Consider the following 250657-nt stretch of genomic DNA (forward strand, 5'->3'; position numbering starts at 1 on the left):
TTCAGGCCTTAATGTCTTATCAGGTTACAAGATTAACTCAAGAAAGTTGGTTGCTACATATTTTAATGTCCCCTAGGATATGTCATTAAAATCTCCTGTTCAAGTGTCCAAGAGGGGTTTCAAATACCTTGGTATATTTGTTACCCCTGACTTAGATCATTTGTTTGGAACTAATTACTCACCTGTAATTCAAAAGCCTAAGAGTGATCTGACAAAATGGGTCTCCTTGCCTACTTCCCTTCTTGGGAGAACCAACTCGATAAAAATGAAAATTCTTCCTTGATTGAATTATTTATTTGAAAATCTATTTGACCCCTGCTTTTATAAGCCTCTTGACACACATATCTCATACTATATTTGGAATAACAAACACCAGAGAGCTAAGTTTTCTTTACTTGCTAAGCCAAAATATTGGGGAGGCTTGTTCCTGCCTAATCTACAACTATACTATTGGTCGGCACAACTTAAAACAATGTCAAATTGGTTTATGATCAGAAAGGACTCTTTGTGGTTGGATCTTGAATCCCTGTCTTGCTTTCCCAGAATGCTCAATTCTTTTCCTTTTATTAACAATGTAGATCAGCTAAATCACTTTAAAAAATAACTCAATGGTTAACAACACATTACTGGTTCGGCGAGACATGAAGAAACACTTGAATATTCCTCCTATCATCTCTCTGCATTCTCCCCTGGTCTTGAATCCAGATTTGCCAGCACAAATAAGAAGTATTGGTTTGATGGCGAGGTCTAAGGGCCTATCAAACTCTGCCCACCTGCTGGTCTCAGACTCTGTTAAGTCATTTGAACAAATCAAGGCTGATTTCAATATTCCCCACAAAGATTTTTATAGGTATCTCCAAATTCGTCACTTCTTGGGGTCTCTCTTGAGGGCAGGCAAGTTCCGCATGAGAATGTCAGAGCTGGAAAATACTATAGTTCTGTCAAAATTTCCTAAAGGGTTGATTTTTAAGATCTGTTCTTCTCTGCTTTAGGCCTGAACCACACGTATATGGATATATTCCTAAACGCGCATTTTTCTGTCCGATTGGGCCTCTCAACCACACGAACACGGAGATTTCACCCACGTAAACAGAGATTTTTAAAAACGGATAAAAAAGTGAAGAAATAAAAAAATATCCGGTTGAGTGGATCCGTGTAGCGTTGTTAAACGGAACTGCTGTTGACATGATGTCGTCAAGCGCCCAGCAACAAGTCACTGTGTTTGACTGCGCATGCTCATAACGTTCTTCTTCTATGGTTTTCACATTTTGCTAACCTGCCACTTATCGGCCAGGCATGGCCTTGCAGGCTTCAGAGGCGATCGTTTTCAGTTTGGCCTCTTCGTATGGACAGAGATATTTCTGTGGTGTGGACGGAGATTTTTTGTTTAAACGAGGGAAAAGATATCCGATCAAAAAAATATCCATATACGTGTGGTTCAGGCCTTATTCTGATTCCTCAGGCTATGACTCTCTGAAGCTGTTATGGGAGCGTGATTTGGAAGCGTGATTTGGAGGTGACGTTTAACTCAGTAAACTGGGATAAGATTTGCTACAAGGTTTTCCCTAAATGTACCTCTATTTCTATCCATGAACAGAACTTTAATTTTTTTCGTCAAACTTACTACACACCTGTTCTATAGAAAAAAAAATGTTTCTGAGGAAAGAAAGTAATTTTTTGACTAAGACTATATTTTGTTTAGTTCTTATACTATTTCAGATAACACCGTTTGACTTATACCAGAATAAATTGTAGTTTTTCAGGCAAAATGTGATGCATTTTTCCCATGCTAATTTCAATCCACTATGCTAATACAGCTAGCTAAACACTGGCTGACAGGGGTGGGTGGGTTGTAACACATCCTCAAAAAGTGTCATCCCCTCAAGTACAACTAAGAACATTTTCTTGATTTTAATAATGATACAAAACCCCTAGGCAGTAATAAAAAGGACTGATGGAGGCGTTCCTGCAGGTGCTTTTAAAAAAGCATTTGATGAAGTCACAAAGTACTGCAAGTAAGTCAGATCGGTCACCAAGGCACATGGGATCAGCCATACTACTACCACAAATTACTGCAGAAGCTGAGGGTCCAGAGATATCCTAGTGTAGGCTACTGCAGCAACAGAAGTGTTTTCTCTGAGGTGCAGGAGGAATGATGGACCAAAAAAAGGGGGGGAAAAATCCACCAACACTCCAGGTTACAAACAACCATTTGTGACTTTGATTAAAAACACACACACACACACACACACACACACACACACACACACACACACACACACACACACACGCACATTGTTTTTATGAGACCTATAGATGGGTTTCTTGTGTACAAACAATAGGAGCTGCGCGCGCAGCCAGGGGGCAAAACACTGCTTCGATATAAACTGAGATCTATTGTAGATGCTCTATTGATCATAAGTTTCCCCTGACGCAATAAATGTCATTTAATTGAAATTCTCATTCTATTTCATTGTAGCCCAAAGTAGAAAAAACACGTTCTGAAAGGTCCATAAATATCACGAAATTTACCAGATTGTGATGGTTATTTTTGCTGGAAACATCAGTGAAAGCTGACAAAGTTAACAGCTAATCGAAGTAAGATGTTCACGGCAATGCTATACTTCACGGCCAGCCAAAAAAATTAAATTAATATTATCACTATTATGATGACTACGACAGTTATGTGTGCGAGCTTGTTAGCACAGCACATCTATGATTAGCACAGACATGGCTCAGGCAACTTACATCACTAGTGTAAACAGATCGGACTTTATAGATTATCATAACAAACTCTTTCTCAGTAATGGTGGGAAATTACCAGACCCTTATGGTATCCCCAGCGACGAGTGGATCTCTGATATGTCCAAACGGCCTGGTATTACTTGGCCCGACATATATAATTACCTTATAGAGAAACCCAGTGTGTACACTAAAGAAAATCTGCGTGCCTATAAATCTTTGGACGCGTATAATTATGTACTTTGTGGTCACGTACAAAACCTCAAGATTTATGATACTGGGTCCGGTTTTTGCGCATTGAGAGCAGGTGTCTTGCCCAGCCAGAGGCTGGGACTAAAGGTAAAACCGTATGATGCCTGGGTGTACGTGCACAGGGATCTAGGGTACATCCTAACCCTTTTTATGGCCTGAAGCCACAATCTCCTCCGGTTCTCCGCAAAAGGATGAGATCCTCTTGGAATATTGAACAACTTCCACCCATCCTTTTGCCGGTTGGTGCAGTTAACCGCGCAGCAACTCCTTGTCATTTTTGCTCCTCTAATGCTACTGTCAACGAAGTGCCTCACTTTCTGCCCCCTGGCTGCGCGCGCACATCGGTGATGACGTTGCACAGAAACCCGTCTATATGTTCTTTACACAGCTAAACTGTGGTGTGAGCGTACATGCTGTTAAGGATGAACTCTGGAGTCAAACAGGAAGTGAGCTATGGTCAGTCACACAGAGAGAGATTGTTCTGGATTGTTCTATTTCAATAAACCTCTTTTTAAAGCACGTGCCCTCTGTTTTTTTTTTTTCATGTCTAATTGTTACAACCTACCCCAGCATGTGTTACAACCTACCCCAGTTGTGCGGTAAGTTGTGCCAAAGGACCACCATGTATTTGACATCACCTCGAGAGGTCTGTGATATTCTTGCAGAGATTTGAATTGGTGCCATTTGGAAGCAAAAAGAGCCACAACCATACATGATCTCCCCTATTTAAATTCCATTTGCCCTTTTTCGTATGTAGGTTCTTGTAATTAATCTATTGCAAGGTGTCGTCCTTATAACTGTTTTTTTCTCAAAAATGCATTTTTTATACAGTTTTGTTTTATCATTTGTGCACTGTCCTTGTAACTTAAATTTTTAAAATGGTAAACGCAAAAAACAGGCACTATTTTCTTGAGATAAAGGATGATGTAATATGCACGGAGAACAGTTTTGTTGTCTTGAGATAACACGTAAACAAGCAAAAATCTTAAGTAAACAACTGGAATTAGCTCTTCATTACAGGAAAGCCTGTGTTAGTTAACAAATTAATGAGACCACCCTGTGTTTGGTGTTTGCCACAAATGCCATAAATCAACAGAATTTTTCTGATTACTAATATAGTTTCTATGTTTTTGTAAAGATTGATCCATCTGTATGAGCAAACTCTTTAATTGAAATGAAATCTTAAAAGCTTATTAATGTTTTAGATTGTGTTTAAGATTAATGTTATTATCCATTAATTTTCAAATGGGTTGTCTTACAAAACAGAAAAAATGAGCTAATCACATTATTATTTTTGATTGCTAAAATGTTTTTTTTTTTTTAACTTTTATTGCTGAACAGAATTCTTTTTATTGGTTGTTTTTTATTTTGAATGAAACTCTGATTTCTTTGAAAGTTCCAGTGTAATGGCTCAAAAATAGGAATAAAAATGTGAATTCAGTTTGAAATTCGTCATTCCTGTGGTGAAAATGGTAAAGGGTAGGAAACTCACTGAGAAAGAAAGAGTCTGGGATAAAGCACTCCATGAAGCTGGATGGTTTTCTCATTTACCGGATTGGTGGTCTCATATGTTTGTTAAAAACTTCTTATATTTACAGAGATCTTAAAAAAGCAACTCGAATCAACTCATCGCTGAAAAATGAAATTAAAAAAGTATGGTTCTTGTGCGTTCAGATGAAGATAAAAAAGTCCTCTATTTTCTTGTTCCTCGTATTGTTTGATTTTTATTTTAAATTGTTTTAGTTTCTGAAATTAATATGAATCCATCTAAGTTATGAGAATAAATAATTTGCCTGAAATATCGTCCGAAAGCTTTTTTTTTTGCATCGCCTGCACCATGACGTCACTGCGTAAGCTCCTGTGAATGTTTGCGTCGGGACGGAACCGTAGGGTCGACGAGTATTTGAAGATGAAGGGGAAAATGGAGATTAAAAAACGTTTTTTAGACTCGTAGCAGTGTTGCAGTCAATCCGTGGCCTCATCTTAAGGTGAATGTTATATGAGGTCCTGCGGTGGACGTGTTTTAATCGCGGTGAGGTGAGGGCTGTGGAGGGCTGGAGCTTTTTGGAGAGGGAGAACAACATGGCGGCGGTGGAGCTCGAGTGGATCCCAGAAACACTTTATAACACAGCTATCTCTGCTGTGGTGGACAACTACAGCCGCTCAAGAAGGGACATACGCTCTCTGCCTGAAAACATACAGTTCGATGTCTATTATAAGGTAAGACACGGTAGGCTCTGGGCTCAAGTGTGTCTTTAAGCAGCTGTTCTGGTGTCTGTTGTCAGCTGCTAACACTGATGCTAACGTTAGCCACATTCTCCCAGTGCTGCGATAGCTCAGTGTGAAAACTGCTTTCTACGATTTATTTAACATCTACGAGGCTACACTGTGTTCCACCCTTCAGTTAAACGGCGTGTTTTTCACCATGTTAAATGATCTGTCGCTGCATAATACATGGATAGCATTGATCCCGATGCCAGGGGCGAAACCAGAGGGGTGGCCGTTACACCTCAGTATACCAAATTATTTGTGATGGCGAGATGAAGGTACTTGAAGACAAATAGTTAACTAAAATGTTTTTTTTGTTTTTTCTTGGGGCTTTATTGTACATAGACCCTCCTGCAAGTCAAAGATACGTTACAGATACGTTTTATCAGTGTTTTTACGCTCTGTGTCCCGCAGCCGTGTAAAATCCATCTCATGTTTTGTTCATGTATTCATTCATTCATGTTGTACAAAAACGTGACAAAACAAAAGAATTCATTAATAACTGTTAAATGTTGATCAATTAATCGTTTTATCAATGTTTGAATAACTCACAATGACAACTTTTTTCAAACTGCTGCAGTGCTTTAACAAAGTAGAGGGCCTTAAAGGAAACTTTTAGAAACACCTTTTTTGCTTTCACAGAAAAGATTTTCTCTCTCACACAGACTCCATGACAATAAGCAGCAGGTTAACAGAATGCTCCTCTACCTCACACACAAACCAGCAAATCTGAAAAACAAACGGACAAAATACACCAAATGTGTCTTTGGTCCAGCTCTGTTCCATCACGACACCAGATAGGTTTCTATTTAAAGCCGCGTTTCCACCAAGCAGTACGGTTCAGTTCAGTACGGTTTGGCGCTGTTTAATACAGTTAAGCCTGATTCGCCCATTCGCGTTTCCACAGCAAACTGTGCCCTCTCGTGGTAGGCGGCGCGTAAGCCGGACGCCGAAAGCTGCAGCTGTTAAACAATAGCGTGATGCTGTAGCAGTGTGACACAGTTACCCCGCTAATAAATCCATCGAAGAAAAACACAACACATTAAACAATCCTCTCTGTGATGTAGCTCTTTGATACAAAGTGCAGTCAAGCTTTTTGTGCTGCCAGGAGAAACACAGCCGCTGTCGGGGTAAGTGACGATTCTCCTGACCAATTGATGGCCTGCAGTGTCATCGCTCCACCTTCTGAGAGCAGATCGGTTCAGTCTGGCACCCATACGAAAAGGTCCCAAACTGTGTGTCCGCTATTAAAAAATGGCACCGGACAGCGTGACCGGCAGGTTTTCAATTTACCGGACAAGCGTTTGATTTCCCGGTCAAATATTATCTGAATTTAATGTGCTTAAATGCTGCAAAGTATACCCCCGCAGCTTCCGCGAGGCTGGGGGGGGGGTATACTTTTCAAAGGGCCCCGCCCTCGCCTGTCAAATTTCGTGCGGACTAAATTTCAATAGAGTGGTAGGGGAATTTATTTGAAGATATGCCGAGAGATTTCGATTGATGTAATCTTTGTAGCTATACCTGACAAAGCGATTTAAAAACATAAATAATTTGGTCCTAGAAACATTTGTTCTATATTCAAAGTAAAGTTGTGCAACAACCTGAGTAGACTGATTCCAAAAACTGATTATAAAACCCTGCACTGTGCGTCAGTGAGTGATGAGGAGTCAAAAAGCAGAGTTCTGCGGACAGCTCCTGAATAATGACAGTTAGGATCCGCACCTCGACAGCGACTATGACATTTGGGCTCTATAGGGTGATCTGTCACTGCATGAGTGAATAGCCTCTTGAAAGTTATATTTTACAAGTCTTCACATTATTTACTAATGAAATTCATTAGGCAACTAATTTGGTGCTTTTAAGGTCATGCCATTAAGTTTACATGGATCCTCACGTTTACGTTTAGGGGCAGACTTAAAATGATACGACGTACATGTAAGAATAATATCAAAGCATGTCAATTTATAAAACTTTCTTTTAAAGCATAGGCTGTATCAAATAAAATGAGTGCCATCAACTGACTCAATTGGTTAACTAAAATTAATATTGCACAGCAGAAGCTTCCATTTGGTCCGAAACGACCGACTTTTCCTTTCCTTCTCGGCAGGAGGCAAGACATCATCATCATTTAGTAAAAAAGTCTTTAAGTTTCGCCTGTTTCGACATGTGTCTCCCGCTGTATTGTTGTTCTGTGCGCTTTGTCGGAGTAAATAAAACCCGTGCTACAAGTTTAGTACCGCCTGAATTAAAAAAAAAAAAAGGTTTGTTCCACATAGACTAGGCCTATCCATAAAATATAGGAGGGAGTATTTTTCACCAGACATTTTGACTGGTGGAGTTGAAATATGTTGGACTTGGGCAGATTTTACCGGTCAAAGTCTGGTTATTACCGGATAATGGAAACCCAGGTCCCAAAATGTGGGACGGCTTGCCTCGGTTATTTGGGGATCTGTCCCAGAATAATTCAGTGGAAACGCCACAAAATATGCGCCGTACCGAGAAGAACTGAACCAGTCTGCTTGGTGAAACACAGCTTTAGCGAGTCAACTCATACTGTATCCACTCTGTTGCGTTACAGCTGCGTCTCTGCTCTGGCAGGCCGCAGCCTTTTGAATTAGATAAGCAAGCTTCCTAATTTTGCCAGATCAGTTTTGCATCAGTTTACAAAAAGCAGGCCGAACAAGACAGGGTGTCGAGCAAAGAAACCACCCCAGTACGGCAAGTAACTTTAAAAATAAAACAAAACATGTCCAAACCAGATGGTATTTAACTTGACGACAACAACAAACTTACTTCTTACTTCAAGGTATTGGTATTTGGGAAGACAGCCAACACCAGCAGCTGATACTCAAGGCAAAAAAAATTGTACATCAACTAAGTGTTCCTTGCCAGTAGTTGCCGCCAGATTGTCGCAGTTTCACACCACAGCAAATGTGTGTCAGTTCTTGTTCAGACAACATAGATGAACCAGTGAGAGAAAACACTTAAAGTGTTTCATTTTGCACTTCAATTCATTTAAAAAGATCCCTAAAACTCTATGTAGATAATGTCAGGGCTTGAAGACCTCTGGCATAGTGCCGGAAATCCGGCGTAGATAAACCTGCCAGATTGTGAAATCCTGCAGGTCGGTCTGGCTGCCCTCCGTTGATTTCACTCGATCGGGAGGCGGGAGCTGCAGAGAGCAGCTCCCGCCTCTCTTTCACAAACAAGCAGCAGCGGCCCAAATCCGCTACGTCATACCGTGGCTTGATGCGTATTGGTCTATGATGAGTGTGACTGGCAGAACGATCGTCCAATATGGCACTGTCCGTCTAATTTGTCAGATAAATGTGCTTCGGACGGAGGCGGAGAGCAGAAGCAGCGTAGCAACCCCTTATAATGAAGCAGTGATATTGAGAGATGTTTTTGGACAACAAAGAAGCTTGGCTTCAGAGAGCAAGTTTACCACGTAATCGGGATACCCGCTCGAAAACTGCGCCGCCAGCGAGTCTGTAATCACGCAATCGGGCGCGCATGGATGTATTTTTCATCCATGCGAATTTCAGTAAAACTGTCACTCCTACTAGCGACTTCGGCGGGTTGAATTATTTAATTGTAGTTTTCTGAAACGGCATCTGAAATACTAAACCCATTGCAGTATGAGACTACGACACCACAACTCCCACGAGCACTGCCTGCACACAGTGTTTGCTCACTGGTCCCTTCGCAAAGTCTTCTGCTGACAGGCGCCCCAGACGCGCTGGTCTTCAGCCTTCGTCTCGGACACTGTGACAGCTCCCGGTGTTTAGCGCCTGATAACGTGTTTTAAAACTTCACTCGCGTCTTGTTTGCTCTCTATGGTAAACGGATTCCGGGATTTAAGTCACAATCTAGCGCCAAATATTCCGTAACTTGTTAAAAGTGAGGACATTTATCAGACGGAGCTCATTTAAGCTCACAGTGCACCGTTCTCACCAGTAACACTCACCTTGAGCAGGGGAGGAGGAGAAGACAGGAGCACACGTAGAGAAGTGAAACTGATCATAGATATGAGAAGCCGTAGGAACAGTATTTAAACCTCCTAATAAACAAACATTTTAAAAGTTATATGTAAAAAGTTCACTCTGGAAATACTGTAAACAAACCAAATCATTCTAAATAAATGAAACTTATGGTCCAGTGTGACTTATGTAGGCCTACGTTATTTTCGTCTTCATGACGCATTTTTTTTGACTGATACGACCTCAAAAAATGTATGACAGTACTACGAAGTGACTTGTAGTCCAGAAAGTATGGTACTAGTTTATTAGTGAAAAATTACTGTTGTAAATAAATATTAAAGTAGACAGTGTTTCTAGAAAGCTTTTTCAGTTTAGTTTTTATTTTTTCAATTAATCCTCAACCTTCACAACTTTCATTGAATGCAATATTATGCTCCTCCTTTAATTACTTTGTTTCAATAGTCTGCATATTTTCATATTTAAGGAGCACAACCATTTCAGAGCTAAATACCTGATTTAGGTAGTCTTTATTTGAGTGTGCACAGGGGTCATTTATATTTAAAAAGGTTTTAAATCTATTTCAGGTAAACTTTAGCATTTCATCATCCGCCTTGATCATATCAAACATAATTATCCAACAACAAAATTGTGGACCCTACCAGAAGCGATGGCCACAGGTACTTATGCTGTATCGCTGACTGACCGTTTGTGTGAACAAAAAATTAGTGTTACTGTGTTTAATGTTGTTTTTATTATTATTATTATTATTATTATTATTACTATTATTATTATTATTAATAAAAACAATATTAAACGCAGTAAACACCCCCCCCCCCCCCACACACACACACACACACACACACACACACACACACACACACACACACACACACACACACACACACCGCTTTCAGGCACAGGATTTTTTCCTGCTTCAAGCCCTGTAATGTGCAACAGGCCCCCTTATTTTACAACTTTTATGAGCAAATGAATGTGGGCTTCCATTTATCGGTCAAGGCTGTGTTCTCAGTTACTGACTTTGCATTCCAACTCTGACCTCATGGCATTGGTTTCTTTGACATAACCACAAAAAATATGTCTACTTAAGGTCATATGTTGTAGATGTACCCATTTGACAAATAGTATTTGTGGCATACACTATAGTTTAGAAACTTCTCCGTAAACAGCCATCAAATATATGTTTGCTTTCTGTTTTTTATCTGCTTAACAGAAATATCTCTAAGTTGTGTAAGTAGTGTGAGAGCAGGAGTTTTGCTTCAGGGTTTCCTTAAACTCCTGAATGCTCATGTCATGTGCAAAAATATGTGTCATACACTCATGGAAAAGTTGAGAGCAAAACTACCCGAGTCCAAAAAACATCATCAGTCCGAGGGAAAACAGTTTATGACTGTGTTTCAGAATAAAATATGAGTCATTGAGTCTTTTGGTTTCAGTGAGGTAATAACTTCACTTTCTAAAGTCATCAAGTAGTAGATAAGTGCTTTTAACAAAACACAGTGAGTGACTTCAGACTATCTAAAGGACTCCATTCAGTCTGCTGTGTGATGATATCTTTATTATCATTCTTTTAATACCGCCTGTAAATATTCAGTCTTTTAGGTGTCGTGGAGAATGAAATGTCATGCCTGGGTTGAGAACATCACCTGGAGGCACAGAACTTGGTTGTTTTCTCCACCTTTGCGATGGTCTGTGTTTGGATGTGCTGGTGTGCAGCTTGCAGATACTTGAAGCTCACTCATGCCAACTTTGATGGCCTGCTCATAAGGATCGATTAGTTGTGCCATTTTAGCTTCGTAGTTTAGAGATTCAACAATTGGAGAGTTTGATTGTGTGATTATAGTTTAAAGATTAAACACACTTTCTTAAATATCATCACAGTTCTTAGACATTCACTTCACAACTCTGCTAATGCACAAAATCCCTTGAAAATGATCAAGATATTTTGATGCTGAAACAGAAATATCAGTACTCCAGAATAGTGGAATAACATGGTGGAACAATAGATCTTGTTGAGATTTTAACTAGTGCTGCACGATTTGGGGAAAAGGTGCGATCGGCGATTAGGTGGACAATATTGCGATTGCGATTGTGCTTGCGATTTAGTAAAAAAAGTTGTGTCATGAGTCTACAGACTTGCTTGGTTATCGTGGACAAAAATCAAGACAAAAGTAGAGATGGATTACTGAGGATTCTAATTGTGTAATAATTCTCAAAATATCTAAACTTACTGTATACAAACAACAATGTACAGCACAACAGTACTGTTTTGTTTGTTTGTATTCAAAATAGCACATTTATGCCACTTTTGCTTTGTAACAGAGGTCAAGTTTCTTTTTGCCTTGAGCGCCTCACTTACTTCTTTGTGCTCCATCTTGTTTGATTAAACTGCCGTACCAGGGGGGCAGGTAGTCACATGACCAGTTGAAACAGTGACTGATTAGTCATCTCACGCTCTTACTCAGTCACACACACAGACACAGACACATCACTCACACAAACACGCTCATTTTTTTTAACACTTTTTTTAAATAATTGCACAATCGCACCTCTTTTGCGCTTACGTAATTACATGTGCTGACTAGGGATGCACGATATTGGATTTTTGCCGATATCCGATAAGCCGATATATCAAAACCCCTTTTTGGCCGATACCAATACCAATACCGATCATCACAAGTTTGTTTGTTTCTCTGTAAAGAAAGCTAAGTCTATCCTGTACTGGAATTTATATGTTACTCTCATTGTGACGGTCTTATTTGTTTAAGAAACACACATAAAACAAGACAAAAAACATTTGATTTTACCATAAATAAGAAATGTATGACTTTTTCAAACTCAAGACATTCAGTATTGAAATACAGAAAAATAATTTCTTTAGATCACATGAACTTTAAATGTACAATGCATTTTTAAACATAACCAAGTTGCAATTGATTATTTTAGAGCTACTGTAACAACCTGGTGACAGACACAGAGCTCTGCAGTGCAAATAAATGAAGCGCTACATTTTATTTAAGGAGATTATTTTTCAGATGGAAAATAATAATCCTAACTAAATAGCACCTTATCGGCTGTGCATTTCGGCAGAAATTTTCATATCTGCCGATACGATAAACGTGTTTTAAGCTTTTATCGGCCGATACCGATATTGTGCCGATAATATCATGCATCCCTAGTGCTGACATTGCGATTGCGATAATCGTGCGGCACTAATTTTAAATGTAAGTCACCTTTTAAAGCAAAAACAAAGCACACAGTATCTCTCAGAGAGCAAACATGTCCAATCTCTCAGTACACAAAGGTCATGAACTGTGTGTCCTCACTGCGTGTGTGGCTTTGGCCATTAGCAGTAAATCCATACCCTGAAAGGACTTATCGTACCTCTGCACAAAGTGTTTTTATTTCAGTACTAAGTATGCTCTCACCTCTGGAAAAAAAAAACAATTGTCTGTAACAACCTGGAAAAGTCACAAGATCACTAATGTTTGAGTTTGTTTCTAGCTGATTATCCACCTCATGGATTTCATCCTGATGGACAGCTCTGACTTTAACTGTCCTAACTTTTCTGTCAGACTAAAACAGGTGTTTCCAGTGATTTGTCCTCATTCTGTCATCACACAGAAATGTGCTGAGACACGTTTGCGTAATTTTCACTGACATTTATGGCAACAGTGGGGACTTTGTTGGAATAAATGCTCTTTGAATGGAGAAGCTTCTGGTTTTCATGCATTCAATTCTGGTTCGTTCAGCCTATTTGTGTGAAACCATTTTCTTGTCTACTGTGATGAAGCAGAGACATTTGTTATGAAATGCGGGAAAACCCAGCTTGTTGTTTAAAGTTAAAGCCTATGATAAGTTCTGTGTGTAAAATGCCTTTGAGCTAATGATACAGTTTATCTCACCAGGTTATGCTAAAGTTGGGTTTTAAATGTAGATGGAGTTTGAGGTAAAGTCAGGCACCCTTCACTTTGACCCCTCAGGGATAGGTAATGAGTGTAGGGTCCTCTGTAAGGTAAGCACCACTAACTGTGTTTCTGACCTAATTCTTGCCATGAAACTGCTGTCACAGGCCAGTCTCCATTGCTGTTGTGAAGACATTAGAAGCACAACAGAAGCACTACACATGTAACACACTGTGACATTATTACATAAAAATACCAGCTAAATTTAGATTCTTTAGTTGCAGTTTGAATTTCACACAACAACTTTAATCTTATCCAACAGCTTACAATATCCCAGAGTCTTGTTTGTTGCTCTTAATCATGTTTTAAAAGATCAGGATACATAATGTTATCTGCACATATGACGGTTCTCATGCCTTTTGACAAAGAGCTACGACACGTTGTATTGAAGTATTTCAGAGTGTCAGAAACAGACCACAACTAATTGAACTGACTTAACCGACTTAAAAGTTTCTGAAAAGTCAAAGTGAAAAAAAAAGATATGTTTTCCAATACAATAAAAAATTGATTATAATGGGTAAAAACACATGATTACAGCAACTTCACACAGCTAAGTTTGTATCATTCAATGCTTGTTAAAGCTGAAGCAAAGCTGCTGCTTATTGAGCTCAGGCAACAAAATTCCAGCATATAACTTAAAGCAATGCAACCTGAAAATGTGCTAATGTCCAGTTGACAGAAGGGGCTTAAAGTGGGGGTGAGTGACAAGAGAAAATAAATATATCAAGATTATTTTTTCAGATTTTCCAATAACAAAATTCTGACAATACAGACTAGATAAAAATCTTAAAACCAGTTGAAAAATCGCTAGAATATGCATTTTGCCTATTTGGACCTTAATGAGGTTTTGTAGAGCTACAATATGCAAAAGCAAGAAGGGGGAGTGTGACAAAAACATTTGGAACTTGTAATTTAAAAAAAAAACTGAAATAGGTTGTTTATTACCAGATCAAAAGTTTAAAACCACAAAGCCAAAATCTGCTCAAAATATTCATTTTCTGTCAGGCATTCACACAGTCATGCCTTCCTGATGGCTAGAGCTAAGAAGCTGTCTCTTCTCGAACGTGGTCAGATCGTCGAAGTGGTCGAAAGCAAGGCCTCTCGCAGCTTTGATGGAGTTGAGGCATAAATAGCCAGCCTGCTCTTTTGGGCGACGCATCAGGACAGAGTGGCCGCTGTCATGTCAGCAGGTGTTTTGCTGATGGGAAAGGGGAAACAAGTCTTGTGCCAGTTTACTATAAATTTGTTTTTACCATTCTTTTTGTCTGTTAAACATGTAGCTATGAAATGCCTTTGGTTGACTCTTATTCTGAGGATGAAGCCTGATGAAGTCCATCAAAATGTACTTTATAATTCGAAACTTGTGTTAAACCCAAGCGACAACTTTCGGTCTGGGAATATGAGACAATGTGAAAGTGCTAAAATCTGCTGTTTCTGGAGTGTTCGCCTCAGGCCGGCTCCAGAAGTAGCAGAAATCACATACACACCAAGTCAAAAAAAGCTGTTTTCAAAGCAGAAATTAACCTATTTACAGCCTGGTTCAAAAAACGTCTCCTGTCTGAGTCGCTAATTTTACTACCGGCTCCCGCTGTATGGGGGGGGATTTTTTTCTAACTTGGCAGTTTGGAGGATATTAAGATCCCAGGCTCCCCCAATAAGAGGCACAGCTGAGGGTCACATGACCGACAGGTTGTGGCTGTAGGCGAAGCCCTTGCCACTATCAATATGGCCGCTGTAGCCGATGTGCTTCATTTTCCATTTTAGGAACAGACGGGTGACGTCGGCGAGACTTCGTCCATGTTTTATGCCGTCTATAGTTGAACCCTGATAAGACCAAGTTCATGCTTTTAACCAGATCAAAGACCGGGTCACAAATTGTCCCTGCACTCTCTACTGTTGATGGAAAGCAGATTGATGTTGTACACTGCTATAAATACTTGGGTATACTGATTGATGACTCCCTTAATTTTAAATCACATGTACTGTATCTTGTCAAAAAGTTGAGACTAAAACTGGGCTTTTATTTTGGAAACAAGTTGTGTTTTTCTTTTAATGTAAAAAAGCAACTTTTTTACCTGTTTTAGATCATGGGGATATTGTGTACATGCATGCCTCTGCACAGTGTCTTCATATGGTGGATACTGCCTACCATGCATCCTTGAGGTTCATTACCAACTCTAAACCTCTGACTCGTCACTGTGAGTTGTACACTCGTGTTGGATGGCCCGCTTTGGTGACCCGTAGGGCAATACACTGGTACACTTTCATTTCTGAGGCAATTTTTGGTCTGCTTCCCCCTATCTATGTGTTTTTATTAGAGGTCGACCAATATGGGTTTTTTGGGGGCTGTTGCCGATGCTTTCCAAATTTGGGCAGCCGATGCTGATATGGATAGCCGATTTTTCCAATTTGATATTCAGGCCGATTGTTAAATATATATATATTTATCACATTTTTGTGAAACGCAGCAATTTCTGAGCAACTAAAAGAAATCTATTACATCAAGTCATGTCCAGTCCTCTGAACATTTATTCAGCTTTCAAAACAATGAAATATTTTGTCTGAGTAAACACACAATGTAACAAGCAGTAGTAAACATTAACACTTCTTAAAATGTCAAAAAAGAAATTTAAACTTATTAATATAATTTGAACAAAAGTATGTAATGTATCCAAGTGGTTCCACAAGTTTGAGGTGCTCATCTTTTTTGTGCCTGATCAAAAATTGCGTCATTTTATACAACGGATCAAAAATCGGCTTTTTAAAAGAAAATACGGCCGATGGCCAATAGAGACAAATGTCCAAATATCGTCCGGATATATCAGCCGGCCGATTTATCGGTCTACCTCTAGTTTTTATCATGCAAAGAACAACTGGACAGTATTCCTTGCATTCACAGGACCTTATCATGCTCTCTGTCCTAAATGCACGAACTGAAATTGGGAAAAGGGCTTTTGGGTACTCTGCACCATCAGACTGGAACGTTTTGCAGAATGACTTAAAGCTCATGGAGCTGGTGTCCTTAAATGTTTTCAAATGAAAAATGAAAGACATGGAAGCAGATTCTATCCAATGCCGATGTTTTTAGCTAGGCTATGATATGGCTCATAGATGTGTCTGTTCTTAATCCGTAATGATGAGCTTGTTAAGTGTTTCGTCCTTTTTGTACCTGTCTGCAGCTTTGTGTTTTTGCTGCAGCCTGTCTTGACCAGGTCCCCCTTGAAAAAGAGGTTATTAATCTCAATGGGACCAACCTTGTTAAATAAAGGATAAATCAAATTATTCTCTGTATATAACCTGCAGTGGAGTGTTCATGTCCAGCATGGAAAATGGTTTACTCTTCCACTCTCTCACAGTCACAGTCTTTTAAGTACGGTTGTTGAAGTGTTGAAACATAGTACCATGTGATTTTATGTGAACCGATACTCGGTACTACAAACAGAATCCCTGTATATGGATTTGACTGGCGTTCCAGTTTGACTTCACAGAGTTTGCTCAGAATCTCCTGTTTGTGTATTTGTTACTAAAAGTTCCTCCAAGAACTATTTGGCGCCGCAGAAGTCTTGAAGTTTTTACAGAAGCTGCACCTTTTTTTGACCTGCAACTGGCACCTACCCTTTCTCATGTTATTAAGTTAGAAATTCTTTTTTGTTATTTAGTGGCAAAATTAACAACTGTCAAATATTTACGTGAACAACTTTAATACTGTATTGTTAAATCATGACTCGTCTCTAAAAACTGATGAGGTTGGATGGAGGCCTAGGTGTGATGTCTGCGGCTGCACTACAGCTTGATAGAGCTTGAGAAAGCAATCAGCTACCCTCAGATTATATGTTGTGGATTTGTCGGTGAATAAAAAATCTTTATTTGGTTTATTTTGATTCAGGGAGAACAAACAGGTGTTGTGTTTAAGCTGGAGAACAGCTTATAGACAGAAAAACGGAGAGTTTAGCTCACAACATTGAGCAATGTTTATGCACCTTTTTTCACACCATACATTCCTGATGTAAGATATCAGAGATTTTGCACATTATTTGAGGTCTCACTTAATAATTGCAGTCAAAAAGACACAGCTGAGACCGACAATGCCCCCTGACCCAGCGTGGTGAGCCACTGAATCGAACAGCTTCCAGCTGAGCGCATTTTGATGACAGGCTAGACAACAGCAGATTTTTTTGTTTCAACTGAACAACAGCATTTTTTACCATCCAAAATGCAAAAATAATTCATCCTGGATTAGGTCTGCACAATTTGTGGATATATGCAAAGGGAACCCATGCTGTATATATTATCTATATTTATACATATATTATCATATGCTTTATATATGCTGAGCCTTATGCTTTAAACAGTATCTGACTGCAATCTGCAGCTCCTAAGTCTAAAATAGACCAAAACACAGCTTTTATTCAGCACTAAACTGTCACGTTTCATCTGAGGGGTGCTGGTTGCTATTTTGAGCTTTCTCTTTCTGCATCAAAATGATATTCAAGCATGAACATCCTACCTAAACCTGAATACCACAAGTAAAACACACACATGCTGATTAAGAAAGCATTGCTTGTTGAGTTTTGAGAATGGAGAACGAGTGCTGCATGGAGAGGGTGTTGGGAGATGTTCCTTGTGTTGTTTCTTCTGTCCGCTATACAGAACGTGCTTGTCTTGGTGAATAAATGCGCGCACATGTTTGTGTGCCTGTTAACGTGTTGCAGCGGAACTTCACTGTGTGTGAAAGATCAGGTGCTCTTTCACACACAGTGAAGTTCTGCAGGGAGAAATGTGAACCCAATGATGTCCTGACAACATCTCATCATGAAAATTGGATGAATAACATAAGGCTATTTAGTCTGTAAAACTAAAATAACAAGGTATAGATCTGATTTATGAGAGAGGGAACTCCAAATCACTTCAGCTGTGATCTGGCGCTGTATTGAAAATGAAATGAAATCGACTCATATATATGGCAGGGGAAACCCTTATATTATATTATTCATTTCTGGACCGCTTGTCCTGTTCAGGGTCGTGGGTGGCTGGAGCCTATCCCAGCTGTAGAGGGGTTTACACCTGGGACTGGTTTAGTCAATCACAGGGCTGAGACAGAGACAGGCACCCATCTACTCACATGAATGAGTGAATGTGAGTAATTTAGAGTGACCAATTACCGTATTTTCCGCACCATAAGGCGCACCTAAAAGCCTTCAATTTTCTCAAAAGCCGACAGTGGGCCTTATAACTCGATGCACCTTATATATGGATCAATACTGATTAATCATGGCTACCATTAGGGATGGGTACCAAATTAGGTACTTTTATAGGTACTGACCGAATTCTGTCAAAAGTATCAGGTACCGAGTCATGTAAAATCAAAAGGTACCATGTTTAGGTACCTAAATGCATTCTTGTGACTGAGGGAGTGGAAGAGTAGGCGATTTTCCATGCTGGACATGAACACAGCATTGCAAGATTACATATTGATGAATAAATATGTTAAGTTGAATATTGTTTTTCTTCTTATTTTTAAACAAGTTGATATTTTTTACCACATAAACACAAAAAAGTACCAAAAAATGGTACCATTGAGTACCGGTACCGATTGTCAGGTACCGGGCATCAGTACCGTATCGTTTCAAATGTGAAAGGTACCCATCCCTAGCTACTGTAGTAGTTGACGAAGTAATAGTGGTGAGAACTGGTAAAGAGGAAATCCTGTAAGTGCTAACGTTAGCTCACAGGCTGGCCCGGGCTTCTTCTCTTGTTTATTGTTAAAGGAACACAGCGCCCCCCAAAGGTCTGGCATGTGAACTGATCTCTGGAAACAGCTTTTGTTGACGACAGAAACTGCTTCGTCTTTACAGCGCACTTTTTTTGAAAACCGCACAGAAAATAGTTGGATAGGAAAATGTGCGGCTCTGTGTGGATGTAGCCTGAGTTTGACTGACTTATCTGACTGTTTTGTTGACATTCCCTTTAGCACAGCTCCATCTAGTGGATGCATAACGCAACCCCAGCCACTACTGTAGCTTCTACTTATACTACTTATGCGCCTTATAATGAAGTGCACACTATATATGAAAACAGTTTTCATATAGGCCATTCATTGAAGGTGTGCCTTATACTCAGAAGCTCCTTATAGTGCGGAAAATACGGTAACCTGATTAGCATGTTTTTGGACTGTGGGATGGAGCCAGAGGACCTGGAGAGAGAACCCATGCATGCACGGGGAGAACATGCAAACGCCACACAGAAAGGCCCACTGGCTAAGATAGGATATGAACTGGTGACCTTTCTGCTGTGAGGCTGCAGCACTAGCTGTTGCGCCACTGAGCAGCCCAAATCATATCATATCATATCATATCATATCATATCATATCATATCATATCATATCATATCATATCATATCATATCATATCATATCATATTATATCATATCATATCATATCATATCATATCATATCATATCATATCATATTATATCATATTATTTTATATTATATTATATTTATTATATTATATTATATTATATTATATTATATTATATTATATTATATTATATTATATTATATTATACCATATCATATTATATTATATTACATTAAATTAAACTTTGAAAATATCATGAACTAAAGTTGGAGACAGTATTACTTTCATCTCCATAAATCAGCTACCTGGATAATGCTGGTCATACTGAAAGGACTCTAGTGACTTCTGTCTTTGAGCCTGGGGTCTGGTTGAATTGTATTGCATTTGAGTTTATTTTCTAATATCAAAAACCCAGCTTGGAGTATATTGTTATTTAGCTATAAAATGGTATCGAACTTTTCTGCCGACATGTATCGAGCAGTGTACAGCTGAAGCAGGAAAAGGGGGGAGGGGCAGAGTGTGCAGAAAAGCAAAAGTAAAACTCGTGAACATGCTGCGTTTTTTTCTCGTTGTGGAGAGCTAGGAGAGAGTCAGAAATCAAATGGACAGCTTAGCTAACCCCAATGAGCAACTGCGCTTTAGAAAACAAGCTCCAGGAACCCACAACCCGGTACTACGACTGCAAGGGATGGTTTTTCTCTCCTCTCCTGATACAAAATCGTGCATGCGCAGGATAGTTTAGGATAGTAGTGCTCGCTGTGAGAGGAGCACCAGCTGAGCAGCAGAGAGTGAAACAAGCGAATCACCGAAAGGATTTATGTTCCGACGTTTGAAAGCATTTGCGTTACTTGCACTTGATGGTTGCGCTATAGTAATTTTATACATCTCACGTGCAAAACCGATACATCGAGTATATCGATAAATCTCTCAGCTCTAATGCAAATCAAGAGTTACACTGAGATTGCTCATGTAGTCCAATCAGATGCTCCACGGCTGCAGTCCAATTATGACCCACTACGCCCCTGTCTCTAGCTGATGAGCCATTACTGTCAGACTTCATATTTTGCCCAGAACCAGAGCGCTGAAATGTTTATTATCATTATTGAGTATTTACCCCCACCTCATCCCTCTTCCTCTGTGTGTCTTTCAGCTTTACCAGCAGGGTCGCCTCTGCCAGCTGGGAGGAGAGTTCTGTGAGCTTGAAGTGTTTGCTAAAGTGCTGCGGGCCTCAGACAAAAGGTAAGATAACACCAAGGGACTAAAACTGTACCTGGAGCCCAACACCGTCCTCATTGATCTAGAGGATGTCTTACACAACAGGATAGAGAACTGTGCACCCTTTAAACTTTTATAATAAGAGAAGAAGAAATAAAAACTGACATCACTGTTTGAGCTTACAAAAGGAAACGCATCTCGGCAATGAAATCCATCATTAAGCATTACTTCTTTATCGTTTCATAATGTCTGAAACAGCTGGGCTGGTCTCACTTCCTTTGCAGAAAACAGACTTTTTTTCCTCCAAATTTTCCACAGCAAAGTTATGTGGTGAATTATTTGCTCCTCTGCTGAAAAAGAAGGTCAGCAGTTTGTTTCCAAACAAAAAGTCTGGGTACTGATCTTAGATCACAGGTCATCAAACTGCTGGTAAACCTCAAGCAGCTGACAGCAGCAGGATGGTTAATGCAGACTCAGTTTGAAGGACAAGTATATTATTTAGCCGAGCTTTCTGTTCCTCAAATTGTCACACAAATGTGTTTTATTGACCAAAATATGTTTGAAAGTAAGTCCATGTGGGTTTTATTAACCACCTTTGACATTCTGTCATGATTGAGGTGCACACATAGTTCTGCAGCAGAAGCGATGTCAAACTCAGCTCATTCAGATCAGTTAGAGTTACTCTGAATTAAATATGTTAGCAGAATAAAAGCGTCTGGTTGTTCTGTGGTCTGTTGTCAGAAGTGATATTCAACTATGGACTGAGATTGAACTGAAATCTGGCATGATCACGACCGTTACAAAGGTGTTTTGGAATTAGAGGAGACCATGCAAACTGACGACTTCGGTCCAACACATTGGGATTGTCACTTTCGCAGATGTAAAAACACAAGTTTATTTTTTACAATAACGTACAAATTAACCCATCTGATATATCACTAATATCAAACTAAAGACATTTTAGGACGATGAGTAACTCAACCAACAGTCAGCAGGTCACACTGTACACTGAAACACCAGTGACATCTATGACCGTGTGAGCTGTTGAATGTGTTTCTTTTGTCTCCAGCTGTAGTAAATTGCAAATGAGTAAAGTTAACTGTTTCAAATCCAGTTATTAGTGATGGGAAAAACAGTTCTTTTCAGCGAACTGAATCATTAGAATCAGTTCAGTAAAACGATTTGTTCCAAAGATTTGTTCACCAAATCGTTCAGTACTTATCCACAGCTCTGCCTGTGAATCAGGATTTAACAAGCTGCATTATGGTTAAACATTTAGTTCTACTCACCATCGGACTGAGGTTGGCCAATGAGCTGAGAATTAGTGGGATAAAGCTACAGTTTGCAAACTGAATGCAATAGCAATCACATGTATTTTTACCGACTGTTCCCTTTACTTCAGTCAGTACACAAATGACTGACTGACTGTTTCTTAACGGGAGCCCCTTCCTCCGAGTCAGTCAGTCAGTGAGTGATTCATGTCAGAACTGTCGTTCAGTTTGTGAATGAGTTAAGGTACTGAACAGGAGTTCCTCTTCCCCCGAGTCCGTGAGTAATTGAGTGATTCCTGTTAGAGCTTCCATTCAGTATTTCCACGTTTCCGCCAAGCAGTCCGGGTCAGTTCAGTACGGTTTGGCTTGGTTTGGTACAGTTAAGCCTGATCCTATTTGTGTTTCCACAGCAAACTGTGCCCTCTTGTTTTAGGCAGCGTGTAAGCTGGATGCCAAACGTCACAGCTGTTAAACAATAGCGTGACGCCGTAGCAGCGCGACACAGTTTACCCCGCTAATAAATCCAACAGAGAAGAAAATGTGGCATAGTAAATAAAGAGCATAGATGGAAGACATGCAGCGTTCGTCCTCTCTGTGATTGGCATGTAGCTCTTTGATACAAAGTGCAATCAAGCTTTGTTTCAGTGAAGTCTGTGTGCGGCCAGGAGAAATGCAGCCACTGTCGCACAGTAAGTGATGATTCTTGTGACCAATCAACAGTCTGCAGTGTTGTGGCTTAACCTTCCAAGAGCAGATCTGTTCAGTCTGGCACCCATACGGAAGGGTCCCAAAAAAGTAGGCCGGCTCGTCTCGGTTTTGGGGATCTGTCCCGGGATAAGTCAGTGGAAACACCACAAAATGCGCACATACCGAGACGAACCAAACCGGTCTGCTTGGTGGAAACGCGGGATTTATGTTACAGAACTGACTGAGCGACACAGAGAAAAAAAGAGAAGACACATGAACGCGAGGATGCACAGACAAATGTCGTCCTTTCACGTTAATAGGATAAATACCACAAGACTATTAAGGCAGTTATAAAGACGATACAGACCTGATTTATGAGACAGAATAAATTACTTCTGCTGTGATCTGGTGCTTTATGGAAAATAAAATTACATTGACTTCCATTGACTAGAAATAATACCTATATGTAACTACTAGGGGTGCACCGATCACAATTTTCTGGCAGATCACTGATCCTTATAAAGCCTGACCTGTTGATACTGATTTTTATTTTTTATATTTCACAACAGACAGCATATATCTTCAGTTTTCCAATCTTATTTTGTTAAAATCATTGAACAATACCTGTGAAACAATAAAATCTTTGTTTTAACTTCAACAACCTATAAAGTGTCCTGAGTTTTAGGTCTCAGAGCAAAAAGTAACAATGGCTGGCTGCCAGACCTTCCCTGAGGTGTATAAGATCAGCTTCATATGTAAGAATGAGCAGATCACAGATTCCCCAAAATTAAGCAAATCAACACCGATCAATCGGTGCATGTCTAGTAACTACGGAAAGTTTGGTTTAAAAAAGAAAAAAGTTCCTTGAAAAGTGTTATCTGGTCTTTGTTGTTGCTGACAACTAAAGAGAATGCAATGGAAGCAAACATCAGCACTATCTTACACTGATCAGCCTTTTTCCATGGTGTTGGTGATTAGCACTGCTATCTTTTGGCTCCTGTGTAACCAAATGACTTTATTATTCTTAAATACATTCCTCTAACATGCTCCTCTCCTCTGCAGACACCTCTTGCACCACTGCTTCCAAGCCCTGATGGACCACGGCGTAAAGGTGGCCTCAGTCCTGGCGAACTCCTTCAGCCGCCGCTGCTCTTACATCGCAGAGTCTGATGCCCACGTCAAAGAGAAGGCTATCCAGTTTGGCTTTGTGCTGGGTGAGTTCATGGAAGAGGGGAATGAGGGCGTCACACCGACTTACTGAGTGTGAAACAGAGGAGCAGGGAGGTGACTTTCAGGAGCCATTCATTCATCCCTCTGATGTTATCTCGGCTTCAGCTGATAGGAAAATTGCATCATAGATAGAAGAAAAGGGGTTTTACTGCGAGTGGTCTACACTGATTTTCATGGTTTTAAGGGTGTTAAATGTAATTCAATTACCATGTTTATTATGATGGGACTGGAAATGATGGAACGATACGCTCAGGGATACCGGGTTCATGACATGGTCTTTCTCTTCTATGCTTTCCTTTTGCCTTTTTACTGCTTCCCTGGGTTACTTTGATAACAAACGTGCTTTCAGAAATAAGAAAGTAAATGTTTGATGCTTAAATCTTCCAAAAGGTATTAAAATGAAATATGTGTTATTCTAAATATGATGCTTTGTGTGAAACAAACAAGCGAAGTTAACCCCAAGCTTTACAAAGGTAAACCCTCTGATTTGGAAACCTGAAGTAATCTACTGTCTCTTTTCCCAGGTGGCTTCCTGTCAGATGCAGGCTGGTACGGAGATGCAGAGAAAGTGTTTTTGTCGTGCCTGCAGCTGTGCACGCTCCACAGTGAAGTCCTCCACTGCTTCAGAGCTGTGGAGTGCTGTGTCAGGTCAGTCATCTAGCCACAGTCGCACGCACGCACGCACGCACATGTGTGTATGTAAATGTATATATTTAAAGCTCCAGAGATATGTTTCCCCTGATTAAAGTAACTATTGGGTTTGTGTTTTTGCAAAGAGAATATTTTTGTTTTACTGTGCCCGTTTCTCTCAACTCTCAATCTACTGGAGAAAATATCATCGCTTTTGTTTTCATTTCCAGAACTGATTTAAACAGATAGTGAAATAGAAACCCAGCCATGTTGAGTCAAGTCAAATTTGGAGTAGTCTCTTAAAATACCTGGGTTTTTTTTGGCGGTTCATCTTTCAGAAGTTTCCCTGAAAGAATATTTCTACACTTTTTAGATTTTGTGCACACGTGCATCATGTGTCCATATTTTAGGGATCAGCAAGCCTGGTTCATACTTCTGCTTTGACCAAAGGTCGCGTTAACTGATTATTCTCCGTATTTGATGAAACTTTTGAGCGATGATGGAAAAATTGCGTCATTTTGACAGATTTGAAAACCTGAGAGCAATCCAGTCCATCACTTTTATTGTCACGCACAACAATTCATTAATGACAAACAGCACCTGCAGACGACCCCCTGTCCTGTTTGTGGCGAGGGTGCATAATTAATAAGTTATTATCTTGTCATGTTGTTGTGATGGGTTGTTGCTGTGCTTAAGATGGAGTTGATGCGTTGTGGCACATCTGTGACCACTACAACTCTGAGGCGGCCTCTGTCATACGTTGGGACCGCATGCTCCAGGATTTCCTCCTGGTTAAGCGATTCTGTCAGGAAACCCATCCATTGAAAGGGGGGGAGTGTAGGAGAACGAGTGTTGTATCTCACAGAGAAAACTTTGGGAGATGTTTCTTGTGGTGGTTTTTCCAGCTCTTTGTCCACTAAACAGACCGTGCTTGTCTGTGTGTGCATATGCGCGCACATGTATCACATACTCTTTCGCACACTGTAAAGTTTTGGGGGAAAATGTGAACCCAACAATGTACAAACGACATCCCATCATTAAAATTAGATGAATACAATAAGGCTGTTTTGTCTGTTAAATTAAAAAAAACATATATGCCCCCCCCCATATAATGGTATATAGCTGTATTTTAAGTGTGGAATTTCAAAGAGGAAACATTGAATTGAGCTGGACAGCAACTTTAAATATCATTAGGTTCTTAAATCCTGCCTACACCTTTCTGTCTATACCACACGTTATTTTTGCTCAAGTTTGAACAAGTCTTTGGTACTTTTTGGATTCTACTTTACTGGTGATTAATCAGACATCGATAAGATGTTGGGCTGCATGGTGTTGCAGTGGTTTTGCCTCGCAGCAAGTTCAAATCTCGGTTTGGGAACGGTGGGCCTTTTTGAGTGGAGTTCATGTTCTGCATGTGGTTGTGTGGGTTCTCTCCAGGTACTCCAGCTTCCTCCCACAGCCCAGAAACCTGCTCACCAGGTTAATTGGTGATTCTTAATTGGCCATTGGTGTGAGTGTGCAAGGTTGTTTGTCTCGATGTGTCGACCCTGTGAATGAATGGAGACCAGTCCAGGGTGTACTCTGCCTCTCGCCCTGAGACAAACTGGGATAGGCTCCAGCCACCTGAGACCCTAAACAGGACAAGCGATAGAAGATGGATGGAAAATAATTTTTGAACGTTCAGTAAATACAGACACAGTTGAGATTGGTGTCTCCTGTCTTGTCTCCGCAGGCTGCTCCATGTCCGTAATGGGAATTGTAAGTACCACCTGGGGGAGGAGACCTTCAAGCTCGCTCAGTCTTACATGGACAAACTAGCCAAACACGGCCACCAGGCCAACAAGGCGGCGCTTTACGGCGAGCTCTGTGCCTTGCTCTTCGCCAAAAGCCACTACGATGAGGTACGTGTGTCAGAGCATTAAAAAAAAAAATGATTGGAGCACCGATAGCCTTGTGGTCTAGGTTCGCCCTTACACAGGTGGCCTGGGTTTGAATCCAGCCTGTGGACTCTTTCCTATATGTCACTCCCCACTCTTGCCCTGTTTCCTGCTCTATCTACTCTCCATCCTCTATCCATTTAAAGGAAAGCCCAAAAAATAACTTTAGGATGCATCAGACATCTATTTATAGCCTGGTTTTTAAATATGTGAATCACTTTATTGTGCTCTTTGGTATGAGCAGAGTTTACAGGTGTGTCAGCCTGCAGCAGAAAGCTTTCTGTCATTTCACCATTTCTTTTTGTACTGATGTAATCTGCTGTAGCCCTTAGATGATTTGTATCTCTTTAAGGTCATACTTTTATATTTTTTAATGTTTATTTTTTTCTCAGTTTAAACAGGATTGTGCAAACTGTTGTCACCACTTTATGTTCAGAGCTTTGTGTCACTGAAACAGTCACATAGCTTTAGAAAGGTGGTGACACCTGAGACTAATCATTGCTTTTCTTTTAGACCAGTTCATAAAGAAAATATCCAATTTTCTAAGGCTGTAGGATAAAACGTCTGATTCTTTTTGACAGGATTTCAGGCGTGGGTTAAGTTTGTTTTTGTCTTGTGTTCCAGGCGTACAGGTGGTGTATAGAGGCTATGAAGGAAATTACTCCAGGGCTGCCTGTCAAAGTAGTGGTTGATGTCCTCCGGCAAGCCTCAAAGGTAACTGAAACAACATAATTTTAAGGCTCTGCAGAAAGTGTAATCAGGAAATCTTTTGAAAAGACATATGTGTGATTTGTGACTCTTCCCTGCTGCAGGCCTGTGTGGTGAAGCGCGAGTTCAGGAAAGCGGAGCAGCTGATCAAACATGCAGTGTTTCTAGCAAGGTAGCATGCTGTGTCTTCATAAGGACTCACTATTGTTCCTGTTCCTCTGCCTGTCATGAATCCTGATTCAGAGTTTTTTTCTCTTACAGAGAACATTTCGGACACAAGCATCCTAAGTATTCAGACACGCTGCTAGATTATGGATTTTACTTATTAAATGTAGATAACATATGCCAATCAGTCGCTATTTACCAGGTATGAAGAGTGGTTGTTGACATCAATATTTTTTATTGATAGTATTATTTATCTAAAGCTCACAAAGTTGATTTCTTTGCTCAAATTTTAGACAGCGTTGGACATCCGGCAGTCTGTATTTGGAGGAAAGAACATCCACGTTGCCACCGCCCATGAAGACCTGGCTTACTCCTCCTACGTGCACCAGTACAGCTCTGGGAAATTTGACAACGCTCTGTGAGTACAATGAACCTAACAAACCCAATACTATTCCTAGACCAGCAGCTAATTTCATTAGATATGAAGCACAAGACTGTGAGTCTCCTCTGTGGTGGTCTGTTCTCTGACTCTGTGTGCTGGCATTGATCTTATGTGGCTGCAGGCTGCCAGCTGTTTTATGCACTAAATGTATCCACCAGGCCACACACTAAGATGATGTTAAACGTTTGTTTCTGTAGTTTTCACCTGATACAGTGACAGCACAGAGATCATCATGTACAGACTTCGTGTTTTGCGTTCCCAAGTTTGGTTAGATTTAGCCAATTGTGACAGTAAAATCAGAATGTATGCTTGAAATAGCTTGAAAAAAACTTAATTCGCCGAAAGTGGAGTTCAAATATTTTTAGCGAGGTTAAAGTTTACATGAATGTCAGCGTGATGTCATCCTGCTTCCTTTACGACTTAAACATCTTGTTCAATGTGAATGTTCAAGATTATTTCTTCAGTATACTGTTAGTCATCTGGTCTGACACTTCACCGCTCACAGTGATGTGTGGCATTAAATCTCACCTTATGGAAGTTGAGTCTCATGGCTCATAGTCTTGTTTGCGTTGGTGGGTCATAAAGAGGCAGCTGTGTAATTACAAAAAGCGGTCTCCCGATGTGTCCTGTTGTCGTGGGCTGGGCCGAGTCACAGTCCCAAGCTGTTTTTCAGTCCCAGTCCGTCACTGACCACTGCATAAAGTTTTCTCCAGCACATCCCAAAGACTCACAATGGGGTTAAGGTCTGGACTCTGCGGGGGCCAATTCATGTGTGAAAATGAAGTCTCATGCTCCCTGAACCACTCTTTCACAATCTGAGCCTGATGAATCCTGGCGTTGCCATCTTGGAATATGGCCGTGCCATCAGGGAAGAAAAATCCATTGATGGATTAACCTGGTCATTCAGTATATTCAGGTAGTCAGCTGACCTCATTCTTTGAGCAGAGACTGTTGCTGAACCTAGACCTGACCAACTGCAGCAACCCCAGATCCTAGCACTGCCCCCACAGGCTTGGACAGTTGGCTCTAGGCATGATGGGTGATCACTTCTTCCACCTCTCTACTTACCCTGATGGCTCATCACTCTGGAACAGGGTAAATCTAGACTCATCAGACCACATGAACTTCCCCTGTTGCTCCAGAGTCCAATCTTTATGCTCCCTGGCAAATTAAAGCCTTTTTTCTTGATAGACTCACTGATTGCTTACTGACAGCGGTCAGACTCTTCAATCATCAATGTAAGATCTTAATGAAAAATTAATGCAACACTGGATGGAAATAAATCTTGTAACACTGCAGAAGCTTATAGCAACAATGCCACAGCGAATACCTGCTGTAATCAAAGCTTGAGGCGGTCCAACGTAATATTAGAGTGTGTGAACTTTTCCTTTGGTGGCAACTTTTTTGGCTGGGCAGTGTATTTTACAGTTTAAATAAATATTACCCTCAGTAATTCCATATACTAATTTTTTCCCTTTAACCCAAAGTATTACCAGTGTTATCCCACAGTAGGGTATGCAGGGTGTTGTTTACCACTGGTATTGGATCGGTATCAGTTGATACCCAAAGCTCAGGTATTGGTATTGGAACCAGAAAAGTCAAATCAGTGTATCCCTAAAACCCAGATCCTGATTCTACCATAAAAACCAGTGAGACATATTTTCTACCTATCGCCCCCTAATGGAGAACATTTTCCTCAAGAAGAGTTTGCTAAACCATGTTGTTGCAGTATTGGTTGATACTCTTCCTCCAAAGTATGTTCTGCATCTACATCAGACTGTGCTTCAAGAACACTCTGCTGGACTGATCCGTCTCCTGCTGACATGTTTTTAAGTGGCCTTAAAAGGACAGTTCAGTTTTTTTGAAGTCGGGTTGTATGAGCTCTATGTGACCACTAAGGACATGAGATACAGTAGAAAGTTGTCTCCTCTCCCTCAGTACGTCACAGACCGTCATCGATGGTGACGAGGAAATAGGCGCTACCAGGGAGAGACGGTACCAAATTCAAAGGCTATTTTCTCTGCCTACAAGAACTAAAATCAAAAAGTAATACCACAGTTTAAGAGTACGCTACATAAAATAATTTTTAAGTGCATTAAGTCTTCAGAAATATAAACATTTATCCGGACCTAACTAACTGGTTATGTATCCTTCCGCGCAGCGCTAGTGCGCTCCGTCCCCCCTCCTCCTTTCAGCTGTAGGGAATGTAAACAAGCTATGCTTCAGGCGCCGGTTGTAGCCTCGTGTAAGTTTGATCAAGTATCGTAATTCTTTTGTTTGTACTCTAAGGATTGTGAGGCAGCGTAGGAAATTCAAAATGAGTGACTATGACAGCCACGATGAAGTTTCATTCACTTTGAAACCAAAAGGATACCTGTATGAACTGAAGTACACAGAAGAAGAGCTGCTACAGATGGCGACTGAAAGGAATACAGAGGAAACATCCACGGATGTTAATAAATGTTTAAAAGCCTTTAAAAGCTGCTGTGTTGGCAAAATGTTCTTTCCATGTTGGAAGAAAGGTACAGAGTTATTGGAGTTGGAGATTTACAGAGCATTTAGAAAAAGACTGTTTGGAGACGGTTTAAATCCTTTTCTGGTTTTTGAGTCTGAGAATATTTGGACTGAAACATGGTGAGAAGGATTCATTTACACAACAGGGTTAAATGGTTGTAAAAGTGTTTGATATCTCCCCTATAACATTTGAATTTTCCTCTTTTCTGGACCTGATAGTCATACGTTGATCAATATGTATGAGTACTTTGTTTGATTTGTGTCAGTTCTGACCTTTTAATCCTGATCTCAGCTTCAAAACAACATTCTTCAGCGTAAACATATTTCCTTACTTGGAAGTGTTTACCCAGAGTGAAACAGAGTTATTGTGCCAAGTGTGTGTTTGACCGTGTGTTTGAGTGAGCTGCTGTGTTTGTCCCTCAGATTCCACGCAGAACGTGCCATAGACATCATCACTCACATTCTGCCTGAGGACCATCTGCTGCTGGCCTCCTCCAAGAGAGTCAAAGGTAAGAGAGAGGCGAGCCCAGGAGAGACGCTGCCAGCTGGGGGAAGGGTTCAGAGGGGGACATTTCACAGGACGCTGTAACTGACAGAGGGAAGCTGAGTCTTTTTAAAGCCTGGGCGTTCATTTTACACATCAGGGAGTCTCAGTAAGTGCAGAAAGATCTGGGATTGTTCCGATGGGTAGCTTTACCAGGCAGAAAAGAAGTAATCAGGCCTCCAAAAGCATGACAGAGTAAAATGGCAGGATGCTCTGGCTAAGTTCCAGTTGACATGACAACGTTTCATCCAAAAATGCTAAAATGCTGTAAAAAGAATCTGGCTTTACACAGAAATGCAGAGGGACTGAAAACACTGTAGTAAGCATGCCAGTAGGTGGCGCTATAAATATCAGCCAGAAGCAGCTTTGGTTGATCTCCACTGAAGTAGAGTTGGGTTGATCGTCTGGTGTATTGGGGAATAATAAGGGCAGAAGTGGAGCAACAGATGCACATATTGTATAAAGACAGTCAGCAGATTCAGCAGATTGAGCAGCACAAGCACAACACGACAGTCCACGACGATCGTAACATTGGTACTGTTGTCCTGTTCTATGTGCTCACGAGAAGCAGAGCATGATGCAGTACTTCCACTGAAAACGTCAACTTACTGTTCACACGGCAACCATGTTGGCAGCGTTTCAGAAAAAAATCCACTCTGGAGGCCGTTTTCACAAGTTAATTAAAATGCTGTTTTTGTGTAAACGTGAGGCTGAAACCCAACAAAACTTTTGCGTTTCACCGTAAAACCGTTGTTGTGTAAATGGCCCCCCTAAGTCTAACACCTGATATTTCCTCGTCAGCTCTTATCCTGGAGGAAATCGCAATCGACTGCCACAATAAGGAAACAGAAGAGCGCCTCCTGCAGGAAGCTCATGACCTCCACCTCTCCTCACTGCAGCTTGCAAAGAAAGCCTTCGGAGAGTTCAATGTCCAGACAGCAAAACACTACGGCAACCTCGGGCGGCTTTACCAGTCCATGAGGAAGTTTAAGGTAGGATGTGGTGACATTTCTAGAATCTGTATTTGTATGTGATACTGTTGGTTTATGTTGTGATGAAATAAATTTAAGAGTTAGTTTCAGAAGTCCAGCAGGAAAATTACAGAAGGAGTTGAGGTGAAAATTCCAGCGTTTGAATTCACTCACGAAGCTCATCCTCTAAATTTCTGTAAGGCTGTCAGAAGATAGAAGACTCATGTTGATGTCTGTGTGTGTGTTTGTACGTCTGTTTTCTGTATCAGGAAGCTGAGGAGATGCACATCAAAGCCATCCAGATTAAGGAGCAGCTCCTGGGCCACGAGGACTACGAAGTGGCCCTGTCAGTGGGTCACCTGGCCTCGCTCTACAACTACGACATGAACCAGTATGACGACGCAGAGAGGCTCTACCTGCGCTCCATCGCCATTGGTCAGAGCTAGGGGGGAAAGGGGGCGGGGTTACTCATGTTTGGTCAAATTAAGACACAGATTACTTTGTTACTGTTAATTTTAGGTGGATTGGATTGTTGGATCTGATTCTGTTTTAGATTAGAGCCACATATCGATGTCCACAGTCTCTTTGGATAACACGGACCTGTGTTGAGTCCGGCCTTCCTTCATTAAGCAGATATTTGTCCAGTTTGCTGCTTCTTTTGTCTTTTATATGAGTGCGCAGGTTGCTGTCTGTTCAGTCTCTCAGTCTGATTTACGATGCTCATCCTGGTGGAAAAGTGGCTTTAGTTTTCGCTCTGTATGATGAAGCTCATTAATGTCGACTCTTAGAGCTGTCTCGAGCAACAAAACGGAGAGGAGCAAAGACAATGTTCAGGTTTGTGCCTGAAGACCATAGACTGTATACAACATGGATGAAGCATCCGCGACATCACCCGCCTGTTCCTGAAACCGTGAAATGAAGCCAAACCTCAGACGCAGCCAGACTTGCTATGACACCGGCTGTGAGTTTTTCTTTGAGCAGCTACTGGGCACCCGATGGTCACGTGACCTGAGCTGTGCCTCTGATTGGAAAATCAAACGATCCTGATAACGTCTAAACCGCAGAGATAGAAAAAAAATATTCACTCACCATACAGTGTGTGCTGATAGTGAAATCAGCGTTTTAGACGCAAGACGTTTTTTGAATCAGGCTGTAAATATGCTTTTTTAATGCCTTAAAGGTCTGTTTTTATGACTGGGTGTGTACATGACTCCCGGTTTTTCTGCAGCCAACCTTAACCAGATTCTCGACAGACTTTTAGCAATACCTCATAGGCTTCATTTTTACTGACCTGGTTTTGCCCCTTGCTTAAGGCAGCTTTGGAGGCGCTGGTCAAGCAGAGCGATTTGGTTTCACACCCCATGTGAAAGGCTGGGGCCTTCGAGAGAGTTGTCCTGGGTTTGAGTCCAACCTGCGACCCCTTATTTCCTCTCCTTCTGTTTCATCCTCTTTGCATTGTCCTGTCCTCTGGATTAAGAAGTGGAAAGCCCAGAAATAGAACTACAGAGATATGTATTAAGTAAGGATTAAACAACGAGGAAGCGTGCATTAGACTGTTCTAAGGCACGACGTGGAGTGGGAACTCCACGACGCGCAGCGGAGTGGTGTTACTCCGAGGAGTGCCTTAGAACGGTCTAATGATCGCTTCCGAGTTGTTTAATCCGCTTATACCATGGTCCCACAAACTGTAAACTTTAAAAGAAATAATGAATAATTTGACCAGAGAGAGTGATGCTCCACATGTGCTCAGTTGTTTGATCTGAGGTTTTTAGCGCACTGGTGGGACAGGAGGAGAGAGAAACGGAGCTGTCTGCAGCGGTGCCTTTCATCCATTAAGCGCACGCAGAGGGACAGAGGTCAAACTGTTGCTGTATCAGCCAATAATGGCATGATCTCACACCGATCACTGATAAAACAACAGTTTGCTACTGTATGAAAATGGCGTGGTTATGTGTAATTTTTAAAGGCATTATTGAACTGGCTCAAGTGGGCCAGTGGAGCCCGCAGTCAGCTGACCCGGAGCCTTTCAGTTTCACTTTCAGCCTGCTGTCTGGTCTCTGGGGCTCTTTCTAATTGTCTGTTGTCATCCTCAGTGAGAATGAATGTTGTAATCATCCAGATAAATATCAAACATGTTTGAAAATTATCGGGGCGGCTCCGACGAGTCTGTGAGACGATCGTAGGGCTAAAGATTCATCTGTCAGCCGCTCACACTTGAAGATAATCTTGGCTGAACGTCGGGGCGGATTTTAGTCCCCGACCAGATTTCTTCCCCTATTGTCTGGAGGACCGCATCAGGGTTAAATCGGGGCGAGAATCCTGTAGTGTGAGCCAGGCTTTAGAGACGGGGCCCAGTAGGAGCGCAGGCTGCTCTCGCATGCGTTGAAATGTGTGTGACGCGTTGCTATGGTAACACGCACAGAGGAGTAATACAATGGTGATTTAACTTGCCGAACTAACTGTCAACTGGCGTGCATTAGACCAATCTAAGGCACGCCAGTTGACATTGGAATTATCACTGACCATGGTATAATTTGACCTATCCACTTTAAACTTAGCGTGTGACGTTTCATGTCCCCTCAGGTAAGAAGCTGTTCGGGGAGGGCTACAGCGGGCTGGAGTACGACTACAGAGGTCTCATCAAACTCTACAACTCAGTGGGAAACTACGAGAAGGTGTTTGAATACCACAACGTACTGTCCAACTGGAACCGCCTGAGGGACCGGCAGTTTGCTGTGGCGGATGCCCTGGAGGACGTCAACACTACACCACAGCAGACCCAGGAGGTGGTACAAGCTTTCCTATTGGCTCAGAGCATGGGCCCCACCCGCCCCTGTCTTGGTTGATTTTATGAGGGAAGAGGAACAAAAGAAAAAGACTTGTGGGTCGGTGAGGACAGAAATGAGCCCTGTGATGTGATGCTCCAGTTGCACACAGTAAAATAGTAACACAGTAAATTCAAGCATCACCGGCAAGTCAGCTGCCAGTACACACGGACATACACACACATTTAGTCATGGATTTGAAAACGTAGAGAAGACACCGCTATTGAACCTCATCGACACCCACACCAAGCACCACGATGCAGCTGCAGACTGGACGCAGCTTCACCCACAGAGCAGAATGAAGCTTCTCTCTGAGAGAAGAGAGGAACTGACCGAGGGTGGGATTTCAAAAAAAAACCTCAAACGTCCTGTAAGGATGACCAATGACCTCTCCTCTTCTCTCATCTCGCTCGCCTTTTCTCTTTCAGTTGGGGATCCTCAGATTTTTTCTTTTTTTCTTTTTTTTAAATTTGAACCAGTGTAGCTCTGAACGCCATGAGACTCATCACAGACCCAAACCGTGTTCTCCAGGGCTACACATCTGAACCACACACACACACACACACACACACACACACAAACAAACACACGTCTGTGACACACACCCTCATCCGCCAGCGTCGTCACTACGAGGACCAGAGATGGAACGTGCCGGGTGTTTCTGGACACTTGTACAGTGAAATAATACTGCAGATTGTACTCCTCAGTTTCAAGTGAAGGCTTCTTTTTTCTTTGCAAAGAAATGAAAGTGCACCCTAAGAAAACTTCTGGAGGAGAGATTTCAAACAGAGGAATGTGCTGAACCAGTGGTTTTATTGTTACACACATTATTTTATCTCTTTTCCAGCTTAGAACTGATCTAGAATAATTAAAATGCCAATAATTTATATGCAAAAGTGTATGTTATGTAGCCCTTTTGTTTATGCTTTTCTTACTGAGTGGGCCATGAATGCTAAAGAAATTGAACAACACTACCACAATAAACCAGGAGGAGAGGAAAAGGCCTCACGCTCAGAGGCTCAGATGGCCTGTCATTGTATTTTTCGTCGTTTTTCGTTAAGGGGAACTCTGTGTTCAAACCTGGCTCTAATTACAACACATTTTGGGTCTGAATGGCTTAAGAGTATAGAAAAACATGAGAGGGGCTTCAGCGGACTGCTTGTGACGAGCTGGGGTGTGAGAAACATTAAATTTTAGCCCGTCCTGTGAAAGTGATTTTGCCACTGGCCAAAATTCAGAAAGTGTTTCTTCAGAGAAAGACGATAAATGTGTGTTATTACTCCTTAATATCTGCCAAGCTCCTCTGAAAGAAACTGTAATTTAACCCTGCAGAACCTGAGAGGACTGCTGCCCCAGTCAAGTTTTTATTCTGGTTGTTGTGTGCTGAAATAATCTAGTTAAAAGACCACTACAACAACAAAAAAACAGAAACATCTCACCAGCTTTAGAGCAACAACTCCTGTGTTCTGTGCAGTTAAACTACTGTGGTGTTAATTTCACACAGGCACAAAACTCCTGGTGGGAGCATCATCATTTTTTAACACTTAGTGACCAAATTTAACAGCCAGACTCGGTCTTGCCAGCCTCTGCCAGAAGTCGAGGGAGCTGATTTTGTGAACACAGCAGGTAGCATTCAGGAACAGTCGAGCAGTCAAGCAGCTGTGCTTACGCTCTCTGCTGCTGATTTCAGTTGTTTTCATTATCTATCCTGATACATGTGTTTGATACGTCCCTGGCATCAGCATCAAAACCAAACGGGGGGACACTAAACTGTGAAAGCAGACTGATAAAACACAAGGGCCTGAGTTTCATGAAGCTATCAGGAGCTCAGGTGTGAAAGGAGCTTCATTATCGCACTGTTTGGTTGCTTTAATGTCTGATCTGCTTAAAAATGATCTCAGGGTTTGATATTATGAGCAGTCTTTCTCTGAAGGGATCCTAAAAGTGGTGTCAGGTGAATAGAGCAACAATCTGAGACGATCAGTGACAAAAAAAAAAAAAAACTAGAAGTCTCAGTGCACTCAGTGTGTTTAAAGACCTGGAACATTAAGTTTCTCCTACTGACTGTAAACAAACATGGACGACAAACCTCCATTTCCTCTGGGGGAAAATAAAGCCAAAAAAGCTGCAATGTTCCCTAAAATATCGCACTGGTTGGTGTAGTCTGATGTCACACCTCTTCCTCTAATCAAAAAACCTGTACACCTTACTGAGGAAGCTTGGTGGCTCTCTCAGCAGACACCCATGATTCTGTGCAGCTCGGTGATTCTAGTGTTGGCACAGTTTCCCTTCACTGTTTCTTCTTTACGCTGATAATCTGGGGCCTCACTAGTCAACACAGCTGACCATCATGAGGTCACTTCCCCTCTTTGTAGCATCAAACAGCCAAAAAAACTCAACTCAACCAAACATCATCTGAGAATCATCTTTGTGACAGGAACTTTTTGCAAGAAACATTTATGAATGTTCTGCAGACAGCCACCAGGGGGAGCTCTGAGTGCTTTGGAATAGTTCTCATACAGGTATTGCAACTTTTCAGTGTCTGCAGGCTGAAGCAAGCCCAAACTTTTCCTTACCTGTTACTCATTCAGACCCTAAGGTGTGTGGAATGAAAACACAGCTTTAAAAGGCACAGAGTTCCACTTTAAAGAGGAGTGTGGGTGTGTGTGTGTGTGAATAAACACAGATATAGCTCTGGGTGCCCGAGTGCTCCACTGATGATGATCAGCCTTACACCAGCCTGCAGTTATCTGTCTGTAGACGGACCCATACTTCTAAGTGCTAATGAAACTATCTGACCCTTAAGGGCACTGCAATGGGACCAATATAGATTGAGTGTGTGTGTGTGTGTGTGTTCAATATTGCGTCTGGTATCTTCCTCTCCTCCTGGTATTATCTCCGGTCAAAGCAAAGTTTCCACTTTTCCTGGACTCTGTTTTTCCATCATCTCTGTCAGACTGTGGAGCCTCAAACTGAGTTTGATCTGATGGAAAATGTAAAAACGGAGTCCAAAACCAGTCGAAGCAAACCTTCTGCACCATTTCTGGACTCTGCTGCCTTGGAGAAGCGCCCCACAGTGTTTCTGTCGATTCAAAGTGAATGAGGAAATCGAGCTTTGCCTTGCTGTTGCTTCAGTGCTGTCGGACGTCTCCCTCTCTAGCAGTGATGTGAGTGGCTCTTGCTGAGGAGGTCCAGCCTTAGCCCCCCTTAAACGGACGCTCAGCGACACTCTTGGTGCTTTGGCTTCAACAGGCACACCCTCCTGGCCCCCCCTTCCACCTGACAAACACACACACATGAGCACACAGCAATTTTCCTGAGCAGACAGGGAAATGAATGTTATAATTCTACTATCAGAGGTCGTACATGTGTTCTTTTCCTACAATAAAAGCAGAAATTTGACTGGAAAATCAACCTAAGATGCTCCAACACTGAATCTTATTTTAGGCACATCTGCTGCAATGCATTCTGGTCTTTTTAGGCTGACATGCATTTTCTGCTCCCTATCTATGAAAGCAACATAGATGTGTTTTCTCAAAGGTTTTTCTGTTCAAACTGCAGAAACAAACTGAGCATGCTCTAACGGCAGTCCTTTCAGGGGCGGTCTCATGGTGATATTTGAAGCCACTGGTAAAACCAGCAGCTTCACCCTGCAGGACTCTGGAGTCTCTGCTCACATCTGTCTGTGTTGATTGGTTTGTTGATGTTATTTAAGTGACGTTAGTGTGTAAACTGACAAAGACTGAAAAAAGCTGAGGTAAAACTCCTGGTTCAGGGAGGCAAAATTACTCTTTTTAAATGGAGGCTGCAGAAGAAAAAAAGGGATTCTGCAAAATAATCCTTAGATTATTATTCTGATTTTTTAACTACAGAAACAAAGTATTCCTGAAGATACACATATTTTAGAGCAAGATGCTTTCCTCGTCTAGGAAAATGCTGTTGAATCACCAGACTCCATTGACAAAAATAGTGATTTTACCTTCTACTGCAAAAACTGAGATCCAAGCAAGTGGTAAAGGATTATTTTTAGTAAAAAAAAAACAAAGGTTTTATTAGACTTAATATAAGCCACATTCACCTGACAGGTTAAGAAACTCAATATCTTAAAAAAAACAAAAAGGCACCTGAATTGTTTGTGAAGAGTAAAAAAAATCTGGTGGGTGGAACAACTGTATTGGTTCATTTCTTTGTATTTACACTGGGGAAGTCCCAATAAGCCCCCCCGCCATGTTTTGCTCCGCTTTACGTTAGTCAACCAAATGTGTCATTTCAGCAAAGTGATGTCATGTCCTGCTTTGTTTCTGTGTGGAGTGGAGTCTGTACGCAGTGGCAGTTACGTTAATACGAAGCTTTAATTTTTCAAAAAAAAAAAAAAAGAGTTATGAGACATAAAAAAAAGAGCAAATCAGGACTGGGAGGGACAAGAAGAAGTTTATCATGTCCTGACCATGTTGTTTAAGTTTCAAGTAGATGTTATCAATATTATGTGTGTGTATCACATAACAATTAATATTACAAATCAAATCTGATGAGATTTGAAAAAAGATAAAGAGAATGAACATATATTGGTGCTGCCAAGTGATCAAAGGATTAATCAAGTTGATCACGTCTGTTCTGTGATTAATCATGGTTAATCACACGTTTTCCTTGGGCTTAATAGAGTCTATAGATACAGTCTGTCAGAATACTACAATTGACTTAGATTTTGTTTTGAGTTTTGTTTTGCACCACATGTGCTCAAAACTATCAGACTCAAGAAAAAAGTAAATATTTTTGCACTTAATGTTATATTCAAAATCATTTTTAACAGTTTATGTTGGTCAAAAAAACGTTTTGCTTCTCAATGGAGCCTTGTACAATGTATCTTAAGAGGTAACTTGCAAAACCTTTGTAAAACAATGCCCTTGACAATATGAAATGAAATGAAAAATACTTTATTTATCCCAAATAGAAATTCAGAAATATATATATATATATATATATATATATATATATATATATATATATATATATATATATATATATATATATATATATATATATATATATATACACAATCCCTGATTGGGATGTAATGTCTGATTTCGGTCGGGTCTGTAACCCAGTGATTGGCCCTGATTTCCAATCAGGTAATCAGGGCATCCCTAATTCAGAATACTTGCTTGTAGAAATACTTGTAAATTGTTCCAACCCCATTTGCAGTTTCTCTGTGCAATTCAGACGTTATTTTTGTCCTTTAATATCTTGAGATGAGACAAACACTTGCTTAGATTTCAGTTTTGGCAGTGAAATCTTTGGGCGTTGAGCCAAAGTCAGCCTTCTGAACTGTTTACAAGGACATCTATTCTTATTGGGATTCTTTCAGGAAAGAAGTAGTCCTCTTTTAAGACCAGGAAATGGTAATTTCTCTCTTTTTGAAATCTTCTGGTCTAACTGACCAAAGCACCAATTTTACCTCATCAAGGAAACAAGGTGCAAATTTACCTCCATTGGTTTGTTTTTGATGTTATATCACTTTTATGCTCGCAGCAGCGCAGTCAAATTTCAAATGAATGTTTGTATAACTCAAGATAAATGAAATCTGACAGATTAAAGCAGAAGTTGAGCAGAAAATCCCAGATTATGTGGGGTAAAATTACAGTTTTTGTCAATAAAGTCTGGTGGTTTATGTAAGACCCTTGCTGGTTGCAAAAAGCAGGTCAGAAGTAGATCAGCAACTCTTTTTCTGCATCTGGTACCTTTGAAAAGTGTTGATATGGATGTTTTTGGTTCAACAACAAACATCTTACAGTAAATCAAAAGTATTTCTCTGCAGGGATTCTTCACCAAGCATTCCCTGCTCTTCCTGGAGCTCAATTTTTCTTTCCCTATCAATGAAACTTCAGTTAGTATGTTTGTAACAGTATTACAAGAACAAACCCCTGCAGGGTAAAGGTTTTGTTACAGAAAACAGCTGATTTTACCAAACTCCATGTACAAAAACTCTACTTTTTCCACCTCTCTGATCACTCTGATTCTTTGGTGTTTCAAACTATCATATTGGATATCTGTGAAGTACTTGTGGGACACACCAGAACTCAAACAAACAGAACCAAATGAAGCAGCGACTCCTGTGTCCTGATACTGAAAACAAACATTTTTGTAGATGGAGTCTGGTGGCATCACAGCCAACAAAGTAATTGATGTTTTTTGTTTTTTTTTCTCTGAAGGATTGATATCAGTCTGAGGCAGAAAACAGAAACTTTCCTGAAGTGATAGCCTTACAGATGACGCTGCAAGCGTTAAGTCTCCATGGCTTTGTGTGTGTTCAGTGTTGGAGTATTTTAGGCTGTATTTTCTCTTACCAAACCCTGAGAAACCAGCTGACTGAGGAATGTAAGACACAGGGCTGATAACACCAACATGTCGTCAATGTGTGCAGCTGAAACCTATAGTGATAATTCACAGCGTCAGAGCTGGATGGGTGGGAGGGTCAAAGGTCAAGGGCTTGCTGGGAAAAGAAGTAAAGAAGTTGAAGATGCTACACAAAGCTGTGATAACACCTGCAGCCCTGTTTTTACTCTCTGAGAGCTCGACCCAAATGTGATGAGGGGGTGTTTTCACTGTTGTCCTGTTACTGCTTCACTGTCAGCTGCAAAAACATTAAAACGTATATCATTGAACACAAAAAACGTGTTTTTCCTGCTTCTGTTCAAACCTCAGTGTTCCTGCCCACCTTTAACAAACGTTCATTAGGATACAGGTGAAACAAGGGCTCATGTGTCGCAGAGTGAGTCCTGAGGGATGAGTAAAAATGAGAACATTGTTAAAAAATAAAATACTCCTAAATATGAAGAAATGAAAGTCACCTCAGAAGAAATATGAGAGTGGTTTATCCAGTTTAAGACAACATCTTGTGGCCAAAGTAAGCATTACATCAACCTTTAAAAACTGCTCATTGCATTAATTTGCACATTGGTACCCTCTCTCCTGGCTAAATTCAGGAATCATTTCCTCTCCACCTTGATGGAGATCTCCTTAAACCTTCTACCCGCACACATTTTCTCTGTACGAGTCTCATGTACATGATCCACCCCACTGAGTGCACTCAAAAACCACGCAGGGTGAAGTGGGAGTGGGTGGATTAGACCCTCCAACAGCTTTTGATTTTAAAATTTGAGTGACATAAATTTTGTCTTTCAGCAGAATTGTGGGGAGTTTGACTCAAAGCTGCACCTGATCTTTCCACCTTTATGATGGATGCGATGGATGAGTATCCGTTTTAAAAAAATACTTTCATGCACACGCAGCGGGTAAATCTACCAGTGAGTGCGGCTCCAAGCACAACAAACCCATAATGGGCAGTGTTTTCCTGACGTAAACCCATGCCAGCATATCAGACTGAGCCCCCATCATTCAGCTGTGACGTTTGAGAACAGAAAACTCTATTTACCGGCATCCAAACAAAAACATGAAACCAGAGTTTTCCAAAATCTTCACTTTGGCCGGAGTTTCAGAAAACATCATTCTAAGTGATGTAAAGCTGCAGTTTCTTTTGGACGACAGGCTTAAACGTAAAAGATTACATGCGGTTTCCCAGACACCCAGCTACATGTGGACATGGCCTCGAACCAAGGGGGAACATCAATACAGACAATTCAGACTCATTTTTACTCTGAGCATCCTCTGAACACATGAGACGACTCCAAAGAACCACTGTAAAACAAACCAAACATCTTTTAGTATGATTTCCCTGCTGTAAATCCACAGACAAAAAAAAGATGTGACGCAATAACATATTCAGACACATAACGACTATATACAGAGTAATTTAATCATTAAATGATGCAGCGATCGACTGTACAAAAACACTGACAGCAAAAAAGCTCCCTGAAGTGAAACCAAAACTCTTAGAGCCCATAAGTGTTCAGTCTTTTTTCCTGAGGAGTTTGAATTACATGATGCTAACACAACAACTGGCTGACAGCTGAGACATGGAGACACACTGTCCACATGAATACACAACCAATGGTTTCTTGCAGCAGTGGCAGATTTTTCCTCAAAAAAAAAAAAAAATATATAAATATTTCAGACACTTATAAGTCAAAGTTTCTTCGTGTGCAGACTGTAGAACAGCTGAGATTGATTTCTGAGGCTCCTCTCAGCCCTTCTTGTTGTCTGTGTCATCACTGGTGAGGAAGTCAATGTGTGTCCGAATACACCAGATCTGCAGAGAAGAGAGTGAGGGGTTGTAAACCATGATTCCCAACTCAAAGGTGGTGAACTTATGATTATCATCTCTACCTCGACTAAAAGAGCCAGCAAGCGTCCTGCAGCCAGCAGCCCCGTCACCAGAGTCTGGATCCAGGGCGGGAGGAACATCCAGCGCGAGAGTAAACCTTTCTGAGAGCAGTACAACCAGACAGGGAGGCAGTGCAGGCCGCTCACCACCCACAGGCCCAGGGGAGTCCGAAACCCTGACAGGGACACGCAAAAGCCAACTCAGTGAGGTCTTGAAGACCATTAGCATGAAATATTTATTGAAAAGAAGACACAACTTCCAGTACCTTTAAGTATGGCACCCTCTGTGGACCAAACTCCACAGGGGGTGCCATACTTAAAGATCCTTGAATATGAATTCCCATGTGGAATATCTGGCAATATTTAAATTTGTCAGTGAGCTTCATCATACACATACCTCAAAAACTTAAAAAAAAAAGCTAGTGTTTCTTTCTAATACCTAAATAAAAAAAATCGTATTAGACTTAGAATGAGCAAAATTCAACAGACAAGTCCAGAAAAACATCTTACTTTAAGATATTCCAAGACAATTAATGTCAATTTTAAGTTTTTCATGTCTTAGTACAAGACACTGAATATTTTTTCCCCATCGGCAGATTTCTTTTTTCAATTTTACAAATTCAGGCATCTTAATCATTTTGTCTCTTAGGGTGCGTCTCAATGTGTTAATTTCGTGCCTCCTCCGTCCTATCTCCTCAGCGGCACGGGAAGTACTTTCTTAGTCGCCATATTGAAGACTGTCCCAAAGTGATAATTGTGCTCAGAGGAGAGAGGAGAGAGGATGGAGGAGACTGATTGGAGGAGCTATGATCCAGGAAACACAGGACCTGGCTTTGCAGAAGTCTTTTCACTGACAGAAACGCCCCCATATGGAATATCACTCTCTGATTGGACGCTGCAGCAGCTCAGACTTTACATGAAACTTCACAAACACAACGGAGTTTAATACGAGAGAGAAAAGATGAGCTGAGAACAGGCGCTGAGGATCATTTGAAACTGATCATAAATCTGGTAATAAAGTGTTTGTTGTGAGTTTAAAGCACAAAACACTGAACACAACCATCATCAAATCAATATAACAGAGGATTAAACTGAAAACGGACTAATAAATAATATCTTCCTGAAACACAATAAACTAGGTTACATTAATATGTTTCAGAGTTCACGATCAGATGGGCTCTAGATTAAGGCTAAATAATTCATAAATAATGTCACAATTACTCATTTTACCAGAAAAATGATCCATGAGCTTCTAAACAGCACACAGAATAAACAGAGAGCAGGTTTTTTTCCTGGTTACGTGTGTGTTTAACAGGTTAAAGGAACAGACAAATTACTGTTACTGTTTATGTTTTATCAGTTATTGCAGCGCTTCATGTGACGCTCTGAAGGAGAGAATGTCCCATTTCTCTAAAAACGAATCTCCTCCATCCTCTCTCCTCTCTGCATTTCCTCGCATCTCTCCCATGCATCTCTGGTGGGAGGGACTAAGACGTAAGTGAACGACGCAAGTGGAGGAAGGAAGGATGGAACTTTATCGCTTTGAGATGCACCCCTTGTATCTTAAAGATGCTATGAGGATGATCTGTTTTAAATGCACTCCCTCGCCACCTTGTGGCCCAGAGTCTCTGCACACTGTCGTAAATTACTTTTAGTGAGGCGTGTTTGTTTTGGAATTAAATGGAGATCAGATCAAAACAAAATTTCTTTGTTCAAGACAACTTTTTACTGGTGACAACACGCCGAGGTAAGGTATTTATCAGTACAGTTACATAGTGCTATGGTTTGAAATGTGACATCCAGCAGACGTTGTAGCAGCCGGCTACATGTTAACATGTTAGTGACATCAGCAGCCTGGTGCTCTAACATATCTGTAGGCTAACATGACAACAAGAAAACACCGTCAGTTTGTACAGTAGTTTAGTAGCCGTTTATATTTAGCGCAGCTGGCAGCTCGGTGCTCAAAGACATGTCTGTAATGTGTAACGTTAGTAAATCCTGGTTATGTCCTGCCAGTCACCTATCAAGCAGAGCTAACATAACCTCACTCTTCATTTTATTGATAGACTCTCAAGTTTGAACAGACCACTGCAGAATAACTGCTGACTGTGGGTTGGAATGAACATTATCACAAACAGCTTAGTCCCTGTGTTATAGAGTGATACAGTCCGAGCTAGAGGCTAATTAGCCCAGACTGTATCACTCTCCTGTTTAGTTTTCTTCTGCTCTTCTTTCCTTTTTCTGGAAACACAGATCTCTGTGTTTTATCTCTTCTCACCACTAAACTTTGTCAACCAGCGTGGTGCTGTCATAGGGACGTAGTAAATCAATCTGGTCCTGGTCGACCCGTACTGGAAGCTAAGAAGTACCAGTTTAAAACAACCTGTAACCAGCAATATCGGCGCTGATAATCTCATTTTAAAGTGTGGATTATGATAAGGCGTGTATCTAGAAGGGAGAGTTTTTCAAGATCACTTTCAAACTCCTCACAGCCCCTTTAAAACTAGACATTTTTTCTGGACTTTTTTTAATTTACTAAAATTAAGACACAACTTGCTTGGATTTTGGTTTTTGCAGTGTAGTGTCTGAAAAAAAGGCAAAACTGAGCTGGGTAGTCTAATTTTGGATAGCAAACAGGTGGGTTTGTGAATCCAGATTAAAGAGTTCAACCACCAGGCTTTAGTCTGTAAACAATGATGTCTTTTTTCTTTTTTTTTTACCTTTGTCCATGATGGCTCGTATGATTGGAGGGCTGCTGCTAAAGCTGTTCTTCCAGTGGTCTCCTCTGCTGCTGTGGTTACACACAAACACACACCACTCCACAGCAGACACCAGCCAGCCCCACTGTGACACAACGACAAACAGGACGAGGAATAATCAAACACTCAGGTGAGATTCAGAGCCGCAAGTCCACGTGGTCTGCAGGAATCAGCTCAAGCATGCTGAGTTCAGGAGCATAGAGGCAGGACATTTTCAGGAGTTTGTATTCATGAGTGAAAGTGAGTTAATGTGTGACCTCATAGAGCTGGCTCCACAACATCCCTCTGCCTACGTTATCCACCACCACATCCAGCCAGGCCCCAAACCTGGAGGTCTGTCCCAGCTTCCTTGCCAGCCAGCCGTCCACTCCTTGACACAGGAAACATCAACAACACATCAGACACTGAAGCTTTTCTTGTATATGTTTTCCTGTTGGAAGTGAATGGATTCTTGTATTATTGAAGACATTTATTAACCAATCAGGTATTAGCAGGCTTCAGAGCTGGAAACAGTCTGCAAACCCACCACGACATCCCAGTTCATTCTGTTTCTGTCTGGAACGATCTGTTCCAGATCAGACATTTACACTGAGACACAAATCTGCTCAGTGCTGAATCACTAAACACAATCAGAGCTTAGATTTTCAGACTACCTGAAAGTCTCACAAACACTAATGTGGCCAAAACTAGCGTGTCATCTCATTTTAAGACTGGGTGTGAGAAGCAGCTGAGTGGATTTCAGGAAACATTTCTTTTATCATCCTTCGTACCTGCTTTTTTTTTCTCTGCTGATTAGACAACATGTCCTCTGTTAAACCGCCCAGAGAGGAAGTTTATTGAACTTTGGACATGTCCAATATAACTTAGGTTGTGTGCAATGACGTACTGGAATTAACCTCAAAGTCTGACAGTCAGGAAAGGTAAACAACTGATTGGAAGCACATTGTTATAAAACACAATTTCGGCTTATTAGATGAAATATTTTTCTTGTTTTAAAATGTGTAATGTGAAGTTATAACAAATGTAGTAACAGGGCAAAAACAGCCGCTGGGTTTGTCTGAATGGTACGATCCTGAAATGAAATGTAACACCGCCTGTTAATGTGTAAGAATTGTCAGCCAAGGTGTTTTGTGACCTGTTAAAAATTGGTATATTCCAATTAAAACACCACAATTTGGTACTGGGGCCTAATCCCAACTGAGAGATAACTATTCTTTAAAAACTTTAAAAAAAAAATTTAAGTTACAGCAAAACAATGAGATACTTTACCATCAAGAGAGATGGATATGGAGTATAAAATGATGAAGACTGCTGGAGTTTCATGTGCAGCCCATGCAGAAAATAACAGGCCAATCCTGATGTAGCCTGTAAGACAAGAAACATCAGCATCAAGTGAGGCACTGCTAAGTTAAATCACTCCTTCATACTACTTCATGCTCCTTCAGAGCTTCAGTTTGTGCTGATTTTGATGCCACCTTGTGACAAAATTATCTCATTTCTGTGCTGATTTTGTCCTGATGGGAAATTACGAATCACCTGGTTTCTCTTCCCAGTCTCACTTATCAATTAGAGGGGTTTTTTTTTCCAACGTCTGATTTGGCTGAGGGTAGTTGATGACTTTGTTTGACATCTACCTTGCAACAGAAGTTTAAAAAATGGAAAAATTACATTAATCCATTCAATTGTTTTCTCATTTTCATTTAGAGTCATGCAGAGGCTTCAGTAAAAAAAAAAATAACAATTTCAGATACATCAAAAACTCTTCAGACGAGCTTTAACATTTGGTTTGGAAAAAGGAATGCTATGCAGAAGTGCTAAATGTTGCTTTTCGTTGAAAATCTGCTTGAGGGTGGCTGCTGAAAAACCAGAAACCACATACACACTAAGCCAAAAATACGGACTCCACGACATTAAAAACCTATATACAACCTGGTTCAATGGTTCAATATCGTCACCAGAGCTTTAATTAACAAGGCGTGTCTTTATGATTACCTACAGCCAACGAAATTTATTCCAACACAAAATAACAACATATGTATGACCACAGTTACATTTCAGCGTTAATATTCTTCATTTTATTGTTTTTACGATACTTGAACCTAATAAATTCTGAACTGCTGTTATAATAGCTAATAGTCCACAGACAGTCTATGTGTTTACAGTAAAGGACGCAGTTTCAGTTTTCTCTGTTTTATAACATCTATTCTAGGCTGTTTAACCCTAATGAAAAACAAAATCAGTTTCTAAAAGCTGAATTAAGTGTCGCTCACCGATAATATTTGGCCAGTATAGCAGAATTTGTTGCCCCATGTCACAGGCGGTCAGCTATATTAAGTACAGCGGAGCTTCATCGCGGAAGAGATGATGCAACCTGCCTCGTTTACTGCCTGACCCAACTACCAGCCAAAGCAGTCGCTCTGAATGATGTATCCTCTGACCTGTTCATGTTAATATTTGATAAACCAGTTTCATATCCAGGAGAAGGTGAAGTTTGTCGCTTTAAATGAAGCGTGCTTCAGCCGTTTCCATGTCAAATACGTGACGTAGCCTGATGACGCAGCTAAAGAAAGCGCCGTCAGAGCGTCGCAGCAAACCCCCTTAAAAAACCCACGAATATAACAACACCTTACCCTTTCACTGAAGGGGAAGGGAAACTTAACAGCATTCACATTAAAACTGACTGGTAACAATTATTTTATTGAGTGATAGCTACACATAATCCCGATGTCGTCAATACTTGTTAGAAAAAGTAATCTTTTGATAATACACAGGAAATAATGCTAGATTTTGAAGATATGGGCGAGAAAAAATGAAACAGACAAGTTTTCATAGGGGTTCTGTTAGAAGCCTCACTGTCCCAGTAAAACGCCAACTTTACTCATTTAAAGCTAATTTTAAACTTGAAATTATTTTGGAACAAATGCATTTTTGATCAAGTAAATAAATACATATATACATACGTACATACATATATACATACATACATGAATGTACGACACTCCTTTTTGGTCCAGGCTTACTTTTTAGCCACTTGAGGCCGCTGTGGTGACAAAAAAAAAGAGTTCTTCTTTGCTTATAATTCATTTATTTATCATATCATTTATACATTGTGGAACCCCCCCTGTGACACAAATAGATATCTATCTATTTACTGACAAATTCATAACATAATCAAAGATAAATAAAAAATGAAGAATTACAAGTCAGTTTGTTAGATTAGGATATACAGGAGCAAAATTGTACATCTATTGAAATGTGATACGATGTGTACTCACAATAAGGAGATGCATAAACCAAAATTATGAGAATGTTTGATTAATACTGGTAATTATGAAATTCTAAAGATACATTGTCAGGACACCCTCTTCGCCTTCAGCTTAATTGTCCTTTGGGGAAATTTGCTTTCACCTCAGAGGACAATAAAGGTTGTCTTTTCAGTACAACCAAGAATAAGACTGCAGTTTTTAGCTGTATTTAACTTTATTATTTAGATTCTAGTTATTACCCCCCCCCCCCCCCCCCCCACACACACACACACACACACACACACACACACACACACACACACACACACACACACTTATTAACATTTTATTTTTCTCTATTTTATTTGTTTATCTTTAGGAAGCCCATTTTTTAAATTTATACTATATAAAAAACTCGTCTACCCCGGACTTCCAAAGAAGAATAATTTACCGCAGTATCCACTAGATGACGCTACTCGCTCTTGTCACCATCGTACAGTCACACACATGGTTTGTGCGATGACGGCGCATTATGACTAAAATTGTTTTTATTATTTGTAACAAGCCAGGGGAAACACTTGGATGATTAGTTGGAATTTTAAGTAAGATCTTTGTGTCAGCCACGTCAGCCGGTCTCTCAGGCGTTTAAAGAATCTGATCAACTGACTTGTAGAGTCCGATCATGTGACAGAATGGAGGCGTCGCTGAAAACATTCACCCGTTCACCACATAAACACAGCACCAGGAAACTCGTTTCACAATAAACAGATAAGGAGACAAACAACCCCGATCATCTCAGCTGGGAACGTTTATTTCCTCACATCGCCATGAAATGAGGGGAGCATGGGGGCCAAAGAGTCGAGGATAGGATTCCTGTCGTTTGACGAGGCCGTGAAGAGAGGTAAGCTTCAAGAGCAACGGACTAAATCCACCACTCAGCTAACTGACAGCTTTTAGGCTAACCGGTGTTCTGAAGATATCTGCTGCCTTGTCGAAAAACGCTACCGGGCGCGAACTGCCAGGAAGGCGGACAATTCGTGGTTTATGTATGGGTTTTTCTTTATAAGTGTACTGTAGGAATACTATAAACATGTTTTGGTGATTTTTAATTTAACCTTTTTTCGGGTTATAGAAGAACTCACCCATACCGCATCAGATTATGATCTCATTAGAAAATCGCTCTATATCACATTACTATACGTTCGTGCAACATCCATTATTACAACGTAGAAAAAAAATCAGTCTTCATAGAATAGTACATTGCATCAAATGTGGATTCTTCGCTAAGCATTGTGGCTCTGCACATGCGCAGGGCCACTTAGGAACACAACTTGATAAGTAGCACTATACGGTAGAACACCGGTACACAGAGGGGAACGTCCTGAATAACAGTTAAAACCCATGAGTTTAAGTGGCGTTGCGAAATAAATATGATTGACACTTGTTGGAAAAAAAGAAAACACATTTAACAGAACAATTAGGGTGTGTTGTCTAATTCGGGCTGGGCAAATCCGAGAAAGTCTGTCCAGTTTTTATTTATTCTCAAGTTAAACAAACGTAGAGCTTGTATATTCCGCAGTAGCCGTTACCCGAAAATGTCCTCCGCTTGCTGCAGCAGGGAAGCATTCCCTGTCAAAGTTTATATAATATATTGTAGCTGTGATGGTAGTGTCTATCCCGATTTAGTCATTGTTTCTGGTTGAATGTAAATTGTGCTGCCTGGTAGTTTGTAGTACGCTTAGTTTGGCTTTTAAGCACGGTCACGTTGAATTGACAGATTTCTGAAGGAGGTTTGATTTGAGATTCCTCCGATGGCAACGAACGCGTTGCTAGTGTTGGCTAACCCAGGAGGGATGGGCTGGCTTTGCCAAAATAGAAGTGAAGATATCTTTTAGTATGATTTAATTTTTAATCTGGCATTATATTGTGTTTACTATTGAAGCGTTTTTCACCATAGTGTGCTAACGGTTATGTTCGTGCTGCTGTTAGCTTCTCTATTTAGCTCGACAGGTAGTTAGCTAGGAAGCTAAGTTCACAGAGAAATGTCTCCAGACTGTTTGATCTAGCTCTTGTCTAGCGGATTTTTAGCCTTTCCATGTGAGACAGGCAGGTCGTTTGTGATTGTGGCTTTAAAAGATCGACTAACGTGGTTTTGTCTGACGGAAATGGTCCTGCATAGCGCAGTAGCTCTGCATAAGTTACATTGTATACATCATTCACAGGTTGATGTATTTGACACAACAGCTCAGACATCAGAAAAACCATACAGGGGGCTTCAGGGCAGGGGCACATAGAGATGAGCATGCCATCCATTGTTACCTTGAAAATGAATCAGCCACCCCTAAAACATAAACCACAGCTAGCTTTGTTATCACAGGCAAATGACATGAAATTATCTTTTTTGACTGGGCTGTTAGAGGTGCATTTTCTTTAAAGTGCAGCAATTTTTCAAACATTTTTCCATACATTTACACCATAAAAGGTGCAAAGGATCATAACATGTTGCCAACAAGTTTATTTTTGACCATAAAGGAGTTTTATTCTGGTCTTCACCTATTGGAGCACTTGAAGCTCAATTCACACAGGGAGCGTCAAGGCATGTCTCAGCTCCATCATGTGCCTGCTGTGGTTCCCCACTCTGATAAAGATACGTACTACGTCTCTTTTTGCAGTGTGTTCTCCAAGCACGCGTCAGAGAAGTTCAACCAGGACAGGAAATCAGGCCCTTGACGATACAGATCGTATAAAAATAAAACATAATACACAGACTGTGTACTGTTTATTAAATCAATTGGATGAGAAATATTGTGTTGCTCAAAGTTTAATTGTTAACTGCTACAAAACAGCAACATAACTGTGATCCACGATGACCACAGTGGGACTTTGAGCTTGTACGTTTTTCAGCAGTAACCGCAATATACAGGAGATTATATATTTTAATGTAAACCACATTTAAACCTGCTAAAAACAAAGCCTTTTGGTTATGCAGCAAACTCATCTCTGGTGAGGGCACAGAAGTCCCAGAATAATATCCAAATGGGCAAATTATAGGAAAAACAAATAAATCAAGAATGTGTCATCTTGCCTGAAAAGATCTTAGTGGGTGAAGGATTCAACACATTAGTTTGTCTTTGTGCTGAAAGATTCAGAGCTCCCTCCTGGGAAATAAATAGTCGATCTCTACACTTAAGTGTTCATGTGGAGGCATGAAAAAGGAGAAGAGCATTATGAGAACCATTTACAACTTCCTCTCTCTTCTTTGTATTAATCTCAGGAGCAGTACTATAAAGTTACTTGACTACTTTTATCACAACATGTACTGCAAAAGATGAAATCTGTGCAAGTGTGCATGTCATATTTTTAGTGGAAACTGTTTTATTAGACCTAACACGAGCTACATTCACCTGACAAGTCCAGAGAAAAGCCTAATGAGACAGTTTTTCCACTAAAAATAACACTTGAAGATTTGCTTAGATTTCAGTTTTGCTGTGTTTTGGTGCAGCCTGAGTTAGATATCACAGCTGTATCATCAGAATATTTCATAATTTACAGACTTTATGTAGCTGAACAGCAAGTCATCTGTAGGAAAGTGAAAGCTCAGTTGAACTCACACAACCTTAAGATAGACAAGCATTAGTGACGGCAGATGAGACAGAGTTAATCACCTTGACAGACTGGTCTGCAAGAAAAGAGGGAAACTCTAAAGAAAGAAATAGATATAGGGATTCAGCTCCAGTCTGTGCTGTTACTGTGCTGGTAACACATCTTCTGTCTCACTTCCCTCCTCTATCAGCATCTTATCACATCTTCATCACATCAGGTCAGTGCTGGCAAGCTTGCTCATTAGACTGCTCATTCACAGACGGTTAAATAGGCAGAAGTCAACTATTGGTTGAACTGATTTTGTTTTTGTGGCCTATTGTGGAAGAAAATGTCGACAGTGTGAGGGTGTCACCATCTCTGAGGAGGATCAGAAGTTTGTAAGACTTGTTTCAGTAAAAGTTCACGAAGAAGGACAGCTAGCAACAATTTAAAACATTCTGTTTCAGCTAGTTAAGAAATGGAAATGAAGGATTACAAAATTGCAATTCAGTAAACAGTGGTAATGGTTCATTCCTTGAATGCAGCAGGAAAAGTTTTGGAAATTCACCTCAAGCAGGTGGGAGGAGGGGTTATGACATTTATATCATTGACTGGTGAGTGCCCAGACAAGCAACTAACAAGTTGACTCAAAACATGCATCAAGAGGAAAGAGAACCATTTTCGAGACGATCACACTCAGGAGATGTCTGCACATCTGTGTGTTCATACAGCGTTGATAGGAGCGCAAGAAAGTGTCCTGCAGGTCACTGCTTTGTTTGCCTCGTGTTGTGAACATTGCACTGCAGCTTTCACAGCCTGCTTTTGATGTCATGTCCTTCCTCCTGGTGCTCACCTCATCCACTTATGACTGGGCTGAAAGCGTCCCCTCCACACTGGCCCTCATTGAGTGGTGAGGAATCAGGAGAGGAGCACTTCTCTTTTTGATGGACTGGGGATTCAGAAACCAGATTCTGGTCCTTTGGAAGCCTTTTCTCCAGATTCCTGATATTTTTCACCATTATGCACAATAATGCAGTCACAGGCTGCTGTGCACGTACACAGACATGCTTGTCTTTTTAGGAGAGGTCCTTGACAGCTGGCCTTGGGAGCTCAGCGTACAAGACAGGATACTAAAAATTAAGATGCACTGTTTTCTGTTGGGTATCTACAATTTCTACCAATAATAGCTGAAGATTTTGGAATTTAAAATCTGAAACCGTGTAAAAGCTGCACTTGTTGAGTGATTCATTTTAAGAGTTGCATTTTAAAATCTAATGGAAAGCACTTTGGTCACCTTGTGTGTTGTAAAGGGCTCCACAAATTAAAGTTGATTGATTGATTGATTGATTGATTGATTGATTGATTGAAAGTAGCACTGAATCAGTCATGCCTACATTTTATTGTCTATAGTAAAAAGCTCCCTGTATTTTTTTTCAATTTTCCAATAGTCCAGGTTTAACATCTTCCTTAAAAACGTTTTTTATGATATGATTAAAGTTATGATCTCTTAGGCCTCTGAATAACGGTGCAGTTTCCAAACAGAATCTGTGAAGTAATGGTTTTTGGTGAGCATACGAGCACCACTGATTTTATTTTGGCAGTATTGGTTGGAGAACTCAACCCAATTTGATTTAAATTCTTGATTCCAGTTGAATCTGTGGTGCAACTGAGGCACTGTCAGAAAGTTGGTACCTAGGCCTGTCATGATAATCAACAAATCGATTAACCGAACGATAAATAAAAACGTCCTTGGTAAGTTTGCCAGCCTCGATAAACTGACACGTGCATGCATGTTTGTTTTCCTCCTCTCTTTCTACCAAAGAGGCTGAATGAGAAGATGGCTCACTACGTTTATCTTTCCTAACATCGGGGTGCATAGGTTCTATAGCGGATTTAGCGGATTTATAACGGAGTGAGCATATGTCAAAAATGCGATCTTTGGGGTGAAGACGGGGCGGCTTGCGCACACACAGAGAGAGCTGAAGCTAGCATCCTGAGGGGTAAGGAGGACACACGCTAATATAAGTGATGGCACGAAAGATACGCTTCTTAAGCCGCCTGCCACAGTCCCAGTGTGGGAATATTTTGTTTTTTTATCAGAATGAACAAAGTGTGAGCTCATGAACACCAACGAGCTGATATGTCGCATTTGTTTGAAAATAGTGGCGACGAAGAAGAAGAAGGGGAGGTGCAGCGGAGCCTTGTTCTTTGACAATCCGCTCTTACTGAGGCTTTTGGTCTGCAAAGTAAAAAGAAATAAAAGCGCCAAATGGTGGGTGCTCGAAGACAGCTACATTGCCAAAGAAATGCAGTCCTTCAATACGGTTGAAAGCCAGAAATGTTAAAAATGTTTGACAGACAGTACGGATTGACTGGGAAAAAGTACATGTTACAAACAATTCAGGAACTGTATTAATTCCCTTTTATTTAGGCTATAGTTTTTATTGTTGTTGGGGTTTTTTTGGAGTTTTGTTTTTTCTTTAGAGACAGGGTCTATGTTTTATTGTTTTTTATTAGTATTAATTATTTTCATTGACATGTATTTTTTTCTAAAAGAGAGTCCATTTCATTTTCATTGTATTTTTTTTCTCTTTCTTGTTTGTTAAATTTATTATATTTTTGTTTAATTTATTTTATTTAAAAGATCCTGACCTTTTAATTACAGTTAAATACTCTTAAGAAATTAAAGTTTCTTGCTTGATATGGCGTACTCACTTTATTATCCCATTTATCATAATTAAATCAATGAAAAAATGGAAAAAATCAAAATGATATTGACAATAATATCACTATAATATGACAATTTTTTGGAAAATTATTGTCTAGTAAAATTTGTTATCGTGACAGGCCTATTGGTACCCTTATGTAAGATGTGGTGAGCATTTATCAGGACGCTCATATGAGACGGTGAACCCGCTGGCCTTCATGTTGGACTTCAGTCTCTGGGTTGGCCACAGATGAACTTTGTCAGGTACTGAGAGGGAAGCTGTTACACATTGACTCAGGACACTCATATCTGTGCAGTCATCCTGCTGAGCTCCACATTGATTCCAGTTATTTGAAGCTGTTTTTCAAGTCGTTTCCAGTCAGGAGTCTCTCGCTCCTAAAGATCACGTCTGATCCGCTTTAATTACCACCACTCTTTGTGTGGTGGTCTGAACATTTCTCAATCCTACTGCCATTCCCACTCTGATGATCACATGTGACCACACACACACACACACACACGCGCGCATAAACACACACACACATTCACTCACAGGCGGTGGAATTATCCAGCCATCCAGCCTTATCTGACCGGTCACATGACAGGCCTCCCTAATTCCCACAGCAGTCTGGACTGCAGCAATTACAGGCTGAGTTTTCATCGGAGCGGGCTGCGGTGGGACAGCAGTCAGGGAGCATCCCGTGTCCTGAAAGGTTACGCTCAGGTCGTTTCCTGTAGTAAAAGCAGATTCAGTCAGACTTCCTGAGTTAAATGTTCTCTCTGTGTTCACTTTGTTTACAGTTTTCTTGCCATGCGGCCACATGTCAGGGAAAAAAAACGAGCATATTACAAACCACGTCTGTTTGGATCCAGCTTTTGTTTCTGGGGGAGAAACTGAGACGCTCTTGGTTAAAGATTTTCTGGCAAAATATGAAAAATAAAAACATTTACATCCTCATTGTGGTGTGACTTATTCTCAGAGCTGTTGTACAATTCTGTGAGTAAAATCAGGGTTAATGTTTAAATTAAACGCCTTTTAGCCGTGTCAGAGAGGAACTTGTGTCTACTGACTTCCTGAGGTGTTGACTCACTTTCATGCTACATATGAAGCCGTAGATTGTGAAGCTGTTGAATTGCGTTGTGTTATGTTGTAACACTTAGAAGTATTACCTCCTTACGGGCAGTGTCAGAGAGGATTTATGGCTAATCCAGGGCTCTGTAGATTAACGTTAATGTATCAGCAAAAGTTTTGAAATGTCTTCTGCAGATTGCTTTAATGTCATCCCTTGGGGAAAACACGCCTAATCAAGAAAGTGTGCACTGCTGTTGTGTAATCTCCCTACTTTTACAGTAAATTGTGGTATTAACAGTCACTTCAAGTTTACAGAGCTTCTTGTTCTTTCCTCTTCAGAGTATTTTGCACTGCGAGAGTGCATCCACAGAGAAAATCTCCCACTCTGAGGGGCTTTTTTTGAAAATAAAGTCCCTGAAAATATCTGGGCTGGAGTGTCCTGAAATTATCCTGAAAATGTCAGAAGGTGGCTCTAAAACCCTGAATCTGACAACCTCTGTCAGTGGTTTGACTCTCATGGGCGTGTTTGGACTCAGTGAAGAAGTTGCAGATTTAAACCTGAGCAATCCAAAACCCTTCTTCCTCTGATTTGTTTGAATAGAGCCTGGGTTTCACAATACTTGTGAGCAAGGTTATAATAGTTAACTAAAACGAAACTAAAAACGAAAACTAAAATTTAAAATACATTGCAGTTAACTCAAACTAATAAAAACTAGTAAAGAAAACAAAAACGATAAGTAAACTAAAACTGTATCTTGTGCTCACAAAACTAAGTGACACTAACTAAAATTAAAGACAAAATGTCCTTAGTGATAGTTTTTGACAATATTAATAGCCTTTAGGATTTAAATTAATTCGACACATTTTCCCAACCAATTTTACAACAGTTTTCGGCAGTTGTCAGTGCCGTACGGCACCATCACAGCAACGTACTGGGATTTGCTTGTTTACTGCACTGACTGGCTGTGCGCTGTGCTGCGACAAAACGTAGAGGAGCAATGAATCAGAGCATCTGTAATATTTTAATTTCATGTGAGTCTGACTTTATTGTTACAGAGTCCAAGTTTCTAATTATTATAGCTCATATTATATTATTTTATATAATTTATGTTTTTATTATTTTTCTTTAATTCATGTTAACATTATTTTATATAATTTATGTTTATATTTTTATATTAAGTTTATATTATTTTCTTGTGTTTAAGGCAGCAGCCAACAGTTCTGTATCAGCATTGACTGAGCAGTGAGCACTATGTTGAACTGGAAAATAAACTGTATTACAAAATATTCACTCTGACCTTTTTGAATCCTGCCCCTGGTTAATAAGGTATGAAAAAACTAAAACTGAAACTGAAACTAAACTAAAACTAAGCCTTGTTGCAAAAATCAAATCTAAATAAAAACTAGACTGCCTGCTCTAAAACTAATTAAAACTAAACTGTAATGGGAAAAAAATGTCAAAACTAACTAAAACTAAACTATAATGACAAATCCAAAACTATTTTAGCCTTGCTTGTGAGGATACTTTAATGACATGGACAAAGCAGCAGCCCACTTCTGTTTAGGGTGATCCAAATGTGTGTATGTGAGTCAAAGCAGGTTTAAAGAGATGTATGATGCTGTATTTACGTCCTCATAGATTAGGGTCACCTGACACCCTCATGTGCCATTTGAACCTCCGTGGTTGACCACCACACAGTTAATCATTGCACCATCCCCTCTCCTCGCTCTGACTCCTCTGACAGTCAGCCTCAGAGTCACCTGAGAACCGCAGAGCCTCACATTTCTCTGCACCTCAGCAGAGCATATCAGCCCGAGTGGCAAACCGCTGCTTTGCATTCCAGCCTGTGCTCCTGGTTTGTGGATGTGGATTTGTCTCCAGCTGTCATAAAGGTTTACAGTCCAGTGTTTGCTTTGGAAACATGGGCAGCCTGTCATTCACATTGTTTGCATGGAGGGAATATTTCAGTGGCTGTCAAATGAGTTCATGCTGTATTTTCATGGATAAAACTTTACTTCAGAGCTTGATAATAACTGTACAGTTTAAGTTTGTGCCCACCTGTTGAATATTTAGTTGTTCGAGGCTTTGTCATGACTTAGAGTGACTCATTCGTTTTGTTCCTAGACATCCTGCAGCGTCTATAAACCATTAACACACACTCTTAAGCTTTAAGCATGGAGTAAGAAACAAAGACAGGGGTGTGGCCAGCGTATTGTCCTTCTCTCTATCATACAGCGATGAAGTCTTAGCATCAGTGTTGTCATGTGACTCATGGTAGAATTAGCGGTACTTGACCTCCATAAATGATAATATCATGATACAGAGTCTGCCATAAAAGAAAAGTTGCAACAACACAGTCATGGTATGAGATATATCAAGATAAATGCTAAACTGAAAAATACAAAATGCCTTGTCAAAGTATAGGATTGACTGTGCAAGATTTATTCTCTGAACTGTAGATTAACAGAGATGAGATGTTAACATTTTTCAAATTTGCAGAAATGAAGAACTGTGAAACGAGAGTTAAGATTTCACATTAATTCGTAAGACAAGTGGTATTATTTAGTTGAATTGAATGTCCCCTCAGAGATAAATAAAGTATATTCTATTCTATTCCATTCTAGTCTATCAAGTGGATTTGATCTTATTGACATTATTCAAAATAGTGAAACGAATCAGATGTTTGTTAGCTCCCAGCAGCAGAATTCCTGATCTGTTTTCAACTTGTACTCCAGTGTGCAGTATCTTTATGATTTAATAAGCTCATTCCTGATATCTCTACTTCTCCTCTCCGTCCTGTCGGTTTTCTGTGTGCGCACTGCACTTTCTTTCCCTTGTACAGGCAGCGAAGCGGCATATACAAGAGCTAATTGGTTGCATTGAGCTTGGGCTTCAAGCTAAATCTGCTCCAGATTTCTCTGAGAAACAGTCTGAAGAACTTTCTTAAGAGCAGTCTTAGGATGATGTTGTGATTTCATATTAACATGTTTTGGGAGGTTTAAATGAAGAAAGGAGCACAAAGATTGGGAAAAGCTTCAGTCATCTCTCTGTAAAAACTTCGTCTTCACCGCAGTGCAATCCTTTGTAAGTAAATCTACTCAGTTTCAGTTTTGACTCACTTAGTGCAGGTTTTTACAGGTCTGCACGACTGACAGGCCCAGGTTGTTTTTCAAGAAGCCTGACAGCATCTTAGGAAAGACCCCCACATCAGTTGACGTCATTTTTGAGCAGTGAGATGAGTCATGAAAACCAGACCCAGTCACTACATTGACCTTTAGAGAACTTTACCCTGAAAACAGAGGAGTGATGAGCCTGCTGCAGTTTGAAGGATTGATTTATTCCTTTTTCGTGTCAGTAACATCTGGTGGCAAGGTGTTTCTGTTTTCTGAGAGCATCTGGACCTGAAGAGTTTGTTGGAAAGACTTTTATAGACTTTATTTTTAGACGACAGTTTGAAAGAAAGTTGCGCTGAACAAGTAACCCAGTTGCAACCGGCATCGCATTATAATAGAATGCAATTTTCAAGTTGCGAAGGCTGTGATTAAAAAAATAAATAAAAAATTTCATGTACACAGACCTGGGGGAATATAGTAACTTCTACTTGTTCTTCATTAAAACCAGCTAAAGTTTAATTTATATTTCTGCACTTTAATTTGTGTTGCTGATGGGAGATTAATTTTACACATTTAATATTTGTATTTATGCTCACACAGTGTTTCTTTTTTATTGTTTATAAAAGTACATTCCACATATTGATAAATTTTAGTGGTTGAGCCAGAGATTTGCTCTTGTTTACATTTTTGCACTTCATCTTCTTCAATCATCTTTAATTTCAAATCATTATTCATACCGGGCCTGTTGTTCTGCTGTGCTTTGTTCCTTTCTCTGATTTTATTTAAGGTAATTAATGGTAGTTTTATTGCATGTCTACAAGGCTTAAAGTTAAATCAATCAATCAGTGTTCTGCTGTGATTGGAATAGTTTGATAAAGATATGTTATTTGTATCAATTCATGCATCAATTAATCCCACTTTATCATAACATGTAGGCCTGGCCTGCAGGAAAGAATTACACCCCCCCCCCCCCCCTTAGGGATCTGTAGTCGGACACGGTAAGCGTCTACTAAAGGCTAGGCCTGTCACGGTAACAAATTTAGCCACACGATAATTTTCCAAAATATTATTGCCAATAAACGATATTATTGTCAATATTATTTTGATTTTTTTTTCCTTTTTTTCATTGATGTAATTATGATAAATGGGATAATGAAGTGAGTACGCCATATCAAAAGCAAGAAACTTTAATTTCTTAAGAGTATTTAACTGTAATTAAAAGGTCAGGATCTTTTAAATAAAATGTATTAAACAAAAGATATAATAAATTTAACAAACAAGAAAGAGAAAAAAAATACAACAAAAATGAAATGGACTCTCTTTTAGAAAAAAATACATGTCAATGAAAATAATTAATACTAATCAAAAACAATAAAACATGGACCCTGTCTCTAAAGACAAAACAAAACTCCAAAAAAACAACAACAACAATAAAAACTATAGCCTAAACAAAAGGGAGTTTATACAGTTCCTGAATTGTTTGTAACATGTACGTTTTCCCAGTCAATCCGTACTGTCTGTCAAACATTCTTAACATTTCTAGCTTTCAACTGTATTGAAGGGCTGCATTTCTTTGACAATGTAGCTGTCTTTGAGCGCCCACCATTTGGCGCTTTTATTTCTATTTACTTTGCAGACCAAAAGCCTCAGTAAGAGCAGATTGTCAAAGAACAAGGCTCAGCTGCACCTCCCCTTCTTCTTCTTCTTCGTCGCCACTATTTTCAAATAAATGCGACATATCAGCTCGTTGGTGTTCATGAGCTCACACTTGGTTCATTTTGATAAAAAAAATAATATTCCCACACTGGGACTGTGGCAGGCGGCTTAAGAAGCGTATCTTTCGTGCCATCACTTATATTAGCGTGTGTTTCCTCCTTACCCATCAGGACGCTCGTTTCAGCTCTCTCCGTGTGTATGCGTGAGCAGCCCCGTCGCTCACACTGCTATAAATCCGCTAAATCGGCTATAGAACCTATGCACGCCGATGTTAGGAAAGATAGACGTAGTGAGCCATCTTCTCATTCAGCCTCTTTGGTAAAAAGAGAGGAGGAAAACAAACATGCATGCACGTGTCAGTTTATCGAGGCTGGCAAACTTACAGAGGACGTTTTTATTTATCGTTCGGTTAATCGATTTATTGATTATCGTGACAGGCCTACTAAAGGCCATGCAAAGCAGGAGGAATCGTAGCGAGAACATACAAGTTTGCACAATACAAACAAACACTGTTTTATTTGCATTATCTCTTCAGTCTTATTTAAAAAAGAGCCTCACACAGAAGGTTTGGCTTCAGGCCCTCAGGTGGAAAGGAGGAAGCTTTCTAAGAACAGCCCTCTCTGTGTGTTTCTGCCTGCAGGAGTCTCTGTTAATGTTTCTCTGTGGCTGAAAGGTCACCAGAGCTCACGTGAACTCTGTATTTGCATGCTGCTCGAGCATTTCAAATGATGCTGTTCAGAGAGGGTCCGGTTTATCTAATAGGAGAGGAACAGTGAGTCACAGCAGGAGGCTCTGCTTGCTGCACCACCACCGTTTAGTGAGGAAACCTGCCGAGGATGTTCCTGGAAATGCAGGTGTGAGGAGAGAGAAGCTGAGGATGCAGTGGTGTGAATCTGACAGTAACAATCCCCCAAGCTTTGTCTGAAGACTGTGTGTGTGTGTGTGTGTGTGTGTGTGTGTGTGTGTGTGTGTGTGTGTGTGTGTGTGTGTGTGTGTGTGTGTGCGTGTGTGCGTGTGTGCGTGTGTGTTGGTAGAAACCAGAGCCATTGTTTGCCCTGCAGTGGATGGTAACTGTTGCAGTTAATGCAGCCCACTGTCCACGAATACACCCATTTCATCACAGCATCAACAATACACAGAGTGTTCTCTGGAAAGTGGACGGCTTTGTGCTCTGCCCCCATTTGTTCACGCTATCGTAACAGTTTTACTATTATCCTGTGGTCCTATCCTGGTATCAGCAGCATAACAAAACACTTCTTCTCCCTGATTTACAGCAGAAACAATTTCTTTATTTACTCCTGGATTCTTTTCTGCAGTGGATATTTGGCTGTTTGACTTGACTAATACCCCTCTTGATTAGATGAAAATGTAGCCAGGGTAGTTGTCTTAGTAAAACAGTCAAAAAACAGTCACAATAGAGCAGGTGTTTCACCAGCCTCTGCTGTCTGTGCTGTGGTTGCATCTTTTAAAGCCTTGGCAGAACACCAACTTTCTTCAACTTTTCAGAAACTTCTTTGCAGCTCTGCGATTTTGACCCACCACAGAAAAGTTTAGCTTTACTTCTGACATGTTTCTACTTTTTCCACTAATTAGGGATGGGTACCAAATTAGGTTCTTTTATATAAAGCCTGACCGATATGGGATTTTTGGGGCAGATGCCAAAACCGATACTGGGGGCAAAAAAAAAAGCTGATATCCAATATATCGACCGATAATCGTTATATCGGCTGAAATATATAATAAATTAATTGATATACACAGGATATCATATATACTGTATATGAACACAAATCATTATAATACCCGTATGATTCAAACAGAGACAGAACACTATTAAATTAAAACAAGGAACTTTAATTTTAAAACTGTCAGCATAAGAACTGTGGTTTTAACCAATGATAAATAAGAACAAGCTGTAAACACAATAATAAATAAAGAAGTCAAACTTTAAACACAGAAAGTAGAAAAAAAAGTCAAACTGTAAACACACAATGAGCAGCTAACACAACGTTAAAACGCTGTTCTAAAGTCTTACATTACAGAATGGATGACGGAGGGGGCGGGCACTTGGGCAGTGTGCAGCCCAACACACAGACACACAGGAACAGGAGTGACAGAATCTCCGCGGAGCAAAATTTTTTATAACCAGCTGCATTTTGGCCGATGTTGATTAATCGGTGACAGGCATAATCGGCCCCTCATAATCGGTCAGGCTGTACTTTTATGGCTTCAGACCGAATTCTGTCTGTAGTACAGAGAACCGATTCATGTAAACTCAAACGGTACCATAATAACTGATCATAACTGATCACCCACTTCACATCATCCTTGACCAGAGAAACAGCAGCAGTGGACGACTCACCTCTCTGCGCTGCGGGACTGAGAGATACAGAAGATCGTTCCTCCCTGCAGCCATCAGAGTCTTTAATTCTTTAATATTTGGAAGATGAGCCCAAACTACATTAATTTCCCTTTGGGGATGAATAAAGTATTTTTATCTTATCTTATCATATAATGCGGTACTTAAATGCATCTTTGTGGCTGTGAAGAAGTGGAAGAGTTGGCGATTTTCCATGCTGGACATGAACACAGCACAAGGTTATATATTAAAGAATGAATATATTAAATCTAAAAACTTTGAGATGTTATTATCAGTCTAATTTAAATTTATTACCACGTAAACAGGCAAAAGTACTGAAAATTGGTACTGTTGAGTACAGATACTGATTGCCAGGTACCGGGCATTAGTACCGTATTGTTTCAAATGTGAAAGGTGCCCATCCCTGCCTCTAATGATAAATTTGATAATAAATTCAGAGAGAAATGTCTGATATTTTTATGGCTTTCATTTTTATGCTTTCATGGTGTATTGATTCTGCCTTTATTTCTCTTTCTATTGTCGCTCGCTCATGCTGCGCTGAAATGTTCATTTATATGCACTGTTCCTTTAAAATCCTAGTGAGGACTTTTTAAGTGATTGAAAAACTCTCACTTCTAGATATATGATAATTTTGACACAAAAACACATATTGTTCTGACTCAGAATGCACTTTGGCTTGAATTAATCATTTGAACCAAATATTTGAATGCTTTATCAAACGTCCAAACAAACATGCCAGTCTACAATTAAGACTCTTGTGACATCATATGGGCATGGTTTGAAAAGATCTGCTGATTGCCGATTGGGGTGTTAAATTGGGGGATACTTGCTGGTAGGGCTGAACGATTTTGGAAAATAATCTAATTGCGATTTTTTGGACCAATATTGCGATTGTGATTTAGCATGCAATTTTTTTTTTTTTTTGGGGGGGGGGCATTTATCTTCTGCATTGTCCACTTGACACAAGTTTTAAGTCATTTTATAGTATGACTATCCCACAAAAGATACTGTTAGCATTTAAACAAGTCTTTTTTGCATTTCTTAATTGAAAAAGAAAAAGGAACACTGAAATTTTACTGACCTCCAGTTGTCAGTAGGAGTAACAAACCATACAGAAAAAAGTGACCAAGGGGTATGACTCTACACTGGATGGATCTTTGTAGCTCACAGGGTTTTTTGCCAGAAAAAAACAAACAGCATTTTGACTTTTGCTGATTTTAAGGGAGAACAAGTACAAGCTACTATATTTCTTCCATGTTTGTGTACATGAAACTTTTTTTTCTAATTGCAGCCTTTGCGATTTGAAAATTGCATTCTATTACATTGCGATGTCGGTTTAAAATTGATTAATTGTTCAGCCTTACTTGCTGGGCTTCTGTCAGAAAATCACATCATACAGGACAGGTATGGATACATCTTCATGTACAGCAGCACAGCCTCAGGATACTGTTTTAAATACACCGTTGGCTGCTAAAATCCCTAGAAAAACAAGCAAAGACTCTAAAAAACTTTATGCAGTTCTCAAATGTGTGTTGAATCTGTACAATTATTTCAACATTTTACAGGTGTCAATGCAAGCTTTGCTTTGTATTATTTGTTCTTCTCTTTTTTTGGACTTTATTCCGAGAGGAAGGGACAGGGGAGGCTGGATTCAAACCCAGGCCACCTGCTCCAGGACTAGCTTCGATGTGCGTGCAACCTAGACAGCTAGTCTATACCAGCGCCCGATCTTCGTTGCACCAGTGACTTGTCAGGTGACTCATCAGATTTGTTGTGTGAAAATTCTTCCAGCTCATGTTAAGGTAACCTCAGTCTCTCCTATGAAACAGAGAAAAATATCCACATAGGTGACTCTATTTTAACTCTCTCATCAGGTCTCTGTCGCTGTGCTTGTTCTTCTCTGTGTGCAATGATGGATCACATACTGTCAGAATGTGTAGAGTTGTTAAAAATAAATGGTAGCATCTTATATGTGCTGTTTTCTTGTATAAAATCATACTATCTTGATGATTAATGATAAACTGCTCCATCAGAATAAGATTTGTTGGTGTAGCTCAGATCAGAGTGGTCATCTTTGATTGAGATGTTTTACATGAAGCTTTTTACCCTGATCAGGCTCTTGTTCTGATTATTAGAGATCCATGAACTTGTAGCTAGTTTTGTAGAGAAAATAAAGAGGATGAATACCTTTCAGTCTGCAGCAGATGTCTCATGACGCAGTCCTTCGATAAACACAGCCCAGGTGTGTTGAATGCTGATGAAGCTGAGGATGAAGGGGGTGTAGTGATCAGTAAACCAGCTGTCTGCTGAGCAGGTTAGTTCATCCTCCATCTTTCACTGACTGACAGCTCGCTCTGACAGATCTGTCAGCAGGATGTCTATTAACCTCCAGAGTGACAGAGTGAAGACGGAGTGAGCTCAGGGTTCAGAGGAGTGAAGGTGCAACATCCAGTCAGATAATGAGCCCTGTAACCTCCTCGCCGCCCTGTCGCCTGTTTATGATACTCACACACGCTTGGATTGCTGATAAAGGAGCAGCAGTGTTGCCTGACTGATGATTGAAATTTAACTCTCATGGATTAATTGGATTCATTAGTTGAGCAGATATCTGCTCATCCTGAGCCTCACTGATTTATCAGAGACCTGCTGCATGTCAAAGCTGCTCAGTCTCTCTTTAGGTCTGTAAAAACTCATCTCACCTGGGTTATTATTCAGTCAGATCTAATGAGATATCATTCTGTTAACAAAGCTTTCTGAGTTTCACTCCTAATCTAAGAGAGCTGCAGTAATCGACCAACAAGTTATCAACTACTGTGTGAATCACAGAGATGAATGGATTGAAAAAAATTAACTGATGCATCTCTCTGAAAAGCTTTATTGTTTTAGTTTCTGATTCAGTTTACAGCATGAATTAAAACCATTAGCAGCTTTGAAATGTCTAATTATTTGGTGGTTGGTTGGTTGTCAGAATTGTATTGATAACCTGGCAGAGTCACAACAGTATCAGAGCCTCTGACTTCATCTTGACATCTCTGATGTAGATGAAGAATAAATCCTGAAAAACTGTAAAAGGGGACATATCATGCTGATCCCTGATTTAATACTTACATATAAAATGATACAGTTGAAAACAAGACCTTTCACCCCCTGAATTTTCAAAAAATGAGATATTGTATTTTTTCTGATATCCTAGAACAAGATTTGATGCCTCTGAAAATAGGTCATTGCCATTTGGCCGCGAGATTTCCACCTTCATGACGACACGAGGATCCTTTCTTTTTATTGGAGTAATCTGATAAAGCAGCTCCTCCTCTGTGATGTCAGTTAGTCACACAACCGCCACCGAGGGATGCACCCACCAAGAGCCGAGTATAAATAAAGCTCCCTACTAGCTCTGGCTAACTTGACTGAGTGCTGGATGCAGGGACTCTGCCCTGCTGAGCAGCTCGGCTTTACAGTGTGAATTAGCAGTTAAAACACTGCAGTTTTAGCAGACGTCGTAATACTTGTGAGACTGATATTTGCATGCTTGTTCTGACATGCACTGTGAACCTGGACCACAATAATGCTGTGGTAATAACATAGTGACGAACTGACGGTAGAGGCGATCTTTAGACTACACTTTCAGCGTGATGGATAAAACAGACAGAGAAAAGTGAAGGAGCAGGATGAAGCCCTGTTATAGAAGTAGTTTATTGGTGAAGTCTGCCTCTATTTCCACGTATAAACTATACATGTTACAGTACCGGTTTGACTCACCACACTGAAGCGTCCTGAGATGATCTGTGTCGAGGTGGATTTACTTCCTCCTGAGCTGCAGAACCGTCCGGGTCTGACTCGGGGTCCAATACAAAAGGACATATCCTACACTCTGCCATTTTATTAGTGCTATCAATGCCTTATGGTGAAGTTTTGGCAAACAGCAAACTCGCGCAGTCTGCTCCATTCAATGTGGCGATTTTGTAAATACTGCCATGCTGCAAAAACCGCCCCCTGGCTCTACCCCCTCCGCCCCTCTGATAGAACTAACCAATCAGAGCACAAAGGGCTGTGACGTTACTGGAGGTTACTGGAGGAAACGGAGCGTTTCAACAAGATCTTCAGAATGGCCTAAAATGAGGTAATTGAGAACGCTATTGTGGGGCAATGAAGGAACTTAATGACTTGTACTGAGGGCAGAAATGCTTTACAGGCATCCTAGTCTGGCATAGTGAAAAGGAGAAACAAGCATGATATGTCTCCTTTAAGTAAAAGGTCAAATCTGTATTTACAGAAGCAGAATCTGTCTTTACACAACAGCTGTTTATCAACAGATAACGGACATGTCTAACGCACCAAGTTATATTCTTTATCTATATGTGTATTGACAGTAAAACTAGAGCTCATCTCACCTCAAAATGACTGTTGCTAAGGAATTTTTAAGAGATCAAAAACTTAATTTCCACCTCTGTGTGACCTAAAAATGGACATAAAGTGTGATATTTGTGTCACAAATTTCTTGAATCTCCTCTGAAATTAAAAAAAAAAAAAAATTTAAAGGAAATCCTCTCCATCCATCTCATCGTGCCTGTGGATAGAATTTAGCTCCATCAGGATGTGAGTACACAGCTCTGTGCAGCACAGGATGGAGACGCTAACAGCTCAGCTCAGTCACAGCTCGGACTGAAAACTGGGACAAACTGCACGTACACTTTGTGGACGTTTTTGTGCTTGAATGTCATTATAGCAGTTTGCTTTGTAAATCAGCGATTTAGATGGAGCAGCTGCAGGAAAATGATGCTGAACTCTTGGCTCTGTTAGCAGCTGCAGTCCACTCGCGTGTGTACAGTATATCTGGCTACTAAATATTTGAAGTCACGTAGCCCAGAAAAGGGACATCTTATAGTCTTATGTCTCTCAGAAGATATTTCCTTGGCTATTCTCCCTCACATACTTACTTGCGTCTCTCCATGCACATAAGACACAAGGTAACGATGTAAGTGAAGGATGAAGGGATGCAGATTTAGGGGGTGTGCTGGGTCCAGGTGTGGCTCTTCTTTCTGTTGACCTCTGATGAGGACACATCCGCTGCATCACACACAACAACAGAGCCAGACAAGGACACCCGGTGGCCTGATGTGGGGGTCAAGACTTGCTGTTCAAGGCTGAGGTCTTTGAATTTCTCTGTGTTCAAATAGCAGTCTGAAACCTTAAAGATACTGAGTTTAGAAGAAAAGCAGTGATTGAGAAATAATTTGTAATTTGCTTTGAGGGTTCATCAACCTGTGCAAGACAAAAGCAAACCCTTCTGAGTTCTGGTTGTTCCACGGCAGTGAGAGGAGCCTTCTCTACGATCTGCTCTCTCGCTGTGGTTTAGCACAGATTAAAATGTGCTCATGTGCTGTAAATGCAGTACAGATAAGGCTTATGCAGCAGACAAAGGCTGCTGTTTGCCTCTGCTGTGTCTTTCATTCTCATACAGTCAGCTCTGCCTTACATGACACACAGCGCTGCTCCTTTCTTCTGCCTCCAGAGCTTTGTGCACTCTGCTGATCCACGTGTGTGATTGGCTGCCTGCAGGGCCGCTAAAGCCTGTGATTCAGCACTTCAGAGCTAATCATATCTGCGCTCCTATTGGGCGCCTTTTATCACCCGCTCATGTGCTGGATCAACAGGAAACATGTTGGTATTTTGTTACCTGTACTTGTACGTGCCTGCAGTGTCCAGAAATTACGTGTGTCTCTCACAGTTACACATAGCATCACCTGTAGGCTGATCAGCCTGAAGTTCACCTGTTCTGTCAGATGTTCACCTGCTGAGTGCTTTGAGGTGCTCTCTACTGTTCTCCTCAATTAAAACAATGATTTAGTCATTTTTCCCTGTTCTCAGTTTTTTCTATGTTATGCAGAGATTAGGATGTTTTAGGCTGTTAAAGGGATAGTTCAGTTTTTTTGAAGTGGGGTTGAATGAGCTCTATGTGACCACTAAGGACATTAGATACAGTAGAAAGTAGACGCTAACAGGGAGAGACCGTACCAAATTCAAAGGCTGGTTTCTCTGCCTACAAGAACTAAAATCAAAAAGTAATACCACAGTTTAAGAGTACGCTACATAAAATATTTTTTAAGTGCATTAAGTCTTCGGAAATATAAATATTTATCCAGACCTAACTAACTGGTCATGTGTCCTTCCGCACAGCGCTAGTGCGCTCCATCCCCCCCTCCTCCTTTCAGCTGTAGGGAATGTAAACAAGCTATGCTTCAGGCCCTGGTTGTAGCCTCGTGTAAGTTTGATCAAGTATCGTAGTTCTTTTGTTTGTACTCTTAGGATTGTGAGGCAGCGTAGGAAATTCAAAATGTGTGACTATGACAGCCACGATGAAGTTCCATTCACTTTTGAACCAAAAGGATACCTGTATGAGCCGGAGTAGCTACACAGAAGAAGAGCTGCTACAGATGGAGACTGAAAGGAATACACAGGAAACATCCACGGACACTGGACATCAAGATGCTGAGTGTTATTGCTGCCACAACTGTTGTTGTTGTTGTTGTTGCTGTTACAGGACACTCCAGAATTTAGAAGAGCAGGGAAATCTGTGTGATGAGTTATACAGACGGCTTGAGAGCCAGCAGTGTCCTCAGACAAATCCTGAAGAGTGTCTGTAACCAAGTACCACTGGTGACGGCAGTAACACTCAGCATCCATGGGCATTAAGTCACAGCTCAGACATTTACACCACTGAGTATTTCCGACTCTATCTTGATGTCTATCTTGATTCTGCGATGAAAGCACCAATCTATTCTGAAGCCAAAGCTTTACTGCTAGCATACCAATGCAATTTCCTATACAGGTTTGCATCAAGCTAGCGCGTTTAGTTTTTAACCTTTTTGGTAAATAAGGAGATTTATCCCATGTTGAATGTATTGAAAAGGAATCTTGTGCAAGAGAGTAATTTACTTTTCCTTGTCTGTCCAGTTCTTCAGTAGAACTTCAAGCTGAAATCATGAATCAAAATTTTCTTGGAAATGGTATCCAACTGCTAAGCTTAAGATAGCTGCGGCAGACTAGTCAACGTAAGGTCTGGCAGATCTGGCATAGTGCAAAGATTCGATAAGGGAATAGTTAAGCACAAAGGGTAACAATATCTTTGGATTGAAACATTTCTAATCGATTCGCAACAGGAACCGGTTTTCGATACCCATCCCCACTCAAGAGGGATGGCAGTTAGGAGGTATTTTTGAGACTAATGGAAATACAAGACAGTCATGTAGCCTCTTACCTGTGTGTAGAGCAAATTCAGGCCCGCTCTGTTGTCCATGACTTCACTGTCATGCGCCATGTCCCAGTAGCTGCAGAAAGAAAAGACTGTTTAAACACTGATAACATTTAACAAAAGGGAAATACTAGGCACCTCAAAATGAAATGTTCATGTTAGCTGCAGTAAACCACACAGGCAAGTGGACATTAGGTTGGTAGGGATGGGAATTGATAAGCTTTTGTCAATACCGATGCCCTGATCGATTCTGCTTATCGTTCAGATTCTTTATCGATTCCCTTATCAATTTCTTTGGTGAATTTTCTTGGTACAAAAGTAGCTTTACAGGTTTTCTGTGGCAACAACATTTAATTGAGTTTATACTGTAAGTGAATAAAATGTAATTGGTCCCCGAGTCTAGATGTTTCTGGGCATAATTATACAGAAACAGGTAAAAAATTGCACACAATGTGACGTTGATGTACTGTGTTGTAATATATTAATAATTCAAGTTGGCCATCTAGTGTCTCACAGTGGTTATAGCAATGTTTTAAGTTGTTTAGAAGCTTTCCGTAGTTATGAAGTCAGCCATGAGCCTTTCAATTGCCTGTTAGCTTTTGACATTTGAAATTCTCAGTATTTTTTACAAAGAGTTGATGTGATATGTTTCTGTGAAGAAAGTTGAAATTCTATTCTGAAGCTGAATTTATATTGATGTATGCTAACTGCTAGCATATCAATGCAGTTTCCCATATACGTTAGCATCAAGCTTGCGCTATTTTTTTTTAATTTTTTTTAAATAAGGTGATTTATACCATTTTGAATGTACTGAATATGAATCTCCTGAGAGAGAGAGTAATGTACATTTCTTTATGAAGTCAGTTCTTCAGTAAAACTTCAAGCTGAAAATCCTGATTCTGAGTTTTCTTGGGAAACATTATCGAACTACTAAACTAAGATAGCTGCAGCAGACTAGTCGACGTAAGGCCCGGCGGCTCCAGCACAATGTAAAGAATTGATAAGGGAATCGTTGAGCACAAAAGCTAACAATATCGATGAATTGAAACATTTCTTATCGTTTCCCAGCAGGGACTGGTTTTCGATTTCCATCCCTGATGGGGTGCAAAATAAACCAAACCAGAACCTCAAACCTTTTTATTATGTTTAATTGTACTTGACATTCCAGTGTAGTGGAGGTACCTTTTCTTTCTCTAAAATAAAAACCCACTTATCAAAAACCAGCAGAACATCAAAATGCAAGTCACTCGACAAAGAAAAGAGGGAAACAGTGTAACCAGGACTTTAAAAAGGGGAATTAAACCATGACTAGTGAAAGTTTTATGAGGCATTTTCTTCCCTATAAGTTGAACAGAAACTGAGTTAACATGCTGTGTGTTAACTGTATTGTTCCATCCCAACTGCTAACACGCTTTCTGTTGATTCACTTGACTCTAACTGCTTTAGCTGTTGCTAATCAAACTTACATAATTCATTTAATTCAAGCCAGTCTTGTTTTGATAAGTCCAGAAAAATGTATGATTTAAGATATTAGGGGAAAAAAGTGAGAAAAACTAATTTGTTTACTTTTTTGGATTGAGAATTTATTTTATTGTGAGAAACAAAACAAGTGTGTTTTTCTTACCACACTTGAGCAATCAATTCATATTTTTCGCCTTTTAATATCTTGTAATAAGGCTATATTTTTGCGAGGAATTATTCAAACACTTGCATAGATTTCAGTTTTTGCATCTTTACTAGATGTCTGGCAAAAACTAAACTGGCGCCCTGTCTTCTGGACTGTAAACAGTGTGAAACTGAAAGCCCGTTTCTTGTTTAATGCAGGAAAATTCCCCCCACTGTCATCCCTCTTGCTATCCAAGTCACAGATCAAACCTGGTTCACATTTTCTGTTCAAAACCTTGAGTGTGAAAATGACCCAGGGTCATGTGGGGGTTAATGGGCTGGACTATTTCCGTGCTGTTTGCAGAATGACTTCCTCTAGTATTGTTATCACCCTGAGGTTTCTAGTCAACCAGCAGCCACTCTCCAGGAAATCGCTTTTTCTACTTCTGCTTCCTGGAGTCACAGGGTTTCCCTCAAGCTACTTATTTCGTCCATAGTAAAGATGTCACTGCTTTGAAATGTGTCAGCATATCAGCCACAGCTCTTTACTTTTCTTAACATCACTCTGCACTTTGAATGGTTTGACATAGCTGTACTAATAGCCCGTCACATCTGTTTATGACAGTTAAATTCCAATTTAATCATATTTATTGCTTCAGTTTTTATGAGAACCAAGTTCTGTATGCTTTTGCCCCCAGTACTGGAAATAATTTAGATGAAGGTACAATATCGAAACCAATGCCAGGTAGCCCCTCCCCGCCCAGCTGTGACAGCTTTATATCCCAAAGGACACCTCCAGTGTCTCATCAATCCCTCAGAGCATCAATCCTGTCAAACAGCCACATCTTTGTATTGCTTTGGAAGCAGTTTCCTTTGATTTACTTGCATCATTGCTTCCTTAGATCACTTTATTTGTGCTTCAGGCAGTAGTCAGGGTCAGGGGGGAAGAGTTTGCTGGATATAAAACTGAGCTTTATGTTTGACTGATGGAAGTTAAAATGAAACTCTGCTTTTCTGGAGCATTCATACGAGCTGTGAGAGAGGTTAATGGTTACTCTGAAGAGTGAAAAAGTCGCCAGGCTAACCAAGATGAACTTCCTTAAAGGTGTCAAACTGAAAAGGAATGTTTGTGCCTGTGCGATGGAATAAGGAATTAGGACTCTATCCAGCAGGAGTGGCGTCATGGGTGGGCCCACCAGTCCAAGGCCCACCCATTTTCCAACAGGCCCACCTCAAACTTTTTTTCTTTCCATCTGTTTTTTTTTCTCTATCTGTTTTAAAGCGGAATATTAATTTCTTTTGTCACTTTACACTCATTTTATTTTTACATGCCATGTCTTTAAATGAGGGAAGTTTGGCAATCTTTTAAGCCTGTTGGTAAATGGCTATAAATCATTTAGCCTCATTTTATACTGGTAGGATAAGAGAATGATTTCAAGGAAGACTGCAGATTTTTGTCTTTTCTAAAACTGTGGTTAATGTTGCTGCTCTTACAGCCTATAATACATGGAAAGTTGAGGCTGGGGTTTCAGTAAATCGTCTTTCTGGAATTACCTGTAGTTTGCAGTGTGTTCAGAGGAACCTAACCATCCCGAAGTTTCTCTGCACTGATGAGGCAGATTTATAACTGTGTGTTCATAACCATCTTAGAAATCAAAGTTATGGCTGTAAATGAAGCTCTTTTTGTAGTAAGAAGAAAACCTCTGAGTTTATGATAAAAACGATTAGTGGTTGGAGAATAGTGAAATAATAATGCATGATTAAAGTTCATTGGATACAAGATATATATAACAACTTCTGAGAGTGTGTGTGTGTGTGTGTGTGTGTGTGTGTGTGTGTGTGTGTGTGTGTGTGTGTGTGTGTGTGTGTGTGTGTGTGTGTGTGTGTGTGTGTGTGTGTGTGTGTTCATCTTGAAATCTGAGGCCATGTGGACTCTACTGCCCTCTACAGGTTAGTGTCAGAAAATTTTGGAAGCAGATGTTTCAGACTGTTTCCAACTCAGGTTAAAATAAAGGGCCTGTGTTTTTTTTTTTCTCACATCAGGTAATTCTTTTTTTTTTTTTTACCAGGTTTATTATGATACCAGAGCTTTTCACTTTTATTAACAATATTTTCATACCCTGGCAAATAAAAAAGAGATAAAGAATGAACTACAGGGCACACACAAAAAGTAGAGTAGCCTTTTGGTCTTTAAATTCTAGTGTGTGCACAGTAAACGTCAGCATCAGAACTGCTGTTAAGAGAAATAATGTGCCAAATTGCTGGTTTATCAAGCTGTGTTTGGGATGACTGACCATTTATTATCAACAGGTGTGAAGCTCTCAGCTAACAGTTCACAACCCTGGACTTAGAAGAAGCTCAGCACCCAGGTGACACCTCTTACTCTGTCCTCTGCAGACCCAGATTTAAAATGTTCAGCTTTTGGAGAAAGAATGAACCAACCAAATGTTGCCATCATGCACCTGTTGTTGTGAGCAGTTAGGAGTGGTGTGGTGACTCTGTGAGGCAGAAAGGTTAGATATGAGCAGGATGAGGCACAGCTACAGCTTTAGAGAGCATGGATGGACGTAGTCTAAGTGACGCCACCAGCTGGTGTTTTGAGAGACGTCTTGAAGCCATGGTGCATCCTTCATATCAACCTGAAAACCAAGAAGTTGGACGGTTTTAGCCTCCTGCCTTTCAGCTTCAATGCATCAACCTGTCCATCAACTCGACCCTCAACTTTTGGTTTTACTTTTCGATGTAGTTTGGGCACAGCACTTCAATGGCTGTGCCTGTAATGGGGATGTTTTGGCTTCAAAACCGTACAATGGTAAATGGCGGAGCCACGCTGTCCACTCTATATACAGTTTAAAGTGCCACCCTGTTTTTTTTTAACAACTCAAAACATATCAGTTGTCATCAGTCTTTGCAGTGAAACATGTGACAAACACTGTATCATCAGTGTTCAGTTCATCACTTGATCTGCCACCTACACTCGCCTCTCCTCTGAGGTTTCAGGCTTTAAAAATATCTGTTTGGAAACTGTCTGCTCTTCTTGATGGTCCTGTTCACTTCTTGAGGTCATATAGATACGTCAGCTTTTATTTCAGTCTGCTCCACAAACTGTTTAAACTTCCCTCAGGAGCTTTAAAAATGTTAACATTAAAGAGGTTCTCATGTGTCCCGTTCATTTGCTCCTTGATTGTTCTTTGTTTTTGTTGTTTAATCTATATAACCCTAGTTTTTTCTCATCAGCGCTCTAATCCTGAGTTTATTCTACTCATAAAAAGCAGAATAGAGCGGCTTAAGTCTTATTCGCATGAGACTGGAATTACCAGAGGACTTTTATGGCTGTGAGTCGTGCCACACATTTGCAGCGGATAAGAAGAGTCTGTTTTTTACTTTGTTTCTCAGACATTATCCCCCAGATATGATGTCAGAGCTCTGTGTAACACTCAGCTAACAGATCTATAAATAGGATCCCAAATAAAAACTGTCGAGTCTTTGAACAGGAAGAGAAACATTCCTTACCGAGCCTCACAAACACTGAAGAGACACAAAGTTGCTGCAGAAACACTCAGTGGATTCACTGACTTATGGAGTTAAAGTGTGTTTGGTACCAGCATCTGCCTCCTCTGCTGGTATCAGCTGCACAGGTCGCTGTCTGCACACAGGTCCAGTTTGACCAGTGTCTAGACAGCGACCTGTGCAGCTGTTTCTAACAGTCTAACTTGTGTAGTTTGTCCCTCATCTGACAGCTAAAGGGAGACAGGAAATGATGGAGGAGAGGGGAGATAGTGATGAACAGCAAAGGGCAAAGACTGACCCCCAGCCTCTGTGATGAGGCCTATGACCTCTGTACATGGGGGCAAGTTGCAGCTGCTACGCCAAACCAGAACTCCAAGAGTGTTTTCTTCTTTATAAGAGAGAGCAGCAAAGAACTTCTGGCTCCTGTTATTCTGGGCTGCAGTGTTTTAGGATAAGAGTTTTAAGGTGTAGAAGTCAAAATATGATTGAGAAAGGTCACGGTCACACAGAGTGGCCTGAACTCGGTCACAGCGGTTTTAAAGAGAGATTTTTGAACATGCTTACCCTCCTAATGCTCGTGCATATCCACATGCTCCCATGACATGGAAATAGGCCTGTCAAGATAACAAATTTTGTTAGACGATAATTTTCCAAAATATTATTGCCGATAAACAATATTATTGTCAATATTATTATTATTTTTTCATTTTTTCATTGATGTAATTATGATAAATGGGATGATAAAGTGAGTACATCATCAAAAGCAAGAAACTTTAATTTCTTAAGAGTATTTAACTGTAATTAAAAGGTCAGGATCTTTTAAATAAAATAAATTAAACAAAAAATATAATAAATTTAACAAACAAGAAAGAGAAAAAAAAAAGAAAAAATAAATGAAATGGACTCTCTTTTAGAAAAAAATACATGTCAATGAAAATAATTAATACTAATCAAAAACAATAAAACATAGACCCTGTCTCTAAAGAAAAATCAAAACTCCAAAAAAACAACAACAATAAAAACTATAGCCTAAATAAAAGGGAGTTTATACAGTTCCTGAATTGTTTGTAACATGTACTTTTTCCCAGTCAATCCGTACTGTCTGTCAAACATTTTTAACATTTCTGGCTTTCAATCGTATTGAAGGGCTGCATTTCTTTGGCAATGTAGCTGTCTTTGAGCGCCCACCATTTGGAGCTTTTATTTCTATTTACTTTGCAGACCAAAAGCCTCAGTAAGAGCGGATTGTCAAAGAACAAGGCTGAGCTGCACCTCCCCTTCTTCTTCTTTGTCGCCACTATTTTCAAACAAATGCGACATATCAGCTCGTTGGTGTTCATGAGCTCACACTTTGTTCATTCTGATAAAAAACAAAATATTCCCACACTGGGACTGTGGCAGGCGGCTTACGAACCGTATCTTTCGTGCCATCACTCATATTAGCGTGTGTTTCCTCCCCGAGCAGCCCCGTCTTAACCCCAAAGATCACATTTTTGACAGATGCTCACTCCGCTTTAAATCCGCTAAATGCACTGTAGAACCCATGCACCCAGATGTTAGGAAATATAGATGTAGTGAGCTATCTTCTCATTCAGCCTCTTTGGTCGAAAGAGAGGAGGAAAACAAACATGCATGCACATGTCCGTTTAACTAGGCTGGCAAACTTACCGAGGATGTTTTTATTTATCGTTCGGTTATTGGTTTATTGATTATCGTGACAGGCCTGCATGCAAAGATCTGTTTTCTAAATGTTGCAAACGGCTCTTTTCTCTCCAGCATTTAAAGTTAAATGGTGTTGTTTGGGCCACTGCCATTAACCTTGTTTTCCTTATATGTGACCTCCTGGTTGCCATGTTGCATACACAACCTTCCTTAGAGATGATCAGGATGAGATGCTGCATCCATCTTGAAAAGTGAAAGTGAAAGTCAAGTGAAACGAGCGAATCACCGAAGAGATTTACCTTCCGACGTCTGGAAACGTTAATCTGACTATTTATACTTGATGGTTGCAATATAGTCATTTTATACATCTCATGTTCAACAACTCGTGACATATTGAGTATATTTGATATATCTCCCAGCATCCCAAGCTTTAATAATGCTCCTTTCTTCTCCTCTCCGTCTCTGTCTCTTCAGTCACTGATGTGGAACTGAGGCGTCTGAAAGATGCCTTCAAGAGAACCAGCGGCCTCACCTATTACATGACCCAGCAGTGCTTCTACAGAGAAGTGCTGGGAGATGGAGTTCCCCTTAAAGTTGCAGAGGTAAGTGAATCATGAAAATCCCACACAGCATATACCATGAAACAGTATTTTTAGGTCGATGCAGTCCTTGTGGAAGCTTGGATACTCACTGAGATAGAGATGAATTGAAGAGGTGAGAGGTAATGTCTGATGAAGTGTGACTCTTTCAGCTGACCTGAGGGACTTTTGCTGCTTTTGATGAAAGTTAAATGTGAGTTTTGGTTAGCAGAAGCTGACGTCACCAGTGCAAGATGTCAGCAACATTTCACTATGACTAAGAGAGGTTCAGACCCATCCTCCATCTTTATGTACAGTCAGTGGTGTAGAGTCAGGGAGCTGCCAATCAAAATGTGATGTCCTGCTCCTCCACAGTCTTAGAGAAAGGTCTCAGCTGTAAAATTAGCTTCTTTTTTTTAGGTTTCCTTCTTGTTTATTTTGATATTTCTGCTCAGATTTATAAAAATGCTTATTGAGACTCTAAACTTTGATGTTGATGCAGTTTCTGAGGCTCTCTGAAAGCTTGACTCACCAGTGAAGCAGAACACGATTCAGCTTCACTTTTGAAGGATGCGCTCAGACACAGCTCTGTCTTCAGAGTGAACATAGCGTGACTGAGAGCTCTACCCTTTATCAGCTGAGTAGAAAGCAAAGCTCAATATCTGCCATGCATTTACCCTTTAAGCGTCTGCGAGACGCTGCAGACTGCTGCTCCTCTCTCCTTACCCTTTGTCGCCATGGCAGCAGTAACTGCAGTGACAGCGGTCCTGATCTGAGGGTGCTGCTGGTCTCTTCAAACAGAAACATGGTCGCCTCACATCGTGAGTACAAAGGAAGCCAGAGTCTGATGGAGCCGTCCTGTGAAGCTTTTATTTAAACCCAGCTCTCTCTGAGTTATGAGTTTGTTTTTAACAATGTTAAGATAGATTCAGTGATAAACAGAGAGTGTTATGATGCTCTCATGTGTTGGCTGAAAATAGACACAATCAAAGACATCTGATTTGACTGTGAGACCTTTAATCATGCTGAGATTGATTCATAATGAGATGATTTAGAATTCTCTTTTGATGAGGAGTCAGCGGAATTCATTGTGCACAATAAAACAAATTATCATCGTCACATTGTTGTTTACCCTCTCAGGAACAGATATTTGTTCAACAGACTTTGACCTTTTTGTCACTACGACCATGTTGACATTATCAGGTGTGATTTTGTCACACTTGACAAAGAGAACTGGACTTTCCACACCTTTATGTCTGAGTCAGGGGAATTCCCTAAATCTCACCTACGTCATTGTGAGCCTGTTTTTCTCACTAAAGGAGTCCCTCACTATAATAGAAATAACTTAAAATCCAAGAACAGAGACAGATTGTTTTACATTTACCCATCATGTTAACCCACCCAACTCATTCTGAGCAGTGAGAGGAAGAGACTAAAGGCTAACCACTAAAAAAAATCAGCATTGAAAGTTAAGAAAGTCATGTTTGATATGTAAATAAAGTTAGTGATTGATTAATAATGCCTGCTAAGATGCACATCACTCCTAAGCTGTGTCCCAATTCAGGGGCTGCAGCCTACGGAGGCTGAATTTGACTGATTATGTCACAGCGATGCGATGTGATGTCTCATTTCGAAGGCTCCTCCAAATGCGGCCGACGAACCCGGCCTCCTTTTTGGGTTCCAGGAAGGATGGATTTGGTGAATCCTTTGTAGCCTCACGTATCCTAAGATCCATTGTGTGCGTGAAATCATAAGATGATGGACACGGCCGAACTCCAAAAAGGAGTCCTGTTTTATCCAGATCTTTTCAAGTAACAAACTGAGGAAAAAAAAGTTCTTTTTAAATCTTCTCATTATTATATAAAAATATGTTAATGAATGTAAATTCTCTGGGGAAAAAATCTTACTTGGTGTTTTTTATTTATTATTTTTTTACAGGGAATTCAAAAAATACATTAAATCATTTCAACAGATTGTATTTTATATATTTTTTTAAACCAACCCCCCCAGCACTTGTTCAAATGTTAAAAATGTATGTTGTTGCCTTACTCCCATGTAAATGGTGGTTCTATATCCTATCAATTATTATAATAGCAACAATAATAATAATAATAATAATAATAATAATAATAATAATAATAATAATAATAATAATAATAATAATAACAATAATAATAATAATGATAACAATAACAATAATGATAATAAAGATAATAATAATAATAATAATGATGATGATGATAATAATAATGATGCAAAGTAAAAAAAAAAATAATTGTAAAAATCATCCTGTTTTAAATGTGAGGTTTTGGTTTACCTGTGTTTAAAAAGTAATGTAAGCCTGACAGGTGAGGGTGGCGCTGTGTGACGTCAAGGGTGACAAACAGGAAATGCTTCGTAGACCAGACCGTCTCAATTCAGTTCGGCCTTTGCGGTCTATGCAGGCTGCGAAGGCCGGGTCCTCTGAAGGCTACAGCCTCCGTAGGCTGCAGCCCCTGAATTGAGACACAGCCCTCCTGTCATCACATTCCATCTCCTATCAGGCAATACTAATCAACCACTGGTCACTGGAGTGAATCAATGCTTTACAGAGAAATAGGGACATAATGGCCACACCTCTACAGCTACTTGCACAATGCTTTTTTATGTATTTTATTAGTTTTAATGCACGTGATTTGAAGCATCCACATCAAGAACAGATGTGATTTTTTTGTGCAGTTCAGTCATAAAAGGATATAAAGCCGCAAGGATTTAAGCATGAGTGTAAGTACGTAAAGATTTAAGAATGTGGGGATGTCTATATGTAAGGGTATAAGGATCTGAGTATTTATAGATAAAGGATGTAAAAATGTCAGAATCTATGCATGTAAGGATTTAAAGATGTAAAGGTGGATGGATGTAAGGATGTAAGGATTTATGGATGTGAGGATGTAAGGCTGAAACGATTATGAACATGTAAGGATTTAAGGATGTAAAGATTTAAAGGCGCAAGAAATAGGGATAGACATTAATGAGATTTTATTGATATCAGTGCACTTATTGGTTCTGCTTATCAATCCGTTTCTTTATTGATTCCTTTTGTGAATTTTCTCTGTAAAAAATGTAACTTTACAGGTTTTCTGGGTTGAGAACATTAAATTGAGTTTAAACATGAAAAAATTTTGAATTTGTCACTGGATCTGGATATCTCTGGGCGTCATGTGGCATTGCTAACATAGCATTATTCCAAGTTGTTTGGAACCTTGACATAGTTATGAAGCCAGCTGTAAGTCTGCACGCAACTTTTCCTTCACTTGCCTTCAAGTATTTTGACTTTTGGAGTCTTCAGTATTTTTTTTTTTTACAAAGAGTAACTGTCCCTGTGATGAAAGTTGAAATTCTATTCTGAAACCCGGGTTATACTAATGTATGCTAACCGCTAGAATATCGGCGCAATTTTCCATATACATAAGCATCAAGCTAGCACTGTCATGTTTATATCGTTTTTGGTAAATAAGGAGATTTATACCAATTTTGATTGTGTTGAATAGGGATCTCTTGTGAAAGTAATGCACATTTCTTTGTGACTTCAGTTCTTCAGTAAAACTTCAAGCTGAAAATCCTGAATCAGAGTTTCCTTTGCAAACCTTATCTACTAGGCCAAGATAGCTGCGGCAGACTGGTCACGTAAGGTCCTGAAGCTCTGGCGTAGTGTAAAGAATCAATAAGGGAATTGTTAAGCACCAAGGCTAACAATATTGATGGACTGAAACATTTCTTATCGATTCACATCCCTTGTAAGGGACAGGGTGAGTTAGGACATGAAGTTGTAAGGAGGTAAGATGTGACAGTGTTCAGATTTAAGGATGTATGGAATTTAGTTCGTAGGAAATGAAAACTGAAAGGTTTGAGAATAGGAGAAAGTATAGCTTTGAGGATGTAAAAATGTGTAGTTGTTTGGTGTATGGATGTAAAAATGTAAAGATGTGAGGAAAGGTAAACCAGAGTTTAAATCACTGATGAAAACATTTGTCAAACTGAAAATAATGGATGAGAAGATAAGAGACAGTCAGAGGAAGTTTGGTGGTTCTCTCTGCACAGTAAGACACACTTAACTTCTCCTTTTACACCACAAACTGTGTGCCTGTGTGTGTGTGTGTGTGTGTGTGTGTGTGTGTGTGTGTGTGTGTGTGTGTGTGTGTGTGTGTGTGTGTGTGTGTGTGTGTGTGTGTGTGTGTGTGTGTGTGTGTGTGTGTGTGTGTGTTAGGGATTTTTTTTTGTGTGACCCATTGACACAGCTTCACTTCATTAACTCACTAACTGCAGAGTCACGCTTACACACGCTGCATACATTTGACTCACGCACACACACACACACACACACACACAGAGCTCTTTTATTTATTTTTTTCATGCTCTGCTGCATGACTACAGACACAGTCTGTAGTCATGTTTTCATTTCTTGCAAAAAAGACAAGCTGATTTCTTTAACTTTATCTTTGACAAAAGAAATCCTCTAAAGACGTCTTGAGCTCTGGGGTATCAAGATGAGTTTTTTTTGCACTTTTCAGACACTTTATATTCTACATTAACTGAATATTCAAAACAATAACAAGCGGGGCTTTGGCTTTTGTGTGCTACACTGCTAGACATCAGCAAATGAGCTGGATGATAGAGGACGGTCTTAAAAACAGTTGGGAAAAGAAACAGTGACATTGGTCACTTAAAACAGGACTTCAGAGTGTATTGATGTTGAGGTGATGCCTTAGCATTGTTTAGTTGACATCCTTTCTTATGCTTCGAGGTTAACATTGAGACTGTTTACATTTTGGTCGTCCTGGAGCTAGAAGTGACTGTATGTGGATGCAAAGGTTGAGCTTGGGAGGAGCTTGAAAGGAGTGTGGGATGGCCTAACACAAAGTGTTAAGCTGTGCTGTCTTTGCTTATAGATAACTTATTCATGGCTTTGATCATCTTCATTTTAGCCCCACAAGAAATAAATAAACCTCTGTTTTTCGCCGTCTGTGTTCCAGGTGATCTACACCTCGTTTGGAGGCTCCTCCAAAGGACTCCACTTCAACAACCTGATCGTGGGTCTTGTGCTCCTGACCAGAGGACGAGACGAGGAAAAGGCAAAGTGTGAGTGTTTTACAACATCTGTACAGAGACTGCAGCAGGCTGAATGTGTTATTAAGTTAATGACAGCATAGCCAATCCAGCACCAAATACAGAGCTGGAACACAGCAAAGTCTGCAGGGCTGTGATAGTTTAGAAACACAAGACCTGAAAAAGTCCTAAATATGTTCATCATTAGCCTTTTAAACCCTGCAACTCTGCAACAGAGCTGGGAGATTTTCACTATCGCTTCCTCTTTACACTTACACATTTCACTGCGAAACTGCGTAATGTTGGTGTCCCTTTGTGTGATTACTTTTTGCATCATGGGGTAACAGAAGCACACGAGGCCCAGCATGTAAGGAGACATACACACACAGACACACTCACTACACAAGGCCACCTTCTTCCTCTCATTCCTCCTCTGTTCCACCTCTGAGGGAGGATCAGAGAGGAAACCACTTTGCTTCACTGTTACGCCTCGATGTGTTGCATATTGCAGACGTGGCCAACAGGGGTGAAAATATTACGCTTTGCGTGTCGGCATGTAAGAGCCTACTGATGTGTATAGTGTCAGTGAAAGACAAAAAGAAGACGGTATTTTGAGAGAATGGTGCAGATAAAGCACAAATGGGTGCATGAAAATTGATCAGAATGCAGGAGAAGAAATGTTTGGTGCTGCAAATGTTTGAGTGGAGACCTACTGATAGTGAGAGCTCTGTTATCATGCTTTGTACAATTTAATACATTAACAGAAGTATCAAATTTAGCACAATTGAAAGAGAATAGGCTTTGTGACACTAAAATCTTTGACTTTCTGCTCCACAGACTTATTTCTCACTTCATAGTCCCGCCCCGTGTATTCAAAGTTTAACACATTAATTATAATAATCCTGAAAAATTAAAGTTCAATTGAACCCTGCCCTTCCCAGACAGCTTTTCAGATGCAGAATATGCATAAAAGCACAATTATAGAAGCAGGACTGATGTGTGTTGTGTGTTCCTCCCTCTGCTGCTCCCTCATTGTTATTCTGAGAGCTGATGTTGACGTGTTGCAGGCTGAATAATCCATCAGGACGTTATTGACATTGTAGCTTCTATCGGCCTCACCGAGGCCTGCCTTTCTGTGATAAAACTCGAGTCTCTCCTGACTCTGTGTGTGTGTGTGTGTGTGTGTGTGTGTGTGTGTGTGTGTGTGTGTGTGTGTGTGTGTGTGTGTGTGTGTGTGTGTGTGTGTGTGTGTGTGTGTGTGTGTGTGTGTGTGTGTGTGTGTGTGTGTGCTCACAGACCTCTTCAGCCTGTTTGCCAGTGATCTGGGAGGATATGCTGCCAGGGAAGACATTGAAGCTGTTCTGCAGCTGCTGGATGGAGAGGTCCCAGCATCCCTGAAGAAATGCTTCAGTGAGGTCGGTAAATGCAGCCCGATGACAAAATAAAGACACAACAGACAGGAAAGAGATACACAATAGTTGGTTTTTAAAACAGGTGCCTTAGGAGTGTCTTAAAACTCATGCAGCTGGTATAAAAACAGACAATTAGAGCTACAGACTGATAACTTACATGTCACCCACATGCTGCACCTGTCCCTTATAAAAGAGCTGTCAGTCTAATGCCCATAAAATAAGCTACTGTTGAGAGTTTCACACATGAAGGCAGAGAGATGATACTCCGTGTGGCTTCAGGGTGAGAGATTGATTTGCTCATTATAACACAAAGTGCCTTTCAGATCACAAACAAGCATTAACAACTCTGGATATGAAATAAACAATGATATCAAACCCCTGCCAGAAAGACCCAAAGTGAGCTTAACTGCTCTGATATTTTGAAGATGTTTATAGAATAAACTCTTGATTTATCACATTTCTCTTCACTGACAGACCTGTCACTTCTCCCCACTCCCTCTCACTAACACTTCATACTTGTAGAGTAAAACTTTCACTGAAATGATTTAAAAAAAAAATCCAGCTAAGTGACCACCAAACACCTGTTTTTGGATGATGTCACTGAGACAGAATCTGTTTTACACAGACTTTAGGTTTTCTTGGCTTCTAGAGCCTCAAGTGGGCGCTCCAGGTACTGCAGGTTTTTGCACTTCTGCTTGGCTGCACTTTTTTAAACAGCTGAGGTTGCTGTTTGGGTATAGCCATGATAGAAATGAGCAAACAGCAGACCAAAATCCTCCTAGAAGAAATCCTGTTTTACTTTACAAGACAAATATTATGAATATATTAAAAAAACTGCAAAGCTGTGGTAACTTTTGAAATGAACAGTTTTTGGGATACATTTTTAGAGACATTTGAAGGTGAAAGAAATGATATCACGATGACATGAGATGCCAAAGTACGCGTCTTATTCCTGTTAGGTTGTTTCTATAAAGGCCTGTACTTTGCACATTAATGTAAGACTATCTCAGAAGCTACGCCATACTTAGACCTTAGACATCTTATGGATTGTTTAGAATTAAGATGACATGTTTTTGCATTACAGCAATCTCAGGATCAGCATGTTTTGCAACATTTTGTTAAGAAATAAGTGAAGTTGACCAGCTCACACACTCACTGAATGCTAAAAAAAGTTCAACATAATCTTTACGTCCATCAGCTGACAGTTATTGACTTTGTTATTGACTTTTACTCTTAGCTGTACAGATTCCAGGGTTAAAAGAGTGACGCATCACATAGCAGGTGAAAGAATTGATGAAGACATCATTTCTGGTTTAGAGGTCAAATGATTAAAACTCATCAGATCACAAACGGAGCAACTGAAAACAGAAACTTTGGTTCTGACAGTCTATCTGTACTTTTGATTATCTTCCAGGGTGATAAGGTAAACTATGAGCGCTTCAAGAGCTGGCTGCTGCAGAACAAAGAGGCCTTCACTTTGTCCAGATGGCTCCTGTCCGGAGGAGTGTGTGTCACACTCACTGATGACAGCGACACACCCACCTTCTACCAGACCCTCGCTGGAGTCACACATCGTGAGTACCACAAACACTTTTCTACTTCTTCCCCACACTTTGGTCCTTGTGTCTGATCCTCTGATGAGTCATTTTCTATCTTTAGTCTGGACAAAATTAATCCTCTCAGAGTAATTAATGCTTCTTTACAAATTAAGCTTTTAAATACAAGTTTATTCAAAACGGTATCCACTGTCTGACAACTGGCCTAAGTGCACACAGCACTGAAATCATGAGCAGCCATGAACACCTAAAACGAAGAGACATAAACATAAAGAGATGGATGACTGGATGCTCTTATTTGCATCCAGATGAAAGAAACTTAAATGAGACATCTATCAGTGAATCAGAGTTCAAAGATCAGTTTATGACATAAAATCAAAAGACTTGCTTTTCCACTGTGCAGCCTGATTCACGTCACTAAATCACATTTGTTGTAAATCTCTTGCTTGTATTTGTGGTTTATTAGTTAATTTTGGTGTGTTGGCAAGAAATTTAGTCTTGAAAGTCCATGAATTGTAGTGTTGAAACATAAAATGTGATATTCTCATCCTAAAGAGACTGATAACTGTAGTAATTCTCTCATTTTCAGATCCATACCTCTTGTTAAGATAGAGGGAGGGATATAAAAAACATAGAGTGATCTCCTTTAAAGTAAATTTAGCCAGGCTTTATTTTGCCAATTAAGGACAGCAAGCTGGAAAGAACGTGTCTTGTCGGAGACGCTGGACGCTGCCTGTAATCTGCTGCTCCAGCTGATCCTCTTAACTTTGTGTCTCTGAATGTGTGTGTTGGAGAGAGGGAGAGTGACTGACACCCTCCCGGTCCCTGATTCTTTCTAGAACAGGAGCGCGAAGCTTGACTCATGGCCGGGCTTAGCACCGTGAACCCTCAGCTAACTTGCTAGCGCCCGACACTGTCACAGTATTGTGAGGGTAGAAATGTGCGAGGAAAACAGGCGTCCATTCCAGATGGCGTAGATTTCTCTGAGGGGTTGTCAGACGGAGGTTAATATGCTGAAGGCTGGCTGTGGCAGCACCTCTCCAAGGATGTTCCCTGGATAATGGTATGGTATCTCTGCTGCAGGTCGGAGAGAGTCGCACCTCTAGGTGGGTACAGGTCAGACTATCACCCCCTGATGGGAGTCACTCTGTGGTGGCTTGATCCTGTTTGGTTTTTCAACCTGTTAATTGGCGTTAGCAGTAAAGGGCAACTTTATTTAGAGAGGGAAAAACAGGATTTTATATTCTTTATGATCAGACTTATCAACAATCCTCAGAATATTAATAACTACTGACGTGCTCATAAAACCTAAAGTTAAAATTTCTCTACTACAAAAAGCTGGCTTTACATAACCTCTTTAGGTTGGTCATTTGTGTTGTCTTTGTTCCCACATTTACAAATGAAAATCCGTCGCTGCCTCATGTGTTGATGAAGAAAACTGGGACATATTTTCACATCTTTCTGATTCTAGATAATACAGAAGAAACTGAAAGTAATTTTTGTAGATATTTTGGTCGAGTGCGACGATACGTCTTTGAGGTAAACACACTGTGTAAAAATCTGTTGTGTAAAGTCCTCGTCTTAACTACATTGAAGAAAAGATCTAGACAAGCCAATCTTAGGCAAAGAGTCAACTGATAATGTTTTAAAACTGGAAGCATCTATATCCTTGCCCGTTAACAAAAAACATTATTTATTTTGTGTGTGATTTGGTCAGCTGGTCTGAACCAGTTCCCGTTTGTGTGTTACGTAGATAAAGTGCTGGATCAGATTTTCACATTAATTAACCAAAGTTTTATGTTTACATAGACAAACTTAACAACAATGGCAGAAATGGAGCAGCAACTTCTGTGTTGTGCAAAGCTAAATCATGTGCATTTGTCAACCTTTTAAGAGAAGGGTGTATTTTGCCAAAGACTGGATTTTAATGGCATTTAGTTACTTTGGATCTTGCAATTGTCCTGCATATGAAACCTTTTAGTTTGTTTGTGCTGATGCAGGAATAGAGACCTTTATTTAGCACCACTATCATTTTCAGTCAGCCACGCCTGATGACTTCTTTGGTTTGTGGTGAAAGCTTACAAACCTGTGGATGAGGGTTCAAACAGCCCCCGGTTTTTCTGCTGGTCATCTGTATCCAAAGGATGGCCGGACTGAATGCTCTTAGCGCCTCAATGCATTTAAGATCCTTTAGCTTCTGGCGGGGATGACTGCCAAACTCAACTTTTAAAGTCTGCAGCCGTTCCAAGAATTTGAGTTCAATCAAAGACACGGACAATGATGTGACCTGGAGCAACAACAAAAGCTTTACATTAAGAAAGAGACTTGTTAAGATCACTTAAAATCTGAAACCCCTCAACTGAAATAAAACAACAATTAAAAAAAATCTCTTGAGTGGCAACTTGAGACCAGCCCCACCATGTGAAATGTGTGATATGGTCTGGGGTGCCTGACTCATCTGGCTCCTGATCACAACAATAATAGTGATGACACAGTTATATTTGAACAGCTCTGAAGTTGATATACAAGATTTTTTTTCCCCTCATGACTGGAAAGTTAGAGAGCCAAAGTAATGAGGATTGCTGAGGGAGAGTTACTGACACTTTACTCTGGCTGCAGGCAGCTTTTTGAGCTGATGTTTGTGAAGCCAACTTTTTTAAGTCTTGAGTTTCATGTGCATAAAATGACAACAAATAATTAATCAGTATACAAATAGCACTGGCATGTAATGATGGTGTTTATGCTGGTGCCTTGTGTTTCTCTGTGAGTTTAACAGGTTTATGTCTCATTCGCTCAGGTTTAGTGGGCACACAGTCCCATGTGATTGCCTGATTTGAGTCCAGAGAATTAGTTGTGTGATCTCACTGGATGATTCACCCTGACTGCAATCAGAAAATTTCCCCTGGGACATTTACAGTGTCAGGGACATGTCCAGACTTTCCCTGAGGGGGTAGCCATATTTTCTTTAACTGCTTACACTAATATGTGCTCATCTTCTTTTTTCTGTTACAGTGATACTCCGGGATGGAACAAGTTGGGTCCTATCACAATGTTGAGGGCAGAAATTACCCCTACAGCAGTGATTTTGTGCAGCAGAAGCCCAGAGCGCTCGCACCAAACACCCCCTCCCTCGTCTGCCAGTTTCCTCTGCGCTCAGACGGGGCCATATTTTACTTGACCAAAAACACAGATAAACGTACTCCCACCGAAAAAATCTGCATTCATGCTTTATGTAGAGAATTTTCAGCACGTTACTTTCACACAAAAACACAGCTAAATAAGGCTCAAGTTCTCATCGTGTCGTAAAACGGCGCTACCTCCGCTGCAGAGCCACAGCTGGCTACAAGGCGCTCGCCGCTTAGTGTATCAGTCTGCGCGTGAGGCGTGCCAGATATAAACAAACGCAGGTAGTCTGCCAGGACGAAGAGACATGAAAGTAACGTGCTGAAAATTCTCTAAATAAAGCGTGAATACAGACCGATATCAGATTTTTTCAGTGGGAGTCCGTTTATTTGTGTTTTTGATCAAGTAAAATATGGCCCCGTCTGAGTGCTGAGGAAACCAGCAGACGAGCAGGGAGGGGGTGTTTGGTGCGAGCGCCCTGGGCTTCTGCTGCACAAAAACACTGCTGTAGGGGTAATTTCTGCCCTAAACTTTGTGATAGGACCCAACTTGTTCCATCCCGGAGTATCACTTTTTAAAACAATGAAAGAGAAGAGCATAATTTCAGTCTGCCATTGCCCTGCCTGGCTGCACAAATTTGCAGCAAGGAACTAACTCAAACCTTCAACGTGCAGGGATGGGAATCACAAACCAGTTCCAACTAGCTGGAGCCCACAGGAAGTCTGTGAAGGAGCAGAAGTGGTTCAAAGTGTGGGGTAATATTTAACAAAATGAGGCCAACAAGTCAAAGTGTCATGTCTGTGGACGTGCCTTGTGTTTGAAGCTCTATGCTGGTGTTTTGGTATAAATGACCTTTAGGCACCGTGTATCTGATTGGTTTATTTTTACACAAAACACGACACCAGAATGGATTCAGGAAGATTCACTCCCCAGATGTTGTAACCATGGAAACCACTAAGGCTAAAGTCAACAGTTAGTAACAACATAAATAAAAATAACAGTATTATTCTCACTAAGCTGTGGGTGAATATTTTCCAATTATAAATTTAAAAGATGCCATCAACGGTTTCAGAGCACAACAACAGTGAAAACATAACAAACATCAGAAGACATCGTAAGCTGTGACAAGAAAACAGAGTGGAGAGTGTGCGTTGATTAACCTTGAATATAAGAAAGAAAACGATGAGCAGAAGCGCTGCCTCTGATTTATGCCTGCCTCTCTATATTCCACGTCTTTTAGATGGTTGTAACAAAAAACTTAAGTTCTTGAAATTCTGGAGTTTACAAAATGACAGCGAACAAAGTAAAAAAAAAGAAACACCTATGGTACAATTTGCATTTACAGTGGATTGTTTATTAATGTGAGGCACAGATATGCAAACACCAATTCTGACCTTCAGGATGACTCTCCTTCAGTCTCAGGTGTTTTAAGTCACCCAGTCACATGCTGCACCTCAAGATCTGTTTTAATTCTCATCTCTTTTCACAATGCAAAGAGATAAGCATAATGAGGCCAAACTACAGGCGCAGCTGATTTGACTGAAAGGTGAGGTGTAACAGCTATTTCCCTGCTAAGCTATGGCTCTAGCTCTCATTCTTCACTGATTAGATTGTCCACAGTCTCCTGTCCCGCTGCCTGAACTGATGATGAGACTTGTTCTGGATGCAGCTAGAAAATCTTGCTTTCATCAGTCATCTGAGCTGATTTGATTTGTGCTGCAATAGGAACCACACACCACAGTAAAGGTCATCGCTGAATCATTAGTCTGATTCTCCTCCTGCTGCTACTGCTGCTTTTTCTTTGTCTGTTGTATGTTTTCCTGCAGGTGGGATTATGCTTAAAAAACTCTACTGCCCCCTACAAGAAACCATTCAGTTACACAGTATTGCAGTATTCTTATTTTTAGTACAGTATCAATATTTTCATATTTATTATTTTTCTCCAGGCCTGATAGGGCTGCACCAATATATCACCTGTATCCAGGGCAACTATCAGCCTGTCATTCAATAATTTGGTGTTCACTGATGAAACTTCCCATCTCTTGGACTTGGCAAAACCTGGGAAAAACTATTTCTGGCATTGAGTAATTTCAGGTGAGGTGAGAAGAACTGGCCCCAATAATTGAATTTGAGGTGATTTTGATCAGTTTGGAGGCAGAAACATCGGGCAAGGATTTAAGTTCTTTTATTTATCTGAACCCTGTAACACAAGTGTAGCTTTAATCAGTGTGACATTTCAGTGTAGGCTACAGTCAAAAATTTTATCTGCTTCATGAAGTCTGCTCTGTGTAGGAGGCCGAGCATCAACCTGCACCACCTGTCATGTCCGGACTTTCAATGTGGGCTCTGGTTTATGCAGCTAGTATTCTAGCAAAATTATTTGTGTGTGTATAAATGCATCCACTAATTTGTGAGTCAATCCACAAATGTGGTGGTCGGCTAAATGTGGTGCCACAAAAACTGCTCCCCCCGGTGATTGGCTGCAGCACAAGTCAAAACATCCGGCTCTCCAGTATTTCCACATGGAATGTGGTCAAATGAAAAAAAAAATGAATACACCTTGTAGAAATGTTTCTCACATCTGATTTTTGTGGTGATTTGAGGATTGTTGAGGTGCCTTGTATTCAAGTTCTCTATTTTTTTTGAAGTTTCATTTTCATTACTTATAAGAAGTTAAAATAAGGTTTAACGTCACATTTAACAATGACTGACAGCTGCCCTTCTTGTGTATTTCTGGGGGGGTTGTAAAATATTTGTAGGGGGGTAGAGTCAAGAAAAGATTAGACACTGGAAAGAAAAAAAAAATCATTTTTGTCACTTGGCTCCACTCACGTTCTCCCAGAGTCCTTCTTAGCTTCTACTGTGCAGACCCTGGCTGCACAACGGCTACCAATGGCTGTGCCAGTGACAGAGGTACTTTGACTTCAAAACCATACAGTGGTAAATGGTGGAGCCACGCTGTCCACTCTATATACAGTCTTTGGTGTAGACTGATTTGCGAATAAATATATAGTCTGAAATGGCTGAAAAGTTAAAGAGTTTTTTTCTTTAAGACCTAAAAATGTACACAAAACATGGGTTACAACTGAGGCAGGCCCCCCAATTGGCTGTCTGTGTACATGTGATCTTTTTTGCTACAGTCCTGCCGTGCCAGTGTTCTGTAAATGTGTTGAAAAAAATCCATCTGTCAGAGGAGGCTGAGGTACCCTGGGCACAGGCTGATGGCTTGTATTTTGTTTTTTTGTTTGTGGCTGCTGCCGTTTGTCAGAGCTGTCTATCTTTGCCAAGACACACCTGAAAAAGAAGTTTTCAATCTCATTGAGTTATTTCCTGACTATATAAAATTTAGATACAGAAAATAGGTAAATAATAATGGCAGCTTGTAAGCTCCTTATTCAAATTCACGTTATAAGAATAATGTGAAATTAGCAGCAACAGTTAGTTTCACAAGCATCAAATTTTGAATCCTCTATCTGGTAAGTTATCATTTTTAACATAGGCTCAGGTTTTCTCAGGGTGCTTCTTGTGCTGTTTTCCTTGTGTATGACTTCTCACCTCTCTGAACAGGGTCCAGATCAAGTTTTTCTTATCTCACTCCCTTTAACCCCTCCGTGCTGGCCACTCGACCTGTTCTTTATATAGCTGTGATTCTTAGTCTCATTTAAAGCAATCCGGATTTGATAGCCTTGTAACGTCTGGATCTGGATCAAGGTGATCCAATCAAATGATGCTTTGAACAACTGGCACCAAAGTGAGGATGATTAGCTGATTCTAGATTCAAAGAGAGGAATATTCAACCTGGTTCTCAGGTGTGAGCTAAGAAGTGACGACATGGACCTGTCCTTCCATCCATCGTTACTGAGAATGTAAGATGTATCTCCAATAAGATGGACAAGCTAGCTGTGCTAACCCAGCAACAGAGGGAATACCAGAAGGCAGAGTAGCATCATGCTATTCACAGACATGGCTAACAGAGTTAACACCAGACACCAACACCACATTGGAAGAGCTTCACCTGCTGTGAGCAGACAGTATCCAGGAGACAGAGACTGAACAGACTGCTGAAGAAGCTCAGTCCTGGACCCTGTGGAGGTGGAGGCTGGCTGAACTGGAGAATGATGGACAAGCTGTCAGCATCTAGTTTCTTATGGACCTTTTTGCACTTTCTATACACTTTCTTACTTTTGTTTTCTTGATTGCTGGTGTGACTCCTCCTAAATTCCCCCTCTGGGATAAATAAAGTATTTTCTATTCTATTCTATTTTATGTCTTGATTACTCTGATTTGGTTTTATTTTTTTGAAAACACAACCTGACAGACAGACCGACAGACTAAGAACCCTCTGGGTCTTCAAAAATACCTGATTACAACTGTAAACGTCTGTCTGACTGGGAGCTGTGACCAAATGTAAAAATCAAGCTTCCAGGAAGTCTGTTCTACAGCCTGACTGGGAAACCTTTGTTCACTGTCTGCCTGGAAACAGCCGCTTTCTTTCTCATGTCTGTGTTTTGACACCTGTCATACGGGGAGGCTTCATGCCAGTGGCTAGCTGGCTAGCTGCTGAATCCTATTACCTTAATCTGAGGATTAGCATGTTGGAAAGAGGGAGGCTGGATCATTGACCCTGGTAGAGCTGCGGTTGCTATCTTGGAGTGATTTCTGACATGTTGAGTCAGTAGATGCGGAGCATCTACCGTTGTAGAGTCCACAGAAGAGATGCCTCCATCCTCAAAGACCCCACCCACCCTCCGGCTGGGGGTACAGGAGTGTAAAATGCAGGGCCTCCAAACTCAAAAACTCTTTCTTTCCCACTGCCATCTGACTCCTAAACAACTGATAAGGGTGTAACAAGCAGACACTAGCTAACGCTAGTTTGAACATATTATATTCTTATCTTGCGCATAATATATTCATTTTTTCATGATTTGAAATTTTATTTGCACTTTCCACTGCCTTCAGTTGCCTTATGTTTTGGACTTTCTATAATTTTGTGAATATTGTTTTTATCATTAATTCTGTTTTCTTTTTTATCTGGCTATTTTTGATATTCTACTGTTCACATTTATTGTGGACAACAAAGAAAGAAATTCACTGAAAGGGAAAACATGTTTCTTTACTGGGCACATGGCAAGAAACTCTTTGAACCTTGAATCTTAGATATTGAATATGGGGCTGATATATAAGTTGGCTGAACTAACATAATGGCAAACATTTTTACTCACCAGGTAACGTCTAAGTGCTTTGACAACTCAAATTGCAAAAATGGGTTCTTTTTACAAAATCTAAATAAATTGATTTAGATTGCTCCAAAACAAAATGTTAAATCTTGAAATTGAAGTTCTGAGATTTGAAAAATGTTTTGGGACTTAAGTTTCTTCTTCATTCCTTTAGGTTTTATCCTTGTGTTTCTAACCCTCTGTCTTCCTCTCCTGCAGTGGAGGAGTCTGACATTATAGACTTGGAAAAGCGCTACTGGCTCCTGAAAGCTCAGTCCAGAACAGGACGCTTTGACTTGGAAACCTTCGTCCCTCTGGTGTCTCCTCCCATCCACGCCTCTCTGAGCGAAGGTCAGCCAGGACTTACCTTTACTCCAAGCTTTACAGGTTTTATCAATCCTCACTACAACACATACTATCATATTATCTGATGTTGTTTTCCAGGCTTGTTTCACGCCTTTGATGAGAATCGGGACAATCACATCGACTTTAAAGAGATCTCTTGTGGACTGTCGGCATGCTGCAGGGGCCCGGTGGCTGAAAGGCAGAAATGTGAGCCCTGCTGTGGTTTTTAGTCATTACAGATAAATTTATCCCTGAGACTTCACAAGTGCAGTCTCTTTCTTCTCCGTGGCTGTTATCTGGGATTTAAATGTAAGCTTGAGAGACAGAGGATGTTTTGGGAAAGTGTCACGTTGTAGGTCATTAGCACACACTCGTCGGTGCTTGAAATTACATTTAGAAAAAGGATTTACTGCTCACAGACAAAGCAGCATTATGCTGCATTTCTTAGTTGAGAATAAAAAGCTTACATCAGTATTTTTCCTCATGACCACGTCTTTCTTTCTTTCTTTCTTTCGCTCTCCCACCAGTTTGCTTCAAAGTGTTTGATGTGGACCGTGACGGGGTTCTGAGTCGAGATGAGCTCCATGAAATGGTTGTGGCCTTGCTGGAGGTGTGGAAGGATAATCGCACCGACACACTCCCTGTAAGTTCACACACACACAGAATGAACACACATTCAGGTTCTAAAAAGAGGACTCTAAACTCTCCTTTAGAGGTTGAAAAATTGAAGGTTATCTTCTCGCTTTTTGCTGTTTTTTTGAGCCCATAATAACTGTTATAGATGCACCACAATTTGAGGCAATGGAAGATATCTGAAATTGAAGCGTGTTTAGTCCATTGTGGAAGTGTTCATCAAAAGTATCAAAACAATAATAACACAAACTTATTCTTGTCTGTGATCAGATAAAAGATTCTGACTTATAATCTGTTGTGACTTTTGACACTGAAGAAGCAAACAGAGATAACTCAAACTAACCTCTCACTACTCAGGATGCAACTTTTCCCTCAACAGGAAAATTTCATCACAGTTGCCCTTTAAGATGGCGGGTTTTTCTTCTTTTGACTTTACTTTTTGGACGTCATGTCATCCCTTCAGTCTGTAGCTGAATGTAGGTCAGGATGGCAGCAGGTGCACAGATTAGGATGCACAGCCAGTGTTTCCCCACATGTGGACAATACCTGGACAGCCAGCTGAAGGATAGTTTTGTACCATTTTAGTGTTATTTTTTAACACACATCCAACATATTACCATCTGCTGTTAAAAATATACTACAGAATGGTCTCTCACTACTCCTGACTTCCTGTTCATGTGGCAAGTGTTGCATCTTCACATGAAGGTAAACAGGAGCCTTTCTGTAGACCTTTCTCCACATTGCTCATTTTCTCTGGCAACCTCATAAGTTTGTGGAAGGACATACTGCATACTTTCAAAATGAAAGAAAAACGTAATCAAAATAGGACATAAAGTCACTGAGTCATAGAGATACAAAATTAAAACACAAAATGTAAACTTGATTTTCAATGTAAACCTTGATCCTGGGTGGCGCAGGAATGTTATGTTAGGTGCAGGAGACTAACTGGTTGTTATTGTGTGTGTGACCTGTGGGAGGTGAATAAAGTTCCAACATTGAATGAATGTATTGCAAACAAAAAAGTGTCATAAACCTGGCATCATTCTTGTCTCACCAAAACTGAGGGTATTAATACATCCTTGCTGATTTTGTATGTACATTTATTAGATCTGGATCTTAAGAGCTTTATTCATAGACTTACAGTAGACAGCATGGAATGATGGATAATATTCATCTCATGTTTCTGAGTGAGGGACGCGCCTGTAGTGAGGGAGCTTCCTCCTGGTGTTTCTCCAAGCTGATATTCATTTTGTTTTTCCTTTAAGGAGCTGCACAGTAGCGTGTCAGACATCGTAGAGGGCATCCTGAAGATGCACGACACAACAAAGGTGAGAAACAACTCCTGCTGACGTGCTGAGTGTCAGAAGGTTAATCACGTAACAGAACGTTTCTCCACATCAGCCAGGCTCGATGTAAAGATGATTTTTTTTTTTCTCATCAAGCTGGGTCACCTGACCCTGGAGGACTACCAGATCTGGAGTGTGAAGAGCGCTTTGGCCAATGAGTTCCTGAACCTGCTCTTCCAGGTCAGAACACACTCTTCCTGTTGGTGTTGAAGTGTCTTTATGTTTCAGTTTGACTGAATTAGTCGTTTTTGGGGGGGCTGTTCATTTTTGTGGTTTGGTCTTGTTTCAGGTCTGCCACATAGTCCTTGGGCTTCGGCCTGGTACCCCTGAGGAGGAGGGGCAAATCATACGGTACATCTTTGTCTGACATGTGTCTGTGTTTGAAGAATAAACAGCTGGTTAACTGGATGTTTTCTTATCAGATGTATCCTTTCCCTGTGTTTGTTTGTGTGTGTGGTGTGTGTGTGTGTGTGTGTGTGTGTGTGTGTGTGTGTATGCAGGGGCTGGTTAGAGAGGGAGAGCAGACATGGGCTGCAGCAGGGTCAAAACTGGTTCCTCATCTCCATGCTGTGGTGGCAGCAGTGGAAGGACTATGTTAAATACGTGAGTAAACTTTATAAAACTCCTGAAGGAAGATGTGCTGATATGAAACTTAACACCTGAAGCAGTGAAACTAACGACACGTCATCTCATGTTATGAAACATCTCTGCGTGACTCTCTCCAGGAGCAGAAAGGCATCGTGGTGGAGCAGCCGTCCATCCTCAGCTCTCTGCGGACCCCCATGGCTCCCTTAGAGTCCAGTCCACCAGACAGGCTGGGAGGACTGGGAATCTTCAGCCAGGTCAGCCCCACTGAGGAGAGGTCACCTGATGCTGTGTCCAGCGCCTCAGAGGCTACAGAGAGCGGTCAGTCTGCACAAATCATGAGAAGGAATAACACAACGTGTGCAATAACCGAGCTCGAAAAGAAAACTGGAGCCAGTTTACAAACTTCCTGTCCTTTTCTTCTGTGTCCCGCAGCTCTGAGTCCACAGGTCGCTCCCTCAGCCACTGAGAGCTGCTTTGCCCGTCAGCACAACGTGTCAGACAACAACAATCAGTGTTTTTCTGGAGCCAACGGACACCTCCCCTCACAGCTAGCAGCACAAAGACCTGGAGCCATCGACAACCAGTCTCTGGTCACCACTGATGCCATGAAGGCAAGGACGCCTCTGTCTCCGTCTCTGTTACTATTTTAAATTTCAGCCTCATGTTTCTTATGATCAAATCTTACTTTGATGCAGTTTTTGAACTGATTCTCTAATCTAGAGAGCCAGTTTTAATACCAGCACAGCTAGACTTAACTTCTAATTGCAGAGAAATCTGACCTTCGATGTGTAATATCTGAGTGAAAAACATCCATTTTAAATCCAAAACATCCTGAAACTCAGCTCCCTCAGCAGGGGACAAAAAAGCAAATAGATAGAAATGTTTTATCCATCCTCCAAGAACATTTGTTTTTGGTTTTTTTTTCTATGAGTTGTAATGAATAGATGTGATATTTTAAGCTGTAGTTTCTGCTATCACATTTAAGTCATTCAAACACAGTTTGTCAGATCCTCTCTGGCAGAAAACATGTTTCACTTCCAGCTCCAGCTCTGACAGCCTGAAGGCTACATCACAGAAATCCCTCGGTCAGAAGGAGGCGTGTAACGCTGATCATGCATCATGTTCGCAGCTTTACCCTGCCTCATGTTTGACATATGAGAGCAGAGAAGATCTTCAGTCCAAGAGAAGACTCCAGAATCAATACAGCCCCTCTGGGTTTGCTATCTGATCCGTGCCTGTCTGTTAAAACGAGAGCCATGATTTAAAGATGGATGCGATCCAGACCTTTGACTCAAAGAAATACAAATGTCAAACATTAACAAAACACCTCCCCTTTCCTGATTTTAGTTTAGAGAAGAATTTACATGAGATGTAACGTCCCGTCCTTCCCTGCTTCTGCAAGCTCTCAGGGACCAGCAGCTGCTTCCTCTCCCTTGTGTCTTATTTCTGTGTTCGCTGTAATGATACCTAGCAGTGTATGCCATTTACTGTCTCTGTTTATTATCTGTAATTCTAGTGGGCAGAGTGGTGTGTGCTTGTGTGTGTGTTTTTGTGCACATGTTTAAATGTGGTGTCCCTACAGGCCCCCACGTTAACCATGGAGGGTGGCCGGCTGAGGCGCTCCCTGCAGCTGCAGCCCGGTAGGGACTTTGAGACGGTGCCAGAGCCGGTGTGGCGGGCGCTCTACCACTGGTACGGTGCCAACCTCAGCCTGCCACGACCGGTAAGTCCACAGAGACACCAACTCACGATCCAATGACTTGCACTGACACCATGACACAGGGGGATTTACCAAATCCTGAACCTGTTTAGAGTCTGAAGACTTGCCCTCTACTCCTTCAGGTGATCCATGACAGTAAGACAGGCCAAGCAGAGCTAGAGCTCTTCCCCCGCTACCTCCTCTTCCTGCGCCAGCAGCCGGCCACGCGCTCCCCCCAGTCCAACATCTGGGTCAATATGGGTATGACCAGCCTGCGAATGTTCCCTTCGTATTTACCCACAGCAAGAGGTAACGTAAGCCTGCAGCAAGACCAGAGCAAGCCGTCGACACACGCTTCACTGAGCTACCCTGCATCCCCCCTTTAATCCTCCCTAAGTGGACTGATCCAGAGTGGAACAAACCAACAACCCATGGAGGGGGAAGCACGGCTGATCTCTCTAAAAGTTGCATAATCTCAAATTTTTGATCCTCACAGACTCTGCTGCTCATGTTGGAGATTTGAAAACACTTGTTATAGTGCTCTACACTCTTATAGAAATAATAATAATGGGACGGATAAAGCTGTAACTTATCTCATCTTATAAATCACAACCTCAGTGAATCACTAAAACAAACACTTTTAATGTGAGAGGGGTGCTGAGTTTTCACCACTGCATCTAAAACCTCTGTCTCCAATCACCGTCCAACACATAAACTATACCTAGGCAGGCCGCCAGGTGCATCTACAGCCCCTCATACACATACCTCAACAGCTGTATGATCTGCACCAGTTTCATGCGTGTAAGAATGAGTTCCAGTGTCCTCTCTGTGAAGTCTCTCCTTCAATTCACAGATTAAATTGTGATGTCTTATGTTAAAGCCAACCCTCTAATGTCATTATGTGTAGCTTGTTGCTGCTGGTTCCTCTGAACGTTCTCTCTGCATAGAGCCAACCTGTCGCAAGAGTAAAATCATCTGTGAAACTTCTTATGAGTAGAGTTGTGTTAGTAGGATGATTTCATAAACCGTTGATGAAGAAAGTCAGAGAAGAAGACGCATGTTAGCCAACAGGAAATGTTACTTTGAACAAACAAGCATTATATACCCATGTTTGAGTATGTTTTCACATATTCCTTGCATGCTTCTCAGTGGGATCTCAGTCCGAAGTCTATCCTCTAATTTAAAACGCACGCAGGAAGGTGTGAGTCTTTTAATCAAAATCAAGATTTCAGACATCAATGATTTTATCGCTTATGTATAAGGCACCATTGGGATGATATAACTGTCACACAGACTGCTTGCTCGTAGTGAATTTTCCACAAATGGCATTGTTCTCACATCAACTCAGCCTGACTTCCCATGGTAATAAACTAAAAGTCTTGCAAGAAAAGACTTGGTGCTCATCCTCAAAGTTGTTATGAATTTAGTGCATATTTGAGTGAAGCTGCTAAAATTTTAAACGCTGCTTAATTGGGAATAACGCGTTCATTGAGACAGCCTCAAGTGGCCGCTAAGGGAACCTTAGTTTTGGGAATTCCTTTTATCAGAGGCTGCTACTTTAGTAAAAAGAGTCTTATTAGAGTCAATATGAGCCGCAGTCAGCTGACAAGTCCAGAAAATGTCTAATTTCAAGGTATTAAAGACAAAAATGAAGCCCGAATAACATTTCACATCTAACTTATTTCAGCAAATTCCAGTAAAGCTATTGTTTGTACTCCATTTGAAGATTTTTTTACTGTTTACAAACAATTCAGGCTTCCTTTCTGCCTTTGATATCTTAAAGTAAGACATTTGCTGGACTTGTCAGCTGAATGAAGACTTGGAGTCGCACCAAGTTGTTATTTTTTATTTAATTCTCCTACCATCAGTTTTGCTCCCATGTACTCCCAACCAAGACCCTAAGGCCTGAGTAGCCAGGTATTTTTCCCCTTATTTGTTTTTAGTAGTGCTGGGCAAGTTAACGCGTTAACTTGCGTTAGTGTATCAGTCCGCACGGACGGCGTGCCAGATATAAACAAACGCAGGTAGTCTGCCAGGACGAAGAGACACGATGAGAACTAGAGCCTTATTTAGCGGTGTTTTTGTGTGAACGTAACGCGCTGAAAATTCTCTACATAAAGCGTGAATGCAGACAGATATCAGAGTTTTTTGGTGGGAGTCGGTTTACTTGTGTTTTTGGTCAAGTAAAAAATGGCCCCGTCTGAGTGCAGAGGAAACTGGCAGAGGAGCAGGGAGGGGGTGTTTGGTGTAAGCGCCCTGGGCTTCTGCTGCACAAAAACACTGCTGTAGGGGTAATTTCTGTCCTAAACCTTGTGATAGGACCCAACTTATTCCATCCCGGAGTATCACTTTAATGCCCTGACAGTGGCAATAAGCTTTAATTTTGTATTTACATTTTGTAAATTTGATTTGCACTAAATATGTGATTTAACTATTACTGTATAACAAGTACTGATTTAGTGTCTGCATGACAGATGTTATGGCACTTTCACAATGCGATTAATTATGATTAATCAGGGAAATCATGCGATTAATTACAATTAAAAGTTTTAATCGTTGCCCAGCCCCAGTTTTTAGAAATACTTTTGTCCACATACACTGGGCAAATTTGCAGATAAGTGCGGCTGGAAGCATGCCAAGCCCATATTTGGCAGCATTTTTCAAATATAAAGCCTGTGCCAGCCAATTGGAATGGACCCCTGTCATTCAGCTGTGACGTTTGAGAATTAAAATCTCCATTCCCCAGGTATAAACCAAACCATTAAACCAGAGTTTTCCAAAATCTTCACTTTGGCCAGAATTTTTCAGAAAACGTTGTTTTAAGGGACGTAAAACTGTGGTTTTGTGTGGATGACAGGCCTGAACATTAAGGAATATATGCAGTTTCCCAGGTACCCGGCTACATGTGGACATGGCCTAAATCTGAACCCTCTCAGCCGGTGTCTGCAGTCCCATTATGTCTCAGTAGACCTAATGGACGGTTATTAACTCTGCTGCTTGTGGAGCTGTGCACATTTGCTCAGCGTAATCAGGTTGGAGATGGCATCAGCACTCAGCTGAAGAGCGCTGGTCCACATCAAGTATCAGGTTACCCCCGCTGGAGCTTCATCAGGACTCATTCTGTGTCTGAGCAGCAGATGGTCTTTGCTCCATGTTTAGTCCCCCTGGTTCGCCTCTCAGGCGTGTGTCTAAACATCCAAAGTGGATCTAATTCTGCGTTGTATCCCAAATGATGTCTGACAGCCTGGAGCAGGAGCAGAGCGCTCCAACAAGTGTGCAGGAGGTTTTTACAGAGGAGCAGAGCTGTGTGGATCGAAAACATTAAAATCACTCGTTTTATTAATAATGTGAAATCAGTGATGTGAAACTGAAAATGATTTAACAAGACTAATGTGTTTTTTATTTAATCCAATCTGAATTCACTAAATCTCCAGAGCTGATTGACAAATCAAGTGTGCACTGATTGACAGTAAAGCCCTTTCTTGCTGCTTTCTTACAACTAATCCTCAGTCAGCAGAATGCTGTTTTGGGAGTCAACCCTGTTTGCATCTGTGATTTGATGATTTTAATAAAATCAGACAAAAAAATAAAACATTTTAAACCAGCTGCACAGAGTGAGTTGAGGTTTTGACTCTTCTTTTTCTGACCTCAGCAGGTAGCGTGCCGTCACCAAACGCTCCTCTGAAGAGAGTTTTAGCATACACAGGCTGCTTCAGCCGAATGGGCACCATCAAAGACATCCACCTGTATCTGTCCCAGAGGCTCCGCATCAAAGAGGAGGACATGAGGCTCTGGCTCTACAACAGTGAGGTCTGCCACCGAGATCCCCCGTGTCTTTCACTTTTCAAATCATTAAAACATCCGTAAGAAGTCAGATTTCTGTAAATCAAACGTCTGTGTCCCCCTCTGCAGAACTACCTCACCCTCCTGGACGATGAAGATCACACACTGGAGAGCCTGAAGATCCAGGATGAGCAGCAGCTGGTTATTGAAGGCAGGCAACAACTTCCTGTTTCAGTCTCAGTCACCCTCAAGAATAAACCACGACTGATGTTTTAGATTCTTTTGATTTTAATGTGATGTTCTTCCTCCACAGTCAGGAACAAAGACATGAGCTGGCCTGAAGAAATGTCTTTCATTGCCAACAGCAGTAAGATGGACAGACACAAAGGTGAGCTGCAGCAGAAGCTGATTGGTGGATCCCGATTGTGCTTGATTCTGATTGGTGCATCTTTTCTTTCCATCCCAGTCCCCACAGAAAAAGGCGCCACAGGCCTCAGTAACCTCGGCAACACATGCTTCATGAACTCAAGCATCCAGTGCGTGAGCAACACTAAGCCACTCACTGACTACTTCATCTCTGGGAGACACCTGTACGAGCTCAACAGGTGAGGGTTTAACTGTTGTTCTCTGCAATTTAAACCTCCAGTCTTTGATCTGAAACTTAACTTACAGCTGTGTGTGTGTGTGTGTGTGTGTGTGTGTGTGTGTGTGTGTGTGTGTGTGTGTGTGTGTGTGTGTGTGTGTGTGTGTGTGTGTGTGTGTGTGTGTGTGTGTGTGTTTGTGTGTGTTTGTGTGTGTTTGTGTGTGTGTGTGTTATAGAACAAACCCCATCGGGATGCGAGGTCACATGGCCAAGTGTTATGGTGACCTGGTGATGGAGCTGTGGAGTGGGACGCAGAAGAACGTGGCTCCGCTAAAGCTCAGGGTGAGCAGGGACCTCTCTGTCTCACAGTGAAACTTTTAAAGCTCCATGAAGAGAAATTTCATCAACATGTTGATCTAATTACTACAAAACAAAAATCTAAAGAGTCATGTTTAACAAAAACTAATGTCTCTAAAAAAATGTGCTTGATGTGCGTTAGGAATAGAACGGTTCACAAAACCCATGGTTTGGTTTCTATCACGGTTTTGTAGTGACGGTTTTTGGTTGTTGTTTTTAACATCTTTATTTTTACCATATAATTTAAGTATCCATTAGGAACAAATTATTTAAATCAATTAATTCAGTTATAGTCATAAAACACCTGAAAGAATGAGGCTGTTTCCCATTTAAATCATCATTGAAGCTGAGTGAATCATTGCTAGTGTCAGTAAGGAAAGTCACTATTGGCTGTCCCAGAAGTCACTAAAAGCCACTAAATGATGCTGCTGTCTAATTAGCATAATAATCCATCTGCATGTAATTGGACTCTGTAGGAGAGAGAAATAAGGTGGGAGACAGAAAGCAGTAAAACACAACATCATAAATATATTTAGAAAAAACTAATTAACTGTCTTCTGTCCATTCTTGTTTTTTTAATGTCCAAAAATTATCCCCCCTCCTTTATCTGGGCTTGGGACCAGCAGAAGTGACCACAGTGAGACACGCACTTACACAATTTCATCTGCTTGGAGTGAGGAGAACTGTCTGTGTTTTGGATAGGGGAAGGGCTAATGATAGCACATGCTGCTCATTCAGGAGATCAAAACACATCTTTTGATACTCTTTATAAGTGTTTTGGATATATATATGTACATATAGAGAGACACAATCAATCAAGCAAAACACACTTTAACGTCAGACTCTAAACTCCAGAAAAGTCGCAAGAATTGTCATCTTTAAAACAGCTCTCCAGAGGGGTCTGAAATCTAATCTAAAGTGCTCCCAGATGGCAGAAAAACACATTGCCACAGGCACACCCTCTAACTCTGCCTTCTCCACTCTTCATGTAAACAACACACACTCCTCCCCACAACTGTTCCGCTGTATTTTTCACCAGCGTTGCACATGTGTATGATCTCACTCATACATTCACTTCAAACTGAGCTATAATACGAAGAAAAGAGAAACCCCAAACCCAGTGAGGAAAACCGAACGGTTCAGGTTTTTTTTTTTATACAATTCTATCACTGATCAATAAATCTGACGATGTCCTTTCTTCTCATCCAGTGGACGATAGCAAAATATGCCCCACGTTTTAACGGCTTCCAGCAGCAGGACTCCCAGGAGCTGCTCGCCTTCCTGCTGGATGGTCTCCATGAAGACCTCAATCGGGTCCACGAGAAACCGTACGTGGAGCTGAAGGACAGCGATGGACGGCCAGACTGGGAGGTGGCCTCTGAGGTCAGTTGCTACGCTCCTCATCTTTAATTACATCAAAAAGTACTCTCTGATGCGCTGTGTGGCAGAAGAGAGGAGGATCAGACTTCTTCATACTAATATTAAAAATAAGTGATGATGAAGTTATTAGTTTTAAAAAAACACAAAATGACTTTTTCCGTCCAGCCTGCAGCCTTACAGTTGTGTCTGTTGAAGTTAAGTTTGTTTTGTGTTTGGCCTGAGGAGAGGGATTTGTAGGATTAGTAGAGTGTGATCTCAGCTCTTAACTCTTGGTATATATACATGTGTGTGTTCCTGTGTGTGTGTGTGTATGTGTGTGTGTGTGTGTGTGTGTGTGTGTGTGTGTGTGTGTGTGTGTGTGTGTGTGTGTGTGTGTGTGTGTGTGTGTGTGTGTGTGTGTGTGTGTGGGTATCTGCTCCTCCAGGCGTGGGAGAACCACCTGCGCAGGAACCGCTCCATCGTAGTGGATCTGTTCCACGGTCAGCTCAAGTCTCAGGTGAAGTGTAAGACCTGCGGACACATCAGCGCTCGCTTCGACCCCTTCAACTTCCTGTCCCTGCCGCTGCCCATGGACAGCTCCATGCACCTGGAGATCACAGGTAAGGAGGAGGGAGGGAGCTGCTGGTCACCTGAACAGTAAAATGATACCCATGTGTAACATTTTGTTGTATTGTAGTGATCAAACTGGACGGCTCCACTCCTGTTCGTTACGGCCTGAGGCTGAACATGGACGAGAAGTACACGGGGCTGAAGAAACAGCTGAGTGAGCTCTGCAGCTTGAAGCCAGAGCAGATTCTGTTGGCTGAGGTCCACAACTCCAACATCAAGGTATGCATGCACAGGTTCTGATGCAGGCTCAGAAAGTGCAGCTGTTAATATAAAGACTGAGGAACACACCCATCCTTAAACCACACATTTCAGGCTGGAAGTATCTGCTGGGATTCACTCATATTAACGCCATGGTTCACCTCTCCCAGTGCCGTTGTTCCTCCTAAACAAGCTTCCTTGCGTTCCTGCGGTCGCTGCAGGTCCTCTGGCTCAGAAAGAGGCCAGCTGGATTAGTGTAAATATCACTAATCTAATTGCTGTTGCTCTGCAAAAAGGCGTATCTGTCTATTTTTAGCTGAGGGCCTATTTTTTGGACACAGCAGGAAACTGAAGCAGCTCTCTGAGCGTTTAAATAACAGTCATTCAATGCAGCTGAGCAAGGATCACAGGCAGGCACAGCTCAGCGACTAACACGTGAAGTGAAGGCTGGCTGGTGTCAGTCTGTTGTATGTGAAGGCTCGGGGTTAGGAAATAATGTCTCCTAAAAGTCTTGTCTTCACCCAGAACGTCTCAACCTTAAAATGCTGAATTTAGAGATCCTATGTGAAGTTTTTAGATGAAACTAATAACCTTAAAAAAGCAAAATAAGACCCTCAGTGATAAACTTTATGATTTCTAATCACATATTTTTAGTGCTTGTAACCACTGCTGAAGGTTGATGGTAAATACAGTCAGTGTCAGTGCAGTGTTTCCATTTCTTCCTCTTTTTTAGTTTTTTGTTTTTTAAAGGCTTTTTTGCCTTTGATTGCCAAGTGTGGCAATATGTTCTTCATAGTGTTTACAATTTTTACAGAAATATTCGCAGCGAGTGACACGTTTCACTATTTTGAAAAAAACCAAGCCAGGTGAGATTACTTTGTCTCTAAACTTCAAAAATAACAGGACTAGATCAGGAAAAAAAAGATTAGAGGTGCCATACACAGGGGGCGCCAAAATTAGCAGACCGAAAAACCCTCTTGTAAGCTCAGAAGTGAAACTTTGTTTTACTTCCCCTTGTGGACAAGGTCATACCTTTTTATCTGTCTGCTCCTTTTTTTCTTTCTTTAAAGTTACATTTTTGGGCTTTTACACCTTACTTTAAAGAAAATCAGACAGTGGACAGAGCAGGACACCAGGATAGAGTTAGGAGGAGTGATGTGAGGTAGGCCTCTGGCTGGAAGCGAACCCAGGCCAACTGCTACATGGATGCAACCTAACCACAAGGCCAAGCCATCAGTCATGGTCTATGTCAGAGAAGGTCATCCTGCCTTTCTACAGTCAAATGTGTTTCATATTGAAAATCTCAAGACAAAGTCTTGCTGCAAAGTTTCTGCTGTGTGCATTTTATTGTATAGACAGCTACCTCATGCAGTTTGAAACTCTAATTCGACAGTGTGGGATAATAAATCTTGTCGGTAAAACCCCTCACAGGAGCTTTAGTTTGATGTTAACAGTGATGCTACACCTGAGGGTTAAACAGAAGACATTGTTGTCAGTGGTCTCTCCTGTAAGCTGCTGCTGTCTAATGTTTGAACCTTTCGTGTTCAGAACTTCCCTCAGGACAACCAGAAGGTTCGTCTGTCTGTTAACGGCTTCCTGTGTGCGTTTGAGATCCCCGTACCCGGGTCGCCGACATCACTAAGCTCACCAACACTGACAGGTGAGTCTGTTTCCATTAACACTTCATCCTTACACTCATCCTTCTAAACGAACCTAATAAAATCTGTTTTATCTTTAAGTAAGGGGACTTTAAAGGCTTTGGTTTTCTAAAAATTCTCATCATGCGTTTCTTCTTCAGACATCACCCCCATTGCTAACGGTTCAGCTGCGAATGGGATTCTGGGAAACAAACCTGTCCTCATCCCTAACGGAGGACCCAGCACGGTTGTTCCCTGCAGCCCTGAGACGCCGCTTGCTAACGGTGTTGCAAACGGACACATCACTCCTGTGCAGGAAAGCCCGTTCATCGGCTACATCATCGCCATGCACAGGAAGATGGTGAGAGGTTTTTCATGTAGTGATGCACAAAAGTCTGCATGTTGTGGCCCTGTTAGATAAAGCTGTAATGAAGTGTGGTGCTTCATGCTGTCAGAGATTTTTAAATCATAACAGAGTGATTTCTGCGCTCCTAACTCCCATGTTTGGGGTCTTTCTGCAGATGCGTTCGGAGCTGTACTTCCTGTCCTCTCAGAAGAATCGTCCCAGTCTCTTCGGGATGCCACTCATCGTCCCCTGCACCGTCCACACCAGCAAGAAGGATCTGTATGATGCCGTCTGGATACAAGTGTCCCGCCTGGCGAGCCCGCTGCCCCCACAGGAAGCCAGCAACCATGCCCAGGACTGGTATGCTGACAGAGATAGAGGGAGTTAGTGAAGGATAAAGTGGGGTCATGGTGGAACGCACTGAAGTAAAGATCATTAGGATTGGCCTCTGCTGATCCGGACTATCAGGAATGAGGACTGATCTCTATCAGGGACCTAAAGCCGGATCCATTAATACTTCTTTGTTCAGTTTATTTACGACAAATTCCCTAAATAAAACCGTTTGATAACGTTCTGTTGGCTGTAATCCACAACAACAACAAAGTGTGTATAGAAACCATGCCAGCCACTCTGACCTTCAGTAACATGAGTCTGTTTCTCCTCCCCTGACTCTGCAGTGACGACAGTATGGGTTACCAATACCCCTTCACCTTACGGGTTGTAGGGAAAGAAGGGAACTCGTGTGCCTGGTGCCCCTGGTACAGGTAAGACCGTTTCACAGCATACAGATGAATCTGTCTGAGGGTCATGAGACTTTAGACCTTTTTTTAAACGCAGAACCAACAGAATATGCTGCAAGAACCTTTTTTCTGCTTTCACACTTAACATTTAAAACAGAGCAACCTTTTTGCAGCTTCATAGTCTTTGCATGGCATTCCAGTGCGTCACGCAGTCTACATACTGCACATGATGCCAGTTTTAGACTGCAGGTTTTCTTCTTGCATGGACCAGTGTTGATGTTGAGTCACCAAACCTTCAGTCACGGTGGAGTCTCAAGTCCTCAGTGTTATTATAAACACAATTCTTCTGTTTCTCACTTTTCTGTATTTTTACACAACAGTTTTCTCATTCTTGTTTTACATTCTCATAGTTTACCTTTATTCATTATTTATTTAAACAGTTGTTTAAATCCAGGGTCTCACATGTGAGTCTTCTTCCATCATTTGTGTGCAGGTTCTGTCGAGGTTGTACTGTAGAGTGTTGTGACGACAGAGCGTCTGTAGGAAACGCTTACATCGCAGTGGACTGGGACCCAACCGCCCTGCACCTCCGCTACCAGACGTCCCAGGAGAGGGTAAACACACACATGCACACAAAAAACTCCACTCATTCTGTATACTTCTCTTGCATTATGTTCCTCAGTCACAGTTTTTCTCTGACTGTCTCATCGATCTCCAGGAAGCTCAACATTTTATTCTCATGTCTCCAGCTCTTACTGCTCCAACTGAGAGATTCTTCCCCTGTTAATATGTACAGAAACCTTTAAAGAATTCTAAGTTCATCTGGAAATCATGGTGCAAGATGTTGCTATAGTCTTTTATTTAGCTGCTTCCCCCATCTATTCTCAGCTACAGAGAAATATTGATAGTGGAAAAGTGCATTCTCCTTTAAAGACATCAAATAAGAACTCAGAAATATTTTGAAAAATTTGAAACATTTGAGGAAGCAAAGGTGGATGCTGTGGTGCCTTTACTTAACCAAAAACAACATTTATGAACAGGTTGAGCTTACATGAGTTAAAAAGTCTTCAGTGGGAAGGTACCTGCTTTTATTACACACAGACTGAGCTCTGAAATGTACTTTGAAGCATCTGGATTAAATCCCTGTGGGGGGTTTTTCCAGACTTTTTCAGCACAGTTTAAAAGTATATACATTTATCATTCCTTTTTGTCAGCTGTATAATTCTGCAGATCACAAACTGATACAATTGAGACACTTTTTACAGTTTTACAATTCACAATTTCATTGAGCATTGAGCAGTTGAGGGGCATGGTGCCTTGTCCAAGGGCACCTCGGCAGTGTTCAGAAAATTATGCTGACTCCTCTTCAGCTATCAGCCTAATTCCCAATCTTGGTCCATGTTAGGGTTTGTACCAGTGACCTCTCAGTCACAAACCCAAGTCCCTACGGACTGAACCACTGCCTACCCCCTCTGACCCTCAGACTCTGACCCTTTAACTCCAAACATCTGACTCTGACCCTCAGACTCTGACCCTTTAACTCAAAACATCTGACTCTGACCATCTGACTATGACCCTTTGACTCTGTCCATCTGACTTTGACCCTTTGACCGTGACCATATGCCTCTGACCTTTTGACTCTCGAACTCTGACCCTTTGACTTTGACCCTCTGACTCTGACCCTTTGACTCTAGCCATCTGACTCTGACCCTTTGACTCTGACCATCTTAATATGACCTTCTGATTCTACTCATCAGACTCTGACCATTTGACTCTGACCCTCTGACTCTTACCATCTGACTTTGACCCTTGGACTGTGACCATCTGACTCTTACCGTTTGACTCTGACCCTCTGATTCTAACCATCAGACTCTGACCATTTGACTCTGACCCTCTGACTCTTACCATCTGACTTTGACCCTTGGACTGTGACCATCTGACTCTTACCATTTGACTCTGACCATCTTACTTTGACCCTCTGACTCTGACCATTTGACTCTGACCCTTTGATTCTGACCTGCTGACTCTGACCCTCAGATTCTGACCTGCTGACTCTGACCATTTGACTCTGACCCTGACCCTTTGACTTTGACCCTTTGACTCTGACCTTTTGATTCTGACCCTCTGACTCTGACCCTGACCATTTGACTTTGACCCTTTGACTCTGACCTTTTGATTCTGACCCTCTGACTCTGACCCTTTGACTATGACCCTTTGACTCTGACCCTTTGACTCTGACCATTTAACCCTGACCCTCTGACTCTGAACATCTGACTTTGACCCTTTGACTCTGACCCTCTGACTCTGACCCTTTGACTCTGACTCTCTGACTCTGACCCTTTGACTCTGACCACATGATGTCAGTAGTGAGCTGCTGCATCAGTTCAGTCAGCTGCAGAGTGACATTAAGAAACCTTAAAGCACTCTATGACATGTTTTTTCCTTTAGTTGAACTCCTGCAAAAGTTTTTAGGATCAAACTAAAAAGAGAAAATCCCTCTGTGTGCACTCAGGGTCACTTTATTGCTACACTTGTTCTTCTTTGTTGATTATTTCAACATTTGACCTGTGCCAAATCCTACTCAGTGACAGCGATAAACCACAAAGCAGAGATTATTCTTCTGTTCTCTTGATGTTTATTTTGGGAACACAACATTTTCCCTAATAACGCCATTCAGCCCCTGTTCTTCATCAAAAAAGTCTCACAGCTGTAGCAGAAAGCTGAGAGAGACAGATAACACCATAACCACCTTGGTCTGTGTCTCCCCCTGCAGATCGTGGAGGAGCACTGCAGTGTGGAGCAGTCCCGCAGAGCGCAGGCTGAACCCATCAGCTTGGACAGCTGTCTGAAGGCCTTCACCAGCGAGGAGGAGCTGGGTGAGGATGAGCTCTACTACTGCTCCAAGTGCAAGACGCACCGGCTCGCCACAAAGAAGCTGGACCTGTGGAGGCTGCCCCCCATCCTGGTGCGGGTCCACTTTCTTCTCTCTCTTTTAGACCCACTGTTCTATTTAGCCGCGTTTCCACCAAGCAGACCTGTTTGTTTTGTATCAGTACGGCACGCATTTTGTGGCGTTTCCACTGACTTCTCCCGGGACGTATTCCCAAATAACTGAGACGAGCCATCCCACTTTTTGGGACTCTTTCGTATGGGTGCATTTCTCCCAACGGCACACAGACTTCTCTGAAACAAAACTTGATTGTTCTTTGTATCAAGAGCTATATGCCAATCACAGAGAGGATGAAATGTTGCATGTCTTCCATCTATGCTCTTTGTTTACTGTGTCGCGTTTTTCTTCTTTGTTGGATTTATTAGCAAGAGTAAACTGTGTCGCGCCGCTACAGTACCATTCTATTGTTCAACAGCTGCGACTTACACGCCGTGAGAGGGCACAGTTTGCTGTGGAAACGCAAGCGGGATCATGTTTAACTGTACCAAACTGTGCCAAACCGTACTGAACTAAACTGGACTGCTTGGTGGAAACAGGGCTTTTGTGTGCGCATGAACAGGAGACTTGAATATTGACGTTACATTTTCTGCTCCTTAGATCGTCCACCTGAAGCGCTTCCAGTTCGTGAACGGCCGCTGGATCAAGTCTCAAAAGATTGTAAAGTTTCCGAGGGAGAACTTTGACCCCAGCGCCTTCCTGGCCCCCAGAGACCTGGAGCAGCACTGTCTGCACTCCCGCAGCGAGAGTGAGGACCTGCTAAGGGTCGGAGAGGACAACCTGTCCTCCATCTCTGCCCCCGCTGGCTTCTGCCATCTCAACAAAGGTACGACATGTAGATCACTGATTTTCTTTGCTCTCCCACACGTTTAGGAGGCTTTGATAAAAATCTCAGTCTGTTTCAAATCAGCACCTCTGAAGGACTTAAACAGGATTATGAAAGGAGAGAGGAGTTAAAGAGACACGTGCTCTTATTTTTATCACCTATTGTTTGATGGTGAGAGTGTGACTGTGTGAAACTGAACCAACCAAAGTGATAAAAAGGAGCGCAGCCTCTGACCCAGCTGCACAGGATGTTAAATGAACTCTGTGGTTTCCTCACAGCTTCTCCCGCCTCGAGCAGAAAGTCAGCACCTTCTCTGAGCCAGACCAGCAGCCCCTCCTGCAGCCCAAAAACCAGCTCAGGAGGCCGCAGAACAGGCCGGCTACGCCTCCCTCAACTGGGCAGCAGACACCGCCTCTCCAACAGCAAAGAGAGCCTAGACGGAGCCGCCAATCCTGACTGTGAGTCACGAGACGGAGCATCACAGGCAGACACGGAGGGCAGCACGGCAGGGACAATGGTGCTGAGCCGGCCTGAATCAGGGGACAGGATCACGTTAGAGTCTCTGAGCAGCACGGAGGCGTCCAGCAGCCACTGTGATGTGGTTCTGGTGAATGGAGAGAGCAACGGGCTGAGCTCAGACTGCAGCACGGAGAGCAGCGTGGACCCTGAAAACTCTCTGCTGCAGCACAGGGACAACATGTGTCTGGATGCCATCTACAACCTCTATGCAATATCAGTAAGAGACACACAGATCAGAGACACACACCTCAGTATAAAAGTTTGGGTCTCGCTCCTGTTTGTTGCCTCAGTCTGCAACCTTAACAGGCTGAAATGGCTGCAACGTAACATCAGGGGGCAACTCAGTCAAAGTTCATTCTCTTATAGTTTTTCTTTTTGCCTCCAGCTTTAAATTATTACCCTTAGTGTCTTTATACTAGACGTGCACTGATCGATCAGTTGGCCGATCATTTGGTACCGATTTCCTTAATTTTGGGGGAATCAGTGATCAGTGAGACTGATCTTTTATATCTTCGGGAAGGTTTGATAACCAGCCATTGTTGCTTTTTGCTCTGAGACCTAAAACTCAGGACACTTTATTGGTTGTTTAAGTCAAAACATAAAGATTTAATTGTTTCACAGCTATTGTTCAATGATTTTCAATAAAACAAGATTGGAAAATTGAAGCTATGTACTGCCACTTTAAAGTCAAAGAGACTTTAAAGTGGGCGAGGTTATGATAATTATTTTAAGATAATGGTTATTAATGCAGCAGAGACATTAAACAGCTGACACTGGACTGACGTATGGAGACAGAAAAAGAAATTAATTTCTTTCTCTTAAAATTAGTCAGAAGAGGGATCATGCTTTAAAAAAGGGCTCTCATATTGAGTCATTATGGTACTTTGCAGCTATGACAGACTGGTTAGTGCCTGTCGGCTGAAGCATCGCATGAAGCATTCATAAAGTTGTTTCACCACTAATCCATTGTCAACTTTCTGCTCACAACTTCCTCTTCTTCCTTTTTGTGTCTTCAGTGCCATTCAGGAATCATGGGAGGAGGCCACTATGTGACGTATGCCAAAAACCCCAACGAGAAATGGTACTGTTACAACGACAGCAGCTGTAAGGTGAGCCTCACAGACCCCGCACGGTCTGATCCCAGATGTGTTATTATTTGTTTTGATCATTGTCTGGTTATTCATGTTTTTCCTTCTGTCCCTGAATCTTCTGACTGTGCTTAATGCACAACCTCCTTGTGTTTCTCCCTGCAGGAGGTTCACTCCGAGGAGATCGACACCGACTCGGCCTACATCCTCTTCTACGAGCAGCAAGGTGTTGAGTACTCCCAGTTCCTGCCAAAGATCGACGGCAAGAAGATGGCCGACACCAGTAGCATGGACGAGGACTTCGAGTCGGACTACAGGAAGTACTGCGTCCTCCAGTGATCGTCTTCCATCAGCCGGGACTTCACCTCCTGCTTTGAGCAGGAAGCACCAGACTGATCCAGATCCATCTGATCTCAAACTGCTAACAAAGAGTCAGAGCTCGCTCATGTTGAGTTCTACTCTTGATCGCAAACATGGATTAGTACAAACGTTTACCAAGACGACAATGAAGCCCTGGTGAAAGCACTAAACTGGCGCACTTTGCTGAGCCTGACAAGCAAACCCCTCCCCCTCCTGCCTCTCGTCCTGCTACTCCCTGTGTGTGACCACCCTCGCCATAACGCACATACGCAACATTAACCGCATACTAACACATCTCTGAATGTATGCCAGCAAGTCATGAAATCTAACTCTGCATTTATCACCTGTGATGTGGAGCTGAAACAATGCTTACTCCCCAAGTTATCATGTGACCCACGCCCAGACGTCTCACCTGAGGAGGAAGGAGAAGATTCCAGGTGTGTTTCAGGCCGATGGTTGGATTCAGTGTCTCTGTCAGATCTGATGCGACTGGGCAGCGTAATGCTTAAGTCCACCATCTTATCTGTGGAATCTTTTGCTGATGTTTTAAAAAAAGTGCTTCTCCAAAGCTTTTACTAGCTATAGTGTCACTTCATTCATACGCTACCTCATCGCTTCACGCAGCGTCGGCCAACCCCCCAAACTTCTGCGTCAGTATTATTCTGATAAATGCTTCCTAGGAGTCATGGTACACACATTTCATTTAGCTTCACTCTCACACTCCCTGAGGTGTGAGAGGAAGAGTGTTTAACCCTGCAGCTGCCAAATACCAGTGCTATTTAGTGCAATTGTTCCCATATTTCCCCTGAAACTCAGAACGCTTCAGTGCTGCTCTGTGTTTGATGAGGACAGGTGCCATGGTTCAAAAGAGACGCTACGAGAATATGATTCAGTATCTGTTCAGGTTTTGTTTTTCATTCTACAGTTTGTTGTTGCTGTTGTTCTTTTTTTTGTTGATTTTCTGTTTCTGAATGTGTGAGGAGCAGCTTCAGGCTTATATCAGAGAGGGGTTCAGGTTATTTTACAGCCTGTAAAACACCTGTCACCTGCTGCAGCTCTCACCTGTTGTGGTCCGGACAAAAAACTCTTATTTTATGAAGCAAAACTTCTCCTCAGTATCCAGATTTACTCCACACACTCCAGAGAAACACTACTGACCTGTTTTCATTCTGGAAACTCAAAGAACAAAATTTTTGTCTTTTTAAATTTTAGAGACCTAGGTGTTTCAAACCAGTATAATAGTTATTTTTATGCTCTGTTGTGTCAAAACGTGTCAAATCAACCAAAAGAAGGAGCAGTTTGTTTGCCCAGTGGGTCTTGTATCTGCGCTCCGTCACAACTGAAGCTCTTTAAAAATCTGCATACTAAAAACTTTTAGAAATAAGTCGGCAAATAACAAAAAACTTTCAATACTTGTATGGTGTCTCAGTAAGATGCACATTACGTATCAGGGGAGAGCGACAGTGATGCTCCCTCAGTCTCAACACTCTCCTGTGAAGCCGGTGATCCACTGTAACGCAACTTAAAGGCTGTAATCAAGCACCTGAGACACTTAACTGGAGTTTAAGTGGCTGTTCTTTCAGTCACTGCCCACCTTTTTCCAACTTGAATGCCAGAAAGTTTCCTGGAAATCTCAGCAAAGCTCTCCCTGTCAGAGAACATGATCTTAAAAAGGATGCTGCAGAAGTCTGCACTGTTAATGGGAAAAACAGAAGATGGTTTCATCCAGTGAAAAAGTCTGCTGAAGAAAACGACCACACAGCTAACATTTAAACTTGTGTGGTGCGTGTGCGTGCGTGTGAAAAAGGCACACGGCAGCTAATCTACAGCTGAACTCACGCAGCACTTGGCTCCATGTACTGTTTGCAGACACATGCATGCCAACCCCACTACGACGCCACCTTTTAGCTTCTGCAGGTCGGCACCTTTCAGCAGCTACAGCGCACCCACCTGTCCATTCACCCAGCTCTGCCCCTAACCTGTCATAGTTACACACAAGTCTTGCACAATTCTTTTCTTCACTAATGCATAAAGCACTAAGTTTCTTTGCAGTGTGGAGGAATAAATATCTGATCTGCAAACCCAAAGCTCTTTCCTGTTCCAGACTGTAAACACAGTTCACTTGGCTGTATAATGGCTCGTTTTTTAACTTGGCACAAAACAGGACTCTCAGCTTTTGCAGCCAGCCTGGGGAAACTCCAGGAACTGCAGCTTTTTTATACCGGCTACATCTTTCACCATCCATGGTGGGAGGGTTTAAGTCACTTCTTTGAGGCCAATCATCAGATATTTTTCACCTCAAATTAGAGAATTTCTCCTTTTTTTAAGTGGTAAAAACAACAACCCTAAATTCTTTGTGTTTGTGTTAAACAGACCTCAAACTTCTGTGGATAAGTTTTAAATCTGTTTTGTTTTGTGCACCATGAAAGATCTCCTCCAAACCAAATCCTTAATTCTGTGTCATCACGATTTGTGTGTCATAATCATATCATACTTGATATCATGCAAAAATGTTTTAAGGTCAGATGGGTGGAAATTTTGGTTGATGAATTCCCCCAAAAAGTACCTTCAAATACTCCACTAATCTCAGGTGGTTTGTTGTCCTGTTGAGAGCTGCAGCAGTCTGAGTCTGGACCCCTTACATCTCTCCGTAAGCTCTGAGTCTGCTTCTCTTCCCCGCTTTATTCTGCGTCTGTCTGAAGAACAAACACGTATTCCTGCTATGTGGACTCCAGTCTGGTGTGTAGCAGTTGTGTGGAGCTCCTCGGGCTCTGTCTAATCACTGTGAACAGAAGAAGCAGCAGACGGTTGTAAAATGATCCCCTCTCTGTCTCCTGGATCACAGGAGAATCCCCCGCTCCCTTTGTGTTTGCCCCTTTTTTAGCTGCTGTATTTATGAGGAGGAAGTGTTGTTGATGTGGATGTATTTGGAGAGAAATGTCACTGAATGAAACTTTATTTTTCTTCACATTTGTTGAACAAATGGAAATGTACAGATGAGTGCTATTTATGTCTGCTTGCTTGGCTCGTTTCCTTTCCTTCCCTCGTCCCCTCGTGGATAAGTCTGTTTCAAACGTCACCATATGGCTCAAAGGGAAAAAGAAACGTCTCTTGAGAACTCAGTTTGTAATGTTTGCTTCATTTTAAAGGTGCAATAGCTGTCAAATTGTCTTGTTTTGGCTGTGAATGACCCTAAAACGGCTGCCTGTGTGATGCTAAGCTAACATACCTGTAGCTTGAACTGTATTAGCAAAAACTCAAAGTCAGGGTTGATTTCAGCAGAACTTTGAAAAGACTGAGCTTGGACGCTGAAATCAGACCAAACATATGAACCACAAAGACTGTATGATAAGCCCCTCCCATTTCCCCGCCCACAGAAGACTATTGGAGTGTCGGCAGGCAGTGCAATCTACTACTGAGCTGTCTGTCAGTGTCTGTAGCCACTTTTTATTTAAGTTCATCTCTGTGGGGTCTGAAGAGGAGTTAATTTAAAGAACTGTTTTTGTAATGTGTTTGTTGAAAGAGAGCGACATCGCACTGACATGAAACATGTACATAAAAATCTGTTTTGTAAATAAGCCAATGAAAATGATGTATTTGAATATGAACTGTACAAAATACTGTCCTCGTAGTTGTATATGGAGTGAAACTGTTGATCTGTAACAAAATACTCAAGCAACAAATTAAATACTGCAGAGGAAACGACCGCCACAGACTGACACATCTGCTTTTATTGTTTTCAATAGTTTCACATGGAGCATTTTTTATTTAAGAACTTTGCTGTTTGAAATGTTAGATTTGATTTGAAAATAAAACAGTACAAATCAAACTTATCAGGGCAGGACAAGCAACTTCCATTAAAATGATACTTAAGTGATGGTTCCCCAAAGCTCTGCCCCCCCAGCAGGCCTCCTGGGGGCTGACCAATCAGAGTGAAGAGGGTTTGTGGAGCGTGGAGCCTTAAAGAGACAGCATCTAAAACATATTGTTTCAGACAGAGGCTACAGTAAGAGTGTACTTAAACACCAGTGAGACGAATACAGAGTGAAAGTCATATTTAAGTGATTAAAAAAGCTAAAATGAGTAAGTGTTGGTTTAACAAGTTTTACAAAAAATTAGACATAATAAAGATAAAAAGTCAGAATTACAAAAAATGTCCCTATATAATGTCATTATAATAATAATATTGCAAGATGGTGAGTCATAGTTATTGAAAATGGGAACTGTTTTATCAAAACTTAAAAAATATTTATTACTAAGCAACAGATTTGGATTTTTGTTTATTATTTCAGATCACAAGATTTTAGTTTACAAAAAAAATAAAATCCAATTTTTTTAATCATTAGAGCTTGGTTTTTTCTTTGGTTCATCTATTTTACAGATGGACACTGGTGTTTGGTGAGTTACAGTTTTTCCAATGGGGCTGGCTTGGTTTTTTGTTTTGCTTTGTTTTGTTTTGTTTTGTTTTGTTTTGTTTTGTTTTGTTTTGTTTTGTTTTTTGTATTTATAAAAAAAAAAAAAAAATAGAGAAAAGAAGAGTTACAAAGCCGAAAGTCTGTGCCCGGCAGTGACAAACACCTGAAGTTAGGAAGCTGCACTCTGGTGAAGGCAACATGAAAAATGTGACAGTCAGAGGAAACATTAAAATGAGCTGTTGATCCTCTCCCAGAGCTTCCTGCTCAGCTGTAGTCTCAGTTTGTCTCATTTAAAGCTCCTCGTCCTCATCCTCGACGTCTTCTCTGCACAGTAAGAGTGTCTGCAGTGAGTCTGAGTCTGTCTGCAGAGGAAAGGGGAAACCACACTCAGGGTCTCTGCTCAGACTTCCCCGAAACAAAGCTTGCAGCTGATATTTGGGTCCCACGCAGCGTTACTGTGGAAGGAGTTTTCGTTTTCTGCTTTTATTAAATGACCAACACATTCTCACATTCAGCCCACACACTGGAGACCTCAGAGATTAAACTTTTAGTCATTAGGCACTTTTGTTGGGAATTATTACCATAAAACATTCGGACACTGAGTGTGTGTGAGAGACTCATGGCTAAAATAATCCTCTATCTGTCTTTATTTTACAAAACATGGAGGAAAAACCAAGAGCTAGGATCTTAAAAGCCCCTGAAAGATCCTGATGTTTACAAAAGACAAAATCTATCAGAGGTGTTAGATTCGGCAAAGATAAGCACAAAAAAGAATCAACAATGGAAAGTTTTATCATGAACAATTATTCTGTTTGCAGACATTTCTTTTGTACCATGTATTATTTCTGCCTTAGTTTTTTTTTTTTTTTATCTCTGTCATACCCAAATTTATAAGTATATATGTCTTACTTTGTTCCTATATCTATAAATAATACAAGTCCAAAAAATGTCTTAGTTTGAGATATTAAAGACAAAAACAATGCCTGAGGTGCTCTAAAAAGTAAAAAATAACCTGCCAATGGGGTAACATGTCTTTCTAGTTTAGTTTTGATTATTTGTTTATTGTTTCCTGGACAGTCCCCTTTAATTCACTATGCAGCAAAAGAGGCAGCTGTAGCCTGTACGGCTAATTTCCAGCTGTAGTCCCCGGCCAGTTGTAAACTAGGCAGCTTACAATGTAAACATCAAAAGTGAAGAAACAATTTAATACAAAAGAAAATACATAAAATGTATGGTTATTAAAAAGGCCTGAAACAAAAGGAAGTGACTTACAACTTATCACACAAAGTGAGAACATGAGACAACAAAAGGTGAAGAAATAATCATAAAGGCCACATTCAAAGCAGGGATCAGACATTACATTAAGACATTACATTAAGACATAATATTAAAGCAGGCAGCAGCAATGACTATGTCACATCCAACACATGGTTTCCCATTTGACCAGGATTAGTGTCTACACCTGTAGTTGTCTGTAAGCCACAATTTGAGATGGGATATAACAGTGGAGTATTCGTGTATGTCTTTGACAGTGTATGTTGTATTGCTCAGACAGAAAATGATTGCTGACCAAAAGTGCTCTTTCTGAATGGAATTAGAAGGTCACCTCTTGTGGTGCCTCTAGTAGCCTGTCTGCCTTTGTATTGGACTGTGAATGAGATTAGGAGAGGAGGAGCAGTATCATGTAGAATTTTGTATTCAATAACATCTTCCCAGCTCAGTAATTGATGGTTATTTAATATAATGCAATGATGTGAACTGTTGGGCTTCTGGTCCAGCACTTTAAGTGTTTTTTTTTTTATAAAGAGTGGCTAGTGGCTTTAATGACGAGCTGCAAGTTTGGCCCCAGCTTGTCAAACAGTATGTTAGATGTGACATAATCATAGCATCCATAAACAATTTGGCAGCATAAAAAGTCAGTGCATTTCTGATAAATTTAAAATTGACCCGGCTAAATTTGACCCTCTTAATGTGTGCTTTAAATGAAAATTTTGAATCAACAACAACACCCAGATACTTGAGTTGTGACACAATAGTAATGTTTTGACCAGAAATTGTTGTTTGGCCCAATGTTGAGTTGTCTTTTAGTGAAAAACATGCCTACAGGTTTATTTACATTGAGTTGAAGGCATGAGTTGTTTAACCAATTTGTTAGTAAATTCATGGCTTTGGTGAGTTGGGCAGCAGCTACATGTTTTGTCTTGGCGTGCACATATATTATAGTGTCATCTGCATACATTTGATTTTTGATTTCAGGGCAAACAGATGGCAGATTATGAATATATGAGCTAAACAAAAGTGGTCCAAGTATTGATCCTTGTGGTACCCCAGTGCATGAATTAAGAGCTGATGAAAGTTGGTTGTTCACAGAAACCTGTTGACTTCTACCAGTTAGATATGACTCAAACCATTTGAGTGCCAACTGGGAGAAGTTAAAGAGGGACAGTTTGGCTATAAGGACCTGATGGTTGACTGTGTCAAAGTCTTAAATCAAGAGACTTAGCCAAACTAAGCAATTTATTTATTTGTTTGTGTGTTTGTTTTTTAATCTACTTTAAGCCAGTCAGGCATCAGTTTTGTCTTTAATTTCTTGAAATCATACAGTTTTCAGGACTTCTCAGCTGAATGTGGCTTGTATAACGCCTAATGAGACAATTCTTACAGAAAACAAAACATAAACACTTGCATATATCTCAGATTTTTTAGTGTTTTTTTCTGTAGGTGTGTTGGCCCAGTGATAGGCGAGTGACCTGTGCAGGTGTACCCAACCTCTCATGCAATGACAGCTGGGACAGGCTTCTGTGTGTCACCCCAAATTATCTTTATTAATAAAATAATAATGATAAAATCAAACATTAAAGATAATGTATGTGAAGATGATTCCCCCCACAATTAACTATTTCTGACCTTGATGTCTGAATGTAACTTGTTCCTTTTTGTAATTCATGTTACTTTAAAAACGTAAGGTTACAACTGACTGTTATTCCCGTTTACTTCATGATTCATTTTCTAAAGCTTTACTGAAGTAAAGGATCTGAATATTCCTGTCCAATGATTTCCACTAAAAGCAAAGTTTTCAGTTTGATATGATCTAATGAACAGACTTCAGGAGGTTTGAGCCAATGGAAACCTTCAGTAAAGGGCGACCCTGTTAGAGCGTCAGGTAAAGTGTCACACACACACACACACACACACACACACACACACACACACACACACACACACACACACACACACACACTGTGTTTGCAGCTTAGACTGCCTGCTGCTACTGTTCATTTCCTCTCTCAGTGATGTGGTTGACACAACAGCACACTCCCTCTGTCAAACCACACACATACTTAGGTTCTTCAAGAGTTTCAGCTTTTCCGCGTAGCTCCATGTTTGTTCTGTGAATAAACAAAGAACACATTCAGAGAGTGGAGCTGCAGACACTGGAGGATGTTTTATCAGACCGGAGCTCTCCTGACACACAGGTACGGCTGATTCAGGTTAAAATGTGAGGGGGGGTGTTTTTTGTTTCTTTCTTTCTCTAAAGCTGTATTTTCTTTCACCAAACTTCTCGACATAACTCATAATTTTTTCATGTCTAACCTCTGATATAAGTTTTTGATTGTTTTGTTCAAACATCCTCTCTTTGGATCTCTGCTGCGTTCATTGTCCAGGCTGCTCTGAGACTCTTTCAGACGCTTTGAGGAGGAGACATGATGCACAATATCACCGCCACCATCCCTGGACGGTGTGCAGGTGAGATTTACCTCCAGGTGTGTTTTTTCACACACTTTGAGAGCATGTTGACTCTCTTTTTTTTTGTTCTTCTTACAGATTGGCACCTGCAGCCGCCTGTCCTCGGTCTGATCGCGGCCCTCTCCTTCACCGTCTTCATGTTCTTTCTGCTCGGGGTGATTTACCTCAGAAAGTAAGAGAGATGAGACTATTTCATCCAGAATTTAAACAAAGACCACTCATGTTAATCTCATGTGTTGGATTTGAAGAAGTTAATGTTTGAATCCTGGTCACACAGCTGAAAGCTGGGTTTCCTTCACCTCTCTGTCTGAGAAAACCCTTCAGACCGGTTCAATCAGGGGGAAACTGAGAGCTTTGGATTAAAATCGACCTAGTTTTTGTCATATCTCATGGCAGCAAAGATAAAACAACAACGAGAATCACATCTTGGGTCATATTTTGAAACCTGGGCCCTGCTGCGTCTGCTGTTATGGGATGCGTCAGTAAAAACAGGTCAGATTGTTCTCAAGAGCCTGCAGCCGTACAGTTGTTAGATTTCCACAGGAGACGTCTCTTTTTGTCCTGATTTAGTTCAAATGCTAAACTTTCAAATATTCTAAACTGAATGCATGCAAATTAAAATATTTAAAGCCCTTTTTTGTTTAAATTTTGACAATTTTAGATTATAGCTCAAATCAGCCCCTAAAACTGTTTGAAAATTCACTTTGATCAATCCAAAGATGTGATTACAAAATACTGAGCTATCCAACTTCTGAGAGGTTTGCTCATTCTTACACTTTATACTCAGATGAGGCTCCTCCTTGTTAGTGCATCACAGAGGTGGTCAGAGGTGTGATTAACATGCCAGGCTGCTTTAACAGGAAACTCCTGCTCATCTCTTTTTTTTTTTTAGATCCAGTGTTTCTCAACTTCTTCTTTGCAATTATCTCAGATACTCTCTACGAGGCTCAGACCAGGAGAGTTAGCTGGTCGTTTAAGAACAATAACATTGTGGTGAGAGAATCTTTGGTAGTTGTTTTGGTGCTGTGGGCAGGAGCCAAGTCCACCTAGAAAAAGAAACCTTCATCTTTTCGGCAGAATGAAGGATGAAGTGCTCTAAAGTTTTCAACCTTCTTCCAAAAAAAAAAACAGTTCAGTGACTTAAACTCATCGTTTCTTGCAGATATAATTTTCTGCTGAAGAGAGTTCGGGAGCTGCGGGGAAGCACACTGATGCAGAGAGCTGTTCCTCGGGGGGAAGCTCCAACCAGTCCTGTGAGGCCGGTCCCATCAGAGGAGGAGAGGGAGGAGGAGGAGGAGGCTGAGATGCCCCCGAGGCCCAGTACCAGGGTCAGGCTGTCCTCCAGGAGGCTGTGGAAAGGCCTGCAGCAGGTGACTGCCACAGCACCTACACAAACACAACAAGCTAAAAGATTTCCACAGAATTAACTGGTTAAAAATGTTGTAAATATCATGGCATTACATTAACAGAAACAGGTCTGTGTCCTGTTTGTTTTGTTGTGGATTTCTGTGCATTTCTATTTCAAGCTGCAGCCCGTTTCACTTCATAGAAATCTTAACTTGCTTTTGAAGCTTCAACAGCGCACTGATCATCTCCTTCCTTCTCAATGCAACACAGAGTCCTCGTTTCACGAAGGCAGACCTGAACCTGCTGCAGCTGATCAAAGCGGGGAAGGAGGGCGTCTTCTACCAGGCCAGGATGACCAGAGGGACATGTAAAGGCCACAGCATGTTCACCTGCAAGCTCAGTAAGGAAGGTACGGAGGAGAGGAGTTTCAGTCTCAAAGATGTGAAACAGAAAGCAAAGAGACAGATGTCTCACAACCTGGACACAAAACAAAACCAGAGGCTGTACCCACAGGAAACCGTCTGAGGACTGAGCATTTTGTGCAAATGAGACAACATGATATCTTTGAACATTAACAGCTCAGAAAAACCTCTTTTTTAGCCTCTGTTGAAATATTCTGTTTTGGATACTGTCTCTTTAAGGCTCCCTGATCGACACACCCTTTCTCTCTGACTGGCCAGCCCCCTGCAGATCTGTTGAGGGGCGGAGCTACAGGCAGACTTTATCTTTCTATCTTTGTTTTTCACCAGGAGTTCGTCCCAAAAGTGTGGAGACAGAAGTTTCCATCATGAGGAAACTGGTGCATCATAAAAACATCCTGCAGCTGCTGGACTGGAACACCTCAGAGGGTGAGAGTTTCAGAAACTCACAGCAATCTGCTCTCTGTTTCAGACACTCCTGTGGATTCATAGAAATTGTGTACACTGCATGCTTTAAAGAGCCTCTTGTGTTGATTGGTGCAGAGCCTTACATCCTGATCATGGAGTATGTGAGTTACGGCACCCTGAGGACCTTCCTGCAGACCAATAGAGCTCACCTCAGTGCAGACAAGGAGCTGCAGAGCCTCCTCACTATCGCCTCCTACCACATCGCTCTGGCCATGCAGCACCTGCGCTCAAAAATGGTGACAGCTCATCATAAATCTTCAATTTTAAAAATACACACCTGATCAAAATTTTTAGAGCAGTTGAAAAAAAATTGCATGAATTTACATTTTTCTTAAAGAGGTTTAAGTAAAGTTTCAAAAAGCAATGGAAAAATGGGAGTAAGACAATAAAAACTGAGTAAGCAGTTTATTGCTAACATGTAAAGTGAAATAGGCTGTACATCAGCTGATCAAAAGTTTAGGACCACAGACTTTAAAAGACAAAATCTGCACAAAAATGTGAATCAACTGTGAATTTCTGTCAAGCGTTCACTCTGTCATGACCTCCTGATGGTAAAAACATAAAAGCTTTCTCTCTTTGAATGTGGTTGGATTGTTGAGCTGCATAATCAAGACCCCTCAGCGCGTCATCCCTGCTGAGGTTGGACGCAGTCACTTTGAATTTGTTCAAAGATCCTGAGGGTTATTGAACTGTCCGTCATGACAACCATCGACCCAAATTCAGGCTTTTACTGGTGCTGACTGCTGCCCAGTAACCATCAGACAGCACTAGTGAGAGAAGAGCTTAAGAACAAAAATAGTCTTCAAAGGCCTCTTTCCTTCGGCGCCACAAACTCGCCGTTTGGACTTTGAAGAGAGCACCAAACATGGGACACTGAAAAGGGAAGAAAGTTTGATTCTCTGAGGAGAAAAAATTCACCTTGATAGTCCTGATGGCTTCCAACGTTACCTGCATGACAAGAAGATCCCACTGAAGATGTTGTCCACACAGCACAGTGGAGGGGGCGCCATAATGATCTGGGGCTTTTTCCTTCAAAGGACCAATGGAGCTTCAGGTTGGTCAGGGGCGTCAAACAGCAGTTGGTTATGTGGGGATGTTGCAGGAGGCCTCCTTCATGACTGAGGGCCCTGGTCTGTGTGGGAATGACTGGGTTTATCAACAGGACAACGCCTGCTGACAAAGGATTTCTCCCAGAGGAATAACATCACTCTTTGGACCATCCTGTGTGTTCCCCTGATCTAAATCACATTGAGAACATTTGAGGATGGATGGAGAGCCACGTTTATAAAAATGGACATCAGTCTCCATGAAGCCATCTTTACTGCCTGGAGCAACGTTCCCAGTACCCTCCTGGAAACACTTGCATCAAACATGAAACAGATTTTTGCAGTGATCAACAAGAATGGTGGAGCTCGTCATTCCTGATTCCTCTTTTCAAACTTTAATTTCTATTTAAGGAGGTTTTCTGTCTTTTTCAGCTGTGGTCTTCAACTTTTAATCACCCGATGAGCAGCCTGTTTCAGTTTGTTGTTTTCAACAGGTCTTAACATCTCGATCAGGTGTGTATGTACCTATAAGTTGTTCTAAAAGGTCATGTTGTGTCTGTCCTGTAGATCCTTCACTGTGACCTGGCTTTGAGGAACATCATGGTCAATAAGTTTCCCTGGGAGGTGAAAGTTGGAGAGTTTGGCCTGGCTCGGGATCTGACGAGTATGACGAGCCGACGGAGTAGCCGCTGGAGAAACCCGCGAGTAAGACAATAACACACACATCAGAAGTCGAATGGATAAACATTTAGAGCTCCCTCAGACCAGCTGTGGCGTAGGTTAGAAAGCCTGCCTCCTTCATATTAACAGGAGGGTCATGGAAAATGTGACAACCCTGGTGGGAAAAAAAAGTACTTTATTGAATTTCAATTATATGCCTTTTTTCAAAAGTATATTGAAAATGTATTAACACAAATTGTACTTTTTGTTAATATATAAAAAGTATACTAACATACTGTTTTAACGCTAACACTTTTAACACACTTTAAAATAGTTACACTTTAATGCACTTTATAGAAATATATTACACGAAAATAAACTTTAAGTAAAAGTCAGGTGTATTGTGTGTAAGTGTACTAATTTAAAATTTGTTTTTACATAAACTTTTGGTATTTTTATGATGTACTCTTCAAATTTAATTGTAACGTACACTGAAAGCATATTTTAAAAGTACACATTTTAATATCAAATATTAAGTCAGACAGCATTTTAAGTTATGTTTGAATTAATTATGTAGTTATTGGTGATTTTACCTCAAGACATTGTTTTGGAAAGTGTTCAATAGCATTTCTATGAAAACACACTCAGCCTGTGGTATACTGGTAATACATTTGCAAGATTGTGCAATGTAGAAGGTTTAGCAAATAATAATAAAGTATATTGATTATCAACTGCTGAATATGCTCTTTTAGTATTTGGAAGAAGCTAATAGTACAATGGAGCATATTATTACCACAGTAGAAAAATTCTAAAAGTACAAAGCTAATATATTTATGAGACACTAAAAATAATTTTAATGTATTTCAAATACAACCAAAATACTCTTTAAGTTAACGAAATAAACATATATCAGTACATATTAAGTTTAATACTTAAAGTATACAAAATATACTTTAAGTTTTTCCACTTTAGTACATAAAAGTACAAAAAATAAACTTTAAGTTGAGCTTAATTACAATTTAATGACAATTAAAATATACTAAATACATAATTAGTTGTTCCAAAATAGCATGCTTTAAGTGTACTTATCATAAACAAACTCGATGTATATTGATGAGAAGTGTGGCTCTAAGTATGCAAAAGTATGCTAAATTTTAGTAAACTTAGTATTTTAATTTTTTCAGCAGGGAAGTCATTGAACTTTCCGTGACCCTTAGAGTCTGTTTTAAGACATAAGCGAGCATCCATACTCCAGCTCCTCCAGCCACAGTCGACACAGACGTAACCACTGAGACCTCCATCATCTGCATTTTTAGTCCCCATTTAAAGACTTTAGCAAAGCATTTTGGTCTTACCAGTTTTTTGGACCCTGAATTGACCATAGTGCTTGCCAGGTTGTTTTGGAAGTTTGGAAATTAAACACCACACAATGTTGAAGAAAACTAGAGCATGAGATGTAGTTTAACACACTCTGACTTCTTCTTTTGCAAAACTTTTTATGTGTGTGTGTGTGTGTGTGTGTGTGTGTGTGTGTGTGTGTGTGTGTGTGTGTGTGTGTGTGTGTGTGTGTGTGTGTGTGTGTGTGTGTGTGTGTGTGTGTTTAAACTTCCACAGCAGCGTGTGCCGCTCCGTTGGTACCCGCCTGAGTACTTCAAGAACAACTACTACAGCTTCAAGGGAGACGTGTGGGCGTTTGGCATCGTGCTGTGGGAGATGCAGACATTTGGTGAGCTGATGACATATATTCTTCAGACTTTTGTTTTTTATCATCTCTTTTTGATGTATTTTAGTGATACTTTTTCATGATTTTGACACAATGAAACATTCAAACTGGCCAAATATCTAGAACTGCTCATTGATTTCTTTGTCCATGAGATTAATAAGCATTGAGGCAAGCAGGTAACCTCAGATTTTCAGTAAAAAAGAGTGATTTGATCAGGATAAAAGTCTTTTTGTTTCCATTTTCAGGAACCCTCCCTTACCCAAACCTGGAGACATCAGATGCAGTGGTGTATCACATCTGTATTGGTCATAAAAACACAAACCCAGAGGGCTGCAGACCAGAGATGTAAGTGAATACTAACAGGCTCATGTACTTTTCAGGTCTCATCTCTGATAAGATTTATACCCTGAAAAACAATCTATGAATCTTCAATGATCCAGTTGGTGGATATTTGAGCAGCATAAATGTTGATCTATTGGACTGGACTACTCCACAGACTTCACATCATGAGGGATTGTTGGCTGGAGCCTTACACACTGAGACCCTCCTTCACAAACATCGTCACCATGCTGGAGAACATCATTGAAAACGATGCAGTAAGACACAATGACTGCTTATTGAAGTTTTCAGACATGAGAAATTTCACTCTCACTCATGCTAAGAGTGTGTTGTAGAAATGATGATAACCTGAATCATGAGACGAGTAAAAACGTAAATTTGTTTGAAAGGCTTTTTAACAGGTTAAATATTTGTCAAAAGTAAACTTTTCCCTGCTGTTTTGTAGGATTACGTTGATGTTGAGAGTCCGCAGCTCTTGAAAGATGAAGCTGAATATCACGAAGCTAAATGTCTGCGAGGAGCCAGCATCTCTTTGGAGGATACAAACACCATCTAAGTGAGAGTCAGCATCTCAGGCGCCAAGGGTACAACAGGAGGATTAAAAGAAGATTAAAATTGTGTTGTTTTTGAATAATTGTACAAAAATATACTCTTAAAATAGTTCAAATGCTGAAATAACAGTTTATATCATGATCAACATCTTTAAATAAGTCAAATCTATTTTTCTATTGTTCAAACTGCTGTAGTGTCAAACCTTTTTTTGTTTTTGAAAATTTTTTAGATATTGTGTCAACTTGTCTGCAAAGTTAGAGGCAACGGATCAGCCTGTTCACTTTATTGCTGATGAAACAAAGGGTGTACTTCTTTATCCCTTTCTGGACATGTTTCCAAATGTTTGGAATGTTGAAATTTTGTAAAAAAATAAATAAATAAATAAAAATAAATAAATAAATAAATAAATAAATAAATAAATATTATTATATTGACGAAGAAATATCAGACCATTTTTAATGTTTCATTTTATATTTTCAGAGTTTAACACAATGTTAATAATATACGGAGCTTTGTCAGATCATGGTGGGGTCCTGATATGCACCTATATATTAAAAAGGGGATGTCCCTCGAGGGCCCCTGTAGTAACTTTACATGATTGACAGCTCTTTTTAAAAGTCCGTGTGTGGCAGCAATACATTTTTGTTGCGGGTTTGTCACACAGCAGACACATGTGTCATTTAAAGTTTCTGAAGTTGCTTTACATGGACTTTAATCAATAAATTCTTTCAACACTTATTTATTTATTTTAGAGATTTATAGAACAATAAAATTTAAAAGTTACCGTGAACAAGTATCCTGTATTTTCGACACACACCTGCAGCAGCCTGACCAATGCCCTTCTTGTTTTCAACGCATGGTGCGTTCAGGAACGCCTCCGTGTCTTTGAGAACCAATAGGATCCGCCTCCTGAACATGCGTTTTTACGACATAGTAGTCCAGTGACCCCTGTCCCTTTTCTATTACTGTCTTTTGAACCATAGAAGCATTAATAATGTCTCTACGTGTTTTAGAAATAATCTTCTTCTTTTATTTCGCCTCTCATATTCCTATCACGTTATTTATTGACCTACAGGCTCTGCTGCCCGGACATGTGTATCCTCAGCCGGTAAGCAGCAGCTCCAGGACTCAGACGAAAACGTGATCCAGCAGTAAGTTAAAAGTTTTCACTCTGTGTTTTTCCTGCAGCTGAAAGATCTCCTGAAGTGGTACGCGGAGGAGTTCAAAGACCCCATGGTCCTGGATCCTCCGGAGTGGTTCAGGTCTTTCATTTTCTGCGAGGCTTTGTTGCAGCTACCTTTCTTTCCCATCGCAGCATATGCTTTCCTAAAAGGTCAGTGAAAGTTAAAATGTAGCATGACATCTGTATGATGGTTGCATGAAATTAAAGTCTCACACCAAACCTGCTTTATAATTCATCAGTTTTATTGTTATGTTGTTAATTTAAACAGTTGCAAATACACAAGTACTGTAGTTTTGTACTTAATAGAGCTCATTTGACGGACAGTATTAATAGTAAACTGTTTAAAGTTTCTGCATAAATCCAACTTTTGATTCACATTGTCGCCACTTTAGCCCAGTCGATCATGTGGGGAAAAAAAGACCAAACAACGCATTTTCTCTACGAAAGCGTCAAAGAAAGACGCCGATGGATTTATTGAGACCACAAGTTTAGGGTTGAATACACAATTTATACATTTTTGATCTATTGACACCATTAAACAAGTCGCCGTTAAATCTGAGTTTTTTCCAATGAATTTTGGTTTGCTGCTTCCTGCTCGAGCGTTAGCAGTTAGCTAGAAACCAGCTTAAACCTGACCTCTGCTGGAGACTCAATGAACTTCAAGGAGAAAAACAGGTAGTAGGTACAGGTAGTTATGGTTTTATTTCTTGATATTTCTGCCACTTCAAACAAATCTGTTATAATAAAACAAAGGTTTGCAGATCTGCATGTGTTATGAACATCCAGAATTCTCACTTTATGTCCATGTTTACAATATGGGAAAGCAAAATTCCCATTCTTGAAGAAAATCTCTGACTCAGTTTGGGGACAGATTCAGACTTTTTCTGACTCGAGTGCCCAAACTGGGGCCCTGACTTTTGCACAGGTGGCACTAAGTATGTTTCCACATACATAATAAACATTTTTTACCCACTTTTCATACTTAAAACTACAAACACAAATTAATCTAAAAGATTTTTTATTATTGTTTGCAACATCAAAGTCTTCCTTGCTCAAATCTAAACAGCCACCACATATTGTCAATATATTTGCTAAAATATTATGATGAAAAAACAAGAATTTAATTAGTTTTTAAGTGAACGGTCGGTTACTTTGATTCCTTTTTTTCTTAGACATGGCCATGTGTTTTTTCATGTCATTTTAAATGTGAAATAACAGTTAGAACTTGTGTTTAAATGATCAGCCTATAGATATTTGTATATGTGTGGTTCATGGTCCAACGGCTCTGTGGTCTTTCTAACCAGTTTGTTAACCAGTTTAAACCAAAGACACAGTGCTTGGATCCTCTTTACCACTTCTTTCATGTTTCCCTTCCTCAGGTGGCTGTAAGTGGATCAGGACTCCCACCATAGTTTACGCCACACATGTCGCCACCACGCTTGTCCCGATCCTTGCTCACATCCTCTTCTACCAGTTCCCTCTGGAACCCCATCCTGGTCCCCAGACCCTGCAGGAGCGCTGGCTGCTGGTCTCCATTTATGCTCCGTACCTGCTGATACCTGTGCTGCTGCTCCTCACCATGCTGTTCTCCTCCTCGTACAACACTACAGTCAAAGCCAAGAAGAAGTGACCCTTATCCAGCCTGCAGGGATTAAATATCTCTTATTTTATAAAATGTTAATTTTCATGACTTTGTGTTTGTAAATACATTCATTAAGCTGTGAGACGCAGACTGAAATACATTGGGACTTTAAGCACATTGTTCTATAAGCTCAAATGTTTTCCTTTAATGTTTCTCTGTAAACTAAAAACATGTTGGACATGTTTTTTTTAATCTGATAAAAGATAAATCATTATAAAAGGTAACACATTTGTACCTCATATCTTGAATTGACATTACTAAGTCATCAGTCTGAGTTTACACCTGTCCAGTGCCTTCTGTATAAGAATATATGCATTTATGCATTTTCACATAATCTAATGCAATCTATACAATGCTGGAAAGAAAGAGGAAATTTTTAATGCAACAAAGAAATCAGACTTTATAAACTCCTGTACTCCTGTTTGTCTTAAGTCACATTTAACAACCACTGGTGCCATGATCAGGTTGTGAAACGTGTCAGATTGACCACTTTAGATGTTTTTAACTTGAGGGAAACACTTGTTTTAAGTATGAAGTGATGTAATTTTTTTATTTTACTTCAAAATATGTTCCTCTTTTTACAAGCAGGATTTTAAGTCATTAGTAAAAGGAAATAAATATAAAGAACATCAAACTCAGAGAGTATCTTGAATGTTTTAGCAGCTTTCTTTTAAAAGAGTGGGATAAATTTGAAAGAAGGCACAAAGAGGGTTTGGTTTCTTGGACCTTTTATTTATGAGTGTAAAACTTTTTTAAAAGTTAAAAGAAGTTGTACTGGTGAAATCCATTTCCCAGTTCTGGTGCACTACCATCACCACCACCAACAACAACAAAACGATAAGCAAACAAAGAAACCCTGGGACAAAGCTCAAAATTATCACACCAGATGCCTTGTCCCAGATTTTGAGTGTTAGCATCTCCAGAGCGAATGATGAACGGTCTCTGGATTCACATTGATATAAGTGCTGGTAGTATCAGTGACCTATATGAAATCAACTGAGATTTTTTTTTCTCAAGTCAGCTCTGTTAAAAACACAAACAGGTTATTTTCAGCCACTACTTTTTAGCCACCAGAGGGCGTCAGAGCTAAATGAAGGTTTTGCATGGTAGACTGATACACGGTATGCTTGTTTAATACTTCCTTTTCCACCCATAAATACATACAAACTTTAGAGCTGTCTGTTTTAAAAGCTGTTTTTAATAATAAAATATTGTTTATATTATTACTGAATATTTTCCTGTTTATTGTTCAAGCTGAAAAAATGTCTATGAAGCAGATTACAGCATTCAGCAAGATGATAAAATTAAATTTCTCCATGGATGGCCATGACGTGCAGTTACCCAAGCTAATTTGCATTGGAAAAATATGTGAAGAGCCATAGTTTGAAATATCAAAATCATTTCAATCATTCTCAATATCTGATGCATTCACATATTTTGTTGCTTACTTTTTATGACTTTATTTAAAAAATATCAAAATTACACGTGGTATTTGTCAGATACTGCAAACACAATAAAAAGGATAGTAAAAGAGAAAAAATCACGATAAAATATATATATATATTTTAAAAAGACCCAGTTTATGACATGATTTAGATTAAAGTCAAGGCAAAGAAACTGGGGTTTTAAAAAAAGAGAGAATAGCTTTATTGGTAACAAAAGGGGAGACTAAAAGTAAGAATTTAAAGTACAAATAGGAGAAAAAATGTGTTACAAAAATACACTTAAAAGTGATAAAAGAAAATAAACAGGGGTATCAATACATACAACGAATTAGGCAATTAGGCAAACCATCATTCTGTCTAAGTAGAGGAACTAACCTTCGCAGCGGAAGGAGAGGCTGAGCCAGTCACCGCGGAGGGATAGCATATATAGAAAGAAGAGCGCTCTACGTTCCAGTATTGTTAGAGTGAACAGCAGGAGGAGAGGAGCTTCTGCTGTTTGTGTGTGGAGCTTTGACAGCTCTGTACACAGATTAATAACTCTTTATTTTAAACAGCTGCTTCACGGACTGTCGATTACCGTGTATTTTCATATAGACGGACACAGTAGCTGTTAACGGGGCTAACATTAGCTGAGGCTGGACGACGGGGGAAGCATCGAAATGAACGTTAATGGGAGAAAATGATGCTCAACGGATGAATCATCTGTGTCCCTCAAGAGGAGACGTGTTTTTTTCATGTGGACCTTTCTCGAAGACTATAAGGACTCCAGATCATTTGCATGTTATTGTAAGCATGTCTGCAGGGACTTACTATGAGGTTAGCTGTAGCATCCTCTGTGTTGTTATGTCACTGTCAGGCTAACAGATAGCTCTCTGTCTGTAGCTGCTCGCTCTCTGCACGGTCATGTCCTGCAGGGCTGGCATCATGTAGACCGTCCCTCTGAATCACGTCTGGAGACTGGGGACAGACAGTGTCAGTGAGCCTCCTTGGAGAGTCAATGCAAAGCTGGATTGCATCTATCCAACTGGGTTAAAGACTGACAGCTGGCACTGAGAACAGTTTAGCTCTGGATTGTTGCTAGCCATGCTCAGAGCCGTCTGTTGTGTGTAACATTACAAACATCCCAGCCAACGTAATTACAGGCCAAGTAAGTGCATCATGTCCTGACTGTGACTCCTATTTATGCAACAATAGGTCACACCAGGGGGAAGAGACAAATATTTACATCATCTCTTAATCTGCTGATGCATTCAACACTAGCTCGTAAAAGTGGAAGAAATATCCAATATTTGTGGAAAAAATCTCACTGAAATTTTCAAATTGAGGACTCCAAATTGCTTCTTTTGCCTGAAACCCTCTCTGCTTGAGAAATCCTTGAAACTATAACTCAAATATAAAAAAGACACCTATCATGAGATAAATCTGCAGAACAAGCATCACCTGGATTGAGTGGATCATTCATTCCAAAGCAGGACCCAAGGTTTACCCACCAAGACTCAAGGTTTACCCACCAGCTGGACCATCACACCATTACAATGGAGACCGTGGGGGACTTTGAGTACAGCAGAAAAGACCTGGTAGGACATGGAGCCTTCGCTGTGGTGTTCAAAGGAAGACACAGGAAGGTAAGTAAACAGCATGTCTGCAGTGTGTTCTGGCTTTTCTCTCCTGCAGGGAAGAAGGGGCATGATGCTTCATATGAAAATCTGGGTCAATGCAGGATGCAGTTCTGCAGCAGAAACAGCATATGTGGGCTGTCACTAATTTTAGAGGGTGGTAAACTGCACTGCCTGGGTCTCGATATCTACAGGAAATCTCGTGGCTGCAATGGTTGATTTTAGCATAATTTTACTGGTTAAATGTCTAAATGTCTAAATGTGTTCATGTGGTTTGGTTCATTCATGAAACCAGGATGAGTCAGGCAGCAGTGAATGACTCGCTGACGTAAAGAGGAGGCAGGATGGAGGATGGGGTGCAGTGTTTTTCCTTTTTAAGGATGCAAGCCTCACTTACGTAACAGTTGCAAATTCATACCTATTTTAGTTTTGTGTATCAGTTTTTTCCATTTGGGTCACACAGTGTTTCTTTGTTGTTGTTTTTTCAGGATAGACCTTCCCAAGATGATGATGTATTTTATTATCGAGTCATGCATGAATGATATCCCCAGCCCATAACAGGCTTCAAAGAAAGCACCATTTGGCAAAGAAAGAGCCCAGAAACCAAAGTGGATACGGAGATAATAAGATAACATGAAAGTTTGCAAATTCTCAGCATTAAAGTCAATCAGACAGAGCAGTGTGTTGTAGGGATGCATCGATAACGATTGGTGGTATCGGTTATCGTTGTATTGGTGCTAGGGATGGGTACCTTTTACATTTGAAACAATACGGTACCAATGCCCAGTACCAGGCAATCAGTATCGGTACCAATTTTCAGTACTTTTTTGTGTTTATGTGGTGAAGACTATCAAATTGTTAATAATAAAATCTCATTTTTTCAGTTTAACGTATTTATTATTCAAAAATAACCTTGCAATGCTGTGTTCAAGTCCAGCGTGGAAAATCACCTACTCTTCCACTCCCTCACAGTGACGAGGATGTGTTCAGGTACCTAAACATGGTATCTGTCGATTTTATGTGAATCGGTACTTTTGACAGAATTCGAGCGATACTTATAAAAGTGCCAAATTCAGGACCCATCCGGTGCCTCTCAAAGCTGGATTGGCATAAGTAGGAAGAGATCCATGTTACCAATCAAGGCAAACAGCTCTATGCCTTTTTTTTTTTCTTTTTTTTTTTACCAGTGCTCTTTGCTACTTAATTTGAATGCCTCCTCTGATGCACTTGCTTTGTTTTTTGCTGTATTATCAGTCAACAGGTTATAAAAGTTTACATTTGGAAAGAACAAGTGTGTATTCTTAAGAATTGTTTTGATGGTAAACATTTAAATATTTTATAGTTTAAATAAATATTAACTTCAGTAATTCCATTTACTCATTTTTTGCCTTTTACCCAAAACATTACCAGTGTAATCCCACAGTAGGCCATACAGGTTATTCTTTAACACTGGTATCGTATTGGCATTGATCAACACCAAAGCCCAGGTATGGGTATTGGTATCGGTATTGGTATCGGTATTGGTATCTGTATCGGTATCGAAACCACAAAAGCTAGTTCAGTGCATCCCAAGTATGTTGCCTTTATTGCAACAAGTCATGTCAGGATTTTGAGGGCAGCAATGTGATGAAATATCAGTGGTATGGCTACTAGGGATGTCCTAATATTACATTTTCACTTCCGATACGATACCGATACTGCAGCATTGAGTATTGGCCAATACCGATATTAATCTGATACGATATCAGCATTTAACATGCATACTTTTATTACTTATTTTGTAGTATATCTGTCATGTTAGAAAAGGCTTGATTAAGTGATATTATTCAAACAAAGAACAGTAGTCAGCACCAGTAGGTATGAGGAAAAACTGATCCATTTATTATTAGCTAATGGGTAACAGAAACTGCTTTTGTCGGAGTGCTTATATCGGAGATTTATACCAATACTTGTTTTTTGCTGATATCGAACCGATACCCGATATCAATATTGGACTGGGACACCTCTAATGGCTACTGCACAATCATGCTCCTTTAAAACAGTCCAACTCCCAAAAGAGGTGTCTCTCCCGGTTTGATTCAGGGCATCTGTACTTCATGACTCCACAATGAGGCTAATGCCACAGTCCTTCACTAATCTCAGAACACATTATCACATATCTGATAATAAACTAACATATCACATCTTTCAGTAGTTCAGGTGTCGCAGTTTGAACTCCATTTTGGTCTGTTACTTAACTCTGACTTCCTCAGTATGAACTGAAGAAAGAAACTGATTTCTCATAATTTACTCACAGTTTACAGGTCTCAAGTTTTCATGAAATAGCAGCATCATTGTAGAGATGTGGAGAGAGAGGGAAAAGTCAAGCTATGCCGGGTCAGCTTTGTTTCTTGCTGATTGGAATTAGTTTCAAGTTTTGTTACCTGCATTTGGATGAAAGTACCTCTCGGCAAAGATAAAACAAAAAAAACTCACAAAGAGACGCTTTGATGTTATTTCTGTAGTGTGTGATCTGCCTGCTTTTGCTCTCCTCACACCGAGCGTTTTTCTACACCAAACTGATTCATCAATACTACTCTGCTCACAAAAGGATATCAAACCCTCCATCTAACATTTTGGTTCAGAGATGTTCTTGCTTTTAACTATGCCTGCATCTGTTTAACATCCTTCAAATATGCAGTATGCACATGACCAGTAGGGGCGGCATAGAGGCAGAGGGGATTCAACAGTTTGTGTTGAATGAGTTCGTTTCTAGAAGCACATGAGCCAAACTAAATGGAAACAAGTGAAGGACAGTAAAGGTAAGGGGTGAGGCTTGCAGTGTGTTCAGCCTAATGCTGATCAGTCACCTGAGCTGACTAAAGAAGTCATCACTTGTGGGGTTAACTTTGAGTGAACTTACAGGACCCTCCATGAGCTTTGTCTCTTGTTCACACCCTGGGTACCTGCATACAGCCTGAGCGCTCTGGTGTGCCGTCTAGAGGTGTCCTCCAGTGTCCCACAAAATGCACATGGAAATATATGAACAGTTCTGTTCATGCAATTGTGCATCATACGCTGATTAAACAGCAAGTATGTCGTCATATTAAGTATATCTCCATCTTTATTGAGCATTTTGTGTTCAAAATTTCAGCTGATCTATCACATGAACTTAATGTCTCTTTATGCAAATTCACTGAGCCAAAGGTGTAAATTTAAAGCGTATATCATAAAAACACTTGTTAGCCCTCAGAACCTATATGAGCTCCTTACACTTGACTTGGGTGTGGTTATCTATTCCAGTCCCAGCAGGACGTGGTGTTGGTGTGTTTGTGTGTTAACATGTGACTGAGGTACAGGAGATGACATCATGTTGCCCCCGTTGCTGCTGGTGTGAAACAGATGGTGCTGAATTCCTCAATGAACACCACATTAGAGCCTCATCACTCCTGCTGCTGTAGACTCCAGTCTCTCTGTGGAGATGATCCCATGACACTTTATCCTCTCTGACTCGAGTATCAGAACTAATACAGATAGTACTGTCATACTATTGGACTAATCATACTGGAAACAGAACCACTAACTTTGTATGGATGTGATATCACAACTGTATCTGTTTGACCTGGCTCAAGTCCAAGCTGGGAATCATCCCAGTGACTAGCTGTGGTCCATCAAACAGAAACTCTGACCAGTCAGCTATCTTAAAGGCACGGAGACACTTGGAACACAAAACTGAAACAGTTTAACACATTTTTTGTAGTAAAATTTTGAGCTGCTTTGATTTTAATAAAAAAAAAAGGTCCTCCGCTTTCCCATGTTTTACGCATGGCTGTTAAGTAAAAATACTTGATGTTCAGAGTGAATGTGCGTAGAATTTCAAACCTCTACATATTCATAAGTTGTAGAAATCCCTGAATCTGTAAATTGATCAAAATGCTCCTTTCTAAAACTAGCACAAGATCGTCATGAGACTCGCTGAAATGATCACACACTGGCTCATGACACATTAAAAGGGCAAGGGTTGTGTCCGAAATCACTCACTCATTCCCTACTCACTACTCACTATATAGTGAATTAGATGTAGTTGACTATATAGTCCACTACATCAGCTAAATTAAAACAACACACTAACGAACACTACTCACTCATTTGCAAGCCGCTGACAGTGACGTATTGACTCTCGCGTCGCTCACAGACGGCTGAGGATTTACAGTTATAACTTTTCTTAAAAACTGCAAAACAGTTTTTATTTTAGTGATACCTAAAATTATATTTAGCTTATTTTCTGCAACAGCCAAATATAATAGAAACATTTATAATACGTTATTTTTAAATGAATAAACCATATAATTGCGTGGAACTTATGCTGTGTTTAAGAATTACAAGGTCCAGTGAATGCATCACCCGCGTGGAACGGTTTAACGGCTATCGTCCGTGTTGTTTGTTTCTCAACTCAAAGTTGTGAGATGAGCTCGTCCGAAATTTAAACAGGAAGCTAAGTGTTATTCTCTGACAGTTTTTAATGTTGTTTCATGCTATTAGTAATCATTAAACATGTAATCAGCCATTTCTTCTGTTTGAACCGCAATGCATGATGGTATGTATTGCTCATATAGTGAGCATAGCTTATACACTACTTTTCAAAATGCATTGTGGGATACATTGAGTGGACTATATAGTGAATGACCATGCTCACTCAGATTTCGGACAGCACTACAAAATGGCGTTTTCACTATATAGTGCACTATATAGTGAATAGGGAGTGATTTCGGACACAGTCAGGGTCTTAAACACCAAGGTCTGCCCATTGATCTGCCCCTGACAGGCCTCCAGAGGGCTGGCCAATCAGAGGGAGGAGGTCAAAGGAGCAGGAAGCCTTAAAGAGGCAGCAGCTAAAATGAAGTGCTTCAGACAGAGGCTGAAATAAAAGTTTTCTAAAAGACCAAGGAGAAGTAAACAGTAGTGCTGTCAGGCGATTAAAAAAATTTGTCTATTTGATTACAGGATTTGTAATTAATTAATCTAATTAATTGCATTTTAATCTCATATCTGCATAAGGTCCCAAAATAAAGAGTCTGAATTCCAGGACATTAAAATTACATTAAAAGACATTAAAAAAATATATTTAAAAATAAGGTGGGAATATATGCAACACAATTTTAGGTGCCCTGGGGCATAAGGAACACGTGAAAAAAGTGTTATGGTTCTATCTTTACAAAATCTACACAGTCCTGAACCTAAGATAAACTGATTTGATTTTTAGGACGGTTTTTGCTTCTGTCACATTTTTACTCGATGTGGACTCAATTTTCACTGCAATATGAACTTGTATCCTTCTATGAGGTCAGGAGAACCAGGGCTAAAGGCTAAAAACTGTGAGGAACTACGTACAAAACACTTAATTCAAGTCTTGGATCAAAGAAAAGTGAAGTATTTTCAGTTTAACATGCTCTGAACACACAAACTGTTGCTCATTGGTGCAGAGCAGCCCCAAGCTGAAACATGACACCAGGAAGATGGAAGCAAATTTTCAAAGACTTCTTTAGATTTAAATACAGGATATATATCGATCATTCAGGGCTTGTTTAAAGCAGTAAAGAGTGTAGAATTATCTGTTTTTTACAGAATTGAGCTAGAGCAAACGGTTGATTTTCTGCAGATTTTCAAAAAGGACGTGTGAATAAACGAGATGTGGATGGCAGTCCCCCAAAAATCACTCTCGCTTCCCCCCGGTTTAAAGCATGTTGCTGACATCATGTGTGATACATTCAGGGATTTGAAATTAGAAAATCTGACGAGAACACCACTTTTTCCAAGTAGGACAAACGGTTTGTAAATGCCAGACATTTAAAAATAAGTGTGTCTTTGAACGCCCCGCGGGTTTGGGATCCAGAGTAATCTGCGTTAATTTTCATAACACGTTAATTTGCGGTGTAATTAATTAATATAATTAACACGTTCAAATGACAGCCCTAGTGAATAGAGATTATTTTTATGTGTAAATCATGTTAAGATGCTATAGGGCACCAGAAGGAAAGTTTAAAGATTGAAAAAAGCACAATACCCCCCTTTAAACATGTCACCTTCTGCAAAGTGTGTAATGAATGAGGTATATTCTCACCTCACACATCACTTAATAAAAGTCAATACGTCAAATATAAATATCATAATTAGTCGTTATAAAACTACTGATAATGGAATAACAGAATAGTTTGAGTATAGTCCTTGATAAAACCATTTTTCAGGCTGTTATAGAATATTGTGCTGCTGTCAATTATCTGTAAATGATGGCTCATGGTGCACACACATTAATGCTAATTGTTCACGTCACTCACTGACCAAGAACCCCACATGGAGAACATTTGTTTGGCACAGTTTTTAAGAATTAAAGACATCTCTCTGGTTACATCTCCTCTAAGGTCTCAGAAACGATCAACAAGCAGAGCACCTGCAGTCGAACTAAAACTAACATTAGTGACAGCTCAGCTTTCTTTCAAAGCTTTTACCCTTCAAGTGCTATATTTAATCTTAATCTCACTAGTGCTATATCTTCCTCTGGCACTGCTGTGTAGTTTTTTTGCCATCGTAATATATAATTTGTGATTCAATCAGTTATAACATGCCTGCTCTGAAGCTGCAGGTAATAGCTTTGACACCTTCATGCTGCAGCACAGCACAGCTCCCTGTGCAGGCTTTTGTTTGGGATGAAAAAGTAAAACTGATTTTCTTTATTGGTTTTATCCTCCGTTAATAATTAACAGTTACAGATTGTTGCATTGATTGGTGTATTCCAGTTTATAGATAACTCTCCAGCAGACACTCCTCACTGGAAGCTGTGTGTTCAGGAGGACATCCGTGCACAGCCTGACATGCCTCCTTGGCGTGCGCTCAGTGAATTAACTGTTTAAGACCTATCATCTGTATGCCATTTGGCCTATTTATAGGTTAATTCTATTCACGTCAAAGGAGCAGGAAGGCCAGAGCCACCTGCATGCAGCAGGCGAGCTTCAGTTCCCAGTGAGTGTTGAATGTTACACCTGGCATGTTCTTCTGTCACAGCAATAAGAAGAAAATATGCAAACGCTCCAGAAGGATAAAGAAGCACACTTAGCAATTTGTGTTTAAATCTCAGTTTGTAGTTTTCTGTTTCAACAAAACACTTTCTGTTGTCATTGGAAACCATGGTTTTCATCCTGAAAGTTGGTTTTCAAAGCAGCAACTCAGCCCTGTGCAGGTCTCTAAACATGATAGGATCAAATTTAGCGAAAGTGCTTTTTCTGAAAGGCAGGTTTAGGTTGTGATTCTTAAAGCTGAAGATGCTTTTTAAACTAAAAACTGCCTTTTCTACTCTTCTTCTTCAAAGTCAGGCTCCAGTGACCAAATCAGTACAGATGAAGGTCTGCAGCTTTCTTGGTTGGCTTGTTTGTGTCGCACATTAAGGTGCTGCAGTGTTTGCATATGGAATAAACAAAGCACAAAACACGTTATTTATTACAGTAGTTAAAGAAAAATCAGGTGAACCCTATGCCTTTTCTTAGAGGATGTATAAATCACACGTTTGTTTTGTTTTTTTAATAAAGGTCTGAATGTAATGACCGTGTTTGAAGCTGAACCAATCAGCTTCTCTTGGATTACATGTGCTTCTGAATAAGCTGTGAAAAGATGCCACGGGATTTGTTTTGGATTCAGGAGGAGCATGATGCAAACTCAGAGCTTGAGTAAAACATGGAGATAGACAAAGAACCTGTTAGGTTCAGACCTCGTTCAGCCTGTACATGCAAACTCATTTATCTGTGAGATCTGAGGTTGGAGTTGTCAGTTTTGCCTGGTATCATGCAGCCATTATCAGCAGCTGCCTAACAGGGTCAGCTCAGTAAACATAGTAACAGATTCTGTGATCCTGTATGCTGTATTAAATAAGTTGTGCATAGTTTCAACTCTTTTCCTGGGAATTTTTTATTTTTTTTTACTGACTTTAGACTAACTGGCCTGTCAAAATTAAAACTATAATCCAAAATGATTTTTTTCTGCATCAACAACAAAGACAAAAAAATTAGGCCTGTTTTTTTTAGCATTTTACCAAATGGGCTGTAACTCCACAAAACGTAGCCTGAGGGCTCAAAAAGTTCTGGGGTCAGCCATGAGGTCCCTAGGAGCGTCCCCAGTGGGTTTTCTCAGAACTGGGTTTCGGGTCCAACTTTCGGAAAAACAAAATTTTTTTGCCAGCTATTTTTGGGCGAAATTAGGCCTGTTTTTAGCCTTTCACCAAATGGTCTGTAACTTCACAAAACGTAGCCCGAGGGCTCAGAAACTTCTAAGGTGCGTCTGTGAGGTCCCTAGGAGCTTCCCCAGTAGGTTTTCTCAGAACAGGGTTTCGGGTCCAACTTTTGGAAAAACACAGTTTTTTGTGTGCTAATTCCTGGAAAAGATAAGGCCTGTGTTTAACCTTTCACTAAATGGTCCATAACTCCACAGAATGTATTCTGAGGGCTCTGAAATTTCTAAGACGCGTTTGTGAGGTCCCTAGGAGCGTCCCCGGTTGGTTTTCTCAGAACCAGGTTTTTGGGTCCAACTTTTGGAAAAACACAGTTTTTTGTGGGCTATTTTATGGAAAAGATAAGGCCTGTGTTTAACCTTTCGCCAAATGGGCAGTTACTCCACAAAACGTAGCCTGAGGGCTCCGAAACTTCAATGGTGAGTCCATGATGTCCCTAGGAGTGTCCCCAGTGGGTTTTCTAGGAACCAGGTTTGGGGTCCAAAATTTGGAAAAACACATTTTTTTGCGGGCTATTTAATCGGGGGAAATTAGGCCTGTTTTTAGCCTTCAATTTACAAGTGGTAATTTGCAAATTAGTCTTGTTCTTTGTAATCAAATCAATCACACAGATAGTTTTATTCAGGTTTAATCAGCAGATATATCATTAGGGGTGGGAGAAAAAAATTGATGTATCGTTGTATCTGTTTTTTTGTTTGATTTTTTTTTGTCCAAAATTATTATTATTTTTTGTCAATTCAAGTCCTTAATTTTAGTCTTTGTTTATAAGTTGGGTTTTGAAAAAAGTTTTTCCATCAGATCCCCCGAACAAATCTTAAAAACTGACTCACATGTGACACATCTTTTGAAAAAATATGGATCCTGATATAGTCTTTGGAAATCATCATCATCATTTAACTTTTTTACATGGCCTGGTGTAAAAAAAGAAAAGAAACTAAAAACGGAACTATTGAAGATTTGCAGTTTAAATTGACTCGGCATCCCAAAAATCGTATAAGGGTCGAATTGGAAGAAAAGCGTATCATCCCAGTCCTAGATGTTACGGTGCTTGAGCTCAAAAATTACCACATAGTTTGTTGTCATAGCCTGGAATTAGCTTACAACAGGAGGTAAAGGTTGGAGGAGAGGCGTTTCATCTCACGCCATTCTCAGGCCAGACGTCAGACTTCTGAAGTAAATCAAATGTACCATTAAGTGTGTGTCAGGAGGTGAAGGGCCTGCCTCAGCTCCTCCCCTGTCTCTGATTCTTTAGCTGGGTTTAGTCAGCATTTCCAGTATGGTGACTAACACCATTAGGCTTCATAATCCCTCTTTAAAAACCAGTTGGTGACATCACTGGAGCTCTGTCCACCCTTGCTGCAGCATGTGCTTGTAACTCCTGTGTCCTAGTTTGGCAGCTCTGAAGAGAGAGATGTAGCAGCTTCTTTTCTTTTAAAAGCATTTTTCTATTTTACAAAAGCATTTATCTCTGTAAGGTTTGCCTTTGGTATGCTTTCAGAAACCTGGACCAACAATCTGAGCCTCTTAGAAAAAAACAAAAACGTTTCTCAGTGAACGAACTTTGGTCAGGTTTACTTCTCACAGGGATTACATAAGAGCTATTCCAGCTTTGTTGCTGCACCTGGCTAAAGGAATCTACTGGAGCAGCTCCAAACATTTTATACCAATGCGACACAAAGACCCCAAAATATGTTAAAAATTTCAGGGCAAGCTGGGAAATGTCACATCTCTTAATTAAGAATGAAGATGTTGTAGTTTTGCTGTCAGTCTCCTTCTCACACTGTGTAACACTACACAAGGTCTTGCTGCGGTGCTGCTGACGCTGATCTCTTTGTTGCTCTGTAATCAGCTGTGATTCATAAATGAGATCACACTTTATTCTGGAAAAGGAGAGCTCCTGTTCCTGTCTGTGTAGGGAACTGCTTGCTTTGCAGTACTTAACTCCCCATTATGTGGTGCTCTACCGAGCCATTAGTTTGGTTTCTCCTCCTCCTCTCTTCAGCATTACATGACGGGCCGACGAGGTCACGTCTTTCATTTTTTCTATGCGTGTAGTGTCAGCAGCTTGTTCACAGCCGGCTGGGCAGGCTGTCAGTGATCTGGGGATGGATGCAGCTCAGTTGGCACTGCATCACACACACACATACACACACGTACTCTCACCCTTTGTTGTATTCTGCTCCAGGCTTTAGGTGTACATGTCTGTTTATCCATAGATCCCTTCAAAGGCTCATGTTCGTGTCAGAAGTGTTGGGCAGTCTCAACATAGAAACATGATCAAATTCACTTCTGTTTGAATGATTAAATCTGGACATTATTTATTGATACACAAGGATCAGATTTCCTCTCACAGCAGAAACTAATGGACACAGTCAATCAGTCTCCACATGTTCATCTGAGCATCAGACTCTTAAACGTTTAAACTATTTTGTCAGGTTGTCACTTTCAAAATTCAGGCTTTCAATTTTCTAAATTCTGTGAGCAGAAGGACTTTAATCCTTGGATGCATAATATGTTTGACGAAAACAAGCTGCGCCGCACAGCAAGCGAGCAGCAGTCGCTCAGCTCATATCCTTTAAAGTGCGGTTGAAGAGCACAAGAGTTTCCTTCATTGGTCTTAGTTAGAGGGTCTATTTTAGAGAAGAAAAGACCCCTGTTGGTTATTTAGCTCTGGTAGAAACTTTATGAATGATGTCCAGAAACAAATCAAACCTTTATCAGCTTAACTCACCTGCTTACTTTGTTTTGGAAGCAAAGAGACTTACAACATTAACTCACCTCTGGTAAAAACTTAGAAAAAAAGAACACCAAGGAAAAAATCTAACCAATAATAAAAGTAATGTGAATTAAGATGGCTCAGCCCTGATTGCAGCTCATCCTGATATTCTGTGCCTTATTCTTTTCATTTATTGACCATATTCTTATCTTGCTTTAAATAAAAGAATAAGAAGGGTATTACTCAACGTAACCTCCTGTTAATACCACAATATTCTGTTATTTTCCTAGTTTATAAACCCACTCTAAGACCTCAGCTGTTCATTCATCTCTGGTTAAAACCACTGGATGAAACACTAAAGAAATCCTTCACAAAAACTGAGGCAATGCTTTTACAGTAGCTCAGCTTGCAGCCCCTCTTGACAGTGTCAGAGAAACAATAAACTTAGAATAGAAGCTCTAAATGTGTCTTTAAAACCCTTAATGAAAAAGTGTAAAAAGTATAAATAGTGTGATAAATCTGAATAAGGTACTTTTGTAGGTACAGATCGAATTCTGTCAAAAGTACCGGATACCAATCCATGTAAAATCAAAAGGTACCATGTGTAGGTACCTAAACACATCCTTGTGACTGTGAGGGAGTGGAAGAGTAGGCAGTTTTCCACGCTGGACATGAACACAGCATTAGAAGGTTGTATATTGAAGAATAAATATGTTGGACTGAAAAAAATAAGATTTGATTATTAAACAAATTAATATTTTTTATCACATAGACACAAAAAAGTACCAAAAATTGGTACCATTGAGTACTGGTACCTGTTGCCTGGTACCAGGCATTGGTACCGTATCGTTTCAATCCCTATCAGGGATAATGTACAGATAGCAGGTTTTTGCAGGGGATTGGAAATTGACAGGTTGAGGCAAAGTCGCGTCAATTGTTTTGCACCAAATATGAGTTCATCTCACTTTGAATGAACATCTGAACCTCCTTTACTCCTCTTTTAACTGGAAACATTATCAAACTATATCTAAGAATTTATGATGAATAGGTTGGAACAAGTGGACATGCTGGGTTAAGTTTTTTGTCATACTCTCGACTTGGTGTTTCCACAGTGGACATTGTGACAGCCTCTCCTGGGGTTTACTTCTGTGTCCTCAGCTGTGTCTTTGCATGTCTAGCTCATGTCCCAAGAGCCTCTGAGCTCACGTGACCTCTAAAAGTCTTTTTATACCTGCTCCAGGAGCTCATCTGGAAACTTTATCCCAGCACGGGTGTGAAACAAAGGTCTCACTCAGCCCTGGTTAGCTCTTAGTGTAAGTAGGCTGGCTGCTACAGGAGCTGTCATCCGAGTGCCTCGTCATTCAGCGTGTCATTCAGAGCAATAGGCAGAGCCGACTGTCAGAAACTCAAGTGACCTGGTGTTATTGGAACGGATAAAATTTCCTTCGTCCTTCTCTCAGCGCTCACGTAGAGATGCTGACAGAGTAATTTAGGCCAGCAGTCTTTCAGATGCACTCACACACCCACCTGTTTTTATTTTATAGGAAAATTCCAGCGCCACGACCGTAGGGCTGGGTGATGTTCCTGAAATTAGTGTAACGTGTGTCTGTGGTCTGTTTTCCTACTTACTGCAATGATGCGATGATGAGACAGCAAAGATCCACAGAGAGTTATCAGCCTGACAAAACAGCACCCTGAGGGAGAGCATGACCCAGCTGTATTTACACGCCTGTATCCTCTCTTTTTAAGTGACAGCAGCAAGTCTGCACGCTCCCTTTAGTGAGGGCTGATGGTCACTTTTGAGATTGTCTAACGTGATCTTCAATTCTTGTTAAATTCAAACTTAGAGGTTGTCATTTTATTGTTTTAATCTTATGTTTCCCTGTCCTGTTTGCTCTTTGCAGAAGACAGATTGGGAAGTGGCCATCAAGAGCATCAATAAGAAGAACCTGTCCAAGTCTCAGATCCTGCTTGGCAAGGAAATCAAAATCCTGAAGGTGAGCATGACCCTTAATTACCTCTTGGTTATCTCTCCTGTGCGATCAAACAACGATCTGATGTTGATCTTTTGTTAGCGTGCATCTTTAGCAGAAAAGAAGCCTTAACTTTATGGGTAAATGTCATTAAAGAGAGTCCATTAGCTGCTGCTAATCTTCCATCATGTTTGTCTTAACTCAGGAGCTGCAGCACGAAAACATTGTGGCCCTGTACGATGTCCAGGTAAGATTCAAACCTTGAAATCTATTGTAGAAGTAAGTCACCAAAGACTTTTCTTGTTGAGTTGTGGGTTTTTGTTCCTCTATCTACAGAGCAAGAATGTAAAAATAAGCCATCCATGAATCTCTTCTCTTTGTCAAGAGGATCTATGTAACTATTGAAGAGTCTATAAGGCTGCCTTCTGTGTCTCTCTGCACACAGCTGGCTGATTCAGGGCTCAACCATAGCATTTTTTTTTGAGCGCTCACAGTCTGCTGCAAACACTGCAGAGCTTCAAGAATGCTAGAGGGACTGTGCAGCATCCTAATATGTAAAAATAAGATGTTAAATCAATACCCGCTCCCTGCATCATGTTACAGCCCAGGTCTCCAAGGCCAGGATCCAGACATTAACTGGAAGGTATTACAGGTTTGACATGCTCTCCTGTTTCATGGGCTAAAAAGTAATCTGTAAAGATGTAAAACTTATGTTCTGATACTGAAGCAGGATTATGAAAAAGATTGCCTGTTGAAGTTTTAGAGAAAGAAACTCTACATCCTAAGCTTTCCTAGTTAAAAAAGCAAAATAAATATGAGAATTCAGTATTTATGTTATGTGAATGTTTCAGAGCTCTTTGGGGAAAAGGACACCTCACACTGTGAGCGCATGAGCGAACAAGCAGAAATAAATCAGAGTTGCTCAAAATTCAGTCAGTATAATTTTACAGTTAGTTATTTGACAGAGCTTCAATTCAAAACATATATGCTAAATGTTTTCTTGAACAAAGACACAGTTCCATACAGTCCCTTTAACCTCTTAAGACCCAAGCTTTTGTCAGGTCTGCATTTTTGATAATTAACCTTGCTATTTTGGATAAGTAAGACCTAATAAGTACAATAACTAGACTTTGTCTTTGTACAAGTGGTTTGATTATTTGTGTTATGAGTTCCCTATAAGGTGTTTGTTGGTAGTGTTAGTGTACTTGAATATGTTGTTTTCTTCACTAAAATGGGTGTAATGTTGTGATTCCCTCAAAAGATGATGTAGGCAGTGTCCCTTAATGTGGCTAATAGGTCAAAGTTTAAAAAAATGAAGTATCATGAGTCGGACAGGCAGAAATGTAATGTGCACATATGTGGACGCTGGGTCTTGAGAGATTAGATGATATTATTTTTGTAGCTGCAGAAGTTCAGCTGAATAAAACATCTGGAACAATCTACAGAGCAGAGTTGTATCAGAGGCAAACAACTGCAGATTTTCCAGCCTTGCTCCTGTAAACAGGCCCTCAGTGTAGCTGTCTTTCCCTCGCGCCTCCACACCTCAGCTTGATGTGAAATTGCAGTTTCATGCATGTATTCCTAAGAATAGATTTTACAAGACTACAACACACATACAAAGCGCTTTCAATGCTTTGGGCTAAACTGTGAAGCCTGTGGAAAGTATGACTCAGTGGGACAGCTTGCATTGTTCTGGATGTGAAAAAGATGTACTGTAATTTGTGCAGTGTACTGTTTGAAGCCCAGCATGTGCAGCGCTGGAGTCTCACATCTCATATCCTTGTGATATTCAGCCTCAAACTCATGAGGATAAAAATATTGTGCTCTGGAAATAAACACACTGCCTGAGGCAGGATATTAGACTCTGCACCTTTCACAACATTCTTACTCTTACATTTATCACTGGGGTACTGGAGATGCTATGAGGTCCTCACCGAGAAATATTTCTTTCCTCTGATAGATGGGGGTTTTTGAGAGGGCAGAGCATGTGATAAATGATCGGTCTGTTCTGTATCTGAGTCTTGAAACCAGTAGATTTAGCAGAAAGTAAGTGTTTGCTATGATGTCCTGAATGTATTTGAGTGCCCCCTGATAAAGGTAGAAAGGCTGAAATGAAGTATAAACAGCTGAAGGGATGATGAAGCACTTCCCACATAGCAGAGGTTCTTCCTGTGTTTACGTAACGTGGACTCCCACAGGGACCCTCATGATCGCTCCATCCATCCATCTCCTCATCCCTCCATCAGACCAGCTGATGTAATACACTCTCCCTGAGGCTGATGACTGAGGATGAGGAGTCATAACTCAGCAGGCGGGATGCAGTCGAATAGTTGGCTTCCATCAGTGATGACTTAAAGAAACAGAGGTCTGGTTTCCTGCAGGATTAAGCAGCTTTTTGTCTGTGTGAACCACACAAAGGGTTAAGAGCAACATAAACTGTGGTGCAGAACATAAAACATCTCTGTGAAAATTTAGGTGAGTCATTACGCACTGATTCTGGAAAAGATGGCCTCTGCCTATGCAGATAAAACTCACAGCACAAAGAGATCTACTACATATTCAGTTGTGTTCAAAGCCACGAGTACAGTGAAACTTCTGCCGTCTGTCTGAAGGCAGTGGTGACTGTGACCCATGGTTGGCCCAAAGATGTCTCACACAAACATTCCAGTCATCATGAAAACAATGATTTAAAGAGCTGTGCCTGTATTCAGAAACATTCAAGGACCCAGAGAGCTTTAAACTTGTCCCAAACAATTTAGCAAGGAGTCCCACCGTAGGAGTGAAAGAAGAAAAGTGTGTTCATTGTAGGATTGTTAAATCCTGTGTTTCCATCTGTAATCACTGCTTTCACCTTCTCGTTATATCTGCTGATGAAACAACAATCCGATAATAACATTTACTGGAATCAGTTCGTCTCACACTTTGCACTGAGCTTAGCTGATTACCACAGATTTAAAAGTCACTATAACAGAAAAAATCTGCAGGGTTTTTTTTTCTTCTGTGTGTTCAGCAAACACGAGAAGTGCTGAGGTAGTATGGTGTGGTGTGAACACATTATGTCACAATGTGGTGCTGAGCGAATGAACACCTCCATTGTGAAACTAAGTCAAGCATACAAAAGAACATAAGCAGTCCTCCTCTGTGTTGATTCAGAGTTCAGTCCAGCATAACACAGGCTGGCCCCTGAGGTGCAGAATAGAAACATGCTGCTTCAGTTTGAGCTTTAAAACGACCTGATGCACATTTTTAAATAGCTATGGAGATATATCAGTGTCACATTTACTTTTATTTCAAACATCCTGCTGCGAAAAAACAGAGCTTGTTTGTGTTGAACTTTTCCTCCCTCCCGCGTATCACCATCTGCTTCCATGATCTCTGGCACACTGGAAGCTGTAACCAGTACTACAGCCATGTCACCAGCTCCAAAAACAGAAACACAATGATGAATCTTACACAGAGATACTGAGGATAGAAAATGTTGGTGTTCCTGAAGTAGGTTTTAGTGTTAAAGCCATGCAGCAGCCTCTCGTGTCTAAGAAATACAGTCAAAGCGTCCAAGGCTGCAGTTACTCCAGTGTCCACTCAGGACTTCAGTCTGCACCTTTCTTTTTATTCCTACAAATAATTTGTTCTTAACTTGCTCATCAATTTCATGTGCATTTCTATTAAAGTCAGGGATCTGATATTAAGTATTTCTTACTGTAAACATAACTTTAATCCATCTAAGAATCATTAATGTAATGATGCAGTGAAAGGATCAACAGACAGACGAACATCTTGCAATTCTGCCAGTGCAGCTAAACTTTTTCTTATCCCAGAAGTTAAACTTAATCTTATCTTCAGAGTCAGAGCATGGAGTCAGTCTGAACTCTGGATCCTCTGCTGTATGAGTATCTGCACGCCTCAAACAGCCACCAAAAGGTCACACGCTCTCTTTATGAGACCCTTATTGACTCAGAGACCTGCCCTTTCTCAGCCACCATCAACTGTCAGCAGAAACCACCTGCTGTGTAGACCATAGGGAGGCCAGAGGGCCAGGTTTGTGGGTCATCATTATCAGACTCAAAACAGGTGACCCACATCAGGGTGGTACAGGTAGCAACACCAGCTGCAGCTCTTTTATCCTTGGAGAGTAGCTTGAATTTGTGTCCTGAATTAATACATTTTGATGTTTCAGTGACTAAAAGGTTCAGTAGGTTGTTAGAGCAGATTGCTCCAGCAGCAGTAGTGCTGTAAATGTAATCCTTTTGCTTTTCTGCTGCTGGCACACTCATAAAAGATCATGTTTTTATCACTGACAGACAAACAGTATGGTTTAAATCTCTGCAAACATCACAGAAAGGATCCCCTGCAAATACACAGGCTTTTTTAAATTTAGATATTTCTTTTTTGTATAGAAGCAGTCGTAAAATCACGTTTTCACGTTGACCAAATTCCACAGACAGAGCCAGTAACTTCACTTTGCAAAGCACCAGTGTCGCAAATCAGTCACTGCTAGAAATGGTTTGTTTGTCTGCTTTTCTTCAGCTCTGGTGTTTAAAACTATTACTGAGGAACAAAAACACACAGAGAATAACATAAATAAACTGACAATTTCTGCAGCATTTTCAATGTTCTGCAGGGTAAAATTACTGTTTTATGTCAGTGAGTGTAGTCAGCTGACCTTGGAAAGAGCAATGTTACGAATACAGTTATAAGAACATCCTACAGGGAATCTTTTGTGTAATATCGCTCAACGTTTATTTTACCCCATCAACATTTACATACTCTTTTTTATGGGGCATACTGCAGCAGGCAAGAATAGAATTGCAGTTTTTGTATTTAGTGTAAGGGCTTCTGTTTTGAGAAATTAAGGATGCTCATATCTGTTGTCCTGTTGTTAGCATTGTTAACATTTTCCCCGTTTATAGACACGGGCCAAACAATGTGCCATGCACCAATACAAGCTGCTATTTTTTTTCTGTTTCTCACCACATCTTACCTTTATTAGCCTTGCATCCAACAAATGCTGACATTCTAAATTACTTTACTGTTTTCCCCCTGTTTTAAGTCTGATTTTGGCTCTTCAATATCTTGCTGATAGAGCAGAAAGCTGGGAGAGAGAAGGTCAGGGATGACATGCTGCAAAGGACTGCAGCCTCTGTACATGGGGTGCATGATTTAACCAGAAGTGCCCCAGCCCAGAGCATATTATTTTAACACCCAGTCTTTAACACACTCTCTGAGAAAGATCAGCAGCGTACAGAGAGTCTAAGGCTGTATTCAGACCAGAAAAGTCCTTCAGTCCACTTGACCAAAAGCAGACTTAATTTTTTTTGTTTGGTGCGGTTCGTATTCAGATTGTACTTTTTGCAAGTGGACTATATTCTGTAAACACATCCACGTGCGTGACGATCAGTGCTCTCATTGGACAGCACTGACAAAGGCGGTTTCAAATTTTGGAACAGCGAAGACGAATGCGCGCAGCAAGGAGACGCTATGCTCTGCGCGTCCTGACCCACAACATGCTAGCAACAGTGTAGCTAAACAGAAGACAGAGGATCAGGTATGAACCAAAGATGGTTAGGTTACGGTGGCTTTATAGGCCCAAAAGGTGCATTTATCCTGTAGTTAGTCCGGATGGACCTTGGTTTGTATTCAGACCTGCACCGGAGAACCACGGACCGCACCAGAGTTCGTTTGGAAGAGACCGAGACCACCTCAAAAAGTGGGTCTTGGTCCGGTTGTTTGGTTTGCACCAGGGTTCGTTTGTGTGTATTCACACCTGCATGAAAAGTCCGCACCAGCGTGGGAAACGAACCCTGGTCCATTTAAAGTGGACCAAACAGTCCAGGTCTGAATACACCCTAAAAGGATGGACTCATTTGAAGAAGAGGCTTTAAGAATTAAAAACAACATACATGGAAACATTGGTGCTAGAAATGGTGATTAGCGAAAGTGTTGTTTTTGACACTGATTATGGTATCAGACCTGATTTTCAAATTGGGATTCTCTGCAGAATATATGTAACAAAAAGATCTAGATTTAGAATTACTGGTGATCCATTTGGTCTTTAAACAGGGAGGCTCACTTGAACTGATTGGTTATTAAACAAATCTTTTAATCCTTTCAAATTGGAAGGGAAGTCTTTTAAGGAGTGTCATTTTTGATGTCTAAAGAAGAAAAACTCTAAATAAAAGCCTTTAAAGCCAGCAGAAAGAGAAGCTCTGACTCTTTTCTCATATAAAAACAGAGGCTTGGCGTGACTAGACAGTTGCACAAACCAGCTCTGGTTACATTTCCTGCTCTGTTGTGTAAACGCAGTCGTACAGCACGTGGTTTCAACAACAGCTGATGTGGCTGGGCAGCAGCCAGCTGAGGATGCAAGAAGAAGCAGTGATAACTGGAAACGCATGGAAAAAGTGAGCTAAATAAATGAAAAAGGAATGGAAACAATTAAAAGAGGGAAAGGAAAGTGGCAGCTGGTCTTGGTTACAAAGGGAGCTGGACACAGCAGAGTCTATTGATAGCTACCAAGAGAGGAAACACACACCCTTCCACAGGCAGCAGACAGGCTGATACTGCAGGGGACAGGAAACAGAACGCCAGCTGAAAAAAGACACAGTCATACAGAGGACCTTGAGCACTGCTAGAGCAGACAAGTGAACGTGACGGAGGCGGAGCTGGAAGAGAAGAAGCAAAATAAATCAAGACACAAAGAGGGGAAGAGAGTCCATCTCAAACCACATGATTGAGAAAGTGCTCTTTGAGAGGCTGAGGATGCATTAAAGCAAAGAGAAATATCTCAGGGTCAAGGGGTGAGAGTGGCAGAGGAACTCATCAAATGATACCCGCATCAGTTCTGTGACAAGCGATAACTTCTTAATCTGATGAGTGATAACTTAAACCTACCTGAATCATTGAATAAGTGATGAAATTGTCAGTGAAAGTATGAGATAAAAGGGAAACAAGTGGGCAAACAGAACGAGCTAAAAACATGAACAATAAGAGTTGAGATCATAAGCTTGCACAGTGGATAACCAGCCCACATCACTGGATTAGAGCATGAAAAGTTTTGTCTTGTATGTGTGTGGCCTCTGCCAGCTTTTGTGAATGCATGAAACCTCACCAGCTGCTTCACTTGGTAGAAAACGACCTGCTACCTGCCTGCCTCCCAGAGTAGTTTCTGCTCTAATAAAAGACTGCAGGGCTGGATGTGGGAGTACGTGCGCTCATGACAGATTGCAGGTCCTTTATCTCTGCAGTAGTTTAAAGAAGCCCTGTTCGTTTAATGACAGTCTTAAGCACACAGCTGAGCGGCTCCCTGTCCTCCTCCAATGAGCTGTTAACATTAAGCAAGCTGCAGCCGTGTGAGGCAGATTGGTCTAATTATAAGGTGTCGTGTGTCAGGACTTTGTGCCTCCCTCTCCTTCTTTTGTTGCACACTTCAGCTCCTCTGCTTTGGAGTTTTTTTCCTTGTAAACTGGTGACAAAGATGACTGAAAGTCTTGATTTAATGTTGAGGAGTATTAACTTTGCTATCACCCAAACAAGGTGAAATGACCACAAACTGCACAATATGGCACATTTAGCCTTTGTATTTGTTAGGGATGCACAATATTATCGGCACAATGTTGGTATCAGCTGATGAAAGCTTAAAAACAGGTTTATCCGTATTGGCAGATCTGAAAATTTCTGCCGATAGGCACAGCCGATAAGGTGCTATTCAGTTAGGATTATTATTATTTTCCATCTGAAAAATAAGCTCCTTAAATAAAATGTAGCACTTCATTTATTTGCACTGCAGAGCTCTGTGTCTGTCACCAGGTTGTTACAGTAGCTCTAAAATAATCAAATGCAACTTGGTTATGTTTAAAAATGCATTGTACATTTAAAGTTCATGTGATCTAAAGGAATTATTTTTCTGTATTTCAATACTGAATATCTTGAGTGAAAAAATAATACATTTCTTATTTATGGTAAAATCAAATGTTTTTTGTCTTGTTTTATGTGTGTTTCTTAAACAAATAAGACCGTTACAATAAGAGTAACATATAAATTCCAGTACAGGATAGACTTAGCTTTCTTTACAGTGAAAAAACAAACAAACTTGTGATTATCGGTATCGGTATCGCCCAAAAGAGGTTTCGATATATCGGCATATCGGATATCTGCAAAAATCCAATATCGTGCATCCCTAGTATTTGTATTTGTCATTGCCTACGTTTCTGTTTACATGAATGAGGGATGTTCAAAAGTAACTTCTTTCTTGTTTTTGAGAACCGAAATGAGAAGCCTGACAAGTCTAAAGATAAGAAAACAGGACATGAGAGTCTGAGGGGAAAGATCTTAAATTGGTTTATTGAGTGTGGCTAACAGTAGCAGAGCTAGCACCCCCTTCCTCCACATTAAAGGAATCTGCAAATGTGAAAAGAAAGATTAGCTTTTTTGCTTCTTGTATCAAACAAATTTTACTTCAAGGAACTTGGATTTTTTTTTTCTTTTAATGATTTATAATAAGACATTATTCTGGAATCGTTCGGTAAATGTGTCTCATTAAGTCTGAAAAGGTCTGTTTTTCACTAAAATTAAGAAGTTTCTGAAGTGTAGAAGTATTTCAGCAAATTTTATGATCCGTCACACCACATTTGCTCATAAGGTTGTTTATAACAAGGCTTGAATTAGCACAATCTTTTTGCTGAAGGAGAACAAAAGCAGCAGCTCTTGAAAAGGTAGTGAAACCTTTTCTAGGTGCATTCAGCAGTCTGAAGAAGATTTCAGAGGAGAGGTGACGTCTTGAAGAACTTTACCACACCCGGATGCCTTTTTGCATAAAGTTTGGGTGTAGGCATAAGAGGACACTTAAACTTGTCATGGAGCAGGATAGAAATATACAAAGATATTTTCATTATCACTATATTTCACTAGTCTTGAAATCCTTCACCCTGTCGATCTTGTTCAGATCTTTTCAAAGCTGTTACAAACTCTAACACGCGCATAATTGACCTTTCCATCACAGTGAGTGTCTCCTTCAGACCCACACAAATATCTGTTCAGCTGTGGACTCTACCCTAGGGAACGTTGACGCAGGACAAATGTGTGTTTGGGTCAGAGGAAGGGGTGCGTTGTGAGGCTCTGCCAGCCGAATCGCTTCTGTGCATGCCTCAGCTCCAAAATACGTCATTCCAAAATATGTCAGCACCTGTCACAACACAGATGAAGAAATCCTGACCTTATTGCTAACAGCAAATTATCAAGGCTGGTGGTTGTTGTCAACATATCACAGCCATCTTTAACTGGGTCAATGCTGTTTATTGATAAAAAAGTTTGAGATTTCAATGAAAACTTCAGAAAAACTTGTTAGGATCAACTAGCTGTCAAACTCTGCAAGTTGCCAAACCAGGTTTATCTGCGTCACACTTCCATGTTTGGCTTTAAGGGACAGACTCTCTGAACTTGGAGCTTTAGGTTGGTGTAAATGTAAACACAGGAAGAGGAGAACGAGGGTTTGTTTATGAAGTGTGTTGGATCTTTAGCCAGGCGTCACAAAAGCTGATGCTGCTCCTGAGGAACATTGTGTTCTAGCTGGGACAGGGGCCCCTAGCTCGCAGTGTGTGTGTATGTGTGTGTGTGTATGTGTGTGTGTGAGTGTGTATTTTAATTACACAAAGTATTGAGGCAGGGCCGACAGAAAAGGGGGGTTTGAAAGGAAAACAGGGGCGGTACATGTTCTTGGAGAACTTCAACAGGTTTTTTTGGAGCTCAGTGAGTTTTCCTAGAAATCCTGCGGAGTGAGCCTCACTGGCCTCCGTCCAAATGCCTGCAGAGAACATTTCTTTACAGACGTCAAACTGGCTGTAACTGGCGGGAGGAAAAAACTGTTACTGCTCACTGAAGCATTATCACACACACACACACACACACACACACACACACACACACACACACACACACACACACACACACACACACACACACACACACACACACACTGACATATGTAACCACAAAGTCATCCAGAGCATGGAGCATGTGCTTAGCAAGTAACATATGTTATAGCCACTCACATGATCTTCAGTTCACATGTGCTTCTGTTATACAGCACATGTTCATGGACAGAACAGGAGAGAGTTTTAAAGGTGAATCATTTTGGGATGTTCTGTTCTTTTTTGATGTTAACTATTGTTGAAGATGGATCTGTGCCACATATATACTTTATTGATCTCATGTGGTGAATCTGTGCTCTCATTGTCTTTTAATGCTACTCAACAGAGACACTTTCTTAATCTATCATAACAGTGTGATAAACAAATGAACTGTCCCACAACTGGACTCTAGTTCCACTTCCAGTATACTTCTGATATATTAGGCACACCTTGCTAGTACTGGGTTGGACCCCCTTTTGCCTTCAGAACTGCCTTAATCCTTTGTGGCATAGACTCAACAAGGTACTGGAAACATTCCTCAGAGAGTATGGTTCATATTGACATGACAGCATCACACAGTTGCTGCAGATTTGTCGGCTGAACATCCATGATGAGAATCTCCCGTTCTCCCACATCCCAAAGGTGCTCTATTGGATTGAGATCTGGGGACTGTGGAGGACATTTGAGTACAGGGAACTCATTGTGATGTTGAAGAAACCAGTCTGAGTTGATTCCAGCTTTATGACATGGAGCGTTATCCTGCTGGAAGTAGCCATCAGAAGATGGGTACACTGTGCTCATAAAGGGATGGACATGGTCAGCAACAATACTCAGGTAGGCTGTGGACTTTAAACCAGGCTCAGTTGGTTTTCAGTGGAAACGCTGACATCACACTCTGCCTCGCACGGGCGCATACAACAGGACAACAGTACCGTTGTTACAATCGACGTGAACTACCGTGTTGTGCTTGTGCTGCTCAATCTGCTGAATCTGCTGACTGTCTGCGGACAAAATATGCATCTTTTGCTCCAATTTTTAACTTAGTATTCCCCAATACACCAGATGACTGGCTAAACTCTACTTCGGTGGAGATCTCCCAAAAGCGGCTTCTGGATAAGACAGTTATAGCACCACCTACAGGCCTGGCATGCTTACTACAGCGTTTTCAGTCCATCAGCGTTAACGTGTGAACGCAGATTTTTTTCACTGCGTTTTAGCGTTTTCAGATAAAATGTTGTTGTGTAAAAGGGGCCTAACACTGCAGTTTTCTGGGGAAATAGAGCCACTAGTTGGCCTTGTTAATCAGGCAGGAGAGGTGTTAAGGCTCCAGGTGAGGTCTGTGGTCAGGTGTACACTCAGGTACCTGAAACTGGGGACCACTTCCATGGATTTATGACTATTTTCTTGTTTTTTTTTTCATGTTGATGCAGAAGTTGTCCTCTATGCACCAATCCACCAGGTGTTTCACCTCCTCTGTGTGCTGGGACTCATCGTTATTGGTGATGCGTTCCACTGCTGCTGCGTTGTCCACAAACTTCACTAAACTTTGCTTGGGTGTTTTGCAGAGCAGTCATATGTTAGCAGAGTGAACAGGAGAGGGCTCAGTACGCAGCCCTGAGGAGAGCCAGAGGGCGATGGGAGAGGAGACAGTGTGTGACTCCTGACAATCTGCGTTCTACTGGCCAGGGATACCACAATAAGATAAAACAGACTCATAAAACGTAAAAGAGAATTTAAAAAGCCCTGACGTTAATCCAACTCCAGATAAGAGTGTGCTTTTATGTGATGTTGTGTTCAGACCAGGCATGACTCAGTTAACAGTGTTTTTGTTAGTATCACGTGACTGTACACTGTACAGCTTATCAGTTACAGCTTTAATATGCAATCATACTCCTGCAAAACAACAAATCTCCTCCACTCTTTGCGTAAGCTTCAGCTCCTCTGAACATCAGCAAACAGTCCTGACCTTTTGTCCTCAGCCACAATTAGTGTTTTCCTGCTGCTGCTGTCACTGAGTCAAACTCATCCGTCACTCTGTGTTGTTCTTGTGTCAAAGCACACACTTTTGCTCTCAGTGTCTCCAATTTTCTCAGAATTCCCTGGATCACACTTTGAAGACAAAAGAATGCACACCCTTCACACACTTACACATACTCACACACTTATATCCACTTTCTCTCTTGTTTGGTTGTGTCCCATCCCCCATTATTGTTACATAACCCTGTACTCCTGGAGTTTCAACGTGACGCAATAACTGAACAACTGACCAGGCTCTGTGTTGATTTTGGCTCTCTCTGACTCCTGGCAGCGTGGAGTGTTTTTGTGTGCGTGCGCTAAGTGTTGTCAGTTTTCATATCTGAGGATCATAAAATCTTTTCCCCCCTCCGTCCTGCTGCAGATTTGGCTGCTACACTGAAAGTTAATGACGACAGAGGAGCTATTTATACTGTTGTTGGGGAATATTTGTGCTTGGACAGAATCTTTGAAAGCTGTATCAGTATTCAAAGTCCAGAGATGTTTTATTTCAGATCCAAAAAATATGTAAACAGTCCTCATAACACTGTAAACAGTTTAAACAGGTCAGAACGAGTCCTTACTTCCTCTAAGCTGTCATAAACAAAGGCTGCCTGTGTGCCGCTGTCCCCACCTGCCTCTTGAAATTCATTCCACTTCTGAGCAATTAGGCAACAAACCAACAACTGCAACACACACGCGAGTACTCAGAAAAACAAACATTTCTCCTGGCAGCTTTTCTTAGAAGTACTCAGCTCTTTCTTGATATTATTTTCTTTTGATTGTGCAATAATGTTTTCAGTTCTCCAGTCCTCCACCCCTTCTATGCCTTGTGATGTGCAGGTGACGTATGACTTAACCCCTGCCCCTCCGGCTCCCTGACACTGTACTCCCATCCCCCCTCTCCTCCAGATTGTGCTGCATAATACATCCCCATTATGTAATCCCCCCAGTCGCCCCCCTGTCCCGGCACACTCTCCCACAGATACAGTCAGAGTTGATACTGGTGTCCCATCCCCCACTGTCACCACCTGCCCCAGTTGGAGAAATCACAGCATTGGATTGAAAGAGGCTGAGCTACTTAACAACCAAACACACAAGCCCATTACCTCAGGGTCATACATAGGTTGACTTGAGTGTTGGCACGAGGCTGTAGCTACTGATCAGATCACGGGATTTGTTTATAAGTGAGGTGATCAGAACGCTGTTCTTGTTGTGTGCTGTTGGCCAGAGATGTTTACTGACCTTGTTTACACGGCGGCCTTTTCCTCTGACCTCATTTAAAAGCCTAAATTGTAGTAAAAGATAAAAGATATTCCAGCTGCCCTTCAAACAAAGGAAAGACACCCCAAACTTTCCCCACCGATCATTAACACCTGAGTTAAAATATTCATTTCATAGCTGAACAGAGGAGTACATTTCTTTTTACCCATTTGTTTATAAAAGCAACGGACTGGGCAGAAACTAGGTTGTGACTGATTTAATGATGATGACTTTAGCTCCCTGTCTTTGCCGATTTCTTGATCAGTCAGAAGTTAGCTACTTATCGTCATCTTTGGGCTTCATAAAGTCAAAAACAGCACATTACTGAGACTACTTTCATGTTTTCTACCACAACACCAGTCAAAAAAATAGATTTACTGCATTAGATCAGCGAAAACTGGACTTTCAAAACGCATGTTACTCAAACTGAAACCACACTAAAGTTAACTTCTTGAGGCCTGGCTAACATGCCTTATTAACGCACTTAGTGCATGGATAAATCTCAACAGTGATGTTGTTGACTGTCAGATACCGCCACTAGCCTTTTACTGCTTGTCAACTTGTTTAAGGTGTAACAATTCAACCATAAGAATGTTAGATTTAAATTGCAATTCTTCGATATTTACGATTTCTGTGATTTTAAGTTTGCTTTTTAGACACCAGACCAAATGGAAAAAGTTAAATGATGGTGATAATTTCTACAGACTATATCAGGAGCCATATTTTCCTATAAGATGCTCATCACGTGAGTCAGAGAGAAACATTTCGCCCTCTGCTAGAGAAAAGTGAAAACTTTCTCTAATCCAGTTTCTAAACAAAGACTGAAATAAAGAATTTAAATTTGAAAAAAAAACATCTTTTGACAAAGAATCCTGATTTTGATATTGTCAAAAAAATCCTCATATATTGATTTTTCAAAATTTTCTCCCACCTCTTTTGTACACTGAGTCAAAGACAGTAGTCCTGTTGCGTTGCTGAGACAAGCTTCAACCCAAGCCTGACTTACTGGATGTTAACCAACTGTATAATGTTACAACCTAAAGAGCTGCATGGCTAACTGCACCAACCTCCTGACAAGTTTTCTTTCTATCAAAAACAAAATTCCTGTACTTTCTTGTGAAAACTCTTTGGTGATAGACTGATTAAGATGTGACCTCTCATGGTGATGATGAGCCTCTTTTTTTTTTAAAGTTCTGTGCAGCTTGTTTCTGCTGATGTTATCATGCACACTTAAAAAGTTAAATCATTAGCTCGTCTCGTCTACACACAGATCAACTGTTATAGTGGCAGATTTTTATTTTGTGTAGCCCTGGTATTTTAAACAAAATCATCTGCTGCTGAATTGTGTCAGTAAACAGGACTCATACAGGAAAGAGAAAAAAGGAGACAGAGCAGGACACACTGCTGTGTGTCTGAAGATTGGACAGCTGTTATTGGTGTGTGTGTGTGTTTAAATTTTATCTTGTTAAAAGTTCATAAATAAAAAGTCAAATTTTGCATTTGGGGACAGCATGGTCATTGGGAACATCATTTGCTCCTATTGTGTACTTTGGATTATGTTTTCTGAGTGTGTGGTGAAGCCGTCAGCTGCTGAATGATGGATGACTTCAGTAACTGACTCTGTGTCTCTTCTCTTCTTTTCTAGGAAACACCCAACTCCGTTTTCCTGGTCATGGAGGTGAGTGTAGAAACGTGACTGCATGTTTCATAAATCACATCCCACATTCTTCTGAAATGTAAATCCTTGAATAACACCAGCATCAGTCATACAGACGTAGTCTGTGCAGTCAGACTGTTGGTTAGTCCAACCGGACACAGGCTCTTAGCGTGCATTCCCCTTCTTTACTGTTTACCTCTCTTGTTTTCTTTCATTGTGTCGGAGTCTCGTCTCCTGCTGACAGCCTGGGCATCCTCCCATACTTTTCCCCACACATTTCGCAACTCTCTCAGCTGGCTGCATCGAAGAAAACAAACCATGTCTGTAACTCATGTTACTCAACCGAAATACTGCAGATGATTTCTAGGAATCATATTCCCCGAAAGCCTTGGCTAAAGAAGTTGTTTTGGTCTATGTTTAGACGTAGCTACAGTAGCCAACATGAATTATCTTGTTGAACTGTCTCATGACAAGGTTACAGTAGTGTGAGGGTATCAATGAACAGAGGTAGAAGGCAGGGGAGGTGGTGGGTTGTTTTATATGAATGTAGGCCTGTCAGGATAACAAATTTTGCTAGACGATAATTTTCCAAAATATTATTAAATGATATTGTCAATATTATTTTGATTTTATTTCCATTTTTTCATTGATGTAATTATGATAAATGGGATAATAGAGTGAGTACACCATATCAAAAGCAAGAAACTTTAATTTCTTAAGAGTATTTAACTGTAATTAAAAGGTTAAATAAATTAAACAAAAAATATAATATATTTAACAAACAAGAAAGAGGAAAAAAATACAATGAAAATGAAATGGACTCTCTTTAAGAAAATAATACATGTCAATGAAAATAATTAATACTAACCAAAAACAATAAAACATAGACCCTGTCTCTAAAGAAAAAACAAAACTCCAAAAAAAAACAACAACAATAAAAACTATAGCCTAAATAAAAGGGAGTTTTTACAGTTCCTGAATTGTTTGTAACATGTACTTTTTCCCAGTCAATCCGTACTGTATGTCAAACATTTTTAACATTTCTAGCTTTCAACCGTATTGAAGGGCTGCATTTCTTTGGCAATGTAGCTGTCTTTGAGCGCCCACCATTTGGCGCTTTTATTTCTATTTACTTTGCCAACCAAAAGCCTCAGTCAGAGCGGATTGTCAAAGAACAAGGCTCCGCTGCACCTCCCTCTTCTTCTTCGTCGCCACTATTTTCAAACAAATGCGACATATCAGCTCGTTGGTGTTCATGAGCTCACACTTTATTCATTCTGATAAAAAAACAAAATATTCCCACACTGGGACTGTGGCAGGCGGCTTAAGAAGCGTATCTTTCGTGCCATCACTCATATTAGCGTGTGTTTCCTCCTTACCCCTCAGGACACTCGCTTCAGCTCTCTCCTTGTGCATGCGGGAGGAGCCCCGTCTTCACCCCAAAGATCGCTTTTTTGACAGATGCTCACTCCGCTATAAATCTGCTAAATCCGCTATAGAACCTATGCACCCCGATGTTAGGAAAGATAGACGAGTGAGCCATCTTCTTATTCAGCCTCTTTGGTGTAAAGAGAGGAGGAAAACAAACATGCATGCACATGTCAGTTAATCGAGGCTGGCAAACTTACCGAGGATGTTTTTATTTATCGTTCGGTTAATCGATTTATTGATTATCGTAACAGGCCTATATGAATGACTTTAATGATCATATTTCAGCTGTAGATGCCTTGTCGTCTAGCTCAGTTACTGCTCATGATACATGTTTTTCTTAGCATGAGAAGCTCACCTCCTACAAACATTGTTGGTATTATGAGATGAAAGTGTGATAAAAGAGAAGAGCACACTGAGCCAGGTGTTGGAAATCTGTTCCTGATGAAAATGCAGTTCGAAGGCTAAAAATGTGATTAATTTGTTGGAGCAACATTTCACATGAAACATCATGTTTAATTTGTAGCATTTCTGCAGCTTGCTGCCAGCCTGCAGTAGGAGTAGTATGAATTTGGTTCAATTAAGTCGCATGAAAACTGTAAGTGAGCCAAACAGCTCGGCTGCACGATACATAGCTCAGTGCACCCTTCTCTGCATTTTATAGTGTTTGCATTCAGTGTGAAGCTTTGCTAAACCAAAACTGAATCCTTTATCTGCCGTGCTTTTAGACACAGCAGCATGCAGATCAGCTAAACCCTTTTTTTGGAGCTCAGTGGATTAAAATGGGAAAGCGGTCTTTTTCCGGTGCTTTGGCAGAAAGTGAGAGTTCAACTCAAGTGCTGTTTTCATTACACTAATTTTCCCCTCTTTAACTTTCTACACTGTTCCCTCAATGGTAGAAAAGCACTGTTTGTCCAGCACACCTGCAGGATTACAGAAAACATTCCTTCAATCAAGTCTTGTCTTTTCTTGTCCACTCAGCAGCCTGCTGACTTTTAGCCCACAACAACTTAATCCTTCTGTTCTTGTTGTCCCTCTTGAGAACTAACTACACTCCAGTACAGATGAAGTCAATCAGCAGATTAATTAATGAGAGAGACACACTCAAACAACCAAAATGTGCTTCTCAGCTTTTCATCCCTGCACCTGAATCTTAATGTTGCTGATGGTGATTGTTTGTTTCCCCACACGCAGTACTGCAACGGAGGGGATCTAGCTGACTATCTGCAAGGTAAGCATTGCACTAATCTGTCTGCATCCCTCTCTCTCTCTCTCTCTCTCTCTCACACACACACACACACACAGAAACAGAAACACACACACAGATTATTGTTCATCATAACAAAGTTACTAATGCTGCAGAGGAGGAAAAGCCATGTGACTGCAGCTGTTAGGCGTGTAGGTGTGGGAATGTGTGCACGTTATTGTGTATTTATTATTTATGAGTAATGGTTGTAGAGTAATGTTGGGTCTGTATCTTGTAGAGATGTTAAAGTGTGAGTGTGTGTGTGTGTGTGTATAAGTGACTGTATGTCTTCTTCATGTTTCTGTGTGGGGGATGTTTGTCACCATGGTTCAGTACAAAGGGTTCCTTCTCCAGACCAGGGCCGGTCAGCACACTGTTGTTGCTGTTGTGATACTTTCTAACAAAGGTCAGCATTTCTGCTCATAGGCAACGAGTCTGCTTAAAGGATCATTCTGCTGCTTTAAAATCTGGTAGTAGTTTTGTGAAACTTCTGGCAGCTGCTGTCATCTAAATGATATAATGGTTATCCCTCTTTATCCTCTTATGTTCCTTATTTACCTCATTACACCATTAATTCCCTCTGGTTTTGCACCAGTTGCGTGTTAAAAAACATCATCTCCTTATTTCTCTGAATACTTCTTGCTCAGTCTCACTATACCTTCCCCTCAATTCTTGCAGAAACTTTAGTAGGAGGCTGGCAAGAAAAATTTTTAGTTAAGTTGAGTGGAAATTTGTGTTCACATTTGCAGCCCTCCTTGAAAATTTGGGACCTTCACTGCAAAATTATTATACTTATTATGAGCCAGTCAATAAAAATGTTGTTTCAAGTTATTTCAAGACAAAAAAGAGGTCTTCATTGCTTTTAACAAGTAAAAAAAATCTGCCAATGGAATAAGAAAAAATTGCTTAAAACTAGAATAATGTCTTCATACAAGTAACTTTTCTCTTGTTCCATTGGATGATTTTTTTCTAACTTGTTACAAGCAATTCTGACCTCATCTTTTTCTTTAAATAACTTAAAACATTTTTCTGGACTGGTCAGGTGAATGTGGCTCATATTAACTCTAAAACAGCATTTTCTACTGAAAATAAGACAAAAACACTTGACAAGATTTCATTTTTTCCCAGTGTTTTTGGTGCATGGGTGAATTAAGTATTGTACAAACTACAGAGAGAATCCTGACGTAGAAAGACAAGAAAGCCACTATGTTCTTTCTCGATGCAACAAGACTCATCAGCAAAATCATTCGTTTTACTTTGCAGAAAGATGAAGAAGTCAGTCTGCTGCTGCATTAAAAAGGTCTATCTTTTACCATTGTGTGCTAGCAAATTGTATGTTGGTTAACCCATGAAACGCAACTGCACAAACAACGAGGTCTATAAATGCAGTGCTTTCTCCTGTTTCTGTGAGGTTAAATTACTGTTTTCATCACTGGAGACTGGGGGCTTATTGAAGAACTTTAATAACAGCTATTTCTGGCCTAACAAAGCATCGTACCCTGTAGCATGGAGGTCAGTCTTTGTTGGGATCCAACCAGAAAGCTGAGCTTCAAAGAGGCACAAATGATCCCTATTTATGCACAAAATTTCATCAGTAAATTTCCAGATTTCATTGTGAGTAGCTTTTATAAGATGCTGCAAGCTAATGCAAACTTTTTGTTCAGATTCCAGATTAAATGGAAATAGAGAAATAATATTGACACCTGTGAGTGTGTGTGTTTGTGTGTGTGCAGGGTGTCTCACCTGACGGCAAGGGTTTTAAATGAAAGTCTTGCAAACCAGAACTTCAAGTTTCTTGTTTATACTTTTGCTCTGAAGATGCCGACTGGCTCATAAATCCACGTGCCTCTCTGACCTAGAGCAGGGAGGTATTTTGTTTGAGTCAATAACTGAGAAAAAAAAATGTCTCTAACTTTCATGCACTTCTTAGCTATACTATGTGGAAGATTTAATCAAGAACACAGATTGAACATTTCACTTGACAGCTTAACTTTTTTTGCTTCACACCATCTCAGTTTTTAAAAGAAGCTGTTCACCGAAAAGTTTTTCACTGTGTATACGGTGGTGTGCTTTGTAGATTAAAGGGATCTCAATTTTCAGGAATTCCTGTCTTAGAAGTTACTGCCAACAGTTATTAATAAGCTACACAACGTTAAACAGATCATGTTTTTCATTTCTTAAAGCTATGGTCTACGATCTGAAACCCAGTTTGGCTGATGAGACACATTTGAAAAACGCAGCCTCACTCACCCCTCCCCTCCGTGTTTCAAGATCCCGCACCCCAGCTAGTATCGCCCTTCTTCACCTCCTAACAACACGCCCCCTCCGATAGAGCAAGAAGCCGGCCGGCGGAAAATATAACAAACAAGACAGTCATCCTCCTTGTAACACACAGTGGCAGCTTTTTCAATTGGACCGGCGTGATCAAAACCATGAATTAGCCGGCGAAGCAGGTCTGGTGTTGCCACTGCCAGCTGATCAGAGCAGAGCCGACTGTGGGCGAGGCTTTACCTTTCGCGTGTCTTCACTAGCTCAGTTTACAATGCTAAAGATGTGTGGCTAACTTATGCTAAAATCTGTTGACAGAGCCGACCCGTTCACGTACAGGCACAGACTAACCAGAGTTATTCAGCTGACATCTCCCACTGTGGTAAACAAAGTCATTACCTGTTCAAAAGAAACTCAGCTGTCTCGGTGTCAGTCTTCAGTCCCAAATCCCTCTGCAGCTTTTTCCACTAGTCGTACATTTCTCCAATATTCTGTCTCTGTTGGCACCTGTATCGCTCATAATTCTTCCTTGCTTCAGCCTTTTCCTTGAAACTTTTTCATTTTCTTCCCTTCCCTGTGGAGGGAAACAGTAACAGCTTCCTGGTTTTGGTCTTCTCTGGCTCCATGACGCTTCAGTAGCTGAGCAGCTAGCTGACGTGAGAGGGGTAGTGGGGAAGGACGAAGTGGGACCATGGGCATGACGAAGCGAAGCGAGGGAGACAGGGGATTGGATGGATTGGTCAACTAGTATGCAGCTTTGCAGCGGATATACTGAATGGATTTTTTTCGTTCTTTTTGGTCTTTATATTGTGTAGATTGGACCATAGGACCATAACAGCCCTATAAACGGTGTTATTAAGATGTACAAAGCTTCCAAATCGAAGACCATAGCTTTTACTCTCTCAATGCATTTTACCTAAAGGCCTCGTGAAAAACTCATCATGTCTGTCACAGAGGTCAAGAGTTGAATTCTCAATCATGAAACATTCACAGTAAAGCCTCTTTCCCACATGGCCTCCTGGAATATTTAGAAATTTTCAGGAGATCTACTTAGCAGATTGCAATATGTCCTGCACAGATTGAAGTATAGCAATGCAACACCTGAACAAACAGATGTCAAAGATTCTTCTCTTTTAACTCCAGATGTTAACATCATAACCAGAGATTTCCTTAATCTTCCTGAAACTTCTAAAAGTTTCAGAAGTTTTTTGTAGCTTCCAAAAAGTTCCAAAGAGTTTAAATCTGGCTGCCTGCTGGAAATTCACCAAAGAGTGGCAGTTTGCCAATACATCTGTTAGATAACAGCAGGTGTTTGCACCTCTGCTCCATAAAAACACTGATTGTGTTCTTGCAACAGCTCCTCTCTTATCACTGTACTTTTGCATAATGCCCCACATGTTCACACTAACAGCACACAGAGTGGGTCATTGTCTGACTCAGGATGGTCTCAGCTTGACTAACACTGACCCTACAGGTTTAATGTCACAACCATCACAGTGTTGCATTATTCCCCACTAGACTGTGCTAGTCAGTTAAACGCTGCGTAGGTAAACGACCATCTCACTCGTTGCATAAGAGGATCTCACTGGTGAATGATTCCACCACTTACACAACTTTTCCATGTTAGGAGTTTGTCCAAGGTGGGCAGGGAGCAGCTCACCCCTCAAATCCTAGATTAATGTTGATAAGCTTACCGGTTTGATCTTCACTTGCTCCGTGATCACAATGAGCTGATAAAGAGAGAGAAGAGGAGGAAGAATGAAGAGAGAAGGAGATAGAGAGGAATCCTCTTAGACTCACATCGGATTAGACTTATTTCACTACTGAAGAAGAGGAGCTTCATCACTATATTTTACACTATTTACTCCTGGATTATGACTGTAACATGCTTATTATTAGCTTAAATCAAGAGAGAGGGATAAGAACTTTTCAGAGTAGTAGTTCCTCATTTTAACTTTAGATTTAGAGAAGCAAAATGATGAAGTGTTGACTTAAAGCATGTTTTTGTTGTATTAAAATCTTAACCCTGCAGGAGGTCAGTAATTAATGAGCACTGTTAGGGAGCAGGAAACACCTGAATGATATCACCAACACAGCTTGGAGATGGCTTTACTGAGAAATAATCTTTATGAAGAGGTTTTCTTTAAAGTGTTTTCCTGTAAACAAGCTATTTTAGAAATCTGTAGTTTCAGTTTCACTGAGGTCTGAAATATGTGTCGAGTGCACTACATTTCTCTGGTAAAATTTGCAAAACTGGTTCTTTGAAAAGTTTGAGATCTTTGTAGAAGTATTCATGAAGGAATTTACCCTGCAGCAATATAAAGCGTCACATCTGTGCAACCACCTGTGTGTTTAAAATATGAATGAGTCTTTGGATTTATTAATAAGACATGGATAGAGAGTAACCAGAGGTCGGACAGTACACCAGACAAACACCAGACTTTCTAATCATCTCTTCTTTATCTATTCTTCATCTAGCTAAGGGGACGCTGAGAGAAGACACGCTGAGGGTTTTCCTGCAGCAGATCGCTGCCGCCATGCGCATCCTCAACAGCAAAGGAATCATCCACCGAGACCTGAAACCACAGAACATCCTGCTGTCGTACGCAGGCCGCAAGAAGTCCAACATCAGCGGCATCCGCATCAAAATAGGTGAGGGGATTAAAGCTCCTGTGAGGAACTTTCTGTTTGTGTTGAAATGATTTCCGTCTTCTTGACTCTTAGGCAAGAAGCATCTCTCCCGTTTCAAACTCAAAACACCAGATTTTGGCGTCGATTATCAGAGTCAGTGATTTTGTGATGTTTTGTGTCTCAGCTCTGTTTTCAGCGCTGCTTGTGTTTTTTTGCCCCCAGTGTTTTGCCTTGCAGGCGTCCTGCAGAGTCCAGCCTTGGTGGTTAATGTTACCAGTAAAAATAACTTGTGTGTTTATTGACCCGCTCTTCCTCTTTCCTGCAGCTGACTTTGGCTTTGCACGTTACCTCCAGAGCAACATGATGGCAGCCACGCTGTGCGGCTCACCCATGTACATGGTCAGTGTGTGTGTGTGTGTGTGTGTGTGTGTGTGTGTGTGTGTCTGCAGCTGAGCTCTGTGGTTTCTAAAACGAGCAGTCAGCTTTCTCAGCAGTTTGTTGCATAACTCTGCCTGCCTGCTCTGGATCTTTACTCCTGACCTTTGACCTCCACAGGCTCCAGAGGTCATCATGTCACAGAACTACGATGCCAAGGCTGACCTGTGGAGCATCGGCACCGTGATCTACCAGTGTCTGGTTGGCAAGCCGCCGTTCCAGGTTACTTCTGAGCACAACACACCACTAACAAATTATTAACAGATATGTGTTTGTAGATCTAACTTCTGTGTTATTTCACTTTCAGGCGAACAGTCCCCAAGACCTGAGGATGTTCTATGAGAAGAACAAGAATCTACAGCCCATGTAAGCCTCTTTACTTCAAGAGAAAAGCTAGATTTGTGGTTGGACTTTGGTTGGTTACTGATTGAGGTGACAAGTTAACACACGACAGGTCAGAACTGTGGTTTGTCTAATATTTAGATTGGCAATGAGTAATTTTAGAGCAATAAAAAATAGACTTCCAAATCACATTAAGTGTGTCACACCGAAATACAAAAAAGCAACCATTGGCCACCTGGAGCAGACCAAATATTTAAATTCCCTGAGCCCAGCTTCAGTACACTTGCAGATGCATTTGTTACACATTATGGATGCAAACCACTCAGAGAGCTTTACGTTTGCAGAGTTGCAGCAAGGTGTTGCCACAGAACCCGAGCACATCATTCTGGATTAAAGCTGCATGTGAATTATAGACAACTAATGGGGAAGCGAAAGAGCTGGGGCCTTGTTTGGTGTTTCGATGAGGGGTTGTGACCTCAAGGGTTTATGGTTATGTGGTATTAAGACAGATGCTCATAACAGGAATGAGTTAATAATGTAGATGTTTTGACTGGTTTGTGGTCTAAATATACTCAAGTCTGCAGTGTGAATCTTATCTTTCACCAGTAACCTGCAGAATGACTCAGAAGCATTGATTTGCTTTCTGTTTGTATCCAGAGCTCTGGACTGACTTTCTCTGCTCTGAGGTTTTATTTTATTTCTATCAGTTCATATTTTTTAACAGCTAATAAAGATAAAACAGACCTCATGTCAAGAAGCATATTTCAGTCATAGTTATAATTTGCACTAAAACAATTATTATAGCATCACATGTTTTTCCTTTAGCGTCGACCTTTTTAATGGCTTTGTTCTGACTTTTTATAGTATAGATCAGTCTTGGCTTGGGACGGGTACCTTTCACATTTGAAACAATACGGTACCAATGCCCGGTACCTGGCAATCGGTACCCAACATCGGTACTCAACAGTTCCAATTTTCGGTACTTTGTTGTGTTCATGTGGTAAGAAATATCATTTTTTTTAAATAACAGAATATAAAAGTTTTTCAATTCAACATATTTATTCTTCAATATATATAACCTTGTAATGCTGTGTTCATGCCCAGCATGGAAAGTTACCTACTCTTCCACTACCTCACAGCCCAAGGATGCATGTAGGTTTAGGTACCTAAACATGGTACCTTTTGGTTTTACATGAATCGGTACCAGGTACTTTTGACAGAATTCAGTCAGTACCTGTAAAAGTACCCAATTCAGTACCCATCCCTCGTCTTGGCTTGTGTTTACTAATAGTTTATCACCACAGTAAACATGGCCACCAGGGCAAACATCAACCCTTCTAAAAATCAAGGTTTGGTAATCAGAATCAGAATCAGAATCAGAATACTTAATTGATCCCTGAGGGGAAATTTCATTTCAGTTACATCCCTTTCAAGACATAAAAAAAAAAAAAAAACATGGGAAAAGACAGAATGAGATGAACCTAGGAGTTGCCAGGTACCCAGCGCCCCTTGCAATAGATAAGAAATGACAACAATGGGAAAGGAGAGGGGAAAAAAAGGTCAATTTCAGGCTATGTCCCAGAGAATGATAATGAGAGTGGTAGCATCATGTTTGTGTTAGCTCATGGCTCAGTTGTGTCAAAGTAGATCTCACAGAGTCTCCAGCTTCACTGAGCTCACTGCAAAAGAGCAACCAAAAACACAAGATAGAAACACTAAATTTGATGAGAGAATGTCTTACACTAGGGAAATGATCTGCGCATGGAGTTAATTTTACTTAACAGGAACTCTCAAACTAAGAATGTTAAATCTACAAATGAAAGGGCCTTAGGGTGTTAAAACAAGAAAAAAATGCTAATTTTTGAAAGTCATACACTGAATATGAGCAAGAAAAGAACGATATCATTCTTTCTGCTTACTTAATTTTTAAGAAATGAACACCTAAAATGCCACCAAAGAAAGTGTGTTTGTGTCAGTAATATAAAGTTGTGACATATGATTAGGCATAAAATGAGCCTTGAGATGCATGACTGTATCATGAGTTGTGGTTTGGATCTCTTCTTTGTTGTTTTAACGTGTTTTTTGTGCAAATCTGAGCCATTCAGTATGATAGAAATGTGCTTTCAACGGATGTGTTGGTCTTAAATCATTCAACTTAAGGGTGTTACCGATACTTGAAAAGTTTTATATATTGATGAGACATTTGGTGAGAGTACCAAATCAGCTTATTTTTTCAGTTTTTTTTAAATCAAATTTAAGATCTTTTAATGTACTGAAACAAAAAAAACCTGACGCTTAATTTAGGATCATACCGTAAACACAAAGATAAAAACAAGTAAAAGAACTTTTCAAAGATGGTTAAATATCCAATGTCTGAATCTAAGAATAAAGATAGTGAAAGTGAAGAATAACTGAGCGCTGTTGGCACTTTCTTAGTAGCATCCATGTGTTACATTTCAAAAGGAATCTCCCTCTCCTCATCTGGCATGACTCGAAAACTGATGTCGTACTTTCTGACGCACATAGTAACCAAGAATTTATGAGATCACACACAGTGAACTCACCGTAAAGTCACTGTAAACACTGTTGTTAATGTTCCCATGCTCTCATTACCCAGCATCCCGAGGGAGACGTCTCAGCAACTCGGTGACCTCCTGCTTGGGCTGCTGCAGAGGAACCAGAAAGACAGGATGGACTTTGGTGAGCAGTAACATGAAATAAATGTCTTCATATTCTTCATCCTTTCTTTCTTCTCCATTAAACTCTAACCTCCTCCTCCTTCTTTTCGTTCTCTACAGACGCATTTTTCAGCCATCCTTTCTTAGAGCCGACATCCACCATCAAGAAATGTAAGTTCAACACACCGACAGAAAAAGATGACTCACTGCAGCTTGAAAGCATGATTAATTGTGTGTTTTCTCCTCTCAGCGTGTCCAGTGCCGGTCCCCAGCGCCTCCAACGCCGTGACGGACAGCTCCTGTGGCAGCTCCCCGTGCATCCGCTACAACTCTCCTCCTGTGAGTTTGATTTACTTTATTAATCCTCATTCAGGAGGGATTACACTCACTTCAACAAAGGGATTAAAACATTAACCAAGACTCCCTGTTGTGCTCATATTTGTCCTTCTTCTCTGAACACAAACAGAGCTCAAAAATAAAACAAGAGCTCCTCTCAAACCTGAAAATAACTCCCAAAAATACTCCACCGTTTATGTGAACGTTTTCTCAACCTGTTTTTCTGCAAGAAGTGAGAATGAGGCAATACATGAAGTAATAAGTCCGCAGCTAGTTAAGATGATTTCTGGCACAGTGGCAGGTCTCGTCTCGCGGCAGTAGTGGGAATGAAGGGCAAGTCTATTTCCCAGGATGTCAGAGTTCTCTGTAACAATGTGATTACATTACTTTGACAGTCAGCTCTGCCCTGCCTGGAAGCTTTAATTGCATCACTCAGGAGGCACACCACAATTTAATCCTGTTTTCCTCTCCTCCCTCTCTCCCTCTCTGTTTCTTTGTCTGCATGTCTGTGAACACTCAGTCCCTACCGGACATGCAGACACTCGCAGAAGACGGTCTGTCGTCCCCTCCACTGGGCCCGCCCAACTTCCTGCAGCTTTCTAAAGAGTCTGCAGGAAGCACAAGTAGTAAGAACTCGTCCTGTGACACTGATGACTTTGTCCTGGTGCCCAACATCTCTACAGACAGCTGTGAGTTCCAACACACATCTTACACGAGTAAAAAAACGTTTTGATAATTCTGGATATCTTTGTAACATCTGTATGCATTTCTTGAATGAAAGGTCTGATGCACACCTGACATCTGCACAATACCACAATGTAAAGTTTACGATTTACAGTTTACAGTTTCATTTAGCAGACGCTTTTGTCCAAAGCGACATACAACACAAGCAAGAATTTAGACGAAAGGAAAACCTAGTTAGTGCGACAAGAGTGGGACAAGTTATTCAGCTGCAGGTGCTGCCATTAAGTGCATTTTTTTGTTTGTTTGTTTGTTTCTTTTCTTTTTTTTTTTTTTTTTTTTGGGGGGGGGTACAATAATCAACAAGCCAACAAACCACAGTTAATTGCTGCAGCAGTATACCTCAATCTTCAGCAAAATTCAGTAAAAGTGCTAAAAAGTCATAAGAGCTGAGTCTTTGACCTTCTGACTCATTCTACCCCTGAGGGCAAAGAGGAGAAGGGTCAGATTAAGTGCACAAGTGTTCCCTGAACAGATAAGTTTTTAGACATCTCTTAAAAGTAGAAAGGGACTCTGTGGATTGTATAGAGTTAGGTAATTCGTTCCACTATTTGGGCACAACAGAGGAGAAGAGTCTGGCTAGTGATTTGGAGCTACGCTGGGCTAGGAGCACCAGGCGTCTTTCACAAGCAGAGCGTAGTTGGCGAGAGGGAGTGTAGACCTGGATGAGGGACCCCAGGTAGGCAGGAGCCATTCTTGTCAATGTTTTGTAAGCCAGAAGTTTATCTCCACATCTGCTGGTTTTAATGGGTCTTTCCATGGTAGAGGAATGGGCAGATGATCTGCAACAGCCTGAACTTTCTTTATTGTATAAATCTAGCTGCAAATGCATTGCCAGTGCAGAAACACCTGCTAAACCTTAACACAAATGCTGCTGTGGTTGGTATATAAACGGGATGCAAAAGTGAAACATGTTAGCAGCAAACTAGCTGTAGATGCACAAACCACGCAAAGCCAAAGAGGCAATAAAACCACCAAACTACTGCAAGCGCTGCAAACCCAGACTTCACAAGGGAAGCGCACAACAACATCACAGAGAAAAGTAAAGAATAAAACTAATACATCACCCCACATGACATAGATTTGTGCATTTTGTTAAAAGAAAACAGCTGATGGAATAAAAGACAGTATTGGTTCATGCTGAACCTGAGGAAACTGAATCTTCACCCTGATGGAAGCATATAAAACCCTGTGTGTGAGGGTCCAAAACAACAGCCTCCATTTCTCACATAAACAAAAAATAGAATGTTTTATGTTTCTCAGTCATTTTAAAGTCAGCTACAAACATACAGTTAAAATTACAGTCGTTTTGGCCTAAATCTGTTTGTCCAGCTTCATTAGAAGTATGTATTTCCTGTTACTGGATTGGTTCCTGGAATGCTGTAAAATAACTGTAGCCAATAACTTATTGGCTAGAGGTGATAAGAACTGAAGACTAATTACTTTTTATTTTTGTAGCTACATTTCCAGGCTGTCCTTTATTTAGAAAGGACAACACCATCTACTTCTATTTTTGAAAACAATCATCTAAAGTAAGTTCCTGCCCTGGTTATAAAAAAAATATTACCAAAGGTCCCAGCTGTGCAGTGTTTTCTATTAGCAGGATATTTGTTTTTTTCTAATTCTCTTGATAAAGAAAATTTTCTGCTGCAGCCTGTTTATGTTGTTTCTCATTATAACTCAAAGACTTTATTATGAGTGAATGTGACTCAGAAGTAATTATACCAAAGTATGAAAGCACAAAATCATCAGGTGTTTTGAAAACAGAACAACAACAGAGCAGCTGTGCAAACAAGAGTGATACGAATATCAGCAAAATATGTCAAAACATAAACATACCCAGCTCTTAACTCAGCTCATTACATGCAGCACGTTCATAGACAGGCGGCTTATACTCAGACTGTCTGGAAACAGTTATGTAATTCAATAAATGAAGAACCCAAAGCAGGCAGAAGTTCCTGTTGTTTTCATTCAGAGGGAAATGCTTCCCTGAGCTTCTCAGGCTCAGTTTATACCAAACGGTTAAAAATATCCCGCAGAGGATATCTCATATCTAGCAGAAAAGAAAAACAGTTTAAAAAAGAATATATTTGCTGTTTGTACAAATATAAAACACGTGACCTGAGCGCACGCAGGAGTAAACATGTGGACATCTGTTCTTCATCAGCGTGCAGATATCATAAATCGCTCTTATTAATAGACTCTGAGGGGCTACAGGACACATGAAGGGAGGTCACATTTACTACCTGCTCATGATCCCTGCTCTACACACACACACACATACACACACACACACACTGAGCACATGTCACAAGATCCACAGACAGTAAGTGAGACAGCTGCTCTCCATTTCATGCTGTAATTGTAGACATCAGTCCACAAACTGGAGACACTCACACTTACCCTATTGATAGGTGAAACAAACCCTCCTGGCCTGCACCTGCTGCACCACACACACACACTCACACTAACACACACACACCTGCTCGTCCTTCAGTTTAACAATGAACAGAAAGCAGAGCAATGGAAGTGTCAGCTGGCCTTTTGAGTGCTGTTTAGTCTCCTTGTTACTGCAGATTAATTCATCAGCTTTTTGTAGCTCCATCATTTTTTTCCCTCCTCCTTCTCTTCTTCAGATGATCAGCCAATGGGAGTGGCCCGCCGTCCGTCCAGCGAGTTCCTCATGTGTGGCGGGTAAGTACGACTTCAAAGACTGGAGACCTACATTCTGCATATTTTGCTGTTTTTATCGTTTGAAATGGGTCTGTGGAAGTTTTTATATGATCATAAAAACTTGAGTCCTCTGACACTCAGAAATACTCTTCATGGGAATTTCAGGTATTTTAATGTCAGAATCTAGTGTTTCTCTGAATAATGCAGCACTTTTAGCAAGAAGGTAGCTCTGTTCTCTAACTTTTTTTTGTGTATGTTCACAAACATCTTTTCTTTTACCCCCCCCCACACATACACGCACACACACAGCTTTTTTCTTTTTCTACTCATGATAAAAATCAGCTGTATGTGTCAAAAAGACACCTGAATAACAGCCCTTACTTTGAAATGTTTCACTTGATATTCCATCATCTCAGCAGCTGATCTGTGTATGGCGAGGCTGTTAATAATGTTGCATTTCACAACCATCTAAACCCAAGATTGTGCAGAATGGCATCAGAAGTAATGAGCTGCATTTAACTTTTAAAACTTCAACCAGGACATCATCGCCTGCACCAGAGCATGTGTCAGGAGCTACAGATGATCTCACTCTTTAGACGCAGGAAGTGACTGAAGCTGACAGACTTCAGGGGGAGCATTGAGACTTTAAGCGTCCATACACCGCTTCTCTAGATATTCAAAGATGCTTGACAAAGTGTACAACACTGAGTTCAAGTCTTGTAGGCTTTATTATAAAAAGGTAGGTTTTGAGTTGATTTTTAAATGAGTGAAGTGAGTTAGGTGGTGTAAGGAAAGGTCAAGGTTAGCATCTTGTGCTGTAAGGTGGTGAAATGGGGCTTTTGAGAGCATGAAGTGGATGCGCTGCGGTACGGGGAGTGAGTCCAAGAGCTGAAGGATGGGTGTGATGTGAACACTGGAGCAGCTGAGTTTTGCACATGTTGTAGTTTTTGGAGGTCAGTAGAGGAAAGGATGCTGGAAAGGATGTGATTGCAGTCTAGTCTGGAGGTTATGAAGGCGTGGATGAGTGTTTCTGCAGCAGATGAGCAGAGGGTGGGTCTGCAGAGGTGGAAGAAGGATGATTTGGTTATGCTTTGTCTGGTTCAGTGTTGTCAGAATTAGATCAAACTAAAAAAGCACTCAGAGAGCGCATTGCGATTCTCACACAACACTTGGACCTACTTTAATGTTATACTCCCTCTCAGCAGACTGTCTGCTACAATTTGGTGTTAGCTGCAGGTTTGTACGATAATTTGTTTCCTGACAGTGTTGAAAATTATTTTGACCCAGTACATATTTCATATTCAGGATCTTACTATCCAGAATATTTCCAGGATCTGGATCATACTTTTACATCTGTCAGAAATTATGGTGACCTTGTCTTGTATTGTTTTGCAAAGCAATCTGACCATTTACTGTGGAGTTTACATACATATATGGTAAAAACAGCCCTATCTCAGAACGATAAAGAACCCTTAAAAAAAACTCCTGGATCCAGCCGGTTACCAAAATCACCTCCAAAATTTAATCACTTCCTCCTTTTCCCATTTTGAACATTTCCTGAAAATTTTATCAAGATCTATTTGTAACTTTTTGAGTTATGTTGTTCACAGACAAACAAACTCCCCCAAAAAAGACCTCCTTGGCAGAGGTGATAAAATGATGATAATTCACCAGCTGTTGGATACTCAGTACATGTGACTTTGCAAACATAAGAATATTGTGTTCTTATTCAGTGGTAATAAAATTAAAGCTGATATCTTTTGACAGCAGCACATCCATTTTTTTCTGAGGGTTCAGGGGGCTTCAAGGGAAAAGGTCTAGTCCTTTCCCAGGTGGTGATTTTATATGGATCTTGTTTGAGAAATGTGGAGATGGTCTTGAATATTCTTGGGCAGCCTGCCCAGGTATTATTTATGTGTGGGAAACACTGAAAAACCCTGTTATAAATATTTTGGAATCTGAAACAGGCACCTTGTCTCTTTTTTTAAAGCACTTCCGCCAGCAGACACACGAAGAGCTGCAGATGATAAGCTCTCTTTAATGCCCCCAGACTCCACTGACAGAAACACTCAATTTAAGCTTACAGTTCGAATAAAGCAGGACAATAGCTGCCTTATTGAGTGTGTTTTGGTATTTTAACTTTATCCTGGATTCCAGCGCAGTTTGTCCAACCTACAGTTACACAAAGAAGCAAGCAGCTGAAATAGCAGGAGTCCTGAAACCCTGTTTTCTGGATGTGAAATCACTGTTTTTGTCTTCAGAGTCTGGTGTTTTTGAGGTTTTAAGGAAATATTTAACTATCATGTTCTGGGAAAGAATACAAAACTGTCTGAGAGACCATCTCTGTGCACCACAAAGTGTTGGAAGCTATAATTACTTATGCAATACATGAAACAGTTGAACATAGTAGACATAGACATAGTTGGATTTTTCTGCTTTCTTGATAAGTATATGAGGAGAAATATGTTGTTGTTCTTTTTTTGTTCTAAAACAGTCAGATGAAACCATAATACGTCTCCACATGCTGTTTTGAGAAGCTGTGCAGAGTTCATGAAGTCTAAAGTGGATGTTGACGACCGTAGGAGCAGAAAATAGCCTGACTTTGCACTTGTAGTGTGACACGATGCTGTGACTCAGATTCCTTTTCACACACTCAGCCTGGAGTTCACGTGTGTGTGTGGGCATAAGGTCATGTCATCTCTTCTTCATGTGTTTTAACCTCAACAAGGCTTCAGTTGTTTTTGTCTCTCTGACCACAAACAAAGCGCTCTCATCTCATGGCAGATATCACACCTAGTCACCGTCCGTTTGTCACGAGTCAATCCTTCCACCCAGCTTTAAATCTGCACAATTAGACACATATGATTCAGACGAGGACTCAAACAACAAGGTGGAGCTGTGCTAAATTAAGCTCCTGACCCACCGAGCGCTGCAGGATAAGAATAGACTCTTTACAAACACGCGCTCTAAAGCTGGCCAGCAATAACAAAGTGTGAGTGTTATTAGTGAGCCTCAGCTGTGTTTTAAGAGATCTGATGCTCACGTGAGCTGCTGCAAACTTCAACATGGCAGCGTTTACTGACCTCTTTCTCTGGAGCTTTGATCTTGTATTTAATGCATAGTTAAACTTTAGTCTCTGCAGCTTCATAAGCACAAATTCAGAGCCAGCAGGGAAAACAGTCTGTATGGGGAGCAAAAGCAGGAGGAACACAATCCAGTGACAACCCTGCTCCAACTATTATCTGAGCATTTATTTCTCTCTTTAAACAGATGTCTGCCTGAAGAACAGCAAATAGTCTCTCCTACATTAACAGAAACTCAGAACTTATACTGTTTGACTGTTTTTGTCTAATTCCTTGTAAAAAACAAAAAACAAAAAAAAAAAAAAAGATCTTACTAGACATATTATCTATCACATTTTCCCTACAAGTCCAGAGAAAGGCCAAATTCAAAGATATGAGGTGCCAAATTAAGGTCTGGATACATTATAAAAGCAAAAAAAAATCTGCCAATGGAATATAAAAAAATGACATGTTAAGTGTTTTTTGAAACAAGGAAATGATCCCAATTCAAGCAAGTTTTTACTCATTACAGGCAATTCAGGCTTGAGTCACGAAAGACAATCAGTGTTCAGATTTCCTGACTTTCTGATTGCATCAGAAATGATGGATCCACCTCCATTCAACAAACACATCACATTTAAGCAACCAAAAATACAGTCAGTAACTACTTTCAGACATTGATGGAAAAACAAGTCCCCCTGTTGCTTATAGGACTGTAAAGATCACAGTAAATAGAAAAGGAAGTCTTGGTTTAAAGTCTTTTATTGCTACTGTCAGGGTGCACTGGGTACCCTAAAAGTTTGTGTCTGTTCCCAGAGGTCTCAGACTGTTGTCTAAGTGATTCAAAATTGATTTTCCAGTTTCTCTCTTGATTCAGTGTCACAGTCATGATTTTGAAGGTTTACAACCCAAGTCTACTCCTGTATTCACTACTCCTGACACACAAAATTACCTGAAACTCTACCTGCAATTTCCCCATTTAGTAAAGCTCCTGCATGTAGTCCGATGAGCTGATGTGCAGAAAACAATTCAGCATAATTCTCTGTTAGTATGAGTGGGAGTGGGTGGGAGCATGATTTGTATCATGTAACTGGAGAGAAACCAGAGGAGCAACACGTGAGTGGATGTTTAGAATCCTCTCAGGTTGAAGATGAGAGCAGTGAGGTTTCCTGCACAAATCTCTGTGTCTACGCGTAGCTTTGATAGAAATGTAAAGTCATCGTCGCGTAGGCCTCTCTTGCTTCCTCTTGCCTTCCTGCTGTAAACATCACATCACTGAGCCCACCTCCACCTTCCTCTGACAGTAAAAACGCCACGCTATGAGGGATGTATAGAATAATTCAGGGTTGTGAAAGAGGCTTACTACGGCCCACTGGGAAAGCCTTGCATTTTTAATTCTCTTTAGTATCTCACTCCCGCTGTCAGGCCAACATCCGTGGGAAACATTACGATCAGCATCCTTCACTCAGCAGTGGTTCAAACGCCAGAGAGTAGGTGGAAGCTGTGTTATTAACTGGCTAAACAAACCTAAAACAAGCGAAACAATGAAAACAAGAGAGGATTTGACCAAAAAAAGACAGAAAGTGGATGCACCCAAGAGGAAACAGGGAGATGCATTATGGGTTATTTTTCCACGGTGTCGGTTGAGAAACAATTCCCCTTCACTCTCAGACAGCTTTATAGTCAAACTGAAGCCTCGACAGTCTTTGTTCTTCCTCGCTTCTCTTTGTAGAAAACCTGCAGCCAGACATCGCTTTACTCTCTTGCTTCAGTGTTTGCACGCTGCCTCGAGCAAAACTGTTTCCCTTTTCCGTGACACTCGCTCTGTTTGGCCTTTTGTTGCTATTCTGTCTCGTCCTCGTCTAACCGCTCAGGCTGCCGGCTTCACTCCCTCCCTCTGCAGCAATAACTCTTTACTGTGCACATAAATTAGTTAACAATTGACACAGGAGCAACTGCTTTTTTATTCATTACAAGAGGCATCCCTCTGCAATCTAGGAGCTCTGCTCTGAGCTCCTAAATCAAAGCCTTGTTTGTCCTCAGCGCCCTGTGTGTCCTCAGTTTATTGCAGTTGAGGGAGAACGTAGATAAAATGAAGGAGGAAGAGGAAGGTAGCGTGGGCTGGTGGAGATGAAGAGAGAGGAATGAAGTGATAGAGAAATGAGAAGTAATGAGGCTGGTGAGGTTTGATCCCATCCCCCTCTCCTGGTCTAAATCAGGTCAGTGTTGAGGCGACTGACTTGCAGATCTCTCTCTTTACGCTCTTACCAAGCAGCTGACCTACAAACTCTCTTTAGCACAAAGAGAAACAGCAGAAGACGCCATGCTCCTCCTGAAAGCTTGCATCATTGACGCTTATCGAAGAGGCTGAATCATGTGTTCCTGTATCTGTATTTTCTTGGAGAATATGAGCATGTGCTTTTTAATCTCTGGATCCAACAAAGAAGCAGCTGTCTTTGTCTGTTCTTGTCTCAGCCTCACGTGTCTCTCACTCTCTCCCCTGTAGACCCTCCCAGGCTTCACATCATTACATAATAGTGGTTTCCAACTGGTGCTGCTCTAAACTGCCGTTTCTTTCACTCCTCCTCTTTTCCTCTCTATATTTAAGCAGAAGCCCACTGTGGGTGACTCGGTCATGACTCGAGAACATTTTGTCTCCTCTGAAATCACAAACGGATGCAAATGAGCTGTGTCTCTCAGCTCTTCCCCTTCTGTGTCTGTGTCAGCACAGGAGAACATGCCTCACACGTGTCATTGGCTAAACACGCCTCTTTTCCCGCCCACTTCTCAGAGCTGTGATCTGATTGGTGCTGCTTTTGTGTTTACATTAAAGCCTGGCCCCCTTTTTTTCTTGCCTACTGACTCTGCTCTCATGAGCAGGAAAGTTAAGTCTCTCAATCTGCCTCCACAGCGAAGTAAACAAAGAAGTGGAGGCTGTAGAAACAAAGGGAACATTTTAGAGTATATTTGATTTATTACACGACCCTTTAAGAGAGTGAACTCAGAGGTATGGGTGTTGATACTCCTGAAGAAGTCCTTCGCGTTTGGAAACAGCAGCAGCCGCCTCGAGCAGACCTGATAACCCCCCTCGTCTCCCCGTTTTTCTCCTCCAGTCAGCCACAGCCCACCTCAGGACAGACCCCCATGGTGTCCCCGAGAGCTGAGACCACCCCGATCCCTGTCCCAACGCAGATCCGCAACTACCAGCGCATAAAGCAGAACCTCTCCAGCAGCCCGACCACCACCCTGTACAGCTCGCCAAGGTAAGAGCTTTATAATGTGGATCTGAGAGTGAAAGCAGAGCTTGTCGTAAATCATCGTGAACTCCTGAAATAAGCACTAAAATCCACTTCTGACTAATGTTTAAGTCACCATTTCCTACTGAAGGCTGGTTTTGTAAGTCAGACTGCTGTTTCATCAGCCTTAAAGTTTCACCAAAGTTACATCAGCTGGAGTTTGGGACCTGCTGCACAGTTTTAGGGAGTGTTAATTTGCGGTTTTATGAAAGACAAAGCAGAAGGGAGGAAATAAGGAAGGGTGGCACCTTGTTTTGCAGGAAGAATGTCTCTGCTGTTTCACATTCAGACTATTAACTCAGGCTTTATTGTGTTGCTAATGTGTTTATTCCTCCTTGTGCGGGCTTGTATTCATCATGAAATCCTCCTGTGGTGATTCTCTGACAGGAGGAGGAAAGGTACAGGTCTTTGTTCAGCTGTCCTACTTTCAGTGGCCCTGTCTTATCAGTCTGTACAGGCTGGATTAAAGCCTGGACACCCTGTCCCTTTGACCCTTTTTATCCCAGCTCCTCTTAAATAACGTCTCAGTAACTTCATGAAGTCTCTCAAAACCCTGCTTTGCATTTTAAATTATTTGTGAGGAATCTGCACTGTGAATGCTCCACACTTGAAACTGTGTCAGGACTTGCAGCAGTAATAATCGTCTGCAGCTGAAGAAGTGTTTACAACAACTCTTAAAACTGTCTGAAATTAGACAGAGGGAGGCAGCAGTTAGAGCTGCCATGAGCTGTTTTTAAACAGTTATGAAACAGTCTCAATGTTCTGCTGCTGACTCTTTACAAACTACAAAAGTAAACCATCCGTCAGCTGTGAGACTGTCTTTATCCCAAGTGTTTTTAATGCTGCGCTGAATTCAAACAGCAAGATAAACAACAGGCAAACTTGAAGCTTCTTTATTTACATTCCTCCCTGCGAACTTTCACTGTGAGTAAGAGGTTAACACAGGTGAAATGAAGCAGGACGAGATTCTTTGCAGGTGAAACCAACACATGGATGTGAAGAACGATCAGTGAAGAGATAAATAGCAGCACTTTGTCCTCACACTGCAAAAACTGAAATCTGCAGTGTTGAATTATGCATCTGGATTATTTACAATGCTCACAAAGCATAGCTTGATAGCTTTTAAAAAACATGAACTGATGATGATGAGATGATGTGAAACTCAGAGGAGAAAGACAGACCAGAGCTCTTGTTTCAAGAAGCAGAAAGCAAACAAACGTGTTGGCTGTGATGTGGAGATATAAAACTTTTAGGGATGCACGATATTGGATTTTTCCGATATCCGATATGCCGGTATATCGAAACCCCTTTTGACCGATACCGATAATCACAAGTTTTTTTGTTTTTTTCACTGTAAAGAAAGCTAAGTCTATCCTGTACTGGAATTTATATGTTACTCTTATTGTGACAGTCTTATTTGTTTAAGAAACACACATAAAACAAGACAAAAACATTTGATTTTACCATAAATAAGAAATGTATTATTTTTTCAAACTGAAGACTTTCAGTATTCAAATACAGAAAAATAATTTCTTTAGATCACATGAACTTTAAATGTACAATGCATTTTTAGACATAACCAAGTTGCATTTGATTATTTTAGAGCTACTGTAACAACCTGGTGACAGACACAGAGCTCTGCAGTGCAAATAAATGAAGCGCTACATTTTATTCAAGGAGCTTATTTTCCAGATGGAAAATAATAATAATCCTAACTAAATAGCACCTTATTGGCTGTGACTATCGGCAGAAATTTGCATATCTGCCGATACCGATAAACGTGTTTTTGAGCTTTTATCAGCCAATACCGATATTGTGCCGATAATATCGTGCATCCCTAAAAACTTTGTTTGATCATGGAGCTTAATGCTTTAAATAGCTCTGCAAACCCGTGAAACATAAGCTGCACGCTGAAAATTGGAGCTTTTCTACTGTGAAAACTGACAGAAATTCACGTTACGAAGTCAAAGATTTTTCTTAATGAAACGCCTGTCCCTCTACATTTGCATACACTGCGAAAACTGAAATCTGAGCAATTATTTATGTCTTTTTGGGATTTAATAGACAAAATTGATGCCGGAATTGGTTGTAAATTGCAAAAAAGAAAAAAATATTTTCTTGTAATTATAAGACATTTTTCAAGATTTGTCAGGTGGATGTTGCTCATATTAAGTCTAATGAGATATTTTCATATTTTTCAAGACATAAAAGTTTTGATCCTATGTTTTTGCTACCATAAATCATCACAATTGGCTGAAAATCTGTAAAATAAATCCAGCATCATGAAGAGCCGTCTTTAAAATATATTTTTTGGAGCCTGAGGACAAACTGGTACATCTTATCTCCTGACCTGTCCTGAACCTTTTGTCTCAAAGTCTAGTCCTGTAAAAACTTTCCACTGTACATGTCGGTGTGTAATCCTGTAGAGGAAAAAGCAAACAACGTCTCTTCCAGACTGTTAATCTGTGAGTCTGAGTCTTACCTAGCGACTGGCACCATAACAGCTTTATAAAATGAAGACTTCCTGCTGGTCTGGTTTGCTTTCAGAGGTCAGAAAGAGGAACATTATTTAATTTAGTATTTTGTTTATAAGCGTCATAAGCTTCTTGTTGCATTTTTAGAAACAAGGAGGGACAGAAAATTGAGGGAAAAATAGTGGAAGAAGCATTTTTGCTGAGACAGTTCAGCTTTTTATGTCAGTGTTGGGTGAAAACTTCTGATTTAAGGTCTTTTGGTGCAATGAACAAGATGCATCACTGCACCTGTGTTCTGCAAAATTATCTTCAAGTGCTGGACTTTACAATCTCAATGAATTTGTGCAGCTGAAAAGACGTACAGGTGGTCTGATCTTCAGATGGAGGGATTTCCTTGGCACTCCTCTTCAGTCCATTTTTATCATTTGTATTCACTCTGGTCTCTTTGTCTTGCAAGGAAAGCACTGTCAGCACCCCCTCTGCTTTCTTCCTGTGTCTCTTGTGTTTACTCTTTGCTCACTAAGAGGTTTGTTTATGTTTTCCAGATCCGGCACGGTCAGACGCTCGAACACCAGTCCAATGGGGTTCCCTAAAGTCAGCTCTGGCTCCCCCAGCTCCGCAGACGTCCCCCAGACGGTTGGTCGCCGTCTGTCCACCGGCAGCTCCCGGCCCTACTCTCCCTCTCCTCTGGGTGAGAACATGTCTGGACATGTCTGAGGTTTTTGATAGCGCTGCCCAGACATGACTGGAAATAACTTTTGTTTGTGTCACAGTCGGGACGATCCCCGAGCAGCTGGGCCACTGCTGCTGCCACCTGCAGAGCCACGAGCCTCGCAGCCGCAGCTCCTCAGGAGGTCAGTTCACACAAAAGGAGGTTAACCCACATCTTCCTGAGCCAACTAGTTCACCCAACGTTAAACTCATAACTCTGGCATCTTGAGAGAGAAGAGGAGTCTTTGTTTTGATCCACGCCTGTGTGTCATAACTGTGTTATTGACAGAGTCCATGAGTCACCACAAGCCAAGGCCCTTTTTAAATGTTGTGACGCTGTCATTACATGAACTCTGCAGACGTCTGACAGCTCCTTCTGTTTGTGTGGAGAGGTTTGCTGTCATGGTGACCGTCTCAAAAGAGGGAGGCTACAGAGCACACAGTGTCTGAACTGAAGCCTCAGACAGACAGACAGACAGACGGACAGACAGACAGACGGACGGACAGGGAACAGCTCTCACAGTTCCACACAAACAAGCAGATTTCATGACCAATCCAGAGAAGTCGCAGGATATGTTATGAAAGTGACACAAGAAGCTTCACTCCCCGCTGCTTTTCACTGCTCCCGGGCAAATGAGTCACGGAGTTACGTCTCTCCTGACATAACAGAGATGATGTAAAGAGTTCATTATCAATCTTTATTTAACACATCATGAGCTGCTTAGGAAATCCCCCTAAAAAAAACGTCTATTTTGACATATTTCAGAGTCTAGGGGAACAAAAACAGGAAAGGCTAAGGTTAAGTTCATCTGCTCACAGATTTGGCTGCTTCATTATCTGTTAGGGCCAAAACACTTTATCATAGGACAGCCAGGGCACTTATTTCAGACTCCAACATGACCAAGTTTTTAATAAATCAGCTCTTATGAAGACAGGAAGATTATACAACCCATTTTCTTCTCACATGGATGGGGCTGCTTTAAAACATATAAGATGCATATTGTGTCCTCTGGGCTCAAGTTCTGATTCACAGTCTTTTTTACTTGTGACATTTAATCATTTCCATGCTTTAAGTTTTGAACTGGTGTGACAAAACGAAATAGTCTGAGGGTTTTGATGCACATTTGTCTAACTGTTTCCTCTAACATCTCCAGGTTCCCCCGTCCCGTCCTCTCAGCTCCTTGGAGCACGGCTGCAAAGCGCCCCCACGCTGACTGACGTCTACCAGACCCGACAGAAGCTCCACAAGCAGTTATCAGACCCTCTGCAGCCCTCCTCCTCTTCCTCCTCCTGCAGTCATTCTCCACAGCTCGGCCGACCGGCCAACCTCGGCTCATCCCCCACCAAGCTCCTGGGCTCCTCCCCACGTACATCTGACTGGCTGCAGAAGTCCCCACTGCCCACCATCATTGGCTCCCCAACAAAGGTAAGCACATGTATAAATCAACATCTCCAGGTGTTTTTTATACAACCATCCATAAAAATGGTTCTTTAGTTTCCCTGTTTTCACTTCCAGACCATTTCTGCACCATTCAAGATCCCTAAGACGCAGGCGTCATGTAACTTGATGGCGCTGGCTGACAGCCCTGTGCCCACCAAGACGCTGGCAGATGCACGAGATATCTGCGCTCACCACTGCAGCCCTTACTACAGCGGACGCCCGGCTGCACCTGAAGGCAGTCGGACTTTTGGCAGGTAGGTCCACGGGTTTCCTCTCCTGCCCTGAGCTGGGCTGCACTTAGAAACCTTAGACACAACACTGTTGACTAAAAGTTTCTGCTGCAAGATCCTGATTATTAGCCCTACTGGTGTCACCTTGCGTGGCAAAAACTGTTGTAATGAGAGTAAGGACACGTGCACACACCTCTACATGCCAGTGTCCATAGGAAGGGGCACTAGCCTGTCCTGAGTGTGTGGAAATGTTACTGAGAACCTGAAGGCTGTAAAAATTACGTAATGGAGTGAAAAGTCAAGGTCCAGCGTCTGTCTCCCGGCTGTGTGATGTCATCTTTAACACTGTTTGACTCGACGCTGACGTTATCTGATGTTCTCTGCAGGTCAGTCAGTACAGGTCGTCTGTCTGAGCAGCCAATCAGAATCAACCTGGGTGGACAGGCCTATCAAGGCAGTACTGACAGCTTGAACACCGAGCGGCCCATGGACACAGGTACGCCCACAGGTGGCCTCAGTTTGATCGTTGTGTCGTGCATGAACAATAAACACAAGTAGGCTTAAAAAGCCTCAGAGAAACTTAAGTGATTTTTAAAAATATGAAATAAAGAGCTAAGTGTCCTCCTCTCACAGCCCCAGCAGGTGGCAGTGGAATGGTTCAGGGAGGGTCTGCGAGTCCTCGTACCGTACTCTTCACTGTGGGTTCACCGCCAAACAGCAGCACGCCTCCCACCTGCAGCCATCTGGGCGCACGACCACGCACCACCTCAGGTAACAACACCACTTTGAATAAGCTGGAAAACATGAAGGCTTTTACAATTTAAGTCCCAGATAGTTCTTCTTCTGTGGTTTTGAGAAGAGCAAATTAATAAAATTTCTTCTTATGCTTTTCAAAGCCACATTCAGCTGAAAAGTCCCAAAATGTCTTATTTTAAGATATTTGTGTTAAGAATAAAGGCAAGGTACAATAATTTTTTTTTACACCACTGGTATATCTTTTGAGCAATTTAATCATTTTTTACCTTTAATATCCTAAAATAAGACATGTTTCTGGACTTGTCAGCTGAATGTGGCTCATATTAAGTCTATTATGACAATTTTTACTGAAAAATAAGACAATCAGTTGCTCAGAGTCAAGGTTTTTGCAGTGTGTTGTTACTGAAACTAGGAAAGAAAATGATTATATCAGTAACATAACATCCTGTCCCTGTGGGAAGTCCATCCATGATTTGTCAGACACTCAGAGAAAACTGTCTCCCTCTATTTGTGATAGAAACCATCACTTTGCAGAGCAGACAAAAAATGATCATGTTGAAGCTGTTTTTGCCCTTTTCACAGCTGCTAACTGAATCTTCTGTTTTTCAGTTATTTATTACCTAAAATATGTGAAATAGAGCTCAGGTTAAGGTTGTCTTTGGACATGTTGGGGCACTGGGTGTGCAGAGTTTTCCTCAGCTCTGTCTTACTCTCTCCTCTCTCCACAGTGGGCTCCAACAGCTCCGCTGGCTCCCTGTGCTCCACAAGTGGTCGTGTCTACGTCGGCTCTCCTCCGGGCATGGCCTTGGGCTCGTCTCCTCCAGGAGGGTTTGTTGGTGGGCAGATCATCACCGGGGCAGAGGGTGCCCCCAGCAGCCTGCGCTACGTCCCCTACGGGACCTCCCCTCCCAGCCTGGAGGGATTCATCACGTTTGAAGCTCCTGAGCTTCCTGAGGAGACGCTCATGGAGGTAAGCGGCTATTTGATGTCTCATCTTTATCTCTGACAGGAGAGGAAGCATCAAAGGTGACTCGTTGTTATTTTTCAGCGTGAGCACACGGACACCCTGATGTACCTGCGGATGATGCTTTCGTTCACTGACTGCGTCATGGAGATGGCGGCACTGCGAGCTGGAGGGACAGAGCTCGGTGTGTCGGCTGCCTCTATTTACACCCCACAGGACAGCGTGGTCGTGGACCAGATCAGCCAGCTCAGCAAGGAGTGGGGGTAAGGAATGACTTCATGTGGACTTTACATAATGGACCCAACTTCTGTTGTATCAATATCTAGTAACGTCCTCTAAGTGCTCCTGTGTGTCTAATATTTCAGCTTTCTTTTCTGTTAATGTGATCCTTTAGTTGTACATTTCTCTTTTTTATCTTTTAAATAACTTTGTAGAAGGTGTTTTTAACTTAATTCCCGAAGCAGTTGAGCTAAAGAAACGTTCACGATGGTGGACATAAGGAAGCACTCTGTAAGAATTGAAGCAGCACTAGCCTTAGCGCTCCTCCTCCGGCCCCTGGGTCTGGAGTCGTGAAGTTAAAGGGAACCTATGAAATCCTCCCACCTCGTGGTGTCTGCCGTCTCTTTGTTCTGCTGCTGCAGTGTCTGAACTCCTCCGTTGGTCTCATATACTGTTCATGTGCTGCCCCCTACAGGCAGGTGGAGCAGCTGGTGCTCTACATGAAGGCTGCTCAGCTCCTGGCCTCCTCCCTCCATCTGGCTAAAGCTCAGATCAAATCAGCCAAACTCAATCCCTCCACTGCAGTCAAACAAGGTAAGACCAGTTCAGCCATCGTCTGCATTTCAACAACTGAGAACAAGTCAGGGAGAGAAAACCTGTTTCTTTTACCTTTACCTGAAAGAGGAAGCCTTCACGTGGGTTCTCTCTGGGTTCTCCGGCTTCCTCCCACAGTCCAAAAACATGCTCACCAGGTTAATTGATCACTTTAAAAGTGTGAGTGTGTGCGTGAATGGTTGTCTGTCTGTGTCAGCCCTGTGATTGGCTGACGACCAGTCCAGGGTGTACCCCGCCTCTCGCCCAGTGACAGCTGGGACAGGCTCCTTACACCCGCGACCCTGAACAGGATAAGCAGTTAAGAAATGGATGGATGAAAGGAAGCCTTCAGTCTCTGTCACACACACTCCCAAAGATTTCAACAAAATTTTAAGCTCTTTATCCCCAAAACTTTCCAAAGTTTCCCGTTGAGACACGTCTCTTTGAGTGTAAAATGTTCTGTGGGAGAGCAGAGATGAGTCTCTGCACATTTCCTCCTCTTCACATCAGCTTACCCCAACTTGTTCCAGAGATTTAATCTAGGGCTGCCATCAAAATGTTGCTGTTTTTTCAGCAGCATAGTAACTCAGACCTCCCTCTTCACGTTCCCTCAGTGGTGAAGAGTCTGAACGACCGATACAAAAGCTGCATCTCCCTCTGGCGACAGCTGTCCGACAAACTGAACCACTTCTTCTCCGATAAGCAGCGATTTGTGGACGAGATCAACTGTGTGACGGCGGAGAAACTTATCTACAATCACGCTGTGGAGATGGTGAGTCTTAAACTATAATCGTGACATGGAGACTTTTATCAGGCTAAAACATGCTGTTAGACCAATCTGCAGTCTCGATATTTAATGTATGTACTGAAGAAAACCTATGACTCGCTGAATCAACTGATACACACCTGAAAAACTGCCTTATCTAAATATGGGGATTCGAAAAGATGGTTTACCCTTAAAACCTGCACCTTCCATTATTGCATCTTCACTAACTCTTGGGAAAGACGCACGTTGCGCACGTTTTTGTCGAGTGCAGTTTTAATCCCAGCTGATGATCCCAACGTGATACTATGTTTTCCTGTGTGTGTCAGGTTCAATCAGCAGCTCTGGATGAGATGTTCAAGCAGACTGAAGACATCGCCTACCGCTACAGCAAGGCCGCCATGCTGCTAGACGGTCTGTCCAAGGTCTTGCAGGACCCCACAGACATCGAGAACGTGGTCAAGTGTGAGTACAGAAACCTCCTGCTGTTGGGCTGTGTGTTAGTGTGTGTAAAGGGGTTTAGAAAGGTTTAGATGGTTCATTTCATGGTACAGCAGGCGTTTGCCATGATATTTTTGTTTGGCAGTGTCTTCTCCAACTCGTCCTGATTCCTTCTTCTTCCCGTGTTTCTCTGCAGACAAGGCGAGTGTGGACCGCAGGATCTCCGCCCTCTGCTACTGCACCGTCACACTGTACGAGTAGCAGCGCTCACACACAACCCACACAGAGGGACCACAACCTGAGGCCGCCTCCGTCCATCCACACAGAGTGGCCGGTCCCTCCTGTAGCAGTCCAAGCACTTTTTCTTCATCTGTATTTATCATCTGTTAGTTTCTTTCTTTCACCGCAGACTGACTGAAGCGCAAACTTCCAACCAAAGACAACGAACAGATCCAGAAACTGAAGGCTGAAACTGGGCCTGGACTTAATGCAGTTTTCTTTCTTACACTTTATCAGTGGATCTGATTAAAACACGGAAAAGAAACTCCATCATTCAGGATATCTTTTTTTTCCCCTTTTTTACAAGAAAAGAGACGATTGATGCGACTTTGAGACATTTTGTGACTTTAGGAGTCTGAAGCTCCTCATGAAGCAGTTCATCTTTTTTTAAACTCCTGTTCTCTCTGTGATATCAGTGGTTATTTACTCTGTGTTTAAGTTTTTATTGTTCTTATTTATTGGTTCAGAAGAACACAGATGGTTTAGCCTCCTGCCTGTCTTGAAAACCTGGAGTATCAGAGTAGAAGGAAACAGAAGAGGCTGGAGGTGGATCGATGTAACAGACCTCAGACAATTTGAACTCTCAAAACAGAAACTGCTGTTACAGATAGCAGGCTGCCGTCTGAGCAGACGATTGTGTAGATTTGTACCTACTTTGTTTTTATTTTTATGTTGTCAGCCGAAGCACTTTATCACTGTTTGTGGAGGAGAGTCTGTAACACCCTCTGGAGGCAGAAATGTGAAGGTGGAGGGGGGAAGAGTTTCCAGATCACTCCTCTCCCACCCTCAAACTAACCTGCTCTGTGTGCATGATCAACAGGTAATCAGAATGCAACATTTCCCATAATGCCGAGCAACCAGAGGGACTTAGACAGCCCTGCTCAACTTGACAAATTACCTGAATAATAGCTTGATTTCACTAAATACTACAGCTGTTTTTGTTCTGTCAGTATCTGTAGCTACTTTTTTTAACCAGACTTGATGTTTGCAGACTTGTATATATTTATAAATACGTTGTGCATGTGATGAGTCCCTCCTCCTTCTTTTGGGAGGAGTGTGTGTGCGTGTGTGTGTGAGAGAGAGAGATCAGAGTTTTTTTCGGGGTGCTGATGAAGCTGTCAGCCTGTCAGTCAAAGAGCACAAATCTTTATATGTACAGAAATGAATTTGATACGTTTTATTCACGTCTGCCAAGGGGCTTTGATAAGGATGAAACCTTTTTTGGCACAACAGGAGTGTGCTGAAATAAAACACAACTCATGGCAGCTTCAAAACTTTCCAGAAAACCTTTCTACCAGGACTGTTGAGATCAATACACACTTCTTCGTTCAGTGAGTCTTGTTAAATTTCCTGAAACGTGCGTGGCGTTTCATCAAATTTATAAAGACTACAAATGTCAAATCTGCACTGCCTATCGTCCACTTGTCCCTCTGCCTCCCCTCAGTCGTCTGCTGTGCTCCTAACAGTGTGTGTACTGTATTTATGTATGTATGGGTGTGTATTTATGTAGAAAATATACACATGAGCACTTGCCAGGTGTGCATTAAGGCCAGTAGTAGAGACAAGGTTGGAAAAAGGAGGTGCCTTCTTGTCATGAGAGCAGACGGGGCCTACTCCTCTGTACAGGTGTGAATAAATTCTTTTTCAGTGTATAGAACATGTATAAATGCATTCACGGGCACCCAGTGGCCTGTTTCTCTCTCATGTACTGTCCTTTTTCCTACACATATCTGAGTTTTTAAGTTCCTCTCATCCTCGTCATGAGCACTCTGAACCACACAAAGCCTTTTACTGCACACAGAGTGAAGAGGGAAGAAGAAGTCTGATGGAAACCTCACCTGAGTCCTCGCTCATGTCCATGGACTGTTTTAATAAAGCATGGGTACCAACTGAGTCTGCATCTTACCCTGTAGAACCTCTAGATTATTGAATGTATGTACCCTGTTGTTTCATGCTTCTCCAGCTTGTTCTGAATGCATTTGAAGAAAGACCCCGCTGTCAGTCTCGAGCCTGAAAATGCAACACTTTCCAAGCACTGATGTTTCAAAGAGAAATGTCAATGTTGTGTCTGTCACAAAGGGGTGTCTCTCTCTTTCTTTGTTCTTTATGGAACACAAACACAGTCTTTGTTATTAAAAGAGAAAAAATACAGATGTCTCGCTGTGTGTTTCTTCATTTATCAGGGACATGCAAACACTACAAATGAGATAAATTAGCCATAAATAAAGTATTGTTAGTTGGTTTCTTAAGTCCAAACTCAGTTCTAGGTTTTTATTTATTTATTTTTTCAATATTTTTCAGACAACCGAGTTTTATTGTTTGTTTGTTTTTCATTCTTTATTTATTTATTTATTTATTTATTTATTTATTTTATTTTTTTAATTTATCTATTTGATAATTTTACTATTCAAAATTTGTTTTTACCAGTGAGATTAACTTTGGTGGACGGATGATGGTTGCCCCACCAGCCTCAGTCTGCATCTAAAATATAAATAAAGCTTGGGGAAAAATCACTAATTCCATGCTGTTTCATGTGTGACAGAGACTGTAAAATAATCAAAGTGATTTTACCTCCTTTAAAGTCTAAGGATTTCTTGGTTAAGGACTTTAAATTCCTGAAATACCGAGGCGACCTGAAACAAACGGTCCTTGCGGCCATTGTTTTCTGCTTTATTAAATCAGAGGGGAGGAGCTTTTTCCGTTTCTGCTGCTGATTGGGTATCAATTTGATTGACTCATCAACAGCCCAATTGCTGACGCTGTAAATGACCCCTGTTCACAGACGTTAGAAGAAAATCGGAGAAATTAGCTCCCAAAATTTACCACGTGAAACGCTATCTAATCAGGAAAGAAACAATAAATTAGATAAAATACTTCTTTAACATCGAATTAGGGTGTTATTTTAGATTTACAAAAAGTTCAATATATCAGTTCTGAGAAAATGTTACTCCAATCCAAAGCCAACGTCTCATTTATAGTATAGTTCACGTTGTTTTGCACTGATTTCTAAGAAAACAGGCCTTCCAAGGAGCACCTGAACGCAGCACTGCTCCTTACCGCTAGCTTCCAGCGATCATAGGCAAAAGCCACCCAGCAGCTCTAAAAGGTAAAACTTTGCTCTGTTTAAGGTTGTTTTCAGTTTCTCATTTAATGCATAGTTTGTATTTGCTCCTCTTTTTGCTTTATCGTGCAATGTGCGATTACAGTTGTCAACGGTAGCAGCCATATCAGGCTAAAGTAAAGGATGATTTTAGGATATCAGTGAGCTAACTGTAAACCAAACTTCAACTTGGATTAACTTCTTATTACTAGATAATAGCTAATTTATATTTTTTTCCCCTAAAAGTTCTCATACTGTTTGCTGAGAAAAGGCTCCGTTAGTCATATAATAAAAACTTACCTGTGACTACATTTAGTGTTGGATATTTATGATGATGTTAGGTGATACGAGGGGGCGTACCCAGGGTTAGCAGAATAATCTGAGTCCTCCTTCAGTCTATGCACTTTTATTGTAGCTTAACTGCTTGTGTTTTAACTGTTTTGTATGTTTTTAATAAAGTGCACAAGAGGGTAACATCAAAGGAGACTCAAAAATTATCTTCCCTTCTAAAACAGAGATATGTTTACATGACCTTTCACTATTTCAGATGTCGCGAGAAGAGCTGGTCGTGCAGAGGGCCAGGAAGTCCTTCCAGACTGGGAAGACCAAACCTCTGGAGTTCAGGATCCACCAGCTGAAGAGTCTGAAGCGCTTAATCACAGAGAGAAGAGGAGACATCGCAGAGTCTGTCAAAAAAGACCTCGGAAAGGTAAAAAGCAATGTTTCATCTGTAGGGAACAGACATGGAATTTGCAAACTGTGTCACACTATATTTGAACAAATATTCAAACTAAACCAGTATCATCTGAAAACAACAGCGTAGACACAATCCTCATACTGCAAGTGTTTACAGCATGGGGTCAGTGATCCATGTGTTGACATGCCATCACAAGAATTTCCTTGAGTCATGTCTGAAATAAAATCCAACCTCTTAGTTTAGAGTCTATAATAGCAGAGAGTAGAAGCCTCTGAGATGTTTTCTGCTTGCATGCCGAAGGCTAAAGTTACTTTTTAATTTAAGAAGGTAAATATTTGCAGTTTAAAACACAAGATAACACATTTTGATTGTCAAACACATTTAAAAAAACACCACATTTTGCAACTTTGTTATGAAGCTGTGTTGAGCTAAAGTATAGAGATGTATCCCATCCACTCAAGAAACAATGATTTCCTCTGTTTTGTCTCTGCATTAAGATAATTATCTAATCATAACCGACACCGATCAAACTTGGTGTGTATTCTTTTGAAACAAACACAAAAAAATGTATGATGTGGATTTCCTCAGAGTGAAAAGGGGACAGAGCTGTTTGAGACTCTGGGGCTGGAGGGAGAGATCGAGCTAGCGGTGGAGAAACTTGCAGAATGGGCGGCTCCTCGGCCTGTGGAGAAGAACTTCATGACCATCACAGACGAGGTTTATTTGCAGCCAGAGCCACTCGGTGTCGCGCTCATCATTGGGACCTGGAACTATCCCTGGGCCGTCACGCTGCAGCCGCTGGTCGGAGCCATTGCTGCTGGTATGAAATAAACCAGAGCTGATCGCAGCTTGAATTTCTCACTCATACATTTTAATTCTGCCCTACAGAGTTAAAGCTCTGTCAGCATCACACTCCAATCCTGACACGCCCTCTTGTTGTATGATTTGAGTTTTGTGCATAAAACTGGAGGACCTGGTTTAATCTGAGCAACAAGGATGTGGATCTGGAATCCAGTTCTTTCTATCAGGTTTGGGTATTCTGGCACACATGTTGAAGGATTTACAAAGAATATCCACATCAGATCAACCTCATATGGAATCTCTTTGAGTGAGACAGACTTTGACCATAAGGGGGTGCCACAATCCACAGCAAAAGTTCTTTAATTTTTGTGACGTTTTTATAGCGTCTTTATCTGCTCTGTCATTGTTAGGACGAAAAGCAAAACGCTAGAAACATTTCTAAAATACACATTTTGTATTAATCCTGCTCCAAAGTTTGAATTAGATCAGAAACAGGACTTGGTCTCTGGATTTATCTGATCATGTGCAGCCACTCTCTCTTTAGAGCAGGGGGCTCCCATTTGATCAAATTAACTAAACCTGTGTAATTCCTCTTGTGCAGGAGCGTTCGTATAGACAATAAACCAACTCAGTCAAAAATTAAGAGCACATCTGTCCCTCAAAAGACACCCAGAGGCACATGTTAGTATTTTATTTGTGACAGACCAATAAGTATTAATCATCTCTCAGATATTCACTGTGATAGATAGATAGATAGATAGATAGATAGATAGATAGATAGATAGATAGATAGATAGATAGATAGATAGATAGATAGATAGATACTTTATTGCCATACTCGACAGTCCATAAACACAACAACAAATACAATAAAAAGACATTAATAGACACAAAATAGACATTAATTATAAAAGACATCTGTACCAGTGTCTCCACCAGGGAGACTGGTATCGAATGGAGCTAAGCTGGGGATTAGTCAGCAGCCCCAATATAGAGTTCTGGGAGTCTGTCAATCTACACATAAATTTATACATCAGATTTCTCAACAGAGCATTAAAAGAGTAAAGCCCAGCATTACAAAAAAGTTCACTTGCGCTAGTTCGCCTTGGTTTCTTCAATAAAATCCTAAGTGCATCATTGTAAGCTACGTTTAGCCTCTGAATGCTAGCCTTTTTATATCTCATCTACAGAGGGGCAGTATAAAGAGGAGTACAATACGTCCTAAAGAGATTTACCTTCACACTATCAGAGCACTGAGAGAATCGGCGCACCAAAGTGTTAGCCTGAGCATAAAGCATACGGCACTGTCGCTATAGGTCACACATATTGTCAGTAATAAAATGCCCAAGATATTTTATTTTGTTCTTAATACTAATCTTTTGCCCTGACAACAAAAAAATTTGGGAAATTGAGGTCCCTGTCTCCTTTACATCTAAAAATAAGTCCAGTACTTTTTTGGGCATTATAAAGCACATCATGTTGAACCCCATATTCTGAACAAATATTAAGTAGCTGCTGAAACCCAGCACTGCTGACTCTGACATGTGTGTCTCTTCCTTCAGGTAATGCAGCGGTAATAAAGCCTTCAGAGGTCAGCTCTCACACTTCTAAGGTTATGGGAGAACTTCTCCCTCTGTATCTCGACAAGGTGACCCTCGTTCTTTTCCTTTAACCCCTCTTTTTGATCTTCACCTCCTGCAAATGTTCAGGAAGTTTTCATGTCTTCGTGTTGTCTTTCTGTAGGATCTCTACCCGGTGGTGACCGGAGGAGTAGCAGAGACTCAGGAGCTGCTCAAACAGAGGTTCGATCACATCTTCTACACAGGAAACACTACCGTGGGAAAACTGGTGATGGAGGCTGCAGCTCGACATCTGACCCCGGTCACCCTGGAGCTTGGAGGGAAGAGCCCCTGCTTCATCGACAAGAGCTGTGACATCACTGTGGCGTGCCGGTCAGTCAGATAAATAAATGAATAAATAAATGTGTGTCAGTTGTACAAATGCAGGATATCTGACAGTGTAGGGGACATGCGTATATGGCCATACAGTTTATTTTATAATATCATTTCAAGCCTCATTTATTGTTCTGTCGTGTTTTGTTTGAACTGTGTGCAGTCGCATCACATGGGGGAAGTTTGTAAACTGCGGTCAGACCTGCATCGCTCCAGACTACATCTTGTGTGAGCCGTGCATCCAGGAACGGGTCGTGGAGGAGATCAAGAAGTGCATCAAGGTGAATCCAGAGACATGATTTTTAAGTGTCTCATCGCTTTAAGCTCCACATAAAACAGCAAAGGCGAGACCACACCACGTCTTGTGTTCCATTGCAGGAGTTTTACACTGAAAATCCAAAAACTTTTGAGGACTACGGACGCATCATCAACCAGCGGCACTTTAAGAGAGTCATGGCTCTGATGGAGGGGAGCACGGTGGCATTGGGTGGAGAAAATGATGAGTCTGAGCGCTACATCGGTGCGAGGAGCATTCGTTTGTAAAATCCTGTGACTCGTATGTTCTTAAATTTTAGTCCTAATGTCTTCTTCTTGTCTTCGTAGCTCCCACCGTGCTGAAAGATGTGACAGCAGACTCCAAAGTGATGAGGGAGGAGATCTTTGGTCCGTTACTTCCCATCATCTTAGTGAGCGGTGTGGACGAGGCCATCCAGTTCATCAATGAGCGAGAAAAACCCCTGGTGGTTTACATCTTCTCTCACGACAAGAAGGTAAACAACACAGCCTGTGAAGATCTTTTCTGGGTTTGAAGAAGTTTTGTTTCTTTTCCACTTAACTGATTTAAAACCTCTGTGCTCATACCATCAAAAAAAAACCAAAGTACTGGTGATGTCACAATTTGAGCAAATCTTGTCTTGTTCTCGCTAAATACATGTGTCAAATCATGCGTTCAATTTTGGACCTATTTTGTTTTAGCATCCAACACTTAAACCTGAAACTTGTTTCTAGATTATGATGCCTGATTGACACTGATGAAAAATATAACAATTCTGAAATTGACTGAAGTTTGTCACAGCAACAGAGAACTTAAATCCTTGCTCTATGTTTCTGCCTCCAAACTGATCAAAATCACCTCAAATTCAATTAGTGGGGCCAGTTCTTCTCACCTCAGCTCTCTGAAATTATTCAATGCCAGAAATAGTTTTTCCCAGGTTTTGCCAAGTCCAAGAGATGGGAAGTTTCATCAGTGAACACCAAATTATTTAATGACAGGCTGATAGTTGCCCTGGATACAGGTGATATATTGGTGAATCCCTATCAGGCCTGGAGAAAAATAATAAACATGAAACTACTGATACTTAACTAAAAATAAGAATACTGCAATACTGTGTAACTGAATGGTTTCTTGTAGGGGGCAGTAGAGTTTTTTAAGCATAATCCCACCTGCAGGAAAACATACAACAGACAAAGAAAAAGCAGCAGCAGGAGGAGAATCAGACTAATGATTCAGCTATGACCTTTACTGTAGTGTGTGGTTCCTATTGCAGCACAGATCAAGTCAGCTTAGATGACTGATGAAAGCAAGCTTTTCTAGCTGCATCCAGAACAAGTCTCATCATCAGTTCAGGCAGCGGGACAGGAGACTGTGGACAATCTAATCAGTGAAGAATGAGAGCTAGAGCTGGGAAATAGCTGTTACACTTCACCAGAGGTTTCTACGGGGCACTAAAGCTCAGATGTTTAAACCTAAAGGCTGAAAGGCTAAGAGAGAGCTCAGGCCGAAGACAGAATCAGTGATTTAGAGCATGAAGGGGACTTAATGGAGTTGGCATGTAGGAGATAGTATGAAAGAGATATTATTGATGACAATTCTGTAAAGACTAGGGACACATTTGAGGTCTCTGAGCTCTGAGACTCTTCTAAAACCAGGAGGAAACACTTCTCTGATAATCACCTGGCTGTTTTAAACACCTGATTCTGACTGGTCGAAGCCTCAAAACTAGTGCTGCACGATTTGGGGAAAAGGTGCGATTTGCGATTAGGTGGACAATATTGCGATTGCGATTGTGCTTGCGATTTAATAAAAAAAAAGTTGTGTCATGAGTCTACAGACTTGCTTGGTTATCATGGAGAAAAATCAAGACAAAAGTAGAGATGGATTACTGAGGATTTTAATTGTGAAATAATTCTCAAAATATCCAAACTTACTGTATACAAACAACAATGTACAGCACAACAGTACTGTTTTGTTTGTATTCAAAATAGCACATTTATGCCACGTTTATGTTTATGCTCAGTGAGAAAAATACTGTTATTCTTATTCATGCAGTTACTAACTGTTGACTTTAGCCTTAGTGGTTTCGATGGTTACAACTTCTAGGGAGTGAATCTTCCTGAATCCATTCTGGTGTCGTGTTTTGTGTAAGCGGCAACCTCCGGTCTTAATATGAGATAATGTGGATAGCGTAGCTCCACCATTTACCATTGTATGGTTTTGAAGCCAAAGTACCCTCGTCACTGGCGCAGCCATTGGTAGCCGTTGTGCAGCCAGAGTCTGCAGTACAGTACAGTAGAGGCTACGAGGGACTCTGGGAGAATGTGAGTGGAGCCAAGTGACAAAAGTGATTTTTTTTTCTTTCCAGTGTCTAATCTTTTCTTGACTCTACCTTTCTACATATATTTTACAATCCCCCCAGAAATACACAAGAAAGGCAGCTTCATTCGTCAGTCATCATTAAACATAATGTTAAACCTTATTTAAACCTCTTATAAGCAATGAAAACAAATTTATTTATTCATTTTTTCTTCGCAATAAACATCTTCTATTGTATCTTAAGCTATCTATGTTTGGGTTAATTTTTTTTACTGGAGTAACCATCTTCTATTGTTTCTATCTCAATTTGTCAACTCTGTATTTCAGCCAATCAAACCAACAAACGAAGGCAACATGCTAGTCAATTAAGGACAGAGGTGAACCGTGAGCAGGATACTCAGTGGTACTGAGCTACAAGCTACTTTAAACAGTCTACAGTCCATGGTTATACACTTTTAAGGTTGTATTTGCAGTCATAAGTGAACATGGGTATAAGGAAGTATTTCTAGTGATACACAGAACCAAGGAGAAAAAGTGAAGGTAGATGGGAGCAAGCAGGAGGCACCGCCTTACAGCTTCAAAGCTGTGAGGAAGCTACAGCAGCTAAGGAGCACTGTGAAATTTAATTTTCTACTCTTAAAAATGTCTTCACGGAGCATCGTCAAACTATGCTTCATCAACGCAAGGCCAATCTAATGCAATTGGCATTTGAGAAGGACTTGACTCAGATATTTAAAAATGAGTTAAAGGACAGAGAGGGTTTCAAACAATCCATAAACGCAGCCTGCCACTTTGCCTAAAAGTGTTCATTTAACTTTTACTCACGTTTCTTCCGTGTAAATGCGTTACACTGCTTTGTTCTGCTCCTCGTGCTCCCTTGCTGCTGAAGCTACCTCTTATTGCATAAATGTTTCAACCAGTATGCAGATGACTTCTGTGCTTGTGTTTCTAATAGAAGTGAAGTTGTGTGTAGTTGCTCAGTGCAAGCCCTGTTGCTGTTCTTTATGGCAAAAAAAATGTAATGGGAGCACTACACTTTTGTTTTATGCTTGTTTTTATTTTCAATTTTGCGATGAACTGCCCTTTTTAGTGAGAGAAAAATGATTCCTCAGCACTGTAGGAGCGTCCACAATGCCACTGTTCAGCCTGAAGCAAATAAAGGCCCCGTTTACACGACAACGTTTCATCTGAAAACGCTGTGAATAAAATCTCCGTTTTTACGAAAACGCTGATGGACCGAAAACGCTGCAGTAAGCATGCCAGGCCTGTAGGTGGTGCTATAACTGTCTTGTCCAGAAGCCGCTTTTGGGAGATTTCCACCGAAGTAGAGTTGAGACAATCATCTGGTGTAAAGGGGAATACTAAGTTAAAAAGTGGAGCAAAAGATGGACTTTTTGTATGAAGACAGTCAGCGGACACAGCAGATTGAGCAGCACAAGCATAACACGGTATTTCGCGACGATCGTAACAACAGTACTGTTGTTCTGTTGTATGCGCGCGCGAGGCAGAGTGTGACGTCAGCGTTTCCACTGAAAATGCCGGCTCACTGCTTACATGGCAACGGTGTCGGCAGCGTTTCAGAAAAATCTGGAGGCCGTTTTCACGCAACAAAACCTTTGCGTTTCACCCTAAATCCGTTGTCGTGTAAACGGCCCCAAAATTAGGTTGAGAAGGTGAACAGTGAAGGTTGAAAATTTAATAATGGGTCTGGTCATTTGTAATAATTGTGAATACATTTTTACAAATTTCTCTGTTTTATATCAAACTTTGGGGTCTAAACAAGTAGTTTTAAGGTTTTGTATTCTCTGTTCTCTTCCTGTCCAATGAGCAGCTGATAAAAAGAGTGATAGCTGAGACGTCCAGTGGAGCTCTGCTGGCCAATGACTGTTTGGTTCACTTCACCATCAGCGCTCTGCCCTTCGGAGGAGTCGGTGAGTGTTCGACTTCTCAAGTCAACCCGTAAGACTTCATCCCTCTTTAACTTTGATGGAATAAGTCTGCTGACCTCTCCTCTTCCTCCTGCACTGCTCAGGTAACAGCGGTATGGGCTGTTACCACGGCCGACACAGCTTCGACCAGCTGAGCCACCTGCGCAGCTGTCTGATCAAGCAGCTGAAGATGGAGGGCGTGAACAGCATGCGTTACCCACCTCACACCGCCAAGAAGCTGGGCTGGGCTCGGTTCTTCCTCCTGAAGAGGTTGAACCTGGGCAGGCTGCGGGGCATGGTCCTGCTCGTGGTGTTGGCTGGCTTGGCAGCGTTTGTGGTTCAGGTAACAGAACTAAATCCACAGCTTTCACAGACTCATTCATCTCACTCTGATTTCTGCTGTAAATTCTGTCCTATCTCCATCCTGAACAACACCAAACGATGTTGTTACAGCTTGATTTCGTAGAGATGTCTTTTTTGCGCAACAGTATCATGTTTATGTGAAGGATGTTTACAGATGTTTAAATTAAGTCAAAAACATTTTTCCCAAGAAACCCAGATCTGAGTCCCCCACATACCCACAGTCCCACAGTCCTACAGGCCTGACCCTTTACACAACAATAGCTTTGTCTGCTGCACACAATGTGAGCTGTTGTCCAGGACATCTAGCCTCTTCACACCCCCTCATCTACCCTCCCTTTAATTACCCAGCATGCTTCACTCCTCCCTGCTAAATGGTTCCTTTTGTTTCGGTCCACCCCACCACCTTTGTTGACGTGCAGCTCTTGTTGTGCTCCTGTGAACACTTTAACTGTGTTTCTCTCTGCTGACGTTAACTCTCTGTGATTCTTTCAGAGGTTTCTCAGATGAGGAAGAGGAGGAGGAGATGAAGGCCTCGGGTGCTACCTGTGCAGGTGCAGGTGGTCACCTGTAGTGAAAGAAATACATCCTGCCTGATGTGATCCAACCGTCCATATCATTTCTAACTCATTTCTGTCTTATTAATGTTTTTAAAAAAACGTCCACATTTCATTTATTCTAAGAAACATTAAGCTCTTATAGTTCTTATTATTTAACGCTAATTTTAAGGCAATATAATCTTGAATATTTCAATTTAACTAAATGTACAGATGATTTTAGATTGTAAAATAAGGAAGCATGCCTCCTATGCTGTTTAAGTACGCTGTTTTTAAATTAAATATTCACTTTACAGGCTTGACATAAAAACACAAACTCTGCAATCTTTAAAAAACTATTTCATGGTGAGTTTACTGTAAAGTTTCAGTCCATCATATTTCAGTGCAATTTAACTTTCTGCATTAAACTACTATAGGAAAGAGCTTTTTGTCCACTGTTTTCTCTGTTTGACAGACGAGCACGCACAAGTGAAAAACAACAAAAAAAATCAAAATTATAAAGTGGGAACTTTTAACCAATATAAAAGAACAAAGAGAATCTTTCTGTCTTTCCATCCTACATTTTTTTCTTATGTTTTCTGTTTCTCTTTAATTTTCCTTGTTTGTTTTATTTTTAATTTCACCTTCTTCCTTTTTTCCTTATTTGATATTTTCTTTTTGTTTCTTCTTCTTTCTTGATTGTACTCCTATGTCATTCCTGCTGTCGCGTTTTATTCTTTTGTGTATTTTCTCTGCTTTTGATTTTGACGTTCTTTTCCCTTGACTTTTTTATTTTCCTTTCCATCTATTCCATCAATTCTTTTCTTTCTCATTCTTGTTATGTTTCTAGCCTCTATTTTTTAACGTCTTACTGCTTTTTTTATTCTCTGCTTTCTTCTCTGTCTTTTTTTCTTTCACCTCTTTAATTTAACAACTTCCCTTTTACTGACTTGTGTGCCTGACTATTTTCTCGCTTGATTACTAAAAAACTATTTAACCAACATTTTTTCACGAGTCTCAACTTTTCAAGTTTCTTTGTTATTTCATATTGTGACACTGGGTAATTTGATCTAAATATTTGAACTTCATCTGCTTATTGTTTTTTTTTTTAAATTGTTATTTTTCTCCAGTTTTTAATTTCAGCTTCATAATTTAAACCTGACTTTTTTGACTGTTTAACTTTACTCTTGGTGTTTTTCTCATAAGCCAACCATTCCCACTCTGCTCCGAATATTATTAATTTAGATAAAGATATCACTGATTAATTAATTAAATATTCTTTTAATTCAAATTTAATTCTTAAGGTTTGGTGTTTTAAATCTTTTCTCATCTTATTCTTTTTTCTTTTTCTTTAATCCAGAAAGTGTCACTCTCTTGTGGACAATTTGGACAATTTGATTCTGAAATTTCCTGTTCTTCAGCATTTCCACTTGAATATCTAGATAATACCATAAATTTATTTCACTTTTTCAGTTTAATTTTCAACATCTTTGAATTACTTTGAAGTTTACGTTTGAATGAAGTAACTTAAATGTGCAGAAAAAGTTACAAAAATGTTGATGTTTTGAGGTTTATTTGTTGTTTTTTTGTTTAACAGTGGCCTGAATGTGCTGTCATACTCCAATGACAACTAATAAGTCAATGCAAACAATAACTGAGGTATGAATCTTTAATTCAAACCTGCTGCTTTGTATTGTTCGTGTGAGTGTGTGTGTTAGTGTGTGTGTGTGGAGGTGGGCTCTGTTGATATCAGTGCTCTCAGTGTTTGAGGCGGTCTGAATGAAGCTGCTGCGCTCAGTGAGTAACCTCCTCTGTAAACTGATCCTGGAGCAGCCTGTGGGCTGAGCTCTGCACAATAAGGTCAGTCAGTCGGTCAGTGAGTCTGCAGCGTGTCGGACATCTGAACCACTCTCTCGTCAGGTCTGAGACCAACTATTTCACCTTTTTATTACACAGATAATCCACTGGATGCTGGTTTACTTAACCTCAGGTGAGTTTACTTTTTAATCCATTTTTGTTTTATATTGATAATTTAAATAGAGCTGTTTTAAAAACACTAAGGAGACTTAAATTGTTTAATAAAAACAGGATATTTCTAGTCTCACATCCATAGATTTAGGTGTTGGAGAATTTTTAAGTGGGTTATGACTCCTGTTGAACTAAAACATCTGTTTAATTATCCATATCCTTTAATCTGCTCAGCTCTGCAACTTGCAATTGAAAATGTTGATGTTTTAGAAGAAATTCATCAAAGTCAGAGAAGAAGGGGTGGTGTAACATACAGGAGGACAGTTTTAAATGTTTGTACCGTTGCTCACAGAGGCCTTAATCATATGCAGGAGCTCCTTTCATGAGGCCCAAAATCTCAGATGGTGCCCAAATCAACAGAGAGGTGAAGATAAGGATGTGAAAATGTAGTTGATATTTCCAAAACATATTTTTCACTCTTATTTATTGCATTCAGTGCAGGGGACTGCAGAGTTAGATGTGAGGTGATTATATTTGGGGTCTTACGGGGTCAGTTTCTGTCATGATAAAAACTGTCATCTTACACTGGATTTCTCCGACAGCAGAATAAATACAGCCCAAACAAACCATAAACATAAAGAATAAATATTTATTTACAGCTATTTTTAAGCCCTAAAATGATTTTTCACACTACAGTTTAAAATGTCAGTATATCCTCATTCTAAGTTTCTAACAGCAAAAAAACTCTTGATAAGAAAGACATTTAACAAAGCAGGATGTCATATCTGTTTAAAACAGCACTAACTCATAAATAGGGAGAAAAAAAATAGCAAGAATAAAAGAGGCACTTCTCAGTAACCAGAGGGCTCAAAACTGGTAAGAGCCTAAACCTACTCGTGTTAGCTTTTTGTACAAGACTTTTACAAACTTAAGACAATTAAAGGTCCCATATTCTGCTCCTTTTCTGCAGTTTAATATGGATCATTGATGTCTTTATGAAATGGTAGTAACATGTTTTGGTCCAGAAAGCCAATAAATCAAGCACAGCAGCATTGTTTCCAGGCTCTCATAGCCCCTCTGTTCAGAACGCTCTGATTTAGTGGGCGTGACCTTCATATGTAAATGAGCCACCGCTGATACAGCCCCGCTCTTCCACATCACTGAGAGCGGCGCCACGAGCTCCGAGTGCAAAATGTTTAGAAAACAGTGAAGCTCGTTTATCGTAACATTACAGGCTAAAACAACAGGCTAACCGCAGCTAATGTTAGCATACTGTAGCTAACACAGAGACAGAGGGAACACTGAGGAAAAAGCTCTTACATCTGCTCCACAGCACACAGCATTTAAAATACTCACATTTCCAGGGTCCGAGGTTTGTTGGCAGATTATTGGTAATGCGCCTGGATTCAGGACCAGTCTATTCGCTAGCCCTCTGTTGTACTGTCCAAAGTTGGAAAAGCAGTCGGCCGTGAAGTGACTAGCACACACATGCACAGTTTTACTGAGTGTAGCTGGCACATTTCCTTGATAAATGAACTCTAGCCACTTAGTCTTGTCTTCTTCCGAGATGGGAAGCTTGTGCATGATGGAACTATGTGGCTCTTTACAGCCAAAAACAAAGCAGTGATGGCAGTGGTGGCAGTGATGGCTGCTAGAGGGGGTTCGGGGGTATCTGCTCTGGTGGACCAATCAGGTCAGACTTACTCCTGGTTGGTCAAAAAATCGCTGACATCAGCAAATCCCCCAAATCCAAACAGCTCGTTTTAGGTCAGGATTTTACATTCACAAGCACTACTAAGTACAGGTTTTGTCATTGAATATCACATTTTCACATTTCACATCATCACATTTCAATTTATTTAGTCTTTTAGTGAAATTTGTGGGCTGGGAGGAAAGCCAAACACCCACAAATTTCTGAGCTAAATAAAGTGATTTTTGCATTATATGGGACCTTTAACCTTTTTTATTGTTTTAGTCCTTCTTTTTTGCAGTGATATGAACTAGAATGCATGAGCAAACCATAAAACATCCGCTCCCTAGCAACAGTGAGCTATCAGTGAATAACAGACCATTGCTCTGTCAAATCGACCAATCAGAATCAAGTTCACAGACATAGTGGGTATTTAAAGGTCCCGTTATATGGGACCTTTAAATAAAGACTTAAAAGGTAAAAGTCACAATAAATGTTTGAAACAACAAAAAAATCTACAATTCTGTAAAGGCTAAGGAAGCTAACACAGTTTAGGATATGGCTGTTTGAGGGCTGATACATAGAGAAACTAGAGGCATCAAACTCGACTCTGCCAGTGATAAGGCAGGAGTCCACCTGGCACCCCACTGAGCCATGCCATACTTGAAATGTTCAGTTTAATGTGAGTTAACACACCTAAGTTGATCAGTTCAGAACAATAAAAAAGATGACTGCCAATTAAGCTATAGGTAGAAGCTACAGAGTTAACTGATGCAGATTAAGCAGAAAAGTGTCATGGACTGTTTTCAGCCGAAGAATTTGAAATCTTATTTCCACAGTTAAATAGGAGATTACAGTGATAGGGTAGCATATTTTCTTTCTGACTCTTTTGGATGATCAACATGGCAGACATCAAATTTTAATTTGACAGTAATACAACGTGATCAAATTGCCCCCCTGGGGATCTATAAAGTATTTCTGATTTTCAGATTTACCCTTTTATTCTGATCCCTCAAGGTGGCACTAACAGCCTTAATTCCCCTCTTTATGTAATAGTTTTTAGTTACAGCTACTACGACTACAACTAATGGCATCAAAATTTTGTGTATGGACCAAAAAACAGACCAGAAATGTTGTTGCTCTTGATTCAGATCTCCGCCTCACTCAGTATAAGCTATAAACCATTAAACAAGCTGCTGAAACCAAACTGTAACATCACTGGTGAACAATTATGGACAACAGCAAAAAAACACATATGTGCATCTGTGTATCATCTGCATAGATTGCTAGTGATGTAAAATGATAGGTTTCAGAGCGATAGCCACATTTTTTTCATCCACAATCTTTGTTCCCTTAGCTCCAGAGACTCGTCCCGCAGCGGTCTGCATGGAGAGACAAGCGGTGAAACGGGCCAGAGAGGCCTTCCTGAGCGGCAGGACTCGACCGGTGGAGTTCAGACTGCAGCAGCTTCACGCTCTGCAGAGGATGATCACCGAGAAGGAGACAGAGATTGCTACTGCCCTAAAACAGGACATCAACAGGGTGAGGGCAGACTCAGTAGACTGCTACAGTAAACATGAAACATACATGTATCATTTCAGTTCAATGCTGTTCATTGTTGATAGGGTTGAATACTTGGGTGCCAAGTTTACAGACAATGATTTTTTGGAGCCTTTTTCTTCCTTAGTGAAGAGAGGTCAGGACAGTAGAAAGAGCAGGACACAGGGTGAGCGACGCGCGGGAAAGGAGGCCGCAGGTGCCAGCATCTGCATAAAATGTGCACTGATGTTTATCAAACTGAAGAGGTTTAAGAATGAAACCTTGTGGAACTCCTGTGCCATGTTAACCACATACTGCCTGATTTAATTAACAGTTAGACAACAGAATTATTTTTGCATTTTCACAGATGGTTAATTGAGTGGAGATTGTCAATTTGAATGTAGCACATACAATATACAGTATTTGAAAACATTATAAAATATATACAATCGTGATAAGTTCACCCTATGGCAAATATATTGTGACAAAGTGCATTTGATACTATTCTTGCTATATTTAGATTATGAATCAAAAGGCATAAGTGGGATACAAAGGTCATTTCAGCTGCATCAAGACCTGATGGGGTATGTTGCTAATTTGCAATATCAAGGGGTTAAAAAATCTCTGAATGAAACCTTTGGAAACTACTATCTGTAAAACCTAATCTCCAACAAATTTAATGATTAATTAATTTAATTAAGTTACTTCTGTCCAATGACAATACTTCAGATCAGGTTGTTATAATTGGCACATTGCCAACAACTGTCTGAGAATTCAAGTGTATCAAGCACAACGAATGCAGTTTTTTGGTGATGCATTGGTCAAAATGTGGAATTTTGCTTTGATGAAAGGTTGCTTTGATATCTTGGTTGGATAAAAATTGGGGCCCAGGTGATATACAGTTTTGAGGCTGATGCAAATTCCAATATTTGGCTGAACAAAAATCCAGACAACATGTTAATCTGCCAATATGATGACTTCTTTTTTGGTCCCTCAGGACTTACAACATCAACAATGATGTTACAAGAATGAATATTTATGTAAATAGTATTTGTATTTTTCAATTCATGTGCCATATTCAGTATTTATAATTTTAAACTGTCCTCATCAATATCATATCAATTTAACTAATTTAATTTAATTTAATTTAATTTAATTTGATTATTTATTCTTTAGTATTTGGGGCAGAACATTTTACTGTTTACTTTATTCAATTTAATCTAATTAAATTTAATTTTATTTTATAATTTATTCTTTAGTATTTTAATAACTTTAAAGCAGAGGAGTTTTCAAGTACAAAAACAAGCAAAAAGGCTTCAGACCAAACAACTCATAGCAATGTTTTTGGAGTTGTTTGGAGCCTTGAGCTTGCCGTAGTTATGATGAAGTCAGCTTTGAGCTTGCATGTAGCGTGTAACCTGTAACATGTAACATGTAACCTGTTTGAACAACATTTGCCAGTGTGTAGTTTTACATTTAGAGTTTTCAGTATTGTTTATAGAGGGTAACTGTGATCTGTTTCTCTGATGAAGGTTGAAATTCTTTTTCAAAACTAAAGTTATATCAATGTATGCTAACCGCTAGCATTTCAGTGCAGTTACACATATATGTTAGTATCAAGATTGTGCTATGTTTTCAATATGGTTTTGGTAAAGGGATGTATAACATGTTGAATGTATTCAATAGGAATTTATATTACATTTATATCTGTGTTTAGTTTTACAGACAGGGAGTAACTTGAGCTTGATTGGCACAACTTTAGCATTACGAAGTCAACGAAAGGCATTACCGACGCAGCACAGCACGCATCACTTCTATGACTCATGGCACAGAAAGTTAAACTGAAACAAGAGACATGTTGAGCCATTGATAATTTCATAACTCTGGCAGATGCTGATTATTTTAAAAAAAGGGCTAAACGGCTGATTGAATTAGCTGGACCCAAATAAAAACTTTGACGCTTCACACTGTGGAAAGCTTTGAAAAGTCTTATAACTGTTTCTTTTTGCAACAATTTCTACAGAAGCTGCATCTGCCTCAGTAAAACTCTGGCATCTCTAGGAACAAGAAATTAAACAGTGAATAATAACCCCTCTTGCTAAAAGCAGCTACTATTTTTTGACAGTTTGGCACCACAGGAGGCTGAGGTTGCTTTTCTTTTTCCCTTAGATGTTGAAAGAATCTGTCATCTGCATTAAATGTTATCTGTGCTGTGTTTTCTCAGAGCCAGTATGACACACCGCTCTTGGAGCTGATCGGCATTGAGAATGAGATCAAGCTGGCGATAGACAAGCTGTCGGATTGGATGGCTCCTCGGCCCGTAGAGAGAAACTTGTTCACCTTAAAAGATGAGGTTTACGTTCAGCCGGAGCCTCTGGGGGTGGTGCTCATCATAGGGGCCTGGAACTACCCCTGGGCTGTCACGCTGCAGCCACTGATCGGAGCCATCGCTGCTGGTAAAGAAAATGAAGCAAGAATCACACTTTGTGTTAAAAATCTTTTTGGATTTGCAGGACATTTGTGCTCTTATGGTAGAAGTTACACCAGGACATTCACCGTCAAGTCTCTGATGACCAAGTGAAACACAGACAATCATCCTGTTGTCGGCTCCGGTTTGACGGAAAAGTCAGCCCTACATTCTCAGCCTCCTACTCGTCGCTCTGCGTCACTCAGTGATCTCACTCCATTCACAGGAACCTGTGTTCTCTCTGTGCAGGGAACGCAGCTGTGGTGAAGCCGTCCGAGCTCAGCGAGTTCTCCTCCCTCCTCCTCCGGGCTCTGCTGCCTCGCTATCTGGACAAGGTCAGAACACCGGAGCTATTGTTGATACAGAGAGAAAGACAGAGAGAGGGCTGGTGCAGTGTCAAAGCATTGCACCAGGGCAGAACAGTGAACCACACACACGTGTCTGACCCAAAGACTAAAAGGATCATGTATTTTATTCAAACCCATGAGTGCGATGAAGCAAGGATGTGTTTAAAGGTGGTGCCATAGACTGATCTTCTTCCTCTAACTGGGACGCTTAAGCTCAGTAAAATATTCAACCACAATAAAAACAACCTCTCTATGTGTTTGTTTTCTTTTTCTTTCAGGGATTAAAAATAGTGTAATACCCCTTTAATGGGTCAGAAACATGCCTCTCAATTTTTGAATGACTATAGGGTAAATAGTCCTTGTTTACTTTCAGGACCTGTACCCTGTAGTGATGGGAGGCGTGTCTGAGACCCAGGACCTGCTGAGGCTCCGCTTCGATCACATCTTCTACACCGGGAACAGCACGGTGGGCAAACAGGTGATGGAGGCTGCAGCTCGACACCTGACCCCGGTCACCCTGGAGCTCGGGGGGAAGAGTCCCTGTTACATCGACAAGGACTGTGACATCAGGGTTGCCTGCCGGTAAAACACCACTCAGAGCAGAAACAAGCCTCACCAAAGGGCATGTCGTACTTTAGAAAGATAAACTGTGAAATGTAGTAACTTTTTTAACACTTTTAATATTTAGTATCTTATCCAGAGAGACAGTAGCTTCAAAGGACTTGATTCTTTGCACATTTCATGGTTTAAATGCATCTGTTGATTACTCCAGCAGCCACAAAATCAAAAAAACAACATCTGAATATGATGGCTTGGACAGTGATCATTGTAAACATGGTGTAGGCCAAAGTGCTGCAATTATAATAAATACTTACTTTAAAGGGGACATACCATGTTGATCCCTGATTTAATACTTACATATAAAATAATAAATATGAAAACAAGACCTTACACCCCCTGAATTTTCAAAAAATTGAGATATTGTATTTTTTCTGATATCCTAGAACGAGATTTGATGCCTCTTAAAATATGTCATTGCCATTTGGCTGCGAGATTTCGACCTTCATGACGACACGAGGATCCTTTCTTTTTATTGGAGTAATGTGATAAAGCAGCTCCTCCTCTGTGATGTCAGTTAGTCACACAACCGCCACCAAGGGATACACCCACCAAGAGCCGAGTATAAACGTATAAACTATACATGTTACAGTACCGCTTTGACTCACCACACTGAAGCGTCCTGAGATGATCTGTGTCGAGGTGGATTTTCTTCCTCCTGAGCTGCAGAACCGTCCGGGTCTGACTCGGGGTCCAATACAAAAGGACGTGTCCTACACTCTGCCATTTTATTAGTGCTATCAATGCCTTACGGTGAAGTTTTGACAAACAGCAAACTCGCTCAGTCTGCCCCATGGCGATTTTTTAAATACTGCCATGCTGCAAAAACCACCCCCTGGCTCTACCCCCTCCGCCCCTCTGATAGAACTGACCAATCAGAGCACAAAGGGCTGTGACGTTGCGAGGTTACTGGAGGTCATTCTCGAAACGGAGCGTTTCAACGAGATCTTCAGAATTGCCTAAAATGAGGATATTGATAACGCTATCGTGGGGCAATGAAGGAACTAAATGACTTGTACTGAGGGCAGAAATGCTTTACAGGCACCCTAGTCTGGTGTAGTGAAAAGGGGAAACAAGCATGATATGTCCCCTTTAACACTCACCTCCAGTCATCTTTTCTGGCTGGACTTGAGAAAAATGAAGAAAGTGTGTAAAACAGTAGATCTGATCTCCTTTGAAGCCTGCAGACTGGAAAAGCAGATCAGTGCTCTGCAGACAGAGGAACATGTATGTGTTAAATACAACAACCACATTGATGCTTCCTCCACGCCTCCAAACACCTCAACATGAGCACTGTATCATGGTATGAGAACTAAAGAGTGAATCAAAAGTCCACACAGTGATTTTGTTTCTGTGTTTTAGTCGCATCACGTGGGGAAAGTTTGTGAACTGTGGGCAGACGTGTATCGCTCCAGACTACATCCTGTGTGAGCCGTGCATCCAGGGTCGGGTGGTGGAGTGTATTCGACAGACTCTGCTGGTACCAGTCTCCTTTGAACCTTTATTTTAATGGAAGCACACTGTTTACAGTTCCACTGACACTTTTCTGATCCGTCACAGGAGTTTTACGGTGCAGACCCCAAATGTTCTCCAGACTACGGACGGATCATCAACCAGCGTCACTTCATCAGGATCCTGGGTCTGATGGAGGGATACACTCCTGTGATTGGAGGACAGAGCGACTCGTCACAGCGGTACATTGGTATGTGGATGTAATTAACAAAAGACTGTTTATTTATCTGGAGACTTTTTAATTTCTCTCCATAAACTGAAACACAAACATCTGAAGTCCTAACATTCCCAGGACGAGCAGAGCAGCAGCATCTGATCCTGGCTTGCAAACAGAAAGAGTACCTTTGCTCTGTTCTAGAGGAAAACAAAAGTCAGAAAGTTGTTTTTCATGTTGTTATTTCACTGTATCCTCCCTGAAGCCCCCACAGTCCTGAAAGACGTGCCCCCCCACTCCAGACTCATGCAGGAGGAGATCTTTGGCCCTCTGCTGCCCATCGTCACTGTGAGTGATATGGACGACGCCATCCGCTTCATCAACGAGAGAGAGAAACCTCTGGCTCTCTACATCTTCTGCAAAGACAAGAAGGTGAGATAACAGCAGCAGCACAGGGATTCAAACGGGTTTTAAAGTTGGAAACTTTAAACTATTTTGCCCTCTCTGTCTCTCTTCAGGCGGGAAAAAGGATGATTGACGAGACAACAAGTGGAGGAGTGACGGTCAATGATGTTCTAATGCATTACACACTGAACTCTCTCCCGTTTGGTGGAGTTGGTAAGAGTCAGTGAGGGTTAATGTTTGTATTCTCTTTAGATTAATGATATGAAAAAAAACAAAATTCAGGCTGTGAAATCATCAGTTCATTGGTTATTTATTCCTTGTCTGTTCAGGTCAGAGTGGTATGGGCCGTTACCATGGCAAACACACCTTTGACCAGCTCAGCCACCAGAGGGCGTGTCTGATCCGCTCCATGGGGATGGAGAGCATCAATCACTCCCGGTACCCACCTCAGGACCGCCAGCGGGCGCGTAGGGTGCGGAGGGTGCTCAGGTCGTCGCTGATCGACATGTCGAAGAGGACGCTCATCTGGGCCGTCACAGCCACTGTCATCGGCTTCGGCCTCTTCGTCACCCTGCTGGTCATCCTCCTCATCGCGGCGGGACTCAACTGCACCTGCTGGTACTGGAGAGGTATCTACAACTACTACTGGTGAAACATCTGAATCATTAAAAACAGTGTTCTCACATCCAAACATGTATGTACTTTACTATTGTTTGTCTACATTAAAGATTTGTTGAAATGTTTTTGTCTTCATCTTTATATTTAACACCACGTTTAACTCAAGAAGAGATAAACTCCAGTATTTCACCCAATGTTACAGCAGCTAAAGAGACAGAAAAAAATATTTAGAATGACAAGTTAATGTAGGTTTCGAGCCGTAATAAACATCTAAAACTATTACATCCTTTCAATTTAAGTTACCCTGGCTGTTAATCAATCTGTGACCACAAGGGGTCACTGTTAGTCTTTATGGTAAGTGTACCTTTAGTCATTTATACAGATCCTTGTGTGACAGTTTTCGTAAACATCGGACAATGAGAGCCTGAAAAATATAAATAACTTATCATCTCCAATGTGTGCAGTATACACAAGGCACGTTTGGAGTTGATCTGAGCAAGACTCTCGGACCAGTTTGTACAAATTCGTAGCGTGTAAATTGTCAAAATCCGATGTCTAAGTTTGTTCAGAATTCTCAATGGTGGTAAGAGACTTTTTTTGTAGGCCTAGGCATGATAGTTATGCACAAAAAAGTTTAGGGCTCTAGCTCAAAGTAACTGGAAGGACTGCAGTTTTAAGCCACTGGGGGGCACTACGGAGTACATTTTTTTGGGCAAATAGTGGAATCAAAAACGTTCATGCCTGACTGAATTTTTTGTCATGTTAAGTTCAGACTTTGAGCACTTTTAAGGCATGAAATTTGGGGCTAAAGATGGGAAAGAAATAAAGAATACTAATGCTAAGGGTTCCAAGAGGGCCTTTACCCAATTTTTCAGGCTCGGGCCCTAATAAAGGATCCAAATGGAAAATGGGAATAAATACTACAAATGTGTTGGAAAATATGATGGGAGGGAGGAAAGAAATCGTGGAATCTTGAGAATATAGAAATAGAGATAACAGAAGCATGAAATGAAGGTAAAAGGTTTTTTTTTTTTTTTTTTAAAAGACATTACATCAGAGAAATAACGTTTAAGAATCAATTTAGTCTGTTAGTGAAATTTGTGGGTCTTTGGCTTTCTTTCCAGCCCACAAAATGTGATATTAGATGACAAAACCTGTTCTTAGTAGTGCTTGTGAAAACAAACTCCTGACCTAAAACGAGCTGTTTGTCAGCGATTCCCTTTTTTGACCAATCAGGAGCAAGTCTGACCTGATTGGTGCACTGTAGCAGATACCCCCTCCCCGCTGTGGCTGTAAACAGTCACATAGTTCCATGCACAAGCTTCTCATCTTGGAAGAAGACAAGACTAAGTGGCTAGAGTTCATTTATCAAGAAAATGTGCCAGCTACACTCAGTAAAACTGTGCATGTGTGTGCTAGTCACTTCACGGCCGACTGCTTTTCCAACTTTGGACAGTACAACAGAGGGCCAGTAAATAGACTGGTCCTGAATCCAGGCACATTACCAACCATCCACCAACAAACCTCAGACCCTGGAAATGTGAGTATTTTAAATGCTGTGTGCTGTGGAGCAGATGTAAGAGCTTTTCCTCAGTGTCCCCCTGTCTCTGTGTTAGCTTCAGGATGCTAAATGTAGCTGTGGTTAGCCTGTTGTTTTAGCCTGTAATGTTACGGTAAACGAGCTTCGCTGTTTTCCAAACATTGTGCACTCGGAGCTCATGATGCCGCTCTCAGTGACGTGGAAGAGTGGGGCGGTATCAGCGGTGGTTCATTTACATATGAAGGTCACGCCCACTAAATCAGAGCGTTCTGAACAGAGGGGCTATGAGAGCCTGGAAACAATGCTGCTGTGCTTGATTTATTGGCTTTCTGGACCAAAACATGTTACTACCATTTCAAAGAGATATCAATGATCCATATTAAAATGCAGAAAAGGAGCAGAATTTAGGACCTTTAAAATGATTTGGAGCTTTGTGATAAAATAAAGAAAACCAATAAAAGAGAGAATGGAATAAAAGCAAAAAATAAATAAACAAGGGATGTTAGACTAAACAAATTGTTGAATTTAGATTTTTAAAACAGTTACGGAAACAAAAAGTGATTTCTTACTTCTAGGGCCACACTGATATAGCTTTTTAATAAGGGATATTCCAATGAATCTATTTCTGAATGTCAATAAAATACAATTGATTTTAAATAAATTCATGGTCCAATGGATTGTACAATCTGCTGTATTTAGTCACAAGGACCAATTTAAACCACAAGATATTTAATGATAAAAAGATCTTACACATGCAGGATTAATGAAATTCTTAAACCAAACCAAAAATGAGTTTTTATTATTCTTCTTTAACTTTAACGTCCATTTTTGTCTTCAAACAGAGTTTATAGTTTAAAAAAAAAAAAAGAATATCAAGGCTCTTAAAGTAATAAATGGATCATATGTGTATGTTGTGCGGGGCTTGCTCAGTCCGTCTAGGTGGGGGTTTAATGTGATGTCATTCTCAGCCCAGAGTTCCTGGTGACCCTTTTACAGGTTAAACGAATTGTACTGTACCTTTGGCAGGCACCAGATGGCAGCAGAGAGCCACAGAAGAGATTTTAGGCCCCCTAATTGCCAACAGACCAAGATATGAAGGAGCCAACTGGAGGACTAAAGTTACTTTACTGTAAATATTTAGATTTTCAAGTGTTTTTTAACACAATCTTGACAAAATGATAAAATTGAACAGTTCTGATTTTTGCTGAAGATCACAGAGAAGGTGTAGAGTTTCACCTGGTTTCAGAAACACAAACCTGTTTGAAAAATAATCTATGTTTAAACAGGATAAAAACACACTCTGAGCCTCCAAAAGAAACAGAAATAACTTCTGACATTTTAACAAAGCTGCAGCCTGTCCCAAAGTGCACTTAAGCCTCTCTGAGTCCTGTTAGCAAGCACCCCATTAGCATCAGGCTCTTCCTGCTCCTCTGAGATGCCGCTGAGCTGCAAACAGACATTTTTATCACTTAATAGTTCTGTGCATATCAGGATTCAGCTTGTAAAGAAGCAGCAGCAGGAAGCAGCTGATATCCAGAACACTGTTTGTCTCTGCTCTAACAGGCTGCTATCAGTTTCCTCTCAGAGCTCCTGGAGGCCTGAGGATCTGCAGAGACAGTCAGAGTGTTGACCAGAGGTTCACTCCTAGTTTGTGCTTGTTTTACATGTGTAGCTTCTTCTTTGGTGGGAGATCCAAAGGTCTGACCTGTAGTGATATGTTTTAAGTGTCTGGTGCCTTTAAAAGATGGAGATAAAATGGCAGGGGTTTGACGATCATGACCTGAACTAATGACAAGGGGAGCAGACCAGCACTGCTGCACCACAGAGCACCTTTTCCTGCCCTGTGTTAGCATGTTTCTGGGGGTCCAAAAGACTAATATGTTAGTCAGTTGGTTAATCATCGGCTCAGTTTCAGCGTTTCTCGCTGTAATGAACTTGCGGTGTCGATTCTACCTTATTTGTGTCACTGATGTTGTCCATCAATCAGAGCAGATTGGTGCCGTCAGTGCTGCTGCAGCCCCTAAAGGTTAACCGAGCATCAGGAAAAGGTCACAGATCACTGACTGACTCAGGAACTGTCTGTACTCTCAGATCAGTTTGTGAAACCTTCGGTTAAGGCTGCCAGAAAATGTTTCAGAGATCTTGTCACAGGGTTTGACATTACTGGCAGCTGTAATCTTGTTTTTTGCAGAACACAAACAACGACTGGGTTTTTAGAAAAAATGGAAGCTGTGGACCAAGGGTACTTCCTGAGGAAGTCTTATCTTTTTGTCTGTTTAACCCTAAATAGGCCTGTAGCTAACAAAGTTATCATCCTGCTGTGTTGAAATAGGCTATACATCAGAGACTGAGACCATAAACTCATGAGACAAATATTGTCTGAGGTAATGAATTAGAAGTTTTCAATATTTAGTTTCATACAACACTTCTTTCGCAGACTGAAAAGAAAAAAAAAAATTACTGAATTTTCACCATGATTTCTCCTGGATGTGACAGGATGAATAAAACATCAGAGGTTGAAGAAGGAGATACCTTCAGCTAAATGATAAAGTCATGACCAGGGTGGTAGGGCCCTGGAGAGATGTAGGGTAGCTGCTGTAGACTGTATAATTAATGGACGTAGTCTCCCCAGCATCATCCGTCTGTTTCTGACACAGACTTTTGAAGCAGATCGGCTATCGTGACCATATTGGAAGTGGCAGGAGCTTTGAGTACAGCTATAGGGCGCACAGCGTCAGTCACATGAGATGAGCTGTGCCTCTGATTGGGCGAGCTCACATTCTAAATATTTTCTAAACTGCGGAGTAAGAAAAAAGAGACAAGACAAGAGACTTTTTTTTTTAACCAGGCTGTAAATAGGTTAATTTCTGTTATGGAAACGTCTTTTTATGGCTTCTGCATCGTCTCATTTTGATACTGGAGGTTGCAGCTTGGTAGCTGCACATGACATCACAGAGACATCTGCCGTCGACCCCTGCTGGGGTGGGGAGAAGTAATGCAGGATTAAGTCGTTCCCAAATCTGCTTGACTTTTTATTTCAAGAGGCTGCGTCCTCCAGAGTCCTAAATGATGTTCCTCGTGTTTGTCCATGGATGATGATCCTGAAATCAGATGCTCAGTGTAAAGTGGGATGTTGGTCTAAAAATGGACTTTGGGTATTGAGTTAAACTCTATCAAAGTGAAATGATTTGACGCCACAGATTTTTAGATGAATAAAAAAAGACTTTGCTGTCACATGACTCCTCTGATGGTTTTGACATTCCTCCCTCTCTCTGACCTCCTGTTTTTGATTCCTTCCCTGCCGTCAAGTGACTCACGCGCTGCAGGAGAGTCCTCTGCAGGATTTCAAAGTTTACTTCTGCAGATATCTGCCCTCATTTGTCCTCTCTGCAGAAAACACACACTGCCAAAGAGCCGTCAATGCAGCAGCTGGTTGACTGAATTCTGCTGGCAGCCAGCCTCACACACACACAGTGTCACACACTCTCTCACACACTACTGCCGCAAAAAGAAAGATATCCATGCACACACACGCATATTTTACTGCTCGAGTTTCATGTGAATTTTAATATTTCTCACTTCTTTCGTTTTTATTCTGACGTCCCATGAATGATGCATCAGTCTTATTTTGAAAATAGAGGTTAACTTTTGCTGGAATTAAAGTGTGAAGGTGAACACAAGCCTCCTGATGTTACTTTGGTAAATACTGAAGCTAACTTTGGTAAGAGGGTGGTTTATTTCCATATGAAAGCTTAAAAACAGATTGGATCTGATTCAGATGCAGCTCTTTGCACATCAAAGAAGGGGTTTTGTAATTTTCATGTTGTCCCATTGGTGTCCCTGAGGTATCTTTACATGATTTACAGCTAAAAAAAAAAACTATTTTTCTCTCAATGGTGTTTTAGAAAACCTCTCTTTCAGCCTCTGTCTCAATGTTTTATTTTGCTGCTGGCTCTTTAAGGCTTCCCGTTCCACAAACCCCCTTCCCTCTGATTGGTCAGCCCTCTAGAGGCCTGTTGCAGGTGGAGCTCTGTGGAGAGATCTCTGAGTTTGTCTGTAACAGCTCTCAAAACAGATCATGAGCTCTTCATGAGACTCACTGAAATGACGAGGCCACGTGGATCTCCTAAATGGTTCATGACACATTAGAGGGTCAGGGCTTCAAACACCAAGGTCTGCTCATAGCTCCGCCCCTGACGGGCCAACAGAGGGCTGGCCAATCAGAAGGAAGGGGGTTTGTGGAGCGAGGAGCCTCAAAGAGACAGCAGCTAAAACAAAGTGTTTCAGACAGAGGAAGTTTTCTAAAACACCAGAGAGAGAAAATGGAGACTTTTATGAGCTGTAAATCATGTTTAGGTACTACAGGTGTATCAACATATGCATTCTTTAATGAAAACAAAGTGAGGTTTGGTCTTTAAATTCATGGCCTCTAACAGTGAGCAGAAAAATGATGAATTCGCTGAAAGAGAAGAATTTAAATCGATCATGAGACATTTCTTCCTTTGAATGAGCCGTCTGCACACTGAAAGGCCTGTTTCATCCGTCAGCTGCTGTTTCTATGGTTTCGCTCAGACCTTGAGATGTGCGTTTGAAGAGATGAATGAGGGAAACAAAAGAGCGACCTTTGAGCTAAATGTGGGCACAGTTTGAACAGGGACACGGCGCTCGAGAGAGGACGTTCAAGGTCAAAAACATCCACGGTGAAGCAAGATACGTCACTGCAAATGATTACTAACATGAAAACAACATCCCTGCATGCTGCTGCAGAGAAATAAGAGTCTGCGTGTGTGGAGCTCCTGATGAGTGTCACAGAGCAATCAGTGAGGGAGGAGCAGGTAAGAGGTTCACACCTGTGGAGGAGCTGTAGGTAATGAAGCTGAGGGAGGAGTCGTCTCTTTGTTTGGAGAAAGCTGCAGAAAGCGGTCTGTGAGAAGATGTGGCTGCTGCAGCTCTTTGTGTCCAGCTGTGTGCTCACCTGTTTCAGGCTGAGTGACGCTCGATTCCTCGGTGTGGGGAGTCAATCACAGTGGGGGGTCGAGGAGGCCGTGCTGGATGCAGAACCTGAGAGAGGGAACTCCAGGCAGTCTGCACGAGGAGCTGACGGGGTCTACAGGAGGAGGAGGGTTGAGCCACTCTTTCTGGACTTCCCGGAGGATCTGGAGGAGCCTGAGAAGGAGCTTCGTGAGAACAAGCTTCCTGAGAAGGAGCTTTCTGAGAAGGAGAGACCTCAGCTGCTGAAGAAGAAGAAGAAGAAAGAGCGAGTAGCTGTGAGATGTGGCGACAGCAGGATCCAGGTGGAGGTGAGCCAGGACCTGCTGGGTCTGGGCAGGAGGATCAAACCAGAGGATCTCACGCTGGGTGGTTGTTCAGCCACAGAGATTGACGACTCTGCTCATGTGCTGGCGTTTGAGAGTGAGCTGCATGGCTGTGGAAGCAGACTGGTGGTAAGAAGTTTATATTCATTTCACACTTTGAGTCAGCTGATGTGGCTCAGATCATAAAGGAGATCTTCTTTCTAATCAGATGATGGAGAACTCCTTCATTTATGCCTTCACGCTGGTCTATGAACCCAGAGAGTCAGGCAGAGGAGGCATCACACGCAGTCAGAGCGCTGTTATCCGGGTGGAGTGTCACTACCCGAGATGAACCAGGACCTGGACGCCTGTGGGACACCGAGAAGACGAACAGATTAATGTGTTTATATTCAGTCTGAATAAAAGATTGTTTGTCTCACCTCAAAGACAAACTGTCACCATCTGTAATTCAAAGACAGATTCAGAATTCTGCAAAATTTTCAGTCCTGCAGCTTTAATATTTACAAGCTGGTGTCTGGTTTCCCATCATGCTCTGCAATCACTCTCACATTACTGTGCACAAAAACAAAGATAGAGATGAAATGCTCACAAGAAACTCATTGAGAAAGTAAGAGTTACTCCATCTGCAGATTTTCTTAGTCCTCATTACTACTATCTGTAATTTCCTAAAGCTAAATTAATATCTGGACTCGCCATGTCGCTGTGAGATATTCAAATAAAACAAATACTTTGGTTAAGATTTGTGTTTATACTGTGTGTTGAATCACAACCTGAGATGTGTCTGATAAATAAAACCGATGTTAAAACCTGCTGATTCAAAACCTCTAATAATTTTTAAAAGTAGCTGTAGATGATTTAGTACTTTGTATTCTTACAGTTTTTGAGTTTGGTTTAAAAACACTGCTACCACGGTATCTGTGCTTCTGTGTGGGCATCAGTGGTGGTAGCTCTCCTGTGGTTTAGATCCTACCTGTCTGATAGGAGTTTCTCTGTCAGCCTTGGAGTCTCCTTTTCCTCCCATGCACCTCTCTCATGTGGAGTCCCTCAAGGTTTCAATCTTGGGCCTATTCTCTTTTCGCTCTGTCTGCCCCTATTAGGTGCTATCTCAATTCACTTCTATGCAGATGACTCAGAAATATACCTCCCACTGGAACAAAATATCCCCAACTCTCTTGACCCACTGTTGAAGTGTCTGGATGGCATCAAAGTTTGGATGGCTTTGAACTTTTTACATTTTAATGGCCAAAAAACAGAAGTCATTGTTTTTTTTTAACAAGCCTCGGCTCTGTAGATTCTTATGTCAAACCCACAGAAACCAATCTGGGGGTAAAAAATGGACAATGATTGGTTAAACAGACTACAGTAAAGTTGCGCTTCTTCCAGCTGAAGCAGCTTTTCAAGGTGAAGCCTAATGTTTCTGGCCTCCCTTCATTGTCTTCTTGTCAATTTCAGGATCAATTTAAAAATTTTATTGGTCTCTTACAAAGCATTGAAGTGCATCACCATGCACTTCTGGTTGCACCTAATGTTAGGCTGATGAACAGGGACGACTGTGACTTTGCCACTGTAGCCCCTAAACTCAGTAGCCAGGTGCCCCCACAGGTTAGTCTGGCTCCCACACTGGCCTTGTTGAAATCTCACCTTTAAACTCACCTGTATGCATCAACATCCCTATGGAGTTTGTTTCTAGTATTTTATTGTTTGTTGTTTAAGCTGAGTGTTATTATTATTTTTTCCCCTTTCGACCTTGCTACTGTAAAGCACTTTGTTTTCCTCTGTAGTTTCTAAATATGTTCTGGGAATAAAGTTGGATTGGTGACAATTGTAACCAGATAAAAACTAGATTAAAAATAAAAAAAAATAGGTTCAGATTTTCTTGGAAGTCTGGCATCAGTATTTATTGAAGTGAGAAATTTGTTAGAAAGTCAGAATTCAGAGAAATTGCACAGTATCCTCAGAATTTGATCTTTAAATGGACTTATTTAATTTTATATTCTGCTTAAAAAGAGAGAATCGCAAAAACAATGTCAAAACATTTTTTAAATGATTATTTTTTTACCAACCTAATCTTTCCCAGATTTTATTTTATTTTTTTTAACTGAGGCCCCATTGTTGTCCATTGAAGCAGAGAATGCAGCGTATGCTAGTGGTGTATAAAGACTAGAACGCTTCAAAGCTTTCTACGTAGTTCATCCTACTTGTCTAGAGAGGAGCTGCAGTAGCTTCATGTTTGTTATCTGAGGCTGTTTCTTTATATCCTCCCTTCTTTGAATGGTAGAGGGTGAGAAATTATCTAATTAACCAGTATAGGGTCCAACAGGTGATATTTCCTTGTTTTTCATCCCTGAATCACTCCAATGATCAGGGTTAGAGTCCTGGTTTAGTGAGCAGGCATCACATCTTTAATTTCCCCAGGGACAGGAGTAAGGTGGGTCTACATGGGGGCCTTATTTGTCTAACTGAAGTCTGTGATTTCTGCCACACTGTGTAAGAACAGAACAATGCTGACAGTGACCTCTTTTCTCTTCCTCACCATCTCACACTGAAGCTTGTCCAGACATGCCGTTGACTCATCGTAGGGTAAGAAAACTCAAAACACTCCCAGTCCGACTTCAGAACCAGCGGAAATCCTCCTGCGAGCTGCTGAGGACAGTAAATACTCTGATCCGGCAGAAATGAACCATAACAGTCCTGGTTTTAGATCTCAATGGGCCGAGCTTTGACTGCTCCCATCCTCCCGGTGCTTGAGCGCTGCTGGAGTTTATATCTTATCAAATCATCTCAGGATTTCTGCTAAATCTCACTCATGCTGGAGCTGGAGCCCGCAATGTTGACAAAATGAGTCAGGACGAGATATTTTTATGCTGTGTTTGTGTTTCATCAGAGCTTTTCTTGGAAACACTTCACTGTAATTCACCCAGCAGCTGTTTTTTTTACATCCTGCCAGATCTGAATCAGAGAATATCTTCTGCATTTGAGGAATGATTATCAGGATTTGTCCTCTGGAGCTGCAGCTTGCTCCTCTCTAACATGTTAATTCACTTAAATTTCTGCTTTGAAATACAAATGACAAGCTTGATTTACATTTTTCATCTCAGTGTTTATGCAACAGCATCTGTTCAGAGTGTGATCTGTCTTTCATCCTCCTCTTCCTCCTCCTCCTCACAGCTGGAGAGGATTGTTTGCAGCACATGTGGTTCAGAACCTGCTGTGATACCACAGAGTCTGCATGCTTTTTATAGATGTACAGATATTAAGAGAGAAAAACCACCTCCTCAGCCTGTAGCACACACTTAGTTTAGCCATTTAGCTTAGCATCTCTGTGCTTTTCACGGGTTAAAGTGGGCCGAATCTCTCCTTTACAAAAATCATTTGATTCAAGGACGATTCATTAGATATGAAGCAATCCAGTACACTCCATTTGGTTCAATACAGATTTTAATTTGAATTTTTTTCTTTCGTATGTTTGCAAAGCCAAGCGAGTCCTGAGTTTTAAAAAAACCATTGGCCTTCAGTAAAATCCAGAATATACTCATTGGCACCAGGATATGAAACATGGAAAGTTCTGTCTAAGGGGGTCACTGGTTTAAACTGTCTTCCTGAGTGAAATTTATTTCTTTCTTTCTACTCAAATGTCTGAAATATTATACACAACAAAGTCCACAACCTGCAGTTACTGTGCAACTCTGAAGCTCTACCATCTGCCTTTGTTGTCAGCTGTATGGTGGTGCTGTGGTTTGAGCTGTTGTTTCACAGCAAGAAAGGTCACCGGGTCAAATCTCAGTTCATTTAAGTTGGGTAGGTGAGTGTGTGAGTGAATGGTTGTCTGTCTATATGTCAGCCCTGTGATTGACTGGAGACCAGTCCAGGGTGTACCCCGCCTCTCGTCCTGAGAGCTGGGATAGGCTCCTGCTACCTTCAGTTGAAGATGAAGTATTAGCTAGCTTGCTGCCTATATTTGTTTAGTAGTTGAGGCCTGTAAAGGTAGTATTTGTAGTTATAAGGATGAATACATTTGCTTTTTTTTCGTTGCTAGGCGCTACCCAAGTAGCTGCCTGTTGCAGCAGCTCTCTCGTCTTTGTCCCTTTCTTGTAATTTTTTTGTCTCTTTTTCGTAATCTTTGTATTTGGAGTGGATCATCACTTTTTATGGTTCATTGTCGGTCACGGACACCAAACTTTTTGTGGCTTCAGCGATATTTTTTTACTACTTTTCTCCTGTGTTTGTCTGGAGATCCTACATGTAACCATGGCTGCATTGTTTACATGCAAAATTAGCTGTTAGCAGCCTGTAGCATGTCAATGCTAACTAGTGTAGGGCTTGATGATTTCCCTCGAGCTGAGGAGGAGGAGATGAGGACGACGTGCTGGTTCTCGGATGTGAGCTGGGAGGTGACGACGTGGACCTGTCCTTCCATCCATCGTTGTTGGGAACGTGGGATCCAGCCCCGGGGGATGGACGAGCTAGCTGTGCTAACCCAGCGGCATCGTGCTGTTCACGGACGTGGCTGACGGAGCTGACATCGGACGCCGGCGACACATTGGAGGAGCTTCGCCTGTTGTGAGCAGACAGGATCCAGGAGACAGAGACTGAACAGACTTCTGGGGAGGCTCAGTCCTGGACCCTGTGGAGGTGGAGACTGGCTGGGCTGGAGAGTGGTGGACGAGTGGTGGACGGGATGTCGTCATCTAATTTCTTATGGACTTTTTTTGCACTTTCTATACTCTTTCTTACTTTTGTTTTCTTAAATGCTGCGGTGACTCCTGAATTTCCCCTCGGGGATAAATAAAGTATTTTCTATTCTATTCTTTTCTATTCTATTTAGCTAAGTGGCAGACACCATTGTGAGCTCTAAAGATTAGTATACTCCAGCTGTCTATGCTAGTCCAGAGGTGTTCCTAGAGTCCTTTGGGGCCCTTGACAAATATTTATAGGGGGCCCCTTGGCTGTCCACCAGCCAAATATAAAAAATAATGTCACAAAAAATGTGACAGGAAAATACATTTTTAACAGTGCACATTTGTATCATTTCAACAAAATATATATATATATTGTACATTATATTACATAAGATAAGATAAGATAAGATAAGTCATACTTTATTAATCCCCGGAGGGAAATTCAAGTTGTTTGGGCACTCTTCCAAGCAAAGAATTGTACACTCTGATGGCTGCAGGGAGGAATGATCTTCGGAACCTCTCGGTCCTGCAGCGCACAGAGGTAAGGCGTCCCCTGCTGCTGATCCTCTGGACTATGATGTTGTGAAGTGGGTGATCAGAGTGACGGATGATGGCCTCCACTTTCTTCTGTGTATACCTTTCCACCACAGCCTCCAGTGAGTCCAAACTGGATCCAACCACAGAGCTAGCTCTCTTCACCAGTTTTTCCAGTCGCCTCTTGTCCTTCTGCTTTAAACTATTTCCCCAGCAGACTGCACCATAAAACAAAGCACTGGCTACCACGGACTGATAAAACATCTGCAGCAGCTTTCCACAGACATCAATTGATCTGAGCTTCCTTAAGAAAAAGAGACGGCTCTGCCCCTTCTTAAAGAGTGCATCTGTATTAAGGGACCAGTCCAACTTGTTGTCCAGATGTACACCAAGATATTTGTAGGTTGGCACCACCTCCACGTACACCCCATGGATGTTAACTGGCTGATGGCAGAGCCCAGACTTTCGGAAATCCACAATCATTTCCTTTGTTTTTGAGGTGTTCAGTAGGAGACAATTTCTATGACTCCAGTCACAGAAAGCTTTTATCAGATCCCTGTATTCAGATTCCTGTCCATTTTGGATACACGCCACAATAGCAGTGTCATCGGAGTATTTTTGGATGTGGCAGGACTCAGAGTTGTATTTGAAGTCTGCAGTATAAAGTGTGAATAGGAATGGAGCCAGAACAGTTCCTTGTGGAGCCCCCGTGCTGCTCATGACCGTCCCAGAGACGCAGTTTCCCAACCTGACAAACTGTGGCCTCTCTGTGAGATAGTCTGTGATCCAGGAGACAAAGGATGGGTTCACTCCTATGTCTTTGAGCTTATCTCTCAGTATCATGGGCTGGATGGTGTTAAATGCACTTGAAAAATCAAAGAACATAATTCTTACATAGGTGCCAGGTTCTTCTAGATAGCACAGGGCACGGTGGAGCATGTATGTAACTGCATCATCCACTCCAATATGATTTCTATATGCAAACTGCAGAGGTTCTAGTGTGTCTTTGACCTCAAGTCTCAACAGACGTAAAAGCAGCCTCTCAAAGGTTTTCATAACATGTGAGGTGAGGGCAACTGGTCTGTAGTCGTTGAGTTCAGCTGGGCATTTGAGTTTTGGTACCGGCACAATACAAGATGTTTTCCACAGAGCCGGGACCTGACCCAACTGTAGACTCAGGTTGAAGATCCTCTGAAGGGGTTCACACAATTGGGCAGCACAGTCCTTAAGCAGTCTTGGACACACACCATCTGGACCAGCAGCCTTCCCTGAGCACAGTCTTCCTAACTCTAACCTCACTCCTAAAGCTGTGACAGACGGTGACGGTGGAAGAGGCACAGGTGTAAGAGGGGATGTAGCAGGAGTGGTGGAGAGACACAGATGTGTAGAAGGAGCAGCAGTAGAAGAGGAAGTGGTCGCTGTGTCAAACTTGTTGAAGAACTGGTTGAATTCATTAGCACGTACAACATCACCCACAATTGGCTGCCTTGTCTTTGTGTTATATCCAGAGATGTTGTTGATTCCTCTCCACACCTCCCGCATGTTATTATTTTGTAGTTGTCTCTCAATTTTCTTTTTATATTTCACCTTAGCCTCCCTTAATCTCCTCTTCAGCACTTTTTGCACCAGTTTGAGCCGTTCTTTGTCGCCATCTCTAAAGGCTTCCTTTTTCTGATTGAGGATATCCTTGATGTCACTTGTGATCCAGGGTTTGTTATTGGGGAAACGGAGTACAGTCTTTGATGGTATGATATTGTCTTTACAGAAGTTGATGTATTCAGTAAAACAGTCAACCTGTTTATCAATATCTATACTATTTTCATCTGTTTCTAACAATACATTCCAGTCTGTGCACTCAAAGCAGTCTCTCAGAGCCTCACTGGCCTCAGGTGTCCATTTTCTAATTGTTACAGTAGTTGCATGCTGCCTCAATACGCAGGGTCTGTAACAAGACTGAAGTAAAACCAGATTGTGATCCGACCTGCCCAGTGGTGGTAATGCAGTGGCACTGTATGCATCTTTGACGTTGGCATATAGAAGATCAAGTGTTCTGTTCACTCTGGTTGGGCAATTAACAAACTGTTTAAATCCAGTGAGATGAGAGGAGAGGCTAACATGGTTAAAGTCTCCAGATATTATTATGAGAGCCTCAGGATGTTGAGTCTGTAGCCTGGCAACAGTTTCTTGGATAACATCACATGGAACTTCAGCAGTTGCTTTGGGTGGAATGTACACGAGGATTGTTATTATATGACTGAATTCTCTGGGAAGGTAATATGGCCTCATCCCAACTGCCAACAGTTCAATGTCCGGAGAACACATCTTCACCTTGACTGTAGTATGATCAGGATTACACCATCTCTGATTGATGTATAAAACCAGTCCTCCACCTTTTGACTTGCCACTAGCTTTGGTGTCTCTGTCCAGACGTATCAGCGTGAAGCCAGGGATATCCACACAGGAATCAGAGATGTTTTGATTCAACCAGGTCTCAGTAAAGCACATGAGGCTGCACTCACGGTATACATTTTGTGTCTTCACCAGTATCTCTAGTTCATCCTTTTTGTTGGGCAGAGAGTTGACATTCCCCATGATGACTGAAGGAAGAAAAGGCTTGTATCTCCATCTCCTGGCCTTTAACTTTGCACCAGCACGACATCCTCGGAAAGGCTTCTTTATCTCAGCAGGAATAGGGTGATGTCCTCCAGATTTGCTCCATCGTAATGCAAGAAGCTCCTCTCTTGAATAAACTCTCCTTCCAGCAGACATATCCATGAGTTGTTGTCAAAAAAGTCCAGTATTGAGCAAAAATTAGCAAAAGAAACAATTAAAGATAAAAATATAGCTAAAAAAGCAGAGTAATAACAGAGAGCTGCCAAACTTTGCTGCTACCGCTAGAAGCGCATCATTCGAAAGCCACACATTAGAAGTGTGTAATCTAAAATCTCAACTCCTAAGAAAAATAAGAGGAATAACATAAACCAGGAGGCTGCACGATAGCAAAGGGGTTAGCACTGCAGCCTCACATGAATAAGGTCATCGGTCCGATTCCCAGCTCAGCCGGTGGGTCTTTCTGTGTGGAGTTTGCATGTTGTCTCCAGGTACTGTGGCTTCCTCCCACAGTCCAAAAACATCATCAGCTTAATTGATCACTCTAAATTGTCCCTAAGTGTGAGTGTGTGTGTGAATGGTTGTCTGTCTCTGTGTCAGCCCTGGAATTAGCTGGCAGCCAGTCCAGGGTGTACCCCACCTCTCGCCCAATGACAGCTGGAATAGGCCACCCGCGACCCTGAACAGGATAAGCGGCGCAGAAAATGAATGAATGAATATAAACCAGGTCCCTAGTCAAACATGAGCAACATTTCTAGCCTACAAATTTTATAACTTGGCATTCTTAGCTTGACAACAACGTTTAGCTTGACAAAGATTTCATTTATTAGCTAAAGAGAAAGCATTCTAACTTTTGCTGTTTTTATTTTCAGCCTGCTGGCTCAACTGACAAGTTGATTGCAGATGTCCTTAACTGCAAGACTCAGCAGCAGCAGGACAGACTGAGGTGTTTCAAACTGCATTAGCTTCTATAAGCTATTGTCTGTCCTGCTTACCGCTTTCTTGATTTCTTTTTTGCTCGTCTTATTACTCCTTTTTATATTATTAATTGTATTAATTTTGGAAGGCTCCCTCACTTGTTTGAGCAAGAGTTGGGGATGGTAGGGGGGCTTCTGCACAGAGCCGACGCAGTCGTTGCAAACGTTCCTGCTCTGCGTATGAGCATGCGAGGCCTCTATGCTTGCCATACTTTTTTCTTGCTTGTGCACAGGCCTCTCCAGACACATTATGTTGAGTTGGAGCTGATAAATGTTGCTGTTTATAGTTTAGAAGGTATTAAATAGAAGGAAAGGCAGGAGACGTCCGAGGCGATGTGATGTTTGGCTGATGAACAAGGATTCAGTACATGATAGAACAGGGCTGTACAAACCTGTAGGGCAGGCTCCAAAATTCAACACAGAGGTATATGGTTGCTAGGTGCTGCCCTGTTGGCTATGGCTGCCTGTAGCAGCAGCTCTCTCTTCTTTGTCTGTTTCTTGTAATTTTTTTTCGTCTCTTTTTCGTCATCTTTGTATTTGGAGTGGATCATTACTTTGTTTGGCTCATTTTTTGGTCATGGACACCAAACTTTTTGTGGCTTCAACAATATTTTTTACTACTTTTCTCCTGTGTGTGTCTGGAGATCCTACATGTAACCATGGCTGCATTGTTTACATGTGAACTCACCTCTTAGCACGCTGTAGCATGTCAATGCTAACAGTGGCAAGGCCTGATGTCTTCCCACAAGGTGAGGAGAAGGAAGAGAGGACGATGTGCTGATTCTCAGATGTGAGCTAAGAAGTGACGACATGAACCTGTCCTTCCATCCATTGTTATTGGGAAAGTAAGATCTATCTCCTATAAGATGGACAAGCTAGCTGAGCTAACCCATCAACAGAGGTAATACCAGAGGGCAGAGTAGCATCATGCTATTCTTGATTACTGCTGTGACTTCAATTTCGTTGTACTTGTTACAATGTCAATAAAGTTCTATTCTATTTCAATCAATCCAAGACTCAATAATGTTCATTGACAAAATAGTAAATCTACAATTTTTTTGACATGCATATTTCTGTGTTAATGAGGGAAAAGTTAGTAATCTGATCTGTTTTGCTGGGCTTGATTTTCTCACAGTGATATTCTGCACAATTAGGCAGCAAAGAGAACGTTTGTTTCTTTGAGCACCCTATCTACCAGGTCACAAAATGAAACACATTAAAATAGATGTGTCAACCACAGAGCTCAGAGACGAGTAGAAGAAGTATTTGAGTGGTTCTTTTACACTGAATGTTAGTATTAGTGTTGTTTGAGTTTTAATTGATAAAAGGATCTGCCTGATGGTCACAGAAACAACCTTCGTGATCATTTGTTTTTATTGTAAAGATCTGGATAAAATGTGTTCCACAGTTGAAATAAAAGGGAGATAAGTTTGTTTATCTAGACACATGTACAAGAAATCAACAAAAAGATAAGAGGTCCTGGTTTGACCACAGGGGGTGCCAATTTTAACCCATACTCAACATTATTTATTAGAGCTTTGATACTAAAAATTGTTTTCTTACTTCCTGATATTTCTGTCCATCACACGTGAGATTCACATTTAGTCTTTGGTTATTTTTGCTACTTGCTCTTCCTGTGATAGTTCTAACCCCATAGACGCATCTGACGCATCCTTTCACCAGTAAGTTCACCAGTCTTTATTCTGTTTATGCTGCAGATACTTTCCCTGAAATCAACCCTGAGACAGTGCTCCGCCTTCATGATCCATTAGGTATCATCTCCTATCTCTGTCAGTGTTTGTGCTTGTATGTTAGGATGTTTATCTCTGTTTGCTGAGAGTTTGTCAATATGAAAATGTTCCACGTGTGTACTGGAGATGCATTTGGGCCCGGGGTATCGATCAGTTTGAAAGTTGGTGTTTGTGCTCCATCCGTCAGAACTGTAAGTCATTATCAGAGCGTGCGCGCAGACGGAGCCTCTGTCAGTCATCTGTTCTCATTAGGGCATCGACTCGCTGAGATTACAGTTGTGCAAACAGAAAAGGATCTGTGATTTCCTGAGGAGGGGATTTTCTGTTTCCATTAGCTGCTCTGATGTCAGGGACAGTGTAAATACATCGGCCCCTTTGTGTTTACTCAGATATATTTACAACACACAGGAGGACTCAGCCGGCTCGGTTTAAATCAGGAAGAGGAGAATAAAAACTACCTTCACTAAGACTCAGCTGTTCATGATTTTAAGAAAAAACTCTGCATGGCCTAAAGACCGAGACCAGGGACACCAGACTTAAAATCTGGAGTGTTTTTTTTAAGCAGACAGACTGGGTTTGTATAGTGAGCAGGTGGTTTGATGTTGGCTCTGTATCATCAGTGAACAACAGTCCACTCACCCTGACCTGTCCTCCGTCAGTGGAGGTGACTTGTGTTGTGAAGCAGAAAACTTCTTCAGACTCTTCCTGTTTGTCTGTATTTACGTGGCGGTTTGAAGGGTTATTTTTGTGACTGAAGCTGTTTTCATCTGCGATCACTGCACGCCAACCGGCAGTGACTCACAGGCACATCACACGCTTCATTTATTTCTTTGTTTCCAGCATTCGAGACATTTCTGGGTGTACAGACGTTTGATTTTTGAGTCTGCTGGTCCACACTGAATCATCGTTTTGCTGTCATATTTCTGCGGCTCTGTGTCTGTTCTTTTCGCCTCACTTCTCTTCTGGAGGGAAGCTGTTGTGACAGTTTATAAAGCTGCTGCACCGTCTGCTAATCCCTGGGCTGTTTCTCTTTTTCAACGCCAGTGCAGTCCCAGTTTAGATGAGTATAGATTAAATTCTGTTCCAAGATATCATGCTTTAACCATTCTGTATACATTCTGTATGTATCCATATCTTATCTGATTACAGTTTGTTACTTACCAAATCTAGATCTCTGAATTTGTCTGTAAACTTATCGATACACTCTGTTCTTAAAAAAAAAAAAAGAAACCAGACCTTCTCAACCTTCTCAAGATCACAAGCCCCAACAGGCTTCCAATGAGCTAGCCAATCAGATGAAACTCCAGTGGCTGCTCTTTGCAGCAGCTCCCTCTCTCTTGTCCTTTTTTCTACTTTTTTACTTCTCATCTAAGTCATCTTTGCATTTGAAGTCTATAGTTACTTTTTATGGCTCGATGGTTGGTCGTAGACACCAAACTGGTTATGTTTGCAGTGGTGCTTTGACTATATTTGTTTTTGTGTGTAACCATGGTTGCTTTGTTTACACACAAGACCAGCTAGCAGCCTGTAGCATGTCAGTGCTAACCAGTGCTAGGCCTGATATTCTCCTCGAGCTTGGGAAAAGGAGACAAGGACGATGTGCTGACGCTGCGGTGTGAGCTGAGAAGAGATATCACTGACCTGTCCTTCCAAAATATAGTTTTTTGGGAATACTAAGATATGTCAGGAAGGAGAGCCAAGAAAGGATTATACTTGCAAAAGAAAAAATATATATATATTTTTTTAGTATCCACCTTCACTCAGATTCTCTACTGTACAAACTCTGGCTCCTGTGCATTGTATAAACAGTCTATGGTCCCATCCCTTTCAAAAGACTATTTCTCTTTATGTTAAGTTCTTACTATACTTTACTATTTGGTATATTCTTTTGGTAATGTTTTTTGTATTTTTTTTTTTACCTTCTTGTTTGCTGCTGTAACTCTGTAAATGTTCCTGTTGTGGAATTAATAAAGTCGTATTGTACCGTTTCGTATCATATTTAGGGTCCTCGGCCTGAGCCAGGGCACCTTCTAGCAGGAGCTAGAAGGTGCCCTCGGCCGAAGGCCGAGGGCACTATTGTTTTCCGTCCGTTTCTTTTTTCTTATTATTCCGCCCCGTCAACGAATGCTAATTTGACCCCCTAAACATGCTCAAAAACTCACCAAAATTGGCACGCACATCAGGATCGCGGAAAAATTCGAGAAAATACCAAACATGACCCCCTACATCCCATAATAAGCTCAACAGCGCCACCTAGGCACACGCTAAGGGCCCTAGCTCGGGCTAGGAATGTCGTAGAGAGATGAAACCAACACCAAAACGCTCGTGTCATCGAGACGCAAAAATCATACGCTGCTACCCTGGACCTATCTCCAACAGGAAGCCGGCTATTTGCCTCACAAAATTAAAAAAAATTTTTTTTAACCCTTTCTGCAAAAATTAAACCCACTGAAACAAAAAATGGTACATGCTTGAAAATACCATCACATGACAGGTTAGACCCTGCTCTCCAAAAGTTGTTCAGGAAGTTGTTGTTTCGGGCCCGGTTTTCGAATGGCGAGCCCTCAAAGCCGCCGACCGCTTTTGGCCGATTCAGGATTTCTCCATGTTAGCAGATGAGGAGAACCGATTTCAGGTCAAAACACACATTCTACTAGTGTCGCATTTGGGCCTCTAGACAAAAAACTAAAAGTCATAGAGCTTTAATAATTACATGGTTGGATTCCTGACAAAATCCTCTACAATAACATGCTATTTTTACACAGATTAAGCCAACATTGTGGCCTACAGGACAAGTAGTTTGGCCATGTCTCTAAAATAAAAAAATCCATTTTCAGCTTTCTTCCATCTGTTTTGTGACGCATTTGGGCTTCTAGAGAAAAAAGTATAACTCGTACAGCTTTAAAAATGCCGAAAATGGATTCCTCACAAGCTCTACTATTAAATATGATATTTTTGACACAGATTGGGGTAAAATTGTGGACTCTGTGAGGATTTCTTTACATTAGATGGCTGATCAACTCTCAGTCTCCACTCTGTTTGGGGTTCTGTCACGCTAATTAGAGTTCCAAGAATGCAGCAGGTGATGTCATTCAGCACAGCAGAGGATACGTTGCCATGGTATCAACTGACTCCCTGACATCCCATAATATTCTCTCAGAGCCATTAGGCTCACTTTCACCCTATGCACACCAAAACAGCCCTAACTGGGGCTAGGAATGTCGTAGAGAGATGAAACCAACGCCGAAATGTTCGTCTTATTTTGATGGACACATTGGAGGGAAAACCGGCAGGAGCCCGAGGACCCGTCTAACGCTGCTTGCAGCTTTAATTTTTCTTGTCTTCTCTTATCACATCACACCGGGTGCTGACAGAGACAGATTTTTGCTGTGGCCAAGTGACTGGCAGGTGGGAATGCTGAAGCTGTTTTCCATTAGATCTGAGGTTTACCACCTTTTGCAAGATTTAACACATTTAAGGCTGAGTTATCATTTCCAATACTAGGACCACCATCATTAGTCTTTATAAAGCTGCTCCACAAGTCGATGAGTGACGTCTCTGACACCCTGTGCATGTTTTATTCAGTCCGTGGTGAGCTCCACAGACTCAGCTTCTGCAGGGGGATTCATGCTCACACTTGCTCTGATCGTGGTTATTGTTGCAGATCCTCCAGCAGTTGATCGTCTCACTGGCTTGCATACGTTGCACAACGTATTGACATGCTGTCTCTTGTGTGTGAACCTGATATGCTTCACTGCAGGGCATACTGATGGAAATGTTCACAGTTGACTCAGTAAAGGCTGTGTCTTAATTTCTGACTCACGTTTCAACGGTAGGGTGTCGTGTAGTTTTGGTTCCTGTTTCAGATTTTTTCACAGTTTAAATCAGGACTTCAGAGGAGGAAGAAAACAGTTATCTGAGTCTGCAGCAGATTTATGAACATACATTCACAAGAGGTTCAGAGGAACTAATTAAAGACAATAAAAACAGTATGGAGTTTCTGATTTTGCAATCCTCTACTGCTGAAAAGGACAGCCAAAGCACAGCTGCAATAAACTACAGTTCTCAGTATCCACTTGAAGCTGGCTGCATAGGCCAAGAAATGCCTATGGGGTCACATGTGTTGAGCCCAAATACAACCTGAAATCATTACTGGATGTGCAGAACAATTATTAAAATGTGCACAATATAGACGGGGTTTTTTTGTTTGTTTTTTTTCTCCAGAGCATCTGTTGAAAAGACAAATCAGTTCGAGATGATTGCCAGCTAATTTACATAATTCTGGGTGTGGCTGGGTTGACTGACAGGTGGTTGAGTAACTGATAGGGATTTGTCACATTGGGTATAAAAAGAAAGAATTGGCTACAAAAAATAGATATTTTACATAAAACAGGGCCTTTAGTGATAAGGCTTCTCTTTGAAACCATTTACTGGTTGAGGTCAGGGGGCAGACACTGTCTCTACTTACAGGAGTAGACTTAAACCTTTCCTTTTTGATAAAGCTTATGGTTGGAGCTGGATGTGTGTGAACCAGCTACGAATTCACTTTTTGACTCTACCTCCTGACATATTTTACAATCCTTGAAAAAAATACATGAGAACGGCAGCTGTCAATCATTTGGAAACGTGATGTTTAACCTTGTTTTTAACCTCTTACAACTAATGAAAACAAAACTCTTCAGAAAAAAGAGGACTTGAATACAAGGCTGCTCAACAGTATCTTCAAATCACCACAACAATCGGAGAAACATTTCTACGAGGAGTATTAATTTTTTTAAAGTTTGACCACAGCCCATCTGGAATGACTGGAGAACTGGAATTTTTTTACCTCTACTGCAGCCAGCCACCAGGGGGAGCAGTTTTTGTGGTGACCTCACTTCAAGCCGAGCAAGATGACGACCATTTTTTTTACAGTCTATGGTTACAACTGATATTACCATATTTTTTTTTATACTTTTAGGCCTGTCGTCCATATGAAACTGTAATTTTATGTCACTAAAGGCAATATCTTCTGAAACAACAGGCAAGGTGAAAATTTTGGAAAACTCATTCTGATGCCTAGCGCAGGTTTCACTTCTGAAAAACACTGTTATACAACATGGGTTTGGCATGCTTTGAGCTACACTTATCACCAGATTTGCCTGGTGCATGTGGAGGAAAGTATTTTTAAAAATGAATTTGTTGGCTACTTGTGTACAAGGCCTGTATCTTTGTCTGCCCCCCCCCAACGCCAACAGTTTAAGCAGATGTCTGTCTAACATGATCCTGGTTCTGCTTGAGGTTTCTGTTTGATAAAGGAAGTTTCTCTCTGTTGTAACTTACTTAATGCTGCAAAAGTCTTTACTCATGGTGCTTTAAGTTAAGGTCAGACTTCTTATCTTGCCCATATGTGGTTGTGCCTGTTAATAATCACACATTAGCAGGTGCAGACCTGTTACTGTTTTTTTAATTGTTTTGAGACAATGTTTGTTGTGTTTCAGCATAATAACAAAGATTTATTGATCAACTAAATACAATCTTAATATGAACAAGCAACAGGTGAGACAAGGAGGCACAGGTGGTGACAATGAGGGCAGGACATAATCATAGGAAGGGAAAATACGGGAAGTAAAATAAGAGTTTAGTGCACAGGTTATACACTCAGAGAATATCCTACAAAATAAAATAGGAAACTGAAAAAGAATCAGCAGCGGGGATCACACAGAGAGTACAGAGACCATAACAAATGGACGTAGTCTCAAAATTACGAGCAACAAGCCGATTCAAGTATCACACTGGTTGTCTGAAGGCCTTAACACAGGGCAGAGGTTCAGTCTGGACAAACAGATCAAAGTATGAGAGAGGAAGAAGTCTGATGAGCTGTAAAATCAGCCTCCGTCTCTCCCTGCATATCAGTTACTGCAGCGTCATCTGAAGATGTGATTAGCGGTGGCCCTGTCAAACTAAATGAGCGCGTCAGGACGACATATTCGACTTTCTCCCCCACTCAGGGAGCCGACTTTAAGGAGGAATCTCTGACATGGCACAATCAGGAGGTCCTTATTGGAGGAGTCTATAGTCTTGATTGAGCTCAAGTTTCGCCAATGAGGCACCAGCCGGGGCGGGAGCTCCCAGGGGAATTAGCAAAGTGGTCAGAAAATACAATAAAGTGTCAGAGCCAATTAAACTGTGAATGCATTAAGTCCAGCTCGCCCGCTGCTGGCTCGTGTGCAGGTAGAGGGAAGTTGCTGCCGCCCTCTTTTTGCATAATGTGAAGCTGCTGTAACATGCAGGACATAAATCCTGGAGTGTCAGACTCCACCCTGACCATTACAGCCATTAATCCAGCTCTCTGTACAAGCTCCAGACACTGGGAAGATGACTGATGGTTTAATGGGAGCAAACTGAGATCTCTGAAACGCTCACTGCCATCAGCCATCACTGAAACATTGTTAATTTAACTCCAAATAAAACATAAAAGACAGATCGTAAATATGATTCTTATATGAGGATGCATCAATGATTGGCTCGTGTGTTTGCAGACTGGGCGCTGACATTGTTGGAGGTCTGTTGGTGTGGCAGCAACAGGATGTGAGAGCAAACTTCCTGATGTCGTAAAAGGTTGCAAAATGTTCCTGTTACACCAATACTTTCATGCAAAACTTTACTGCCAAAAAGAAGAGGAGCTCGGCCTACGATGGCACATTATCCAAGTCAGAGCATTGAAATCAAACTGCAGCAACAAAGCTGGAACTGGAGATCTATCAAGACAGGCTAAATCAAGAGAGCTTTAAGTCTACTGTGTCCTGCAATATCAGGCCCATGCAGCCAATACTGCTGGTTTTAAGGAGGATCCTGATCCAGGATGGTGCAAAGGTCTTCAAACTGATGCACAGTCTCCACTTCCTGTTCATTTATGTCTACTGATGCAGGGACACGGTGCAGAAACTTAAATCCAAATGCTAAGGACTTGTTTTTAGTATATACTGTCTTATTAGTCTTTAAGGGGCTGTGATGGGTTTGAAAGTGATCTTGAAAAAGTCTCCCTTCTAGATTTATGCCTGATCATTACCCACATTCTAAAATGAGATTATCAGCGCCACTATACGTTATTTCTAAATGCTCCTTCTCAGCTTTGACCAGGACTGGTTTAATCATTGGCACGCCAATGTCTAAATAGCCATGGTTACATGAGGAGTTTTCCGTCTTTCCGAATGGAATCTTTCCGAATGACTTTTCCGAAAACAATAGTTTACATGGAAAGGAATATTCCAATCTCTGGTCTACATGCGCCGCTGTAATCAAACAGGATAGTCAATGGGGCATGCGCAGAAAAATGTAAACATCACGTGATTTATCGAAGCTGGAAGACGACAGTTTGTTTATCACAGTGTTGCAATACTCCGTATTGCAAGTGTCCGTCCAGTCTTGAAATTATGTTCATTTTTTTCAAAGTTCGGATCAAATACAAACTCTCCGCAGCAGTCCAGTGCTGATGGCTTAGCGCCAATTTTAAAGTTAAGGAACGTCTGTAGTTGCGTCTTACGTCATATCCGAGCATGCGCTGAAAGAATGCACCCTGACAACTTTCCGTCTGAGTGGATACATGATACCTCAATCAGTTTGGGGAAAGGAATATTCCACCCCTGTGAAACCGATTAAATGTCCATTCAGATTGGCACTTTTCTTTCAGAATGAGGTGTAAACAACGGTTAAATTCTTTCTGTTTGAGCGAATAAACCGAATGCAAGCAGAATATTTGGGTCCATGTTTATGTGGCTAGTGACAACACCACGCCAGCTGATGAAGTTTAGTGGAGAGATCTGTGATTAATTTTGTAGTGATGGTGGACACAGGAGGCTATCATAAAACATGAGCTAAAGGCAAACACGGATTAAGTTGTTTGTGATAGTGTTCACTCCAACCCACAGTCAGCAGTTATTCTGCAGTAGTCTGTTCAAACTTGAGAGTCTATCAATAAAATGAAGAGTGAGGTTACGTTAGCTCTGCTTGGTAGATGACTGGCAGGACATAACCAGGATTCATTAACATTACATGTTACCAACACGTCTCACAGCTGTCTGTAGCGCTTCATATGGACGGCTACTAAACTACTGTATGAACTGAAAGTTTGCTTGATGTCACATTAGCCTACAGATACATCTTAGCAATGGGCTGCTAGTAGCATTACATATAGCCGGCTATGACTACACATATGTTACAAACTTAGAATGTTTGCTTGTTGTCACGTTTCCAAAAACAGGGCTACGTAACTGTACTGATCATTATCTTACCTCGTTATGTTGTATGTGGTAAAAAGTTGACTTTAACAAAGAAAATTTATTCCAAAACAAACACACTCCTGGTTAAAAGTCACATCTTTATGACAGTGTTCAGAGACTCTGGGCAAGATGGTGGCGGGGCAGTCCAATTAAAACAGATCCTCCTCATAGCATCTTTGATATGAGCCACATTCAGCTTACAGGTCCAGAAAAATCATTTCAAGATACAGAAAGTGAAAAATGAAATCAGAATTGCTTGAACTGAGATTTCAAAACCAACGACACAAAATGAATCAAAAGAAATCATAAATATTCTTACAAGATAATTTTATTAAAAACAAGTTAAAAACACATGATTGAATTTTAGTTTCTTAATGTCACAGTGGTATTTTATCTGAAATCTACTATCTCCTTAGTTTGTGAGATGCCCGTGTCCAAAGAAATAAAAAAAAAAAGACTTACTTACTACTTTGATTATTCAACAAATAAAAGAGCAGAGCAGACACAGCTCTTTGGTTGTTAAGGAGAAAAAAGAATTGGAATCTGATTAGTGAAAAAAAAACAAATACCCACATTATTTGATTTACTTCCAATAAAATCTGTCAGCCAGTGTTGGGGATGCCTTGTGCATCTTCTCATGTAGAAGCTGGAGGCAAATCATTAAGGAGTTATCTTGCAAAAGTTTCTGCAACCTCAAGCTGTGTTACAATCATTTCAAGAGTAGAGCATTTACATCCTCACCCTCTCTTATGCAAACTGAAGCAGGAGTGGTGTTTGATGAAGTTCAGACTCTGGTAAAAAAAAAAAAAAAAAAAAGAAATCTGGTTCAAGATTAGGCAGCTGAAATCTGGATAGGATGGAAGGAAAGAGCGTACTTATGGTTAAAAAAGGCAACGATAATTGTTGGTCTGAAAGCTGGACCAGCGCTCCACACCCATCCACCATCACAGCATCCAAAGCCTCTCTCTGTAACAAGAGAACAACTCCCAGAATGCTTCATATTGTACAAACAAGAGCAGCATTTAAAAAGAGTATTTTCATTACATAACAACACCCTCAGTCTTTAAACTGCTCTGACCTTAAAGTCTGATCTTATGGGAAAGTTTGCTGAAGTTATACGTGATTTTATTTGGAGACATAGAAACTAGGAAGCTGTGTAACCTTCCACAAACCCAAAGAGCAGCTGTGTGAGGTTATATCTGTGTTTTATTACACCAATAAACAGAGTGGATTAAAAGAGCTCGGCTCTATATTAAGAAGGATGCGAGGGCAAAAACGATGGACACTGCAGCCGATGACCCGATGATTGTGAAATAGGTTTGATGATAAATGTTTGATGGAAAGTTCAATTTTTTCCACAGGGATCAAGAAACTTTTCTTTTTTTAAAAAAAAAAATCCAACTTTATCTCTTCACCGTAACTTCACCGTCTGTCTGTGTCAGTACTCATTTTGTCCTGCTGCAGTTTTCGAGAAGCTCACACCCAGATGTTGCAGTTTGTCCGAGTAATGTGGGGGAGTAATGTGAAGCCAATAGTTCAAGTCAAATAGACAAATCACAAAGAAGAAGAACGTTTGGGAAAGTATCAGAACTTTTTTTAGAAGTTATGAGAAACTATGAACACATGGTGAAACCTCCCCTCCCCTTATTCATTCAGTCTTGGGTGTTTCCAGTCCCTTGATATTTTTTAAATCATTGTGTAAACTGCATCAGAATAAAGTAGAATAAGAGCGTGGCCTACATCTGCATCTGCAGGGTTGGGTGAAGCTTAATGTGTTTTGTTCTGCAGGCCATTTGACAAGTTTAAAAGCTCTCTAAAAGCTCACAAACACTCCCTGCCCAAACTGGGAGAGCTTTTGGTGTGACGTGGGGTTAATGTGTGATAGATGCATTAGAGAGAAATGCGCTCTTATCACAGTTATGGAGAAGAGTATCAGCGCCGTGGACTGACAGCCTAATTAGGAGAAGCATTAGCGAGCTTTCTGCAGGAGGCTAAAAAATCCCTCCTCACATCAGCAGCCTAACAAGCAGAGGAGGACAGAAGCAGACTGTTTCCCTGTGCACAGTTCACTGCAGGATGAGCCACTCAGTTTGTGGACTAGCATGAACTCTATAAAGTGATTGTAATTGACCTGCATGGCGGTTATGAGAGAGCGTCCATCAGATGTGACAGAGCAGTTCAGACCGGCTTTGAAGGTTCAGAGGATGGTGCTGTTGTGAGGCCGTGCGTCAGCCCGGGCTGGTTATATAACTCTGCTCATTAATAATGCATCATCAGGGGCTGCTCGACACATATTTCAAAGTAGACACGTCAGACTCCAAACACGGAACAATCAGGCTTTTGACAGTGATGTGAGTGGTGGTCTGAGCCAGAGGAAGAGAGGGATCATTAATGGAAGAGATCATCTCTTCGACTTTACTGAGATCATAAACATTTGGTTTGTTTACAGACTACTCTTTGAAGAAAAGTTGCACATCATGTAGATCATCCCTGACTCTTGTTTTGGTTCATTTCTGTTCATTTTTACACTTTGTTTTCCCAAATACTGCGACTGATTTCTTCATTTCTTTCTTTACTTATCATACACCTAAATGATGCTTTGCTGGCTCTTGCTGGGAATCTTAAACCTCAAATGTAACAGACCAAAACTGATGATGATGCAACTTTACAACATAGAAAAGCAAGATCCATCAACACTAGAGTTGCTGATGTTAAATAATTGTTTATAAGAAGGCCTTCATGACTTCTCCCTTTGTTTCCACAGCAAAATGTGAAAAGAGTTGGATTATTTATGAAGCAGATTCTGATTTTTGATTAAAAATGACTTAAATATGTACAAAGCAGAATCAGCAAAAAGATGTAATGTGCTACTTTATCCAGAGGGGGCGCCAAGGGTGAAACAAAATAAAAAATGCACATTCAGCACCAACTGGGCATGTGATTAATGAATGGTTGTGTGTGACAATGAAAGTGATGGACTGGGTTCCTAATCCATCATGATGGGTAACCCCCAGATTTTTCCGTCATTGCTCCAAAAATCCATCAAAGATGGAGGCCAATCAGTTAACATGACCTCTGAACCAGACACAGCCTATTATACAACTTCATCTCCATTTACAGGATCAACAAACTGACAAACCACACCACACCACAACAGGATATCTGACTTCTGTGACTGTTTACATCCAGGTAGTAGAGTGTTGTTGCTGTAATCGGAGCTGCAGCCCTGGCTTTTTGAGGGTGACTCTGCTGCAGCTCAGGAACCGCATAAGACCACCTTTTCCATTAATGTTTTATTTAACTGGTGAGTAATTCTAGTGATGAGGGAAAAAATGTATGCTGCAGTCAGAACACCAGGAAAGTTTCCTGTAGGAAAACATGAAATTACTTTGACCACCTAAATATTCCCTCGATGGTGATGGTAGGAAGCCTGCTCATGGTATTATAGCAGCAGGTTATCAGAGCAAATACTGCACCAAACACATAGAGAAGTCTAAAGACTGTGATATTTATTCTTTAACTACAGTTTTTAATTAAGTTTTCAAATTGTTTATTTCCTTTTTTTTCTTTTGAACATGCAGTCAGTGTTTCTGAAAAATGGGTTCAACTGAATCACTCTTCTTCATACTAAGTTTGATGTATGGATTTAATAACCGGGGTACTGTCTGCTTAGATGTAATACAATAACACTTAACCATAGTTAATCTATGTTTTTAATGGGGTCCCACATTCCCACAGCACCCCTCCCCCACTTCACCATCTGCCCAGAGAACAGGCAGACCCCTGACTGTCGGCTTACTGCGGGATAAAACCTGACCAGACTCACAAGCTTCTCTGTGAACCCACCAGGACAGCCCACTAATTCACAGTCTGTGTGTGGATTTGTCTCTGTATACTTGTGAGGACCAACTCCTGAAAAACAACCTTTCTTTAGGGGACATTTTGTTAATTTGTCACAAATAACATGCTTGTATGAACTCTTCTGATCTGACTTAATGTTTCAGATTCTGAAGTAAATCTGAACCAGTTTCTCATGGTAGTTCAATTTTACAGACCATTAAGCTGCTCTTGAAGTGAGGTCCCCACTAATAACTCACTGAACTTTGGTCTGGCATTAAATCCATATAAGTCAATGTCAGGCTTCACTCTTACAGGCTGTAATTGATAAAGTTAAGTGAAAGGTTTTGTTTTCAGGAGGCTCTTCAGGACTTTAGGGTAATTTGCAGTTTCTTTGACAGTTCTCTGCCAGGATAGATAGGAATAGCCTACTTATCTTTTTAAACTCAGCGAGTAAATATGAAAAATCAGATGGGAGTACTCGGAGTCAGGCCGTCACGCTAAGTATTTCAGTCCCTCTTGGTTGTTCTTTTTTTTTTGTTTTACTTCTAAGGGTTAAAAATTAAATTAACAATAATGAAGATAGATCGTTTTTTATGTGTTTTTTGCATTCTTATAGATGTTAAATTAAGTGGAGATTGTAAATTTGAGTGTAGTACACATATAGACATGAGAAGTTCATCGCCTGATGAATATATTGAGGCATAGGGGATCTGTTACAATATGTGGTATGTGTAGAATATGAATCAATAGGTAATAATGAGACAAAAAGGTCATTTCAGCTGCATCGTGGTCATTTCCGTTGCTAGGCGCTGCCCAAGCTGCCTGTTGCAGCAGCTCTCTCGTCTTTGTCTGTTTCTTGTAATTTTTTCGTCTCTTTTTCGTAATCTTTGTATTTGGAGTGGATCATCACGTTGTATGGCTCATTGTTGGTCATGGACACCAAACTTTTTGTGGCTTCAATGATATTTTTTACTACTTTTCTCCTGTGTTTGTCTGGAGATCCTACATGTAACCATGGCTGCATTGTTTTCATGTGAAATTAGCTGTTAGCAGCCTGTAGCATGTCAATGCTAACTAGTGTAGGGCTTGATGATTTCCCTCGAGCTGAGGAGGAGGAGGTGAGGACGACGTGCTGGTTCTCGGATGTGAGCTGGGAGGTGACGACGTGGACCTGTCCTTCCATCCATCGTTGTTGGGAACGTGGGATCTAGCCCCGGGGGATGGACGAGCTAGCTGTGCTAACCCAGCGGCATCGTGCTGTTCACGGACGTGGCTGACGGAGCTGACATTGGACGCTGGCGCCACATTGGAGGAGCTTCGCCTGTTGTGAGCAGACAGGATCCAGGAGACAGAGACTGAACAGACTTCTGGGGAGGCTCAGTCCTGGACCCTGTGGAGGTGGAGACTGGCTGGGCTGGAGAGTGGTGGACGAGTGGTGGACGGGATGTCGTCATCTAATTTCTTATGGACTTTTTTTGCACTTTCTATACTCTTTCTTACTTTTGTTTTCTTAAATGCTGCGGTGACTCCTGAATTCCCCCCCCCTATTCTATTCTATTCTATTCTATTCTATCAAGACCTGACAGGGTAAGTCGCAAATTTGCGACAACAGGCATCAAGGGGTTAATTGTCCTACTTGTGCCCTTGTAGTAGCTTTACATAATTTATAACTCAAAAAAATACTTTTTTTTTCTCACTGGTGTATTAGAAAGCCCTCTGTCTGAAATACTTTGTCTTAGCTGCTGTCTCTCCACAAACCCCCTTTCTTCTAATTGGCCAGCCCTCCAGAGGCCTGTGGGTAGGCGGTGCTATGTGCAGACCTTGATTTTTGAAGCCCTGCCCCTCCAACGTGTTACAAACAATGTGATGATTTCATCACTTCAGAGGTCGTTTAAATCGAAGCATTTTGATCAGTTTACAGACAGATTCAAGGATTTATACGTCATGAATTTGTTTACTGTCTCCATGTTTCGTAAGGCTGATATTGGTTTTCTCATCTCATCCTCCACGGACTGGTATCCTGGTCTTGCTTCAAACAAAACAGCAGTACTATGGGCACTTCAGGAAAGTGTTTTTTTTCCGGTTGTCTATCAAACTGGAGATCATACCAGCAGCTTGTACTGGCCCAGACTAGCACCCACCTGGCCCTAAACCAGTGTTTTTGTCTTCCAGCTGAATGAGAGAGGAAGTGGTGCAGATTGAATCTTTTTGTCCTCCTCCTTTGTCCCATAGAAGGGTGACAGATTTTGTCTTTGTATTTTATGCATGCCACTTCACCTTGTTAGGACTCTGAATAGTCGGGTATCTAGGCCAAGAGCTCCTTCTCCCGTTTTTTGGCTTCCTTTGCTGGCAGGGGTTGAAAAGCTGTTGACTAATCAGCACAGATGCAGAGCCGCTAATTGGGACAGAAAAACCTCAGGGGCTCCAGAGGAAGGATACACAACTTTAGACATGCAACTCTGGTCAGACAGCTCAGACAGTGCCTGGCCTCTCCTTCTTTCTCTTCACTTTACTTGATTCATTCATATCAGGTCTGGTTAATTTCAGGATGCTGCAGTGTCAGTGTGAAGGCGAAGGCTGAGGATGTAACACAGACATTGAAAAACTCAGAATTCAAGGGAAGTGAACCCACCATGCATCTGTTGGGCTTTCTGAGTGATAAAGACAAATTAGCATCAGTCAAACAAACAGAAGCAGGACGCTGTTTTGTGGTCTTGCTTGGATGAACAGATGTGCAATTGCTCAAGCTGGGTTGTGGAAAGTATTCTGAAGAAGTGAAGTTTGTGCTCACACACATTTGCTTCCTACCTTTTTGGAGAATAAAATAACATTGTTGCACTTTCCTCTCATGTCTGATCTGCAGTCTGCTTTCAGGTGGTCAAATTTTCTTGTGCTATCCCTCCTGCCCCAACAACCATTGGGAAGACTTCAGATTTAAACGTTTACACGACGTTTCATCTGAAAATGCTAAAATGCTCTAAAAATACAGAAAAAAATTGCAATTATGTGGAAGGCTGAGGGACTGAAAATGCTGTAGTAAGCATGCCAGGCCTTTAGTTGTCGCTATAACTGTCTTGTCCAGCTTTAGGAAGATTTCCACCAAAGTATAGTTGAGCAGATCATCTGGTGTATTGGTGAATACTAAGTGCAGAGTTGGAGCAACAGATGCACATTTTGTTGAAAGACAGTCAGCAGATTGAGCAGCACAAGCACAACAAGGTAGTCCATGACGATGGTAACAATAGTTGTCCTGCTGTATGCGCTTGAGCAAAGCGGAGTGTGACGTCATCGTTTCCACTGAAAACGCCGGCTTACTGTTTACACAGCAACTGTGTCGGGAGCGTTTAAGAAAAATCCCACTCTGGAGGCTGTTTTCAAAAGTTTGCGTTTTAGGTCGGCTGAAACACTGTTTCCTGTGTAATGCAAAGCCAAAACGCAGCATTACTTTTGCATTTCACCCTAAAACTGTTGTTGTGTAAACGGCCCTTAGGTCTCTTCCAAATTGACAACATATTTTAGACTAGAGACTACATCATTAACTTCACCACAGTCTGAGTGTGTAGCTGTGTTTCCATTACACTTTTTCGCAAAATAAAAGTGATATTTCTGAAGTTTCAGTAAAGAACAATTTTACCTCGCTAGTGTCTCCATTATGACTAGAATTGTGCACAACTTGAGTAAAGTAAAATGTAACGTCTGCACTGATGATGATAATAATACCAATTCATGGACATCAGTGTTTTTATTCACAGATCAAACTGTCGGCTGTGAGCACGCCAACTCAAAACAACAGGAACAAAACACTGAATGAAAATCACCATCTCCAGCTCAACTACTTCACTCAGACCTCCGCCCCTCCCTCCTGCTGCTCTCTGACTCTGACCGGCTCACAGCCGTCCTGATGCCTTCACTACTGACACTCAAAAACACAAACATAAGCACTGAACACAGAAATTTCAGCAGAGCTGTAAAATATGAACGCCAGAGTCCATATGTGTGGCAGTGGACACATGAGGAGGTGAGGGAGGTGCGTTGTTATGACAACGTGACATGTTTTTGCAAAAAAAGATGTTTCTATTGCACTTTCGTGAGAAACTTCAATATCGAAGCTTTTGAAAAACTTTTTATCAAAATTTAAGAGGCTTTTTGAAAATGTGGTGTTTCTGTTACCATTTCTTTACCGTGATATTTATGTTTTGCGCAATTCTAGGTGTAATGGAAACGCAGCTAATGTTGGAGTCTCACTGCTTGACTTTTTCTATTGTTGCTCATGCCAAAGATGCACAAAGGTTCCATCAGTTTTTGGAAGATTCAGCTGCAGGATCCATTACTTCATCAGCCAATCCCACAGTTTTCTTGGTAATTGTGATGTTTTCACGATCATTTAGCTTCTAAATATGACTAAACATCTGAAAACACACAGGGAACATTTAGTGCATCAAGGATGAGTCAGATGAGGTAGTTATTTTGGATCCCCTCGTCAGCCGTAACTCCTCTTGGGACGGTGAGATCTTGGCGGTTGTCTCACTCAGAGCTCGTGCTGTCAGAGCTGGCTCTGTATATCTTATGTCTAAAATTATGTCTCAGCCTTGGTTCAGTTGGAAGTGTTCAGTGTTCTGCCAGGAGGACATGTGGAGGAAGATGATTGTACTGATACCTCATAAATCTTCGGATCAAAGGCTTTGTCCACGTGCCCCGGTTCAGACTGTTTTGTTTTCTGACGACCACTTCTCTACACCTAACCCTGAAAACCCTAACCCAAAAAACCTTAACCCTTACCTGAGTAACCCTACCCCAAACTCTAACCTAACTAACCCCAACCCTAACTACCCCTGTGCTCTGATAAAAAATGAGAAACACAGGTTATAGGACTGGCAGCCTGTTTATCATGTTTAGGGTTGTATTGGCATC

General features: G+C 41.0%; 9 protein-coding genes across 12 annotated transcripts; 8 read left to right on the forward strand and 1 right to left on the reverse strand.

The window, feature by feature from the left end:
• Positions 1–4836: 4836 nt before the first annotated feature.
• Positions 4837–36156, forward strand: appbp2 (amyloid beta precursor protein (cytoplasmic tail) binding protein 2). Its single transcript, XM_074679061.1, has 13 exons — positions 4837–5214; positions 20737–20825; positions 23822–23973; positions 24514–24637; positions 26352–26520; positions 27181–27270; positions 27369–27436; positions 27526–27631; positions 27723–27847; positions 30809–30894; positions 31731–31921; positions 32170–32335; positions 34484–36156. The coding sequence occupies exons 1-13, from the start codon at positions 4987–4989 to the stop codon at positions 34744–34746; spliced, it is 1857 nt and encodes a 618-aa protein (XP_074535162.1). The 5' UTR covers positions 4837–4986; the 3' UTR covers positions 34747–36156.
• A 6361-nt stretch (positions 36157–42517) lies between these two features.
• Positions 42518–48309, reverse strand: LOC141797570 (uncharacterized). Its single transcript, XM_074679062.1, has 6 exons — positions 48035–48309; positions 47034–47129; positions 46022–46134; positions 45726–45849; positions 43009–43181; positions 42518–42931 (listed from the first exon to the last, which is right to left on the reverse strand). Exons 1-6 carry the CDS (start codon positions 48072–48074, stop codon positions 42866–42868), a joined length of 612 nt encoding a protein of 203 aa, XP_074535163.1. The 5' UTR covers positions 48075–48309; the 3' UTR covers positions 42518–42865.
• Positions 48310–49509: 1200 nt separating this feature from the next.
• Positions 49510–116358, forward strand: usp32 (ubiquitin specific peptidase 32). Of its 4 annotated transcripts, none has more exons than XM_074679249.1 (34): positions 49510–49910; positions 78084–78211; positions 83200–83305; positions 84569–84687; positions 86099–86258; positions 94799–94930; positions 95024–95131; positions 95452–95567; positions 96823–96885; positions 97000–97083; positions 97193–97254; positions 97404–97506; positions 97629–97809; positions 97924–98102; positions 99074–99214; positions 99334–99499; positions 102843–103000; positions 103103–103184; positions 103287–103361; positions 103440–103578; positions 103793–103898; positions 105123–105296; positions 105718–105892; positions 105970–106121; positions 107649–107760; positions 107899–108098; positions 108259–108443; positions 108761–108847; positions 109317–109437; positions 111597–111788; positions 112371–112596; positions 112875–113332; positions 114132–114224; positions 114369–116358. In XM_074679249.1, the coding sequence occupies exons 1-34, from the start codon at positions 49853–49855 to the stop codon at positions 114540–114542; spliced, it is 4815 nt and encodes a 1604-aa protein (XP_074535350.1). In that variant the 5' UTR covers positions 49510–49852; the 3' UTR covers positions 114543–116358. The 4 variants fall into 4 exon arrangements, with proteins under 4 accessions (XP_074535350.1, XP_074535351.1, XP_074535352.1 ...); XM_074679250.1 differs by having other exon boundaries at positions 102846–103000; XM_074679251.1 differs by having other exon boundaries at positions 99334–99451.
• A 5995-nt stretch (positions 116359–122353) lies between these two features.
• LOC141798328 (tyrosine kinase receptor Cad96Ca) lies at positions 122354–129499 on the forward strand. Its single transcript, XM_074680210.1, has 12 exons — positions 122354–122454; positions 122644–122725; positions 122804–122897; positions 123888–124095; positions 124343–124481; positions 124822–124920; positions 125035–125195; positions 126573–126710; positions 128280–128391; positions 128634–128733; positions 128885–128984; positions 129173–129499. The coding sequence occupies exons 2-12, from the start codon at positions 122683–122685 to the stop codon at positions 129281–129283; spliced, it is 1305 nt and encodes a 434-aa protein (XP_074536311.1). The 5' UTR covers positions 122354–122454; positions 122644–122682; the 3' UTR covers positions 129284–129499.
• A 647-nt stretch (positions 129500–130146) lies between these two features.
• On the forward strand, positions 130147–133251 carry tmem97 (transmembrane protein 97). Its single transcript, XM_074679804.1, has 3 exons — positions 130147–130387; positions 130468–130612; positions 131842–133251. The coding sequence occupies exons 1-3, from the start codon at positions 130274–130276 to the stop codon at positions 132090–132092; spliced, it is 510 nt and encodes a 169-aa protein (XP_074535905.1). The 5' UTR covers positions 130147–130273; the 3' UTR covers positions 132093–133251.
• Positions 133252–133991: 740 nt separating this feature from the next.
• Positions 133992–195089, forward strand: ulk2 (unc-51 like autophagy activating kinase 2). Its single transcript, XM_074678976.1, has 27 exons — positions 133992–135174; positions 148040–148132; positions 148314–148355; positions 162935–162967; positions 165569–165605; positions 170367–170540; positions 170845–170918; positions 171075–171176; positions 171262–171320; positions 173914–173996; positions 174095–174145; positions 174225–174313; positions 174831–174999; positions 177688–177745; positions 183900–184049; positions 187102–187247; positions 187330–187410; positions 188422–188693; positions 188784–188962; positions 189325–189434; positions 189572–189709; positions 190423–190664; positions 190743–190921; positions 191353–191471; positions 192086–192243; positions 192564–192699; positions 192872–195089. Exons 1-27 carry the CDS (start codon positions 135085–135087, stop codon positions 192934–192936), a joined length of 3129 nt encoding a protein of 1042 aa, XP_074535077.1. The 5' UTR covers positions 133992–135084; the 3' UTR covers positions 192937–195089.
• Positions 195090–195934: 845 nt separating this feature from the next.
• LOC141797677 (aldehyde dehydrogenase family 3 member A2-like) lies at positions 195935–205462 on the forward strand. The gene is made up of 11 exons (XM_074679290.1): positions 195935–196060; positions 196602–196763; positions 197340–197571; positions 199115–199200; positions 199296–199504; positions 199668–199785; positions 199883–200024; positions 200108–200274; positions 203929–204028; positions 204130–204368; positions 204881–205462. The coding sequence occupies exons 2-11, from the start codon at positions 196602–196604 to the stop codon at positions 204893–204895; spliced, it is 1470 nt and encodes a 489-aa protein (XP_074535391.1). The 5' UTR covers positions 195935–196060; the 3' UTR covers positions 204896–205462.
• Positions 205463–206704: 1242 nt separating this feature from the next.
• Positions 206705–216338, forward strand: LOC141797676 (aldehyde dehydrogenase family 3 member A2-like). The gene is made up of 11 exons (XM_074679289.1): positions 206705–206781; positions 206878–206911; positions 209937–210121; positions 212343–212574; positions 212835–212920; positions 213306–213514; positions 214913–215030; positions 215111–215252; positions 215482–215648; positions 215735–215834; positions 215951–216338. Exons 2-11 carry the CDS (start codon positions 206890–206892, stop codon positions 216271–216273), a joined length of 1584 nt encoding a protein of 527 aa, XP_074535390.1. The 5' UTR covers positions 206705–206781; positions 206878–206889; the 3' UTR covers positions 216274–216338.
• A 6119-nt stretch (positions 216339–222457) lies between these two features.
• On the forward strand, positions 222458–223901 carry LOC141798165 (uncharacterized). Its single transcript, XM_074679984.1, has 2 exons — positions 222458–223223; positions 223303–223901. Exons 1-2 carry the CDS (start codon positions 222714–222716, stop codon positions 223423–223425), a joined length of 633 nt encoding a protein of 210 aa, XP_074536085.1. The 5' UTR covers positions 222458–222713; the 3' UTR covers positions 223426–223901.
• Positions 223902–250657: the final 26756 nt, after the last annotated feature.

This window comes from Halichoeres trimaculatus, unplaced genomic scaffold (genome assembly GCF_033239565.1).
Source record: "Halichoeres trimaculatus isolate MK-OKI-2021-1 unplaced genomic scaffold, fHalTri1.1 fHalTri1_scaffold_9, whole genome shotgun sequence".
NCBI classification, from domain to species: Eukaryota; Metazoa; Chordata; class Actinopteri; order Labriformes; family Labridae; genus Halichoeres; species Halichoeres trimaculatus.

Bases quoted from the DNA above. Each gene is read 5' to 3' on its own strand.
- usp32 (XM_074679249.1), top strand. From the start codon at position 49,853: ATGGGGGCCAAAGAGTCGAGGATAGGATTCCTGTCGTTTGACGAGGCC. The intron at 86,259-94,798 runs GTGAGTACCACA...CCTCTCCTGCAG, and splicing joins CCTCGCTGGAGTCACACATC to TGGAGGAGTCTGACATTATA. The intron at 113,333-114,131 runs GTAAGAGACACA...TTGTGTCTTCAG, and splicing joins ACAACCTCTATGCAATATCA to TGCCATTCAGGAATCATGGG.
- appbp2 (XM_074679061.1), top strand. From the start codon at position 4,987: ATGTTATATGAGGTCCTGCGGTGGACGTGTTTTAATCGCGGTGAGGTG. The intron at 24,638-26,351 runs GTCAGTCATCTA...TTGTCTCCGCAG, and splicing joins GCTGTGGAGTGCTGTGTCAG to GCTGCTCCATGTCCGTAATG. The intron at 26,521-27,180 runs GTACGTGTGTCA...CTTGTGTTCCAG, and splicing joins CCAAAAGCCACTACGATGAG to GCGTACAGGTGGTGTATAGA.
- LOC141797677 (XM_074679290.1), top strand. From the start codon at position 196,602: ATGTCGCGAGAAGAGCTGGTCGTGCAGAGGGCCAGGAAGTCCTTCCAG. The intron at 199,786-199,882 runs GTGAATCCAGAG...GTTCCATTGCAG, and splicing joins AGATCAAGAAGTGCATCAAG to GAGTTTTACACTGAAAATCC. The intron at 200,025-200,107 runs GTGCGAGGAGCA...TTGTCTTCGTAG, and splicing joins TGAGTCTGAGCGCTACATCG to CTCCCACCGTGCTGAAAGAT.
- LOC141797676 (XM_074679289.1), top strand. From the start codon at position 206,890: ATGCTGGTTTACTTAACCTCAG. The intron at 210,122-212,342 runs GTGAGGGCAGAC...GTGTTTTCTCAG, and splicing joins TAAAACAGGACATCAACAGG to AGCCAGTATGACACACCGCT. The intron at 212,921-213,305 runs GTCAGAACACCG...GTTTACTTTCAG, and splicing joins TGCCTCGCTATCTGGACAAG to GACCTGTACCCTGTAGTGAT.
- LOC141797570 (XM_074679062.1), bottom strand. From the start codon at position 48,074: ATGGGGCAACAAATTCTGCTATACTGGCCAAATATTATCG. The intron at 46,135-47,033 runs GTAAAGTATCTC...TCCTGTGTCAAG, and splicing joins CATATCCATCTCTCTTGATG to GAGTGGACGGCTGGCTGGCA. The intron at 43,182-45,725 runs GTAAAAAAAAAA...TGTCCCTGTCAG, and splicing joins ACGAGCCATCATGGACAAAG to GGTTTCGGACTCCCCTGGGC.
- ulk2 (XM_074678976.1), top strand. From the start codon at position 135,085: ATGGAGACCGTGGGGGACTTTGAGTACAGCAGAAAAGACCTGGTAGGA. The intron at 165,606-170,366 runs GTAAGCATTGCA...TTCTTCATCTAG, and splicing joins TCTAGCTGACTATCTGCAAG to CTAAGGGGACGCTGAGAGAA. The intron at 187,248-187,329 runs GTGAGAACATGT...TTTGTGTCACAG, and splicing joins CTACTCTCCCTCTCCTCTGG to TCGGGACGATCCCCGAGCAG.
- LOC141798328 (XM_074680210.1), top strand. From the start codon at position 122,683: ATGATGCACAATATCACCGCCACCATCCCTGGACGGTGTGCAG. The intron at 124,482-124,821 runs GTACGGAGGAGA...GTTTTTCACCAG, and splicing joins CTGCAAGCTCAGTAAGGAAG to GAGTTCGTCCCAAAAGTGTG. The intron at 128,392-128,633 runs GTGAGCTGATGA...TTCCATTTTCAG, and splicing joins GTGGGAGATGCAGACATTTG to GAACCCTCCCTTACCCAAAC.
- tmem97 (XM_074679804.1), top strand. From the start codon at position 130,274: ATGTCTCTACGTGTTTTAGAAATAATCTTCTTCTTTTATTTCGCCTCT. The intron at 130,388-130,467 runs GTAAGCAGCAGC...TTTTTCCTGCAG, and splicing joins GACATGTGTATCCTCAGCCG to CTGAAAGATCTCCTGAAGTG. The intron at 130,613-131,841 runs GTCAGTGAAAGT...TCCCTTCCTCAG, and splicing joins AGCATATGCTTTCCTAAAAG to GTGGCTGTAAGTGGATCAGG.
- LOC141798165 (XM_074679984.1), top strand. From the start codon at position 222,714: ATGTGGCTGCTGCAGCTCTTTGTGTCCAGCTGTGTGCTCACCTGTTTC. The intron at 223,224-223,302 runs GTAAGAAGTTTA...CTTTCTAATCAG, and splicing joins GCTGTGGAAGCAGACTGGTG to ATGATGGAGAACTCCTTCAT.